General features: G+C 39.4%; 6 protein-coding genes and 1 non-coding gene across 8 annotated transcripts; 3 read left to right on the forward strand and 4 right to left on the reverse strand.

The window, feature by feature from the left end:
• Window positions 1-14784: 14784 nt before the first annotated feature.
• Window positions 14785-17180, forward strand: LOC117818190. Its single transcript, XM_034690995.1, has 2 exons — window positions 14785-14810; window positions 15789-17180. The coding sequence occupies exons 1-2, from the start codon at window positions 14785-14787 to the stop codon at window positions 17125-17127; spliced, it is 1365 nt and encodes a 454-aa protein (XP_034546886.1). The 3' UTR covers window positions 17128-17180.
• A 17393-nt stretch (window positions 17181-34573) lies between these two features.
• Window positions 34574-85031, forward strand: LOC117816895 (caM kinase-like vesicle-associated protein). The gene is made up of 11 exons (XM_034689280.1): window positions 34574-35326; window positions 76547-76654; window positions 76769-76900; window positions 78764-78838; window positions 79574-79712; window positions 80815-80935; window positions 81055-81130; window positions 81253-81389; window positions 81550-81628; window positions 81975-82062; window positions 82241-85031. Exons 2-11 carry the CDS (start codon window positions 76560-76562, stop codon window positions 82592-82594), a joined length of 1296 nt encoding a protein of 431 aa, XP_034545171.1. The 5' UTR covers window positions 34574-35326; window positions 76547-76559; the 3' UTR covers window positions 82595-85031.
• A 5766-nt stretch (window positions 85032-90797) lies between these two features.
• On the reverse strand, window positions 90798-152692 carry sema3fb (sema domain, immunoglobulin domain (Ig), short basic domain, secreted, (semaphorin) 3Fb). Of its 2 annotated transcripts, XM_034695449.1 has the most exons (19): window positions 152268-152692; window positions 150208-150372; window positions 112486-112646; window positions 112070-112132; window positions 111461-111580; window positions 110085-110174; window positions 108279-108372; window positions 105597-105716; window positions 105206-105345; window positions 103940-104054; window positions 98236-98305; window positions 97970-98114; window positions 97552-97774; window positions 96271-96359; window positions 96001-96042; window positions 95176-95333; window positions 94719-94801; window positions 94301-94434; window positions 90798-93511 (listed from the first exon to the last, which is right to left on the reverse strand). In XM_034695449.1, the coding sequence occupies exons 2-19, from the start codon at window positions 150323-150325 to the stop codon at window positions 93062-93064; spliced, it is 2415 nt and encodes an 804-aa protein (XP_034551340.1). In that variant the 5' UTR covers window positions 150326-150372; window positions 152268-152692; the 3' UTR covers window positions 90798-93061. The 2 variants fall into 2 exon arrangements, with proteins under 2 accessions (XP_034551340.1, XP_034551348.1); XM_034695457.1 differs by lacking the exon at window positions 110085-110174.
• A 79989-nt stretch (window positions 152693-232681) lies between these two features.
• arl8bb (ADP-ribosylation factor-like 8Bb) lies at window positions 232682-239327 on the reverse strand. Its single transcript, XM_034689830.1, has 7 exons — window positions 239090-239327; window positions 236888-236968; window positions 236702-236775; window positions 236348-236441; window positions 235919-235986; window positions 234670-234740; window positions 232682-234555 (listed from the first exon to the last, which is right to left on the reverse strand). The coding sequence occupies exons 1-7, from the start codon at window positions 239210-239212 to the stop codon at window positions 234506-234508; spliced, it is 561 nt and encodes a 186-aa protein (XP_034545721.1). The 5' UTR covers window positions 239213-239327; the 3' UTR covers window positions 232682-234505.
• Window positions 239328-239851: 524 nt separating this feature from the next.
• On the forward strand, window positions 239852-239923 carry trnae-cuc. The gene has a single exon. It is a non-coding gene; the product is annotated as a tRNA-Glu (tRNA).
• Window positions 239924-241399: 1476 nt separating this feature from the next.
• Window positions 241400-246337, reverse strand: LOC117823279 (N-acylethanolamine-hydrolyzing acid amidase-like). Its single transcript, XM_034698422.1, has 11 exons — window positions 246069-246337; window positions 245285-245449; window positions 245022-245145; window positions 244775-244865; window positions 244602-244687; window positions 244344-244516; window positions 244185-244247; window positions 244038-244104; window positions 243885-243913; window positions 243435-243504; window positions 241400-242203 (listed from the first exon to the last, which is right to left on the reverse strand). Exons 1-11 carry the CDS (start codon window positions 246242-246244, stop codon window positions 242186-242188), a joined length of 1062 nt encoding a protein of 353 aa, XP_034554313.1. The 5' UTR covers window positions 246245-246337; the 3' UTR covers window positions 241400-242185.
• A 4142-nt stretch (window positions 246338-250479) lies between these two features.
• bhlhe40 (basic helix-loop-helix family, member e40) lies at window positions 250480-254057 on the reverse strand. Its single transcript, XM_034694963.1, has 5 exons — window positions 253598-254057; window positions 253432-253495; window positions 253232-253339; window positions 252748-252871; window positions 250480-252622 (listed from the first exon to the last, which is right to left on the reverse strand). Exons 1-5 carry the CDS (start codon window positions 253672-253674, stop codon window positions 251766-251768), a joined length of 1230 nt encoding a protein of 409 aa, XP_034550854.1. The 5' UTR covers window positions 253675-254057; the 3' UTR covers window positions 250480-251765.
• Between the last annotated feature and the right edge of the window lie 2035 nt (window positions 254058-256092).

Genomic DNA, 256092 nt, shown 5'->3' on the forward strand with positions numbered 1-256092 from the left:
ATTGTTCAATGCTATATTAACGGAAGGGTGAGGAAGAAGCAGAAAGTTACACATAACATTTACATATGTGTTATATTAAGCTCAGGAATTACCACTCAACATTTCAAGGCTTCGGAACATATTTTAGGACCAGCACCAGTATTTACAGCACCAGTTACAGCTTTCAGCTTAATACGCTAGTGTTTTCAGGTGAGACAAACATCTTTGCAGTTAAAAAATACCATCTAGTGATGGAATATCAATACATCATCCACTACAAATGGACACAGCTGAAATGGGATTAGTGCTTGAAGGATATAAAAACAGATTGGCAAGTGTTTCAGAGGAATGCATTTATCAAACGTTATTACTGCAACGACGCATTAAAAGAATATGCTAGGCTGCTAATAAGTAAAAACTGTGTTGGAGGCACTGAATAAAATATGAAAAGACCACAGGACTATCAGACCAGGAAACAATTATTAGACAGAAAAGAAATAATTCAACTCCCTGTTCAGCCTCACTAGTCTTGGTTCTATGGACTTAATGCAGAATAATAAGGAATGAGATGAATATTTTATGTTTCTTTCAGATCATTCATTAACACAGTCCTTTTAGAGTTACAAATGCAAGCACTAGTTGAAAAACAATAATGTTCTGCTTTAAATAACACACTTGCTCTGGGTTTAAAAAGACAAAATACATTCTGGAGACATCTACATTTTTCTACATAACCTCTGAGAATAGATATCCTTACACTATTCTTATCTACAGCATGTTAACAGCTGGACTTCACAGCAACAGGACAACTACATTTAGCATTCCACCCTGAGTGGTGGTTTACGTAACTGTGTGGACTGACCTGAGTAATCATGCAGCGGAGTCATTAAACGGACAGAAGTAGCGATGAAGAGCCCTCACAGCAGCCCTTCCCCCTTCTGAAACACCATTAGCACCACAATCACCACCTCCGCTCCACAGGTCTGCCTCCCATCAGATCCACTACCCACCCACCTGCCCACCCACCCCACACCTCCCTGCACTTTTGACCCTGCTGATGTCACCTGTTTCCATGGCAGCATCGATAAAAGTCACTACAACATAAATCTAGTGTTTTGGAGTCTATTGATTATAATCATCATTATGCTCATAGTCATTCTGTCACTTCAACCATTAATGTTCCTCTAGTCTTATTCCATATGTGGGCTTAAGAAGACACTTATCTCTTGTTGTTTCTGAGTGGGCACTTTATTACATGGGCTGATCTGAGAGCCACTTATCAACTGAGAAAGTCATCTGTGAAAACTGAGGCTTGGGAGATGCTCTAGAGCCCTTGATTACAGATACCTCTCCAGTAGTACAGCTGAGGTCACTGAGAAGAGCTATGGAGTCTCTCATTGGTGCATTGAACGAAACAGGACCTGGCCTAAAATAAATGATCAGAAATGATCATTCAAAATAAGATATGTAAATATTTTTGGCATAAAACCAATCACTGATTGACAATGGGATAAGCAGCTGCATAAGGTTAACATCAACAACAATAAACATAGCAGTTGTGATAAAAATAATTTTTGGGATGTATTTTTGTGGTCCAAATTTTGTCACAAGTAGTATGTAGCCATAGGATAAAGGAGAATCATAGATTTCCCAATGCCAGTGAAAAGATCCTAAATTATGTTTTACATTCTGGTAAAAGTGCTTATTCACACTCTTTCTCAGAATAAGATGAGAATATTGATAACACTGTATCTCAGTGGGTTATTTTTAAGGAGATAAGCCTCGCCCTGCATAAATATGCATGGTTTGAAAATATGCCTTCCAGCACTCTGAAGCACATTAGCAGGGTGTATCTCATTCTTTTAGTCTGTTCACAGTTTAAATAAGAAACAGATTTTATGGTTGTGGAGCTGCTTTTATTTCTTGGTGCAGTCCCTTCCAAAGGTCTTGCCATCAGTGGGCGGCTGTGGCTCAGTGGGTAGAGTCGGTCGTCTTACAATCGGAAGGTTGGCAGTTCGATCCCACCTCCGGCAGTCAAAGTGTCCTTGAGCAAGACACTGAATCCCAACTTGCTCCTGCTGTTGTTCAGCTGTGTGTGAATGTGTACAAATGAGATATCAGCTAATACTGATGGTTCCTTACATTAGCAGCCTCTACCATCAGTGAGTGAAAGGGTGAATGCGACGAGTAGTATGTAAAAGCGCTTTGAGTGGTCAGAAAGACTAGAAAAGCGCTAAGTCCATTAATGGTGAGGTAGCCAGGCAACCTTCAGACTGACTAAGCAGGGACTCTGCAAAACTGTGAGAGTTCTGCAAATGACCAAAGTAAGCAATACAGTAAGGAATGAATTATATAAAAATGTTTAAAAAAAATGTGTTTGTACGATGTGTTTGGTAAATTGTTGTTATATGCATTTGCTTTAAATGTATATGTTATTATAGAAGTTATAGATGAGAGATTTCAATACAAAAACAAGATTGTGCACATTCGCACTCGTGGGGGAGTCAGATGACTTTTTGGGAAAAGAAAAGAAAAGAAAAGAAAACAAACACAATAGCACAAAAACCCAATTTGCTGCTATATGTAAAGCTTTTCCATGAAGCAATATTCAACAAGACACACTGCCTAAATAGCAAATAAAAAAAGAGCTATTTATGTTGACCACCCTCGAGCTTTGCAAATCTTTGTTGCCTAATCAAACAACCTTGTATCTGTGTCAAGAGAATTTGGATGCTGATTACCCTTTTGTTGCTTCAGTTCACAAACAGAACAATTGATTTTCAATGAGGCATGGCTATCAGCTTTAAATATAAACCTGGGATAAAAAGAGGCTCTGCACATTGTTTGATGATGAATTGGATTAAGGACACACACAGTTGAAAATGTGGCCAAAATATTTCATTGAAGGGAGGATTTTTGAGTCCCTGTTCCTGAAAAAGCACCATCTATGCATCCAAAAATACACTACTCTATCAGACAGTTACTAAGTGGACAGCATCCAAAGTAAGACTCAGAGTGATTCTATGATGCCATGTTATTTTTTAATCCACTGTCTATTGTCTTTTTTCGGCAGGATGTTATTAACACACTGTGCTGTGCATGTGTGCAGGCAAGAGCTCCGCAGGAGATTCATTTTTTTGGTTCATTTATTAATAATGTCGTCATTCCGATGTGTTTTCCACTACCCCTTACAACTATGGCAACACATCTCAAATTCCTGAAGAGGGTCTGAGTCTACTGTAGGAAAGGAAAAAGAAAAACCTGATCATACAGCAGACTACCATTTGTGACTTTTGGCTGTATGCAGGCAGTCCATCTTCCCAGTCAATGGAGAGCCTCTCATCTCAGTGGAAAAAACTAACAGACTATCTGCCCACAAGGAGACGTCAACCACATCTCACCACCTACCAGCTGCTTGTAATGCAGACACTGTGTGGGGTGCAGCCTGCAGCAAGTGAGTTTGGTAGGCTTAATTCGTATATCTGAGCTTGGCCTTCACTCACTATTACTATTAACATATCCCATTTCCTTACCATATGGATTTGTCTTGCCTCTCAGTTGTTTCAGGACTTTTTTATGTCTCTTCCAGTGGTAGTCTGTATGTTCTACTATGACACCTCTGCTGGAAGATGATGTGAGCTTTAACTCAAAGCCCTTGGGTGTGAGTTGCTTATGCAAGTCTTCTTAAGTGTATCCGTAAAGCTGGAAACCAAGGTCAATCCTGATCAGGCCTACAGGGGTGAGACACACCCTACAGTCAAATCTGTGTTTAAAGGTACAGTGTGTAGTAATTAGCAACATTTAGCCGAACAGATAGGTGTGCAAGTACCTGAATATACAAATGTTTTTGTTTTTTTTAAACTTGTAATGAGCCTTTTATATACATAGGAACTTGTCCCCTTCCACAGAGGCCACTATCTTGCACTGCCATGTTTCTATCACAGCACAGAGCGGACAAAGTAGTACCATACGCACTTTTGTATTTAGTAAGTGGCTGTGTGAAATGTACGAGTTAGAAGAAGAAAAAAAGAAGTAGAAAGAAGTTGCTGCGCACAAAATAATTTGTATTTTTAGACTTTTGATTGTAAAATTTTGACAAATAGATGATCATAATTATCATGTATCACAGGAACTTCTTGTCCTTGAAGGCCACTATCACTTCACTGACAGGAAGGGTGAACAAGGGAGTGTTTCATTCTAGATTCTGACAGCTGGATATTGCTAAATAATCCCAGTTCTACACACTGTACTTTTACTAAAAAGACACGCAACACCATCATAAAGAAACCTATTACATCGTGCAACTGAAAAAAGGACACAAAATGACCACAATAATGACGTGTGAAAACTTTAAGACACAAAAAACTACTACAAAAAGATACAAATGACCAAAAAGAGGCACAAAAGAACTTAGGAAGACACAAAAAGGATAGAAATGGACTCAAAATAACACCTATCAGTAGAATATTTGTCTTGTACATGTTTAGTGTTCCTCTCAGTCTGGGTGTCTTGCTTCTATACATTGTCTTGTAAGCCCCCCATGTTCTGAGGGCTCTTGTAACATTTGTGTACTGATGCACACTAGAGCTCTCGCAGGTAGCAGGAGGTCCACTTGTGGAAAAGAGTAGCTCCTTGAGGGGTTAGCATCCTGGTTAGCATTTGTGCCATTCATACCACTCAGACGTCTTTAGAGGATCACAGGGAGGCTTGCTAAAGATCAAACTTCATACCTGAAGCCATCACCTTGTGTGTTGCCATTTATTAACTTTCAGTTCATTCGGGCAGGTCGCTGGCATTTCACCTGCAGGGTGGAGAGGGACAGAGGTAAACTCACCAGCTTTGCAAAAACACATTTGGAAGGTAACTTTTCAAAAGTTATTTGCAGGACATATAAGTATATGCTTTGCAGAAATGTAGGGTTGATTTTTTTTATACTCACCAACCACCTGCTTCATCAATCTTAATTTATGTTAAATGTTTTGCTATTTCTTACCCAGTAAATTGGATTTTAGAGCAGGGTTTGGCTGGAATAGTGCAACAAGTGCTCAGACCCTTATATTCTACTTAACAACTGGACAGTCTCAGGAAAACAATTTGCCCATTAGTTTGAGGTATTGCACTGACAGAATGCTATTTTCTTACTTAAGCTCTGAAGCTACTTGTGTTTACCTCATTATAAATGCTTGTGGTTTATAGTTTAACTGCCTATGGCTCATTATTTTAGAGAGTTGGATAAAAGATAAACGAGGAAAAAACAAAGAGATGCTCCTTTATAGTTTTTATAATCCCTATCCTATTTGTACTGCTGAAATGAATTTTGTTAATGCAAAAGAAAAACATGCTTTGCAGAGTGGGTTGACTGTTATTCAATTCACACATCAAAATGTGATGATCAGTATCAAAAACTCTTACACTGTATTTTTATCTTACTAGCCTCAGATAACAGAAAAGACTGCACTGGCACTTAGATATCATGATCAGCATATCTTCTATCACAGCCTTACATTGCATTACCTGCAAGATGAAAAACAAGCAAGTTACATTTTAGCTTCATTTTGCACTTATGTGTTTGCTGTGATGATCTGCATTTTATAACAGGTGCTTTGCAAATGGTGATTCAGCAACTAAATATACAGTATAGTATTGGTATTGTAACCAAAGACAAGTTTGGGGAAAGAAGTGCTGATTTTTCTTCACCCCATACACCAGTCACTAAGCAGCTGGAGAGCCTGAGGGATAAACAGTGTTTGTGGCTAGGGGGAAAGAAGTAGAAGAAAGACACAACAAGTCAACTGGGTAGTAATACTAGCAGATTCCAGAGTCTGTGAAAACTGTATTTGCTTCAAGGCTTGATTTAGACCCTGCCAGAAAGCAAGGAGTCAGAAAGCTAAGTGGATTTGTGTAATATGTGGCTGTTGCATGTATGGCTAGTGGAAGAAATAAATGAGAAAAAACACACACAAAGCAATAGAACGAGATAGGCTAGATATTAGATGATATTTTCTTGCAGCATGTGCAATATAATTGCTGGGTCTTAACAACCTGCATTATAGATGGATCTATGTAGTCTGGCCTGTTCATGTGAAAATCCCGAGATAATTTCAAACAGACCGAAAACAAGCAGAAGACGACTTTGATCCATGGCTCCTTTCCAGGCACTGAAACTGCAATGATTTTCAGCTGTAATACGATACAGAATTTATACTTCCAAATTCACAGGTAATAAAACGTTTTTTTTCAAATCCATGACCATGTTTTTCCATCTTGTGGAGATACGTTTGTGAAGGTCCAGCGGGTCTCTGCAGGGAGCTGGTGAGTGACACTGATCAACCTAGGAGAATTGACACTGTTCTTTGTTTCCACTTCCTCAGGCTTTCAGACTCTGTACTCAGGGATTTTTCATTTAACAAAAGTCCCTAAGCACATGAAGGCACACTACAACAATCAAAGGCAGTAAAACATAATTATTACATGTCAAGAAATAAATAAAGGCAAATGTTTGTTGTATATGATAATGTTTAGTGTGTGGGCAATGCAAAATAGAATACGGATAGGGTGAGATGAGACCCCAATGCAAAGCAAACCTTACAGAGGTGCTGTTGTTATTTTCTGCAAATGTTTAGAATGTCAACCAAAAAAACCCACAAATGTTTCTGCTTAAATCTGAATGAAAATGTCAAGTTTAATGTTCATTTGACTCGCAAGTGGGAACTTGCCATGGAAGTGCTACCAACTGTTGAGTCTAAGGAACAATTTCTTAAGCTGCCGCATTAATGAACATTTTCATGAATAAAATCAGATATAAATCAATACTTAGTGTGAATTTGTTTATATCCTTAGTTGGTAGCCTGGCATTAAACAAGATAATGTAGTTAGAAACCTGTCCTGTAAAATGACAGAGACCATGTTGAAGTCTGTGGTTTCTCTGTCTCGGTTTTCTTTAATTTAGCTGATGTTTCTTTCACTCAGATCCTTTTGTATTTTAACACCCTATGCTAGTTTCCTCCTTCCTTTTTCTCTGCTGTGGACCGATCAATCATTAACCATTATCCTAAAGTGTTTTTCACTCCAAATAAATTGAGAGTAATATCTTAAAATAACTTCCATGTTGTCTACCAAAGCTAATGGGAATTAAGGTTTTTGCCACATTGTCAATAAGGGGAGGTACAATCTTTCAACGGATTGATCTGATGTGACAATTGTGATCTGGTTTCCTTTGGCATCGCTACGCTATTCAGAATTTACATCTGTTGTTATGGGATTTTGACCAATCAGAATCAAGTGTATAACATAGACTGGTGATTGGTAAGACATCATGATATTACATATGTTATTCCGTTAATAAAAAACCTCTATGATATAATTTTTTCACGGTCTGTAAGCATCAGTATCGCAGTATCAAGGCTGACATAAGAGGTGCCATCATGGTAATCTTTAGAAACACCAAGGGCCGTATTTAACAGTCTAAAGCATGCAGTCTTCAGTGCATGGTGCAAAGTGAAGAAAGGCGTGTTCCTGTACCATCTGATAGTTTAGCAGTGCACAATCTGGGCACTAAGTGAGGTGTATGGCGCAAAGAGGTTAGATGAAGTCCCTAGATTATTCACAGGTGTGTTAGGGGTGTAACATGGACCAGACCAATCTGAGTTTCAGACTTCATGCCCTTTAAAAGCCAAGTGCGCCTGCCGGCAGATTTGTTGCTATTAATGTTTATTTGCATTTTCATTTTCATTTGCATTTGCGGTGCTCCACAGCATACTGGTGAAGTTCAGGTAGAGGTTGGAATGCTTTCATTTCAGTTGCTTGCAATTGTGATTGTATAAGCTGAGTAAGTGCGTAAAGTGAAATATTTTTCTCAGATCTGTACTTGGAGTGAGAGGAGTTTCTTTTAGAACTATGAATAATTCATCGAGCCAATTAAAAACATGATAAAAAAAAAAAAAAGGAAATAGAAAGCCATTTTTAAATCCTTAAAATAAATTGTGCGTTCAGGTTGTTTGACCTGACCTTTTCACCTAGTCTATGTCCAGTCTGTTTTGACTAGCAAGGCCTACTTTAACTTGTAAGTTTTTCTTACATGTGTTTTTTAACTTTGAAAGGTTACTCACAGTGGCAACATTTGAATCTGCCGAACTTAATTCTCTAAGGACTGAAAGAGAAGATGTTCGTCCAAAGTCACCATTTGAAGTAGCAACCAAATAAATTGTTCCTCATTGAAATGCTAAGCAGCCTGTTAAAACTCAACCCAAATAGTTGTTTAAATGCCTCCTCTCTCAAAGCAAATAGCCAATCATGTTTCGGAATACTGGGTGACCCAATCAGATTTAGCCTGCTTATGTCAATTGAGAAGTAGCAAGTAGACGGTTGCTATGTGTGCCGTGGGGTATGCTCTGATGTCATATTTTGCAGATGGCGGCTGTGACACTACTGGCTGAGCACAATAAACCAACCGTGAGAGTCACACTCGTATATGATGATGCGTGTATTCAGTGATGTCTATTCACTAATTCTTACTGTTCACACTGACTGCTTGCGGCAGGCTAAATAGACAATGAGCATTGTTAACGTATAAGACTTACACCTGTGTTCATATGGCAGAAGTTCCACTGCAGGCTAAGGAGGAATAGAAGCTGACTGAAAAATACCTGGCTGTAGCTAACATCAAACATGTATTTATTTTTAATGTATTTGCAAATGTGCCTGTTCTACAGTTTTTCTATGGTTCAGTAAATTCAGTTTACAGAATAAAAATGCATACATTATTTTATTTCAGTAAAAACAACCCTGCACTTTGTGTTTTATGGGGCATTTTGTCTTCTTCAGCTACATGGGTGACATCTTATTACTTCTCAAATCACACTATTACCTGATTATTACCATGGTTTCATCTAGCGCTGTTATTGTTACTGTTACTGTTACTGTCTTCCCCTTATAGCTTAGCTTGTGGGTTCACACTTTTTAGCTCTCAGTACTCTTGCCTGCTTTCACATGCTGTCCTGAAGCGTTTGTGTATTCTTGAGCTACAGTTTCTCCCAAAGACATTTGGTAGAGGGGAGTTTGAGATCTACTTTGCAGTTTGCTGACAGGTAAACATGCCTGACTGCATGGAGGACAACTGATGAGAACGGGTATAGGGGGTAAGACAGCTGTCTCCTTTCTCTCGTGGAAAACAACAGATATGCATTGAGAATAAGCATTTCTTGCCAGCATCACATCCACCAGACTAACAGTAAAGGAGATATGTACCTGCTGTGTGGGTGTGAACATTTTCTGTTCCAACTGTCTCATTTGATGCCAGTTTTGTTAAATAATCAAGCTGCTTTTTTATTATCTGTCAATCACATGAACTGTTTACCTTTAGTGGGTTGGGAAGATTGTTTTGAATAACTGTTTATAACAGATTTGGTTCCTATAGCCAACCCATTTCAAATTCAGCTCACTCTGTTCTCTACATATTGTTTGTTCTGAAATACAAGATACTTGGTTAAAAATGTTCATGTATGTGTGTGTGTGTGTGTGTGTGTGTGTTTGTTTGTGTTTGTGTGTGTGTATGTGTGTGTGTGTGTGTGTGTGTGTGTGTGTGTGTGTGTGTGTGTGTGTTTGTTTGTGTGTGTGTGTGTGTGTGTGTGTTAACCTGGGAGACCCACTGGATGTAATCTCCCTTATTCATACCTTCATCCAAGCTTGATGTGCTTGGGATTAACAAGCCTATAAGAGTTTATTGATGGCAGATCAGCACTTCACCTCAGCTTGCCTGCTTGCTGCTGGAAGATATGTATTTATAGATAAAAAATCTATCCCGAGCAGGCATTGTTGGACGTGTAGTGGCAAAATGAAAGATGCTCCTTCTCACAAAAAATTCAATTTCTCTGATATCTTTAGGAATGCAGTAAGGGATTGCTACCCCTTTATTTTCTTACTCTCAGTTTGTGTGTGTGTGTGTGTGTGTGTGTGTGTGTGTGTGTGTGTTTGTGTGTGTGTGTGTGTGTGTGCGTGCATGCGCATGTGTGTGTGACACAAGGATCGGCAGTCAAGCTTCCTAAATCTAGCCTTCAGGGTATATGTTTGTGAAATTGGATTTAACTTGTTATTTGATACATTATCTTCAACACAATTTGCCTGCACAATGGTTCCACTTAAGGCCATTTTGCACTTTGTTAACTGTGAAATATATGTTGTGTGACAAGGTCAGTGCTCCTGGAGAAGTCCAGTGCAGGCTGAAATCCATCCTAAAAAGTCTATATTCACATGCTTCTGTGTATTTCCATCTTTCTTAGAACTGTTGTAATGAGACTCATTGGCATAGTGGGATGCTCAAGTTGAGAGAGATAAGAGAGGTAATGTTAAAAAGCCAAGAATACATGTTGGAATAATTTTAGACTGCTTGTCGTTGTGAATAAAATCACTCATCACTCTCCATCCAATGTACTTTCATCACTCAGAAGGATGACAACTACAGATTGATGTGGCTGGGCGAAGCAGGTGGGTATATAGTAACATGGTTGAAAGCTACAGACCATGTGCCACACTTATTCTGTGAGTTGGTGCAGGTGAAACTTCCTGCTTTCCTGCTGAAGCATCATTAAATAAGAAAGTGACAAAGGGCTGAGGCTGCTTTTCAGCGATGCAATAATGGGGTTTGCAGAACAGGAAAACAAGAGCACAGTGCTCACAGGACAAATGAACATCTTTGCTCTCACTGGAATTGCTGGTAATTAAGAGCAGAGAAAGTGTCCTTTTCTGAGGTCAACTCCCCTGCTCTCTGTTTCCCTCTCACCAATGAACTCCTCTCATCGCATCATCAACACACACAGGGAGAATCACTTCTTAATAGCTGCTTACACACATATGCTGTGTATGGAATGTATTGATCCATAGCAAAATAATTAATCTATTCAGCTGAGAAAAAAAAGCATCATTACTGTTCAATCATTAAAGCAGATGAATTCTGGTCTTTAGCTTGTTAATAGACTCTTTGGAAGTACATAAATTCAGCTGCCCTCTCCAATGATTCAAGACTGCTTTGTTATGAAATCAATGGCAAGTTCTTTCTAAGGAACAAAGTGCTTACTAGATTGAAGTGGGTGAAATGGCGGTCATGTGTTAGAGCAAAGTCACTGCATTTAAAAGCGACTTTCATTCCCCCACTCCCTGCACACCCATCCCCCAACATCCACCCACCTACTGCCACCAGCTTTTACACACACAAGCACACACGCACATCTTTTTCTCTTCCTCTTCTTGTCGCTGTGCTCTGAGCTCTCTCTTCTCTACAGTGTGCAACATTGCTTAAACAGAGAGACCAGTTGAAAAAATGTGACACAGTTCAAACATTTTATTAAAGGAGCAGAAGATGGCTTTGACAGAGGCTAAACTCTGTCTGCTGCTCAAGTTGGCTGGGAGTAGTTTATTACGTTTTTTGGGTTGTGCCATTTTGTGTGCACACGCAAACACACAAATGCAAAAGAACAGGATGTTAATTTGTGTAAGTCGTATTCAAGATGTGTTTTTATGTTTTTGGAGCATGGACACAGCAGTTGATCTTTGACCTTTCTTCTGCTCTAATATCTTCTATCTGACATCCATCCTCCTTGCTTTAAAATGAAACCATTTTTATCAGTCTCCATTACACATGAACATTCACTGCAGGTACAAAGATAATGGAGGAACACATCAAAGTCAAGGTTGAGAGCATTATGCAACCAGGCTGCTTATTCACAGCAGTGACAGCCTATCAAGATAGGATCCTGTTCTCCAGGTTGCCATGGTTGCGTCAGTAAAGTTGTGTCACCCAATCTGTGAGTATTGTGTTTAATTGTTAAGACATAAGAATCATCTCTTGCTGGTGTTGTATCTTGACCGTCTGTGATGTGTAGATGTAGAAGGAACTTTGTGACACTGGCTTGCTTGTATAGTAACAAATTTATTACAAAAAAACCAACACCAGTATCGAACAAGCACCGCGGATACTGGGAGGACAACTTGCCAATCTGTGTCTCTCCTCGAAGGGTGCTGGACACAGTCTTTTTATAGGTTGAAGATGTTAACATTTCCGACTGCTACAATAATCACATTTTAATAGAGGAGCCCCCATCTAATCACTTCCTGGAACAATTCTAAACAACATAGACTTCACCTTATATTGTTTCATGTCAGATACTTCACTGGTATGTAAACATTAAGCGCGAAATGTGTTTTTGCACATGTGCAATGCCACAACAAAACTTTGTAAAACACGTGTTACGCTCTCAGGACACAAACGATGCCCAGACACTTCAGTGTCTTACAGACAGACGGTGCATACTGGGCTGCCTGGACAATCGTTTTGTTGTGTTTTGTCATAGATAGATAGATAGATCTTTATTTGTCCTTAATAAGGAGATTTGTTGCCACCGTCTGTACAGGAATACATGTATGAACACAATAACCACAACCATCCACCCAGCCTCACAGCAATGGTGCCCCGCATCCCACAAATATACACACCAGACACATATGCACACACTGGGCACATATAAAACACACCGAACACATATGAACACACTGGACACAAATATGCACACCGGACACATATAAACACACCGAACACATTACAGTGGCATTCTGTTTAGCAGTGCTATGGCCGATGGGACGAAGGAAGCTTCTGCCAAACCGGGCTCGCCTACAGTAAGGGGATCTGTACCTGCGACCGGAGGGGAGTAGTGTGAAGACTGAGTAGAGGGGGTGTTGGGGGTCCAGTGTTATAGTGCGTGCTCTGCGTATGATGGCTCTGTTGTTGAGGTCAGACAGGTTGGGTGTGGGGAGGCGGATGATTTTGGTGGCAGTGTTTGTGGTGCGTATGAGTTTGTTTTTGTTGGAGACAGTTAGCATGTTGTAGTAGCAGGGGGAACAGTAGAGGAGAATGGGTTGGATGATGCTTTGGTACAGTAACAGTAGAAGGTTGGGGGCGACAGAAAGTGCTTTGAGTTTGCGGATGGCAGAGAGTCTTTGTTGGCATGATTGAAACTCTTACACAACATGATAGTGGCTAGGACACATGTATATGAAGGTTGAACAAATGTTTAAAAAAACTTTCCACAGGCCTTTATTTTTATGAAAAGGTCAACAAAGTAAAACCTATGAAAATAATATTCTCATTCAATCTGACAAGCTGGACTAAATTCCCTGCGTCATCACACCTCTCTGTGCAGGTATCCTTTACTCTGTTTCCTCCTGATCAGCTTTGACACTTCCTGGCAGCACATCAGTGGCAGCACTTTAACAGGTCGGATGCTTTTGGAATTTGATTCACAGAGATAGTATTGCCCTTCACCTGTATAGCCTCCGCCATTGTGCAGAGCTGATGTCCAAATCGCACAAATCATTGACAGCGTTTCTCTTGCCACTCTATGACTTATTGAATAGCTGACTTTTTATTCCCCACTTTGGATCGTTTCGAGAGCGCTGCTCAAATAATGTTGTCATGGAAACCACCTGTCTGTGAACCACCTCTGTTGGCAGGTGACTGATTCAAAAGTAGTTCACAGTGTGGAAACTCAGATTATCTAAATGTACATTTATATTTGACCCTTTAGCATGACGAGCCAAACTGTAATATCATTAACTTCCTGTTATCTTGCCTAAGATTTTACAGCTGATGTGTTTTGTAGAATATTTTAAAGTGAAATCTCTCAGGGTCTTAAAATCACTGCTCACAACCAACCCTATGATTTACGGCTAGTAATAATTTGCACCTGTCTCGGAGTTGAATAACAGCTGTGTCACATCGATTTGAAGTGTAGACTTCTTTGTAATGCTGCCATTACACAGCCAGCTGAGCAGGATTTATGATAATAGTTTAAACAGTTTAATGCATAATTGTTCCTCTTTGTCTGAGACTTATATTTTGATTAATAATCAACATGTTAAATGGGCAACTCAGTGCTCACCACCAGAATTTATTATTGCCTGAGAAATATTTATCTTTGCCCATAAACTCAGTTCAACTTTATCTTAGTCAAGGATCTTATATGTATTTTCCTGTATAAATAATTCAATGTAATTATATTCAGCAATGGCACCGACAGTCAACATTCAGATTTCACAACTCCCACAAAAGGACACATTGCCTTTTCCAAAGCATGAGTGATGATAACTTCCCCCTCCTACACTCCCAGGTCTATGCTGATGTGAGGATGGGGCCAAAGCAATGTTATATAAACAAACCCAACAACTAAACAGCGCATTAGCAGGTGCACTGTCTGCCAAATGTTGATGACTCAATACATCACTATGAAGGCAGACTGGACATACATCCCAGTGGCAGAAAAAAAAGCACATCAATGTGCTGGTGGCTCAAGTTGACTGCCAGGCTTCAACAATTTCAGATAATTAAAAGACAATCTAAGGTAAGTAAGTAAGTATTTAAGTTACTTACTTACAATATAAGGGGTAATTTTCTTCTTGTTTCACTGATTTAAATGTTAAATACCTTTTAACAGCAGTCTATCATATAGTCAACTCCATTTTTTGTCTTGAGTGGGTGTGTTGCCACATCCACGCCGAATCTTCATACATATGGAGCGCCGCCTGCAAGCTAGTTCAGGCAGACAACTCGAGCTGCACTCATTCATACTGACACGTCACCACCTCTCCATCAGCTGATCTCAACATCCTCATTCGGCGGTCTATTTAAACTGCAAGTCTCCCTGTCTCTGCCTCTGCTTGCCAGTGCTCCTGCTGTTCTGCTCAGTGCTGTGTGAAGTTCGTCAGTTGTGTTTTCTTAGGATGCAATTTGCGCCTTACTTTGTTTTCGTGGACGTCGCCATGTCTTTCGCCGTCTCCGATTCGGAGTAGGGGTCTCTGTCCTCGGCTGAGGACGGAGGTTTTGTTCCTGAAACCCAGGCTCCAGCTGTTGAGGCCGCCTCTGGCCGGGGGGGGTGGGGAGTTTTCCGTTATCCTGAAGGATAGCGACACAAGGCTGTCTAAAACTCTGACTTTGGCGGTATTTAATGTGGCTTTTGGCGTTTTTAGGGACACTGTGCGAGGTTTACCCGCTTCGTAGGGAGGAATTGGATACCTATTTGGCTATCATCTCCGACTTGGCCCTCTCCTATGGGGGTTCTCTCTTCTATGAATATCATAAATCTTTCTCTGCTAAGGCTGCGCTGTCCATTCAGAAAATCAACCAGAGGGTAGATTGGTCTGTAGTGGATATGGGCTTGATAAGTCGCCACTTTACGGGCCATAAAACCCTGGCATGCACCATTTGTGGGTCTTTCTCTCACACAACCTCACTCTGTCCGAGGACTGCTCTGCAACGTCTGTCCTCTTCCCAACCTTGGTCCTGTCCCAACACTCCAGCCTCGAGTTCAGGTTTCCAACCGAAACGACAGGTACAATCTTCCAGGGGGTTTACGCCCCATCTTTGTATGAAATTCAATGAGAATGTTTGTACCTATCCTAACTGTAAGTTTTTGCATGCATGTAGTTGGTGCGGGGACAGCCATCCACGCTCGGTGTGCCCCAGGAGACCTCGACCTGCTCACTCAGGGAAATAAACATGAAGCATCCCTCTACTCCTGTGAACGTGCCTGCTCTCTCCAAAGCCTTGTCTAATCATCCTAATAGATGCTTTGTAAGCTACCTGATTACCGGTTTGGTCCAAGGTTTTCTAGCGGGTCCGTGCTGGCTCCCAAAAGTGACGCATGTGTTTAGGAATCTGCAATCGGCTCTCCGAGAGCCAGAGGTCGTAGACGAGCTCTTGGCTAGGGAGGTCGAGAAGGGCTACATGCTGGTCCTTTTTCGAACTCCCCCTTTTCTGTCTTCAGGATAAGTCCCATCGGCATAGCTACCAGGAAGTATTCTCGTAAGAAACGCCTTATCGTAGATTTGTCAGCCCCTCGCAATTCGTCTATCCCAAGCATAAACAGTTTGATTCCTCCGGAGCCCTTTTCCTTGTCCTACGCTACCGTTGATAATGCAGTGACGATGATTCGAACAGCAGGTGTGGGCGCATGGCTGGGCAAGGCAGACATTACGGATGCTTTCAAAGTCCTGCCACTTCACCCGTCCCAGTGGCACCTCTTTGGAGTCAAATGGCGGTCTCGATTCTATTTTTCGGTTAAGCTGACTTTCGGCTGCCGTAGTAGTCCTCATATTTTCGACACCCTGTCAGAGGCATTGTGCTGGGTTCTCTACAACGGCTGCAGATTGCCCTTTGTGTTGCATCTCTTGGATGATTTTCTTGTGGTGGATTTTCCTTCTTCTCCTCCGGCTCGTAGAATCTCCTTATTGAAAGACCTTTTCCGGGAGTTGGGTGTCCCTCTCTCTCAGGAAAAGACTGTAGGCCCTTCCACTCGCTTGGAGTTTCTCGGCATCACTCTTGATAGCGTGCTCATGCAGGCTTCCCTACCTCTTGACAAATTGTCTCGCATCAGAGAGGCTATCAGCTCCTATTCCTCTGCTGCTAGTGTTACGAAACGTGGTTTGTTGTCCCTGCTAGGTCACCTGAATTTTGCTATGCGTATTATACCTCATGGTAGGTCTTTTGTGTCCCGCTTGCTGACTCTGGCTAATTCTGTTGAGGATTTGTCCGATCTGGTTGTCTTGGATGAGGGCTGCCGTTTGGATCCTCGCTTTTGGTCCGTTTTGTGTAACGAGTGTAACGGCATTTCCTTTTTCTATAATGATTTTGTTGAGTCCTCCGATTCCCTCCGTTTTTTCACTGATGCAGCCCCTTCTGTTGGTTTTGGGGGGTTTTACAACAATGAGTGGTTCGCGGACAAATGGCCCTTAGAGATTCAGTCTCTCAATGAGTCCAAATCGACAGCTCTCTTTGAGCTCTACCCCGTCGTTGTTGCTTGCCAGCTGTGGGGCCGCAGTTGGACAAGGAAGCAAATTGTGGTGTTTTGCGACAATTCTGCAAAGGTAGAAATCATCAATAAAGGCCGCTCCAAAGTACCGATAATAAACAGCCTTATGCGTCGTCTCACCTGGCTGTGCGTTTTGAATAATTTCATTCTGCGGGCAGCCTTTTTTCCAGGTCACGAGAACCGTATAGCTGATGCCCTGTCTCGCTCTAAATTCCAGGAGTTCAGAGACCTGTGTCCCCAGGCCAAGCCACACAGCATTTCCTGCCCGCCGTTCAATCAGATGATCCTGGATTGAGCGCTTCTAAGACCCTGCAAGATCTTTTGCACTCAGCCTCAAGTTACATGAGAGTTGGCCTAGCAAAAAGTACCATTAAAGTCTATGATTCTTCCTGGTATTTCTTTACTTCTTTCTGTGCCAGCCTTTTCCTCAATCCTCTTCCAGTTGACATCTCCGTAGTTTGTGCCTTCATCGTATTCTCATTTGAATCTCGGCATCTTCAAATGCAGAGCATCAAAGCGATGTTGGCAGGAATTCAATTTCACATGCGTTGTGCTGATCCAGCTTCCCAAAGCCTTCTTGAAAATCCTGCTGTCAAGCTACTGCTCAACGGCTTAAAAAAGGCACGTCCATCAGGCAATGATAAAAGATTACCTCTCACTATCACAAAGGTGCATCAGTTGGTGTCTAAGTTAAGGCAAGGTCTCTTTTCACCGTACATTGATACCATGCTGGAAGCAGTTCTCCTAATGGCTTTTTACGGGTTTCTAAGGTGTGGTGAATATACTACAAAATCCCTGTTATTTAATCCTCAGCAGGATCTCACGACTGATGATTTAACCATGGAAGAGCACATGTATTCTTTGTTCCTTAAACACTCTAAGACTGACAGAACTAGACAAGGTACTCAGATCTTTATTGCTAAGATTAACTCTGTGTTTTGTCCCCTTTTCTTCTATGATGAAATTCCTGCATCGTCGGCCTCCAACTACTGGGCCAGCTCCATTGTTTGTCCTCGAGGGTTTCAAACCTATGTCAAGATCCTGATTTTCCACCAAGCTGCGCGATCTTTGCCGGAGCTGTGGTCTGCTTCAGGATCACTATTCTCCTCACTCCCTGAGAATCGGCACCGCCACAACTGCAGCTCTTCTCCTCCCTGCATCGACCCTGAAATCCCTTGGGCGATGGTCATCATCCGCTTACCAAAGATACGTCAGACTTCATAAGAGAGAGATTCTGGCAGCACAAAAGCTTATGAGCTCTAGCAACCCTTAAATCAAAATAAATCTACGAAATTGCCTTGCTGAGTTATTGTTGCATATCAGGTGGTTGCTGGGGGTTTAAAATACTTGTAAGTCACTTGCAGTAACCTTATTAGTTGTCTAGTAGGACCTCGGTGCTTCGTGAATGACCTGAAGGTGATGCATACCCAGGTCTACACATAATAGTCACTAGGTAGTTTGTTTCTCATAGAGCCATGGTGCTCTATGGAAATGGCCTGAAGGTGATGCATACCCAGGTCTACACATAATAGTCACTAGGTAGTTTGTTTCTCATAGAGCCATGGTGCTCTATGGAAATGGCCTGAAGGTGATGCATACCCAGGCCGCCTGCAAGCTAGTTCAGGCAGACAACTCGAGCTGCGCTCATTCATACTGACACGTCACCACCTCAAAACAGCAGGATATCAGATAGTGTTAAAAATAAGTTAATAGATATGCTACTCTTTTTACAAATCAAAAACCAGAAAGAGACAAAAGCTATTCTTGCTCTTTATGCTGAGACAAGAGGAAAGGTAGAAGATATGGTGAAAGGAATTTTCATTCACCTGTGATTAATGGAATTCAAAGGCCACAGAGTCAGACTTCACAATACTGCCCATTTTATTGATGAGTGGGAAATGTGTTGGTGCTACAAATTAGCGTGGTACATGACACTTGCACCACTGCTCATATGGTGGAAGTTTCACTAAAGGCTATGGAGGAATGGAAGCTGGAGTTTCTACTGTAGCTGGTATAGGTACAGTCATTCAGTTTATCATAAAAACAAATGTAAGTTTTGACATTTCAGTGTAAAATATCAACAGGTTAATAAACTCAAATTGGTTATGCCAGGCAAACACTGAAGTGTGTATTTGTTACTGAATCAGCCTTTTTTTAATCGATATCTTTTTAACAGACAGTTTTTGATTTGCCTGGGTGCTTGCGTGTCAGAAACACATGATTTAAAACATGGTGTCCCTCAAGGAAGCATTCTTGGACCCATTTTATTTTCACTATTCATGCCTCTGCTTGTAAACATTATTACACATGACCATGTCAACTATCATTTACATGCTGATGACACTCAACTGTATAGTTCTCTCACCCATAGACTGTATAAAATATGGACACAGTATCGGTGACGTCACCCATCTGTTTCTGAAGCGCTGTTTTGAGGCCAATCGTCGTCGGCAGCCATATTGCTGCTGTCGAGTGATTGTGACGTAAAGAGGCAGGCTTTGAGCCTCCTAGCCAACAGCTACAGTGTTCCCGCCTGTCAAGTCAGCTGTGCCTCTCATTGGAAGACTCGTAATCTCAATATCTTTAAAATTGCAGCGTCAGAAAAAAATTCACCCCCCGTACAGTGTGTGCTGATCAAGAAATGAGCCAGCCAGACTACACACGTCTTTTGTACCAGGCTGTAAACATGTTTATATCTACTGTAAATATTGGCTTTTTTGAATTGGTGTGTATGTGGTTTCCAGTACTTCCGGAGCCAGCCTCAAGCAGATCCTCATTGAAGTGCACATTTAAGCACTTCCGCATTGGACTCATATTTTTAGACCAGAGGTTGCCACTTGCTCTCACCACATGACATAAAAGCCTTCCAGTCTCTTATGTCCTGTCTCACAGATATCAGTGTACAGATGAGCAAGAACTATTTAAAAGTAAATAAGAAATTGAATTATTTTTGTTGTTACCAAAGCAGTTATTATATACAGTTATTATGTAGTTCTGTAAATGTAATTTACACACAAAAGCATGTAAATGTTTCATCTCAGTATAACCGAAGCAAACCAAAATTCAGTGAACTAATACATTAAGCATGCACTTTGCCTTTTTTAGGGACATGTTGTGTTCTTTTGTTAACCACATATAGGTATGGATCATTGACTTACGATATAGTTATTATACGGGTATGGCTGTGTCTTGATAATATTGTTAGCGTGTGCCAAGTATTGTATCATATTGTATTTTATTACATCATATTGTATTGTATTTCTTTGTATCATGAGTCATCCGGTGAATTCCACTGCTATGTCTAAATGTCTAACCAGTACCCACATCAACACAGCTCCACTAACACCAGGTAATCTTGGTCTGAATGCCAGTTCTGTGGCTTTATCCCCAAATACTGCCAAGTGTGCTTTTTGGAAAGCAGAACCAAGCTGGAGGTATTTGTTGCCAAGAATCAAACTTGGTTGGGATGTGTTTTGCTCTCATTTCACCTGGATGCCCCTGATCTCTTACCATTATGTGAAAAAGATTTGCTTTAGTAGCAGCTACACATGTGTTACTTGGCCGTGAGCAGAACTTTAACAGCATGGAAGCAAAAAAACAGCTATTACCACATGGCTGACCTGTTCTTCACCAGAGGCCCTGCAGATGGTCGCCTCCCAGCAACGAGCACCACTTCCTCCTCACAAGCTTGCCATTTCAGACGAAATTCCCATTTACAGTTCAAGACTATAGAGCGATATGGCTAATCTGCAAATCCATGTTTGAGGTGAGGGATATGGGAACTGGAGGAGTATATGAGTCTCTCTGCAGTTCACTTCAAAACATTAAACTTGTCACACAGGACTGACAATTTTGGAGGACTGGAGCCTGGTTACATGCTCATAACAGCAGATAATGAGTGTTGGGGGCTCATATATATATATATATATATATATATATATACATATATATACATATGGCAAGCCGTTCAGGAAATTAATATATATGGAATGAAGTCTGAATATATGGATTGAAAGTCTGAATATATTGAATGAAACTTGATATATATGGAATGAAACTCGATATATGGAATGAAGTCTGAATATATTGAATGAAACTTGATATATATGGAATGAAACTTGATATATATGGAATGAAGTCTGAATATATGGAATGAAACTTGATATATATGGAATGAAGTCTGAATATATGGAATGAAACTTGATATATATGGAATGAAACTTGATATATATGGAATGAAGTCTGAATATATTGAATGAAACTTGATATATATGGAATGAAACTTGATATATATGGAATGAAGTCTGAATATATGGAATGAAACTTGATATATATGGAATGAAGTCTGAATATATTGAATGAAACTTGATATATGGAATGAAGTCTGAATATATTGAATGAAACTCGATATATATGGAATGAAGTCTGAATATATTGAATGAAACTTGATATATATGGAATGAAACTCGATATATATGGAATGAAGTCTGAATATATTGAATGAAACTTGATATATATGGAATGAAACTCGATATATATGGAATGAAGTCTGAATATATTGAATGAAACTTGATATATATGGAATGAAACTCGATATATATGGAATGAAACTCGGAATATATGGAATGAAAAATGACGTCATGTATGGCCTGCGCCATCTTGTCTTTCTGGGGTGTGATCATAGGGGTGTGATTTTGTTTTCCGGTTAGACGTAGCTTTTAGTAATGCAACCATGAGGGAGGCACGAGATGTTTTCACTGCAAATGTAATTAATGAAGGGGTTATCAACCCCTTGGGTAATGCATGTGCTGTTAAGTCAATCTGTATAGGAAAAAGGAACCCACCCCTCCTCTCTATTAAGTTGGTTTCATCCAAAAGTGATGATCGGACCGTCTGCACAGAGAGACGAGAGGAACACGAAGCTGTGGGCTGCAGAAGCATTTAGGAGGGTAGTAAACAAGTGAAAATACGAAAATATTAAATATCACAGGTTATACACACTTCTACAAAGGCTAAAGATATTGCCCCTTCTTTATTCAGGTGGTTCAGTCCTCTAGTTCGCTAGCTAACTTTTGTTATGACTTTTGATAATGTAGCATCCTGTTCAATGTTAACAGGTGGAGCTCATACCTGTGTGCATCACCTGACAGTGAGTGAGTGTAATGAAAAAGTACGACCAAATTACCACAGGTTACAGAGGTAGAGGAAAATGTGTCCCCTCAGAAACACTAAAAAGAAGTGCAAAAGGTTATTTTCAGAGAGACATTAATAAAAGATGAGTCTCTTTGATGACAATAAAACAATACGATTAGAAGTGGTGTTCAGAGTACTTATTTAAGCTTTCATTCAATATATTCAGACTTCATTCCATATATATCAAGTTTCATTCCATATATTCAGACTTCATTCCATATATATCAAGTTTCATTCCATATATTCAGACTTTCATTCCATATATATCAAGTTTCATTCCATATATTCAGACTTTCATTCCATATATATCGAGTTTCATTCCATATATTCAGACTTTCATTCCATATATATCGAGTTTCATTCAATATATTCAGACTTTCATTCCATATATATCGAGTTTCATTCCATATATTCAGACTTTCATTCCATATATATCGAGTTTCATTCCATATATATCGAGTTTCATTCAATATATTCAGACTTCATTCCATATATATCGAGTTTCATTCCATATATTCAGACTTCATTCCATATATATCGAGTTTCATTCCATATATTCAGACTTTCATTCCATATATATCGAGTTTCATTCAATATATTCAGACTTCATTCCATATATATCGAGTTTCATTCCATATATATCGAGTTTCATTCAATATATTCAGACTTCATTCCATATATATCGAGTTTCATTCCATATATTCAGACTTCATTCCATATATATCGAGTTTCATTCAATATATTCAGACTTTCATTCAATATATTATTTCCTGAACGGCTTGCCATATATACATATATATATATATATATATATATATATATATATATATATGTATATATATATATATATATATATATATATATATATATTCCAGTGTGGGATTTAATGATGTTCTGTTCTGACGTTAGAATGTTTGAATGTTATAAAAGAAATGTAAAAAGGAATGTTGGAGCCTTTTTTTTTCTAAAACTGGTCATGTGCGCCCATGATCTTTCCAAGTCATGAGATGTTAAGCCATATCAATTTGCCTGGGCTGTATTAATCAAACATCAGAGAGATTGACTAATTGTTCATCACCCAGCAGTGGTTGATTAGCAAGGAGGGGGCAGGAAAGGTAAATAGCTACTACAGCCTAAAACAAACTGAATGATGACTATGTGGACAATGAAACTAAAATAAAAAAAATTTTAGCCAATAAGTGTCAACTCTTTATTCTAATCAAATTACTTGAAGAACAAGTTAGAATTTCACAAGCGTGTACATTGCTTCTAACACTTATTTCAAGACATGGTGAGAAGGATAATAATGAGCAATGCCTCTCAGTCCTGAACTCAAAAGATCCACAAATGCCAAGTATCTTGACTCAGTTACAGATTATGAAACATAAAATGAACTACACTGAGTTTATGTGCAGAAGATACCATTGTGAGATGAACTACTTCAGAAGAAAAAAGAGAATTATTCGGCACTTGGAACTAAAAAAGAAAGTATAATAGCGAAATGATTGCATGCCCAACCTTAAAGCATTACATTTAAAAAAGGCATGGCATATTCATGATTCTTAACTATGAAATATTAATACCCTCTTAAAGACTTTGGATTTATGATTCTCGTTTCACAATGATTCATTTTATGTTTAGTCAGATTAAAAAACTCATTAAAACATGGGGTAATTTGGTTTATATGCTTTTAAAGGGTCATTAAAATGAGCCGGAAGCCACCATTTTTGGATTTCTGTACCAAGGATATTAAATTTGCCTAACTGGGAGGTGTCTTGTGATTTTTATGTGATGTTTTCATAGCTAGATACAGGTGCTCAATTTATATGATTTCTAGAGCTGTACAAACTGGGTTTTGGAATTACTGTGTAACCTTCTACTTATACAAGGTAAAACAATGACCATATAGCCAGTCTAACTGTTGATATACCTTGATTGATAAGGACACTAATAAGCCAACATTCTAAAGTGTTAACTTTTGCTATTATAATTTTTCATTCAGTTTTCTCCTTAGTAATGCCTTATACAAAGACACAGCTCCTACATTTGCATCCTGTTATTTTGACACCTCTGTAGGGTACTATGAAGTGAGATTAATGGGTGCCTGGGTTTGTTAAATCCTATAACCACATTTGTCAACGATGACTTTGCAAAGTTGCAATTGTAACTTTTGCTGCATTCCTAACCTATATGGGGTATGTTTTGAGTTTGAGATTTAGTTTGGCTCTAAATGCCATCTTTTCAGAGACTCCATTCCTTATGATATCATGCATTCAGACATAAATTCATCAAGTTTGTGATGCAGGAAAACGTATCCCCCCTCTCGTCTCCCTCTTCTCATTTCCTCCTGCTTGCTTCAGGTAATATGAACACGCATAACTTCTCACAGCATAAACACTGAAGGAGTGAAGTTGGTAAAGGCGTTTCAGATTACTGTGGGTGATTGGTTTAAGGCTGAATGCTGATATACCCAGCAGGTTTTGAATCTTCAATGCAGGTTAGACAATTGATCAACCTAAACACATTTACTACTCTTTTTGGGCCTGATCTACTAAGACCCCAAATAACGAGCGCTAATTTGCATGTGCAAATAATACTTTTGCACGTGCTATTTCTGGGCGTGTTGCGGGTGATCTACTATGACTGCGTGCGCAAATGATAACAAGTGCAAAAGTGATGTGGACCACCCTTTAATGAGTATTTTGCGTGTGCTATCGGCTGTCACCATGGAGAGTTTGAGAGAGCAGAGTGGTCTTAAGCAATAAATGAAGTTTGAAGCCATGGAGTTGGAGGTCTTTGTGGAGGAGGGAAATAAAACACATCGGTGAACTCCAGCAAAGGTGAATGCTGTGAGAAAAACCAGAAGATCTGCCGATGAAATAAATGCATCTACTTGCAATCAGCGTTTTGATGGAGTTTAGAGAGCAATTTGATGAGGCCTGTCCCTGCTTTTATTTTTTTTCTCTTCCCATCAACATTGCACCTTCTGAGCACTCATTCTCCAAGTTAAAACTAACTAAAAAACCCTTGATGAGCACGATGGGACAGGAGAGACTGAGTGGACATGTCATGTTATCTATTGAGAATGACAGATCAAAGAAAATGGACATACAGCGGAGTGAGTCCGCGGAGCTTAGGGCTCCTTCAAACAATAATGAATAGGCAGAGTACATCATATTGATTTTTTGTTTGTATGTGAACATGTGGGCCGCTGTGCCAATTTGACTAAACTTTATAGCTGTTGATACAGTGACCTCATGTGCTCTCATTAGTTGAAAAAGTTAAAGTGGGTGTCAGAATGATGCAGTCGCTATCCGTGGTGCTGAACTGCTTTGAATTTGTGTTGTTTTATTTATTTATTTGTGTTGTTCTCTTGGTTTGTTTGACTTCATGTCCGTTTGATTGACTTCAAAATGACATAACTGTGTGTAAAAACTGTAGAAATGCTTGTAAGCCCCGCTGTTGCGGGCATGTTGTAAAGTTATGATGAGCTTTGCAGTGACCGCAGCCAAGTGTGCGTAATGCTGTGCCAGTTTGCACCTGCCTTTCAAACGTGCTAAATATAGACGCAAAAACAGCACTCGCTATCAACTTCAGGTTTGATAAATCACATTGCGTGTGCTAAATGATTACATTTGCATCTCCTCATCCCAGTATTTTGCGCGTTCTGATGATCTGCATTTATTCTGCATATTCATGAAGGAAAACATGCTAAATGGATAGCGAGTGCTATTTTGCTCATTTGACAGATGCAATCCTCGGTGCTCACGGTTAGTACATCTGCTTTGCGCGCGCTATCAAGCTTGCACATGTTTTTATACACGCAAACCTTTAGTAGATCGGGCCCTTTATCTCTAAATTGGGATTGATTGTCATTTATTCCTCATTAACAGACAAACTGAATGCTGCAACTATGTGTTATCATGATCAGGACTGGTCCTATTTTATCAGAGCAAATGAACAAACTATAAAAACATAGACATACTCACTATTGGTATAATGTATTTTTTTATTTGCTAAGAGCATAACCTTTTCTTTTACTCCCATGACACTACGCCAGACATAAAAATATCAGCGGAGACAAGATCAATCAGCGTGCTCGGACTTGAGGACATTTTTGAGGCGTTTATGTTAGGCCTTGACCGCAGTAGGGGACCAGGAGTCCTCTGGGATTTTATTTTGAGAAACAAGCTCTACTTTGATGCTGTTTTCTGCATTCTGAGTACCTTATTTTACACAATCTGACACACACTTTCAGATATACTATAGTTCATGGGGTGACATGCCTTCACTGCTCACCTCTCATTAATGTCTGATCTCTCTCTTCTCACTTTCTCAATGATAGGCAAGTTCTCTTTCTCTCTCTCCACCAAAGGCTGTTGTCTGTACCTCTTCATTGCATAAAAGTCTGCTGTAATCACACAATAATTGTTCAGTCAAGGGGACAAGTTTTAAGGAATGAAATGTAATTTATTACAACTTAATGAATTATGTAACTTGACAGATCTCCAGAAGTACTCCATGGGGAAATTTTGTGAGGGTAGGATGTCCCCCCATGGAGTCCAGACACTTATGGTGGTGGCTGGTGACTTTCTAGGCCTGGATGAAGACTGAAGACTTTTTTGAGACCAGGTGGAGATGGGGAGGTGGAAGGGCTTGCACGAATCAACAGTGACAAGGAACTAGGGGCAGAGAGAATCATATTGAAAAAGAGAGCAGAAAAGTGATAGGCTGACAATTAGGGTGTGGCACCACTGATTAACAAATGACAGCCCCAGAGCATGCAGCTGGAAGACGGTGTGCAAATGAGTAAGGGAGAAGAGTTGAACTACTGCTGTGAATTAAAGTATAGTCTTCCTGACTGAACTCTCGCTAGGGGTACATATTGTTCATAGAACAGCAATAAGAAAAAGAAAAGTTTGACAAGTTACCTCAGAGATGAACTTCATACCCTTACTTCTTTTTGGAACAAACAGAAGGAACTGAGTCAGCTTTTTCTTCCTCTTGACCTGAACCCCCTGACATTTCTCCTTGTTTCCTACTATTAGATGTTTCAGCAGAGCAAGGAAGTGAGTGTCGAACAGAGCAGAGAGAAAGGTTAGAAGGTAAAGTTGACAATCTGACAGTTAGTTTACATTCAGCATTGTATTTGAGGCTGCAGTTAAAAAGTTGGGTTTCAGGCCAGGGCTTCTGAGAGTGTGATGATCGACTGTCTGACTGGTTTATGCCTTGAGTCAGCCATGGCTGTTTTCTTGATAACTGTTGCCTGTAAATATTTATGTTGTTCCTAAACATGTGGTGGAAGAGTTGATTATGTCTGAAGCTTTTCAAAGAAGTGAAAAGCAAAGGATTAATGTGTAAGAGAAGCAAGTGTCATTTTGTGATAATGTGGACGTCTTTGCTTTTGGCACAAGAAGACTTTTTCATACTTCCTTGCACACAACAGGATTACAATAATGCTGGCAAATTTCCGGTCTCGTTGTATGATCTCAGTCTGGCAGATGGACCCAAACAGCCTGGCAAGAGACACTGCGGATGACTTTTAAAGTAGCACAGCAGAAGTACTGAAGAGAACAGTTTAAATGCTTTCTTTCCCCTGTGAAGGATGAGCTGAGCAGTTTGCAACACCAACACTTTTAGTCTGACACATACATTTTTTAACATACTTAAGCACAACCAAACACACATATATGATAAAAGGCACACGATCAAGTGTAGAAATTGACCTCTATTTTATTATCCTGTTGAAAAACATTGTATTGTAGATAGGAAACAAGATAAAGTGCACCATCCTTCCATACAGTTTGCAGGAGCCAACATGATACATTTCTTTGTAGGAACTTTTTCTCACTTTGCAGTAGCTATTTTTATAAAACACTTGTATTATGTTGACAACTCCTACCACATCACTGATGGAGTTTGAAAATCCTTCACAGGGAGCCTGAGACCTGTTTACAAGTGACTGCCAGACGAGACTGTTTCAGGGCTTTTGTCTCTTCATAAGCTGGAAGGGAGGATTGTATTTTTCTTTGACTTAATGCTGAAGTTGTGCTATTCCGGAGGTAGACTTAAAAGTCTGTGTAGATCTATAGAGATGCGGTTGGCTTGGGTGAGTGGGTTGGCATACACATCTTCATCTTTGAGGTGCAGGTAAGTTTATGCGTTATGGTGAGCTAAGCAATATTTCTTGGGTTGTGGCTTCATTTTAATAGTGCAGCAACACACTGACACACCCACTCAATCCCACACAATGCTTTGGTGACAATATTTTGAAGCTCTCAGATGGCAGGTGGGGTGAAACTTCTTTCTTGCTTAAGGGGATTAACACTCATAAAAATTAAAATTAAAATACAATAAGAAATTTAAAAAGGATAAATACTATTTGACATTTATTTTACACAAATCTCACACAATCTATCCTTCAGCATTACTAAAAGCTTGAAAAATAACATGTAAATCAATACACAACACATAAAGGACATGTCTACGAAGTTAGGAGTTAAGGAAGTAACACTTTTGTGTACTAAGTTTGATCTTATCCTTCATTCCTTAAGAAGCTGTATGGTTAGAAAATCTAGAAAATAGATTTGTTAAACAAAAACTTGAAAAGGCAAACTGAGAAATCTTACTTTCAAGATTCCAAAAATCTCATGATAAACAACACAAAATCCAACTGAGGAAAATAACCCAAAAGTCCTTAGCCAGATCTACACAAGAAACACTTGAGAACATAGAGGGAAAACATGGGAGAAAGCACAGGAAAGACTTAAGAAGGAATCAAGAACTGACAGAGTGAGGAAACATTAAATACACACAGGTAATCAGACACAGGTGTGACACAAGACACAGGTGAAACTTATCAGGTGCAATCAACTTGGAGGGATATACACAGGAACAGGAGGTAAAACCAATCCAGACACACAGGGAGCAAGAACTACAAACAAGAACTACAAAATAAAAAAGAAAACACTACAGACTTAAAAAACCTGGATGGAAATACACAGACAAGGAATACAAGAACACAAAACAAAAGTCTACAAATAACACAGGAAATAACAGACACAATACAAAACAAGGAAGAGAAAACATAACAAAAGCCCCTCATGACAGTTAAAACAATAGTTAAGACTTTGTGTATGTGCTGTCTTTGACAAAAAATGTACAATCAGTGCTTTGAATATGAAATGATTATTGATTATTGATGAATACTTTTTAATTCTCGCCAAGTTCATGCCCTCTCTGTGGCACAACATCAAAGGAAATCTGTGCAGCTTTGTCACTACAGTGACCATGAGTTTTCATTCATATAATCTAGTCTGAGACCTCAAAGCCTTTGACAAAAATGAGCTTACCGTGTTATTTCAGGAGAGACAGAAATAGCACACAGAATATTGGCAAGAACTGATACACAGTACCTGCCATGAACAGGCATGAAGACATTTGAAAAGCTCTTCAAATTGGCTGTACGCCTGCGTTCAAAAATCCCATGAGCTCTGGTACTTCCATGTTCAGTCCTAACCCATTCACCTGCTGGAAGGTAACCAGCCCTGATGAAAGAGGAATGGTTAATAATACACTTGCGGATCAGCTTTTTATTTTACATAACAAAAGTCTTTATTTTGTTTCAATCTGGTACTAAAATTCTACATATCAAATAAGTTATAAATGTATTGACACTCTGGTATTTGTTCTGTGTTCAGAGGCATTTTAAATGTTGGCCTGTCTAATGTATTTGAATGATGTAAAATTTTCCTATTAAGAGATGTATTGTACTTTTGACACCAGTTCCAGTGACAACTAACTTATCTTATAGTGTTTTTACTATAAATGACATAGTTGGTCTAAGATGTTTTACATAGCTAAATTCCTTTACCACTGCCATTACTTAAAGCATGAATTGTTTGAAAGCACTCTCTTGTATTTAATAAAACAGCAAAATATAGATCCTATTCAGCAGACCATCTGCAGCCTCTCGGGGCTTTTCATTTTGATTTCAATTCTACTATTTGATATGATGAGGGATGCTAAAAAATCCTGCTCAGGGGGGAGTGGATTTCTCCATTGGCTGAAAAGAGGCCTCTGAGTGCTGTTATGGGCTGTGGTGGGGAAAATGTTCTCATCCCTGTGGATTGATGTGAATTACAATAACAGTGTCAATGTCATGGAATCATAGACATGTATACAGTCTTTCCTCCAAGGAATAACAATGAAAGATTCTGTATGCTGACAGAAGGACAGAGGAAGAGAAAAAAAGCTTCCTGTGAGTATGAAAATGTTTAGAGATAGTCACAATGTTTGTGTGTTGTTTGTGTGTGTGTGTGTGTGTGTGTGTGTGTGTGTGTGTGTGTGTGAGTGGGGGGGGTTGTTATTGAAAAACGGTTGAAAAATACACAGTTTTTTCTCCCATCTGTGGCTACAAGGTAAACCATCTGCAACACATGCATGTGTACTACACACCAAAACATAATCCTTATATGCTGCGGATGCCTCCAGCCCTGACCTTTTAAATTTGGTAGTATAGTGTCAGCTCTCTGTAGGGGTGATATGAAATCATGCTGTGCTCTTCATGATTTCACTTCTCAAAAGGGTTCCTCTTGGAAAGCTTGTTACAGGAGATGCTGTCATGCAAGAGGAGCCAGCCATCCTCTTTTGGTCAATCACTAAAAGAGGATGGACATATTACAGCGATGCATCATCATTGTTAGCAATCTCGGCACTTTCTGAAAAGAGGAACAATGAGAGACTGGTGAGAGTGGTGCTGTTTATTGTTTAATTGTTTAGATCATTTGCTGAAGCAAAGGAAGCATTACTACATTATAAAACCACTGCTTTAAGTGATGCACTCAACTATTTTATGATCAAAATAAAACATGTATATAATATGGACTTCAAACATAACATACGTAACATATCAAAAGAAAGTACTGGCTATCGTAGTTACAAATCTCAGATTGAGATTTTATTTTCATAAACTCATAGTTGATCACTGGTGTTGTAATACATTGTAGTAACTTTCATCCGGTAAAGATGGGGATCAGCAGTATAAAGCAGCGTGAAGTGGAAATACATACGATCATACAATTGTAGCTACTTACACACAGTACTTGAGTAAATGCTCTTCTTCTGTTCTGAATACAAAATACTTTCTAGCTGGTAACTGATTATAAAATCATCTTTCCCCCATCAGCTCCTCAATTTGTTCACAAACACAGAAAAATAACCCCTCTGATCACTCGTTGCTATAGCAACTCCAGCTTGAGTGCTGTGATGCTACAAGGCCGTAGTTGTCGTTGTGATATCAGCGTTTCTCAGCATAGAAACAGCACTGTCTGTCTGTGACCAGAAGTACTGGGTGCACTTTAAGAAAAGCATTGGTTAGATGTTTGGGGACTGAAAGACAAATAGACACAACAAGCTTTGAGGAAAAAACAGATCGTTTATTAATCATGTAATGTATACGGATTGAGAGGAAATAATCACACATCAATGCTTAGCGGAGAACTTCTGATGCCTGTCGATTTGGTCTCCTCTACTCCACTTATAGCACACTCAAGTCAACTACCAACCACAGAGGTAGAAGCACAGAGTGAAATCGCAGGTTCTGTATGTCACATTTTGAACCAATTGCTGCATGCTGAGGAACTGTGGCTCTGCCCTCAAGAACACGACATCCTGCTGACATATCCCCAGCTGTCACTTCTGTCCCAGTGTTGAGAGATGACAGCTGAGTCTACATTGTGCAATAACTACTGCTGCTTCATTACATCACTGATACTGTCGTGACAGGAGACAAAGCGACTGGCTGTGCTGAACACATCAGACATCGTTCTGTGCACACTTTTAAACTGTTCGCAAGCACAAAGCTATCAGACATCTTGTCTTCTCTCATCACTAACTTACTCATTTTGTTTCCATAATGAGCATAGCCTGTTCTGGTTGGTGGAATCAAACCGAGAACATACAGACAGTTGAACTCAGTAGGAACATTTTACACCATGACTCAGTCATTGTGTTTTTAAGGAAATAGTTCAACAAAAATATAACATCCATGCTACAAGTCAGGCTGTCAGTTTGACACCCCTTACATGCGGGTACAATAAAAGCCACTTCAAACAGCTATTTAGTTTAGAATTACACTGGAAGGTCTGCACACAGAGACAGCCTGGTTCCATACACAGTGACAACTAGTTGTCAACCATTATCAGATTTTCAACGGCTGATGCAGTGCCTATAGTTAGAGAGCAGATCAGCCATTGGCCACTACTATGGGCAACAATTTATTAGTAATATAATCCATTATCCCATGCACATTCAACCTAATATACAGGGTTGAAAGGACATGTTACATTACCAGGTTTTAGATGGATTTTAGATAGCTTTATTTCATGGAGTAGAAAAATACATTCGGTCATGCTATAGATTAAAGAACAGGACTGATATATATATATGTCAGAAGCAATACTAAAATGCATAACTCTATACAGCTTAAAGTAATATTAAACATTAGACAGTAACTGTTTTAGATTGTATATGCTTTCATGTAGGATGGGAAAAACGTGCTATTGTTTAGAGGAATGTTAACATAGCTGGACAGGAGCCACACTCACGAGGCTGCCTACAGAGTCTGCAGAATTTTTTTTTTATCTGCCCTGAGAGCACAGGCATTGGCCAATACAGATTATTTGAAATTACTTTTAATTTGCGCAAATTGATTAGTCTCTAGTGACAACCAGTCACTAATAACTGTCAACAAAGCTTCTTTCTTTTTAACTTTTTAAATCTCCTTTGTTTAATATACATAAAATAATGTAACTCTCTTAGTGAAAAAGCTAACCTTTTCAGTTAACCTTCACTAAGAAATAAAATCAAGTAATTAAAACATTGCATTAAAGCCACTTAAATATGCTCCTATTTTCATACCTGTGAATTCTTTGAAAAAGTATGAGTTGGATGATCAGCTATCTGAGCTCTAACTAATTCACAAAGTGACCCGGCTGTGCTGCGATGCTCTTTTACTGCTCCATCATCGCAGTGACCAGGTCTGGCTAGCACAGGACAGCTGAAGAAGCAAGATCCCATTTGGCAGTAGCAGTAAATGGCCAGTATGGCAGCCTGGCTTCTCTCAGTGGTTTCAGATGGCACCCAGTGACACTAGGGTCAACATTCTGTCTGTGTCCCACCAAAAATACCAAGCCTGGGTGAAAGGCTCCATCTTCATCTGCTTCAGCAGATTTCAGCACATGTGGGTGAGGCGGCAGCAGTGTCCGGAGGAGGAATACAGTTCTGTTTGCAGGAGGTGATAGAACAGAGGCAGCTGTCAGTTTCATGCTTGGCAGGTACACAATTTGAAGATGAACAATTAGATACGTAGTTTGCATAGGGACACGTTTTGAAACAACATTACCACGTGATTCCAGTTCATGTAGAAGGTTCTGGAACCTTTTGACCTGTGTTTTCAGCGCTTTAAACATATGTAGGACATCTTATGGTATCTGTCACATCGAGGGAAAACCATCTGCCCACCGAGTATTAAGTGTTTTACTTCTTAGTTGTATGCAAGCATACATGCTTCCTCTCATGCTTCATTTGTAATGTGTACAGACATATGGACCCTTGGGGGTTTGGATAAGTCGACAATGTTGGAGCATGTTTTCATCTCCAACCACATTTAGAGGCCAGCTGCATATGTTTGATTTGACAACTTAAATGGTTAGTTACACAAATTACAGAGAAAATTCAGAACATACGTTTATATTGCATTGCTCTGAATGTGCACAGGACTTGAATTATCCACCTACATCACTTACCTGAGAATATAATATGTATTTAAACAACTCAAAAGTTTATAAAGCTGTAAATTAAACATCTCTGGAGAGAAGTGTTTCAATTCACTTAATTAAAAAATCTGATTTTTTAAAGTTGCAAGGCCTAATGAAACTGTTTTAGGCTTAGAAATACAATTTAGAGACCAAATAGAATTTCAAAACCTGGATAGATGAAAACAAACTGACTTGAGCTGAATTTGGTTATAAAACATTAATATGGTTCATGTCAACCAAGCATCTGACAGTTCAGACTTTTCTCAAATATCCGCATTAGAAACTCATAAAGAGATCAACATGATTAAGCAACCAGTGGCTGATTTAATGGTGGGTTGTTGTGTAGAGTGTACCACACTATATGTCCATGAATAGGCATGGGTTTCTTGTTTTAAGTGATGAACATGAGATCAGCAGGGCAAACATCATTTCTTTATAGTGATGGAGACCTTCATAAAAAAAAGGCCTTTGTATTATTTAGACTTGGGCTTCATAAATGTGTAAAATCTGAAATCTAAATTAAAAAGACTTTTAAAAAATGCCTTATACAATTCTACACATTGATCTTTGTGAGTGCAGCCTTTATTGAAGCAGCAGTCTGGTCCTGCTTACCTGTTAGCAACATCACATTTTTGTCCAAATAAAGACATCAAGTAATTCTCTTTTCCTTCACTTTCCCCCACTCATGCTTCTTTTCCTATTGCTTCATTCATTTCTGTTTGTGTGAACTGTTTCTTGTTCTTGTTCTTGTTCTTGTTCTTGTTCTTCTTCGTCTTCTTCTCTACTGCTGGCGTCAAACCATGTAGTATTTACTGTCTCAGTCTGCAGTGGAGTGAGGTCTCTTTGGCAGACTAATATTAAACTGGTGAAAATGGAGAACGATTATGTTGTTGAGCAAACTTAAATGTTATTAGCACAATTTGCTTGTTATAGCCTCTTTAACTTTTTCTTAACAGTGAAGAACTTTAGTGTGCATCATTCAAATTGTCCAAAAGACGACAATGAGGTGTGTTTACTGCATAGCTTCAAGTGGAGGGAAAAGGTAAAGTAAGCGCTGCCAGGTATAAGTGACTTGCATATCAGTGAGCCCACATTATGCACGCCTCGTGCTGATTCAGTTAGTCTTACTCTGACATAGGCTTTATGTTTAATAGGTTAAGGGTTTGAGTTTGCTCAGATTGCCTCTGACCCCGCTCCTCCCGAGTGCGCCCTCCTATCCGCTGTGCGCTCTGCACACTTATCCCTCCTCCTCCTCTCCTCCTCTCCTCTCCTCCTCAGCGCTTGGAGCTCGACGCGCACAGGCACAACAGATGGTACAGAACTACAGGCTGCAGGAGCGCAATAATTCTATGCACAAGTACTTTCATTCTTCTAAACTTCATAGAATAGTTTAGAGTACAGGGAGAAAGGGGTTCTCCGAGGACACGCGCGACTTTGTCAGGAACTGGATCCTACGGTTTAGAGGCGAAATTTGGTGTCAAGGTAAGTTGTGATGCTTTTCTGAATAACGTGAGCCGTTCACATTTCGGATTCAATGAACTCAGAGCAGTCTGCGCAGAGAAAAAGCCATAAATGAATGATATTAAACATTGTCTCTCCTTTATCGATATAGTAGTCATTTTTATTGCATTAATTCTAATTTAAATGTGTTACATAATACTTATCACAACGAAGAACAATAGACTTGTGAGATAGCGCGCTGGCGTCAATTAACCCGTCATTAGATCTCACGCTTTTCACTAAAACATTCAGAATTTCATTCTCTTCAGACTGTAAAAAATATTCTAAAGCAGATCATAAGTTATCCACAAGAGAATATTGAGAGTATATACAAATGATAAAATGTTTATTTCAAACTGCAAAATAAACTTTACGGTTGCAGCATTAGTGTGGGTGTGTATTATGAATGAAAAGAAACGTCAGTCCTTCCAATGATCCTGAATCCCGACGGTAATAGAATCTTTTAGCTGTTTATTTCTAGACCTGGAGCAGCACTGAGTCTTCACTGGCTCAGTGACTTCTGTTGATCCCTCTGCAGGCAAACTTTAATGTGTAAAACCATACAGACACTTCCATGTCAGAGGTCAGTAATGCTCTCTGACATTGTCTGCAGCAGTTTTTCATCTCTTGTGAGAAGTGGCCTGGGTTAAAGATGGCTTAAAACAGGGCAACCAAATGCATTCTTATCATGGCTCTGCAGTGGATGAATTAAAAAACAAAGTCTTTAAACAATTACCAGATATCTAGTCATGGGTGTGATAGTCTACACATATCACTATGCCACATACTTTGTGACATTTTGTAGGTATTCATCAACTAATGCAAATCACTTGTTCTATAAAACACATGCACCGATGAGCTTTGTGAAACTGAAAATTAATTAGCTTGTGTGAATACCACAAAGTGTTTTCCATTTAGCAAATGTTCAACAACATCAGTGCTAACTCCTGCTAACATCATGCAGTGATGATGCTTTTTACTGTCACAGCGTGAGACAAAGTGACACTAATCTCTCTGAACTCTTGCATGCTCCCTGCCTCAGAGGAACATGAAAGAGCAGGCACTCTGACATTTAGTTCAAGTATTTAATAAGACTCAGAATAATCAAGTCTCAGTCTGCCTTTTGACATTCATTATTATTGAGCTGTTACTTAAATATAGATTTAGGTATATGCCTTTGGCAGCACAGCAATCAAGATGAGTTGCGTACTCAGATCCCAAGAAATAAAACCCCCTATTTGGGCATTTTTTTTACTGCAGGTTTAAAGCTGCACATCTACCTGTCGTATCGTAAAGGTTCTTTAAGATGTGGGATGTGCACAGGGTCACAGTGAGCTCTATGTAATGATTTTCTTTGTACCAGAGGAGGTCTAGACCTGTGGTGGACTCCTGGTGGGCTAGTGGAAGCAGCATCTACAGGAGAGCACTGCAGATTACTACACAGGCTCATAATTTGCTCACAATTAGATCTCATGGGAGAGCTGCTACAACTTTGTGTTGCATCCACTCCTGATTCTGTGAGCTGCTGGCACAAGAGAAATGTGGAAATGTAAGGATTTCTTTGAAAAATGCAACTTCAGATGTAGAAACTGGTGAAGTAATTAGGGCAATAGTGCTGTGTATTAATGGAAATCAATACTCTGAAGACAGTGGTGTAGGTTGTCTTGTATAAATAGCTGTGGGATCAATTTCTGGAAGTCTGCTCATTTAGATCTATGCCTTCTTGAAACACCCAATAATTCTAATATAGAGTAATATAGAGTTTTTATTACCGTCTGCTTTTATGAGTCCTGTGGTTCTCTTTGTACAGTACAGTACATATTGTAATGTGTAAGTATCCTCTGTCTCCTCCATGCACGTGGTTTTTTCAGCTCATTAGAAATTTTATGAGACCTTTGAAAGTCCTGTGCCTCTAATACCCCTGTGTGAGAGCTTTATGACAAAACTCTTTCACTATGTGTGTTCTTAGTCAAGGTGTGAACCGTACTGATTCTACTAATGCAAAACACACTCGTAGCAGTATTACTGGAGCATTAATTAGTCTGTACTGCAGGAAGGATATGTGGTGGGTCACAGAGATCATCTATTATCATCTACCTTTCATTGTTGAAAATTCACACATGGACATGTGAATGCAGAAATATTTCATTAAAAAAACAAGTTTTTGTTTATCCATGTGTGCATTTGTTTGTCCTTCTTCTATTTGTGAACCTCTTGAGAGCGTGGACATTTCTCCTAAGTACACAATTTGACAATAAAGCACAAGGAGTGTCAGAAGGAGGGGACACTGCTGCTGTCATTATTGGATTGCATTATTGCTGGAGGTGTTCCATGAATAGTGTTTTGTTATATTGTCCCCAGTGTGAGAAAATAAGAATAGAAGGCCTATAGTTGAGGGATCTCAGTTTAATAGCTTAAGTCAGGGAGTGGAATGGTTGGATCTGAAGTAATAAGACTGAACTGGCTCTTTTTATGAGAGCTACAGTGTGTGGACTGTGAGTGTAGCCTCCTGCTTTGAAGAGTAGAATCAAAAGCGTGTGGATACTCAGCCACTGCAGAGGCTGACTGTTGTATTGACTTTACATAACCCACATATGAGCTCAACCTTATTCTTATTTTTCTACCGTAAAGACAGTTTTTATTTGAACTGTTTCAGATCCAATAAATAACCAAAACATAGCAGAAATTAAATGACATGATACATTCGTGCTCATTAGAAAACACATCGAAAAACCCCCACAGATGTATTCTGATGTAAAAATGTGATGTCATGCACATTTTTAAATGTTTTGAATAACATCTTTTAGCAGTGTAACACACATATTTTAAACTGGCATGAGGTTTTATATAGACATTTTGTTCAGTGTTAAATACTGCCATCATTTTTTCTAATTCAGGAATATTCTGGTCAATGGGCTTCACTGGTGCCTCTACAGTTTTACTGGTGCTGGCCACCCATCAGGCCAACACTGTCCTCACATGACTCAAGTAGCCATGAAAGATTAGGAGACGCCATGAAGTCAGAGAATAACTGCAGCAACACAAGGGTTATTTTTTTACCTGTGCGTGGATCAATACCCTGCCGTGAGAAGTGAGTAAAAACCAGGAGCATACAACGGTGCATAAATCCTGCAGTGATACCTGTAGCAGCCAGTAAGCAGTTGTGCCACGCAGCAGCTGACATTAAGCTGCTAATCTGAATATTAAAGATAAGTTGCTCGTGTTTGTGACAGAGCTGATGGATGCATTAAAAATGAATACAGTGGATTTAAACATTACTGGCTAAATATCAACATCCTTTGTTATAGAAGCTCATCCAGGCACGTTGAGCCTCACTCTTTGTTGGTTACCTAGAAATCTGTGGGTGTCAGTAAATCTTTGCTTCGACATCAAACCCTCGTTCAGTTCAGCTTTCACCTGCAAACACACCTAACTGCAGCTATTTTTCTTGAATCGTTAAGATTGATAATAGGAATGTTTAAGTTAATGTAATAACGGCTTAAGGCAAATTCCATTCGACTCCCCTTTTCCTTTTTTTGATGCACAATTAACCCATGCACCTTCACTGAGATAATGACCCTCAGCTTGTCCTGTAGTTTAGGAAATCAGGTAGTGATGCACCAGTAACGTTGTGCACCTGAAGTCAAGCACTGATGCAGAGAGCCCTCTTCTTCCTTGCCAAAGTTATCCATCCCTGTTGCAAACTATCCAGCGTTGCATTTATTTCCCCCCATGTGAGATTAGACACATTTACGTGTGAGAGATTATAAGTAAGTGTAAAGGATCCAGGGAAAGATCTTTAAGTGATGGGAAAATTAACTAAACAATGCATTCATTGTACAATGTTTCCACTGTTGTGATGAAGGAGGTCCAGCATTTTGTGTTGAGCTGCTTAAAAAAAGTGTAAAGTTGGACACTGCATTGTGTTTGTATTACTAAATAATCTTACATTCAGGCCAATAATCCCATCTGTTGTTACTTGTTGGATTTAAGTTTGCCATATTATGCTTTCATCATATTTTGTGAGCATGCACCGTTAAGGTTACTCTGGAGAACCTTCTGGATAGTATTTGCCTTTGTCTTGGACTGCTGCAAAAATAATAGAAAAAAAATTGCATAAAAGAAGCATATTGTCCCATGTTGATCCCATTGTCTTGATTAATTGCTGCCAAGATAAAGTAATAATTTCATAACCCTTTGCAATAATATTTGTTTTTACTACTTAATGTCTTGTCATTCATAAAAAAAGACTTTCAATTGAATGAGATTTTTTCCCCCGTTGGTGGAGAGTCAAAAAGAGGCCTGTTCAAAGCGTCTTGGTCTGCCAATTGAGGAAATGTACATGATGTCATAAAACTATTAATGTCACCATGGCAGCTCAGGGCTCCCGAGAGTGGCAAATGTGTAACAGTCAGTAGCAACCTTTTTGCGTCAATATAGACTAGAAACACGGAAAATGCTTTTAGAAAGTTGTTATGCCGTCAACTACTACAATTCATTTAGAGACTGTTCAAGTCTTTACAAAATGTTCAACGAGAGTAATTTCAACTGACAAAACACAATCTTTCATAAAATCAAAGAACAAATGAGTCTAGAGGAGCTACAGTGTCTTTTGAAGTCCTTTTGATTTGATCAGGATGTTTAAAAGATGAGCAGCTCCAAGTGATTCAGCCCAAGCAGAAAATCATTTTTATGAATACATTCTTCTCCATGTTAAAGTCAGTTTTCTTCAGTGCCCACAATGAAGCCACTCATCACAAACAGTTGGGTCTCTAACTGAATGCATTGTGCTAGCAGTGTTTTAGGCAGCCGAAGGCCGCGGTCTTGAAGCAAAGATGAGGAATGGGCCGGTAAGGAGGAGTCTGATTTTAGCTGACTTGACCCAAAATATTCTCGCCCCTACACAAACACTTTCTTTAGTCACCTAAGGCAAGATGTCATGTCATGATTTTCATGAATATATATTTTTTACCTTTTGAAGTGAGGCATAACAACAAATGTTTAATGTCAAGTACTTCATGGCCAGTTATTGTTTTTGATTTTTTTAAGATGAGCTATCATTCCTATTATGATAGCATCTGGTTCATTCGTTGCAGACTTACATTTGTTTTGCCTTTCATTGTTGGTGAGAAAGGTGTGTGTGAAAAGGTGACATCAGAGAATAAATTCAACTGAAGAGCAAGCTGTGATTTATCGGTCTCCTACCCAGAATATTTTGTCTAGGCTGGTTTCTGTTTGTGGCAGGAATCCAGGGACAAGTTGCTGACACTGCCTCTGTCATTAGTTATTATGGGTTGCATCAGAGGGGCATGTGACAGTAGTTCAGCTTTAATGACACGTCGTACTGCTAGTCGGGTGCTTGAACTTATGAAGAAGAAAAAACGGAGGGCAGTTTTTGTCATTGTTGTCAATAACCACTCATTAAGACAGGGAAGGCCACCTGAAAAACTGCCATCAAACCGCATCTTTAGTAAAAGTGTTATTGTGGCACCATGCAAAGAACCAAAGAGCCTTCCTGCCTTACAATTACAAATAGAAACTTTGAAGGGGAATTTAAATGGATGATTAATATTTCACCTCAACATTGATTCATGCTGCCACTGCAGACATTTTACCTTTCTACCTGCAGGTTGCTTCTGCAAAGGCATACATTGGCATTACCGCAGTCTCTTGATCTGGCACATTCTCTCCTCTCCACTGTGCTTAAGCGCTAGTGGGCCTCCTATGTGGAGCAGTGCTGTCATCACCACTTAGGATGTCACCCTTGTTCTGTGCTCTGTCATTTTCTCATTCACAACAGGAAAGGAGGTAATAAGGGGTTGAAGCACAAAAGGTGGGGATGGATGATGAAAGGTGTTTTTATTGTCTTCTGGTGTTTGCTGACTGTGTCCTGAAGACATAGATGACATTTTCCATGATATTTCTGTGGGCAAGGTAATTTCTCAGGTGACATTTTATGCATCAGCTGAAATCTGCAGCGAGGTTCAGCTCTATGCAGAATAGAACTGATGAAATGTTGTGGAATTTCTATTGAAACCAACCAAAATCCATGCAGTAAACACCCGTTCTACTGTTTTATAGAGGATGAGATCATTTTCTGAGGAAAATATTATAGTCAAAGCTTCCAGTCTCTGTCTGCCATATTTCATATTTCAGACTTGTTATTCAATTCTCTATCCAGTAAATATTGTTCCACTCCATGCTGTACTAGTCTCTAAAGCACATTACACAGGTGAAGGACATTGGAAATCTATTTTAATTAAATAAGCATGAGAAAGCCTGAAGACAACTGGCAGTTGCTTGACTACAATCGATGCTGCTCTCTCATGCTCTGGTGGTTTGTCACTGTGTTGACGCCTGTCCAGATGTGCTTTGAGTTGACCCTGGAATCAGGACTTAATGATGCTCTGCTGTTGGCCTGTAGTTATTTACCAAAGCTATTTTTTAGACATGTTGAAGCACATTAAAGGGTATTCAGACTTCATAATCTCTAAGTGTAATGTTTTTGAGCTGGATTTAAGCTTAATGGCAAACTCAGTTCTGTCAGTTTGCAGTTCCGAAAGGTGCAACAGTGCAGCTTTGGCTTCTGGCAAAACAGGAAGAGGGGGCGGACAGGGGGAAGGGGCTTGTTAATCAGGCAGGCAACTCTGCAACAGACTGTATGCAGTTAAAGCAGAATGTTAAAGGCTCTGAGTCACAAAAAAGAGCAAAAGGATGTGCTTTTGCCCCAGAGCAGCTCAAATTAATCATCCTTGTCTAGCTGGCTTTATTACTCAATGTATATAGAATAACACAGATGGGTTATTTGCAATCCAAAACTAATCATTGAATAGAGTCATTATTGTTCTGAATGGAAAACAAAAAGCATTTATCTTGATCTGTCAGTAGTCAAGAGCATTAAACCTACATCAACAGACTATTTTGGCCTTTTGAGTGGAGTGCAAACAGCTAAATGAAAATGGTTCCCTCTTTTAGTTGATTAGGTAAACTTGAATGCATACAGTAATCATTCTTCAAGCTTTTATCGTAAGTCGTTTGTTTGGCCACCTATGAATGGATGTCCAACACTGATTCTCTTTTAGCTCTGTTTTTAGTCTCTGCCAATTCCTGAGGGGAATGTACGACCATTTAGCTGCCAAATGCTCAACAGCTAGTAGCTAAGCAGGGACGTCGTGCAATCCAAATGTATGATTCTGTTAGCTATTTACATAATGGGAGATGTTATGGTTATGCCATATAATGATGTCAATACCATTATAGTTGTAGTATTATTTTAATAAAGTTTGAAATGCTTGTAATATTAATCTAAATCTCTTAACTTCATTCCTTTACGTTATAAAGTATTTTATCTCATTACTCAAATCACGTCTATTACCTGCAGCCAAATTTTATCGCATTACAAGTAACATACCTCTTGCGTTATCAGCCTCTGGTGCTTTCTACTGTTTTTCCTCTGCATCTCAACCTGAAATTACTGTAGTTCAGTGTATGGCTCACTTAACCTATGATACTGTGAGACTATCAACTGTCAGCATATTCACTGCCATATGATTCACCCAGCTCTAAACTATCCTTATAAACATTTAACAAGATACTGGGTTATAACATGTCACAACTTACGTTAGCTAGCGAGAACAGGACTAAACCACTAGAATGAAGGATGGATAAAATCCCAAGCTTGATCCAAAAAGGCAACTGGACTTGGTAAAAAAATCTTGAAGATGTTTCACCTCACCTCCAAAAGGCTTCTTCAGCTCTAAAGAGACAAGTTGAAGGAGTTAGAAAATGTAAGCCTCTAAAGCCCAAGATCCACAGGATGCGTCACGTTACGTTACGGCTGCGCCGCGCACGTCGCAGCAAATAGGTTCCCATTCAAGTCAATGCTCTAGAGTCCACAGGGCGCGCTGCGGCGCGTCTCAGCTCCGTCTCTGGAGCGTTCCGCCGCGCCGCTCTGCCAGAGATACGCGGGGAGTCTATTTTCGCCGCTCCCCGCGCCCAGCACGCGTCAATCGACACAGAAATGATCGAACTATCCCGGAAGTCAGGCACGAGGATCGTATGCAACATCCGCTCACTTTCAAAATAAACACCATGTGCAAACACAAGATCGTAAATTTCACCACTTCTTCAACATTACGTCATAACCTGTGGCATCGGGCCAGACGTCAGTCTCAAAAGATATCCGACACCATGGACGAGGAAAAGTTTATACTGTGTTGTTCTCGCGCGTTTTGGAGTTCTCGAGGGATCTTGAGTTTCCTGCTCCGGAGTGCGCGCCGCTCCAAACACGCATCCTATGGACCAGGGCGAAAGCCCCGGGACGGAGCAGAGCCGTGTCGCAGCCGTAACGCGGCGCACACGCATCCTGTGGATTCCCCGAGTAAGAGTCGCCGGTTTGCTAATGGGAGTCAACCAGACACAGACATGGTGGACAAAATCTTTAACCAGTGCAGAAGTATCTTAACCTAAAATAAAAAAGGCTGATTCTTTAATAAACTCTTCATCAACAAGTGACACACAGCTACCTGTCTCTTGAGTATCAGTGTGTCTGTGTCTCAATCTCATGAGGCGTCTTTCAGATGCAACCAACTACAAGGAGAGGGGTGGATGCTTTTTTGAGATTTGGATGTCACGCACAAGTAGAGGACTTACTTTGAATTGAAATGATACTAGAAATTAGGATCCTCATAAAAATGGTGGTACTAAAATAAATCTAAGGTATAAAACTAATGTCAAATAAAAAAAATCTGGTGGGGCACATGCCCCATCTGCTTGAATGCGCCTGTTGCTAAGAATGTCAGTCTTCTGTGGCTTGCTAAACAGATAGTGTAAAGTGGGGCTTTTAGTGCTTTTCTCTGAAACAGTTTCCTGCTGAGGCTGAAAAACAGTGTTTTGAGAACATAAAGTGTGAACCACTTGAGAAATGTTGTGGGCCGGATGGATAAACAAAACACTGAAACTTGCTAAAAAACTCCATAAAGCCGAGAGGAGCTGCAGATTTAGGTGATAGTATTCTGTGGAATCATCTCTGTGAGCCATCTTTTTGGCATGGCTTCACGTTGCTCTTTTTATAAAATGTTGTTAGAGGGATTTAGAGTGAAGACCACTGAGACTTCAAGGTAAGTGGAGACTATCATTATGGCCTTGAGATATCACTGAAACTGTGTAGACTTTTGCATCCCCAGTCAAAGGAAGCTGAAGAGATACATGAGACCCCTGCACATCCTCTCTGTGTAAATAAAGATGATGATGATGATGAATATCTATTTTTCATTTTAAATGCATTCAAATTCAGGTTTGCTTACATGAGATGCATCAACATCTCATTGAATGAGATGAGATACTGTGCTGAAGGAAAAAATTATAAACATTAATGAGCAGATCCATAAAAAAACAACCTGATGGTACTCTCCGTGTGTGAAAGACACAATAGTAGTAATGATTCATGTGGTAAGGAAATAAGGTTTATCCCATATGGCTATTTGAAGAAATAAACAAATCCTTCAAAACATAACATGAAAACAAATCCTCTAAATTTAGCAGTCTGCAGCACACAGCCTAAACCCTCCTCCAAAGCAAATGATGCATTTCTCTGCATTGAGCTGAAGCGGTACTGTACTATGATGCCACACTGAAGGACTTTGTAACCAAGGCAACGGACAACAGGCGCAGAGAATGGTCAGATTAGCCGCTGAAGTGTGAAGAGGAAGCATTTCAGATTTTACATAAAGCAACATCACTAGGCTCCCTTACATCAATACAGTGTGTCAAAAGCTGAAATAAACCATTTACCTTGTTAAAGGTTCCCTCTAGCTGTGTTTCTTGTGTTCCATACACTTCATCAGTTAATCAAGTCACACAAAGAGTTTGCCTCATCACAATACCTGTACATTTGTTTTTAAATTCAGACACTATTCAGCTTGCATGTACACAGAGGAGGATTTGAACACAGGCTCAAAGGCAAACACATGTAGCTGACAACATGGTCGGAGATGAGCTAATCACATACCTCAGGAGAAGAGCTTGGTGGAGGTGGATGCCTCCATTAGCAACTGAGATTCACACCTCAGTCATTCATCTCACTACCTCCCACTGAGCTGACCCCTGTCACATGTTCTGAGTCACCTGGCTCCACGCCACTCCCCCTGGCTCGTTCTCTCATCATGGTACGTCAACCTCTCTTTCTATCTCCCCACTGAGCACACCAGCACACCAAGTGGCACATGAAGTGTTCCACTGCCTAGACGAGGCAAGAATAAACAGAAGAAAGAATATTTGGTACTGACTGCTACCATTGACTGGCAGAGGGCTTTAGAGATGTGCTTTTTTTATTCACGTGGGAAGAAAAGAAGCATGAGTCGTGCTTTGTGGTGGAAAATAGGCTTTTTTTGAGCAGTGAGTCTGGTCTTTCACCCACAATCACTTCTACAAGGCCAAGCATGGATCAGAGAACCATCCACTTGGGCTCTCGCTGTTACAGTTCTATTAGTTATCCCAGCACACTTATATGGTCTGTGGACACTTGTTTGCTTCCATGCAGTGTTAGGTTTAATGCATCATCAGTTAATGATGGCCTTGTGCCTCTACAGTCACAGTTTATGCCTGGATAATCTGTAAATGGACATGTCGCACCTTATATAGCACCTTTCTAGTTTTTCTGATAGCTCAAAGTGCATTTACAGTAGGTCTACTCATCATATTCACTCATTCAACCACCAAGTATAAACAAAATCTATTCTTTCCCGTACACGCAGTGTTGCCCATGTCATCAGGAGCAGATTAGGGTTCAGTATCTGGCCGTAGGATGCTGCAGAAGCTGAAATCGAACCACCAACCTTCCAACTTGGAACCAACTGTTTTTACCACTCAGCCTCCGTGATGGTCAGACAATATCGTCATAAGGATGACACTGGCTTCGGGTTAACCCTTAAAGAACTAGACAGCCGCTGGTGGCTACTTGTTCTTAAATATTTGATAACTTTTGAACTGCTTATCCTATCACCAAGCTTTAGAAACTCAGTTACAGTGGACATTCTCAGCTTTCCATTGATATGGTCGAGGTCTTTAAGGGTTAAAAGGCTCCAATATGGACACATCATTATAGCAATCACTCTGGTTAAAACAGATTCAGATGAAAATGAGTTATACAGTATATGGTTTGCATATGGAACATCAAGTATCTGTGTAGATTCATCATGTTTAATTATTGAGCTTGAAAACAGCATTTGAGATATCAAAGTAATGCCGACCTCTTAAAAATCCATTCCTCCAGGGTGCCTCCTGTGTGTTGAGTCATCAATTATGTTGTTATATCAAGGAAACTCATTTCATTTGAAGTACCTTTAAACTTTAGAAGGAATACTTTGAGCATTGATGTCTTATTGAGAGGACAGGACAGTGGACAGAGTAAAGAACTGGGAGAGAGAGTGGGGAATCACATGTCATGCAAAGGACAGGTTGGAATTAAACCTGGCCTGCCTGCTCTGAGGACAATTGCCCCTGTGCATGGGGCGCATGATTTAACCACTAGTCCAAACCAGTGCCCCATTATGTGTCTCTGTCAATAGAGTGCAGACTGCAGTGTATTTCAAACACTCCATTGAAGGACCGGACAGTTACACAGAGCAACACTGGGTTTCATGATTAAATGTCTCCTTCTTATTTTGCATCCACACTTTTGTCCATGTATCAATGCTCGATTTTCCCAACTCGGTCGATGCAGATGGCTGTCTAACATGAGTCCGGTTCAGCTTGAGGTTTCTTCCTGTTAAAAGGAAGTTTTTCCTTGCTACTGCAACTTGCTAAATGCTGTGATGTGCTCTGCTCATGGTGGATTAAGATTAGATAAGATTGAGTCCTGTCAGTAAGAGAAGACTGGATCTTATCCTGTCTTGATGTTGAATCTTTGTGGATAATTTAACATTGTCTAGACAATGTTTTTAAGTGAGTTAGTTTGCTATGTTTGTAAAAGCGCCTTGAGATAATGTTTGTTGTGATTTGGCGCTATAAAAATAAGGATTGATTTATTGATTGATTTTCAATTATTGTTCATTTAATATATCACCCCCTCATGCCTTGTTACAGGGTGTTAGACTGTTAATAAAAGGCTCCAATCTGCCGGCATATTATTGAAAAATACACATTGAGAATTTACGTAACAAGACTTCAAAATAAAAGTGTTCAAAATTGAAGAAATCCTTTTTTTTGTTTTGCCAATGTTGTCCTTTATTTGTCAGGTCAAGCTGTGTCGCTTTAATTTCGCTTTGATTTTATAGTGAACTTTTAAGCGTGTGTCATATATTAAAGTTTGCTCTAAGGTAGTAAGATGCGTCACTCTGATTTAGTGTTAACAAGCTTATCATAGTATCAACAAACCCTAGGTGGGTCTAATAAGTTTAAAACCAGCATTGTTAACTGCTTTAAGTGATCTCTATATTAGGATAAGTAAATGTGAAAGCTCCCTCTGGATACTTTCTACTTACTCTATAGTACCTGCCTCAGTTTTCAATCATCAAGGTAGTGCAGAACTTGTCCGACCCTTGTGAAAGAAAAAAATACTTTAAAAAAGAAGTCAGAGAGTTTTTAAACTCATTTCAGGTCTAAAGGTAATTCCTCAGGATGGGTACCTAACTAAAACACCCAGGCAATTCTGCTTACATGCATGAGGCAAAGGAGGTCCAGATAAGTCTCATACTGATGACTAAGAAGCAACAGACACTTGGTCTGCAGCCCAAAAGTAAGGGAGCAAATCAACAACAGAGTGAATTAAGCTGTAATAAATAATCTGTTGTTCAAGCCACTCAATTTCATAACCCTTTAAGTGTATGGAGGCCATTTGACATTTTGACTGCCATGTTTGATGGAGTGAAAATCATTTAGCATTTGAGTTCAGATCATGACCTGATCATGGTAATGGTGGGTGTTATTTACGCTTCTTACTCAAGCTTCAGCTGAAGGGTTATAAAATAATTTGAATCAGACTTCACTAGACTTGGTCCTTTTTCTATCTCAGTCATTGAGTATGATTTAATTCCTCATAAGTGCTTAAAAGCCTGCTGGTTCTGTTATTATGATTGTGTTGTATTTGCATGTGATCAACAGGAAATGTAGCCAGCATGAGGAACCGGTATGTTTGGCTCTTGTGCAGAGCAGGTGGGGCAGACCGGTGGGCCTGCAGTGTTGTAATTCTATGGGGGACTTTAAAGGCTATATATGCAGGACAGCTCACCACCCCTCACTGGGTCTGTGCTTAAATTGGGCCGCAACACATACGCACTCCAGTCTGAGGGTTGAGAGCGTGTACTCGCAGCAGGTTAAATCTTGTCTACACCGAGAATATCACCTATTATAGAGACAGTCCTCTTTTTGTTCCCCTTGTATGACAACTTTGTAACCATAGAAACAGGGCTGTTACCCTCCATTTACACTTTTTTGAAACGCTTAAGCTGCTGCAGGGCTATTCAGTCTGCTACATTGACTTGGATTTGCACAAGCCACTCATCAGTGTCCCCAGCATCTGTTTACCTGCACACAGTGAGAACTACAGCTGCTCCACTCCACTGTAATTTGTAAAGCAGCTACAAATGCAGTGCAAGCTGGTTTCTCTTGCTTAGAACCCAAAAGCACACAGCAGTGACACTATCCCAATTTTCATGAACATTCTGTCAGGATAAATTACACATCCCTTATCCCTCATCCCACTGTTTTCCCCCCCGAGAGAGAGAGAGAAGCGTAAATATGGAGAGGCGTTGGAAGGTATAACAGAAAAGAGTCACATTACATAGAGGGGTACTGTACTTTGTGTGTATGGAGCAAGGCAGAAAACTGAGGATCAGTTACTTCCTTTTGTCATCTTAAAAGAAGAATGTTAAAATAATTGCGATATCCCATCTTTTAGGACTGCACTGTTGTTGGTATGAATCCAGCGGGAGCTTTCCTTTTTCAGCCAAAGCTTTCTAAGTTATGCTAAAATATAAAGGGCGTTATTAGTCTCAAATATGACTAAATCAGTGAATTAACCTGCCCTCACCGCACATGTCTAAAATCATCATAGCCTGACAATATAAGACCTCTGCAAACATTTTGCATATTTACGCCTGCAGCTTTCCTTTGCAGGGCGCCTGTCAACTTGTTTCAGATCTAATTAATGACTTTGTAGCAATTTACCGATGGCTCATTAGTGCACAGCTATCCCTGCCAACGGGTCATTACGTAAGTTAACAGCTACAGTAACTTTCCCTTTTGCGTTGTATTTATTCAGTGTAATTATTCCAGGTATTTTGTTGAAGTAGCAGAGATGATTATTCTGTAAAGCTTCTTTCTGGAAACATACTGTATATTCTACATCACCCTCCCCCACACACCACAACCACGTACCTGAAAACATCCACGTGCTCTTCTTTACTCAGCTCACAGTAGTGCTGAAAGAGTGTGTGGCTGTCGGATCAAGGTACTGTACTTTAGACAGTTCTTCCAAATCTTGTCTGCCACACATGCATACTGATCAGCCATCTGCCTTGAAGTTTTCTCTTTCCTTTTTATCTGATTCTTTTCTGAAATTAACTTTTTATCAAGTGTTTAAAGCAAACTGTAGCATAGCTATGTTTCCTATCGATTCAAAATTATAGTTAATAATTTATAAAAGTTCAAATAAACGTAACCCGGAAATTGTATTTCCTCATGTCATTTGTGCTGTACAAAGCCCCCTGGGTTGCAACTCCATACCCAAGGATTTGTATGCCTTTCGAAGGGACTTGCAATCTGTACCCATGGATTTGCATACCGTGCACACAGTCTATACCAAGCGTCAACCTCTGATCTCAAACGATGAAGCCCATGCGGAAGTGTTATAAACTGCAATACATCGAGAATCCGCTTGAGGCTGGCTGCAGAAACACTGGAAACCACATAGACATGAATGGGAAAAAAACGATCTTTGCAGCATTAATAAACATGTTTGTAGCCTGGTTCAAAAAACGTCTTGGCTACAGTAGCTAATTTTTCTATCAGCACACACTGTACGGAGGGTGAATTTTTTTCTAGCGTGACGATTTCGAATATATCAAGATTCCGAGTTTTTGCCCAAATAAGGAAATGACTGACTTTAATCCCATTAGGGAACACATATCTGTTGGCTAGGAGGCTCAAACCTCGCCCCTGTACGTCACACTCTGGCTGGTTGAGTTCCGCATTTCCAATATGGCTGCCGCCGTCGATTGGCTTCCAAACAGCTCTCAGGAACAGATGGGTGACGTCTATGGTCTATACCCACTTTTACACTTCTTAAAGTTTACACTTCTGCCTTGTACAAAGAGAGTACAGTTTACCTAAGTCAAATTCCTTGTGTGTTCAAGCATACCTGGCCAATAAAGCTGATTCTGATTCTGATTAAAGCCACTAAAGCAACAATTAACAGTCTCTGCATGAAGATGATTGACAATAACTATCTTATGGCCACACATTATTCATGTCACTCACTGGAGGGGCTCCGTAGGAGACTGACATCAGGTTTACAAATCTATGGTTTACTACATTGAGGGTACAGATTAGAGTCCATGCACACAGATTTGCAAACCGTGACATGATGAAATACAATTTCCATATAATTATGTTCACTCGTCCATTTTTTAATTTCTTAATTTGAATCTTTAAATTGAGTATAAACAAAGCTCAGCTCCAGTACAGTTTTAAACTATGATGGCTTTTAGTGTACCCGTGTGACTACCACTACAATTAGTAATGAGGAATTTAAGGATAGATCTAGGGGGGAGATAACTGAAGATAATTTTAATTTCTGGTTATGAAAATTACAATTTTGTGCATAACTTTTGGATTTTAATTAAAGTCCTTCTGAATATCCTTCCATAAAACCTTTCAATGGACAGAGCGTATTAATTGTTAGAGTTTGTCACAGAACAAGCAGAGCACAGGCCATTGTTGCCAAAGCATACCTACTGTTACGGCTCGAGCAATGAGGACCAGGACCCAAATGCAGAGTGCAGGAAAAAAATTTGATTAAACAAAAAACAAAGTTCAACAAAAGGCGCCTTGCGGGAAAAAACAACTGTACCAAACTAGGAGTAAACACAAAACACCCAAAAGGGGAAAAAGGTTCTATCCAAAACTTACAAACAAAAAACCAGGAACAAATCCTCTGGGAAAACTCGAGAAAACTATACAGGAAGCGTGGCTGGATTCTCCTCAGGAGCAAGACTACAAACAGGAGCGTGAAGCATGCGGCTGAAGGAATAATTTGGCACTGGAGGAGTGTTTGGTGGTGGCTTAAGAAGCCAGTGCTGATGAGCAGATCAGGGACAGGTGTGCCTGATGAGCCTCACTGCTGAGGAGACCGGCCCCGCCCCGCCCCTACCCATGCAACCTGCAGGTAGAGAGAGAGAGGGTTAGGGCAAATGACACAAAAACAGGATCATAACACCGACTGGTTTTCTCTCACCAAAAGATCCTACCTTAAATGTCTTTGTGTCAAGTGATGAGTGATCTGCACTTGAAATGCAACTGTGCATTAATACTCTTTCATAAATCATATTCATGTGTGTGGCTTTGAAGCACTCTACAGAAGCATACTGGATATTTGAAACATGTGACCTTTCAGAAGCTATAAAATAGCTTATATCTATCATCAATGCCTGCAACCCCCTGTTAAACATACATCAGCAATGAATGCAGGAAGGCATTGGAACACAGCTGATAACTTCTCTAAAGCAGACCTATCATGATTTTTTCCAGCTTTTAATTCTAATTTGGGTATTCCACTTGAGTAGCTTTGCATGATTCAAAGGTCATTAAAATTCTCTATGCACTTTCTTAGTTAAGCCTCTCTCTGAAACTAGCTGTTTTATTTCCTTTCTCTTTAATGCACCCCCTTCCCCTGAAAGTGCACTTTCTTCTGATTGGCTGACTATCCTCATGAATGTCGAGGGCAAGTGGAAGTTAAACACTATCTTTACTTATTGAGGTTAATTTCTGAAAGACTATCAAAAAAATAAGTGACCTCATCACAATTTCAGAGTCTATGGGGCTGAGCAGGAATTCGCAGCAGTACTGGGCAGTACTTAGCGTTGTCGGTGCATGTGCCAGACAAACTGTTCTCTGACTGAATAGACACCTTCTTTAACAATGGTATTCAGGTCCTAAGAGTTTGTCAATGACCGTACAAGGGGCTAAAAGGAGCCAACCACAAGTGCCAAAAGCTGTGTTTCCCAGAAGCTCAATGTGAGGCTGGCTCCTTGTTTGATTTCATCATCTGACATTGTGACGAGTGTATTCCAGTAGGATTAAAAGGCCTAATGTACTGCTGCTTGGAGTTAACTCACCCACTTGGAGGGAGAAAGAAAAAAAGATTTCACACACAACCATACTGCTATGACTGATTACTTACCAAGTTTATTCCAATGAAATACAAACTGTCTTCCTCAGATGTAATGTGCTCTGATGTGAGTGCATGTCCTGATAGAATGAGTGACATTTTAGCTGATTCTCATGTATAAATGTTGGTAACACAAAACAGGGCCTTGGAATGTTTGCTCAACTTTCTGCACAACGTTTGTGACATAGGAAAACAAACTAATGGGTAAATTAGTAAACTGGTAACTAAACTGACCCAGGCCTGCACACTTTGGAGACATTGGAATTTCACAATACAGATGGTGAGCTGGTAAATTGAAGCTAGGTTGTGTATTGATGCCTCTCACACATTTAATTGCTCTTGGCCAAAACAACTAATTACTGCCAGACATTTCAAGTTGTAATCATCCAAACCAGCAGTGCTATTATTATGCTTGACAGTAGAGGGTTATTGCAATATGGCGCCTACCTTTCAGTGTAAAAAGACAAAAGTTATTTTAAGTTGTATTCACATATGTGCGTAGCTCACAAAAAACATCCTGCATTTTTTGGATTGAGCTACATGTGTGAATACAAACAGCCAATATTTTCATACGGACTTCTTCCTGTCAGACCCCTGGTAAAATTTCTGCCAGAAATCAGCCTGAGCTGATGTCAGAACCCCAAACACAATATTGAGCCAGGATTACCTCCAGTCCATAGTATCCAAGACCATCTTATTCCCAGGAAGAATAAAAATGATCATCCAAGACATGACATTTATGTTGTATGTTGACATACAGACATCAGTGAGCAAATCACAGAGAACATGCGAAAAACAATGTAAGGAAGTGATTGTAAATAAATAAATAAGTTAAAATAAAAAAAGAATCACAATAAATCAATGATTTAATCAATAAATAAATATATACATAAATAAATGCATGAAGAAAGACTAGAAAATAAAATCATACACTGATTACTTTCTCAAAATTGTCCCTGTGTTAGAGATGAGTGACTCCTTTTTAGTCTGATGTATTATCTTAATCCATTCTCTTATTTATCCTATATATTATTCTTTGTCCCCTGAAAAAAATATCTTAATAGTCAGTAAGTTATCTTAAACATAGCATGTTAGGCTAGCCTGTATTCTTATTTGATCAGTCTGTCTTTTACTTTGCCAAGTATGCTTTGTTTTGTATGTAGTGTTATTTTTTTGGTTTCATTATCAATGTTTAACTGCTGTGGACCTTCTAGGTAATTCCCCTGTGGGAGATGATCTGAAGAGGGCTAGGAAGTTCACATGGAGGTTTTTTATTGTCTTGTACTTTGCCAGAAAAAAACAGCAGAAAGAGTTAAACTCCCTCTGTTGTGGCATTATTAATTAGAATCAACTAACATTGCAAAGATGCCCACCGGTTACACATGCATTAGCATGGTTAGAGTTAATGTACGCTCAGGTCACAGATTATTATTTAGAGATAATAGATTTGCAGAAACCTTAAAGTAGGATTACTAGAGAGCGTGAACTGACCGTGCTGAAGGTACTCAACACATGCATCTCATCCCACCAACAGAGCTTAATCCTTAACTGTTGAAACAAGTATTTCATTAACTAACACCAATGGGTATATTATTGTTCCATTCTCTAGGCGTCCTTCCAAAGCAGCAAGCAATAGAGAGAAACTTCTCTTTGATTGCATACTAAGCCCTCGGACAACAACAGGTCTGCAGCAGTCTAACCCCTCAGTTTCCATCCCCTCACAGAGCCTTATAACACACTTCTAGTAAGCCGCAGCATGGTGCTGTCACCATGGAGTCTTTCCATGCAGTTGAGTTTTGTTTTCTTATTTGCACTCTAGATTATAAGAGAAGAACATGGAGATGGCTGTCAAGATTTAACCTAGATGGTTGATGTTCAAAAACACCTGGTTAATCTGTTTACGATCCTGATGGATTTCATACATCTGTAGTGTTAAATTGAAACAAAAACTGTGGTTAGCCAGTTCAGTTTCATATGCATCACTTTACCCTGACTCTGTTTTATAAAACAAGACCTGCCACTGCAGTATACCTGTTTTCGCTGACTCGCTTGTTTAACTGAATAACAAAATACACTCCAAAGGAGCTTGAATTTTTGGCAGTTAGTCACAAGATTGAGATAGCAGATCTGTTCTACCCAGTTTTATTAAAACTCTTCCCTCCAGCCCAACATTGCTGACCTGACTTGAATGTAGATATCCCACCGTAATAGATTGTTAGCTTTCTTTTTCTTTTCTTATGCATAATTAAAAGGAATTCCAGCATCATTTTCTCTTTGACAGGGCATATTTTAAAGAATTTTGCTGAAAAGTGCAGCCTGTGCACTGCTCTACTCCCTGCAGATTGACTTTTTCATTAGCAAAGAGACATCACATAAAATGAATCTATTCCATGAAGAATCCCACATCATCAGGCATGCATTGCCTTTGAGCAATGTATTCATCATACTTCATTCACTTTCAGTTGTGGTGCACTTCAGACAAAGCCCTCCAGATTTGCCTAGGTTTTTAAGAATCGGGTTCTGCTGGGTGCAGTAGCAACAACAACGTCAAAGGCATTTTCATGCTCTGAACTTCCTATTTTTAGTTCAGTGAAATGATAATACAAGATGCATTCTCTACTCAATGAAGAACAGAGCTGTTAAACTGAATAAGAAGAGAGAATAAAAGATGGAGCTCACACTCAATTCTACTCAGAGATACAGCAGAAACTAATGAGAGCATTAGGCACAATCTGTTTACTCAGAGGAGAAAACACAACAGTATAAGATCACAAGGAAACGGTGCTGGAAATAATTTATCATTTTAGAGTGGAGAGCGAGTATTGGTGTTTTTTGTTGTTTTTATGTTGTGCCTGCAGTGAAGAATATTTGTCTTTGACAGAAACGCTGTCTAGATAGCTGTCTTTTCCTGCATGTGTTTCATCCCACTTTGGTCAAACAAGAATGATATCTTGAAATGTACTCACATTCAAGGTTCATGGAGGTTCAATTCTACTGAATTTATTGATTTTCTGATTTTACTCCTTGTGAGCTTGATATTTTTGGGATAACACTTTATAGTGAGGTACGCATTTTTAGTATTTACCACGAAACAAATGAGGAACCAACTGCTAGTTAACTATTCTCAAAAAGGCTGCATAACTCCTGGAGTGGCTAATGATTACTCAATAGAGAAACAACATACATATTAGATTGAAGAACAAATTGTTCATTTTGGTATCAGTGAACCTTTAAGATGGTCCTCTTAATGCAGAGTTTTTGATTGTTTTTGAATAAATGTGCAAAATAGCACTGAACAAGTAATTACTTTTTTCTTTCTTGCCTTTTGGATTCTTTCTGTTTTTCCTTAAAGGCACAGTGAGTTTTTAACTAATTTTGAAATAGTATAACTCTTAGACTGATGCCACTTCATAAAGATCATCAAGATTGTTATTTCTTTATGCTGAATTTGAGTGCCTGTGATCTGATCTGTTTTTTCCCCCAAAAAGCTGAGTGATATATGATCACCTTTTGTTCCATTTAAATCTAAAAATTCAATTTTAAAAGACAGTCAATGTTTTAGTTTAATCGTATTGCCAGTTAAAATATAGTTTTCTCTATAAAGACAAGATTTGTCATCAAAAATTGTATATATCTAAAAATTAGTCTTGAAAAGTATTGTCGTCTATTAAACAGGTGTCTCTATGTTCAGGCCAATATTGAATTGTAATAGACTGAAAACTCTAAAACTAGGGCTTTGTTAAAAAATGTATAATGGCTAAGAACAAGACATAAAGGGTATGCTGGTATATGAATGCTTCACTGCTCTTGAGGACAAGAGTTACAAGAAGTACAGATTCTCAATTTTCAAAGATTCATTGGGACACCAGAGCACACACCATGACAATGGAGTTGTGATGGGTGACATTGAACAGCTACATCTTGTTACCATTTTGAAGCTAACTAACAGTAATACATCAATTTACTAAAATTGTTGACATTGCCAAATAGTTTTATGTATCTACGAATTGTTTAATCACCTCAACACTCTGCATCCTGTAATATATTGTCTTGAACAGCTTTTTTTTGCTTTTACAACAAATGCATGCTTTGGCAAGAGCTACATAACAGTGGGTCATGGTGCTCATGGGAAACGCAGTCTTCATCCTAGAAAAACACTACTGGTTTAATCCACAGGAGCCACCATAACCAACACAGAACATGAGAGCGCCTCACAGTGCCTTTTGCATAAAATGGTGCATCATGCTGGGTGGTTACTGAGTATTGAATAATTACTTTATAACTGCCTTTGTACTTGCTGCTAATTTTAGGCCACTTTAAGTCAGGCCAGTTCAAGAAAAGTTGCGTATGGCATGGGAAGGCACTCAAAGTTTGAATCATTACTTTACATGCATAACATACCTAAATAAATTCCATGTTTGTCTTCCTCTTAGAGGTGTTCATTTTTCTGCTGAAAAGACATTTAAAAGCTGACTGCACCCACTGTTGAAAGATGTTTAAATTTGAGTTTTTTCCACAGACTTGTTGATGACGATTTGATGCAAACATTTAGTCCACAGTTCAGAGATTTTCAATACCGTCTTTTACCTGGAAAAAATATATGTTTTAGCTTCATATACCTGTACACATTATGAGGTTTGATAATAAATTGTTGCAAATCACAGTGAAATATGGTCTCCTCATGGTCATAGAATCAGTGTAATCAAAAAGTAAATTATATAACTTAACTTTTGAACCAGTTTTCAACAGTGGCAAAAGTATTTTGGGTAAAAGCTATGCTCCTCTTGTGAACAGAAAATGATGAACTCATGATTTAGTAGGTAGTGACCATCCAGTGTAGCTCACTTTAATTTAGGGAACACAGAAAATGTGTTAATGAACAGGTACTCACTAAGTTATGTGTCAATTCTTAATGTCCCCGTACTGTGACACACAACTTCACTCCCAGTGACACAACATTGGCTGTAAATTATCCGGCAGTTATAAGGCAATTATTCATGACACAGTATCCACCCATTTGCATGTAACCCCTAACAAGTAACCATTAGAAAATATACATTAAAATAATATCTAAAATTACTTTTTTTATTAGGAAGAGTAGTTGCGACCTTGTTAGTAACTAAAGGGGATACAAAAATAAAAAATAAAAATGTAATTTTGAGCTTTTCAATCAAATTTGATGAATAGTTCAGCACAATCAGCCTGTTAACATATCCTTAGCTAGCAGTTGGCTCCTTATTTCTTCCCTTTAGTTTTCTGTACAAACAGAAAACTGTGTGTACTTCATTATAAAGTGTTACCACTTTTAGTTTAGGGAAATATTGGTTTGTTTGCAGTACAATTGGTGCAGCCAATCACAGCACCCAGGGGGAGAAATCTCAAGACTGCAGAGATTTTATGACTTTTTCTTTGGACAGGTTTTCCACTCATCCAATGGCATATTAATCAGGGCAGTTATTGATTACTCTTTATTTTACCCTTTTAGGGAAGAATGCAAAATCTGCAATCTCTTTGGTGATTAGACCCCATCTTAAAGTCTTTATGTATTCAAAAGGAGTAGAACAAGCCAATATCCAGATACGATACCCCTTGATGGAGTCTAGACACTGATGCTGCTGGTGAAGGAATGATGCCAGATGTGCTGGGGGGTAAATATTTGAATAACTTAACCTGGACCTTGATGAGATGGACTGGAGGTCACCATAGTGGAGGAACTGAAAATACAATCCACAATAAAACCAACCGTGTCTGGTTGGTTTAATACTTTAAAGAGTGAATGCAAATGATCAGCTGATCAAAGAAGCTGAAAGAGAAAGAAAGTGAAATAAATGAATACATTATTGAATGGATTATTAGAAGGTATGAGATCATCTCTCTGCTTTTAATTTATTCATATATCAAGCTGTTTTTGGTGGACAGAAAAAACGTTTGATTCCATAGGGATGACTCTTGACTTTGGATAGGTCCAATTATTTATTTTTCATTGGGTTGCTAAAGCTACTTACTGAACTCATGACATTTCCATTTGCACAAGCTGAATAAAGTGCTAATAAGCATTTAGACAGCATTGCTGTCCTCAGTTCAGTGTCACAGGCAAACAAACAGCTCTAAATAGAGGTGCATGTCTGGAATCAGCCAATTGTCATGTCAGCTTGTGCAGCTGTGATCAGTGACCAGCCAGTCCTGTTAGATATTTCCGATCCTGCGCCAGTCTCAGCTTTTCACATGCAGCGTGTGTCATACTATGTGTACAGTGACACAAACACCAACGCAATAGTCACTCCAACACAAACTCACATGGTGGCAGTGTGCACATGAGGTATCTATCAGCAGAGGCACTGACCTGCTGCGCTTGTTCCTCTTGTCATGAAAATATGATATGTAGACCTACCAAAACACACTCAACCTTCTTAAGACCTGTACATATTACACAGCTGCTGTCAACCTGTGTGTGACTATGGACAGAGACACACGCTGTAGTGTACTTCCTGCACCCTAATTGACAACACAGAGAGCCACATGATTCCAGATTAAATGACCAGTTTTTAGTTCCATACCTGTGCTGTCTGTATATTTGAATGTGCATGCTCCCTATCTTTATCTTCCTCACAAGGACTTATTATACTTTACAGTTGCACCACTTAACCTTTTCCTGTAGATTCAATCTGTTTGATATCTCTAAATCAAGACATTTTGATAATAAAAAGTTAGGGCCTTAGTTTAAGTAAAACCTCTCGAGAAAGACGAGAGCTGACAGCAGCAGCTCACACAACCAAGACACAGTAAACACACAGCCCGTGACATGACAGCAGGAGCCAGAGTCATCATGCAGCCATCATGTAGACAGTAGGCTGTCCTGATGAAATAGTCGCCAATTATAGGCTTTTGTGAGGTTAACTTCAGCAGTGACGAGGACTGCAGCTGTGAATAAGGCAACAAGCTCCTCTCTTTCTCTTGTTTGATTGATAAACAAGTTGTAGCAAACCACCTGGGACAAAGATGGGGTTAAAAATTGTTTAAAATGCTTCTTAAATGTCAAAATTGCAGAACATGCTTTTTTAAAATGAGATAATTTAGCTAATTTTGTGGTTATACTTTGGGTTAGGGTTAGATAAAGACATCTTCAATGCAGGAAGTAAAGTGTTTGACACTTAAAATTGTTTTGTTGAGTCTTATCAATGTTTTGTCATGGATGAAAAAAAGAAATCAAGTACAAGTTACAGAAAATGTTTCTTTTTGCTGTCATAAAAAAAAAAAAATCTGAATGGCCAAAATTGTAGTTGGCAGGGCAGACCTCAAAAAAATGTGGGATTGGAATCAACCAAAGGAATAACAACTGGCACATTTCTATCTTAAAGAGTCTTAAATATGGTTGAGGTGAATGTAACAACTGTAGCAATTGTAGGTTGTTACAGTTGCTATAGAGGTTGCACTTCCAAACCAAATGTGTCCATATGTCAATGCAATCATCATCTCTAGTTACCTCTTATTGTTCCTCTGCAATATTTCTTCTTTGGCCATTCTCTGATTATTAAATAGAACTCATACAGTCATGGGATGAGACAAAAATGTTTGCTTAAATTCAAAATTTGAAGAGTTACTTCTGCTGAACCTTTATAAGTGCTGACATCCCAGGTTTTTCTTTTTACTCTCTCCAGGACTGTGACAGCTAAGATTTATGAAAGCAGATTCAGGAAGTGGATTAGATTGGAGTCAGGTAATTATTTGCTGTCAGGGGAGACTTGTGTAGAGGCAAAGCACTAGAAAGAGTTTTCTCACAGGTGCTAATAGGATTTTACATCTTTCCCAAAGGAAGGAATAATAATCAAGATGAGAAGTGCTGAAACCATAGCAGACACAATCCTGGTGTTACAAAATATCCAGGGCCTGTGTCATAAAGTTGAACTTAACAAAGTTGTACATTAAGTATAATGTGTCTTTATGACAAGTATACCTTCAACCTGACATAGAGCTGTTGTGAATGTAATGTGGTAACATGTTGGACTATATGGGGTATGATTGGTTTAAAGCGAAATGCCCTTCTGCAATAGTTGGTTACAGTGAAGCTCAATGACCCCCAAGTTAAGGACAGGAAAGAGTTGATTCCACAGGGTCACCATGGTGTTGTAGTGTTTGCTCTCAAATTTGATCAATGTCCTCCCAATAGTTTTATAAATGGGCTTCCTTGAAAATTACTGCTCATAATTGTGTCTCTTTTGCGTTGGCAATTTCACTGTCAGCACTTTGAAGGGACTTTCAATTAGTGTGAGCTCAACATTAAAAGTGAGCCCGCTTCATTTATCCCTTTCTTCAGATGATATTTCACGTAATGTCGATTTTATGTGGGGCAATTAAAGTTGCTGTCCACTGATGCAGCACGGAGGAACTGAAAGCTAATGAGATTGGCAGTGCAAAGTCTTCTGTGTCAGAGAGAGGCAGCTGAACCATTGGATCGTTTCATGTAAACAAGAAACCTGTTAGTTCAGGAGACATTGTGTGAAAGAACAGAAGCTTTAAATAACCAAAAGAGATGCATTACAGCCACTGTGGAAGTAAACAATGAATTAAGTTTTTACATAGTAGACTATTATATTTGATATAGATCTGACAGTTTAGCAGTATTGAAGCTGATTTTACCTGGTCTGAGGGCTTTGAGCTCTAGTGGTCTATGGCTACTGTGTAAATTAATATCATCATAAAATATAACTCAAATAAAGCTACACTTAATGCTCAAACTTCAGACATTTTTTCATGGGTTTGGATCACAGACTGAACAAAAAAAATGGACAATTAGACAGCTCCCTAGGAGTGAAACAAAACACTTGGAGCTCCCTCTACCAACTCGCTAATGTATAGGTTGTTTTTTTATTGCCATTAATTGCAGGATTTCCATAGTTAATCATGATTAATCACATTTTTAAGTGCATGTTTAAAATTATATTTTATTTTATTTCAATACAGGTTTAAAGTCAATATTGTAATGTAAAGTAATTCTTACCAGTGTCTTCATTAGGAATCAAATGATCTTAGTTACAATGGCGGCTTTAGAGTGCAATTCATTAGTACAATTGTTGGATGTGATTCAATTGATTTGAAGCAGACCCACGTCCTCCATAGTGTTTATCAGCCTGCAAGCCGTAACACCCATTTAGCTTTTGCTGTTGAAGGTTTGTTGTTTGTAGAGTTGTCCAGGTAACTCTGTAGCAAACTATCCAGCGTGGCCTACCCTTGGTGAGGGGGGAGGAGGGCTCTCTACATCAGCTGTGTGCTTGGTCAGCAAGTAGAGACTCGATTCATGGTTCAGTTAGCAGCTGGGGCCTTTCTGTGCATGTTTACCTGGTGCATATACGTATGTGAGTGTGTTTGGTTGTTTCTCGTAATGTCCAGGGTGTTCCCCACTTCTCATCCAATGACAGCTTGGATTGACCATCCATGATCCTGATTGCAGAAAGTAGTAGAGATAGTAGATATGGATAGTAGATTATTTTTGCTGTGATCAAGAGAATAATTCAACTTCCAGTAGACGTAAGAATAACATATTTGTACAATTTGTCTGTTATTATTATTTTGGCAACACTGTTTTTATGATAATCAGGGGTTAATTCAGTCATGGGCCCAGTGTGGCTCAACCCCCGCACATGCAGGCTGTGCCAGTATGCACAACAGAGTTTGATTTTCTTTTTTTCTGCTTTGTTGATGCTACAGTAAGTAGAAATTGGAATATTTAACAATATTTAGTGGCCAGATTTTAGATTGGAAGCTCCCTTGCACCCCCCTCATTGGTGAAGCTCCACAGTCAAGGTGGCTGCCTGTGATGCCTGATAAGTGTGATCCTCCATTTGTCAAGTATCGACTATCAGAAAGTCCTATCTGTACAAAATCCTATGCACATGACAACTCACTATATACAAAAAAGCTTGTGGCCGTTACTAGTTTCTCCATTCTGGGCTAATGTAGAAACATAGAGGTGCAATATGGTGACCACCACTGAAGGGGACTGTTGTCATTTGGAAAACAGGTAGTGTGAGTGGAAACAATTTACAACCAGTATTTTGATGTCAGTTGAATTCTGTTTTTATTCAAGCCAGCCACATAAAGAAAAACACAACCTGCCCCTGTAATTATGACTTATTTTTATTGAAATTACAACTTTACTCCCATAAATGTATTTGTGTGGTCTTGAAAATGTACAATTTTATTCTCAAATCTAATTTTTTTCATCCTTAATGTGTCCTCCGTTGTTACTGTAGGCTGCAGTGACAGTAATGCAAAAAAAATCAGAATGGACCTCTACTAAGCCTGCCATACAGAAGCAGTGCGCCAAAAGGGACCACATCCTCCTGAATTGTTAGCTATAGGGTTTGTTGGGGTTACATTTAGGGTTCTTGAAGGCTTCACCTGTAGTTTACAACATAAATGGTGAATTAGAAGTTTAGGGAGTTAGTTAGATCGACCTAATGATTAGGTTATTAGTTTAGGATCAACACATGTATAAAATTGATTATGAAAGGTGTTTTTTTTTAGTTATTATAACATAAAGTTTTCATTAATCATAACCATTAATTTAACCCCCTAGCAAGTTGGTAACGCGGTGCGTATCTACTCAGTTACTGACCTTACTTGTGATCAAGTTTATACATCTCCACATGATGAACTTCAGGATCGTTCACCCATCCTGAAATGAAGTAGCTTTAGTACTTCAGTTTTAATAAGGGTGATTACCCAGCAATGTCATTTAGCAGACGCTTTTATCCAAAGCGACGTACATACGAGAACAAGAACAACACAAGCAAAGATCTAGACAAGAGGAAACAAGATCAGTAAGAGTAACAAAGTGCTTCAAGTCAATTTGGGTGCAGGTACTGCCAAGCAGTGTAAAGGCAATGCACAAAAATAAGTAAGGAATTTTTTTTTTTTTTTTCCCGAAATAAGGAACATCTACAATGAAGCAACCAACCAATTTAAGACCTTCCATTATCATCATCAACAATTAACATCACCACAATAATGACCAAAGTACCAAGTGCTGGGTCCCTCAAGAGCTGAACACAGATCCCCAGAGTAGAGCAGGACAGTGTGAGTCAATTGTAGCTGGAAGACATGATCTGCCACTGGGGACAACAGTGGAGAACAGTCTAGCTAAGTGCATAGTGCTTCCTAAAGAGCTGGGTCTTTAGCTGTCTTTTGAAAGTAGAGAGGGACTCTGCAGATCGAATGGAGTTGGCCAATTCATTCCACCATTTAGGGGCAACAGAAGAGAAGAGTCGAGCTAGTGATTTTGAGGCCTTATGTGCTGGAAGCACTAGGCGCTTTTCAGAGGCTGAGCGTAGCGGGCGAGAAGGGCAGTAGACCTGGATGAGGGGTTCCAGGTAAAATGGAGCAGTTTTGGTTACTGCTTTGTAAGTCATGATTAGAGTTTTGTATCTGTGTTGCTTCTGTCAGCAGAAAGATGGGCAATTTTTGTCTGACTAGTGATTTTTCATTGGAGGCGGTTGATGGCACCACAATCCTAAAAATGGCTGCTACAGCAGAGAGCCATAAAACTGAAACCCATGAATACTTTCTAGCAGACTGGCTTCTCGGCAGAGATATGCTGTCTGAGGTTGAAGTTAGTTAATCTTACTTTAATCCACTCATTCAAGAACCCTGCCTTTCTCATATGCCCTACAAACTGCATGTGGAATTGGGGAATTAGAGCATAGTCATATGCCTTCATGCTATGATTCACCACACTCACACATACACTCCTGCATCAGACTAAAAATGACATAAAGGTACAAGAGGTTTGACAGCAGAGACATGTTTTGGCTATAATTAGAAACAGTGGCTATAATGATTGTAAATAGGGATAGACACATATTCCTAGTTATGTGGGTTTTGGATTCACAGTGCAGCACATGCTTGTATGCACTCAGACATGCACTTATGTCTTTGCTCACGCACACACACTCCCTGAGGGGGAATCGTCTGTAATGGTTTCATCAAAATAAGCTTTTGTTCTCACACACTCTCTATAGGGAGAGCACTTATGAGCAATCTTACCTGAAGAGTACAATGAAGTAAAAAAAATAGGCTACCCAGGTCATACTGAAGCATCCTCAGGCATCCAAAGTGGAGGTCAAAAATAGCTGTGCAGCCACATAGAAAAATACAATGTGTTGCAGCAGGATTCAGTGGTAGTAGTTTAATTCCAGGTATTTTTGTTGAATGCACTGGAACTGTAGTGTTATTGTTTTATTGTCAACGTACTTACCAGCTTGGAGTTGTTGCAGTGTGTTACGGCATGATTGTATCATGAATGGATTGTCGAATAAGACAGTAAATTACACGTCAGTAGGTGCAACAGATCACACTTCTCTTCTTAGAAATTTTGGGACAAAAATAATTTACACTTTGAGATTTTAACTTCAAATTTCCGGGTGTAAATGATCATGAGTTTATACTAATTATGTCTTGCAGCAGTGAGTCAGTTCTAATCCAGGAATGCAAGATGCAAGGTTAGGGCAGGAGCTTGAAATGGGTCATGGCAACAAGCCTCTTTGAAAAAGGAAGAAATGTTATCATAATGTGACAGTAATTCAGAGGTTGTCATATGCAGAAGTTCCATATTCTAAGCAGGCTAAGTAATAAAAACAATAATTTTGTGACTTCTTCAATTTGTTTTTTCATGATTACAGTTTTCAAGTACTCATTACTGGTAACAGGCAAATATTGTACATTCGTATGAGTGACTTTTTCGATAAGATAAGATATTACTTTATTTATTGTGCTGTGTGCATTTTGTTTGCAGGATGTTTAATGGTTGCTGATCTCTTCCTCCTCCTCTGCTCCACACTCTTCTTCAATTACAACCACTTGTGGTTAAAAAAGAAAAGTGCCAGAGACTTGATGGTAATCTCGTATAGTACAGTCTACAGTACAGTCTACAGTACAGTTTATGCAAAAAAAAAGGAGGAGAAATGGAGATAAATGTCTTTCCCCAAGATTTTCTTAAGCTAACTCTCGGCAACTACAGAAGCCTCTGTAGTGTTTTCCTCATTCAGTGATGAATGAGAAATATGAGTCAAGACCTTTCTTTGAATGAATATTAGCACATAGAGTGTTATTGTTTTTATTCTCTAAAGGAATGATTGGGGTCCCTAGCCTTGAAAAAAAAGACATATTTCAGGTAGATAGAAATAAATCCAATCCTCCCAATACTTTAGAGATTTGTCCTGTGTAAGACTGAAGCAGACGTCAGCAAGCAATGGTGTGCACTGAAGTGGGGTTAGTGAAAACCATAGGAGACAAGGCTTGTAATTATTACAGCAGTGCCAAAGCTGACATGCTTCTGCCCATAGCACACTGTTAAGGAAGTACCCTGGGACCCAGCGGTTCCTTGATACTAGAAAGACATGAACCGCAGTCCCAGTGAGACACTGTGTGGAAAAGGAGCCTGTCAGTCATGAAAAAATAATTCAGTTTTGTATGCACTCACTTTTAAAAGCCCTTGCTGCCACCGTTATTCTGATCCCACTCCACACATGCTGCTGCAACTTTCCATACCTTCCTTTATGTTTCTAGCTGCTGTTGTTTCCCTGCTCTGCTCCCCTTGTTGTAGAACTTTCAGCTCCTCTTGCCTTGCAAAGGTTAAAACAGCAAGCCTTACACACTGCACTGCAAGTTTAATTAGTGTGGTGAAGCTCCACTGAGACAGTGCATGCAAACCTTTATGTCAACATTTTCAAGGAGCCATTTTCTTTTACAGTCATTATAAAAAGACATAATTCTTGTGAGGTGCAGTGATGAGGCAAGGTGATGATGTTGCAGAATGTTATTTCTTCCTCCCCATGAAGCTCTTCCAATAATACATGGATTGAATGCTGAATGAATGCAGTTGAAATGGATAATGTATAGTGAGTGGGTGGTTATGCGAATCAGAATCCCCACAGGGTGAGACAAGACTAAATCACAAAATCCCCCATTCACTGTTCATTGTCCTGCTCATTACCTGGATACCAACTAAAGACGTGAATAGATTGACCCTAACTGTTGATTTAAAGAGGAATTTATTGTTTAAAAAAAGATTTATTTATACAGCTAAACCCTGTCACTTTAGATTCCATGGTCGGTAACAGATTCCTGCCATGCTGCGTACGGAACAAACTGACATTAAACTGAACATTAATTCATGGTCAAGTTCAATATTAGCCTGCTTATTTGTTATAATTCACAATAATTTGAAAATTTCCAATGAAGGTAATGTCAGACAAGGTGAACAAGACTTCTACAGGGATGTTTTTGTTGACATTTCCATCCTCATTCAGCTCTCCTTCTCTGAGCTCTGACCTTTAAACATAAAAGAGGCAAAAAAATCAAGCTTTTACTATTATTTCTAACACCACTACCACTTATGGTTTAAGTTAGTTTGCAGCCATTGCCAACTTGCACCAACCAGCTCTGCTGCTGTTGCCTAGATCGTAGGATCTTGCTCCACTACTCCCTGTCAGAGATGGATGGGTACCAGTAGCTCCTCGGGCTGCACTCACATCTGTGTCCGCTAACTTTATCTCCTGACTCTGAAGACCAGCCTGAGATGAAACCTAACATTTTGTTATAATGTATACAGATGTGGAATGCAATGAGAAATCAGTTACCTCGCAATCAGACAGCTTTGATAATGGAACAACATAGCAGGAAATAACAATCAGTTGAAGTTATTATTTGCCTATTGGTGTTTGCAGAATTACATTTTGTATCTGGAATCATCTGTATTAGCATCACGCTGATGTGCCTTCATAGAAACAAAGGGGCTTATTTGGATCAGTACACCCATCTGTACTGTAAGTGAAGTTAGACTTGTCACCACTTTAAACTGAAATTGTTTGTATTGCACTCAGGGTGTTGTTTCATCTTCATAAATATGACCTGAAGAATTCACTGTTCACACTTGCAGCTAGAATATAATTTTTTGGCACATCTAATATGTGGCAGAATCACAGAGAGGTGGATGGTATTGTAGGTGGCTGAAATAATCCCTCAGGGGCAATCAGAATCAGAACCAGAATCAGAATCAGCTTTATTGGCCAGGTATGCTTGAACACACAAGGAGTTTGACTTTGGTAAACTGTGCTCTCTTTGTACAAGGCATAAGAATAAGGCCTACAAATAAAAATAAAATAAAAATAATAACAATAACATCAGCTATAAATACAAAAGAACAACAAATTGGCATGACACAGAATAAACTGTGCGCCAGAAACTAGCAAGTTAATTAGAGTTATTTTACATGAATTGGGGAAAACATTATAAATGAAAATATGTGCACATATATTCATATGTAAATACATATTTTTTAGTTGTTTAAAAACATATTTCGATTTTATTCACTCACTAAAACTATGTTTTTTGTTTGCTGCCTCAGGGCAACATTATGCTGCTTTAGTTATAGGGCAGTCATGCTAAAGCAGTGGTTCTCAACTCTGTAAAACAAACAAACAAACAAAAAACAACAAATCACATGCATCAGGCCATTTACATACATATCCAATACAGATACAAACGTTCTCTTTCAAATCGCGTTCGGTATCTCACTATGGGTGACACCTGAGACACCTTGAGCCAAGGGGGTTGACAACACAAACCCTCCCTATGGGCTAGCATGCAAATATGATGAGCCAACCCTAAGGACAGTGTGTGCCATAGGAGCTGTCATCACACAGGGGATGTCCAACTGCCAGCAGCACATATAACACAGGATGAAATGCCTCCATGAGGTGGCCATCCCCCTCAAGTGGAACGAACCAGCAGACCTGCTGGGGGCTGCAGACCCTGGCTTTCATATGCTATAATTATTTCCTCCTCTCTTCAGTGTGATAAACTTAGCTAGACAGGGCCTTCCCACTAGGAGAAAAGGTACAAGATACAAAAAGCTGACTGCTCCCTCTAAACTTCCAAGAACCTATGAAGGAACTAACGGTTTACGGACAGATTGTAGCCTAGGTGAACCTCCCATAAACCTCCCAACCAGGGAATGCTGAACAATCTGAATATTACCAAAACCTGCATGGCAGTCTGAAATTGCAGCCAAATAGACCTTAATACTGGAAAGATTACCTGTTTGTCCTGGTCAGGCCGGCATGAGAGGTTTAGCCACAGTTTCTCCCCCACTACACCCTTGCCCATGATGTGACTATAGCCTTGAATGGCAACACAGGTAGCTTGGCAAGGCTTGGCAAGGCTTCCCTTCCTTTGCTGCCACCTGCATATCCTTGAGACAGCAGTATTTGCCATAAAGGAGAGAAGAGAGAGCTAGCTAGCCAAGCACAGACACAAGCACATCTTGACGTATTAGCTTGTTTATCTTAAAATGTGTGCAGGTCTGCCATGATATGGTCAATGTTTCTTAATAAGGTAAAATAAGGTAATTCCATCAAAAGGATGACCACATGCCACTTTTGCCTTGACAACTGCAGCCAGAAGGCCAGGTCGGTTCAATAAAGCGGGGGACTAGCTGGCCCATGCAGCGTAGCTGATTGATCTGTCCTCTGATGGACGTGGTAGTGGAGCTTCCATGATTGGTCGCTCCAGAAGGTACTTCTCAGAGTGAGATACTGAGCAAGGTTTGAAGGAGAACAGAAATGTATTCTGCCAATACTAAGCCTTTGGTTTGACTGAATCTAAAAGGGATTATTTGGAAAGAGATATAAGATTGTAACATTTTTACAGGTGCAACTAAAAAAATGGAATATCATGAAACATTATTTGTCAGTAATCAAATAATCAAAACATTTAATCTTGAGTAAATCACTATTCAGAAAGATTAAATAGCAAGTATCTCTTAGTCTTGTTCAGAACATGCAACCACATTCATGGGGATGACTGCTGACAACAGTTAGCAGGAAAACAATCAACACCACCCTCCACAAGGAGACTAAGCCACAGAAGGTCACTGCTGAAAAGGTTTGCTTTTCGCAGAGTGTTGTATCAAAGCATATTAATGGAAAGTTGACTGGAAGGTAAAAGTGTGGAAGGAAAAGGTGCACAAGCAACAGGGAAGAGCGCAGCCTTAAGAGGGTCAATTCAAGAACTTGGGAGAGCTTCAAAAGGAGTGGACTGAGGCTGGTGTTAGTGCACCAAGACCCTAAAGACATCTTTAGTTAAGGGACAACTGTTCCTTATATCAAGCCACTCCTGAACCAGAGACAAAATCAGAAGTGTCTTACCTTAACTAAGAAGAAAAGTACTAGAAGGTCCAAAATCCTCTTTTTAGATAAAAAGGAAATTAAGTATTTCATTCAGGAATCAGGGGCTGAGAATCTGGAGGAAGTGGAGAGGCACAGAATCCAGAGTGAAGTCTCTGCAGTCTGTGATGATTTGGGGTCCCATGTCATCCGCTGGTGTTGGGTCAGTTTTGTCAAGTCCAAAGTCAACACAGGTATCTTTCAGGAGATTTTAGAGCACTTCATGCTTCCATCTGCTGACAAGCTCTAATGACAATGCCAATTTCCTTTTTCCAGTAGAACTTAGCACCTGCCCACTGTGCCAAAAATCCTACCAAATGGTTTGCTGACCATGATATCACTGTGCTCGATTGGCCAGCCAACTGGCCAGACCTAAACCCAACAGAGGATCTGTGGGGTGTTTGTCTAGAGGAAGATGGGAAACACCCAAATCAAATTACAGACAAGCTGAAATCTGCTATCAAAGCAACCTGGGCTTTCATTAAGACCTCAGCAGTGCCACAGGCTGGTCGCCTCCATGGTATACACTATTGATGCATTCATTTGTGGTAAAGGAGTCCCAACCAAGTATTGAGTGTATGAATGAACATACTTTTCAGATGATGGGCCTTTTTTAACAAATTCACAAAGAAGAAAATAGCTTTTTCACAATATTCATAACATTCATATTCAATGTCAGCATGTCGGCATGGCACATATTCAAGACAGACATAATGTTATTCTATAGACATATTTGGAAAAGCAAATTATTACATTTAAGGTCTGAATTTATGAAATACTAAAGGTAGATATCGTGTTGTATACAGATCATCTATCAAAAATCAAATGTTACTAATGCAGCACATTTTATTTTAATCATATTTTCTTATCTGGCTCAAGAGACTGTGGTCCGCATAAAATATAGTTTGTACATAACTGTTGGGCGTCAGCACTACTTAGTTTCACTTCAGTAAATCTGTAATGGCCTACAGTCAGCACAAGTGTGATGCATGGGGTCTGATCTTTACTGTGCATCCTTATTAAGATGCTGCTGAGCCAGAGGGAGAGTGTGGAAGGAGGGGTGAAAGAAGGACAGAGTTGAAAACTAAACAGCAAATGAAAGATATCTGAAAAAAAGGGGGGAGGGAGGGACTCTTTCTTCTTTGAAAAATACATGTGGAATAGTGCAAACACCAGCTCATAGCCCGGTGTGAGCTGGTGAACAAGGTACAGTCATCCCCTACACTGCTGTGTTAAAAAGTATTGAAACACTACACGTACTGCAAGAGCTGAATTCAGCCTAATACTAGAATTTGCCAAGACATAAGAGCTGTGAGAGATTGTCATTGATTTCAATAGAGAACAAGGAATGAGGAATTGATGCAACCATTCCCCCAGTGAGAGGAGGTGCTGTGCTCCTCTAATAAGCCCACAATCTTTATCACTATCTATCCTCTTGTACATCTTTATTGCAGAAGATCCAACCTGGGAGACCCCAGTCACACACTGGGCCATAAAGCATCACAAGCCATTGATTGGTTCTCCTGCAGGGCAGATAATACTCAGAATTTCTGTTGATAATGCCTGGTTGTTGCTGATGGTGGACAGTACATATAGGCACATTGTGCGGCCTCTGTTATATAATAAAAACCTCTATCTTGCTCTTTTTACTTAATTTGCCTCACAAATATTCATCCACGATGTAGACCTAAACTTTTTTATTTAAACAGTGGAGCTGGTTGAGATTCTTTCGGGAACCACATTTGGGTTTGCTTAACTAATCTTTAATTTGTAATAATGTGCCATGATAAGCTTGTAATAGGCTCCACTTGCTGGGCTCAGGAGGTGTTTGCAAAACAACAAAGGCTTTACTTAGCTGCTTACCAGCTTGCATCATCATCAGACATGCTTTTGCTCTTTCCTTTTCTCCAGTTTTTCCCCCTTCCTACAACAATCCTTAAAGACAGTTGTAGTGACTTGTAGATTCAAAAATGTTTTGTTGCATAATGTAGATTTTCTTCTAACATGCTTGATCATGCCTTTTTTCTGTCGGATTCACTCAGAATAACCTCTACTCAAGCAATCGGCCCTGCAGAACTCTCCTTTTTTCTTTGCAGCACAACTTCAAGTCAAAGCATTTACCACAGAGAGATGTGTGGAATATATTGAGAGTGAGAGATAGGGAGCCAGAAAAGGTCAGCCCCTCTTGCTGACTACACACCATAGCTTATAGACTCCAGGCTCAGATGAGAAAAGGAAGTTCAGAGAGAGCACAGTTTTCTCTCGGCAATTTAAGACATCTCTCAAATTAGATTACGAGTCAGTTCGCAGAGCAACAGCAGACAGATTGCCCTTCTTACACATAGTGCTATACGCCTCATGCTTGCTGCGCTCATTTACATGTGGATATCCATCACCCAGGCCATCAGCACAGATGGATCTCATGTGGCTGTGAATATAAATATTTTCTACCTTTTAGTCATCTGGAGGAATTTTTGCTGTGCAGTCATTTTACAGCACATCTCTGCTTTAAAGTCAAGCAGCTTATCACAGTATTCACACCAGCTCAGTCAGTCAGAATGTCAGGTTGTTCTGTTGGTACCAGAAAGATAACTGGAGTCGTAAAGGTACCTTGTCTAGTGATACATTAATGTTAGTTGTTATAAGAGAAGCAATAACAATTGCCCTGCTGATTTCCAAATCTGTCCTGGGATTTCAGAATCAGAATCAGAATCAGCTTTATTGGCCAGGTATGCTTTAACACATAAGGAATTTGACTTTGGTAAACTGTGCTCTCTTTGTACAAGGGCATAGGAATATGGCATACAAGTAAAAATAAAAACATAATAAAAATACAAATATAATAATAATAAAAATAACATCAGCTATAAATACAAAGAACAACAATAGGCATGACTAACATATACAGACTAAAATAATATGATAATAGGTTAAGAGTCTGGGTGTCATCCTTGACAGCACACTATCCTTTCAATCACACATCAATAACATCACCCGGACTGCCTACTTCCATCTTCGTAACATCAATCGTCTTCGTCCCTCCCTCACCCCCCACACTGCCGCCATCCTTGTCCACAGCCTTGTCACTTCCCGTCTGGACTACTGCAACTCTCTCCTCTTCGGCCTCCCTCACAAATCCCTCCATAAACTCCAACTGGTCCAGAATTCAGCTGCCCGTATCATTACCCGAACCCCCTCCATCCATCCACCACATCACTCCTGTCCTCCAACAGCTCCACTGGCTCCCTGTTCAGTTCCGCATTCAGTTCAAAGTCCTTCTGTTGACTTTCAAGACCATCCACAACCTCGCCCCCCCATATCTGTCCGACCTCCTCCATGTTCCCACTCCCTCCCGCTCCCTCAGATCCTCTTCCTCCATACACCTGTCTGTCCCCTCCGCCCGTCTCACCACTATGTGGAGCCGAGCATTCAGCCGCTCTGCTCCCCGTCTCTGGAACTCATTGCCACCTCAACTCAGAAACACAGATTCTTTCCCCCATCTCAAATCACAACTCAAAACATATCTGTTCAAAACCGCTTACTCTGTCTGACTTCAATTGCACTGTCATTTTGTTATTGTTTCTATTTTTTTCTTTCCCCTTGTTAGTTTATATTGTTTTCATTTTTGACTCTGATTTTGTTTCCTTTAATGGGAATTCATGTATGTATATATTTCTATCTGTGCGGTGTCCTTGAGTGCCGAGAAAGGCGCCTTTAAATACATTTTTATTATTATTATTATTATTATTATTATTATTATTATTATTATTATTATTATTATTATTATTATTATTATTATTATTATTATTATTATTAATAGTGCAGTAGTGAGTAGCAGAGGTAGTTTTTACATTAAAAAAAAGTTTATGTAGGTGACAGTTAAATAATAAAATTAATAAAATATGTGAATTCTGCTTGAGAATTGTTGCATTGTGTATCTACATGTATATTTACAGAGAGTATTTATCTGACAGGTATGACACTGTTATGGTTTAGTGTTCATCAGTGACAGCCTGGGGGAAGAAGCTGTTCTTATGGCGGGTTGTTTTGGCGCACAGTGATCTGTAGCGCCTGCCAGAGGGGAGGAGTTTGAAGAATTTGTGTCCAGGTATGTGAGGGGTCAGCGGTGATACTACCTTGTTTAAAAAAAAACCTGTAAATTGTCAGTATCCAATTTGCAAAACAATGAAAGCTCATATTTAATGAAAGTAGCTCGAAGACAACATATTTAATGTTCGAGTAGAAAATGTAATATTCTCAAGAATGTGAAGGTCTGTTCTGAATTTGAAGCCAGCAGATGGTCCCTCTCCCCTTTAGCCAGGGAACACTCATCTTCAGTTTGCACCTTGTTTGTAGTGGACATCACTGCATGGACACAGGAACACATCCAATATCATTTTCTGTGAACACAGCAACACTTGCATACTCAACTGCAAGCTGAATCTCTACCATGCAATCCTGATCCAGATAAGTCCGCCTCTCTGGGCCTGAGGTAATTTAAGATGAGCTGATTTGGCATGTGTACATATACTGTACATGTGCCAAAGAATTATTTGCCAAAGAAAAGTCTGAGGCAATGTTATGACCCAACTCACAAGAGCTGAGAAAAGGGAAATACATGGTCAACTAAATGATGAAGTTTACTTACAAACGAAAATGCCAATAACTCAGGATTTACAAAGATAATGAGGCGTGTGTGTCAGTAAATCAGTGTGTCATTTTGAGGTTGTTTGGTGAGTGGAAGGATGTGTGGAGATGTGGTATGGTGTTAAATAAGCTAACTAAACAAAAGTATGTATATGCACGGATTGTCCTAGTGAGGATGAGAGAGAGTGAACTGACTGCCGGCGCTCATATACACCTGGGAGAAACCCCACCCACCAGTGACCTGCAAGGAAACAACGAGCAAAGGGGTGAATGGAAACAAAACAGCAGGCTCTTCACAAGTTGGGGGGGGGCGTCACAGAACTTGTAACTTTTTTAGTTTAGTTTCTATTAATTATTTAGAAGAATGGTTTGGACCTGGTTTAGTGTTAGTATGCTTTTATCTGTAAAGTCTACCTCTCTCTCTGAACGTGACAAGATTGGCACCCCAAAGCTCTGAAATTAAAATGGTATACTTCTTCTGCAATCCATACAAAAAATGAATTGTAAAATGATAGTTTGATGTTTCATAGGTTCTAAACTACTTTTCCTTGGGAGCTACCTTAAGTCACCGCTTGTTGCCTGGCAACTGTTCAGGTTGGCTGTCAGTGCCAATCATTGTCTGCTTCATTCTGTCAACCACACTGTTTGATTGATTCTATCCTGAATCAGAAGATGGTGAGGTTTGAGTGCAGAATAACAGTAAAAAGATTTTTTGGGTTCAGAAATCTTCAGGAGAAGAATGCAAAGATGAAGCCCTCACTTTCACTACCATGGGAAAAAAAAGCTATTTTGATATATATATCATTTTGAAAATATGTCTACATGTACCACCTCTTTTTGTTGACAGCGCCACATATTGTGTCATGTAGTTGCTGCTGGTACATGCCGTGTATGTCAGCTGCAGCATAGCCTATGAAGCTTTCAAGCCTGCAGCGATTTTAGATGTTGTAACCCCTTAACATGATAAAACAATAAAGCTTATTTTTTTAATCATTTGTCAGAGACCTACATATTCAACATTTCTACTGTGAAGTGATCATTTCATAAATTAACAGTCACAATAACATAGGGATCCATTTAAGTGGATTTTTCTCTCAGGTTGGAATTACACACACACGCACAAACGTTGTTTGTCTTGACTGCTGAAGGAGAGAATAAAAAAGCCCCAGTTACCTTTTAATTTCGATATATAAGCTCAAACAAAGCAGACTATAACACCTTTATTTCTCGTTAAAAAAATAAAATATCCTTTTGTTTTAGGCTGCAAAGCAATTAACTTTTTCGAAGTGTAAATACAGAGCTCAACACTTGAATTCCTCTCTGGGTCCTGGGGTGCTGCAGCTCTAACTTCTGGCTCACTTTTTTTGATTGGAAATCTTCCACTTGTTGCCTCACTAAGTTCTCAGACCATACAAGCAGCTGCTGCTCCTTCTGCTTCCTGACCCCTTGAGTTTGTAACTTTCACACAGCAGAGAAGTACCGGTACTTCTCTACATTAAGTCAGAGCACTGCTACATTTATTCCAGATCCCTGCCTCACCGCAAAAAATAGTCCTTGCATTTTTTTTACTTATATAAGTTTGCATAAAGCTGAGCCTCTGCAGCAGATCCCTCTAAGGCACTGCCAGTTATTAAAGCAGGCTCATGTGAAGCTCTGTTACAGCATTAGTAAAACAATGCACTGCAATGTAGATTCCCTGGCGGCTCTTTAGCCCTTCTACTTTTGAAAGGCTTCCTCAGCATTATTGGAGTAATTGTTTATGACTGAGGGAGGGGCACGTTGCAGCCTAGTCATCATCCTGTGTAATAATATGGCACAGTGTGACGCGGAATTGAAGAGAGGAAATCAGCAACTCAGGGTGATTCATGAACACCCTGATAGATCTAATGAAAAAGTGTTCATGTTTAATCTCTTATTCTCTCTGTCCTCTGTCTTTTTCTGTTTCAGGTCAGAAGCAGCCATGCCATTTGGCTGTTTAACAATTGGAGAAAAGAAGGATTATCACAATCCTTCAGATGTGACAGATAAATATGACCTGGGTCAGATTGTTAAATCGTGAGTATATCCATGGCTTCTTCAACATTGTCATCAAGGAATTTTAAAAAATGATTTATCTCTTTTCTCGTATGATTTATACTGATATGAAATGCTTTGAATATATCTTTTCAGGGAGGAATTCTGTGAGATATTCAGAGCCAAGGACAAAACTACAATGAAAATGTACACATGTAAAAAGTTCCTGAAGAAGGATGGGAGGAAAGTTCGCAAGGCTGCAAAAAATGAGATTGTCATCCTGAAGATGTAAGTAATGTTTTATAGTTGAAATTCCCCGGGGGAGTCATGGTCTTTTTTTTTTTTTTTCTACACTATTTCATCTTCTTAATTACTTAGTTCAGGGGCAAAATTTCCTTTTTATAGGAAGCAGACATTCTCGGTGCCCGTTTTGTAAAAATAAGTGAAGCAAATCAAATTTTTCTCAGTGATCACACATAACCTGTGTTTCTAAAAGCCCTCTTCATCTGAGACAGACTTCAAACCTACCTGCAGATTTAAAGATTTAGTGGATGATTTTTATTTATCATAGATAAGTGCCAGCGCTAGTTAGCATAGCCACATAGCTACATGTTCGTAGCTGTGTACCAAGACACACGTCGACATACTGACAAATAAAACAACAAGAAACACTAAATCTGTGACCAATCCTTCAGAAAGGTCCTGCTACAGGCGCCTCTCCGTCAGGATCAGATTCTGGATCAGATTCAGAGGGTTGAAGTAACGTGATCTGTGAGCAGCCGTGTATATTTAGCCAACATGTAAACATTAGATCAAAGTGCTGGACAGCCGAGGCACATCCACTTCCGGAGGGGGCGTGGTCAGAGAGAAAACAGAGTGTTCTGAGGAGGACTGAAGAAGAGGGCTTTTCAGGCATGCCAAAATCTGATTTCAAAGTGTTTTTTTGAGCATAAACTTTAAAGACATGTTTTGGGGGACCTCTTAGACCAATATATATAGATGAAAAAAGCGTGATATGTCACCTTTAAGTCGTACCTGGGATTGAACTTTTCATCGAAGGAGCATATCAGATGAATTCCCTTTTCTAGTCGCTGATTCTTATATTTGTTGATATGTGTCTTTAGGGTGTCTTTTTGTCTATGTGAAAGACATTTTTGTTGTTGGTTTGGTACTGAGATTATCAGACCAATTCTTTAGAAGCACATATCAAAGAGTGTTTTGTGCACTAACCCATGAATTAGGAAACAATGGTGTAACAGCAGATGGTCCGTAGAGAATCCCCCTGATTTAAAAAGAGAGATACACTGTAGTGTTACGGTCCTGATGTTGCTGCTGTAAGCTTTACTCCATGTCCAATTTATCTCCCACTTGGAATTCATTTCATGTCTGCTTATTTATTTCAATGCTGAAATTTTAAATCCAGATTGATGTATGTGGTCATCAAACAGCCCCCAGAATGAACCAGAAATTGTCCAACAGATTTGCGGTACTTTTTGCCAAAAATCCCATAATGAAGTGCTTGTCCTCGGCTTCTGTCATAGCAGAAATGTAAATTACAGTTATGTAACACTACACCTGTCAGTGATGACGCATATGATAATGAGAAATATACCACATTTTGGGTCTGGGATGAATGAGTAAGCAATTTCAGACACAGCTCTATTGACCCTGTTCTGCATTTAGTATAATTGAAGGCAATGAGATCACAGCCAACTTTACTGGCAAGAACAACATTTTGCAGTCTCAAATACTGTTGCCTTATGGGCCCAGTTCATCATGAAGTTTCCCATCTGGTGCTGTGGTTGTAAAAGGCATGGTAAGATGCACAGCACTGCACTGCTGCATGGTCGTTTTTTTCCCCAGATGGATGCATCAGATAACATAAATGCGTTTATCTGTGGATGGAAATTTGAATAATAAACTCTCAGTGTTAAGAAGTTAAATTAACAGATGTGTGGTTACAATTACTTTTCTTATTCCACAGTTGCTTCCCTTCACCCATGTGTTATTAATAACACTGTAGTATATATTTATATTATTCCTCCATCTGAATGAATGAATGATGCAGTTCTCCTGTGTGAATCCTGAAATCATTCTTTCTCTCTCTTTGTGTTTCTATCTCTATCTATTTTTCATGACATGTCTCGTCAGGGTGAAGCATCCCAATATTCTCCAGCTGGTGGACGTCTTTGAGACCAAGAAGGAGTACTTCCTCTTCCTTGAACTGTGAGTTCAGATGTCTTGGGCACCAGGGGAAAATGCTTTCTGCTTGTCTTTGCAGCAGCTTGGGCCTGCTGGGCTGTGTGTGTTGATTACACACTCGTGGGGAATAAGCTGTTGTAGCCTGAGGCCTGGTAGATATGAGAACAGCTCTGAACTCACTTATTTGGTATTCAGATATGATTGCTTGCTAGCTGCACCATTCTCATCAGCATGTTTTCTAGGGGAATTAGATACAGTTCTATGGATATGCTAAATGTTCAATGGTAGTTTCATCCTTTGAGGACACGTGATTAGCGGGTTTGGGGTTCTGGTTAAAAAGATCATCAAACACACACACACACACACACACACACACACAAACACACAAACACACAAACACACAAACACACAAACATCTATCGGGGAATAATTAGACTCATTTCCCTTAGTGGGTGGGTTGCATCCTGCAATCCTGTCAGAAAATACAATTATTGTAACAGTGTAATTAACATTTCACTCCAGTTATTCAATGCAAAAGTACCTTTGCAAGTCTCTATACAAGCAAATAATTTTTTCTTTCCTGGAGAGTTTGTAATTGGAAAGTGTTACCAGAGCCCTAAAGCAGAACCAAACACAGGAAGAGAGAGGTTTGTGAGAAAGGGGCTTTAAGTCATGTCTAAACAAATAAGATAGCAGCTGAGAATCTCCTACTCTAAATTTTGTATTCATGTAATGCCTTCTTTTTTTTTTCTTCTTAAGTGCAACAGGCCGAGAAGTATTTGACTGGATCCTTGACCAGGGCTACTACTCAGAACGAGATACCAGCAATGTGGTGCGCCAGGTTTTGGAGGCTGTGGCCTACCTCCACTCCCTGCATATTGTTCACAGAAACCTCAAGGTAACAGCCTCAGCTTTCATTTTCTTTACGGTGAAGGATGCCCAAAATATTAGTTTATGATAGGGAAGGGCCTATACTGAAAGGGTATGACAGTAGGTAGCATGTCTATATGCTATATGCTATATGCTATATTGTAAGCAACAGATACTTCTGACCAAGTAATCGGATTGGACAGGATCAGTGGGACTTTCCACAGTGTGCATCCCTGCAACTCACCTGTTGTTACTGTTACTTAACTTTACAGCAGACAGTGTTTGTCTTGAGTGAACAAACTAGTCCCTCAGAGTCACACAACAGACTCTTATTTCATTGGCTGCACTATAAGTGAGTTTTATTATATGCTATGAAACGGTTGTGTAAAAGCAAGATCACACTCAAAGCTGTGATGTTCTACTGAACTTCAGCACACTGTGAGTATTATTTGCAGCCTCCTGTTTTGTGCTGAATTATGCCAATGTTGAAATTCCCTCCATCTCATATATAGCCAAAATAATGTATTCTTTTTTGATCCTATCCCGTATGTAAGTGCACACAGGTGCAACAGCAAGCTTGGCTACGTGAAACCAAAAGGAAGTTGGACACACACCTGGGTAGGGGGAATGTGATTCCCTGTATGACATCATTCACACAAATAAAACTCTCATACTTCATCGTATGCAGATTGAGGAGGGCGAACCAGGGATAGAGGAAAAGGTCATTGCTATGTTAATACTAGCTATAGTACAAGCTTGATTAGCTTTCCCAGCTTGACACATGTCTCATGACCTTGAATTAGATCTTAGGCTACAATAAAACCAATTCTTATTATTCCATTTCTTATTCCGAAATATGTCAAACGTGGTCAAAGCTCTTAGCTTGTGTCCAATCATAGTAAAACAACTAAATTACTCAGATTGTCTCTCGTTTGATTTTCTTTCTGCTTTAATTCACACTACACAATTAATATGTGCTTTTAGATGTTCTGAGGGGATCCTTTTAATTTTCTTTCTGTCAGAAAATGATCTCACGACTGAAATTCAACCTTCTCATTACATGATTAACTATGAAAACGATAGACCCTCAGCATGAATAATTTATTGGAAGCTGTCATTGTTTTTTTCAGTTGGAGAACTTGGTTTATTACAACCGCCTGAAGCACTCTAAGATAGTCATCAGCGACTTCCATCTTGCCAAGCTGGAGAATGGACTTATAAAGGATCCCTGTGGAACACCAGAGTACTTGGGTGAGAATATAAATAAACCAACAATTTAACACAAGCAGATCATCAGAGGATGTGATGTGGCTGCCTTATGTTGCTTTAAACTAGCAGAGGTTGTAATAAGGTGTCTGTCTTGGGTGCAGCTCCTGAAGTGGTTGGCAGACAGCGTTATGGGAGGCCAGTGGATTGCTGGGCAACAGGCGTCATCATGTATATTCTGTAAGTTGTGAAGCAAAGGGAAACCTTTACCACCCATTTCAATGCAGAACGGTCATTTTCAAAAGAAAGTAGTGACATTTATTTGACTTATTAATTTGCTGCTTTTTTTTCCCCCACATCAGGTTGTCAGGCAACCCTCCTTTTTATGATGAAACTGATGACGATGATTATGAAAACCATGACAAGAACCTGTTCCGAAAGATACTGGCAGGAGATTATGAGTTTGACTCTCCGTATTGGGATGACATTTCTGATTCAGGTACTTCAAGATGAACACTTTGAGTTCACACAATGAATTCTCACTGAGTTAATATTTCAAAATCAAGAGTTTCTCCTGTCTTACCTCCAAACACATCATAGTTATGTCCCTGTCCATCAGGATAACAAACCCTGCTTTTTTTTTTGTTCTTTTCTCACAGCTAAGACTCTAGTTGCCCGTCTGATGGAGGTGGATCAAGACCAGAGACTGACAGCCCAGGAGGCTATAAATCATGAATGGTAAGTATGAGAGCTACGCTGTATTGTGCAAACCACTTCAACTTGAGCGATCTATGAACAGACTTTGTTTCCAATGTTTTTAAAAGGTAACAGTTCAGGTAAAAATGATCTGAATTGATTAAGTTTTTTGTTACTGCTGCAACAACAAACTGGTGCTGCTTACTACATTTTTAGTGGGGCCCAGTCAAAAAACTGTCAATAAAATTCTTAAAGGTTAGACAGTCTGGCAAAAGTTTGCACAGAGTTAAAATAAACATCAAGTTGCAACATACTGAGTGCAGCAGCCATGTGACATCCAAAGATAGGGCTGATGTGAGTTGGATTGTGTTCCCATTTTGTACAACAGGATCTCTGGCGGTGCAGCTTCAGATAAGAACATCAAGGAAAATGTGTGTGCACAAATAGAGAAGAACTTCGCCAGAGCTAAATGGAAGGTAAGCCGTTCTGTTCTTCCTCACAAAGCTCAACAGGACATGTACAGTTCTTGTACATGAAGGTGTAGTATTGCAGTGTTTTATAACAGTGATGGCAGTCCGTTGAGAGTTGATGTTCTTTGAGCGAGTCTCCAGGATACAGCACCTTTTTGAGTTCACTTTGTTCTTCCTTCTACAGAAAGCAGTGCGGGTCACCACCATCATGAAGAGACTGAGAGTACCCGAGGCAAAGACAACCAGCCCGGAGGCGGCTGCTCCAGCAGACTCCACAGCTCCCCAGACAGCCACAGACCCCTCTGCGCCTTCTTCTACAGCAGCACCTGAAGGAGCGCCTGCTGAAGTCACAGAGCCCCCTGCAACAGCAGAGATAAGCCAACCAGCACCGGAAGCAGGAGCCGGTGAGGCTGCCTCAGTTGCTGAGCCCCAGCAACCAAGCCCCCCACCACAGGAGGCCGAGCCTACATCACGCTGCAACGGAGAAGCTGTAGCTGCTCCCGATGCAACCTCTGAGGCTGGGAATGAGCAGGGTTAAACCCTCCTCCAAACCTTCTCTGTGTGACCTCTGAAGTCCCCACCAACCCCTGCACACTGTACATTAGCTGCTAGCATGGTGACACTGACTCTGCTTCTTTCTCACTTGCAGCATTAGAATCATCTCATGGAGGCTGTGTGCTACCTTTCCTGAGTGCTGCGTTGTATTGGTTATGTTTCTACATGTGTTGTGTTTTTTTCACTGACCCGCCAGCGTTTTATGTCAGTTTATATGAACCACTTCTATCTTTGAATACTTGAGTTTGAAGGGCAAAAACAGATATGCGGTCAAACTGTGGCTTTCAGCTAAACTTTTCTTTTTGCTTTGATTCCTGTTAATGAGCACACTTTAGAAACATCTCCCTCCTGGCATTGCAAATACAGAATTTGTTCTTTGAATCAGTAGAAAAGTTTCGCCTGTGTAATTTTGACCTTAAACTCTAACACTTCCTAAGTGCTTGTCCTTGCACATTGAGAAGATTACTTAACCCTGTCATAGGAGAAACATAGCTACCTGTCTTTCTATAATTGTCTACACTGATTTTGTGTTACAATGACGAGACTGGTGACTGGGAGCCATCATGCCCAGTATGGTATATTTGAACGAGGCAGCTTTAAACATAAAAACACACACATACATTTTGTTTCTTTGCTGACTTCCTGCTCAGGAAAGCACCTCATAGCTGTATGTATAAAGATTCTGTATATAGAGACCTTTGTAGAAGTAGCCAAAACAGCATGTACTCTCACTTTTTGCTGTTCATTTTACATTTACAAACACTTGATGGATAAAGATACTCATCTGACTACTTTGTCTTAACATAAGTCACAGCTCCCTCATCCTCACCTCTTCTCACAAAATATTTAGAATTGTTTTTTAAAGCGCACTGCACATTATGCTGTCTATTGCTACTACTCATTCAGGCCCTCTGCTGTCTCTAAAGTTTGATGAAAAAAGAAGTCTTCATTTCATTGCACTTCTATGCATTAAATTAATTTGTAGCTTTCCATTTTTAGAGATGTTATTTCATCACATCTTTATCCATCATGTGACTAAAACAGTTTTTTTGGGGGGGGGAGGAACTAGATCTCAGTTTACTCGCATCTACTGTGGTTTAACCTTGACCCCTGTGTTAGGACTCTGACTTAAATGCCACATATGTCTTAATATTAAGTTGTAACTTAAAAACAAAATGTGCATTAACTGACCACATGCAGCTTTCAAGAGAAGACATGCATAATTTTGACTTTGTGGTAACTAGAGCTCTTTTCATGAACACAGCCTTTCTGACATGTATTCTGCTGACACCCAATGTTTGAAGTAAATATTTCTTTTTTTTTTAACTTTTCTATTAATTCTCTATTTATTTATATTTACACATCAAATTTTATTTTTTGTTGTTGTTTTAAATTTTGTCTTTTTTTTTTTCCATAGATTTCTTATAAACAGTAATAACAAACTATCCTTTGCTGTCACTGGTCCCCTTGAGCATTAATAAAGAGCTACAGAACAAGTTCTCTGTAATCACTCTAGAGGATATTGAGCAATATTCGACTGGCTGCAGAAACTGTGATTCCTGGTGTCCTTTCGATACAGTCCATGTACCTGTAAGTGGAAGTCTTTAGTCCTCGCCAGCTGTCAGGCCCATCATGGCCACTTAACAAACACGTGGCTGCTGTCAGATAAGTGTGTGGGGGCTGATAGATAAGACCATTTTGCTCCTCTGGCCCCTGAGTGCCCACATGGTTCCTTGTGTGAACACACATTTAGCCATGGGCTTTTATTCTCTGGTCACATGGAGACAGCCGCCATGTTGTCAACACAATTGTTAGAATAGATAGATATGAAATATAGTAAGCACACTGTTATGGCGATTTTGTCCCACCCAATCTGTTGTCAAGAGTATTTACAGTGAGCACATGTGCATTTGTATAAAAGTGTGCATTTAAAATTAAAAGGGGCTTTGTTTGGCTTTGTGGTAACATTTACACATGTATCTACTTTTAATTTGTAATGAAGTAGATTGGTGGACGACCAATCGTTCAGATTTTACAGCTGTATTATTTCTTACATTGTTATTTCTTTCTTACAAGAGTAATATTTAGATATTTATGAGAGGCTTTAACAGAAGATTAAAAGAGACTTTTGTGTGAATAGATTAATTCATGTAGTCTGTTTTCTTTGTTTAGATGGCAAATAAATACTGTTTCAATACTGTTACACAGTTTAAAGCAATGCTTTTTCCAATACATTCCTCACTGTATTTAATATTCCACGTTTGTTCATTTTGCCATGCACTTACAGGTGTATTTGTAGATGTGATGTTTGCCAGGACCAGTGGTCACCTGTAGGTCCTGTCTTGCATTTGTGAGCTCTGTACTGTTCTCCTTGACTGAGTTGATGACTTTGATGGTATTAAAATTTACTTCATCTATTTATTCATGTGCAGTTTTCATCATTTATCTTCTGAGTCCACAGTCATGGGGGCATGGATATGAAGTAGAAAATGTGTGAAACAGCCTGTGACACCCTACTCTACTTTCCCCTTACGCAGAGGAGAGCATCTGTGTTACACGCTCTCCATTAGCACAAGCTTAGCACCCACCCTGGTGCTGTGCGAATTTCAGCTTGAAAAATCCCAGCAGTGCCATTTGGCCACACTTTCCAGGGTACTTGAATTGCACAGCATTTGGATAATAATGCAGAGAACTCGCTTTCTAGGCCCTCTGGGGATTCAATAGGTTTCTCCTGGGAGATTTTCTCCTTTTCATGCACATTGTGCTATGTTATGCAGCCATCCGTACACTCTTGGGGCTCAGAGGGATACTATATCTGTGTCTGCGCTGTTGGATGACTTCATTACGAACCTTAGGGTGAGGAAGTGTCAGACTCTTGTTTGTCTCAGCCAAGAATGTAGAGATGAAAGGCTGTCAGTCAGAGTCTGTCCTTTCCGAGTTGATAAATATTACATCTAACACCATGATTTCAAAAGAAGTAACACCAAAATATGAATAAAGTAAAAATTACATTGAATACCAAAATATTTTAAATGATGGGCAAAACTAGTCTTGCACACTAACTATACTGAAAAAGCATGTAAGACAGTTAAGACACAGAATATAAGTTTTCTTACAACAACTAATTTTTCCATCATTGAGGTTTCTCTGTCAGACCCCAGACTCTCACTGATGACAATAGGTGAAGAAGCATGATAGTGATAAATGGTTTTGGTGTGTAGCATTGACTTTTTTTGGCATGTCGATGTTAAGAAGTAATCAATCACAACAACTCCCTGAATTGCTTTGCTGCCTCAGCTTACTGCATGCCACTGAGGTCAAACACTTTCCAACAATGTTGCAGTGCCTTCAATAATAAACTTCAATCAATGTCAGCAGCGGTGTAAAACAGAACTCTTTCAGTGTGAAAATTAAAGAAAGATAGAAACACAACAAAACAAACTAACAAAAAACAGAGACAAACCATTTTTTTAATATAATGGGACTTGCTTGTAATTGGGGTATAATTTGGATATGCTATTATTCAATTCAATTTCATTTTAAAAAGTGTATTTGTCCCTGGGAGGCAATTTAAACGCCATAGAACAGTAGTACAAAAAAAGAACAAAAACAGTACAATAAAAAGTAACAACCAATAACTACACAATGACATAGACAGCAGACTAAAAATGTAAAACATAAATTATGAAATATATATGGAGTAGGCAGTGGATGCAAGTGGATAGTGAACAAACTAACAAAGGCATTTTTGAACAGCTTGTCCATCATGATCAGGCTTTGTGAAAACAGATGATCTTTTCTCTACAGGTGTCAACTGATTGTTGTCCTCTGTTATTAAAGGGACAAATACTGTACATCTAAATGCTGTTCCAAACTGGTTTTAAAAAATGACTGTGTAACTTATCCATGAATGTTCAATGTAATCAAGAAAACTGTTGTTGGATCAAAAGCAGAGTCTGCTCTAGTTTCTCAGTAGAGCAGTTTAATTTAAGTGAAATATCATAGTAAGATTTTGGAATTCTGAGTATCTGAGGACTGATTGTTTCCATTTATTATTCAGTAAACATGTGACACAATATGACATCATGGTATACAAACCCACAAAAATATATATTCATATTAAGCTTTTACTTTTTAGACTTTTTTTAAAAAATATAAATATACAAGGTTGTTTATCCTGGAGAGCCCATCAGACACTGCTGCAGCCTGCCATCTGCTGTCTGACAGCATGTAATGCAGCTATAAGCAAGACTCGTGTTTGAATCATGTAGAAGCAGCAGAGAGCACTGTTGCTCCCTATTTTCTCTGCTTTACTTTGGAAGGCTCTGTGGGTCCTCAATGACCACTCCACATACGTTCCCCAGAGTCTCATCTGCAGCTGGTTTCTGCATGAGAAAATCTGACAACATGAGGACTGAGGGCTCATCAGTCAAATGGAAATTCAGTTGTTAAAGCTGCTCGTACACACAATGTAACAGTAAGAATATAGGAGACCAGGCCAAGACCAGGTTATATGATGTGCTACACCGAATGAAACATCCAGCAACATAAGGGCTAAACCCTGTAACCAAGTTTGTGGAAAGTCTCTGGGGTGGAGTTCAATGAACATCAGCTCATCAAGTTTTCAGTAGACTGAAATTGGTTTTTAGTTTTTTCACTGGGCCAAGTTTGTTGGTCTAAAGAAAGATGGTAGTGAACAAAGAACCAGCTTCATGACATGCCAAATTCTGCCCTCCTTCCAACTTCTGCTTCAAACAATGCAGTAAGTGTCTGGCTGCTCTCACTGTGAGAGAGACGGAGCAGATAGCCACAGAATGCCACCGCTGCCTCCGAGCCACCCTGCACCGATCAGACTCAACGATAAGACAGCGTTGGATTCCATATCTGAAAAGTCAGTTGAATGACGTTAGTGATGCCAGTGACATGGCTATATGTCATGTGATATGCCACTAAGGAGGTAATAACCCACAGAAATAAATCTCTTCTGTGTTATAAAGAATGCTCCATAGAACTGCCTGATCAGATTATGAGAGGTTAACATTTGTTGTGGGTAGTTTTGAATTTCATGTGGATCAGGCTCTTGGTTCAGAGCCAGTTTCTGACTCAGAGGCAGAGATGGATGGATTTGAAGTGATGCTGTGATGATACAGACATAATTTGAACAGCCACAGCGTGGGAGGATGACCTTGAATATTGTTGTCCTCTATTCATAACTGTAAAACTCCCACCCTGACTCTGCTGCTCCTTGATAAGAGTTAGATAACGAAAGGGAACAGAGCTCTGTCTATGCTGCAGGAATGAAAAGGGGACAAAATGCCATCTCAGCCTCGAATGCCCTGTGATGTTATTCAACCCATCTGACCTATTGTCTACCATGTCCTGAAATAAACTGATGCTAGAGTTAAACGGTGTCCCCAGACATGTTGTCATCCCTAGATATTCAAATATGTCATTGGGGCTAAATTAAGCTGAAGAAGTTCTCTCAATCAAATGGTCTTCCTGACTTACACCTAACAAATAGACCAAACACAGTAACAAAGAAAGAAGGGATCAAAATAGGGAACAGACCGTGTCATCCTTCAGACAGCTTTTATATGCAACTAAAATTACAGCAATACAAAGGTTTCTGTGTGATTGCATGCTGTTAGGTTTGGTCTGAATGTTCAGCAAACATAATCATTTTTACTTATTTAAATTCTCATTTTACACAGGCAAAGTATTCTTTTTACTTGAGGGTGCTAGCTGTGGTATTAGAACATCAACACATGTCATTACAGTAGATTTGATGGTAGCCTATATTAATCAACAGATAATATAGGAAAATACATAGGCTGTTATTCTAATGCTGCCTTTTAACAGCAAATCTAGAGGCATGTTTAGTGGGTTGCATTTGATTTAAAAAATGTGATAAATTTAGTGGCCTGATGGCACTATTTGAGTTTATCTTTCAAAAAGATGGACAACTGGAGAGGCTCTCTCTTTCATTCTACAAATAAACACTTCAGTTCTGCCATTGTGTGTGTGTGTGTGTGTGTGTGTGTGTGTGTGTGTGTGTGTGTGTGTGTGTGTGTGTGTGTGTGTGTGTGTGTGTTTGTGTGTGTGCATGAACAAAGAACTTCTGTTCTGTCACCTGACACTTTTATCCAGAAGAAATCAAATTTGTATTTAAACTCAATGATTAACAGACCAAATCTGGTACTTTTTAATATATCAATACGTTATGAGGTGTTACCCCCTCTGCACAATGAGGTGTTGATGAGAGCATGCCTTTGTGGTTTGATTTGACTGAGATGTGACTTTGGAAAGTCAATTAATCATTTAATTAGTTTTCAGTCATACAGCACTAAAATCACCACACGAGTTATCTCACAACTTAAGTTTTCCTTACATATTTAGAGTCCTATTGACAAAACCCCAATTTTAATTGTGAATATTAAAAAGTACAGTGTGTCTGCCTCCATGACCAAAACTGAAAAACGGTATCACAGAAGAGGGGCCTGTGTAAATGAAGGCGAGAATGGAGTTTCAAATATCCATCCCAGAAATAAAAAAAAGTACATATACTAATTTTTCTTCATTGGCAGACAGGATATCACTGATTAAGTGAAAAAAGTTAACCCCTAAGGCTGCCTATTTAATTATTTTTGACAAAGATAAGATAAGATATTACTTTATTGTGTGTTGAAGAACATTCTGATCAAATACAACTCCCATATTTCTTAAGGGTTTGGTGGGTGCCTGATGACATCTGAGGTAAATGGTAAATGGATTTGTACTTATATAGTGCTTTTCTATTCTTTCTGACCACTCAAAGTGCTTTTACACTACTCGTCACATTCACCCATTCATACCCATTCACTCACTGATGGTAGAGGCTGCTATGTAGTGAGGGACCATCAGTGTTAGCTACTCTCATTCATTCACATTCTCACACCCCTGAACAACAGAGGTAGCAATTCAGAGTTCAGTGTCTTGCTCAAGGACACTTCGGCATGTGACTGCCGGAGCTGGTATCGAACGGCCAACCTTCCAATTGATAGACGACTGACTCTACCCACTGAGCCACAACCACTACAGACAAACTGCAAGGTGTTTGAGGCAGAGCAAAAAACCTTCAGTTTGGTCAGCTCGATAGCAGAGTATTGCTGATCATCTGGATATTTAATGTCTTCATGCTTTATGAATAATTTAGTCAATGGTTTAGTCTTGCCTTATTGATATAAGTATAGTTGAGTATCATTTTCTTTATAATGAAAACATCTAGAGAGTTTACAGATTATGTTACCTTAGAGAGGTACATGCAATGACAACTAAGTGATCTATTCTCTGTGTCGGTCTGTCTTGTCAAATATAGAGGCATAGAGTTCTTCTATCAGGAGGTCGTTTTTAACACTCACCAGTGCCGTCTTACTGCTATGGGGCACTCTAAATCCTGACTGAATGTCTTGAAACAACTGTTGTTGTACAGTATCCCCCCCACTTCTCTGTCCTTTGCTGTTTTATGGGTGACCTGAATCGATGTGGGAGAATGTGAGTCACTCTTGTATGATCAGGGGTCAGCTCAGCCATCAGGACTTTAATGAGGTGTAGAAACCCTGATGGGGTTGACTGAAGCACACTACTCTGACCTGACAACAGCTTGTTCCCTGTGGTGCTGTGAGCTGGACTTACATCCATGAACTTCCATCACACATTCCCTTTTTTTCAATATCCCATCACATCATGTCCCTCTGTAGCACAAAAGCATAAAATCAAATAAGTGTACCTTTATATTAAGTGTATTTAACTATATGTAATGAAAAATGAAAAGTGCACAGTGCTGTTGCTTTAAGAATGTAGTGATTTATGGAGGAAGAAATTCTGCCTGTGGTCAACTTGTTAAGAAATATCAATATATTTAAAACATTTGAAATCTCCCACAGGTGTATTCTGATCATGTAGCACTTAACACTTAAAATCGGAGTTCATGAACCTTTAATCACTTATAAAGCATTTTATGAATATGCTAACCAATGGGGATTGAGGATTAGCACAATCCATTCCTATCATCCCTAGAGGTTAAGAAACCTTGATACAAACAGAGAGAAAATCCCCTCGTGTCCTTTCACTTGAGGTGATTTATCTTCCATAGTTTCAATTCACACCACAAATGCAATAAGTACATTTCACAGAAATGTGCATACATGTCGTTTTAACAGGTACAACTTTATTCCAAGGATCCAGAGGGCTCTAACATGGAAAACATCAGGTATTAAGCCAATCACAATGACGGGGGGAGCATTCCATTCTTATAAAATATAGAGCTTTAATTTATTAGTCAGCGACAACAATGGAAAGAGAAGATAGAGTAATTTACACAAGTCATTACAATAACATCACCTCTGCGAATTATGTATTTTTTGTTTTTTTCCTTATAGTCTGATAATGCAAAAATACAAAACAAACAAAAACACTCTGAACTACAGACACATACTGAAAAATACTAACAAATTGTACAACTTTTCTTTGAATTGATTTGCCAGTACAGGCTGTAGACAGACAGATATCCTAAAAATTGAGGAGCAGGTACAGATACCGCTGTATTAATTCTGGATACATCATCCAAAATGAGTTCATAAAGGCTTATTTACAGCATGAATACATGCCAAGCAAGGTGTTTAGAAAGCCTTGAAATATCAAATGTAAACGATACTGCAATTTCTTCAAGATTTGTCGTCTTTTATGAGTATTCCGTTAATTTTGGTTCCCAATAAATGTGGTAATGCAGACAATAGCTTTGTGTACTAGCAGGTGAGTACAAAGATCAAATCAATAAAAACCTCACTCACCTTTAATAACAGCCCTATCACTGAAAGTAATTAGCCTCTGTCTACATAGTCAACATGGTCTTCTCATATTTTAAATGATGCTTTCACATACTATGTGCTTTAAAAACACATCAGAGAAATCATTTCACCTAATACCTTACATGTATCTAAATGAAAAGGTGTATCATGCTGTATACAGGGGGAATTTGTTATGAAGACAACTTTAAAGCACTTGTCTTGCACATTTTTCTCTGCACTAACATTGTTCCGCAGAGTCTCACTGTACACCATTTGAGATGAAAATAAAAAAAATAAACAAACAAACAAAACAAATAAAAAAACACAGTATCTTATCAGAATTACAGTACAAATACAGGTTCATGCACACAATGAAAGCCAGCTTCCCAATATTTTGGTTAGTGTCACAACATTTTTACAATGCTCTGATGTGTAAAGGGGCAATGTATATTCTTTTCAGTACATGAACAAAAAAAAAAAGGATGCCTTGTGTGCGTGGAGCTCATAGCTGCTGCCTGATCTGGCACCTCTATTGTATGTAATAGATTTTTTTTTCCATTTTTACAGAAATCAACTTGAACTTGCAGAGTGTGCATGTTGGATTTGGCCCCAGCCAATGTCCCTTGAAAGTAAAAAAATAATGCCCTTTATACATAACCATGACCCTTTATTGCACCTCAACCTCAGTTCAAACAATGTCTTATCTTAAAAGAACCAAACCATCATGTCTAAGAGGTTTCATAAAAAAAAGAGCAAAAGCCTCCCCCTCCTCCTTCTTCAATGTAAATTATTCCACTTGAGTTCTCTTGCCTCTTTTAAACTTGAGTTAAACAGCAAGGAGGATCTTCAGGTTACTCTATGGAAAATACAACTGAGATTTGCCTAATTTTAGTTTCAATCCCTCCATCAAGAAGGAGAAAAGTACAGAAAGCCCAATTATTAAAAGGCCCAGTTACACCAGTCAAAATACATTTAACAGTTCCCTCAATGTCTGGGTTCCCATAGAGAAAAAACAATTTCCCCTCCATAAACGGGACCATGTATCTATGGTCCCCTCACAATATCAAGTCTCTGTCATGCAGCCCTGTGGAGTTTACATTGCAGTCATTCCTGGAGTGTCCAGAAATAAAAGAATCCTGGCATGGAGTCAAAGTAAAGAAGAAACAACAGTGAACCCATAACCTCTCATTAACTACTCCTTGTCCTGTAATAGAGAGCTTCTCAGAGCTCCCCTAACAGCTTACATGCCTGATAACACATTCCAAACTGTCATGGTTATGACAATGAGTTTTTTTTAATGACAGTAACAGCAACAATAAAATTAACATCAATAATAACAATAATATTTGCCCCACAGGTACCTATACACAAAGAGCATGTTTTTTTCTATAAGTACAAAGAAATCCACAGAATGAGACTATATACAACCTACAATAAATACTGTGTCATATATCTTACTGTTTAAGAGGGAGTGTGTGGGGTTTAGTTTGTAAGCCTCTTTTTTCTCAGTTTTCTTTTTTTGGGATTGTGGATTTTTTCATGTTGCTACTCTGAATGAGTCTCTCCCTGTTTTCACAGGGTGGGGGAGGGTGGCTGAGGGTGTTTGATACACAAAGGTGGGCTCCTCATGTCGCTACCTCCTCTCGCTCCTCTTCCTCTTCCCCCTCCCCATGATGCCGGCGGTTTCGGGGCTTCTTCTGCTCCTTTAGCTCTTTCAGGTCTTTGGCCTTGAGGGCACCCAGCAGTGGGTCTCCAAATTGCCAATAGTCCTGGCAGTACTGATTGATCAGGCTCATTTCTGGCTGGCTCAGGATGGTCAGCAGGTCCTTGTACTGGTCTGAGCTGGGGGTCCACTGGGTGCTGGAGGAGTGGAGAGAAGACGGCAGCCCTCCTGCGCCCTCCACTAGCACATTGTTGACAGCCCGGCTTGACAGCACTACCAACTGCAGCTTGACCAGCGTGTGTTTGAAGTTCTTCTCTGTGGCTGTGCACTGGTACATACCAGAGTCAGAGGGCTGCAGAGAGCGCAGAAGAAGACCCTGCTCCGTCTTCAAAATCCGACCATCAGAACGCATCTGTGTCAACAGAACAAAAAACAGCTCATGTGATTTATCTTCATCCAAATGTAAATAAAACACTCATCTTTGTTAAAACCACACCCATTTGGCCTGTACAGTGGATTAATGTCCTTTAAAAAGACAATACTAGGTAATACTAGGTGTAACACCTATTACTTTTTATATAAGGAGTCTGATCAGGGGAAGCTAGTTGAGGTAGCAGTAGAATCTGCTCTGCCAGTGGGGATAGAGAGCATCCAACAGAATAGTCTATAAAAGCAAAGCAGCAACACTACATAGCTTCACAATGAAAATTTAACTAGAACCTCAGGGCCATATATCATAGCAGAAGGCTTGTTCACAGCTCTGCTTTATGTGTCCTTCCCTTGGGCCTAAGGACAGTCGGAGGTCTGTGTGAGAAATCAGGCATCATTCAATCAGGGCCTGAATCACTTACTCATGTTAACATATAATATAACAAGAATTACACTGAGGTCATTTTTCACTTGAGTCATACTGCTTATAAATCTCCCACTCTCCATGACAACACAATATGAAAATGAAATGAAATACTCCATTGCTGGAGTGGCCCCCAGTCCCATCTGGGGTTTGAAGAAAAAAGAGTGTTCATCTGTGAAAATGCTCATCTTCCACCGATTCCATGCCAGTAAAGGTAAAGTAATTTTAACACTTCTGTAAATTTAAAGTGTGTTTTATATTGGATGGATTTTATAAGTTTATTCTGAGTAATCTTATAAATCTACATACAACCAGGATGTTTGAGAAATACACTATGTGGTGGCTCACCTCTTTCCTGCGGTCGCTGTTATCTCTCTGCAGATGCCATTTGATGACAGCATGCGGGGAGCGGGCCTGACACTCCAGGAAGGTACTGCTCCCCTCCACCCCATACTGCACCATCTCCAGAGTGTTCTTATTGGCTGTAAGGCAAGGAGAGAGGGGGATTTCCATGGCAACCAAAACACTCATTACCATGAACTCCTTCAGACCAAAATCTCAGTTGTGGCAATTCAAAGTCCTCTTGGTGATAAGACTTCGCTTGATTACCATAAAAGTGCCAGCGTGCGCTAATAACTGCTCCTATCAGTGACAGCTGATTCGAGCATCAGTAATGGTATGTGTCACTACGTCTAACCTTAAGAATTCATTAATAAACTAATATCAGCGATTGAAGCAGTGAAAGATTGAAGAAAAGACAACTTACCATTTGAGTTGAAGCCTCTGCATTGCCGAATGGGGTTTCCATACTTGACGTCCTGCCGCCGGCTCCGTCTAAACGGGTCAGACCAGTATTGCCGAATAAGGAGAGAAAACAGGTATAAAGCAACTGCAAGCCATTCAAAGCCATCCAACAAAACACAAAGCAATAAAAACATCACATCTAAATGCCTCTGATGACCAACCTCCACCCAACTATGCTATCACAATGCATCACAGGGATAGGACTTTCATAATTTACTGATTAATCTTATAATATTGCAGGTAAATGTTTAATTAGTTGACCCTTAAAAGCAGATAACCCAAAGATTTACAATTCAAAAGATATAATGCCATTAAAACAGCCATTCAGCCATCCAGGCAGTCTACTTTGAGCTTCAGTCGAGAAACCATTTGAGACACTCGTTAGTTTTGAAGTTAGTGTAGCTCATGCTAGATCTCACCTCTTCTGCGAGGAAGAGTAACGGGAGCACGACTTGCCGTCCCAGGCACAGTAAGGGTCTCTGGCCAAACAGCAGTCAGCACAGGCCTCCCCGTACACATCACAGCGGTGAAGAGCCAGCTGGGTGAGCCCCATTGTAGAAGACACATATAGCTGTTGCTGTTGACAGAGAGGAAGATATGAAATGGTGTTACTTTCAGCCAGACAGAAACACTTTGATATCAAAACTGAAATAAGAAAAGAAAAATCATCTTTAAGTTTTTTTGAGCAGCTCCACAAAGCAGCAGGAAAATAACTGACAATTTAAAAAGTCAATTCCTAGTTGTTCACTTTCAAAAGTACTTGTAGTACATATTTATGTACAGGATATGTCAAAACCTGGTGTCTGGATAACTTCACAACCTCAGATCAGATGTGTGTCATGAGATAAGTGTCAAATGTAGCATTCTACTCTGCTGAAACATCAGCAGGCTCTGGATCATCTGGCGTGATATTTAGCTCATCTCTTTATGGTCCGCATCATAATTTAATGATCAGCTGTTAGAAATTCATCACTCTGGCAGGCTGCTTGTAATACAACCTCTGTGTCTGTGGAATGATGTCATTGAATCAAGAGGAGGGTAAGGATTAGAGTCGCAATAAAAGACAACCCTGAACCTTTAGTGTCTTTTAGATATTCCTCTCTCATTGTCTCCCTCAAACTGGTTCTACAAGTTATAAAGGGCAAAGTTTACTAAAAATGCATTTCAGTTCATTCCCTTTTCTACGTAGATTGTTTCTTTCCTTTTTTCTCCCTGTAAAATATAAGATGCAGATAAACACTTACTCTTTTGGATGATATCTTCATTGTTGTAATTGGAGTAGGAACCTTGACAGAGGAAATATTTAAATGTGAGTACTGTGTCTAATCTTTATTGCAGAAGGAAATGTTTACTCAGAGGAATGAGCAAATTAAAAAAAGAAAAAGGGAAAGAGGAAGAGAACTATGACAAATGGTGGGCAAACAAAGAATGATAATGGAACTGCAAAGAAGGTTAGATTAACTGTACTTCATAAAGGGAGCATAATAAAGAAAAAGAGTCAAAGAAAGGCTCACCCTGAAAACCTCTACTTCCTCCAGGACAAGCTCCTCAGTCTGCAGGTCATCTCTGGGCAGAACAATGACTTTCTGAACAGTTCCCTTGTCTGTGGACCCCAACACACACACACACACACACACACACACACACACACACACACACACACACACACACACACACACACACACACACACACACACACACACACACACACACACACACACACACACACAAACACAACCGTCAGCTACATACCTGCAACCTCACACCCCACCGCCTGTCAACAGCCCCTTGAATCTCAATTTTATTCTTTCAGCAACCTCCCAGAAGGGATAATCCTCAAACCAACAGGCTCCACTGTACTCTTTCCCTCTGTTACGTGTTCTCTCCTTTGTTTGACCTTAGCACAGCAAAAAGAATCTCTGTTTCACCATGACAAACCTCTCCTGTCATCCTCATCTCCTTCTTGCCTTCTCTATTAGTCTGGATGCTACAAACACAAACTGGCATGTTTGATTTCAGCAAAGTGTAAGGCATTCTTGTGAACAGGGCACCTGAGATTTATTATGACTTTTGCATTGAGCCTGGAACGCAGGGCTGAATGGCTCCCTCTGACAGCAGCTGAAAGCACACACATTCCTTCACAGTGGTCTCCATCACACACAAACCCATTAGTCTGCACAGATCAATGAAGAAGCCAGTGTATTGGCGTCATATGCAACATGTGAGGGCTGCACACTGTGTGGTGACTGCTGCTGTCATACTGAGGCCTGATTAAAGGTTGGAGGCATGAAAACAAACAGATAATCTCTCTTGCACCAGTGGGCAGGATTAAGGTGATGGACACCCTAACTGTACCCCCCGCCTTTCTTCTTCTTCTCACCCCCCGTGTCTTTCCCCCCTCCTGCTGTTGATCCACCCCTGCCCTCCAGGTACAGATCTCCTGTTGTTTACCTCATGTGAATAGACCAAGGTACAAAACCCTTTGATTGGCTAAACTTCCACTCGAGCACAAAAGACAAGAATCCTTTTCTCCTGATGATAAATGATTACAGGGGAGACAAGCCCTCCACTTACATGGGATTTATTTCCATGGGGGGATTTTTTTCTCCATCACTCAACTTCCCGCTGACATTGTCGCCTAGCATTCTGAATCTAGTGAAAAGGGTTTATGAGTTCAAACTGACTTGTGGTACACATGTTAGACTCTTTAAATAACCCTAAGAAACCTGTAATACCTTTAAAAGCTGACAAATACTATTTTTCTCTATCATATTCAAAGTTTACCAAACACTCACCGGTTCCTAGAAAGAGTACTTCATAGTTTCCATCTGCAGCCGCCACCTGGTCCACAGTGATGGTGGTGAACTCATAGTCCACATTCGTCCGAACCACCAGGGGGCGTTTGTGTACTGGGTACACAGCATTGTACATAGCAGGGTGATTCCTCATAAAGTTGATCACTTCATCGGGATAGTCCTTGGTGGACTTCATGTTGGGGGTGAAGGTACCTCCAGGGCACTGAGGGAGAAACAGAAGCATTAACATTATGAGCCTGGGTCAAATCAAGCAGAATGATAACATAAAGAATGTTTAAAAGCCTCTCTGCACTTGTTATTTCTTGGTTTCTATTTGGAGTCTGAGTCAGACAGAGGTTGCTGCAATGCTCACTTACTACGGATTTGTGTGTGGGGGGAGTGTGGACAACAAACTCACTGTGCCTGGACGAGGGTATGGGATCTTCCCAGTGTAAGCAACCCACTGATAATTTGGACCCTCCTTGTGTGCAAAGGGTCCATTGAAGACCATGCGAATGTCAGCCATGGAGTAGACACACACTGCTGAGCCTTTGAATACAGAGCTGTAAGAGAAAGTACATAAGAGAAGAAAACAAGGTCAGGAAAACGTATGGAACAAAATATAGAGGAAAAAAATATGTCACTTGCTCATAAGCCAAAGTCTGCACACTATGGTACACTGACCCAGAGACGGAGAAGACTCCATAAATCACAGGATTTTTTGTGTCCTGTGTTGGCTGTATGTAAACGTCTCCTGCAAAAGAAAAGAGGGAAATCATGTCAGTGGAAACTGAATGGATGAAGGAACTATCACGCTCCATGGCAAAACCACTCTCCTTTACTAATATTTACACAGCTTTTAGTCAAACCCTTAGCCAGAGGGACCTTTAGGCTACACCTTGCTGGAAGAAGTGATGCCCTAACAAAGGGCTTAACCTTTAGCTTTGTTGGAAGCACTTGAGACCCACCACTCTTCTGAATGTAGCAAATGAAAAAGGTGACACTTTTTATGTCTTATTATTTCATGTGACTCAAACATGTACTATGCACTGTAAGAAAATATTTTACCCGGACTTCCCTCCTGTCATTTGCATAGCTCCAAAACAGGTGATAATAAACCACAGCAAACCACTCTGCTCAAAAGGAGTTCATATCATTTGATTTTGATCTTTTGCAAACCTGTAAGGCTTTATCACTGTATCTTTAACAAAACAATTAAACGTAGGTAACAGGGTAATGATAACTGAGCAGGAAACTCAAAACTGTCTGAGTTTATACAGACCAGACCGAAACAATGTGATTGCTGAACCACCTGAGAAGACTCCTGAGGAGACAGAAGAATTCAAACACCATGTGGAAGGATTCTCCTGGTTCATGTATTTGGGAACGGAAATATCTCTTTTCTCCCAAAGGAGAATTACATCATACAGTATTAAGCCAATTCTAGAGGTCTCTAAATCACAGACAGTCACAGACTCTGTCCTACAGGGCTCTGACTTCGGACTCTGCCTGATTTAGACAACTCTTTTGTTGATAGTGGCGAAAGGTCCACAGCAACAACTAAAGGGAAGTTAAACATGTGACGGGTGATAAGTCTCTCTCCTGTTTTGTACCTGACCTAAATACTAGTCCCAGGAGGCACGTTCACTACCAACAATAGGACAACAGCCTTCAGCATAAAAGAGAATTTGCTCCCAACCTAGTTGAGGGGAGAAATGGCAGCGGAGTAAAGACGGGATAAAAGTGAGGGAGTCAACCGGCAAGAGACAAAATGGTAGTGTTAAACCTGCGACTCTTAAGGTTCAGAAAATATGTGAACTAAGGAGGAGCACCATGAGAAATTAGCTGTCATGGCCGTATTATAGAAAGATACATGGAGGAGTTGAAAATTGTCTGTGAATCTTAGCCGCTTTGTTCTGGTCCTGTCCACGTTAGCGAGTCTGTAGAGTCCATCTATCCTCTAGAGACTGTCCACATAACTTCAGCATATTCTTCAAACAGATAGCATGCTATTGGTAATTAATCCTCGGTAGATAACTCACACCCAAATCCACCCATTTACACACATAACACCAAGCCATCCTCCACAGCTGCCACTGCCAGAGCAGTGGAACAGTCATGGGTTCGCATGGACGCAGCACGACGGGCTTTCATGGGTGTCGCACAACAGATGATCCTTGTCATGACATACATCTGCTGCACTGCACAAATGGCTGATTTACACGCAAGAAGTGTGTGTTTATGCAGACAAGCTACAGCTGAGGCAAAGACAAAGCTACCTCTTTACTACAAGCAGATCAGGCCTTCACGAAAAAGAGCCATATGATTAGCAAAAAAAGCTTTCCCACAAGGCAGTGATGGTTGCCCCAAGGGGATTCTGTGTGCTAATATCAGATTACATAGCATTCTTCCTTTATTTGGCAGACAGTTAAATTCAAATGACCATACAGTCCATTACGTCAAATAAATGCAATAATCTACTAGTATTGTTTTAACATGCCTTCCTTTTTCCAAAGTTTCTTCATTTTTTTTTCTCCATTTGCATTGTATTACAGTCACTTCAGAGCGGATGCTTGTGTTTCATTTTAGCATGCATGTCAACAGATTACCCTGTTCAGGCCACCAGTGTGAGCACGTTCATCTCATGATCGCCTCCACACCAAAAATCTAGAGAATACAAGATTTGCCTAATTTGTCCCCAAGCAGACAGATCTCAAAAACAGATTGCCAAAATAAACAAACAAAAAAAAAAAGATAAGTTGAAAGCATTAATGGCATTAAATCAGCTATATTTGATTGTGGGAGCTTTTCGGCAATGCTTCTTAGAGCAAAAACCTGATCTGTCCTTTAAAAAAAAAAAAAGCTGTGGTGAGACTCCCTTTGTTTTCACACAATGCTTTTATCAGGAAGTTGTGCCCCGGACAGTTATCCGGTGAATTAAGTCCCTTGCATCGCTCTTCACTTAAGTCTCTACTGAACTTTGGATAAAAAATGTTTTTTTCATAAATCGCATCGGCCAAAGGTGAGCAATGTTTGTCCTTAAAAAAATATATAAAATTATGGAAAACACTTCCTCTTGTGCAATATCCTTTTCCTCTCTACTCCATCCATCTCTCTGCTCAGCTGCTGTCTTTTGATGTAATTTTTAATGTAAACTAGATTGTTTTGTGGTATGACCAACCCCTGACATCTGTATAAACCTGAAAGCATCTGCTGATATGGCAAACAGTTGTATATCAAACAGGATCATAATTAATCTATGCATAATTTACAGAAATAACATCAGGTTAGGACAGAAATACACCAGAACAATATCTACTACACCATGCTCTCTCTCTGTCACTTTGAATGTGTGTGTCTGTGCACACAGCTACCAGTGTTTGTGTCTAATGTAAATAGGATTGTTTTCTTAAAGCTTAACCCCTGAAATAACATCTGTCTGTTTGTCGGAAAAGGAAAAGTAGAAAATTGTAAGTCTAAAGCTAAACTAGCTTCTTCAAACTACAAAGAAAGTATACGAACAAAAAGTGGTTCTCTGGAGGGAGACAGGCCAGGTTACTTCACAGCTGGACATGGTGACTTTGTAGAGTTTGCACTAGCTTCCTGGCAACTTGTCATTATCATTATATATATATATATGTATATATATATATATATATATATATATATATATATATATATATATATATATATATATATATATATATATATATATATATATATATATATATATGTGTATATTTATTTTTTCCTTTTTAACTGATTCAATAAATCAAACAGTGTGTTGAAAACATATATTTAATGTACAGTATGTATGAGGGAATATTGAGCAGTTTCTAGTGGTCAGATTCTTCACTGAAACTGTCCCTTATTCACTCTTCATGACGGTCAATCGAAAGTGGCCTTTGTCGACAAGATGCTCCTGTGATACATGATAAGCATTATCATACATTCTTCGAATTTGTATAATCAGAGCACCTATCAACACAAATTCTTCTTCGCACAACAACCACTCTCCTCTTCCACTTTGTCTTTAAAGTGATGCTTTTCACACTGACATTCATTAAATAAAAAAATGTGTATGTTATTAGTTTGTTCAGTCTGTGCTTCAGTGGAAACATGGTGGTGCAAGGTGGTAGCCTTTTCAAATGATGGTGCCGCTAATAAATATAATACTACACAGTACACACTACACCTTTAATTGGGGCTGTTATGTTGCTCTAGTTAACTGTGAATATGACCAGGCTTTTTTTTCTCAATGTTTTGAGTCTTTATGTCAAAATAACCAAAGCTAATTCTTCATGGGACTGCTGGATGTAGGTTCAAATTGAATGGGAAATCATGATAATGGTATTAATCTCATTTTTTGACTCTAATTAAGAAAGCAAATCAGCTAAATTTCCCAAACAATCAAGAGCAGCATATGTCAAAACAAATGGACCAACTTGTTTTTTTAAAGTTCTTAAATCTTACTCAAACCGCACTCTCCAGTAAAATGTCTTAATAAACATTCAAGACAGTAAATGTGAGGCCAATAGCATGAAACTCAATCATATCCAGTTTACTATCCCCTCTGGGAGTCCTTGGCAGGTTGGCTGCTCTGGGAACTGATATGTGCAGTTTATCCTTCTATGGGAATGTGTATCCTCTCATGCCTGTCCTTGGTCATTGACCAGCTTTTTTTCAAATGCACTTAATACTGTACTGAAGCAATATCCTAAATAGAAAAAAGTAATTATAGTATTATAGTATTATATATATATTATAGTATTATATTATTGGTGCACAAAAGTAGCGAATCCCACTCTTTTCACAGAGGCAACTCGCTCACAGAAACACTTGGCACAGCATCACTGTGTAAACATAGAGCAGAGCAGTAAAGATTTCACCCTAAATTTCAAAGGCGAAGTAAGTCCATGCATACTATGGACTACCTTAAAATAATTACAGGGAAGTTGCTGCACACATCTAAGGTTGCAGGTTTATGAAACTATTTCCGCTGACAAGAAAAGTGAACGTCTGCTTAAACTATACTCTGCGACTACAGGCAGGTTTCACTAAAACCAGGAAATGCGTCAGAAAGATAAAGTGACAAGAAATATCACCAGATTTAACAAACCTTGCACTTTGATTGATGAGATTAGTTCAAGTGCGACGGTGTGCTCATGCATCAGTCCATCAAGCAGTGAGGCCAAAACACACTGTGAGAGGCCCTCAGCACCACAGTCACACGCATTCTTGCTTGAACTGATGTGCCCATCATCAGACCTCCTCTTGCACAAAAAGCAGACACTTTTGTTTAAGACATTTAAAAAGAAAATGACAACTACAGTGGTGGGATTATGTGTCATTTCCATTATGTTATACTGTATGGCCCATATGGTGTGAGTGGGCTGCCATATGGGCCAAGGATTGAGCAATGGTGTGTGTTTACACAAGTACACTAATGGCAGGTGCTGTAGAAGAAACAGATACTGCTGCGGGCTGTTCTTGTCTTAATATTTCAGATGAGAACATAAATGACAGGAACTAGGAAAAGAATACATCAAAAAAAAATCAAGTCATGTCAGCTCTGTCCCTTTTTTTCACAGTTTGATACTCACTGTCAAAATGATTAACCTAAACGAGGCGGAGGTCTGATTTCATCCCAAAAAACCCAGGGTGGAATTAAGTTATTGGCCAATAAATAAGGTTTCAGAGAATGTTAGACAAAGGTGCTATCAGTATGTTTAAACAAATGTCACCATTCCCTGGTCAGATTGACCCGATAACGTTGTAATAATCATAAGCTTGTACATTTTCCTATTCTACACAGCTGGTCTTTCTCTCAATCCTGCACTTTATGTGCACATAAAAATGTGTTTGGATCTGAGATGCATTGTGTATCTGTTGATCATTAGTAAATTAATCTGCAAATATTTGAACTGATAACATTGTAAGACATTTTGCTTGCCAAAATAGATTTTGATGACTTTCTTTGCTAAATGTGTTATTGAACTATATTTATTTTTTGAAAATAAACCTAAAGATGTAATTTGGGCAATGTGAACTTTTTCCAAAGGTTTTAGATCAAATGATTTATCAGTCTTAAAAACATAATCTCCAAATGAATAAATAACAAAAATAATCACTAATTATAGTTCTACATGTATAGAATGATTGAATGAAATCTGGCAAAGAGCTGTGGCACACAACCCACTGAAAAAAAGCATAAGAAAAGACATTTCAGGGCTCACAACATGTTTGATTGACAGATATGTCTTCACAGCCCCCCAACCCACACCAAGTGACCTACTGCTTACCACGCGTACTGCAAGTAAGCAAAAAAAAAAAAAAACACAGAAAGAAAAAAAAAATCAAGGCATAATCACAAGGTCTTTGTACTCACGGAGCTCATCAAAGTGTGTCTCCATGCCGTCAGCGCCTGGCACCGAGCAGATGAGCCTGGCCTTCAGGAAGGTGCTCCACTTGTTCACCAGACAGCAGTGGCCTCCATCATCATTCTACATTTGAGGGTGGGGAGAAACAGAGCAGTTTCTCCATCAATCACTTAAACTCACATCTCTTTCCATTTTCCTCCTGTAAAGGAACCCAGGTGGAGCCACCCACACACAATATACATCACATGTTGGTTGGCAAAGCAAAGGAGGGGGGACAAGATTATGAACACTGACTCCTCTTATTTAGACTCTTCTAACTGTAGTGGAGCAAAACCAGAATCTATCTCAGTAAAAAGCTGAGACCCTGTTTTGCTGCTAAGTCTATATCCATAATTAGCATCTTTGATGCAAAAGCATTTTAATATTTAATTCTGAATGAGCATAACTGGCTTCATGTTCCTCATGCACCTTTGATGGTTCCCTTTCCAGAAGCGGTATGTTTTTATAATTCTCAGCGTAGTTAAAGAAAATGTCTGACAGTATTTTTGGTGTTTTGCAGTGATTGCAAGTTCAAATGTGTTGAGTAGTGTAAGAATCACAAGGTTGAGTCTCCAGAGGCTACAGCAGAGCCCACTGAGAGAGGGATGAGTGTTTGTGTGCCGGGTCAGCGCCTGACCTCCTCAAATAAATACAATGGTGAACAGCTGAGGCGGCAAGCACACGTACAGCACATTTTCTCACTCAAACCTGTGCTCTTGCACCAGCTATAAGGCTCACACATGCACGCAAACCCATAAGGGAGTCCCTGCTTCACTCACACTAGCAATGTATAAACATTATAAGATCCCCAAAAGCTTCCTACAGATGTCTATTGTTATAGGTTTATGGTTTCAGCTGACTTGGTACTTCTAGTGCACACAGACTTCTAAAAAGAAATGTTGTTAAACTGAGAGGGAGTTTTTTTTTTTTATAGCAGAGAGTTATTCACTGCTATAGACACAAAAAGTGTTTTAAGACTACCAGGCAGAAGAGGTTGGAAGATCACAGGGTCAAAAGTCAAAGGGCAATCTTACACACAGAGGCATGCATTGTAGACAGGAAGGTTAAAGACACATGTGGATTCCAGCACATCAGCGTTGGACAAATACTGGTCCTGTGCCTGTAAACACTTAGACACCCAAATTGGGAGTCCTCAGCCTGTTTTTAATATCCATGCAGGCTTTCCTTTCATTATGTTTACAGGCAAAAACAAACCCTGCTCACTGTTTACACACCAGGCAGATGCGTCCTATACGGGACTGGGTCACAGGAGTCTGGCCCATTTCAGCAGACTTCTCTCGGAAGAAGAAATACAGCTTGTCATCATTTCTCTCCGCGCTGTCTGGGATCAGGTGAACGTGGATGAACGTGGGGTCTATGGGGAGAGAAGGTGAAGAGACACTTAGACCTAAATAGAATTAGGAAACCAATGGGTAAAATCTCATAAACCGTCAGCCTTTCCTGTTTATCAGTTGTTGAAAGATTCTTAACATATGCAAACATTAGAACCTTACATTTTAGCTTGACATTTGGAGCTGTTTGCACTGTATATTGAAAAATAATGCAGAAAAGCTAAACACCGGATAGAAGCCTTATGTATCACTTCTAGCTGTAAAGGACGCTTACCATTTAACCATCTGGAGTTGTACTGATCTGTTCGCATGGCTGTCTTTGTTCCCAAAGTACGGAAAATGGCAGAGTCTGTTCCCATAAAGTCAACATAGACCCCAGCATACAGCTCACCATCTGAAAAAAGAAAGAAAAAAATCTAGGTTCAGTGAATTTCCATGACTATGACATGATTCCAGTTCCTCCCTTGGCACTAAACACCACCTTTTACGTCAAAATGTATTTTACTTAGACAATTTTAAGAATCTTCTTTATGTATACATGAACTACACAAGATAAAATTGTTATCCATAATTATTTCATTTAGAAACAAAGGGAAAGGTGTTTCGTTTGTCTGTGCTTATTTGAAATGATAGCCAACTTCTTTGGAATTTCTGTCAATAAAAAATCCTGAAGAAATCAACTCTGCAAACCCCTTTCAATAGGTTTACAGTTTTTCTATATTTCCTAGAAAGGAGTATCAACTCATATTGTTCCTATAAAACTGGTGCTTAAACGTCTTGAAAAAGCCTTCACATGCACTGTGTAAAGACATAAAATATGAGCACGTCCATGTGTGGAGACACACAAATCTATATTGCAGCCTTGTTAAGCCACAGGAAGACGAGGTGTTGGTTTTCCAGCTGCTGTAAGGGCCCCTCAGGATAGCATGTGTGACTGTCTGCTCTCAGAGATGGAGTGAGAAGACAGCAGGAGATGGAGGACAGGAAACAAAAAGACACTGTCCTGTTTCTATTAAATTTAGTGTCACAGTGCTCAGTAGCAGAATAGAGATTGATGATGTATCATTAAAATGTCCATGGGTGATTGGATGTCTAATGTGGTAGAGAGCTGAGCACTCAGTGGTCGATGGTAAAGTCTTTTTTTGAAGCATAGAATTCTAAGTCATTATGAACACCTGCTACAGGGTCTATTGTATGATGCTAACTGGTGGAAGTGGGAGGTAAATCCATCTTGGATGACAGTACTGGTTTCAAACTGGTCAGTTGGCACTGTGCTAATGTGGGAAAGCATTGCCAGTGATTTACACCCGCTGCCTCACCCCACACAGAGAAGATCGCCTTTCACTGGTGGCAACTGTGTGGTCTGGACCTAACTATGTAACCTTGGGCAAAGGCACAGAGGACAGTGTCTTCATGAACATTACAACAGATGACAAGCTGCAGCTCCCACTACCTGTGACCTGCCAATATACTATAACAAGATAGAGTGATAGTATGAGGTGAGAAGAAACTGAGTCCTCACTAAAGAAAGAAAATTATCTTTTTTATAGTATGTTAAGTTGTAATGTACTTTATCCTATTGATTTTACATATTATTTACACTGCATCCTGTCTTGTTGATTTTATCAATCTATTTTTTATATTGTTGTTCTTTTTAAACACTAAGGTTACCTACCTAGAGTGCTTTGAAAAGTGCCTTTAAATAAAATGTATTATTATTATTACTATTTTTATTATTACTATTTCTATTTTTATTATTATTATTATTATTATTAGTAGTAGTAGTAGTAGTAGTAGTAGTAGTAGTAGAAGTAGTATTTTCATTATTACTTTTATTATTGTTATTATTATTATTATTATTGTTATTATTATTATTATTATTATCATTATAATTATTATTATTATTGTGGTTCGTGCTCTTTGAACATTATGACATAGTATACACACCAACAGGAGGTGTAATAAAATTTAAAAAATGAATAACAGAATTGCCAAAATGAGGTGTTGGGCTGCCATTTATATGTATTTATAGATTCTACATCTACACAAAAGTTTTTTGTTTTTTTTGAGGACTAGGTTTGTATATTCACTTTTTACAAAACTGCGTCATTATGTTATTATTTTGATGAATCTGGGACCTTTTCATTGTTGGCAAACCACTAGAATAAAGAAGTAAGCCAGAGAGAAGCATCTGAGTTACGGTACTGCTTACTCTTGAAGTGATATCTTCTTAAAATAGAGTAACAGACGTTACACTGGGGATGTAATACTCCAAGAGATGATGGCATTCATGTCCACAACGCAAATGCCGGTTTGAAAAGGAAATCTTGGCTGGCAGTCCTTTAACACTAACCCCTGATCATATCGGAATTACTGAGAAGTTGGCATCCGTTTCCGGAAGCACATATTGCATCGGGACATCAGACGATGATAGACAATGATTGCCAAGGGGGTATGAGATTGGGCTACCATAAGCCCCCAAAACAGCTGTTACTCTGCAGTTGGACTAATAGAGCGATGAAAATCATTCTTCCAAAAAAATATACATTATACATTTACATATCAAATATTTATGTTTAATCATGTAGCTGGTGTGCAGTCTAACATGAGCTGGTTGATAAGTCTCCTGTAGGTATTACAATGGAATTACAAACTGCAGGACTGAGCTATTCAGCGACCAGTCCTCCCCCTCTGGATGAGTCTGCATTTGTGATGTTTCTCCACTTGATTCTTCAGGTTTTCCACTAACGGGCCTTACCTTCTTACTTCCTCTTCAACGACAGTGCATAAATATTTGATGTTGTAAAGTTACGTAGAATTATGAACTCTACATTTCTTTAAACAGAACATAAAAAAAGGACCAATGTGGGATAACTCTGCTCTTAATATGAAGACCTCTGGGCCTAACCGTACCTGAGCTTATGACCGTATGTGATCATGCTCATATAATACTCACTGATCAAAGCTGACACGCTGTTGAGCTTCGGATCGTAGGAGCACTTTCCCTTCCCAGATTCTACTTTGCCAGGCTCCAAATGGAATATATCTTCCTGAAATGGAAAAATCATATGGAGAGGGTAATAAATTCAGCACTCTTCATCTTGTCACTGTAATTCCCTTGCGCAGGGTAAAATGAGGCAGCTATGTGCTCCCTCTGACTCCTCTGGGACCTACAAGGTATGACGGGGGATGAAGTATTAGTATAATGAGTATGTGTTCATACAGAAAAATACATGCAGAGAAAGTAAGGATTTTTTAATCCAAATCTATGCCACTCTACTCCTGAAAACAATGTGTCTTGGATTTCTTGGGTATTTTTACTGCATAATGAACTGCATGCTAAAAGTCTTTTGCCTATGGCTGTTGAGGCCTGCTGCTGACACCTGTAATCCAGTGCAGTGAAAACAAACCCATGATGCAGGCTGGATGACTGATGCTCACTGCTTGTGGCATCCCTGTACGCTAGCACTGAATGATGATTGGCAGGAATTTGCGTATGAGAGTGGGGGAACATGAATCAGTGGCATGCAATGACATGTCCTGTAGCCCCTCCTCACACACCAGTGCATGTCCAATCCCCATTTATTGGTCCCAATGGGTAAAGAGAAAGAGACAACTCTGTCCTCGTCCATCAGCACTAAAGCAGTAGAGAGTAAATGGCACTGTGCCACGCTTACTTCATTGGTTCATAAGCACATCCTTTCGCAATTCTCTATTCATCCTTGATTACAATCACCACTTGTTCAAATAACATGGTGCCCGCAGCTTAATCCCAGCCATGCCAGATGTTGATGTGTAAGAAAGGTCACAAAAATTGATGTGTACCAGAGGAGAACATGTTTTTAGAACAGTGTTACGAATCTGACCCTCCAAAAAAGTTGTCACACATTCAACAGAAATCTTACTGAAAATATATATATTCGTTTTTGTAAGGTGAAGCGACCCGCTTCACCCTTTGAGTTTGTATGTCCTTCAAGAGTAACTTTCTGTGTTTCGAAGTGCTTGGAGAGCTTAAACAGTGGAGACATGTTCAAGTATGTGGCTTCTTTATTTCCTTTGCTGCAGTGCTAGTTGGCTACAGATGGCTGGTGTTTGCTCTGGGCTAACAGAGCCTGCTGTGGGAGTGGGTCAGATGCTGACTAGTCCTGCCGCCTCTGTGGGAGACACTGCACCACATTCCTACAGAGGGAGGATGGTTTGTTGGTGCGAGGCAATGATGGTTGGGACATCCTGCATTGTCTCATATAAGTGCAATGAATGATTTGGGTATTGAGTGTTTAATAGCTGCCAAATACATGGTATTTAAGAATGGATATGCCATGCATTAAACAGCAGGGGAAGCCCGTTTAATTAAATCTGACTAGCAAAAGTCAAGAGATTTTTTTAGCAGCCTGTGAAGCAATTTTTTGATAACCCAGCTCACATGCAAAACATGGCATTTAGCACGAATGGAGAGCACAAAGAGGACAATGACAGATAGGAAAGGGTGCTCAAACAATGAGGCTTACACAAAGGAAATGATTCAAGGACTGTTAAAAACAAAATGACATGAAATTAAATGCAATTCCAGATCACAAAAGACTGAAGGATTGTGCAAGGTCTAGAGAAAATTCATGCCAAATGTTAAGGAGATAAAAATGATGAGGAGTTAAAGATGGTTTGGACAAAATGTGCTCAGACAAATAGAGAGGGAGCGTGCTGCAGGTGACCACGAGCCCAGGCAATATTCAGGGCTGCGGTGCAGACGTGGCCCACATCGCACCTTTAATCCAAGTGTCTCGTGCACCGCGCTGGGTTCAGCTGCGCGGCTAGCCCTTCCTCTGGCCTGGGCCATCTGCAGATACATGGAAGTCTAAAACAGGAGACAGCAACACAGTCTGCATGTTACGCCACTGATGAGGAGGGATCATGGAACCTTCTTCCTTCTGCATAACTTGACTTTTTCCTGACCTCGAGATTTGATGAGGATCTCTCCAAACCAACACCAATGAAATCAGTATGTGTATAAAGAAGACATACATGTGTGTGCATTGTTTTTCTGAAGTGTGTCTAGGTTTATTCGACCAGATGGTTGGAAAGACCATAACAGCTCTCTATCCCATGGTTGAGTCAATACAGCTATCACAGTATGTAACATACATTTCCTTTAAAGCTGCTGCCAAAGCAAAACATTTGGATACTACGCTTTCCAAAAGCTACTGCTGAAGAATACATCACATTGTGAAATCAAATGACAACAATCCACCTGCATGTTGAGTTAAAAATTATAAATCAAGACACCTTATTTGTGTCAGGAAAGGTACAGTATGTGAAGCTGGGGTGAAAGTATCACCTCTTCTTTTAGCACTTAGAGTTAACTGCCCAGTACAGCTGAGAAAGGTGCTCACAAGGGACAATTGAACCTATCTGTTCAATGTGTCAAAGTAAAAAAAAATCAATCCTCTTGTTAATAGGCAAGTACTGGAACATTCTTCTGACACCCCATAATGGGAGCTCCCATCACCAATTACCCAACATCTCACATGTTGAAGGCTGGCGGATGGCCTGAGTGGATGCATGCAGGGGTGGATGGATAGCCGAGCAAATGGATGGAAGCCCTTTGTAAGCCAATGGTCATGAAGTAACCAAATGCAACAAGGGACTCATGCAAGCCGTGCCTGCAGTTGCAAGTTCTCTAAACTGTGATGTACGTCTCAAAGGGGAGTCAACAGGGAAATTTACTTTTCATTCATCCCATTTTTAAAAAGTCCCTTGGTCATCATTAAGGAACAAGTGTGATATTTAGAGAATAGTGAGGTGTTAAAGGGGAGTATGGCAAGGTAGGGATGCTTGGCTTGCTTTAAGAAATTCAAGAGGTCCCATTAAAGGCTGAGACTAAACAGAGTGGCTTTAACAGCTCACTAGGGAAGACAGCTGTGTGCACGTAAAGCTTTGTTGGCTGCTTTGCCAGACCCAGAAACATGGTACCTCCAGCAGGCCTAATGATGGAAGGAAATCATTGTAAAGGGAACCTTGTGTAAGGTGGATTGAGAGCAAGAACTTGTCTAAGAGAAAACAAAAAGGAGAGGCTGGGCTATGCCATTCATGAGTAGAAGATATGTGAGAAGACCTTCTTGGGTAAAGCCTTTCAATCCTAACCTGAGGTTTGCGTCCACGGTTGACAAAGGTACAGACTGGATTGTAAGCTCCTGTCCCACAGATGTAAAGCTGAGTCCGGTTCCATGGCTCAACCAGACGGATGAAATTTGCACATTCCTCCTGGAGACATAAAAACCTGAGTCAATTAAAAGTCCATAAACATCTCAGTGAAATGCCATGCATAGCCATAATTTACAGGTAAACCTCCTGCAGATTTACTGAGTGCTCAAGTTTAAGAGACTAAAAATGTTACCAGTTGGACTGTGCCGCCACATGTACATGAACAATACTTCAAAGTCTTAGCCAGTGGTGTCGTGCTCCCCACTCTGCCCTTGCAGATGAATTCATTTCTCCTTTTCTTTGGCTAAATGAATGGAACCACAATTTTACTGGGCCAAGTTTTAACCCTGGAGGTGAGTGCCATTTTCACAGGTTCCTCTCATTAAAATTTACATAGAGAGCTGTATGCTTTTAAGACTATGCGTATTAAAAAATAAATAATTTCTATATTTGGGCAATTGAGTGGATGGAAATCACCTCAGTTAAACAAACTTCATGTGGTTATGAAAACTTGATGTGGTTATGAGTGCTGTCAGGAGGCATACTTACATTGGCGTCCTTCCCACTCACAAGGCACTCCATCCTTCTTCGTTCGGACACTGGCCAGTGGATCTGTCAGGAGGGAACAGATGAAAATTTATAGTTACAATCCAACCTGTTATACATCACTGCCATTTATGAGATGTCTGGGCTGAAACTGCAAAGAGACATCCACCCAGGCAAATATCGGTCCTACTGGGATCGTCATAACCCAATTACAGTGTTTTAATGACCCAACAACAGACAAAGTGCACTCCAACAAAAACTCAATGTGAGCTAACTAAAAACCGCTGCTGTATGGAGCAGTACAGAATATTTTGCCCTGTGGAGAAGCTGCTGTAGCACTGAGGTAAAGACACTTCCTTTAACCCAATGATACAGCCCATTTGGGGGAAGGAAGTTATGGGTGAGGGGAATGGTCTTACAATATGGGGGTCCTTGTTGATGTCATGGAGATCCAGGGACAAGATGTGATCCTTGCTTCCGACGTACATACGATCATGATCCTCATCCATGCGCAGGATCCGGTAATCAGAAGTATTGAGAAGGTAGGCAAAGTGATGAGCAGTGCCGGTGGATCTCAGCTCTGTATGGAGACAGAAATACATCCATTTATGACAGCTGTGGTGCACATGCACATTTTTACAAAAACATGCAGGCACAACTGACACATTCCTAATGCCACTCCTCCAAACAGTGTGGACTTATCTGATGGTTTTCCACCAACATTGTTGTAACTTGACACCACACATTAGAGGCAACTGCGACTGAGTGTCTGTCACACTGTGTTGATGGCTTAATACTCCAAGAGTAGACCAGAAGACCGAGAAAGTCTGACATTATCTGCTATCCACTACATAAACTCACATGGTTGAACATACAGAGAGTTGTGTGACAGATGTAGTGTTTTGTACAAATTCATACTATGCAGGGTAAGTATGATTGATATACTCATAGGTTCATACCACTACATCCTTAGTTGGACCACACTCTCCAAAGGTCAGAGGAGTTATGCTCTAACAGTGACACAATGCAGTCAACAAGTTCTCTCATGTCAAGCGAAACCCAATATCCCTTCAACTTGGTGCTGGAGTGTTTGTTTGATATTTTCTTCTTGGTTCAGCAACCATGTACAGGCAGGGCAGAGAGTGCACTGCAAAGAGAGCAAAGGCCCCATGCCACACCATAGACAAACACTCCTCCACAATCTATAGGGGAGAGGCATTACAGGGTGGCATTCACATATTGCTGGACAAACACAGGGGTTTAACTCAAACAGCAGGGAAGTCCCGTTTCAGTGTTAAGCTTTATTCTACAAGCAGCAGACCACAGAAAGCTGAAACAGGGATCTGCACTTTGAGGTTAGACAGAGTTCTTTTCTGTTGATTTAGCAGCACAAACATGGTGAAGGAAAACCAGAGGATAAACATTTTAGTACAAGTTAGCTTTGTTTGACTTTTAATGAATGATAGATAAAAGAAAAGGAGAGTGAGATATAATCAGCATTGGGTACCAAACTTTAAAACAACATTTCAGATTTTAAAAAGAAAACATCTTCCAAGATTGTGTTCACTATGCATGAAGTTACTGAGAAACATTCCTGTGTGGTTGTTGGGTGGTTGTGCAGAAGAGGTCTTTACACCAAAGCATGCAAAGCCATCAACATGCCCACCAGTGGGCCTTAAAATAAACACCATCTAGAGACCCTTTTAAACAGACTATGGAATCTGATATTACCCCTCCTTTAGTCTGATCTAAATTTAACATAGGGTTACGTCAATAAGCAAAGATTAATAGCATTAGATTTGCTATATTTGTACAGTTTGATTCAATAACTGTGCCCACTAAAGGAAAGTTTACAGATCAGCAGAATGATTGACAGCTGTCAGGAGCAGCAGTGGAGCGGCAGCATGTGCTCGGATGCTGATTATTTGTGTTAGGGGTTTCAGTTGAATGATGAGTCCCCATCGAATGAGCTGTGTTTATGTGTGTTTGCAGTGAGTGTGTAACACACTGGATAAGAATGCATTATACACACACACACACACACACACCTACACACAGACACACACATTGCAAGAGTCGAGGCCCATTCCTGAGGAGGCCCGTCAGCAGCACCTCAGTGTGTTTGCTGTCAGAGGGGCTGGATGGGACACCATCTTTCAGTCAAATAGGGAATGTGAATGACACACTGCACACATTGCATTAACACACCCTAAAGAGAGCCTGCAAATGTAGATATAAAAACATGTAATATAATCCCATAATTGACTGATAATGAATGGTTAACTCAGTTAGAATGTACCTTAAAGCAAATCCAACTTTTAGGTCACAATGAAAACATGGCACACTGTAATGAACAGTGATGAAAAATCTGTCCTCACATCTAATCCTCCGTATCTAATTGTAATGTAGACTAAATCACACAGAGCTACGCTTATTCAATTATGCTGTTGTTGTAGAAATGAAACCCTAAGGGGTCTTTCTTTCCTAAAGAATGTTCCAGCAGCCTATTTTTTTTTCTCGTTTTACTTTTTAACTTTTCTACGACTACGTAGGAGTAATGCTACACAGGATTTACATATGGTGTTAATACTGCAGCCAGAATACTATTGGGCCCTCTAAGAAACATTCGAAACCTCTCACCATGTGTTTTAAAAAAGAGAAAGACACGTCGTACGTAAGTGTGAAGTCATTGTAGCTTTTAGGCATCATTCCCCACTCTGTCAGCTTTTCTCACTTCAGTCCCAAAGTCGAACCTTGCCAGGGGCAGGGGCACTTTATGCTATAAAATGTTGATCAAGAAGTCTTGATGGCAGCAGACTGGACTCGGCTGTCACACTGCTGCAGAGGTCAGGCTGCCTGTGGAAACAAGCCAAAAAAAGGCCTTGTTCTAAGGCTAGTGCCAGGAAAACACCCAGTCAGTATCAGCTGGGGGAGACTGTTGTTTTATTTGAATGCATGCCAAGGAGTGGCTGCTGTGGTGCTTACTTTGAAACCATAAAGAGGAATTCATAAGGCTGTGTTTGGCAATTTCTAGAAGGTACTAAAATCAGGTTTCGTTACACTATGAGGAAATGTAAAGAGATGGCTGGTTTGAAAGGAGCAGAAGGTAATTGAATTTGCAGGAGGAACATTGATCTATTAAATCAACAAAATCTCATATACATTTGAATTAATGCTCAGTCCATTGTCTCCACTGCAATACTCAACATACTCAAAGTAGGAGATTACAATTGTGTACAGGAAAAGGCCCAGAGAGGCAGAAGTACTGTTCTCTTTGTGAGCCACATTAGGGCATGACAGCCTTTTCCACACACACAGACTTATCCAGGAGATTTAGAGACTGGGAGCGGTGTACAAGTATGTCCATTAGAGCCAGATAAACTCTTAAAGTAGCCCATTACTGCATGTATGGTTTAGGCTCACTCTGGGGGGTCCGCACACACAGCAGGCGCATTGTTTCAGGAGCACACCACTCGCCCCTGTGGAATGGCAATGGCTCTATTAGAGGTGAAAGTAAGCTGGTGTGGAACCTGATCCTCGTACTCAATGTCTTGTCCTTTACTCATTCACTTACTTTTGTACACTTGTACGAGTGCACTTGCACGCAACTAAGAACAAAAGTAATGCCTGTGCATTACCAGAACACAGACAGAAACTGATCTAAAAGCAGTCAGCTCAGACATCTTAGTCCTCTAGTGAGAGGCAATCAGGTTCAGTCTCTTTAGTCTGCTGAACACAGACAATCCTCTCCCCTCTCTCAACATTTCAAGGTGCTGTTGGCTGATACAGCCTATGCCCACTCCCACAACTCAACACGCTGCTTTTGGCTGCAAGAAAGGTTGGAGAGGGGAGAGTGGAGTAAGATGAGACCTGAACATATTCTGAATCCCACTGACAAACCATGGACTGATTCACAGACTTTAAATGTTATGAGAGACACCTCCAAATGCTACCACCAAACTTTAGACAAAGTCAGCCAAACTCCTCTTAGGCACTAGATAATCACTGGTGGTAAGCGGCCTAGTACACTTTTACTTCAGTGATTTACCAAGTGAATGTGTAATACAATTATATTTCTTATGTAACTCGTTTATCACATGACCTCTCACATTAAGCTTTTGACCCAAACTAAATCTGTAGGTCAATTTAAAACTTCTGTGTGATTGTTTGAAGTTTGTTCATTTGTGGGATTTCTATATTATGGTATTGTATCATGTGTTTATTTGAGACCTGGAGGAAGCAGCACAACCTTCCCTGAAGAAATATCATAAAAACAAACAAACAAACACAACAAACTTCTGCTGTTTTATGTGCCAGCTCATCTGTCAATAATACATTCACAAACAAGCCATAAAGTGGAACATAGCCACAAGCAACATCATAGGCATTTAGCTCCATTTCACCAAAAGCGATAGATGTTGAGTTGTAATAATATGCTGCATCTACCTTGTCTTTTGTTGGGATAAGACATGGAAGCTGGAGCAAAGACTTACCCTATGTCAAAGTCAAAGAAACTCCATGAATGTAATGTGTTTAGTAACATACATTTTCTGCAGTAGTAATTATTTATTCTAATAGGCTGAGGGTCTTTTCACTGTCATTGATTTACACTACCAGTCAAAAGGTTGGAAACACCTTCTCATTCAAGGGTTTGTATTTATTTTGATTATTTGAAACATTTTGGATTAATACCAAAGACATCAAAACTATGAAAGAAGATATATGGAATTATTTAATCTTATAAAAGTGTTAAACAATCCAGAATATGTTTTATATTTTTAGATTCTGTAAAGTAGCCCCCTTTTTCCTTCTTGACAGTTTTGCACACTCTTGGTATTCTCTCAGTCTGCTTCATGAAGTGGTCTCCTGGAATGGTTTCTAATTAACATGAGCCTTGTCAAGAGTTAATTTGTAGAATGACTTGCCTTCTTAATGTGTTTGAGACCATCAGTTGTGTTGTTCAGAGGGGTTAGTACACAATAGATAGCCCCATCTGACTACTGTTGTAATCCATATCATTGCAAAACCATATTATTTTATCCTGCCCTACAAAGGCAAAGTGCAGTAACTTAGCAAACAGTGAACTGAGAAAAATGGCCAAACAGTTTTTGGACTGGCCAGACAAATATGTTGTAGGTAGATAAGTTTGAATGCATTCATGTGATGTCTTTTCCTGAAGAAATTTTCATGTACAAAATCCTAAACCATAATGTGACCTATGACCCCAACAATGCAGATACTGCACTCAGAGCAGCTCTATAGCTATTCCAAAGGTAAAGTGCAGTAACTACAATACAACTGTTTATTTGTTTACCTTGCTTTTTTTTCTTTTAGAATTAAGCTGTTCTCACCCAATATTGAAAGTGTTTAATGGTTTAAAAAGGCAACTTAGCAACTTTGAAATACAACAATAATAACAATGAAGAAGCAACTATAATGATAATCGTTATCATTGTTACCATGGTCATTATCCTATTTATCATAATTACCATTATTATTATTATGATCACCATAAATATCATCATGTTCATCATTTTACAAAATAATAAAATACTGAAAGGTTTGCTTATATTAGAATTGTGATTTTAAATTGTGTAATACAACATTTCATAATATCATACAGATATTTAAAAAAAATATTAAAGATACTTCTAATTATTACTTTTAAAACCTGGGCACTTCTAAGACTGCTCATATTAAGCTTGCTCTCTTTCTTACTGATCTAAGGATATTTGCGTTTCAACACGAGTTCAACCATCCTCTTGCCTCTGAATTTTGTAGTTACTACAAATTTGACATCTACTTTTTTCTGAAACACATCACAGTTGAACCAGGAAACTTTGTCAGATGATAAAACAGATGTCACAAAGAACAATTCTAGTCTTAACTCAATTTTGACCAAATCTGTAGTTACTGCACTTTGTAGGGCAGCATAGCTTTGTTGTCTTCAGTATTAATCTACAATGTTGAAAATAATTAAAATAAATGAAAAACTATTGAATGAGAAGGTGTGTCCAAACTTTTGACTGGTAGTGTATAGTATATGTTCTTGCATGCATAAATCCCAAGGAACACGTGATACATGAGACCATTAAAAAGCTACTTGTAGTGGCAACTTAAAACAAAATTTTCGTCGCCCCTTCTGCAGGATGTGTGGACTTGTGTGTAATCCATAAAATTACAGTGAGACAATTATAAAATGAAACAAACAGAGGATTTATACAAAATATAGACAGCTATCAAATAAAAAGCACTTCTTCAGTAGCTATTGAATTGTTTACTAAAGAAAAAGACTTCTCTAAGAGTATAAAAGCTACAGTCAAAAGTCTGTTGTTTCTGCTCAAACAAAGCCTTCCTTCCACATGACAATTTACTCTAATTAGCTGCGCTCTAACAACAGCAGTACCGATTGAAGACAGCAGGACAATTAAAGGAAGATATTCCGATCTGCTGGACAAACAAAGAAATATATTAATCTGAGAAAATACAATTTCTTAAGCAAATTCAAAAAACCAAAAGTAATGACTAAGTCTCTTATCACTTCAAAACAAGTCAAATGAGGCACGTAGTCTTTAATTTCTCCATGGCCCTAACACTACTTACACACATACACCACCACTGACCACTCAGCCTCTCCAAGTCTGAGGTTCTGAGGTATTTTGACCAGTCTGCTTTCATCTTCTCATGAAAAAGAAATGCTGATTTGTTCAGGAGGGAAACCCAGCACAGAGCCTGAGCCATACAAGGAGCCAAATAGTTCATATATATTTGATTAAATTCACTGAATTTGTTTTCTGACCTTGAACACAGGCTTTTGTGATGTGCACATGTAAATTCTGGTTCAGTAAATGCAACACTGGTTTCCCATTTTTGTAAAAACATTATTTATTCATGTTTGCAGACCTCTGTAACTGTGTTTCTGGCTACACCCTCAGCTGGACAGTGGCCTGTAGGACAATGCAGTGGTTGTACTTTTCAGTACTGCAGTTGTCCCACCGTCTGCAGCCCCTTCCTCAGAACATGATAAATAAAAAATGTATTTTTTGTCAGCCTGCCTGGTTAAATGAGGTGTGGAAACACACTGTATAGGAGAGACATGCCTCACTGTCAGACAGAGCCAGCCCTCCTCCTCCTGAGAGAATACTTGGCTGCTGACGATGATCTCCGGGGCTGCAGGCCTGCATGTTATAGCATATCTCTCTATCTAAAATTAATAGCCAACGGGCCCAGTTTACTTTGGAAATATGTTTGGACAGGAAAAGTTCACTGGCATGCAATATACTCTTTAGATCACATCCCCAGAAGTAAGAAAAAAACACTGGCTATTGCTGTCTTGTATAAAAAGATTTCTCCCCATGCTGTCAGGGATCGAAAAGACCGGATTTTAAGTATCGTATCCAGCCCTTAACGCAACTTACTTTGTCAGTAATATTAGAATTTCCTCTAATTCAGGAATGATACTGCATGCAGTGTGAATTAACAGTGAACAGCCCCTAACACTCATGAATTCCCAAGCAAAAAACCAAGAAGCATCAGGGAAATGATTTGACCGTGGAAAACTCTGGACAGAGAGTTAAAAACAAAACAATGAATACAGAAAACATCCTTCCACTTGACAATGCTGCACACAGTCACTTTGTGACACTGATATGGGTGTTTCAGACCTCTGCATTCTCTAGCTTCAACTGGAGTAAATTAAAAGTACAGGATGCTGCCAATGACAGTGAAGAGCATGTTGGTGCCTGAAGCCTGCTACTCACAGGGAGCTACAGAAAATAAAGAGGATGGAGGATGGTTATGTGAAGAAAAGTTTGCGGTCTGCTGCTTTGACACTAAACAGGAAGGGAGCGACGAGCAATGTGGAAGGACGTGTGTTGCAATCACCTGCTCAATTCACGGGTCTGTGGTTTTCCCTTGTGTAACGTATGGCTGATAATTAGAAACTGCAGCTACCGCAGAAGCCCACCCTCATGTCCACACAACTTCACAGTGGGGCACTACAATTGAATATAAAAGCTAGAATGATTTGCACCAAAACAACAACTAAATTAAAAAGTCTTGTGACAAAAAGTGTGTTTGATTCAGTCTGCTCAGGTTGTAAAAATAAAGTGACAGACATAACCTGTTAGCCTCCAGCACATCATAAACAAGCTGCACTACCTAAGCAGGGTCCTAAGGCGATTTTCAAGCCGTCAGAGAGGGGTGTGTTAGTTCACACACAGCAGAGTGGCAGCAGTGATAATTAGGGTGTTTAACAGGGGGCGGGAGAGGTGGCTTGCTCTCACACATCAAAGGCAACACTTGTCAGAAAACCTGGCCAAATATTCTGAATGCTGTCAGTGCGAGGGGAAACTTCAGTAAAGATTGCCTTATTACTCTTTCAAAGTTACATTCCATTTCAACAGGAACAGTAGAGTTCTGCACAAATTACCCCCAGAGATCTTTTTACAAGCCTGACTAGTCAGCAGTTGGGTCAACTTTAAACAATGAGCAGTGATAAATTGAGACACCGCTGGCAACAGTGTCACAGGTTTTAGACTTACTCGCTATGAAAAACATTGCTTGAAAATTGTATTATTGGTCCAGGAGGATGGCCACACACTAGATGCTTTTAGGCCACATTTATGGCCTAATTCAACACCCCCAATGATCAGGGGTTGGGGTGGGGGGCGCTGTTTTGAGGCTTGTCGTAACTGATTATTTGTCCAAAAATCCTCAAGTGTGTGGTGTCAATACGATTATTTACTGTCAGAGCCTCCCTGACCTAGGATGTAAACATCAAAGGCGTTTGATATTTAGGACTCCAGGTCAGACTTCTGCCAATGAAATGAGAAGACTTGGAAGCGTCAGCAAGGGTAGGTTGCGTACTTTAGCAGCTCATAAACATGACAGCTAACGTAAACAAAACCGTTCCCCTCGCCAACTAGAAAAATGTAATTCTGTTACACAATTTGACTATTGAATCTGCTTAGGCAGGATTTCACACATATTCTTTTTCAGAACACACACCAGGAAAGTCTGACGATGTTGATCGCCCACCATGTTTGTCTTCTAAAGTCACGTTTGATCACTTGAGTGTCTTACGTCTGTGGAATCGACACTATTAACTCATTACCACAAACATTAAGTGTATATTCCAGCTGTCTTACGGAGTCGTCTAGTGTGTGTGTTCAGAGGATTGTAATGTTAGAAATCAGTTGGAACTGTCCTTATGTGTGCGTTGTCTCTCATGGTTTTAAAATCTATAATCTTGAAGTCGTCTTGTGCCAACCAGCTGGAGTCACTGCTACGTTAAGCTTGTGTCTGCATCCCCTGTACCTGTGTGATAAGCATTTTATGTCTGGAGCACAATTTTTGTATTTGCAAGAAGAAGTGTAAATGGACCTGAGAACTAATGTAGAATGAGACTGATTTGCAAACAGATGCTATCAGCTGTGTGATCAGCAGAGACTCTTTCTCTCAGTTTTCATCCTACTGTGACATGGCCTTCTTACTTAACAATTTCAATTGAGCTCAGACTAAGAAATTATTGGCTTCTCTGCCATACTTTCTCTAACTTGGGGAGTTATAACCTAATTAAATCATATGTTTTTTTAAGCTTATTGAATTTAAGGCATTTAAGTTTTGGGAAAGGACCTTTTCCTACAAAGTGGCATGTTTAAGAAAAGCAGAAGAAAGTAGGCCAGCTGATGTCAGTGTGTAAAGTTTACAAAATGTGACAACAGATGAGCTGTTTAAATACAGTTTGCTTATTTAGAAATATTCTGAGATTTACTGAATTTACACAGCGGGAGTGGAATTGGCTTATATCCAGACGCTTGTATGCAAGAGCTGCTGTGGTTCTCTCTCCCTTATCTTAATTTTGTTTAACTTTCTATTTGAGATTTCCTATACAGAGATAAAAAGAGTCTGATATGGGGAAAATCACTGAGCTAAAAAACACTTGCAATAGTGGTGTTAGAGCCTCTTCTAATTGTCTCTATCTCTGCCTTCAGCGCCTTCTTTTACTCTCCTTCAACATCTCCTTTCAACAACACTAGTCCTCATGTCAAACATTTACAGGAGTTATTTGGTTTTGTGTGAGCTGCACGCTTCAAAGCCAGTGGAGAAGTGACACAGTAGTTAAAGAATGCCAGTGTGATTACACGAGAGTGAGTATGAGGTTAGCTGTGCTGCTAAATGAAAAGGAACGATAACACCATGTGAACCCAGCAGCTGCTCGCCTCGGCTTAGTAACTCTGTGGGACGGAGGATAATAAGAGCGGTCAGAGGCTCGGCCAGAGTGTCACATCAGATAGAGCGCATCATTCAGCAGATAACAAATATGCAAGGGCAGAGGAGAGATCTGATCTGACCTGCTGATAAATGCTGAAGAGTTCAGACCCATAAAGGAATGGTAATCTTTTGTGAAGTGCTCTCAGAAGCGTGGTCTGTTTGTGGTGTGTGTGTGTGTGTGTGTGTGTGTGTGTGTGTGTGTGTGTGTGTGTGTGTGTGTGTGTGCGTGCGTGCGTGCGTGCGTGCGTGCGTGCGTGCGTGCGTGCGTGCGTGCGTGCGTGCGTGCGTGCGTGTGTGTGTGTGTGTCTTCTTGGTGAAGAGACAGGACCTGCAGCTTGCTGCTAGGAGAGAAAACACAGACATAACAGCATGTCTGTACAAACACCTGCCTCATACATAAAAGAATCAACACAGGCATTTTTGCTCGCCATCATCTTGCTTCAAACTTGACATCAAGGTGAATTACAACAGGAAGAGTATTCCTCCACAGCTCTGCACGGTTATTGTAAGATTGAAACAATGTTAATTCAGCAATGATAATAATAATTTAAGGTACTTCATTACAATAATTACTTTGATTATAGTAATCTGTTTCTTAACGATGAGGAATTGCTGCTGCTCTCTTCATTGATAATATTTTGAATGATATGAGTCTTTAAGTTTGTACTTCAAACCCAACAAAAGAAACATTTTGAAGAGAACATTCTGGACTCTAGAGAGAGAGATTCCACAGTTTGTGACGGTTGGTAAATGTAAGCTAAATGTTGAAATGATTTGATATTTCAAGTGCAGTCTTTGCCAATTGAGGCTGCATCAAAGAAGAAACAAGAAACAAACTGGTGTGCTTAATGAAACCCATCTATTTGACATGTCATCCAATTACATCTCAAAGATCAACAGTTATTAAACATGGCCACATTCAAAGGTTTAGTGGAAAGATGCTTTTACAATTCAAGTTATCTGACTGAAAGACTTCATCTGGGTTCATTTAATAACTTATCCTCTCTCCCATGACTTCCAAATAGTTTACTTTGTTTTTAAATGTCACCAAATTAAGTAACAACTCATGTTTGGCCTCTTCTCTTTTATCCAGCCTTTAGCAGAATTGCAACATTTTCCTCAAAAGTACTAATAGTGTTTCAATCAATTCTAAGTGAAAGGGAAAAGAGAAAAATGCGTTCAAATCCTGCTTTATTTACCTTCTGGTACACTCTAAAAGGATGTTGACACCTTAAATGCTCATGGTGGATTAAGATGAGATAAGTAAGAGGGGACTGAATCTTATCCTGTCTTGATGTTGGGTCCCTGCTAATAATAGAGTAAGGCTTAGACCTGCTCTTTTTGTAAAGCATGTTGAGATAACATTCGTTGTTAATTGGTTACGCCATCACTACGCCTCTGCACTTACACAATGCGCCCGAACAACATAATATTTGTCCCAGTGTGCGATTTCACATCGTATTACAGCTTGCAGAAGTGCAACAGGCACAGCTTGTAACCCACAGCAGGAGCACCACGTACACACAAACTCAAAAAGGCACATACACACAACACTGTTCTGCCCTGCTGGCTTCGACGCTACGCATCACCACCTTTTACCCCCTATTTCGCCTCTGTTACTACATCCAAGGGAGGATCAGAGCTGAAACTGAATCTTTGCTCCATCATTATGCTTCCGTGCGTTACACATTGCTGACGAGTTGTAACAGAGGCTTAAATATCCTGCCTTGAAATGGCAGTCTGTAACACCTTAGACTTACAAACTGAGGGAAAAACATATTGTTCGGCTTAGACTCTTCCAAGTTTCTTGCTTCAACTCATCTGTTGTGTTTTGTGCTCTGAAATCTGTTTTTTTATGGTGACAAAAAGTGCTTTTTGTGAACAAGAGCTGTTCTTTTTCAGTAATACTGATGACACCTGATGAAATACCCTAACAGCAAAAACGTTAACAATGCAAAATAAAGCCAGAAAATACATTTATGATACATTTAACCAAAATGTCTACTTCAGTATGACTTTGCATCAAATTCAGTTTATAACCGAGAATGGAAGTACTTGGGCTTAACCTGTTTTAGAACCTCTTTGACAGTCTTTGACTTTTTTTGAGCATGCTCTGTTTTCTGCTCCCACTCTAGGAAAAGATTGAGACTCATTCCTGTCTCAACACATGTTCAATTATTATCCATGATAATGAATACAAACCAAAAGGACTGCTATAACAAACATCCTAAACCACCTCTGCTAACCTACAAGTATCCATGAGGTTCCTCGGATGTTCTGTGAAACATGACACCTTTCTGTTTCAAACCAACTCCATCCCGTTACAATCAGACCTCACTGTGCCCCAACACTCTCTTGTCAACCTGGGGGGCTCAACCATTCTATTATTAGGAGCCAATGTGGTGCCCTGCCCCTCTTCTGTCCAACAGCCCCCCACGCTAATGGCACCAATTTGTATTCACTGTCAGCTCTGATGAGCTCTCATGCGGAGAGATTGCCTTATCACAAGGCCTCTGGCTCCCATCACCTAAGCCCCTCTACTGCTGACTGCCAAGCCCAGCATTGTGACTGACAGGCTGAGAGGGTGAGGGGGTTGGTGTGGAGAAGAACACTTGTCTTCGTTTTCATGTCAACTCTTGTAACAGAAGACAGATGTGCTCTTCTACAGGATCAGTTAACCAAAACAACCTGAGTCAATCAAGAATCTATGCTCAAAACTGAAATCAGACAAAATACTTCTGTCCTTTCAATATTTCCCATGCTTTGTTCTCATACTGGAAAGCTAAATGTATTTAAGGCCAGCATTATACACCTGGGTCCCCTCTCCAAACAAATGAACACCTTCCTTCCTTGATTTAGCAGAAACATATAAAGTTGGAGATCCAGCTGAGGAGGATGTGAAATGGAGAGAACTAGCAAGGAAGGGGATCCTCCCATGAGAGTCTTGATCTAATCGCTCACATCTGCACAAACATAGCTCTGTTTTTACTGACATATGTTTTATTAACAGTCTCCAGCTCAACAGTGACACATTTTGTCCCTTTCCCATCCCACATGTCAGCTCCAGCAATCCTTCAGTGACCTTTACATAGAGACTGTTTATATGAATCACCTGTATTTTCAGTCTCAGGAAACTGTCCAAGTTCCTGGTTCCTGCCTTCATCTAAAGCCATTTGAGCTTTAAATAGTACACATGCCCTAACAACCTCTGGACAATGCTTGGTGAAACCCACCTGTGGTAGTGAGCAAGGCTATTCCAGCCCGGGCCAGGAGACATGCTGAGGTCAGAGGTTGCTTTGCAGTAGTGGCAGTGCTTTATGTTCTGGTTTAATCTGGGATTAGCTCAGGGTCAGGGTTATCTCTTCTCAGCCTGAGTGGAATCAGGAAACAGGGATTGCCTGGGGTAAAGTGGCATTACTGGACGGCTTGTCTAGAATCGCAATGAGCCTGTGATCAACAGGAGTAAAGACAAGAAAGAGAGAGTGAGTATATGTAGAGCATGACTCACTGAGCTCTGGGTTGTAACCTCTCTGCTGTCACCCTAACACTTGCCAGCCCTGAGATCCAGCTCAATGGAGATCCACATGCACTAACACTATGAATTACTACACCCAGTGAACCAATGAATCACTGGTATATTATATCTGTCTAGCCACAGTTATGTGCATACCTTATGGTTTCCTGAATACATTGAGCATGGTAAATTCATTTTAATGCTTGTTTAGCAGAGGAACCAGCAGGCAGGCGTGCACTCCAGCATCTGTAACAGTGAAACAAATGAAAAGCACTGAAGAAGAAGAAGAAGTTAAAAAGACTAAAGTCTGAAAAGCTTTGTTACCTTTTGCCTGTTATCTTAACCTGGCTTTTGTCAGCTTCATGTCACATAATCCCCACATACCAGACACACTCGGAGGAAGTGACACTCGACCATCGTGGGTTCTGCTGTCTGGTTTCAAGGATGTGTGTATCTGTGAGGCACAGTCAGCATTATTGAAATAAAGATGGATATCGCTCTATCTCCCTCTATCTGAAGGCTCAGCTAGTAAATTAAGATATATTAAACTCTAAAATGTTAATGCACTATCTGAACAGCTTAACTGTATGAGATAAAGGGACCCAAGTGAGCAAGTGTTTGAGACCAGAAGCCAATTAAAGCTGAATGAATCCAGTGTCTCACATCACTTATTGCCCCAAATCAACCCTCTTAATTCATTTGAATATAAATTACCAAAGCTTTTGTCGAAACAAACTTGACTCAAAAGTGATTGCATCATTTTAGAAAATTAAAAAGAAATGCTGGTTTAATATTTCTGGCACAACAACTGCAAGAGATATACATCTAATCAAACGGAGTCGGAAAAGACTGTTGTAGTTGCAACAGACCAACAACCAGCTAATGGTTTAACACTTATTTTTTGGTTATGTTGACTGTTCACTCCACTGTGCACCGCTATGGTTAGTCTGCATCCTCAATAATCCAAGTATTTTCCATCCAAGGAAAATAGCAGCAGGTAGTTTAATACTGTACAATGTCCAGTATGTGCTCTGAAACTGTGAATATGAAAAAGACTATCTTGGCAGCTTGAAACTGGCCCTAAAAGAGCTTCGTAAGGCAGGGCTGAAAAATGTCTCAATGCAACAATACCATTCTTTGTCTCTCAGGTGCACACTGACAGCCCAGTGGCAGATTTACAATTGTTCAGACACAGGATATAGCATGCTAATGTATGTGACACCAGAGACCCACTGTAGTGTCCATAGGTTATGAATGCCTTATTTGTTGAAGCAGTGTGGGGTCACTGTGTGGGAGGCCAGTTGTTCCAGCCCCTTCCTGAGAAATGACAGGACGACAGGACAGACTGTGACAGCAGCCATTGTGGCTCTGCTCCAGGTCTCTTCCTCCCACCAGGCTCCTGCTGATCCCTTACCCTCAGTATGTACACAGCATGCCACCTCAGCGCTTATCTTCCTGTTCCCTGGGGGGGCTGGGAGAAGGAGAAGTTGTGGTTGGGGCAGAAAAGTCTTAACATTTTAACTCTGGCCTATCACTCGTACTCAAAATGAAGCAGATGATCCAGACTGAAGCAGGAGACTAGTGGACATCCCTCTGAATCAGCCCTTCTTTGAACAGAGACTGGCCATCGGTTTGGTTCCGATGCATCCCTAATTCCCAGGCTTAGGGGACAGGAAGTGGGATTAGATGACAAATTCTAGTTTTCATGTGTATGTCAGCAGCAGCATCACATTTTGCCTCGTCAGTTACTTTCTCTATTCAAAGAGCACTCATCTGAAATAAAGGGGAGTAGCCCTCTACAAACAGCTTTGTGTTTTCTACTTCCCAAAGCCTCGTTGGGTAAATCAGTCAGGGGAAGTTCTGGAAATTTCTCCATCACTACCAAATGAGCCCATGGGGAATAGTAATGGGACTAAAGCTGCTGTAATGTAAGCCAGTTACTTATTCAGTACTTGTTAGATGGTTGAATAGCCTCCTTTTGCATCCTGCCCAAAAACATTCATTGATAAGATTATCAAATACTGAGTTTTGTTCATTTAAAAAACAACGCAACATTTCAAATGTTTCATTTTCAACATCTTTCTCACCCATCACAGCCCTGTAATCACTAGCAGAGACCCATTCAAAGGTAAACTGACAACAAGGACCAAAGGCCACTGGTTCTACTGTGCATTCTGACATTATAAGCCTGCTGTACGTAAACCACGGCTGTTTTAAGGGCCTTCCAGGGCTCCGCTTTCTTATCCTCTTTCAGAGTCAGAACAAGATAATAAGTTCCCTTAAGAAGAGAGGAATTAATCTGGGGAGGGAGGTCGTCTCCAACTGACAAATTAATTTTTTTTGGTCTTCACAATTAAATAAATGATAATCCCAGTTTGTGAATACTAGCACATGTAAATTGGTCATAAACCTAGAATTGGCATTTGTAATCAACTAAGTCTATAACATTTCCTTTGTTCAACAAGTCTGCCCCTTATAAGTATATTACGCAGGCATGATTTTCATGATTTTTATTTATGCTTCAAAAGGATGTTTTTTTGTGTTATGATCTAACTGTTAGTGTGGCAGATGATCTATGCCCATGTAAGGGGATGTTAAGGAGATAGTAGCAGAGGCGGGCTGAGGTTTGAAGGGTCAGTGAGTTTACCAAGCCGATTTAGCCATCCCAGTTTGTCACTGGTAATCTCCCTGCAGCTAACAAGGTGATAAAATCAGCCTACTGACTGCAGGACATGGATAAAGAGAGCAGCAGACAGATAGGGGGTGAGAGGGAGATGTGTTTGTGTGCATGCCTTCTTGAACCTCATCCCTCCATCTCTCACACACACTTACAGATAATAGGCATAGCATGTGCATCTCAACACGCAAGTTAAGTAGCTTTGCACACAATAAGTGTGACTCCTGATGGTTTAGGCATGCAGCAGCTGGAGTAAATTAGTCATAATGTTAAAAATGAGATGCAACAGTAGTGAAATATCTACAAATTCTAAGAGCCCATGACAGCATTTCCTCTACACACGTAAAACAATCAAGCAAGCTGAGTAGAAATGAGGCAAGTCCAAATGGAAGGTGCAGAACAGGCGAAAGAAAGAATCGTGTGAAAGGTTCAAATGGTTCCTCTGAGATGGAATATGGAGGTGTTCTCTTTAGCCATGTTGTCCAAAACCTTAACCCTCTGAGACAAAAGCAGACACACAGAGCTAATGCATCCTCATTCCTCTTCTTTCAAACCCCCTCAGTGGCCTCCTTTATCCCTTCACTTCTTCCCTGACACCGAAAATGTGCTTTCTAAATCAGGGGGATTCTCTTTTTTTTTCTGGCACTCCCAGCCAAACAGAATAAGTCTGGGACCTTTATGAGCAAAATTCTCTCTTGCTCCCTGCCTGCACAGGGAGCAGTGCAGACATGTAATATGGTCATACTTGCTGGTTTTTACCTTTAGCTGACAGCCCAGCAGGACCTCATTTAGCCATTGGCTGTTATTTGAACACATTTGAAGGAAATGTGCTGGTCAGAATGCATTAAGTGACTTCAAATGCACCCAGGTGACATAGTAATATAAAGTCACCTTTTGGGACGAAATAGTACTCCACAGATTGTCTTGGCTGAGCTGTAAAAACAGAGCTATTCATCTAATTTAACATTATGTGTTTCTATTACAGAATAATCAAATGGCACAAGCATATGATGTTTGTACTCTGGATGAATGAATAGCACTTTGGTTGTGTTTGAATTCAATTAGCCGCAGCTATAACATTGAACTGAAGAACTGAAGCTGCTCCGATGTGGTGCTTCAGTTGTCTACAGCACTATGTCAAGCTGGGGGCTGATATACTTGTGGCACACAGATAGGTTTTTCTCCTTTCAGCTGTGCTTGTGTCCTGCTCTTGATGCTTGAGCAATACTGTGATTGAAAATTGTTCTCTTGGCCTGACTTCCCCCTGGTACAGAAAAATCCAAAGAGACAAAACAAACCCTCTTTCTCACTCATCACTTGATTGCCCGGCAGCTCTTCTGTACTCTGAAATTGGCAAAGTGACCTTGATGAGGGAAATACCAACTGTCAATCATTGATTACCAGGACTCTTTACACATTCACTTAAGGGCTCCCCTTTCAAGTTTGATCAATATCAGCCAAAACCCAGTTGGAGAGGAACACAGGCGAGTGGCTATTAAGGGAGCGAGGAGCCTCAGGGAGGACAGGGCATTTTAAGTGGGTAGTCTATTTATGAAAGGGGTGAGGGAGGGATCATAGAGCACAATCCAACCAACTGAAGCAACAGTTTCACCAATAAAGATACTGAAATTATCAACCATTACATTTGGCTGTTCACATGGCTTTTTTTAAAATCAGATTTCTGTGTCATCTGGTCACAGTCCTGAACAGATCTGCATGCAGAAAAGACAACAGAAGTGATAGAAGTAAACACAATGGCACATTAAGTATAAATGGTAAATGGTAAATGGACTTGCATTATAGCACTTTTCTAGTCTTTCTGGCCACTCAAAGTGCTTTTACACCTCACACCACATTCACTCACTGATGGTAGAGGCTGATAGTAAGGGACCATCCGTATTAGCTCATCTCATTCATACACATTCACACACTGCAGAACAACAGCAGGAGCTGTGGGGTTCAGTGGCTTGCCACTTCGGTATGTGAATACAGGAGCTGGGATTGAACCACCAACCTTAAGATTGAGAGACAACAGACTCTACCCACTGAGCCACAGCCGCCCAAATAAGTGAATCACTGTTTCATTTCAAGACACAATGTGCAGTGGAAATCGGCAAATGATGATGAGGAGAAGGAACTACCCACCACATCCTGTTACTCAAGAGTGACGTCAAAATCACATGCATTCTGACTTGACTTCTGGCGGATACTAAGGTATCCCAATCCTAAAAACATATTACATGTGACCTGTGCTGTTCCCGCTGTCATAAAAGTAAAATTTGAGTCACTTATGTGCAAAATAAAACAGATTTTGTCACTTTTGAATTTCTTTATTTTTGGGTACATATGCATGTTACAACTGATGTCTACTTTCAAATTAGAGACTTTAAAAAAGCACATCCTAAATTGTTAACCATTATGATGACCTTACAAGATATTAGAACCATTATTAGAGTAAGAAAACAAGTCTAAGCTCAGACTAAGTGTTCATTTCTTTATTACAAAATATATAGTTAGTTGTTGATGTCATTTTCGTGGTATAACACAAACTACGTGACACACAAGCAGAGAGACTTTCAGCCATTGTTGCAATCATAGGCCTGATCAGCCAAACCTATTTGGAAGAGACTATAAAAACAAAAAGTTCAGTTATTACTCAAGCTGTCTATTTGTCATAGTTTGCAGAGAAACTTTCTGTTCAACATTTACTGGGAAGTATGAGATTATCATCAATATTCTTGGTGTGCAATTACATGATTAATAGTAAGAGTTATGCTCAATTCGATTCATTGAATGACCTCTGATGAGTGAAAACAGCTGTTGAGTGTCCATATTTTATCAGTCAGTCTTCTTTTAAACAAAAACTAAGTCCTCTTTTCACATAACCGAACACTTGAGACCATGGAAGCAAGAAGAAGGCCAAGCTTTGTGTAACCACTTCATTCCACAAGTAAGCAGAGTCCATAAATGGGAATTAAAGTAAACCACGTCACTTTAAAAAAAAAAATACTGGCTGCTTAGGCAGTCTGAAAAGTGTCAGGTGAAAAGGATGATGCCTGTCTCATTATTCCTGGATAGCATATTTGACATGGAATCAACTGTTAATCCAGAGAAAATCCTGCCAGGTTTTTCTTCCAGGATGGCCCCACTGCAGGTCGGTGAGAAGCGGCTGATGGATTGCTGCGTAGCCGCTAAGCCACAACTGTAAGCATCCCGCTCTGGCAGTGTTTGGGGCAAGAGCTCTGCACTCCACATAATGACTCATTGATCTGAGCTTCTCAATCCCTCGCTGCCTTATCTCAGTTAATGGGGCGGCATCATGGACTGTCACAGGCTGCAATCTCTCCCAGAGACTGAGTGCACTTAGAGGTCAGCTCTGTAGCTATCCAATAGTGTTAAACTATAACCAGGTGTAAAAAAGTGTAATTTATCCTTCTGAAAACAAGCTCCTCTTACTTGGCTGATTTTTAATCTCTTACAACTATTATGCTGTCCTCTGAGTGTTGTAATATACTATCCCTCTTCCTTTTATCATTTCAAAAACAAACTTCATACATCCATGTTTCTCTTGGGTACATGATAGCCTTTCTTTGACCTCAAACATTTGAAGCAAACAAAGAAACTCCCCTTCAAAAACCCACGAAAGGCTCACAAATTCCTAGTCATTTATTACATTTGAGGCTGGCATGACAGCAGAGGGCAGCCAATGTGAAGGGATCAGGGGGGCTGATGGGAGAAGAAGAGTGTATGAAAGCAAGTTCACAGTACTGCAATACAGCAGTCCCACAGCAGGCTCACTTTGCCTGCTTTCCCTACTGGTCAGTGCCACTGAGATTACAGGTAAAAAGCATTTCTGTCAAAGAACCAAGACTTCAAACACCAGAGAGCATCTGATCTTTATTTTCAATGCCATATTCCCTCCAGGGTCTCTGAGCTGAGATGAAGTGGTGCAGTGATGGCAGAACTTCCTTTAAAAATAAAACAAATAAAAGAAACACTCAAAACTCTTTGTGCAGATTCTTCTTATTGTATCAAATTCTTTTGCATTACTGTGCTAGTCACAACATTAATCCTACATGACCATCATCGCTGGGCTGGCACAAAAAGCAAACACTTTTAGGTCACCACCACTCCTTATCCTTATCCTGTTCTTTACTGACCCAGAGGAAAGTTTTCCATCTCCAGAGGTGACATCCACATGTGGCAGCAGACATACAGTCAAACTGACAGGAAATATAGTGAGCTTGGGCAAAAATCAAAACTCGCCTCTCTGCAAGATTTTAATGACTTGTCGGTCTTTCCCTGCATGGGTTCAAATCTGCAATAGCGAGACACAACTGACAGCCCTGACATCTGACTGACAGGCAGGATATCCTTCTCCGTGACCCTGCAGCCCTCCTCTTGAGCAGTTCTGGCTGCAGGTAATGAGTTGCAGGAGAGGTCGGAAGTATAGATTGCAAAGTGGCTAAAATAAAGCTTTTGTTCTGGGTGAATTCCTGGATGGTGCAGACAAGAAACTAGCAGGGGAGAGGAATCCAAGACAATGAAGTTTATTTTCAGTGAGTGACAAGTGTAACTGAGATAATTGGAGTTATCTCTATCTCAGTTTAGGGCAATATTCTACTCTGATGGACCTTGAGGGCTCCTCTGTTAAGCTAAGACCTTAGTTGGTGTTCAGACCAGACAGAGCATGGTGTTAGATAAACTCAATGGTCTGCGTTGTTTGGGGCATGTTGCTACATGTAAGTGACAGATCCCAGAGTTTGAAGGCCTATCAGCTGTCAAGCCACTGTAAAGGGTTTATGCTAATCTTAAGAAGAATCTTGGAACTCTTTTAGAAAACACTGGATTAGTGGAAGATGCAATAAATGTATTTTTGTAAAACAGTCAAAAACGCAGTTTTGATTGCAGAGGGTGCCGTGTCAAAAGTTGAGCCTTAATAATTAAAGTGTTTCTATCAATGTCCCTAAGTAGTGTTCATGTTCTTTCATCCCATGTATATCTATAAAAGGGCTCAGGGTCTTCATGCAATTACTCAGTGATGGACAATTTGTGTTTCATTCATTGAAATAAAAGTAAGTTCACAAGAAAGATGGCTTTGAAACCTGAGAGTAGAGATAACTGAACTTAACACACTGTCTTTAGTAACTGTAAAAGGTCCTTCATACTCAGTACAGAACTACCATGTTCTCACACTCTTCCATGGTCTTGCAGCTCTACAGCATCGAACTATCATTTTGGTATGAAACCCATCATGGGTCAAGTCCTTCTTGTTCCCAAAGACAGCATTCTTTTGTTACACTTTTCCAAACAGAACAAAACTCAGCTCCAATGTGTAAGCAGTTAATATGGCATGTTATCATTGGCCCAGTGCATGCTCAGAAAACATGCAAAAAAGAAATGGTGATGACCTTCAAATAATTTCACATTCTTTCAATAAGTAGACTTATAATTAAGGATGGGAATCAAGGAGCAGTTCCAGATGAAAACTGGTCCCAGCTAGTTTTTGCCATCGACATCATTTGCCTTTATGCTTGGAAGTTTCTTATCAATGCCTTCCACTTTGTTCTGCGTGCCTTTCAAAACAACAACATCAAACATCGTAAGGAGCAGTCATCACAAACGACAACCAAGAAGTCAAGGAAGTAATCTAGACAGACAGGAGACAGAAGCAGTCCAAATGTGGTTAAACTTTATCCAAAATTATGCTAAAAAATGTCAGCACAGCATCAAATATCAGTGGTGCCATGTGTTTGACGCATATGCTGCCGGTGTTTCAGTTTAAAGAGTGACCCTGTTATCTGGCGACTTTCAGTCGAATGCATCAGTGGTTGTCTGTCACAACTGCTGTTGGTTAAAATACAAAAAGAGAAATCGCAATGGAATCCTAAATTATTATTTATTCAATATTAACTCTTTAATGAAAACCTAGGCGTTCACAAGAGTGTTTTCAATAGCTGTTGTAACCTCGTCGACTAAAGACGTGTTCAGGTAAAAGTTGCAGTTAACAGGGTAACTCTATAAACTGAATCACTGATCAGTGAGTGTTCACCTGTCTCAGCAGAGCAGTGCAGGTTTGTATGTCCTATCCTGTGTTAACATTTGTACAAAGCATGCAGGCTGTGGGATATCCACAGGAACTGATGAAGGAATCAACAAGCAAAATCGATTATGGCACTGATATCAATAAAATTATATAATTCCTATCCCTTTTATAAACGAATAGTCAGATGGGCGGCCCCACGCTTGCCTTGTATTAAGTGAATTCATCAATTTGTTTCATTATTGGCTAAATATGGCTCCAGCTCTGATGATTTCTTTAAGAGTCCAACTCACTTGAGAGTAATTCTACAATCTCTAAATCAAGGAGTTCAAATATCTCAAACATCTGACACTTTATATTGACATCATGATAAAAGTAGCTATCTGTTACTGCTCTCTGGAACGTACAGAAAAAAAAAAGCTTAATTTGATTTGGACAGACCTCTTAGGCTTTTATTTGGCTGCTCACAAGTTAAACTCTCAGCAACTCAACCCCACAGTCTCTTCCTGGCTCTGCATCAGCACTGCAGGCGATGCACAGCTGTGAACAAGAAGGAGCCTCTCACAATCCTCCAGGCCCTCACCCCGCCTGCGTGATGTTCCCGAAAAATATTTTAATTGACACCGCAATTAAGCAAGACAAGTCAAAACAGAGCTCCTCTGGAACTCTGTGAGAAGGGTGAGTAATCTGCCTCCCAGTTTATGTGGGAAATGTAGAATGAAGAGTATTCATCACAGATGTATGGCCTGTATCTCTGGCAGAGAGGGTTGACTGCTAAGAAAATATTCTGGAAATAATGTGTAATTAACTGCAACACATCAGCAATTGGGAACACTGGTAGATCGACTGTGGTGCATCCACACCAATGGGTCACACAAGTGCTCTTTTATATTTAAATCTGTTCAGTACGTATTGTGCATGTGTGTTAAATAACTCCTAGCTTTGTTGTCAACTTCTACTTGCACTTCTACTCTACTTGTTGAAATGCATAGGCTTTCAAAATAACTGAAAATGTCTGGTTAAACTCAACACTCCCTTTTTTAGTAGTTTTTTTTTTTTATCATCAAACATCTCGAACAAATAAATGCAAACAAACTTAGAGATGTCAATATCATACTACTTTTGTAGTAGAAGAAGGGTTGAAAAAGGTTCAAAAGTTTTAACTGGTTTTATTTGCAACAACAGCTGACAAGGTTTCAAACAGGTTTCAAGTTTCAACGGCACTCAAAGTTGTGGATGTCTGAACAGTACAGCACAAACTGTGTTTTAGATAATGGTCAACAGTATTGACAGTTGTAGTTACAAATGAATGGAGTAAGAAGATGGGGAATAAGGATCCTTTGCAGTGTTGACATAAACTACATAAGGTTTAGCAGCATTATAGGGAGCTGCTACCACTGTGAATAAAGACGTGCCTACAGTCCTTTTATTAATATCTTGACAAAAAGATGAAAAACGGAAAATGCACTTTATTCTACATTCTCAGCACGGGACAATTCTTAGTTCTTACACCTGCAGTGTTTTCATGTATTTATCAAGGCATGAAGGATCATTCATAAATATTGGCTCACTTCACAGCCAAGTGATGTTAACATTGATGCATAGCAGGCAAGGACTCATATTTCGGGATATTTATCACCATTAAACTCAAGGCCTATTTTGTTTACAAGGAGCAGGTGATGAATGACGCCTTGACCAAGGCTGCAGCTTCCACTGACACAGAGCATTTAACAGCAGCACTTTCCTTCAGAATGTTCATCTCTTCACAGTCCTAATGTTATGATCAGATAATTGAGTGCAGAGGAATAAATATGTGATAGTTTGCTGGCACAGTCCTGTTTCCTACAGCAGAATGTAATTAATTGGGGCTACTTTGACAGAGGTGATTTGTTTTTCTTTCCCGAAAGGACAGTTATACCCACAGAGGTATCAACACATGTTTAATATCACATGAAAGCAATCCCACAAATGATAAAGGAGAATTAAAAAGGAGAGGAAACTCTTTGACAGGTAAACTATCAGGTGTGTCGGTGGTTGTCTTGGGTCATGACAGCACTTTTCAGAGCTGGCTCACACATCCCCTCTGGTTAACACATGAAAGTGGATTTTCTTGACATCTCAAGAGGCAACCCTCTCCAAACAGCAGAAACATGTTGCTAGAAAAGACAACTGGGGAGGTGTTCGACAAAGAAGGATGAAGAGGTCGGCCCCTGCTGTGAAAAGAGTCATCAGTCTTCACTCAATCAACCAGCACTTATGGTGACTGCAGCGTATTTTAAAACATGACAAATCAATGTTTCTCACGCTATTGATACATGTGATCAATGATTAACTAATCTCTAATCAATCATAATTCATTATTCATTGATTCATTGATTACATTTTTGTAATAGTTTGATGGCAGGGTTATGAAGTTAAAAGTACTTTAAGTATAGAAAGTGTTCCTATGAGTTCAACTGTTAAATTAATTTTAAAGCTACGTTAATATGTGTGTCAAACTTCATAACTTTTGATGTATAATGTTGTGCATGTATCCAGGAGTTCAGAAAAACCATAAATGCAAATAGCATTTAATGTTTTTGAATTTGGAATTAAATAGAGTACTAATTTTCATTTATTTAATCACATTATAGATTTAAGATTGTGTTTTCATGCATAGAAAATGTAGTTTAAAACAAAAAAGCAAAGTTTGTTTTATTTTCCCCCTGTCCACCTCTGTAGTTGAAGGGATTCCTGGTACTGCTGTTTAACCTTCAGCCAGAAAACATTACATTTGTTAAAATTAAGAGTTTTTTTTATCTATCCCAGTCAACCATACACTTCCACATGCAACAAGTGACAGACAATCAAAACCTCCTTTTCACTCTGACAGTTGATTCTCTTTCCCTTACATTATTTTTTTTCCAAATAAGAAATACTTCAGACACCAATCAAAGACTCATATAAAGTCATTCTAGAAAATATACTTGATTGACCAATAATTTCCACACGCTCCAGTGCAGCCAATGAGTCTTGAGTGCCTTGGAGATTAACCCACAAACACAAACACATGATGGAGCTTTACTGCAGGTGTGTGGCCATTACTCTCTGAAGAGTTGATCCCACAGTGCATTCCATCCCCACAGCGCGTCATTAAAAACGCTGCATCTCACCTAAGCATCATTTATCTCTCATCCCCTAATTAGTTCCGATCAATTACCTTTACTTAAAGCTGCCTCCACGTTTAAGAAAACAGGAAGAGCTGCTTATTCGTTGCTGCTCTTTTTGCCACTCTTATAAACATTCCTTCAGGTTGTGACCACTAGTTTTGGCTTTTTTCCTACAAGGAGGCCTCATTAAAAAGCCATCATTCAGCCGGTCCAATGCAAGAAAGAGGTGGACTCTGGGACCCCCTTGAACCCCTATCTGGTCATGCACTATGAAGGAGGGAGGGAGAGCTAACTGACTTAATTACAGGCTTTAAAAAAGCAAACTCTTGTCACAGTTGAGCTACATCGCTGAGCACTGTTTGACAGAGCTATGGGCCAAAGAGGAGAAAAACTGCAAATGTGGGCGATGCTATAAGTCATTTCTCACCTGAGGTGGAGTCAGGTACTTGATCAAGCAGTGAAGGCAGCAGAAGTAAAACCACAATGTATTGGTGTATGCCTGACCACGTACCAGCAGAGATGCACTCTGTTCAAGTGACAGGATATGACCATGTTTAACAACGTACAGTTACAAGCAGGAATTTTGGTGTGTGTATCTTGTTACCCTGGGAAACTAATCAAAATGAACTTTGAAAACATTTTATTTAACCTCATTTCTCTTTAAGTAACCTTGCTGTCTGTCTTTTTTTCCACCCTGGGAACATAAGTATGTCCAAACTGGAGTGTGTGTGTGTGTGTGGGGGGGGGGGGGGGGGGGGGGGGGTGTAAGTGGGGGTAAAACTTGATCCACACTGTAGCCCACAAGAGAGACATTGGACTGATTCAGAACTTGGAGGGAAAGAAGTTGGAGTGAAATCCAAGCCATTGCCTGACTTGTCTCTCTTACTCTCTCTGTCCCCTTCTCTCTGTCTCCCTCCCTCTGTCTGAGCGGTTCATCTTGGACTCTCGGCCCGTTTGTCTTCTCACAGAAAGGAAATGCAAAGTAGGCTGCTCCAAAACTCTGGGAAACGCCACAGGACATCCCTGGAGGGAAAATAAATACGGCCACTCTGATCCACACAGTAAAGTGGCAATAAAGTATTCATTGACCCTCTATTGAATGGCTAAGCAGGAAAACAAGCAAGTGAATTAAGAAGTCAAACAGGGACTTAGCACACAGTAACACCAACCCTCTCATCTTAAGATTTATAAAACAATTAGAAGACTCAGAGTTTAAATGCATGAATGTCTAACTCAGACAAGCAGGGAGATCAGGGAATCAAAGAAAGGGGCTGAGTGATCGAATGAGCAACATTAGGGGATTACTAAATAATTCTACAAACAACCCTCCTGATACTCATAATCTCTATGTGCTTTGATGTTGCTACAAATCACACTACTGGTTTGGCATGATGCCAGGCTGAAGGGTGATATAAAATAGTGCCCTCTGTTCCTCTATTCTTTGCTTTTTTCCTCCATCTGAGTTATCTCATTTTTCACCTCCATCCTAGACGGCTGTCCTCCATGCCCCTTAGCAGTGGAGAACCTAAAACCTGGACTGGGGAATCTATAGGAAGCACATAGAAATCCCAGCGGGATGCTGTGCGCCACATTCTTTAACAAAAAAAGGCCTGATGTGGGTTTGACGCCCACCCCCAGGTCTCCCAGAATGTGAATGAACTTTTATGAATAAGAGGCAAACCTACACAAACTCCCCTGCAGCTATAGGACCTTCACAGGGGGAAGAGTGTGTAGGCGGGCGACGTCTAACAACAACAACAACAACAAGGAGAACTGCATGCCAGGGTTCCCTTTGTTCCGCCCCCTAACCAATCAAGAGGAGGCTCTGCTGCAGGAGGGGGCCTTAAAGGATGGCTCGTCCACAAAAACGGCCTGTCGGGGGGTCAACGATGGCCCTAGCCTGTCTTGAATGGATCTGAATGAGTCCATCCCCACACATTGCAATTAACACCTACTCGACTAACAGGCAGGGGGCAGCAATAGGGAAATCTTCAAATCAGCATTTCAAAACCAAGCAACTACAAAGGCATCAAAGAGCTTGCATTGTTAACTGCATGAGTGCTCTTATAGGAATAAATGTTGTCTCCCAAACAACCCAATTTCCTCTTGCTAAAGGCTTATATACTCACCACTGACCAGATGAGGGAGGCTGGGGAAGCAGGGACACAGTTCTGAGAAACTGTTTGTGAGGAATGGGTGATATGTTGACTGCATTTTACCCAGGGAATTGTACCTCAAACTCTAGTTTAGTATGTGAAAATGACTTCACTTCCTAATTTCTAAACAAATCCTCGTGAGTATGATTGGATATTGAGTGTATGCTGACCAAACAGCTAAACTGTAACTTTTGAATTTCTTATTATAATGGAAACAAAATCAAACAATGTGACATGTTTTATTTTTCATTTCAGCTTAAACTATCTTTACACCCATGGCCAAATTACTCACGGTCTGGCTCTAATGTTGTTCACCAATGAGTCTGGTTCAGCTTGAGGTTGCTGCCTGTTAGAAGAGTGTCTATCATTGACAATGTAGCCAAGCACTGCCCTGAGCTCTCTCTGAAAGATTTCACAAAGAGAACTGTCTACATCTGCTGATTATGTACCAGCCTTGCAATAACATTTGTTATCATTTGGTTGATTAAAACTGAAGTGCAGCACATCATTCATGGAAAAAGAGTCACATATGGAGAGTTTGTTTTTGTCTTGTATACTTGCGTACTAATGAAAAAAGTGTTTCTTTAAAAACATATTGATCCCAAAAATTACTTCACCCCTGAAGTGAAATGTTATTTATTTTTTAACACCAAGTAAAAATGGTAAACAACTATTTGAAGTCATTAAAGCTGCTCATATGCACTCCAGAATATTTCATGCATTCATGCACCTCATATCATTTCAGGAGCTCTGTCCCCTTACAGTATGAATTTTACCTTTGGGGTAGACAAGGTGAAAAGTTTCAAATGAATTCAATATTAAAACTGCTGATCCTGTTGTTTCACACTTCCATATGTTTTATTTTACGTTTACTTTTCTTTCTTTCGTGAATTCAGTCAAGTCAGTATTTGCTTTGACATAAGTTTTTGCCTTCATATCAATGCTACGAGGATTTGAACATATCCACAGTATCAACAAATGAGTGAAAAAAAATACTGGACAGCAGAAGAGAGCTTAAGGCCATCCCAGTGCTGATGTTTTTTATCCTAGTTCGTGTTGCACTTTGCTTCTTCACACAAGTGTTGAATCAAATAGTGCTTCCCATCAAAATGTGCCACCAAGCGGCTCTGTGCATGGGTTAATCCAGAATCCCGGGGGCTTGTCACCTCTAGAATCATTACTTAAACACGGGTCACATTATATAAATGTCATCACCCAAGGCATCCGCTTGCTTGTGTTGAAATTTCCTGACTATGCTGCGTTCTGACATCAGCTCACTCAAATTAAAACAGAATTTTCTCTGGCAGGAAAAAGGTCCAAGTAAACTCAACCTCCACAGCACAGTTTTACTGTGAGTGATCTGTAGAGTACAGTTATGTTCAGTCTAATAATAAGGTTACAGTGCACCACACATTAACGGTGTATTTATTGCACACCTCAAAGAAGACGGGTCACATTAATGGGCACTAGTCTGCAGCTCTGAGGAAGCGAGAAGCACCTGAAACTTAATCTACTACTGACAGAGAGTGAGAAATTATGTTGAGGTTGTAGATCAGAGGGGGGCAGTGGCCTTGGCCTCCTCAGTCAGGGTCGTGCTCTCCCACTTGACCTTTCTGAGGATCTCCCATATCCTTGTGACTTCAGGGATTAACACAGGCACGGAAGCAGGACTAAGTAAATTAAGAAGGTAATTCTAATTATGACATAAATCAGCCATTGCAGATACATATCCATTTAATTCTATTTTGCTTTTGTTCAGACGTACAAATGAGGTATAATCTAAGGCAGTGGACAAGGATCAATCTTCAACTTTAAGCACAAAACATCATTATAATACATGACAACTTCAAGATAACCTGTTTTGGCCAAGTGACGGCCAATATTCAATCTGACTGTGCGATACATCAAACATTGACAGAAAAAATGACATGATATATCCTGTATGCTGGTGATTGAAGACTGTCCATGAAAGAAAAAAAAAAGAAAGATAAAAAAAAAGAATAATTTGGCATTAAAGAACAAGGTAAGAAAGTCCTTCCAGATCAGAAGAGTTAAAAGGGAAAAATTATTCATAGACTTGAGGATGATATAAGGCCCATTGTGAGACGATAACTTCAAAGTCAGCAACCCCAGAAAGTACTGCTGGTCGACAGGCTGTAACTATTTGGGAGATATTGAAAGAACAACAGTGAAGAAGTGATAATTTGAAGTATTGTAACAAAGAGCAAGATTCTTGTACCTTGACGCAGAGCAGGGAGAGGCGGTGTGGTTTTCAGGGCTGCAGATACAGGGTTGCAGATCGCTTCAAAGGCTGGTATGCCAGCACTGGGCTCTGAATATGATACAAGCGGCTACAAACAGCCAGTGGGAGAGTGGGGTGATACAAGAGAGTTTGTGGAAGTCAAAAACAAGGCAGTGTGCAGTGTTCTGGATGAGTCGCACAGAAGCTTAACACCACCCTTTTTTTGACAAGGCATCTTAAGAGGAAATACTGATGTCAAAATGGGAGAAGACTAATATCTGAAAAGAATCTACGGTATAGTTTCACTCTCTAATAATCAAGTTCAGATGCCTGTTGACACATGATACACAACCAACCCTGTGTGACAGGATACAATAGCAGTTTAAGGTGGGGGCACAGTTCTAAGATTTCTACTTGAGTTGCCATTGTATTAATTTTCACCTTGTGTATTCCTACCCCTCCTATATTGGCTGTTCCTTTTCTCTGTTCATTCACACTGCTTTCTTAAATCACACGTTTAAATGTGATACAACAATATAACACATCTGTCTTCAATAGATCTTCAAGGAACATATCTAATCCTTCTGGACCATTATCCTACCTGACACCTTAATCTGCCACAGACACACTGGTGCTAATAATATATGTTCAGCCCCATCAGAGTAACAGAGACAAAGCCAGTCTGAGTCCTCAACCTGTTTATCCAGTCTATACTAATGCCCTGTTTTCTCAAGTAAGAAAGGACATGAAATCCCACAGGAAGTCTAATTATGCCACCTAGAAAAGGGACCAACCTTGAAGCTTGGCAGGTGTGCTAGATACCAAGCAGGAGGCATAAATGAACCTGACCATCTGCAAGGTGCGACCAACATGTCAAGCGTAAGAATGCCATATCATTGTCTGTTAAGAGGTGTCTGAAGGGTAGCAAGTTGAGTGACAGTTTTCTCCGTATCACTGAGAAGTTTCAAAAAGTTTAATCACACCCGACAGGATATCCAGGATGTGTCTGGTTTGGTCTTTAGTAAGCACAGCTAGACATTTTGTTCCGACACCTTTTGTGATTACAGGACATAAAAGTATTGTCTAATAATACTCGGTTTGCACATGTGGGATCTTTAACTGCTCCAACATGTTTTCCTATATTCCCCATTGACATAAAGATACAATACTAGTAGGTCTGCTCTTTTTTTAATGGCTGGTGTAAATCATTTGGCCATTTTATGAAGCTGGGGAAAAAAACAATATATAAACAAAAACAAATTGGAAGAGATGTTGCCATGGTTGGGAAAAGTGATTCATAATATCTGGACAATTTGGCTGGTATTTTCCAGTCTGGTGAGGAGGGGGTTACAGGAGGAGAAACAGATGCAACAACATCCCCCTGAAAGACAAGACAGACAGACAACACTGAGTCCTCAGTCTTTTCAAGAGACAATCTTGATTTCACTGGAGGCAAGGCACTGACAGAATGAAACTTGACCCAGTAGGCTGTTTCATAGGTGCTTCCCCGACTCAAGTGGGGGGACCAAACTCACAACATATCCCTCTTTCTGCAGAGGCTACGAACATGCAGGGCTTTCATGCAAGGAATCCCAAATAGCCCAGTCCCTGTGTTTTACTGCCATGCCCATGTCGAGGGCAATGAGAAAGAGGAGACAAACAGAGCTGCAGCACGAAACGGAGCATTCAAAACTGAGTCGGACTCTATTCAGACTGAATATAGTCACTCTGGCACTCTGTTAACTTGAAGTTCTCTTGTCCACAATGATATGGAGTTGCACTGGAGCCTTGCAACCCACGACTGCACACGCAACTATTCAATACATCAAACTCTTATTCAACAGATGTGAGAATTCCAGATGCAAGCGCTGATACTATGTCCTCTTTTATCAAACACTAGGACCACCCAAGCTGCCTGAGATACACTTCAAAACCTCACAGCCATATGGCATTAGAATCAAGTAGAGCAAGGTGCCAAGTAGCTATAGACTATAACACTAAAACACAATGACTTGATTCATTGGCCATCATGAAAAAGGCATGCATGTGTTTAACAACCATAAGAAGAAGAGAATAAAACAGACATTCCAGGAGCAGCAGCACCGGCTGGAGGTGCAGACAGCATCAATGGTTGGCAGACACTCCTATGAGATGACACTGTGGCAGAGATTTTATTTGCAGAGGGAAACTGGCACCATAAGAGAGACACACACCAGGTTGTTGCTGGATTCAGGGGCAATGTGATGAAAGGTGCCAACATACTCATCTTTTCTTGAGGAATATCACACCTCCATCCCACAGATATACCTGACAGGGGAAGGGTGAGAATATAAACTATACTGTTTTTTATTATACTAAAGTTATTTATATGGTTATTTGCAAAGCTTTGTTGAGATAGGTTAGTGCCACTTTTGAATAAAAACATACATTTCACACATAACAGTGCTTTAATTGTTGATGAGTGAGTAAAACAGGTTATAATGCATTCAAATCCCTCATGGTTATGTGGAAGCAACTGCCTAGGGCAATATCCAAGGTGTGGAGACTTGCTATGAAAAAAGTGTAAGTGTTGTCAGAAGAGTTTGAAACTCACACTGAAACCTCATAAAGTCCACTGATGGCTGTGCCCTGAATATGACCAAGACCTGTGTCTAGAGCACGACTACTTACATGTTCCATCTTTTGAGAGTATCATTATTGTTTATCAATGACAGATGTTACCAACTGGCCCATAAATTAAATGAAATCAAAGTCATATCTGTCATCTACCAAAAAGGGTGCATAATTTAGAAAACAGGCTCACAGGCAGACAGCTTATCGATCTCTGAGTCCTGACCTGTCAACCTGAGACAGACGTACTGTATGATAACAACAACCACTGACTGGATAATCATCCATGTCTCAAGTTTTGTCCAGCACGGCACATGGTCAGCAATCAAATTTAATTTTAGCACAATTGTTGTATGACTTTAATTGAAAATAGATGAAGTGTACCATAACAAATTGAGCTGTTCTTATATGCTCTCAATGTAGGGGTTGGGAAGCAGAGAGATGTAATTCAACAAGAGATGTATTTCATGCTGACATTTACTCCTTTAAAAAACACAAATCTGTTACTGTCTTCTAGCAAAGGGATAAAGCAACAAGATTTTAAAAATATATCAACAAGCAAAGGCATGGAATCCTGTCATGATGATTGCTCAACAATGATGTTCACAATTAAATGATACACAATTTGTAAAACCTGAAGTATTGATACACATTTTAAGAATCAGGCAAAAGCACCACACTGGAGGATATCTGTTTCTGAATCACATGGCTTTAATGTCTGCTTCAATATTCACCATCTTCTCTATATTCACTTAAGTTATATTTCAACATTTTATACGGTCAAGGATGGCTTCTGACCAACAAGAATCAACGCAAAAATTGACTCTTCTGACAGCAGAATCACAGCTGAGCATAACTTGTGCTGTAACAAGCTGCATTTGCACTTGCAGTGTACTCACCACCTTACCAACTGTGTTCAATGGTTAACCACAGACCTACAAATGAATGCTATGTGCTATGGGAGAGTAGAGCTTTACTCTAAATATATCTTGGTAAGCTACTGTGGAGAAAAACTGAGGTCTGGGACATGGCCAAAGTAATAGTGGTTTCCAATACTTTGTCAGTCTTAACTTTGCTGCGGTGGACTCGGATATATGGACTCGGCACTGACAAACAGAAATTAGAGATCACAGCCAAACACCAGCAGTAGTGCCAGACTACTGGGGCAGTGGTTTTGTGGCATACACATGTGGTTTGCTAACACAGCAATATTACAGTTAGGGCAAAGGTATGCCAATGTGCATATTAACAAGAAACAGAGGTAGCTAAACAGGAAGTTTATGTAAAAATCTACAGTATGTCACATTGCATTTATTCAATAGTGTGGGGAAAGAGGCCTAGGAGCAAGCACGCTGAAGTAACCACACGATATCTGTTCCCTCCAATGGGCACTAAAGTGGGTAAACACTCAACAACACTCAAAATATTCCAAAAAGCTTTATGTCACAGCCAATCAGCTCAGCAGTGATAAGGGCTGAAGATCCTTCTGACCGCTAATGTATGCTCCTCGAGCTCAAAGTAAGAAATCCCCACTTGTTTGTATTGTGCAATAACAGCAACAACAGTTTAAACATTTACCAACATATGTGACAGGGCCATAGTTTAGACCACGCCATGAGATTAACTGATAGCAAACTGCTGAGCTATCAAAACATCCACTACACTGTATGGATACAGTCCTAAGCTGCTTCTTAGCTCACACTTTCAGATGAACCCCATCTGTTCCTTTTGTCATTAAAAGTCAGAAAAACACAAAGTATATCTATCGCATTATGGCTAACTCATAAGAATTCCTGGTATTTCACCCCAAAAGGGGGTTTCTAACCCACTCAAACACACTCACCGAAACACACACACTCACCCCTGATATAGACTTAAGACTTTGCTGAGGAGTAAAAATAGGAGCCTGCTGTTAGCCCTTCACAGGAGGCATGCAGATGGGAAATATTTGGAATAATGACAAGCGAGAGCTGCTCCCTTTCACTTCCACCTGCCCTGGCAGTACTGAGTTTGTGTATTATTGTTGTGTGTTGTGGCAAAGTTGACCCACATTCTGGTAACGTCTGGATTTGACACTGTATATAAACAGTGGGAGGAGGGAGCAGCGTGCTGTAATCCCATATGTTATGGTACATAAAGACTTTTCCTTTGTGCCGGATAACCATAATTCTGTTGCTGATGTTGTAGAATGAAGCCATTCACATTTCATTAGCACCAATTCAAAAAAGGTGAAAAGTGCATTGGGCTAATCCTCACAAGTCACGTCTCCACTCTCAGCAGTAGATTACATCTACATAGCTTTTCAAAGGGAGAATTTACAGTTGAGAAGATTGTTGATCCAGAGCTTCAACTCATTATGAAGCAAAGTTTACTTTCTTACTGTTAATGTCAGCAGTGAAAGTTCCTTGGTTACAGATCCCTAATTCTTTAGAAGTTTAAGTCATCACTAAACAAATACATTTATAGCACAGATGGCTCCAGCAAAATGCTGCATAAAATGATACTTTGTGATTAACTGTAGTGAATGAAGTTGTGGAATCTCTGAGTGAATGTGTGTTATAAGGCTGAAATATCAGAGCCATAAGCACAGATTTACATTTAGATCTGCTTAATGCATGAACTCAAAAATGTTAGCGTGGGAATTTTGGCAGCGCAACAGCAGTAACATTACTCTATTTCAAAGCCAAACTTCCTGCAGAAGCACCTTGTCCATTCAGAAAGTATGATGTTTTTTGTACCTCATGTGTGACACAAAAGCAGAATGTGAAAAATAACTCTAACATTAAATCTGCTGACCTCTTAATGGATTTAAGCCACAAAGGCACTTGCATGTCTTTGGAGTCTCACGGAGAGGCGAAGCTCTCACACAATCCTTTCACATGTTAATTCACTCTTTCACTTCAGTGATGGAACACTTTAAATATCGGCCAACAAGTGGCACTACATTTGTGCAGAATCAAGAATGATTGCTTAACTAGAGTATAACTCTGCTCCTCCACACAAAGAACCATCACTGAGGCTCAACCCATTACTAAGAGAACAGAAGTGAACAAATAATCAACAATGAATTATTACAGAAATGAGTCATTAAAAAAGCAAATAACATGTCTTGAAATAAGACAAGCTGTACAGTTAATCAGAAGTTATTTTGAAAAAACATGAAGTCATTTTTAAACATTCTCTGGCTTCACCTTCTTAAATGTAAAGTTTTGATGCTCCATTTCTCATATCAGACAATAAACTTAATCACAGGAGGTTATGGTTGATGGTTAGATTGAATGCCATTTAAATACACTTTAACAATATAACAACATTGATATTTTCAAAGAGCATTATTAGTTATTTAAAAGGATTATCTGCAGAGTAATCAAAACTCAAAACTATGATCTGCTGTGATCTCACCTCAAATAAACTCAAAAGAAGAAATGTATGATTCTGCCCCCAAAGAGCAAACTGTGTCACAATAAAACGTCTCTCCTTAAGTGTTAACTTTAATATCAGCTGATAATATTCTTACATCTCATGAAAGGACTCGCTCTAGGTGTGTATTAACTCAAGCTATCAGATTCTTAGCATTTTCAGGTTGACTCTTTAATGTGACTCTTTTGAGTGACCAGCAACAGCAATCTTGTCTCAACTAACCTAAAAATGTTCACAGATGACCTACCGCAGATTTGCTACACTTCTTATCCTAGCTGATTACACCTGTTTGCTGTGTAAACTGAGGCAGCTTCTTTCTTTTTGCTAACCCTGCCCTTTTCTCTTTGGCTTACTAGAAGAGATGAGGTGATAAGCCTGATCAAAGTCTACTTCCAAGTATTATTTCACAGACTTTGTAGTTCAACTGGGAGAGAAACATTACTGCCTTACTTCTGCTATTTAAGTTTCCCTTCACAATGTGACACACTACCAAATTGACAATAATATAAACAGAGAGTGGATAATTTACACATTCCTTCCTTCATCATCAAAACTACGTAAAATCCACACTTTCGGTCATACTATATTCTATTTAAGTCTCTGCCAAGAAGAAAACTGCTCTCCAAAACAGCTCGAGCAAAAACTTAACACATCTTGATGTATCTGAGGAAGTGCAGCCAGCTTGCCAAGGTAAGGACTACATGGGCCTCTCAAAAAGCAATTAAGGGAGAGAGAGTCATAATATTGAATGGAGAGGGGGGTGCATTCCTCTGAGAGAGGCAGCAGCAGTAGACTGTGAAATTCATATTGACTGGAGAGGCAAACACACACAGGTAAGCAGCAGAGCCGAGCTTTTTCCACCCCGTGTCAGCCAAAGAATAGTGCCTGTAGTCTGCTGCTTTCTAATATATTGTGGGTAAGTTCAGTCATCCAAAGATGCTCCTGTGCAAAAGCACTCAATGAGTCTCTCTGTGAGGCTCACAGAGAAGCCTACAGAGCAGCAGAAAAACACAATTAAAAAAGTTCTTCAAAAACAACGCTGCATCGGTAAAAGAGCTAGCTAAAATGATATTTTGAAATTGAAAGAAAAAAAACTGCTGAGCTCTGGATGTGCGTTCACTGATGTGTTAAATCCTACTTGATTAAAGCAGGAAAACGCCTTTAACAATGAACCGTGCCAGTCCACTTAATTAAGTCAACTTGTACCGAGGAGCGCTGGGAAATGGAAAGCAAAGCAAACAGGGGTGCTACGGCTCGCTCCCTGAGCTTTTCTCTGGGTGCTAATCAAAGGCTTGATCTGGGAGCAGGACAGGCTTTAGGGACGTCGCTCTGCTTGGCTGATCCTGGCAATTTGCTCTAGATAATACCCTCTCTCACTCTGTACCCCTCTGAACCCGGCAACCCATCTCACCTAATCTATACAGCTGCTGAAATGTACAAACAGCCTTCTGAAGTCCAAGTCTGTCTCTCCAAGGAATAATCACATGACAGCAATAGAGATATTAGAAGATCCTGGTTATGCCTTTATCTCTATGGTTCCAATGTAGGTATTCCATAACAAAGCGTATTAAACATAAAGACACTGCATCTGATTAACTAAAGCAGAAGCGTATATTTTTTCAAAGAGCATCAACAAGAGGTACACTATTTTCAATATGTGCACGTGTTCTGTCATTGTTTGCACTTTTTAATGTTTGTACAGTATACAGTAAGCCAGTGGAAGCATCTGGTGATTATTACAGAGCCTGAAGGTTTGAGGGGGGGGGTAGCAAATGAGCTCTACATGGCTGCATGATTTGTGTATGGCCTGCTCTGCGGTGTAACATGAGAGTGTGGTGAAGCTGCAAGTTCTTCCTCAGCAAAAACCTTTAGCACTTATCAAAGCCACAACCACTCCAATTATACAACTGTCATGCCATCACTCATACAATGAGCAAACACGTGGCAGAGATAGAGAAGCAAACACAGAATTTGAAGGATCAGAAACTCCATAACACCAGTTGCAAACCAGAAATGTAGGGCAGGTGGGGAGGAAGACAAGGTTCAGGTTCCTACCTTTGAAGGAAATGAAGACACGGGGTGCGGCCATTGGGTCATTGCTCATCGGGTTCCCTAGAGCAAAGCTGGACAGTGCCAGGAGGGCGTGGACCGTCCACAGGCCGTCCAACTGCATGTTTGACCAACCTCCAGTAGCACACAAGGCGTGTTTTTAAAAAATCTCTGCAGGGAAAAACAAACATGAGAGGATATGATGCTTTGCTATCCAAACTGCAGCAATAAGTCAGTTTGCATTTATTAATTTATGTGACATGTCAAAACCAAGACTCCCAAGAGCCCTATTCCTGCAAGTCTCAGTGATGCTGCAATGAGGTGTGAAGATTACACCCAGATCTTTGGGAACTTTGCAAAACGGATGAGTCCCTATGGACAGGAGCCAAACTTTATGAGATGTCTGCTTCATCCATTTGGTATAAATTACAATTTTATTTTAGAGTGTGTTCCTGTGCAACAAAAAAAATAGAAAGGTAACTCTTAACCCCCTGAGAGAAGCTTCTTTTTGCTCCTCTCCAAGCACCCAAAACACATTCCTACGTCATGACACTAAACATGCGGGCTGCTCTGTAATTAGAGACTCACCTAATGCCGGGTTAAACCATGTCTTTACTCTTATTCAAGAAGGAGACAATGAGAAAAACATTGTTACTGGTGCCATCCAAATAAAATATTAACTTCTTGCTGAAAAGCCTGCTCAAAAGGTTACAAATGATGACAGGCACAAATGCTAAATGGGACAGTTTAACAGGTGTTCCAAACAATGAGTGGTCATCAATAAAGTCTGGAGTTAATGAGTGATAGACAGCTGGGAGCGACCACAATGATCCATGTATAAATCACAAATCATCTGAAAGATTAGTCTAACCTTTTGTCCTTGCCCATTCTGTATCAAATCAATTTGTTTACATGTACCATGTTACCACTTCAAGTGTGGATGAAACTATTTTCACTGAGCTCTATTTTCATCACACTCCATGACCCTGACCTCACTGTTGTGTTACAATAACAGTCTACAAAGCCCTTTCTCCAGGTTTCTGCTACAAACACTCATTTACAGACATCAGCTCTGCCGGAGAATCTCAGACTACTAAGCTAAAGTGGGTTTATGAGCATAACCAGCTGTTTAAACCTCTGCTATTTACTAACCATTTGTAAACCATCCAGCTGTTTATTCTAAGACAGAACTCCTTCACACAAGCAGATAAACTCAAACAAGGCACTGCTCCCAAATAACAAGGAGAGTTAGTGCACGCACAAGAAAATAGAGCCACAATCCAAAAGTAATTTTGCAGCATGAAAAGAATATATGAGTACAAGCTCACAAAAGTATGGGTAATGGAAACATATAGCCATTAAAAAAAATTAATCCACTTTAAGGCTGCAGGAAAAAAGAAGCACAACACTGCCAGTGATACTCCCAGCTTCTTTATTCATGTTTTTAAGTTGTTCATAGTCACATGTTGGGCAAATGAAAATGAATGCATCCAGTAAAACCCTCTTCCTGAACCGGTCTTGTTTTTTAGGGCACAATATTGGATCCACGTCATGAACATCAAAAACACAACAGACCCACCAGGGATGATTTTATCACATTTGTAAACAATGATTTAAAAAAAAAAACTCCAAGAAGCCTACGAATAAAAAACTTGATTGCATTCTATCACTATGTTGAATGAAAATAAAATTGTGTAGTATAAATGTCTAATGCTCCAGATAAATGAAAGCTGTGCGTAACAGACTGGCAGCTTTGGCTACACATGGAGGCAGAACTGTAAACAGTCTGGTGTGGTATTAGAGCGCGAGGTAAACTGAATAGCAATACAAAAGTATTATGGATTCAGTTAATATTTGAGGTTGTAATCGTTCAAATATTAAATTTGAGGTTAACATTTAGATGTAAATGTGTCAGGGAAAATAATAGCGTACCTAAGGCGTGCTGCAAATGATAAAATAAGAAATAAAAAGGCGCGCATCTGCAAACAGGTAAGCTCTGAAAAATAAGGCCAAAGCAGGTTATAAATAAATCCATAAATATAAAGCAACAGAAAAGTGAGGCTTACCTTTGTTACAGCTTGGTGAGTACAACTTCAAATCGAGTCTTGCAAGTCATTGAAGAAACCAAATCCAACAGATCGATCACTTTCGTTTCCAAGTTAAAATCAATAATAACAATAGAAAATCCCAGTGCAGCTCGTGAACAGTCCCCGCTCAGGAGGGCAGTGTGTACCTGTGCGCACTGCGCGGGTATTGGCTCCGGAGTTGTCAGTGAGCAATAAAAAAAATGAAAATGAAAATGTTTCTTTAGTAAAACCTTTGGAGAGAGCGCGACGCGAAGAGACACTATCCTCGCACGAGCACAATCAACATCTCGTGGGAAAAGCAGTGTGAATCAAAGTCCCCGTGGCGTACAGAGGTCCAGACACGCAGCGTGTGCTTCTCAGGAAAGTTGGGCGCTCCTGACTGTAGGAGGCAGGGCGCTAGCAGGTGGATGCAGAGGCCTATTTGCTTTAAACACACCCACAGGGCGGGCAGCGCCGTGCCGAGCCGCCCATCAGCCAGCCGGGGGGGAGCCGTGATTTACTAGCGTGTTAAAAGCTGTATGCTGTCTGAGGAACCAAGGGGGAGAGACACTGCCAAATTAAACCGCGATGTTTTTGGAAACCTATTTTTAAGTGGAATTATCATTATTATTGCATAGAATTTTTAAAAAGAGACAACCACTGTAGTAACACAGACAGGCTCTTTATGTAGCCTATCAATAAATAAAGATGAATGATTGTAAAATTAAATGATATATAAGATGTGTTTCTTAATCCACCAGATCTGCAATTACAAATAATTAATGAAGTATTTGAATCATAGGCTACAGTCATACATTTAAACAAAGTCACAAAGTTTAATAGGGTGAAGAGATTTTTTGTAGACAATTGTTTCAAAAGAAGTGCTCAGATGGTAAAATCAATCAAAGGGAGCCCAAAGTGTCTATTATGACTTATCTGATCTTGTCTTACTTATGTAGCCGAAACAGAAGAGCTTTTAGACCCCAAAGCTCTCCTTTTACAAAGACATTGTATGATGAATTGAGCAGCTGTGTTTGTAAAATCTGGCAACATGGTCATATGAGCTGAAAAAGGCTAAAACACTCTGTCCAGGAATAATTCCATGTGGGTCTATGAGCAAAATCTATCAGATTATCTACACCATGTCATCTGATATATTGTAAAAAAAAAAAAATAATAATGACAGTAGCTTTAATTACTGAGCTGTACATGCCACAGAACCACTGAATGCTTCACTGAACCCTATAAGAACAGGTAGGCAGTCAATATGTCACACACCATCACCTATCCTAAACTTTTTAGAGAAGCTTTAATATTTTTATTACTGTGGTAAACCAAGGAAATATAGCTGTGCCAAGACTTTGCCAGGAAAATATTATCTTTAAAGGCTGTGAATATGTAGCACAGACATTGTTTTCATGCCAATACAGCTGCTGTTAACATCTTATTCTGTGATGCAAGCTGATAAGAGAAAAATAAATCATCTCTTGAATGCACGTTCAATTCAGGTTTCCTATCCCAGCTATATCACAGCTGCTATAGTACGCAAGCGTGTCTCTCACAAAGGAGGTGTTTGCTTGCTTTGAATAAGTCGACTGTATTTCCATCTTCTATCGCTGTGACAACCAGTGAGCTACCATCTGCCACCCACACATGAGGTGTGGAGGGAGGGAAAATGTTCAACAGGATCTGGCTTCAGGGGTGCATACATGTGTCCTTTTTTCTCTCAGTCAAAGAGTGACTGACTGAAATAAATCTGTGTTAAGTATTTTTTTTCTTGCCCAAGTTCTCTTTTATATTATTTGAAACTTCTAAAGTGTGTAATACATAAATTAAGTGACTGATATGAACTTTAGATTTCACTAGGCAAAAGTTTGCTCATACAAGTGTATAACAGCCGCACACTGACTTCATTCCATTTAACATTTGACCTGCAAAGTCAATTTGAGTGACTCAGAGTACAGACAATGTGAGGATTGCTGGGTCCAACTTATCAGAAATGAAAAGTCTTATCTTAGTTATGTACGCATTGATTTGTAAAAAGGGTTAGAAATGTAGTTCATTTGATGGTACATAGAAAATGTCGATTAAAATGCCTAATTTGCTCCTCTATTCAAACACTGATTGGATGTGTCAAAGTCACCGAGTTACCGCCTGTGAGGATTTTCTATAGCACATTGAGAAAATTAAACATTTTCCCATTTTTAATCATTTTTCATTCAGTGTCCTTTCACACCTGAATTGTCTGCCCCTCATTCAGCCTGGAGCATTAAATTAAGTGGACCTGATTCACCATTGAGTCCATTCTGAAAGTTTGTCAGGTTTTGGCTCAATTGGGTCAAAAGAAGTTGTCCTGCTAAACTTTTCTTCTATGTGAAGCCATGATGTTGGGTATGTAGCCTTCACTCAGCATTCTGCTGCCCAACACAAAGGTTCCTTTTTGAAAGTAACTTGGCAGAGGTCAAATAGAAAAGGACCAGTTTGATGTGACTACACTCCTCCTTCTTCTTCTTCTTCTTCTTCTACTTCCTCCTTCTTCTCTTTGGGACAAGATATCTTTTCACGAAGGATACGGCAGATTTTGTGTGAAGCAGTGCCTTCAGCCTCTCAAAAGCCACATTGCTGCACATTCCTCGCCCACTTTACTGAAAGCGAAATAAAACCATCTGTCAGCCTTGATTCCAAAAGTCATTATTTTCTTCTCCATGGGAATCCAAGGTGAGCTGTGGATATTACCCGGAAGATCGTTTTGTTGCTAAGTGGGCCTGAACTGTAATGTTTGTGAGAAAAACGTGGACAGTGCATGTTTCAAAGCTGCCGTTGACATCTATCTAAGTGGTGTATGAAGTTGTTTGAATGTTCTACAGAAGAAGCTGCATTCCAGCTGTGATGTGAACACTGCCTTCTGTGGGGCTTTGGCTGCAGGGCATGAACTGATGCCAGGTGTTTAATCAGCATTTGTGTTTCCAACACAGTTCATCAGATCATCTGTAATATAAAACAGGTTCAATGTGGGTGCAGAGCTTTGACACTCTGTTACATGCTCTGTGGAGCTTGGTTTGTGCTTTTGTAATGTGTTGAACCATGAGAGGTTTCAGATTCTATCTTGAGCTGAAGTGAAAATGTGGTGATACGATTTTTTTAATCCTGTTTTTATTTATTTTATTTATTTCCTGTTCTTTTTTACCATCTACTTTTCTTAATATTTATACATTTTGTATGTTTTTTAATATAGTTAAGCCCAAGTTAAAGGGGAAATGCCCCATTGTTATTGTCCCTGAAATCACAATTTTAATACCACCATGATTTTTTTCTCATTGCGCACCAACATGTCTGTTCACAGTGCTGATATCCTTTGGTTAAATCCCTGGTAAGACCCCAAAGAAGTTCAGTCCCAAATTTTCAAAGTATTGGCTCATAACAGGAATAATTAGTCGTAACCCAAAGTGTTGTTTCAAGGAGGGAACTTGGCCCTTGCCAAGTGATTTTTGGGTCACAATGTGCTCTTTGTTTTACACTAGCTGCAGCTACCACATTGCCAGGCTGCTGAGCATAATTCTGATTCCTGAAAGTATTATTTCTGTGACAAAATCTCCCTCACACTCAAACACAAGCACAAGTTTGTGTGCATTTATGCATGTAAAATGCCCTTAAACAAAGCAGAAGCTGCCCTGTCCCACCAGCAAAATGAATTTGTTCATTTAAAAATTCAGCTGCAGGTGCTCACCTCGTGCTGCGAACAGATAGGAGAAAAGCTTGGCTCCCAGCACTTTCTGTAGACGATGTCCTCAAAGCTATTAGCATTTAAATGAGCAAAGAAAAGCATCATCTAGATTACAGGATTTTTTCAGTCTCAAAGTTGTTCAATTCAAAAATATTTCAGACAAACTTTTCCTATCTCTGAAGTTGAGTGAATAACTGTGAGTGCGTTGGTGACTCACTTAGGGAAGCACATGAACAAATTAGTAGAGGATGGACTTAGGGGATTTCAGACTCTGTGATAACACTGAACAAAAGTATGTGACTCTTTGGAGCAGAGATTACATTTCAGTGCTGAGACCACCTTCCTATTCCCTACCTGTGGTTGCTGCCTTTGAGCAGTTTCCTCTGTTGTTTTGGCAATCTGTAGCGCTCCATACACTTCCCAGACTCTACAGGCTTGACCATACTTTACTGCCAGTCCCACCCCTTCTGCCCGAGGGAACCACAACCCACAGCGAGCAGAATAAGGGAAATGGCTTTGATTTCCTTCCACTTTTCACACATCAAATGGGGAAGAGAACGAGGAGCGAGAGCTGGTCTTGACTGAGCTGTATAAACAAACTTGTGCCCCAGTGTTAGTGTGTGCACATGTATTTTGGTGACATTTAAATCATGTGTGTGTTGGACACAATAAAAGGTGTGTGTTGAGGAACAGGTGGGTTAATTTCTCCCCTTCGCTGCTCTACATCACTGTTGACATAATGTGAAGGTAAACATTCTGTAATTGAATAAAATCACAAACCGGGACATCAGTCCTGGGAGAAATAGCCAGCTCACTTTGAGATTCACAATACACCTCTGTTCTCCCAGGCAGTGGCCGTCACAACTCTGTTTTTTGGCTGTCACTGTGAAGTTGAGTGCTAAAATTTGAACAAATAGTTCATCTACCAAAGTCTGAAAGGTGATTTCATTCAGCAGAGGGCTGGGGCTGATTATAAAAAAGGAAACATTACCAAGTCCTTTAGGTGGGTCATTTATGATTCATACCAAGTATGTGTCATGCTTCCTGTTCACACCAGCTTTCTGGGAGGTACAGAACAGGGAGTGTATGTTGTGTGCTACAAGGACTTTTGGGAGAGGAGGGCTAAAAAACTGAATTACATCACTTAGTCACCGAAGGGGTTTAGATATTAGCATGTGCAGAAATCCATTTCACACATCCAATGATTATGTATCAGAATCTGATCCAGTTTTCCTGAAGGTCCTGATACCATCCCAGGACAATATATACCAACCTAAAATTCACTCTAAAAAGTGAATGGGGCCTGAAGGTGTTTTTTGTTTAAACAGTTTGACTAATTGGTTGTCTGAAGCTGCATGCCTCCATAGTTTGATACAGTGGAGTATCTTAAATAAGAACGTCTCTGCATGTCTGTCACTTTTTAACATGACACTGTAATGTCAAAAAATGTAGTTTAGGGACTATTTATTCTATTAGTCAATAAGGCTTTCAATCAACTAATGAAAGCCATATTATTTTTAATGGAATGCCATAAGATAAAAGGATAAAACCACTCCAATATCTGTTTAAGAAATAAGATCCAGCTTATGACTAGTTTAGCTTAGCATACAGCCTTGAACCCCAGAGAAACAGCTAGCCCCAGTACTGTTCAAAAGGAGTAAAATCCCTCCCTCAACACACCTGATCTCACCAATGAAAAATCCTGTCTAATACTCACTTGTTTATTCAGTCCCCGTTAAGTGTAGGAAAGTCAATTTGCTGTTTTACTGTTCCAGATTATTTCTTAAAGGAGGCACTAACTTCCAGAAGTTTTCATTGATTACTTGGAAACTGCTCCCTGCCCAGAAACAGATGCTGGTCATGGTCCTTTTGGACAGAGCCAGTGAAGTTGTTTACCTCCATTTCTAGTTTCTCCGACAATAATCTGCAGACAACAAATCAATCAAAGACTCTTAAAAGTTATCCATGTGTGTTGTTTGCTGTTAAATTGCATTTTTGATTTTTAGTTTTGATTGATGCGTTGTTAGATTTATGGCTTGGTCAGTTTCAAATGTTCAAAAATAAATTACTCCATTTCACATCATTTGTGCTGTCCAAAATTATAAATTAGACCCCATGATAACCACTTTTCTCCCACAACTGCTAAAACCACTTAAACACTTACCAGAAATGTATTACACAATCATCAAACTAATAACCACTACCAGTGTGTCTGCCCCTGCCAAGAGTCTTTTCTGCACGCTCTCCTCAGGATGATATTGAGGCCCACAGAAAAGCAGTGAGTCTGGTCTGTGGCACAAATACACTGGCTTGTGTTGTGCAAATGCGCACTCTAATAGAGGTGGAGACCACCGATATGTAGAACAATCTACGCACTCTTCCTTGAACTTATCTGTCTCTCTGTTGACTCGGCTCTGCCCTAAATGGATGCTTCCTGAGGATGTTGTGGGGTTTTTAGTGGGTAAGAGCACAATGCTTCCTCTGGAAACCTTATTCACTTCCTGCCTTTTTGATAGCACACTCCGGTCATGACCCATCAATCTTACCCATTATCAGGCTCTTCAGCTCTCACTGAGCTCCTGTCATGTTAGCATTAGGAGTAAATACTGTGAAAACTGTCCAACCTGCTTTGGCTGTTGCACCTTTGAGCATGTCTTGATTTGATTGTAGACATTATTAGAAAAGACTGATGAGTTTAACTCAATGTCATGGTTTAAATGTTGAAATGTCAGAGAGAAATTGGATCACATGAAGGGAAATTCTACTTTGAAATATTTGATTAAGAAGACGTAATTACAGCATGTTTTAATCCCCAAGTCATGAAACACTAGGTCTGTCTCAGCACCTGGAGTGTCTATCTGCATGATATACCAAGCAATATTATCACTTAAAGCAATGACTCAACTGACACAGGAGACAGAAATTACACCTTCAATGGCAGAAAAGGGTTTTTAACAGGCAACTAGGACATTCATGCAAAAGACAGGGGTTCAGTTTCTTGAGGTATAGTTCCAAACATGTGATTTTTTTTATGGTAATGTTAGTAATACTTTGTATTTTTTCTTTTGCCTAAACATACTAGAGATAAGGTGACCCTGAAGGGCAAAACAGAACAACATTACAGAAAACACAACATTGAACAAAACACAACGAAATTTCAAAAAACACTGTAACACGTTGCCTATCCTCAACAACACAGGCCTGCTTCGATGAGTTCTATTTTGTAAGCCTTTTCATTCCACGATTTGGATATTGTACCTCAAATGCACAGTCCAAAATACAGTGTGCTAAAATGTTTCTATTTCCATCTACCATGGACCGCCAGGATTCAAACCCAGGACCCTTTTGCACATTGTGAGGAAAGTGTTTCATTTCTATCTCACATTGGAAGCCATCAGTGGGATCTGAACCCAGAACAATCAGATTGAAAGGTAGCAGGCCTACCCTCAACTGTTTATGCTCAGTTAGCTACAAGAGAGATTTTGCTTAGTACAGTTTTTGTTTTTCTAGTAACCTCTTTGCAAACGTACCTGCTTCTGTGTGTGAGTCTGCTTCTGGGTCCTCCCACCTACCTTGTGTCAACATTGTAAAACAAAAATGGACTATGAAGTAGATACTACTTACAGGTCTTAATGGAGTAAAAGGTAAAAGGAGAACCTGAAATCATTTCAACTCTAAATGTTGAAGTTTTAATTCTAATTCCTCCTCTAAGGTGAGTGTATGTTCGGCAAGATTTTTCATCTTTCTTTCCCAACAAATTCTTAATGTGACATATTACATACTAAACTCCTTAACTATTCCAGAAATTCCAACTTATAATGGAGTAATTACAGTGCCTAACATGTTGTGTTTGATTGATATTCCATTGATATGCTTAAATGAAGTGGAGGAAAGTTAAACATTCATCCTAACTCATGGAACAACAATAACTGTAATGAGCTTAGCGAGCAATACTAACAATAGTGCCAACATTGTTTTCAGTGTCTTTATCTCCATGCCAACCATGTAAACCCGTCTGGTTGAGGTGTTGGGAGTTTCCCACTGCCAGAGCTGAAAGGTTATCTTAAAGTCTCTGTGGGAGCTAATCCTGATAAGTCTCAATACTGGCCTGTACAACTATTGTTTCTGATGAGACAGAATACTCCCTTCCTCTCCCACACCCTAACCTATCCCACCACGAAGTTGCCCCCAGGAGCTTTACTTTATTCATTTTTCATAATTGGAATCATTTTAATAGTAAGTAATTATTGAAATCACCATTTCAAGAAGAACCCCATGGTCACATGCTTGAACAACCGAAAACAATAAAAGCTACATGCAATTAAAATATCACAATCAAGATTATAATTGGATTATAATAATCCAATAATCCAAGGAAATGCAGTCTAAATTTAGTCTTAGATTTGAATATGCATCAACTGAAACTAATTCCCTTAGTTTGTTACATTTATCGTCCAAAGCTAACAAAGTTCCCATGGTTACAACTCCAACATTGAAGGGTGTGCCTCATGGGTGACTTGCATGTACACCACCCAACAATGATGCCCACTTCCTATTACAAAAGGGATAAACTGTGACGACATGGCATCCTGAAATATTGTTTTGGTTATTTTCAAACAGCCAACTGGTATCCCTCTGCTGCTCTGCCACTGACATTGAGACACAGTAGGTGTAAGCCTCAGGAGGAACACAAATCACACTGGTACTTCATTACCACCCATGAATGTCTTTGCAAATGATTCCAATAAAGCTTTCATCAGGAAGGGATTGCAAAGCCATCCTCAACATTATCTTGTGTAAGATAAGCTAATGAAAGTCTACAGAACAGGATATATACTGTACAATCCCTGAAGGTTGAACAGAGATATGTGACATTGTGTTTTAAGTACCTTGAAACCTCCTTGTCTCTATGCAGTGTATTGCTGTCTTCATAGCGCTGGAGGGGCTTTTTGGCCCTGCATGTCTGGGCTGCTCTGTTTCTAAGTTTGTAGACTACACAGCGCCAGCAGCACCAGAGGCCAAAGCCTGGATTGAATTAATTTCTTTGGGAACCGAGAACACTGTCAACATCACTAAGAGATACACATACTTTAACAGGTTCAAGTTCGGATCAATTCTTAATCCCTACAATAGACTTTTGCGGACTTTACACAAACATGATCAATCCTTTAGTACATTAAGCCTTGATTGTGTTTGGGTGTGAGCTTAACCCGGAGGGACTGATGATGTCATGGGAGTGGCTGTTGAGCTTAACATTGTGTGCCACTGGATTTCTTTAAAAACTCTTCCCCTCTTTTTTTTAAGGAATATGTGTGTGTCAAATCTGTGTTTCAATCATGGCAATACTATAACATATGTTGTGGTTATTACATCACCATTGTACACCTTGGTTCTGTGCCATCTTTGTTGTTCCTTGTGATCACACTTTGGAAGTACATCTATGCCCTGTCCCGTGTCCTGTCTTGTGAGCCGCCCTGCCCACAACTTCTATCAATCCGTTTACTCCCACTACTATTGTGCTAAAGTGCTTTCTCTAGTCTTATGACAACAAAAAAAAGCTCTATTTTATTACATGTCACATTTCCCCGTATACATACACTGATGGCTGAGGCTGCTTTGTAAAGAGCCCATTGGTATTAGCTAATTCCATTCACAAACTGGTGCCACAGCCAGCAGAAGCAGGTCAAGGTGAAGTGTCTAGCCTAAAGGCTGATTTATACTCCTGCTCTTTGGCATGTGGACCCTCTCAACACAACAAAATACTTTTTTATGAGTGATTGGTTAACAAAATGGATCCTGAGTCAGCTTAAGAAAATCATATGAGATGGAGGATACTGAAAAAATGTCCCTGAAGACCAGAAACATAGGTACTAATGAATGATTCTGCAGCTTTGTCACTATACTTGCAAAGTTTAGGATTAAGTCTGTGCTATCAACTTAAAGTTTCTATTGTGTAAATGCTGTGCCCTCAACTTTTATCTGCTGCGCCTAGTTGGCAAAAACTATCACAGCTTTATTCAAGGTGTATGAAAACATACATATCATACTGTGCCTGCCAAAAATTCTTTAGAAGTTCACTAATCTTCAAACTGGATCTGTAACTGCTAACGGTATGTTCTGTGGGGAAAAAAACAGTGCTTCAAGGGGAAAAAATAATGTCAGTATGCCTCTTTCTCACTTGTGTTTATCATGCAACCAGTGTCATTAAGTCATCACTATCATGTTCTTAATTTCCGCAGTTAATAAAAGATACCAGAAGACGATACTGACTTCCACTGCATGCATTTGTCGTGTCACACAAAAAAAGAACCATCCTCTGATCAAATGTTTGATCAAGCTTCATAAACTATATACAGTAGCTTTGGTGTGTGGTGCAAAGAAGTCATGAGGTCATCATGTAATGCCTGAGAATGGATGTGAGTGTCACATAGTGCACTTTCTATGGATAATGAAATTTGCTACAAATAATTGCCAAGAGAAAGACTAATATGGAGAAGACTGGAAAGGGTACTGGCAGCCGTTAGGAAGTCTCAGTATGCAAAGACAGTCCTGGTAGGTCAGGGGTGTCAGAGAATACTAGCCCATTAAAAGCACTGGTAAATCGTTCAAAACTAATTGTTAAGAATGAGTCCTGTATGCACGTCATCTCCATTATGTTGGTATACATAAATCTCAGAACTTGTACTATAAAACTCCTTGCGTGGGCAGATATCATTGCAGTTTGAAAAATCTATCAATTTTTTCCCACTACTTATTTGTTGCTATTTTGTAAACCAGCCATTTAAGTAGAATAATCACTGTTTTTTTCATCAAATGTAATTTTAAGCTTTCACAAATATCAAGAAAACAGAGTCCCTGAAGGTAAGTTTAGGTGTGAGTGAATGACACAGCAGACAGCTCAAGAAAGAGTCCTCATGATACTAAAGATGTATTTTCCAAGGCTGGCAAAGTCAAAGACAAGTATACCATTTTATAAACCTGTCATTATTGATAGTTTGATAGTGTGAGTGGATTGCCCTTTGTTGAGATGAGATACAATTCAAGCAACTTGCATGAAGGCCTGTGTCAAACAGGCCCCCATACTCTCCTAACCACCATCTGTCATGGCTTTTAATAGTTCCCAGTTTAGCATTAAGACACCAATCCTGTTGTTTGCATGCTCTTTGAAATGACACTGTCTTTCATTTCGTTCAAAACAGCAGCTAGAGACTCAACCAACAGAACTCTGCATGAACCCTTTAAGCAACAAGCTGTTCTAGTTTCTAGGCTTGGCTGGATTTCTGTCCTTCCCTAAAACCCATTGTGCTTTCCTTATATGACCTACTGGCAGTGTCACCTCTGCAGGGGTTTCCAGCAGGGTTCTGCTCCCTGGCATCAAACATTAGCCTGATTCATGAAATTTACTAAGACTTTGGCATGTAATCATGACTCACAAACAACCTTTCACCCACAGTTAGAAATACTTTTCTGAAAATCAGTCACTCTGGTTTTGCATGTTTTCAAGAAATGTGTGTAACTGCCCCAGTTGGACTTGTGCTAGATTGCCGAAACAGGCTACTGATTGAACCTCAAAAGCACCTCTTATTTTCCAAGGGTGGATCTGTTGGTGTTAGTTCTCTGCAGGCAAATTTAATGACAGGCAAATCACTCTTCATAAATGCTCCATAAGAAGTAAAACGAAAAGGAAAAAGTAAATCAGCTGTATGACTGCACTGATCCCTCTGAGTCATTGAGTGATTGATGAGCAGCTCACAACAGCTAGGACTGAAGCCAATCTTGAACATCTTGGCATGGTTCTCACTGAGGGAGGAAGGGATTCATGTTTTTAGGTTTTTGATCACAAGTTTTAAAGATCAGTACCACCTTGTTGGTGTGTACAATACTTCCCTTTTTGATAAAATTAGGGGACAAAGCTTTTGTTATGGCTACACTGTCATAGTTTGCTATCACAGTTTCACATATGTCTGACTGGTCTTTATTGGGTGTGCTGCAGTAGGAAATGGCCCACAGCAGGAAAGTGTTAGCAAATATCTGCAGGGCACACACACTATTTCCTTCTTGAATAATAAAGGATGAAAGAATCTTTTGTTAAAAGTCTGAGGTAAAAGTCTGTCCCCTGAAGGACTCCTGACGACTACATCAGGAGTGTGCTCATGAGAAATGCCTGCAGGGATGCATTCAAATGTATGGTGTCTATAGTGACCCTTAATAGTGAGCAATTGGTCGAGTGCCTTATCTGCACCAGGTAACAAAATGTAATAAAGAAACATATCTGTGAGAGAGAAGTGAAAAGGAAAACACCACCTGCACATAAAACTAGCATCTCTCTTCTCAGAGGGAGAGCAAGGGAATACAGCGTGGAACAGGTGATCAGATAATCCCCCTATCCCAGCAGGCAGCCCGGCAGTACACTCAGGTATTATCAAGCACCTCTGTGATGGAGGTCTGGATAGTGACACAGAGCCCAGCGATGAGAGGGGAGATAGAACGAGGAGATTAAACATAATGTCTCAAAACAAAAGAGGTGGAAAAGATAGATATCATGGTTCTATATTTTATTTAATTCTTTCCTACTGAAGAAATGACTACATCGTTGGTATCAGTGGGCAATAAAGTGGATTGTGCATCAGTGTATTTGTAATATTTTATTATTATTATTGTCATTATTACATGTGCTTTTTGATCATCACCATAAGAAGAAGAAGAAGCAAAAGAAGAAGAAGACAAACAAGAATAAGCAGGGTGTCAGAAATAAAATTGACAAATATTAACTTGAATCAAGGTATAAATATTTCCTCTCTGACCAGAATTTTAAAAATAGTCAGTAAATTAAATATGATATTTGAATTTGATACATCCAAAATAGTTGACTAGATTGCTGATGGAACTAAGAAATGAAACCAAGTAAACAGGACCGATTATGTGACACAAAAGTGTATTTGAGCTGCTTCCTAACAGCATGACAGGTTGTGGTGAGCTTGCTGCACAGTGCATTCTCACCTGGTCTGATGTGGCTTACATAATGTGTGCTTAAAGGAAGTCTTCCTCTCTTTGACCCACTTCCCTTCTCTAAATCTTTCTTTTGGGGGTTTTCCTTTTTCTTAAGCAGACAGGCATTGCATAAATGTTCAAACATGCAAGAACACACTTATTTGACTATTACCTGTAACTCACCTCCTGGCTCTCCTGCTGTGCATATTTACATAACAAGTAGCTTCAGGAAAGTGGTGGTCCATTGATGGCGAAATGTGCCTGTCATTAAGAAATAGAGCACAAATAGCAACTCACAGAGATCTGAATAGGTGTCTGTCCTGGGATAGCAGCTTAGCATGGCATTACATGTATTTTCTTACTTTTGCAGATGTTTCCATGTGGACTGCTTCCTCTCAGTGTTTGGCTTGTTTACTTTTCATCTCTTTTTGTATTTTGCATATAAGACTGATGAGACATGTTTATGAGACACTCCTCTTGCAGAGTTTTCAAAAGTACAAGCATTCATACCTTAAGTGTAAGTAAGCAGTATATATTGTGGTGGTGGGGCATGGTGTAAGCTTAGCTGCAGGGAGGAGATGTGTCTGAGAGGTTTGTATGAGCAGTGCCAGAGTTAATTAACACAGGTGTAAACTGTTGACTGATTGCTCCCCTCTGCTCTGCAGTAGCATGCTGGACCTGGCAGAGACACAGAGGAGCAAGCAGACTAGATTTATGTTGGAGTTTCTGAAACTATAATTATATTTGTGTTGAAATTAATTCATGTGAAAAAGTTAATAAGAACTGAATGTGAAAACAGTCTCATGTTATATATATGCTATAAATAAGACTGATAACTGATTCAGATTTACTGCAGTGTACTCAGGTTGTAAAAATGTTGCCCTATGTGGGAATTTTGTGCTGACTCATCAGTGTAAAGCTGATTCATTATTGTCACAACCATTTAGGTTGAACCATTGGGAAGGCCACAATGCAAAATAAAAGTAATCTCTAATAAGTAGTAATAACTAGTAATAACTCAAATAAAAGATAGATGTCTGTAAACTCTATTTAGGTACTGTATAACCCAGTATTTGAACTGTGTTACCTTCTATCATGTCAAGTTTCAGTAAAGTCTATGTGAGCACAGAAATGGGATATTCCGTTTTTTGTCCATCCATAAAACATTTCAACAACAACACACACAATTCAGGCCTGGACATATTGTGGTTAGTGTGAAACACTGTCAGTGTTTATTTTCTATCCTTTTCACAACTTTTGATTCTGGCTCTATACAACTGTTAGACTGACAGCTATGAATTCTAATACGAACATTCATGAATCCCGGAGGATGTAGCCAATAGACGCTTCTAATCCTTTGACTTTATGTTAACACAGTTTAAAAGTTATGATTATGATGGAATTAACTGCAAATACATTGGTTTTAATTTAGAGTGCTGATAAGCAAATGCTGGCACAAATACTAATAATCAAGTTGAACAATGTATCTGTTAACATACATGTTACATGTTGTAATTGTGAACATGGTAGCATGTTAACACTTAGTACTTACCTTAAGCATTTTTGTCTTCATACTGCCACATAGAGCTGCTGGCATTGCTGTGGACTTGCATGTTTTCCAATATGGAAAGGTGTGATTGTGAAAATACAGTGTTTATGTGAATTCTCATCTGAATTAATGAGCAGATAACAAGCTGGTTGAATAAAAAGCTTACACTATGGCAGGTTTTGGTTATGCTGAAGCTGAGGAGATGCCACAGTTTGATCTACACAGACCTGGAGGGTGTAAAGGGGGGAAATGAAAAAAAAAAAAAAAAAAAGGCTGAAATTCTCCAGCCTTGCAGCATTGCTCCCAGGAGAGCAACCATGCAAAAGGAATATCTGATAAAAACAGACAGGGGGAACAGGCAGAGAAACTTTGTGCTTTGAATTATTGAGGCATTTTGAGGCTGTTCTGCTTGCATATGATTGTGTATATGCATGGGGGGCGTTAGGAATGGATTCATATTGTTAACAGTAACACATTATCTCTGATTCTACAGGTCTGCTGTGGAGTTAACAGTTTTTCATTTTGGAGTCACGTTTGTCTTGATCCAGTGATGTCTCTCAATTTTTTCCCATGTTCCAAATAAAACTCATGTCTCATGCATGACAGGATGAAATGATGAATTGTTCGCTTTCATCTGTGATGCTTTGAGTTGAATTTCTTAGGTGGTGTGGCCTTCACACACTGCCATGTGGAGAGTAATAGAAACTGGTGTTGGGTATGTGGTATCCATGGTGACCATCCATAGTTAAAGGGAGGGGTTTTCTGCCAGCATTGTGTCTAGACCATACAAGTGTCTCCAGTTGGGTGAAGCAAGTGTGGTGCGTCTCGCTTTCATGTGTGAGATCAGAGCCATGCTAATGTGACTCTCAGCAATATTAGCACCACTCAGCAATGTTGCTTTTATTGCCATGTGCCCATTGCAACATTAATTATGACTTACACAGTTGGCTTTTTATTTGATTTATAAGAGAAATGTTAAAACCAGCAGGTCACTAAACCTGTAAACCTGTGATTCTCAGAATCAAATTTAGAAATTCTAGGTGTATACTTGAATTTTATTTGCCATATTAGTGTTAAATTCAAAATACATTACAATCATCTTGCAAGAACCCTATATTTTGCCAAACAACGTTTGTGTTCTGTTTAAAAAAATAATTAAGAGTTATTTATATTAAGATCAAAAAAGGAATACAGATTTTAGTAGTTATTTCATCCTCTCATAATCCATACCCTTTACAACAAGTACAAATTTAGTTTGATTATTACTGATGGTGGCTTCTGCTTCTGCTGCGCCTCTAAGAATGCACTGGATTCAACATGAATCCCTATAGACTGAAACCTGTTTTGAAGATAGTTAAAAGGCTTCAATGGACCAGAAATCAAATTTTAACTTGTGAAAAGAAACAGCTCCCACAAATAGCTGGTTCCTCTCTGTGAACATAAGAGGCTACCAGAGAGGGTTTATGAATTTATGTGTATCTATAAATGTCCTTTTGCACAAACCACTTTTAATACACACCAACTAACTCGCTTTGTAAATCACTCTTCAAAACTAAAGTTCTGTTCAAGTACTCAGCATATAATTCCAAGGGAAGGATAGTTTTGATTGCAGCTCTTCAGTTCAACACAGATCCAATGAGTCTTTTTGATCATCAGCACTTTATCACGCTCCTCTGTAAGATGATAATAATAATTTACATCATGAGTCTTACAGAGCTGATTAGTCTCCCTCATAAACTGCTATTATTCACCAAGCCTGTCATCTCAGCGAGCTGCCAAACATTTAGCCTGGCCATGAGCTGACATGTCCAGAGCAGCACTGATGTGCAAGATCAGCATTTTTAAAACAGTGTGCTGTCTAAGTAAGGGAGATATTTAAAGTGGGCTGGGATCAAATCAAGGTACTATCTAGGGGTGACCCCAAATAGTCGAATATTCGACGATTCGTTCTAACGAGCCTTAGTCGACTGCCAATCTCATCATAGTCGAATATTTGCATATGAAACGTGGATCACTCCATTCAAACCATGGGGGTGCTCAATGTCTAATTTTACATCATTTTACATTATTTTCCTGTTTCCCGTAAAAATAGTGTCTCATATATCCTATTTTTTATATAAATATAAATGTATTTAATGTAATTCTGAGAACAGCTCTTGAAGTGTTAAATCTCTTTAAATGGTAATTAAATCTCCCCTGGTAATTAAAGGTGGACCATTTAGTGGGAGCTGTGGAGCAGACGTACCTCAGCTGGCCTTTAAATCTTTCTATGTTCATGGTAGCTCAAAATGTCAGGAAACAAAACTTGAGTTGATCCTAAAAATAGTGATGAAGATGAGGAGCAGCTTCATGAAGAGGGCTGTGAGATCAAGGATTACCGGACCACACAAAAACTGCACAGGGCCAAAAGAACGAGGAGGGATACCCAAAGCTGTCCGAAGCCTCAAAAACAATCCACAGCATCCCATCCACCTCCAGGCCATCAGAGAGGATATTATCAAAGACAGGATTTACAGTCAACAAAGCAAGGAGCGCACTTCTGCCCGTACACACGATGGTTTTCCTCACGTACAATTTGAAAAGACTCACGCGGACAAAAATGCGATGAAAGACTGTTTTAAAAGGTTCTGTTAAGAGATTTAAAAACCCTTTAACTGGTTCAGGTTCGAGTTTGAACATTATACAATTGTTTAGCCTTAAGTTGGACAAACTACCCTCTGCAGTGCTGCTCTCCACTGTGTGAACACTGTTTAAATATCTCCTGATTCCTTATTCTATAACGGCGCGTTTTTCCATGTTTAACGGATGGTGGCCTTATTTGAGTTTTCTCTCCTTCACCTCGTTGTTTTTGCAATATAGATTTAAAAAACCTAAGTTTTATACTTCTAATATTCTGTTGTCCCTTTTACTTTAAGCTACAAGTCTCTTAATTGTAAAGGGTTATGCGTAATATTGTCATGCGGTCACCATCACACAGACTTTGGGTCAATAAGGAAAAACAACAAACATTCGACTATTCGTCGACTATGGGCAAAATCTGATGAATCAGATTCGACTAAGCAAATCCTTAGTCGGGCTCACCCCTAGTACTATCATATGATTAATAGTTAAGTTGCTTTGCTTGTGGACACTGGAAATATAACACACTAAATGGAATCGGTAAGAATTGTAAGATTAAGTCATTAGAACAAAAATAAAAGGTTATATATATATATGGATACATTAGGTGAAAAAACTCAACCCATGGAACACAAAACTTTTATTAAACATAAACAACAATATTTGACAACAAATAATGATTTCAAAACAAAAAATATTTTTGATTTTCTTATTAACTGTTATTTAACATTTACACACACAAAGAAAATTATCTTATGGCGTTTACTGATGTAAACATAAAGGATTATTAAGATTATGATCACTGAAACCCCTAACATAACTTCTTTAGTTGTTTTTTTTCTTTGGATTAATACTTCTTTAACTTCTTCCATTCTGTTCAACTTAAGTGTCACACTGTGAGGGTTACTCTTCAGGAAATGATTATGTTAGAAAAACAGGTGTTTAACACAGACACCAGCTGAGCAGTGAGAGGGCCACAGAGATGGATGCAAAGAGAGAGGGAGATTGCACAAGACCAAATGTTTCCTGTTAATTGGTGTTATTAAATAATTAACATAGCAAATGTATTATTTTACCAAATAATATATTGGTTACATACGTTTTATCAAATAACTTACCTGGACACAACTTCAAAATAAAAGCATTGTGTGAAAACAAGGAGACTCTCTCCCCAATAAATAGGAATCAGGCTTTTGAAAAGCAGTCCAGAAGTGCTTCAATGCTGTGTTTTACATTGGTTTACATTTGGCCTTCTGTCAAATGTCATTACTTTGATGTTTGTGGTAATAAATACCCTTGCACTTTTGTCTTTCATTCTCAACTTGTCTCTCCTGATTGAATGGCTTTCTTGTTTATCACCCAAATGTGCAGAATACTTGACTCTGATTGGTCAAAACTCCCTTGACAATGGTTATTAGTTCAGATAGCAAAGGAGATGCCAGGGAACACCTGATGACACATGTATGTGTTACGAAGGCAATTATGTACTGTTTATGATTTTATCTCTTTCTGTTGAAATTGGGAAAAATATGTTAGTTTCTGATAGCAGTGGTGGACAACATGGAGGATAATTTTAATACTTTAATAAAAAAATTTCTGAAGAGCACAAAAGTTTAGAATGGTTAGTGGCAGGGGATGTTTGAACACACTAGGGGCTGAGTGAAAGAGCCATCAATTAAATTAAAGACACGGAGCAACCACCATCCGTAACTAGGCTTTGGAAGTGTTACAGGACTGATTGAGCAAGAAGAAACAGGAAAGAGGACTTTATATAGGTGTGGCTGTTCATCTCTACATTTGTCAAGAATACCAACAGAAAAATGCTGCTGTTTTGACTTTACCTTGGATGAAAATGTTTAATTTAATGTGATTTATAACAGCAAGTGGAAATGTTTAGATGTTACTGTGAATTAAAATGTTATGTTTCATTTGATCAGTAAAGTGGAAATGTTTTCTTATATATATATACATATATATGTAAGACTATCTTCTGTAAGTAAACAGCTCATTTTTAACTCACCCTTGAGTATAGGATTTGATACCCAATGCAGAAACACACTTTAAAGAAAATGTACAAAGAAAAATATCTACAACGTCGACAAGAATACACAGAGAGGACAAAAAATAAAGAAATAAAAAATAATTAAATTAAAAGAAAAGAAAAGTAAATGCATAATTTAAATTTAAATTTTGTTTTGTCTTGTTTTGTTTTGTTCCCTTGTTGTTGCTGTTGTTGTTTTTGTGTGTGTGTGTGTGAAAACTACTAAATAAAAAGTTTTAAAAAAGTAAAGTGGAAATGTTTAAAAGTTACTGTGAATGAATATTTTAGGAAGGGAGGAATAAAACAGAGTAGTTACATATTATATGAGATTAGCATCTGCAGACTGGGGGACCTGGGAGGGTCTCCTTGAGGCTTTATAAGCATTTACCACCTGTTCCCCAGACCCACAGATCCTGGCATTTGATAGCAGCTCAATCAACATGGCATTGCTGGTATTTGGCAGCGTTACAGAGTGACAGATAATCACCTCATTGTGCTTCATCCATGACCTGCCGTTGCTCCATACAAGAGCTGGGCTGAAAATCAGCCAGCCAGCAGTCACCCTTAATGAAATACTTTATTCCAGCATCTCTCTACTAATCCAGACAGGTATCCCATTAGCTATGTGGTTGTGTGGTATTTTGGGCAGGTGGACAGCCCTGTGGTGGATGCTGACTGACATCACCTTTCATCTCAGGCCCAGACCTGTTCTGTCTTTTGGGGTCTAGGCCTGAAATTGAGAAAGCTGCAGGTAAAGAGATGGAGGCCACATTATATCTCTGCTGCATGGTGACACATGTCAACTGGCAGCCCAATAGTGAGATCATCATTGAAAAGTAAAGGCTAGCTTTCTACACATGCATTCTTTTTTTGCTTCAGCAAGTGAATTATGGACAATAGTAACATTTTGTCCCAAACTGAGAGACAATAGTAAATATTTACGCTTCAAAAAACAATTAATGAGGTTAAAAAAAAATAACAAACTGTATTGATGAAATAATAACTTATACATGTGTCAAAATACTCTGTCATAGCACTACTCATGGTATCTGGGGCAGAGCAGGGTTATGACCTATCACACACATTAACACCCCGACGGACATGCTTTCCCACACACTGACCTCATAGTTGGCACAACTGTCATGGCGTTTTATCTTAGAGTCCTAAAGCCAAGAGACAGCTGTGGACCAGCAGCAGCTCTGTCACACATCACAGCAAGGCTGCCTTTTTCACATGCGTAACACTCCAAAAATAAGTCATATCCGGTCTGGACAGGCTGCTGAAAAATGGTCAATGTTTTTGTCACTCCTAGGCTGGATTATTGCATTTCTCATGACCCAGTTGTCCCTACAGGTTTCTTACAACTCTCAAGCTGGTCCTAAGTGCTTCTGCAAGTGTTGTGACCACTCCAAGAAAAGATATCTTGTTTTTACCCTATTAGCTTCTCTGCACTAGCTCTCTTTGAAATCTTGAGCAAGAATTTTGAAGTCATTGCTGTCACTAACAAAGCTTGTAATGTAACATATCTTTATAATCTCATTGTGCTCTTCTACCCCTCTAGACAATTGTGCTTGAAAAATGCAGGCTTGCTTATGATTAGTTTTCAAAGGTAAGGGAGGCTGAGCGTCCAATTATCAGCCCCTCTTGTGTTGAATCAAAGGATGCAGGGAGCCTCTCTTCTTTTAAAGTCAGGTTTAAAACTTTCCTGTCTGATAAAGCCAACATTGTAGAGGAACTTTGCAGTCAAGTTTACATGACAACCATCAACAAGTGATGGAGTTTTGTAATATTCAGAAGTAGGATCTGAAACAAACACAAAGAGTTTCTTTTAGGCATTAGTAACTCAATGGTTCATGTTTTTAGAAAAAACCCTGCCACGTATTTTTCTCCAAACAGCCCTTTATGAGTCAATTAAATACACTGCCTTCTACTTGAAGTCACCTCATGATTGTGACACCTTTTTTTGAAGTACACATAAACATGTTCTCCAGTATGAAGAGTAGCAAGAGTAACCTCTGAAGCACAGTGAGGCTGTAGCAGGTAGTAATCTGAAGCTAAAGGACAGGCTTTTTTCTCTGACCCCCTCTGACCTCTGTCTTTAAACTGCTCTGTAATTACTTTGACCTGCAAAGACAAACCGACTCTACCCTTCACACTTCAAAAGAATGAAGCCCCCATATATTCAGTCTGAAAATGAATACAGGTGTTATGAAATCATCTGAGGTGAACAATTTCGAGGGGTCAAATTCCAAATTTCCCAGGACTGTGTTTTTTTTCCCTGGCTCTTCTTCTAGACAATACAATGTTTTTTTATCATCAGACATTTGAAGAGAAATAGATTTACTCACTACACCTCCAATTGATCAACAAACATTGAAATCTTAAAAATAACTGTATTCAAGCTCTAAAAATAGCTAATTATTAGCAGCCCAAATAACTCCCTATTTATCTTATGCTGGTGTACTAGGACAGCAGATGTTGGAATCAGGCTAATTCTATTGAAGTTCTCAAAACGAGCCATTCAAGGAAATCAGAAAACAAATTAAACACACAGGGTTTACACCAACATCCCTGGATCTCATTATATGAAACTTTGTTGAGGTTTGGTATGGACATACAACATTGTTACTTTACGTGTATGGATTACAACACAAAGCAGCATAATAGGTCTCCTTTAAGAGCTTTTAAATGTTTGACATAGTCAATGAACTGCATGCTATGCATTAAAGAAGTAAAAATACAACTTCTCTGCTTCAGCAGTCACATACTCTACATGACATTTCTCTGCTAAGTGTTGTATAAATGTTGTGTTTCCTTTATCTATTTCTGGGTATCATGTTCTGTGGTACTGTGCTGTTAGTAGTGGCAGGCACTCACTTTGCCTACATCCTGTTCCTTCAGTATTTTTATTTTCTGTATGCACAGCTGCAAGGGTTTGTACTAAAGCAACAAGGATTATGCTTTCTAAATACACTAGAATGCATTTTGCAAGTGTGTTTGACATTTTTTCCGTATTAGCAATTGCAAGTTTGTCCAATTGCACAATTATGGTAGCCAACAAGGGCAGACGATCTGCAATGAACTGACCAATCTTCATTTGCAGAAAAGTGCTGCAAATGCTCAAACAATGCAAACTCAAAACCTCATACAAAAGTCCAAAACAGATTAAATGACAAATATGCACTGCTAATGAAAAACAATGCTGCGAGCAAACATGCTGCAAACACATAATCAATGCAAAGTCTTTTATACACAAAAGCAGAAAATAACTGCAAAATATACACACTGCCAATCAAGACTTTTTAACAGAGGTGATGTGGCCTGTAGGAGTGTTAAGTGAAACAGTTTTAGAGGTGATGGGATGGAAAAGAGGACCAGACACTGAAATTATTGTTTAGGCTGTTTAAGGATACCTTGAGATAACATTAACTGCAAACCGCTGATCAAGCTTTGTTACCAGCATGCCCATGTTCTCTGAACCTAACACCAGGCAGACTCAGGTGATTATATCACTATAGTTACATTGCTAACCAGCTGGATCAAAGCAGAAAGAAGCTACACTCCACAGCCAAGTGGGCCAACCCTTGCCAGGTTTGGTCTCCGAGCTTCCTTGGCTGCTGCCACTGGAGTCCGCTCAGGTCTCTAAAGTTAAGGCAGATTTTGCCTGACATCCCTCTTGCAGTGCATTCTTCATCCCAACGGTTAGAGTCCAGAACAGACTGTAAATTTATTTCAGACATTTATGGAACTAATGTTGAGTTCCTCCTGTAACTTTAGCATTACTCTTTGTTGTTAAACTATGCCACTTTCCCGGCCAACGCCTCATGGCCCCGGGCTGATAAACTTAGGTTTCCAAGGGGTCTGAAGCGACTGTGTTTGGTCGAGAAGCAAACAGCAACACACCTCCATACCAAGCGGAAACCTCCAGTCTCAAACTATGAAGCCCAAGCAGAAATGTTATAATCTGCAATTCATCGAGAATCTGCTTGAGGCTGGCTGCAGAAACACCAGAAACCACATAGACACCAATTCAAAAAAGGCGATCTTTGCAGCATTAATAAACATGTTTACAGCCTGGTTCAAAAAACGGCTTGGCCCTTCGTAGCTAGTTTCTCTATCGACACACACTATAAGGGGGAGAATTTTTTTCTAATGCAACGGTTCAGAAGGTATTAAGATTATGAGTTTTTGCCCAAATAAGGACATGACTGACTTGACTCCCGGTCGGGAACACATAGCTATTAAGAGCCATTAAGAGGCTCACACTACGTCACACTCTGCCTGGTTGAGTTGAGTTTCCAATATGGCTGCAGCCATCGATTGGCTTCAAAACAGAGTTCAGGAATTCAGGTGACATCACAGATACTACGTCCATATTTTATACAGTCTATGCTCCATACTCAGAGCCTGACACCGGGTAGCCAATAGCACTGTAGGTACACAGCTAACTGAGATTATAAGCTGACCTGTGCTACACTTAGAAGCGGATACTTTATCAAATCTATCTGTCCATCAGAAAATATTTCACAGCCTTTATATGCATTTTTTAACAGTAGTGATTTGAAACACGAAGACATGATCATCAGATGCAGTCTGCTCCAGTTGCATCGTTCATTACATGGTGAAATTACAGATACATTCAGTCTGATCTCCTGCCATTAATAAAGCTAATTCACATGACGCCCCTACAGGCCTGGAGCACATCTGTTAAATAGTCTTGATTTTCATGATTTACATTTTGCAGATGTTTTCTACTTATATGTGTTGTTGACTCTGCATTGGTTGTTTGGCTTTTTGTCACACTTTTTTTCCATTTAGAGTCCATTTCCGTTGTCGCTTTTGTATTGGACTTGTGTATGTGTTATTTGAGCATTTGCAGCACGTTACTCTGAATGAAGTTTGGACAGGCCGTTGCAGATCCTTTGTCCTTGTCGGACACTGTACACAACTGAGCCAAGTGCAACTTGTTAGTTAGACCAGTCACCTCCTTGTATAAGCTTTGGAAACATTTTAGAACTTACCCTCAATCTGGATATAAACTCACCATTAAAAGTTCCCCTTTAGGTTTTTCTCAAAGCACTCAGATGGAAGAAATACAGTGGCCCTTAAGGGCAAAAAACTACGAAATTTCACAAAACACAACAACATTTCAAAAAACACAATAACATTTCACTAAATGGCTGCTGCCTTTCAATGCAAGGATCCTGGGTGCAAATTCCAGCGGGGAAACACTTTACTCACACTATAGTTTGAACTGTGCTTTTGAAGTACAGCCAAATGATGGAATGAAAAGACCTACAAAGCAGCCCCATGGTGTTATGGATAGGCCTGCTACCTTTCAATCTGATGGTTCTGGGATCAAATCCCACTAAAGGCTTCCAATGTGAAACACTTTACTCACAATGTCTAGGAGCTGTGCTTTAAACTATTAGAGCGCTGCCTGCAAGCTAGTTCAGGCAGACAACTCGAGCTGCTTTGATTCATACTGACACGTCATCCTCCCTATCAGCTGATGTCAACATCCTCTCATTTGGCGGTCTATTTAAGCTGCAAGTCGTCCTGTCTTTGCCTCTGCTTTGCCAGTGCTCCTGCTGTCCTGCTCAGTGCTGTGTGCAAACTTTGTACCCACCTCCTCCCCGGCATCCACCTGCAAGTTTCGGGGGTAAGTCCTATATCTTTACTCCTCAATGTCTGCATTTAAATAAACTACGAGGAGTAACGAGGTTCGGAGCCCATTCGCCAAACACAATACTGTATGCTGCAATAAACTTTATCTTAAGTAAACGTGATTTGTCTGACTGAGCTATAAAAAAATGTGAAATGAAAAGACTTGAAAAGGCAAGAGCTGCCAAGATGGCCTGTAATGTGGTGGACAGGGCTGCTGCCTTTCCATACAAGGGTCCTGGCTTTGAATTGTGGTAGGGACTGTCCATAGGCGTTGGAAATGAAACATTTCTGGCACACTGTATTTTGAACAGGGCTTTTGAAGTAAAATATCCAAAAGGTGGAATCAAAAGACATCCAGAAGAGAGCTCATCGAAGCAGACCCGTGATGTTGAAGATAGGCAACATGTTGTTGTGTTATGTTAAACATCGTTGTGTTTTCTGTAATACCGTTGTGATTTCTTAAATGTTATTGTGGTATGCCCTTCAGGGCCACCATAAAAAATATGCAGAAATGAAAAATGAAAAAAGCATACACACTTTGTCAAAGTCAAACAGTATTTTTTTTTTCTTTTTAACACAAACAGACTGAATATGTTATTGTAGTTTTCATTGTCATGAACTCCTGCACTGCACCCAGCAGGTGTTCACAAGCACAAGGGATTCATAGATGCAGGAGTTATCACGTTTTCTTCAATCAAATGAAAAGTACATCTTTGAAGTTATCATTAAATTGATTATCATCCAAAACTTCAAAAAATTACATCTTTGCTCAGCAAATTGATCTTCCTTGCTCTGTAGGGTTTCAAATACTGAAATGATTTGTCATTAAATCTTTTTTTGTGACATTTTATGTCCTCTTATCCCAGTGGGAACACTCAGAATTTAAGAAGCAACAGACCTCGATGGGAGTTCCTCCTGTGTCCTGCTTCCTGATCCTCCACTCTTCATCAGCTGGTTGATCATCAGAACAAGTCCAAACCTTGTCTACTTTTGCTTGTGACATCCCATTACCTCCAGGCTCAGCATGAGCCTTGTTCAAAGCAGAGGGGATTGGAGGATCATTAAAATGAACAAGCTAATGTGATTTAAACTCACTTGTTTGTCAGAGGGCTCTTAACTAACAATGTTCTATTGAGTCCCCTCATGCACCAATATTTCTGGAAGCAATAGGAAGCCACACTTATTCCACAAAATAAGTTGCACATGAAAATATGTGGCCTGTCAAAAGTATACTTTTGTTAAAAAGAGTTGTGGGAAAAAGTATAGGTGTTAAAATTAGTTTTCAATTTCACAGTAAAATCTCTATAAACCATACAGTATCTCATACAGTAGTGTCTCTCTCCTCTCCTGGATACAGGCTATAACTCACAGTCCTCTGTTAAAATACCAGTTGTTGTACTGTAATAAAATGTAGTGACCTTTTCTGTAATTTGTAGTGACCCTGCCTTGAACTCAGCTTGAAAGCATCATGAAATGCAGATGTGGACGTGGTGGTGGGGCAACAACTGTTGAGGAAAATTATGAGCAACTGTAAAAGCAATATAATGTGATGCTGCGGATAATTCATTCAGGAAAAGTTGTGACAGTTACAGGATTGTTCAGTTGATGCCAACGAATCCAACCACAAGGCCTTGTAAATAAATAAGGGATAGAAAAAAGGTCATGCTTGTTCACAGTTCAGTGTCAAGTTCAAAGTCTTGGACTGAAAGGTCTGAAGAGGAGCTGACTCAGATCCAAACACTGCAGTGAAGGGAGGGGCATGTTTTCAGTGTGTGGCAACATTTCACCATCACTTTGGCTGATGAACAACAGAGCCTTCAAAAGAAAGACTTTATTGTATTCCCAGTTTACCTGACGCTGATCGTTGAGAAAAACCCTGACCTCCATCATGTCTGCCAACTCAAGTTTGTGAGTCCATAAGTCATTTCAAAGGAGAAGTTAAAGGACTGGATAAGAGAAAATGGCATATATTACAATGTTTGGTGGCACTTTATTTTCATGGTTATATTGTGTTTTGATTAAATCTTTTACTGAACTTGGATCCCAGGGACCTTTCTGTCCCAGCAGGAGGGGGGTAGATCATTGGACTTTCAATAGGTTTTAGTGTTAATGACTTCTGTTATTTTGAACAGAATTAACAGATTGACCATTACCCAAGTCAACGTCTTCATCCACTGAATAACGGCTAACAGAGTCAATTTTTGGACTAACTGTGCCATCAACATTTAGTGAATACTAATGTTTCAACTAAGCGTGATCTAAACCTATCTACAGCTAAACTAGTGTCATGAGAAACGCAGTCATCAGCGTAAGCAGAAAGACAGTTTGACTTCAATTAGAGTGGAGGGTGAGGGTGATGACAGGTCAAACAACACGGGTCCTCCTTGTTCAGACTGAGGTTTCAGTCCTGTGTGAAATCAAAATGAAACATTGCATTGTTGTTGTAACCTACCTCATGAAGTTTTTCCTTAGCATTGTTTTAGCTTAGTCCAAACAGACATTATCTACCTGTCAGACAAGACTTAAACAGACTCTAACATAGGGGTCTGTATGCCAGGCAGTAGGTGTGACATGTATTTCTGTGTTACACACAAAACAGTTGTAACAAAGTATTGATACTTGACAACTTTGGATATGATTGTGTTGTATATGTCGGACTGGAAAATCACTGTTGCCCAATGTTACACACTTGAACACAAAAAGTGGTTTTCCAGGTGTGCATGGGTTGTTTTGATACTTTTACTCACTTCCAGGATTTATACAACAATACAAGTACAACAGCGCAGCATGGTTGCGTACAGCATAAACATTTCGGTCCGCTCTCTAAACTGCGCATGTGCACCTGCGCATCCCCAGAAGAGACCCCAAAGCTCCTCCAAAGCTGCCCCAAACTGCCTGCATGAGCCTTGCTCCTCCTCATTACACATAACATATAAGGATAACACAAATGCCTGTGTACCTGACTATTGCACAATAATGAATTAGACAGATTATGTATAAAATAACAAAAATAAACATTAGGGTGGGGGGATGTCAGTGCCCATATCAATGCGTGACATTATTATAGGTCCCACACCTTGATTACATGTTTCTCCATCACTAGCATAGGTAAGTTGTTTTGCTTCAGCACCACAAACACAGTCACTTAATGTTCATATGTGCTTTTCCTTAACACCTTCTAGAAATATTGTCATAAGAACAATTCCTATGCAACTATAATATATTAACCATGCCAAAGCAAAGAAATAACTGTCAACTTCTCATGAGAAAGCAAAACCTGACATTAGTTCTGAAGATATTGTTTATCATGTTCTAAAGACGCGTGGACCCAGAGGAGCATTTGCCAAGGGGTTTGATTTCTACATTCATATTTGGGAGTCTTAATATGAAAAGAGGCAATGGTTGTGTTTGGTAAAGTATGTATTAGAGGTGATGTTTCGTCAAAATTCTTCTTCTGCTGCCCTCAGCTGGCAAAAAATCTACTAATAAGTTTGAAGTGATACATAACCAGTGGGCCGAGTCCTCAAATCTCAGTGAAGCCATAGTCAGTATGGAGTCTAACAGGGTACAATTCTGATTCTATGGGATTAAAATGTGGAAAAAAGGAAGTAAGACCAAGTAACTTATGAACACCATTCATAAGTCAAAATTAAGAGAAAATTGGTTTTAACATGCCATTACTCTTTCTTGAAATACATGCTTTTACAGGAGTAATATGATACCCTAATCCTCGTATCTCAATTACCCTTACCCTCTAAATCTCTACTGATAGCAAGGCATTCATTTTCCTGCTTCGCCCTGAGGAATCAAAAACAGATGGAGAGCACAACCGCAGGCTAAACAACACAGCATGATTAGGAAAAGAAGGTAAATGACAACATAAGGGGCCCCAAAACCTATAAGTGGTCACTTTGCAGAGTAGGCAACTTTGTGTGATCTGGAGCAGGGCTACAATCGCTTCACGCTAATAGAGGCTCAGTGAAAAGATTTAAAGAAGTGAGCTCGGGGAGGACGCCAGGTCACGATGAGGGAACGGGTGGAAAATAGCCCTGATGGAGGAGGCCTGACCCAGCATTTAGATGAGTTGAGCTCTACATCCAACTTTCATCAGGGAATAAACATGAACTCTCTTTCGGGTGTTCTTTCAGTGTAGTTTTCTGTGTGTCACAGAAAAGTTGGAGGCGTTCTTTTGGGTTCATTGTGTTGAAGTGAAAAAGTTATTTGCTATTACCTTTGGATGTGTTCTGAACACACGTTGGAGTCTGGCTGATTTATGTGTAAGCTGTGGCAGATGAATTCACTGTGACAGGCCTTAGTTGCTGTTCCCCTTCCCCTCTGATTTGCAGACAGCCTCAAAAAGGGGCTTGTCAAGCTCAAGGATCTGGTTAATACGCACTCATTTAATCAGACGTATACACAAACTCAGAAAAAGACACATTCACACAGAGAGCTTTTCATATTTCTCGAAGGAAATTAAATCATTCACACTTTTTCTCGAGCTAAACAAACCACCTTTACCACCCTGGAAATATTGCAAAGGCTTACATATAGGTTGTTCTAAATAATTCATATTTCAATCAAGGAAAAGTAAAAGGCATTTGCAGGGCAAACAAAAATGAGCTGTGCAAATATGTCCAGATTGTTCTAGATTATGTCATGCCCCATAGGCTTTTGCTCATTTTTCGACTTCACCAATTGCTTACAGCAAACTTATGCATGTTTCTGGTTGTGTTAAATAAACATTTTATGAAGGACATAAATAGGACATAAATAGGACACATAGGACAGTGTGAGGGCACTGCTATAGCATGTGTACTCAGTGAATTGTTTATCTTTTATGTCGTTCACAGAAAATAAGCCAAGACAATGGAGTTTCAGGGTGAAAAATAATATCCCTATATAGTTTTTCATTAGTAAAGATTTAAAGTAAGTCCATTTCAGAGGGGGCTAAAGAGACAACTCAGGTGTGTCCGCCTGTCAGTCATGCCTCTAAATATGCATCATTTTATTGTCTTCTACACTACTGACTTATATAAAAAAAATCCCCCCACAGTGTGCACAGTTAGAGTAATTAGCTGTTCGGACCAAAATAGCTTTTTGAACCAGGCTGTAAACCTGATTATTGTTTTTTTTAGTGTAAAGGTCTGCTTTTTAGAATGGGTGTGTATGTGGTTTCCAGTACTTCTGGAGCCAGTCTCAAGCAGACACTCTAGGAACCGCATTTTTTTAAGCACTTCCGCATCGGCTTCATTTCTTGCAGCAGTAGGATGCCGCGTGGATGTTACCTAAGCAAAAGTGTTAAGTGAGTGAAATGTAGCATATTTAAAGGCTTGATATGATCTTGATACAAACATCTGATCATCTACTTGAATGTAATCAAAGTGAGATAATTGACTACAATGTCATGACTTTGTGACTCAAACTAGACAAAAAAGATCTTTTTTTGTTGACTAAAACTTAATTAAAACTATTAAGGGCATAAAACTAAGCATTTTCTCCTTAAGGGAAATCTAGCTGCCAAAATAACATTGGTGGTACAGGACTTGCTATCACAGCTGTCACCCCTCCATTCTCATCAGAAGCATGTTCTAAAGGTGAATCAGCCCCAGATTTAATGCAAAGCTGGCTAGTTTATATAATCATCTATGGTTCATCGTACGAAGCTCAATGCAAGTCAGATGTGCAGAGACTAATACAATCATGATTGTAAGTTTACAGTTTAATGTTTAATGCAGATCATTGTCGCTGATGATTTCTTTGTTATAAGCTGTTCAGAATTACGTCATCGAGTGTAGCCAATAGAGGACCACAAAGTCCCTGTACCTAGTTCACAATGAAATTGGGAAGGTTAGGATAATTTATTTTGTATCACCAAACATGACCGTATCTTATGTGCTTTACTGAAAATGTATTTTATGTAACAGCAGAAGAAATAATTGCTCCAAACTCTACATTTTTCATCAGCACATATATATGTTATTTACAATGAATAAAGTTGCCTTGTTTTTACAAGCTTCACTTTGGACATGTTGATGGAGGAAACCCAGTCTCCATACTGTGGGCTCTAAACTTTTTCAGCCCATGCTGAATGAATTTAGCTTCATTCTACTTTATTAAAAGCAGTTGGTGCTCTTGTGATGCAGGGAGTCCTGATAAGCCTCTGACCTGGAATACAGATTTCTGTTGGTAATGCTGTTTTTAAAAGACCTGGAGACCTCATGGGTTTCATTTCAGGGAAAACAACAGAATGAGGGTGTACAGTTTATTTTGAATTTACAATAAGTGAATCCTTACCACATACTTTCTCTATATAATTGTCAATGGCCAGAATTGGACAGATCCAACTGTGAGGTATCCTTGCATTAAATGAAGCTCCACTGGCAGATATAAACACTGCAGACTTCTGAACAACTTTGGACAACTGTACATGAAAATGTAAAATGCCAAATTATTTATTACTTATTTATCACTTGTTTATGATTGTGGCAAGGGAAAGATTGGGGCAATTAAAATACACATATTTAAAGTTTGTGTAAGGAATTCTGAGTTTGTGTCATTTTTGGCGACTTCTGTGGACAAAGTGGTGCATTTTTTTCTTTGCTGAGCTTCCCCTGTTCCAGCTCAAGTTGTACTTTCCAGAAAAAAATCTTCTTCTGCCTTGTCTGAGCAGCCAAACAAGACTTAAAAATAATAAACATGCTATTAATCACTTCATCTGACTCATGGCAACAACAAAAGGCATTGCAACTTACTCTACAAAAATATTAATCTATTACTGGATGATCTTATTTGAGTTCATAAAAATGCATCAGTATTATTACACTCTGTGAACTACTCAACTGAAACTCCTTAATATAGCCTTAAGAAATAGCACATTCAGAAAAGCATACTGGCAGACTTTTTCAACAGTAGCTTGCTGATAAAGAAGCCAAAGATGCATAACACAGATTGTGACTGACATTGTTCTTGTAAAAGTGTCTCAAATATGTTCATTATACCTTAATATAAATCAATTAATCCATAGAAGAATGTCCTCACCTGACAGATGAGTTTGCTTGCAGTCACCAAACCTGAATGTTTCTAAATCTGTTGAAAGAAAATATCTTTTCATTGTTTTAAGTCTACTCTATGTCAAAACAGGCTGTGTTAGGGGATGAATGAATGAATAACAGCTCCGTCTGAGTGTCCCCTGTGTGCTTGATTGGTGTTTACACCCATCATGCCCTGTTAATTACCAGCATGTCTCAGGAGGCTTCAGTTATATCCCAAGCGATAACTGCATTAAACAACCACATTTCATAAATGGATCTTATCTTGTAATCCCCTTAATTGCCTGTTTTGCTTTGAGGTTTACCTGCATTGTTCCTGTAAACCCTAATCTCTGGACTTGTAAACAAAAGACAGACATATGTAAAACAATGGCTGATATCAAAGAGAAAAGGCTCACTCTGCTGTGGGTCGAGGCATTTTGACGCAAGTTCTCTGCACGGAATACCAAGTGGCTGCTGGGAAAACCTTTGTTGTGCCATGGTGGAGAATAGGGGTATTTGACTTAGATCTCTATGATTGCTGGTGAGCTGTGGCTACCAACCATGGGCAGCAGCTTTCAATAGCTAAGCCTGGGAATACATAAAACAGCTATATTTTGAACACAAGCATTAATAATTCATCTTGATCATATCAACATTTATATTAAAACAAATGAAGAAGATTTGCAAAATGACATATTAGTGATATCCCTGAATGCTGAATTTGTCTTTGATTATTCTGATATTAAGAAAAGCACATTTTCTAAATGATTTTGTGTTTTCAGAATGTTAACTGCTAAAATACTAGATATTGATACTTCACTGTTCAGCTGTGACTGGATGGGCTTTTGGCTTTTGTTGAGTTGACCACAAGTCTGTTAGACACTGATACTGGCTCATGAGACCATGTCTTATCATTTGTGTGAGAATGTTGAGGTCCTCACAGATAGAGATGTCATCTCATATGCCCCTTTGTTTAGATGGCTTTACTCTTTATCACTGGCACATGGAGTCTGTCTGGCCAAACTACTCACGCACAGTCTGCAGGCCTCCCAAAACCTCACAGCCTCTCAGTTATCTGCCTCAGAAGCTCTGACTGTCAGTCACATGGGTCAAATGACCGCAAGGGGTTTGCCACGTAGTACATCATCTTTACGGCTTACTTTTCATTTTGTTTCTTTACATCTGCTTCTCATCTCACAGCAGTTTGCACTTGATTTTTAACAGACCTTTTCTGTATTGGGTCTCCACAGAAAATTAAAATATTACCTGGTGAAAATAAAACTCATATGGGGTTGTAATTGAAAATGGATGATTCACAAGAAGCTGCTGATGAGGTGTCACCCTGTAATTAAAAATCAACATAAAAATGGTTGCAGAAATAAATTCTACTGAAGGTTGGGAGGATGTTAGGTATATATTTTATTTGATGTTAATCCATCCATCCATCCATCTTCCACCACTTATCCAAGTCCTGGTCACGGGGGCAGCATCTCAGCAGAGAGGCCCAGATACTCCTCTCCCCAACCACATCCACCAGCCCCTCCGGGAGGACACTGAGGCATTCCAAGGTCAGCTGAGCGATAGAATGATATGATGAAGATATAATGAATTTGATATTAACACATACACATATTTATGTGCATATTGCTAGTCAAAAATCACATGAGGTTTGACACAGGAACGGCATCAACTCTTTTTGTAATCATATAATTACCTGCAGTCACCCATTCACATCACATTCATACACTGATGGCAGAAGCTGCTATTTATAGCACCCATCAGTATTCACTAATCCCATTCACATACCCTATGGCAAAGCCTCTTGGCGCAGTTTGGTTAAGTTTCCCGCCGCCTAAGGACACTTCAGCATGAGGACAACGAGACATGGAAACAAACACCTAACCAGAGACTACCAACTCTACCAGTGAGCCCCAGCTGTCCATAGTCAGCAGCATTAATTTGGTTGTGCTTGTGGCTTAATAAAATTTAAAAGTAGACATATTCACAATGGCACATATAAAGCATATACTGTGCATGTTAAGCAGTTGTGCTTACCTCTGCCATTGTCTGTCAGCACACTAACATTTTCAAAACAGCACCAAAAACACAGCACTGCTGTGTTGTTTGAATAAAAAAAAAAAAAAAATAAAAAAATAAAATATATATATATATATATATATATATATATATATATATATATATTATTATTATTATTAATAATAATAATAATAATAATAATAATAATAATAATAATGTTTGCAGGTATTTGGTCTTCATCAAATGTTCTACACCAATAAAAACTAATGTTGCTGTACATAAAGGTGTTACATTATTGGAGCCACAGCACTTTGTGGTTTTGTACTGGGGGCCTACTTTACTGCTTTTACCATGTTTGATAATAGGATGCAATGTACAATGTTATTGTTAACAGTAATTCCACAGTAAGATAGTTCCTATTATTAGTTCCTACTATTTTCTTTGTAAGTGTTTGTGTTTCTGAAACACTTTGCAATAAATCACCAATTATCTACTGATAGTTTTAAAATAATACCAGGTCACTCTAGTTTCAGTCTGGTCATCAGATTTCATTATGAAAGTCCATTTAGGGGTACCCCTTACAGACACATCATTGGTCTTGAGACTTGCAACATGCAGCAGTGATAGCAGAGTCTTGATAAATTCAGCGTTGATTGAAAACAGCGAACCCCACACCTCTGGTTGTTGTCTGGAAATGGAGAGCCAGGGAGCTTGTGTGGCTGACCTTTCCCATCATTAATCAAGCAGACCAGACCCGACTCTGTGCGCCTGACATGCCACCTCAAACAACACCATCTTACAGCCCCGCCTTCAAATACCACATAGATATTATCTAATCAATGCTAGCATGCTAATGAGACGACAGAGGAGAAAGGTTATTGCTGTCAAAGTTCTGGATGATGGCTGGTTAACATTCTATGTATTTTGACTCTACAATTCATGGTGCATTATTTACACATGCAAATCCTATATTTGACTAGTTGAGCTTTTTTAGTTTTTTGAATGAATCATATCATTCTATGTCAATGTATGCTATGTTAACAATTTTGATATGGAGTTTTCAGTTGAGATGTCACTTCTTTATGGGCGCCATTTGAAAAGATGTGCACATTAAAAATAACCGCTACAATTCTCCACAGTTAGCACGAAAACGTCACAAAAACGTAGCTTGAATTTTGAAAAGTCACTTTTTTTAGCACATTTAGAGCAATATTTGTGCTCTTCTTCACATTTCATTTTGTGGTGAAAAATAGATTAAGTTACAATCACTATTAAATCCAAATGCTATATATATATTTATATATAAATGCTAAACATGAATATAAATGTTAAATGTTAAATGAGCTGGTTGCATAATGCAGGCCTGATATTTCCACCATTTTTGAAAAGTAATTGCTGATCATGCTCTCCAGCCCACACAAATACACATCGCTCCCCTTACAATTTCCCGCAGAGCTTTACTTCTGCCCTTGGGCCATCATTGAGGAAGTAGTGAACATCCACTGTAACACTAGAGGTGGTGACTTGACCCTGGAAGAAATACTGGAGCGGTAGAAATATTGCAGTGGGCTATTAGAGGCTTCCCACATCACCTAGCAGGAGACTTCATGCAGGGTACGACAGACAAGAGAGTGATGAGACGCCATGAAGATCAGGGCGGCCCTTTCTGAAGAAGGAATGACCGGCTGCCAGCAAGGAGATTGTGTTTCCCTACAACTTGTTGCCTGGTGCTAAATAAACGCTGGCATGTTGTGTGGAGACACCCTACACCCTGGCTGAAAGGGTTGCTCACCCCAAGTTGTTCACAGCACCAAATTTCTGACCCTCACTATGCCCTCTTAACCCCCTAAGTCTCTTTTCTCTCTGTGACCTATCATGCCTCACTTGCCCATTGATGCTCCTGACATGTCTGATCTACCAACAATTACTTTCTAACAAGCTTGGTCCCCTGTCACCAACAAGGATCCTGTTAATGACAAGAAGGCCTGCGTGTGCTGGAGTGAACATCTCAGTCTTGGTTATGAGGCTGTAAATTGAATGCTTTTTGGAGAATTCGCTGTGAATTTTCTGCCTGACTTACACAAGAAAACTATTGACCCTGCTTCCTTTAGAGCTGCTTGCTGCAAGACTCAAGGCCGATTTCAGACACAAGGCGCCTCAGATTCCCCTGATTCAAAACTCTAAGGATATGCCCAATATTTTTTCCTTTGCTGAATCCATTTCACAGAGAAAAGGTCTGCTCGGTCCTACAGACCTCACTAACTGGCTTCCGCAGCACAAAGGGAATTTATCATTAAAGAAGCACAATCAATATCTCTCACCCCCTGCATGGCAAAGTAAAGCAAGGCCCTGATAGTGAAGCCCGGTGCTCCGCTCCAAGAGGGGAATGTGGGGTACCAGAGGAGCTAATTAGAGGGAGAATGTCTGCTATCTGGTTAGCCCACATCCAGCTGTGGGAATGGTGCTAATGAGGCATGCTGTACCAACATAGACAGGCTGTTACTGCAACATGGAAGATCACTGCACTTCTTAATCTTCTATGCTTGTATAATCATTCAAATAATGTATAATTAATGTTCTAATTCCCTTTTGGAGTTTCAAGCTGGGAAGCAAAGGAATTTTGTTCGCTGCATGGAGTCAACATGCGAGATCATGTCTGACACCAGGCACTTCAGAAATGCTCAGAACATTCCTGAGGCATATGGAAACCCTCTTTGCAGAAACAACACTCATGTAAGTCCATGTTTGTGTATACAAATTACAAGATGCATATCACATGTTTGTTTTCTACCATTAACTTTCTATTGATATTTGTGCTGCTTAAAATAATAACTCTCTTAGCTGTTCCAATGATTTGCAGCCAACAATCTGTTCAGACAGAGCAAAGTATTTAATGCGTAACTTCTACAGTTAGGAAAACCTGCCTTGGGTGACTTTTTGAAAGGTCCCTCTTTTGCTGATTAATCTGGTAATGACCAATTAGTTGTGGTAATGGCTTGCATCCAGGCAGACTGCGGTGCAGCATGCCTGTTTTATCATCATTAGGAGGAAGGAGGCTGTGAGCAGTAAGGCACATTTGACCCTTCTCTCCTGGGAAACATCACTTAGCAGTAGGTCAGGCTTCAGATCAGACTAAAGGTTTTCTTTTTTCCCCGTCTTTCTCTTGTTCTTAAACCATATGCATTTTAGGTGTGTTCTCTAGGGAGAGGTTAAATCAAGGTTTTGACTAAGCTGCCCAGAGTTGCTTTCATACATTCATTTAAAAGAAAGAGTTGTAAACCCACATAAGCAGTTCAAATTAGCCTTATCAGCAGAAAAGTTACTATGATTAAGTGTGTATCAGTTTACCTTAATCACTTAAGGCTCAGCGCGGTTCAACACAGTAAAGTGAAATCATTGCAGGAGGTCATTTGAAAGTGCTTATGTTGAGCTCGTTACTCACTGAACTTGAGTTCCCCAGTATACTGGCATCAGTTTGGATGATATCAATACCACTCTTACAGCCAAAGCAAATATGTTCCATTTACATTTTGGGTTTTGAGCTTGTTTGTGCAATTGAGGTGTGCTGTTGCGGCAGCCCCTTTTCAATACCACCCCAGAGATTGAAAACAAGAACATATTATGGGGCCAACATCTGCCATTCTGTTGGCGTCCCTGCTGACTTTGCAACTCCCTAAGTTTCATATGCGCCTCAGCAGGGTAAATATTTACAATTGTGCACTCAATAACATCTGCTGTGGTTTGAGCTCAGCAGCATGGTGGAGCAAAGGAGACGAAGCACATCATGAACTCATGGGAACATACATGCTCTCAGGTTCCATCTGCTTATTGGGAGGCTTCAAATGCCACAAACAACTGGTCCCTGATGAATCCCGTGATGCAACACAGATGAATTAAAAGCTTGGGGGATACCTTTGATTGTTCAGTGTATGGAGTAGATAAGTGGCAGCTGGCAGGAATACAAAAGAAAATCTGCAGAAGCGACTACAACACACATAGAAACAAAGATGATTTTCTGCACTTTGATTTTTTTTTTTTTACTTTGGTATTCCAACAAATTGAAGCATATTTGTGAGTCAATTTTTCTGATTAACGAAATTGTTTTTATGACAGCTTATATTTCAAACAATAAATATTATCAGTGTACTCGCAGCCAAATGTGTAAATTTTAAAATGAAACTGTAACTGCAGACATCTAAATTGAAAATATGAATAGCTGGAAAACTATTTTAGAGTCTTTTGATTTAGTAATTGTAATAACATTACATGTGTAATAATAGGATGTTATTACAGTAAAATATAACTTTGCAAACACTACAAAGCTTTAAATATATATATATGTATACTGGATATATATCTTCTATCTATAAAGCAAAACTAACTACCGTAGAAAATAGAAATAGAGTAAAATCAAGCTTTGTTGTAGGACAGTAAAACTGGTGATGCTTAAGCAGGTGCAAAATCATCTCAATCCTGAAACAAATGCCTCCCAACATTAGTCTTCCACCAGTCTTCAACCTGTACATTCAGAATATTCCATCAATGAACACATGCACACACTGATGGTACACACACAAATGCTGCAGTGTTCCCCCGACAGGTGCATTAACACACCCTGCTAAAGGCTTTTTCATGCTCGACCCTGGGAACCTCCCTGTGTCTGAGCACTTTCATGGGCAGAGGGAAGCCCAGTCAAATGTTAAGCTTTGATGGAGTGAACACATGGGACACATGAGGTTGGTTGGAAGACAAGATGTTCTCTGTCTATTTTTGCTATAATAAAAAAAAAGATATTTCTTATATCAATCACTTCCTACAAGGTATACATTACACATTCCCCACAAAATTAAATATGCAAAATAGTTACAGATACTCAACTTCCCTTGAGTTTTATTTATTTATTTTTACTATTAGGCATTTTTCAATATAATGAAAATCATTTTTTACACCATACACCTGTCCCTCCTCTACACTCCTATTTATTCAGATCATTTGATAACAATAATGTGTAGGACTTTTCTAATTACTCGAAGTTGCTTTACATGAACTGCAAAAAATAAAATATATAAAAAAACTAAAAAAAGAGGTGGGGAGAGAGTAGAGGTCATGTATTGTAGGCTTTATCAGATTAGTTATTTCAGTAGGACTTTAACTGATAACGCATAAAAATGTAATACCGCAAGTCAACTTTTCACATGAGAGGAAAACAATGCAAGAAGATGCTAAAGATGACTCAGCAAAATAAACATTTATCAAATTTGATGGGCAACACTGTGTTTTCAAAAAAAAAATGTATTACTGCCAAAATGTAAAGCACTGGTTTTTAGTTATTACTTTCATTACTGACTGCCTCTGGATCTTGCAACAGCAAGAATGCATAGTGCATACAGATACACAACTTTTGAAAAGAATGATTTGAACCTTGTTAATTCAGTGAGGTGTTTACTGTATTTTCGCATCACTGCTGACAATAAATGTACAATGTATGTAAGGCTCTCAAGTTATGAAACTCAAAACTACTTTTTGAGGATGGATGAGGGAAGAACACAGTTAAGTTAATCTCTTTTATTTCTATTTATTTTATTACAGATCCTTAAATTGATGAGAAATGTCCTTACTTCTTCTAGAAAGAACCATGTTATCTTAGAAAATGTAAAGATGAAGACAGATATTTTCACTAATATATTTCCACTTAATTTAATCTGTTTGTTTTTTTTTCTTACATTTTTTTTATGGTAATCAGTCTCAAAACCTTCTCCTTTTATCTGACAAACCACTTAAATGTTATAAGAAATAATTAATTGTGAATTGACCAAATATGCATTTGACAATGAACCTTATTGTATAAGTAGCTGCTAAAAACTGTTATGGAGTCAAAAGAAGAGTTTTTTGTGTTCTTCCAAACACAGAGATATGTTGTACTGGTTCACGCAGCATGCCAGAGTAAAGCTGCAACTCAATATTCAACTCTTCTGATACAACTTTGTTGCTTCATATATTTAGGTGTTTGATTTTTGTGACCTTCTTATAGTTACACAAATGAACATTATCATTCCTCTGGTGGTTCCACTCTGTGTAACTTCTATCAAAGTTGTCAAAAACAACCAGCACCTTCTGCACATGATACTGAACTACTTCACTGTTGTACCGAAGGAGTGGATACTGAGATAGCATAAGATTTTGGTCACTGCTGACTCATTCACAAACTAAGAATTGACTCAATGGTGAGTTTGAGCTGAGATGTAAATTAATCAAGCCCACCGATGTGTTGCTCATTCTAAAAACACACATACATCCTGGTTGAGTACATTCGATACCAGAGATAGATGAGCAACAAGAGCCAGGGTCCAACAAGGACATAAATTACTGTTTTTTTATGTCTTACTTAAAAGAGGAGTGAGAAGATTTCACTTTGTGGTTGTGAGCAGTACGTGAATGTAGCCGTTTTATGTTTATTTGGATGTTACAAGGTCATAGTCTGTGGGGCTCCTTCACTCTTGCTTTGGACAATGCATCATAAAGAACCTCTACATAACCTGATGGTTAACCTCTTTTCCCACGCCGAGGAGAGCAGGGGCCCCTGGCACCGAAGGCTTATAAAAACGGAGACCAAGTCGAACCCCTCCAGCAGCGTGACAGACAGGGCACCAAACTGCTCTTACAACCCCGTGCATACCCCCGGCATAAATAATGCCGGTGTAAGTGAGCTGCATAGCCCCACAGCTGCTGTGACCATGTTTTTTATGAGTAGTGGTATGACACTGTGCCCCCAGTGAGCCATAATGAGTCCTCCTACCATTGCTTACTTACTGGAACAGGTAAGGGTGGGCATACTTTATTAGGTAAGCTGTTTAGTGTTAAGTTACCCCACCATTAAAGTGATGGATTGCAATTAAGATGTAGATGGTGCAGGCTGTCTGCCACCATGCAGGCGCTGAACATTGTTAAATTCAGATAAGGGGAGGGAAATAATTCAGATGAATTAAGTGGGATAGATGACATGCAATTTTTAAAATGTAATTTTACAAGATAACATGTCTTTTCAGTAAAATGTGCAAGCATGAATAGGTAGTGGTATTGGTGTCAATGTTGACCTGAGGGTAAAACACATTATGAGACAATATCTGTCATACAAACAGATATTGAAATAAAAGGGATTCAATAACCATAGCCATAGGCAAAATTCAGCATATTTCTCATTTTGAATATTGATGCTTTAATGTCCTTGGACATGAGTTATAAAGGTCATCGTTTAAAATAGAGTTTTTAAACTTTTCAAGCAGAAAACCAGTGTGTGCCCCTGGGCAGGTGCTGGAGGATGATGGCCTGATTCTGCAATGCTGGGCTTGTTTCGCTGGTGTGAAAGCAAGTTGACCTTCCTAGAATTGTCACTCCTTGTTTCTCCAGTGATACTGACAAGATCCAAAGATCAGTCACCTATAGTTGACGGTCACCTTGTCAATATCAATTTAGGCAAACCCTTGATGATACCTAAGATTTGAATTGTGACTGGACATTCTGGGACAATTAGTCAAATTATAAAAATTCAAATCATATATTTCATGGTCTTCATTCTAGGGATTATAAATAGTTTAGACTTTTTGGAAATGTTTTTGAACAAATAACCTTCTTTAATTTCAATATAACTATTTTTAAATTAATAAGAATTGTAATTACACTTTAATTTATGGAACAAGAGTTAACATGGCTCTTGCACTTACCTGTAAGAACATAAAGCTTTAAGTAGTGTTGTTGTACTCAAGATTGGTCTTATTTAAGGTCTCTGTCTCATCTCGGAATCGAAAGCATTTTTACCCGGTCTTGTCTCGGTTGGACTGGGCGAACTCCGTATTTTAAATCAAGACTAGTCGAGACCACCACTGATGCACTCTATGTCCCTGTCATTACTATGATAAGAGAGAGTCTTGGTCTTGACTCGGTCTCAATCACTAAATGTCTTGTTCATGTCTTGGTCTTGGTGCACTCTGGTCTCGGACATGCTTATGGACATTTATTTTCTAGTTTATGAATCAGCTGCACTCAAAGTTTCAAGCTAAGACAGGAAGCTAAAAGGAATTAGTTGGCTAGCTCAAGCTGATCAAAATTGTTATTTATGAATGTTTGTATATCTTGTATTATCAATTAAATTCATGTTGTCATTATTATCATTATAAAATAACAGCTGTGTGAGAATATAAAGTTTAATAAGCAAAACAAAAGTAACTAAGGCTCAGCGCTTGGGATCTTGTTTTTTTCAAATTACAACATACAGTGTGTCCATCGTGTTGCTTAGAGTACATCCTTCCACAATATCATGTATACATTAACCACATCTTTTCATACAACATGGCAGGGTTTGAAGCATCAAACACAAGGTAACTGGATGTATGGAGCAGTTGCCTGACAACTTTGATCCATAAAAGTCATAGTTAGCAGGCACCAAGAGGAAATGTATGTCTTTTGTGGGGAAGGAAGGAAAATGTTTGAACAGACTTGTTAGCTAACACTGGAGAACTGAAGCCTGGTAGGTGGAGGTTTTTCTTTCCCTTGTTTCCATTAAAGTCACACAAGCAGAGTTAATGCCCTCCAACTTGTGGTGTAGCATTACATTGAACCCCATGAAATTATGCTGGCTGTGCTTTAACCAATGTCATATGTTTACAGAGCAGCAGGCCGTTCTGCGCTGAGGTGTCTTTAAACCCATTCATGACTCTCAGGCTGCGGGAGAGATTTTAAATGCTGATTCCAAGAGGCACTGATAGACAGGACAAGAGTTTGGGAAATTATTGTATGTATTTGTCAACTTGAGACAAGCCAACAGTTAAAGGTCCTCTAAAATGTGAAAGTCTGACTGTTCCAGGGTTTTGAGTGTTAACAAAAGTAAGCATCTCTGGACCCGCTTTTCATCACTTTTATGAGAGTCAAGTGGCCATTACTAAGCAAGCAGACATAGGAGGAAGTGGCTAATGACTCTATGTTTACTCAGCGACACATACAGCAAGTTCATTGGCTCCCTAGACTCCCTCACCTTCCTAACCTTATGACACTGAACAGGAACTATTTATAGCATTATCACTTTACTTGACTCATAATGCTACTACCACAGAATACTGGAAAAAGCGTCTGTTTAGACAAGATGCCGAAAGCTATAAAGATCTTTGTTCAACATTGTGACTCTAAACTGTGACTACCTGTTTGCTAAAACCTTCCTACAAAGCCAGAGAAGGTATGGATTTTCACACATGGGAGTGTTGAAAAGGTAGTTCTTCAAAATAAGTAACTTATTATCTCATACGTCCAGAGGTAATGTCAAGAATTGATAAGATAATGTGTGTCTGTTGAAGTGTAAGCTATAACATACCAGCTACAGTTGTAACCTAACCATATGACTTCAACGGTTGCATCAGTTGATATTTTCCTTTATCACTTTATATGTTATAAAATTATCCTTTGTAGCAGAAGGCTGGTACGCCTCTATATTAGAGCACAGATATGCTAGTGCCTCTTGCACCTTTAGGAAGTTTACTGACCTGCAGCCAAAGCTAAACAAGCTAAGTTAGCATTACGTGTGTCACACCCATGTGCTATGTCTCAACATCTCAGACTTTCTCATGAAAAGATAATATGTATAATACATGAAAAGACAAATCAATCAAATATCCAACCTCTGCTTCATTCTGTAGTTCATGTCCAAGCATCTGAATGAACACCATTTAATAATATTTTATCAATGGCTAGCTAGTGCTGCCCTGCAATATGCAACTGCTACTGCTAATGAGGAAGTCTTTATTCATATCAGCATTGAAAGTTATGTTTGAGGATTGCGAAAACAAAATAAATTACCTTTGTGTGTTGGCATGTGTGAGCTAGTGTGTGTTTCTGGCATCTATAGATTGAACCCCATACTGAGAGCAGTATCATGATGTTAAGAGAAAGAAAACAAAATTATCTCATCTTCAAACTCAGTTTCACTGTGTCAGCAAACTCACTGATATTTTCTTATGATTGCCACATATCTCTGTATGTGTGTAACAAATAAAAGAAAGATCACTGTCTCACTAATGCGCCCTCTAAATAGTAAGGAAATACTGTACCACTGACTTTAGACTCCAGACCAAGTTTTTGTTGATCTAAGGCAAAGCTGCTTTTGTTTTGTGTAACAGCACGCAACAAATCATTTCAAGACCAGCACACCCACAGGCGCTTTTGTGGGTGCAAGTTCACTTGTTATTTAAACAATATGGTTGCTGGCCATTAAAATGGAGCGTGTCTTTGGTGGAAAAATAACAATGACACTTGCGGTGCGTGCCAAGACGCTTTACCCTGGGTGTAGGATACAGGGTCCAAAGTCTTTCCCTATACCGGGCACAGATGGGAAGAAGTTGTCCTTGGGCTTCTCCAAGCTATCCTATTATTGGGACTCATACAACTTGTACTCAAGAGTTCTTCAGCTAAGCTCAATGCTGAGTGCAGCAGGGATTGCCATTGCTGAAGCTTGTTGACTTATTGTAATATTCAGAAAGATTTATCATTTTACAGCCACACCTTTGCTACATGTGATGAAAGCAGAAGTATACTACACCGCATATTCATTAAAGATGTGTCTGTATAAAGCAGTTCAACTCTAACAGCTTCAGTAGTTGTTGGTTTGAAAAGGCTGTAGGGTCTGTTTTTCATCACACAGGTGTTACTTTGTCATGTGTCAAACTGAGAAAGGAAATGTTCATTTTGATAGACAGCAGACTCGTTCCTCTCATCCAGCTCTTCTGAAAGCAGCACAGTGTGTGCTCTGCCCTTTTTTAAATGAGCGACTGTTAAGTATTTAAACCACGCAGAGGGGGCCCCTTAGACCGACATACAAGTTGTAGGTAGGTTTTCTGAGGTCATTCTGAGTGACAATGTAAAGGCAGAAATGTCAGCAGGGACTTGGTACCTTTGCCTCTTTCATTTCCTCCAGGGTGAACTGCCGGTCCCCTACTGCCTCATGGTCTCAGGCAGAGAGGCGCCTGATGAGACTGAGAGAGAGGTCAAGCCATAGCTAAAACGTAGAAATTCTGCACATACCAAGCTCTGTTCATCCAGGACCAATGCACTTTGTTATTTTCCTCCTCTGAAGCAAGAGAATAACAGACGGCACTAGGCAAGTGATACGGTACATGATGTGTGGCCAGGTGCTGTTTTTCTTTCCATGCTTAATCTGCAAGATGACAATGTGCATACTGGAGCGTAGAGATTATGCCAGGAAGTGTTGTGAAGCAGTAAGACTTAAGGATCTCTTACTATGTAGGTGTTCCCCGTCACACTGGAAATCTGAAAAAAAGATGTCTTTCAGCGACTCCTTCTGACTTTGATCCTGTAAGGCTGGAGGATTTCCATTCCTACTGTCCCCTGGACATGAACAGCTTCAGGTCAACCAACTACAATGTCTTTCCTGCAACACCCAAACCAGTCCACTGGACTGTCTCTTCCTGTAATGAGAGATTTGTTGTGATTTTCATCAATGTCGGCAAGGCTCATTTAACCCTCCACCACATAATGACCTTTTTTGGTTGCAAAGAAGAAGCAGAAGGAGAACAAAAAGGTGGCGAGTGAGGGGAGATGAATAAAGATATCTGTCTTGAGCGTGCTGGGTCATACAGTGCACGTCTTTGTGGATACCTGAGGGGCTGCATGGAGGTCAAAACACTGACAGACACACAGGTGTGGCTGCAGTTGATGAGCAGTGCTGCCAAGTCAGAGTATAGAGATAACACATGACTTCTGGAGGGGCGACAGCTTGGAGGCAGGGTCAGACCTGTGATGTAGGACAATGAAGACAAAGAGTGTGTATCTTTTTAGCGATTAATATGAAAGCTCTTCATTACAATCAATCAAACACTAGTTTCAACTAGCCCCCAGTTTAAAAGAGCATTACATTTGGTGTAAACATGTAATTTAGTACAATTAGCTATAGCTGCTTTAATCATTTTCATTATATTAGCAAAGTTGGTCAAATCAAAGAGTCTCCATTAGTGTGAAAGTTTTGAAAACAACTGTTCCAATCCATCAAAACATAATTTGTCCAATTAGTAGGGTATCACACAGCTAAAGTTGAATTATCATTCATGTGATCTTAAGTTTGTTAAATACTAAATACTAAAATGACTGTGAATAGAAGGAGCTCAGTTTTGAAATCCACATTAAACACCACTTAATTCTGCGTGTCCTGATGTGTTTCCACATCTGTCAGTTAATGTTTTCATTTCAGCTCCAACAACTTTCTGTTCCTTTTCACTTTTACAGCTCTCATCTGCTTCATTTCCAGACAATGAAGGCAGCTGTTTCCAGAAACATGGAGCTGAAGCTATAGAGACAGACATTTCCACCATGAGTTGTTTAACAGTAAAGAAGAGCATATACAATAAACAGTAAATATGAGACAAATATCTTACAGGTGAAAAGGAACAAAACTCTTAATGATTATGTTACTCTGTAAGAGCTGGATGGGATAAATTAAGTGACTTTCTTGAATGTTTGCCCATGAATTCATGCTTTACTTGAATTGTGTATGTCACTTTTCCTTACTGCTGACCAAGCTCCAGCTGGTAAAGCCATTCTGCTTCTTCCTTGTAAGCAGTGAAATGAGGGATTGTTCCAAAAGAGAAGACACATCACTTTCTTTTGCTCTGTCTGTTCATCCATCTATCCATCCAACTATCCATCTATCAACTATTCCTACCATAATGTGTAGGTAAAGATTTGATTTGTTTCTTTGAAAGAGAAGTTACTGCTCTTATTGCTCCCTCTCAGCCACAGCCAATTAAAACATCTACAACTGTGGGCAAACTCCTACAATCCCTTCATTGTGCCGGGCTTTCGACCTGTCAAGACCTACTTTGTTTTCAGTGTCCACACTACATCTTCTACTGCCACATTCCCACAGCTCCACACAAAAAGCAAGCCTTCTGTGGTCAGGGCAGCAGAAGGAAAAACAAAACCTTGCTGCCAGCTTCACATGAGAGCAGTGTGAGATCCTCATGTGATATTGATGAAAGACTCCGCCCAGACGGGTTATAGATTTTTCTCAGTCTCCTTTGAAGAATATCAGAACCTCTTGTTTTTGTTCAGAGATTTATCAGGAAAAGAGATGAAAACCTGTTCTCTTGGGGGTTCCGTCAAGATCAGAGGTATGTGTGCTCTTTTCTCTCAAATACTCATGCACCCACGTGGAGGGGATTTTTTCCAGAGGTAGCAAAAAACTGCATGAAATGATCAAACAGTGTGCAGACTGACTTTAGAGTGCTGTCCAGTTGTCCAAACTCTGAAGTCTGAATTAGAGGGAAGAGACATTGTTTTGAATGTTTTCTTTTCTGTGATGAATGACCGCCTGCAACATCCTTTATGTTGGCCTGAAAGGGAGACAACGTGAAGAACGTTTTAGAGGGTGTTCGGAAAAAAAACCATCACACTAATACCACCTCTCAAAACACTGAATTGTAATTTCTCTCCTAAGTTTTGTCTTGACGTCTCTTTCACTCTACTGTTTGCAATGTCTTTTTATAACTACTTGGTCTGGTGATATTTATCCATAAACATATCCTTTCACCTTCAGTCCAAAACCTTACATGGTGGTCTAGTGTTTCTTGCGGCAGACCACAGGAAGATATCCGAGGGAAAACCTCTACTTTTCCAATTAAGAGTTTTTGGCTGCAGAGTCATCGCCTTATCATGGATTGTTTCTCAGAGTTTAAACATGACAGTGTTCAGTCCCCCTGTGGCCAGTCACCTCCCAAAAAACTAAACATGAGAGCTTGGAGCATTGAGGTGCTTTTAGGATTTTTTTCCTACTTCCTACTAGGGATTTACATGTACTATATGATCATTTAAAAAAAAATCATGTAAGATTTATTATTTTTTCCATTGCTATGTCAATAAAAGTTGTGCAGTTCTTCACCAGAATCCATGCATCATGAATCAGGAATGCTCATTTTATAACATTAACTTTAACCCAATGCCCCTTGTTTTATGATTAGCCAACATTAGCCCTGATAACCACCTAAAAAAAAAAAAACCTGTTAAAGTCACCTTCCATAACAAAAGGATTGATTGTTGTCCTTACTGGATCATTATTTACTCATCTTCTGTGTCAAAAACCTTACATTTAAAAGTCACTGAAGAGCTGTATGCTCACAGACTGTCTCAGGCCTGGGATGTCATTATCCCACTGATTGGCTCATAGCAAGACAAGATAACATTTCATCCATATTTATGTATTTTATACGAGCATTATGAATGTGCACATATCAGCTCAAATCACTCTTTAACGCTTTAAAGCTGTTCCAGCCAGGGTTGAGTATCATCCATATGATGACATTTTATTAATTGACTGAAATGAGGTAGGCACTAAATTTATCTTTCTGATGTACACCAACAACCATTTTTCTTACAGTTCATATTTTTCTCCTTTAATGCTAACTGGAGAAAAATATGACTTATTCAACTCTGTCAATGCTTTAACCGCTGTATGTATGCTAAAAGTTTTTCTTCACAGAGTCATCCACGCGCCTGACTGCATTCATCCCAGGAGCCACATCTGGAGGCCACATGTGCTGAGGAGCTGGGTGGACCCCAGCCAAGCCTTAAACAGCTCAAGGGGACATTTTATGCAAGGCTGGGATTGTTAGATCAACCTGGTCGCTTGTCAGTCATTTTTAATTACAAGGACTGCTTATTGATGTGAGCTCCTTAACCATATTTTGTCTGAACAGAAAGGTAGAACATTTAGTTATTTGTACAGAGTACAAACAAGAATTTAACTCTGCCCTAGAGTTGATTGGGCTCTACTTTGACAAATTAGGACTCAACTGAGCTCTGCACCAAAACTCCCTAAACATTCCTGTAAGGTTTTTGTGAGACTCTCATTATGTTACTTTTCTTAAAACATATTAAGATACAAATAAAAAAATGCATTGAAAATTATTTTTTGAGATTTTTTACCAAAATACAAAAGTAGCACATTAGCATTTAAACTATTGTTTTTCATATATGAATGTATTTCTGGCAATTGCTGTATTTTTTCCTGATTTCATTGTACTAAAATCTGCTTGTAGATGTTGAAACGGGCTCAGGCAAACTACATCCCTGCTGTAAACATAGATAGTTTTATGTTAATATTAATTTACTTATGTTGTATAATACTAATACTCTTTTAAATGGTTACTTTTGTGTATGTTTCGTGCATTATGAAGCTGTAATGCCTCTTCCTCATTCTGTTGAATTCGGCTGCTGCGCTCCATGTCTGACTGTAGACTGTGTGGTTATTTTATGTTATGTTGAGAATCAAGCAGACTCATGGTGATGATGTATTACTACTCTGGCATTCACCACAGAGGGCACATTACAGGCCTACTGCTTTATGTCAGCATGGAAACAGTTTCATTTTGTACTCAAGGTTAAAAAAAGATCAGTAACCTGCTCCAAAAAGATAGTCTATTATATCAAGTTAAACAATAATAATACATGCATAAACCAGTACTTGCGTCGGTAGTCTGAAACTCCTGGTATTGTAATATCACACAAATATGACAAGCTAATGGAGCTTCTTGGAGCCCAATATTATTATTATAATCTGTTTTAAAGCCAAACAGATGAAGAACACTGAACATGAACATCTTCATCAAAAAATTACTAGCCCTCACCAGGGAAAATTTTAATCAGAGAGAGAGGAAATGGAAACCATTTCACCAAACAATCAAGTAAAACTGTTCCATACAAACAATTTAAAAAGGAACAGACCAATGTTATTCATCATCAGGGAGTTGATCAAACACATGCCAAAGAGTTGTTGCTGAGTGGGTTGAGGCTGAAAGGCAGTCAGAGAATCCATGATGTGTTCATAACTACTATTACACATCTGTTCATATAATATCTGTTTTTTTCCTCATTGAACCCATGTTTTGCAACATAGAGTATACAAAGTAAAATTTTGTTGATGCCACCACTCTGATAAGTTGTGACGAGTAGTTGTCCTCACTTTTGTGTTCCCGTATTGACCAGTGGTTCCTTTAAGTGATGATAAAAGAGTTTTTGCAGCTAACTAACAAATTACTGAAGCCGGTTCCTATAAATACTGATGAAAAAATGTGAGTTTGATAGACAAGAGTAGCTTCTTCTCTTTTATCAGCGATGACTCTTCCCCTGATGCTTGTGAACACCACTTGTGTGGACTAAAAATCTTTCATCTCTTATAGAAGTTTCTGAAGTTAGAAGTTGAAAGTGAGGGTTTTTTACGTAACAGCCTGCTTGCTCTCCCGAGTGAGAACACAACTCTTACTTTTGCTCTTTGACCTTGAATGTTGCAAAGCCGTTGGGCAGCAGCATTTAAAAGAGTTTGTGTCATGTCAGAAGCTAATATTGACTGAAGTTAGAATTTAACAAAGAAAATCAAATCAAGGTAGCATTCCGTGCAGCATTTTTTCAGGACACCCATATAAATCATTATAACCTCAAACTCCACTGGTTCACTGGTCTATCTATGTGGATTCCTATTTGAGTTCACAAGTACTTGTCCAAAGTTTTTTTTAGTATGCTATTGAATTAGTCATTAGCAGGAGAAACATCCAAAAACTTCATGTACAGAGTGAGAACTTCTTCGAGGTCACAGGCATGTAAGCTATGATACAGTCCTGTGTACGTCCACTCAGTTAGAAATAACTGGACGTACACAGGGAACAGAAAAGCTTTTTGCAGCTAACTGCTGGGTCTTGTAGTGGCTGGAGACTTTCAGTGTAGATTAGTGTCAGCAGGTAACAAAGTGTGGAGCCCTTAAACCTCCTGCGCCTGGAATCTGCAGGCAGGACACACAGGAGAGGAGACAAAGGGACATGTTGGAGGGAAAAATACAAAGACAGATACCTGAAGTGCTAAACAGGAAAGCTTAAGAATTAGACAGACTGGTAAAAGGGTACTAAGACGCCTGGTGTGCCAGACAGAACGTAGCTGTCAATGCGGACAGCGAAGTAGTATTTTGTTATTGAATTGGTCTTCGGTGTGTGTTTGTTTGTGTCATTTTGTTTTAAGTGTGCACAAAAGACTAACAAGGACACAACGCAAATCTGCACAACTTAAAAGAAACATGGTCGGCAGTCTTCTCAAACCCGACAGTTTACATCAATAGGACCAAAATAGAATTTTGACGGCATCTTTGTTTGTATTCCCTATGAGAATGGAAAAGTCTTAAAAGTATTGATTTCTAAGAATGAACATAGAAAGCCATGGTTTCACCTGAGCCAAGATATAACAAGAGGGACATTATCTGTGACATCCTGTTATAGCATATTAACATGCAATAACACTATTTGGTTGGCTTAATGGTCAGGAATACAAAGTTGCAAAGTGTCTTTAAACAAACGTAATAATCATAGAATACATGAATAAGGGTATTTCTTCAAGAGTATTAAAACCTGATACCCACAACCTGACAAACTAATGAACATCAACACAATAACACACGATTCCAGTTGACACAGAGAAGTGTACACTGCTGCTACTTTTCCCTGCAGGTTTTGTTACAGTTCCATCTATTCATAAACGTTAAGTCTTAATAAAACATGTTTGATACATCTATAGATCAAAGGTAGTGATCAATCAATCAATCAATCAATCAATCAATCAATCAATCAATCAATCATGATTTGTATAGTGTAAGATCAAAACAAACGTTATCTCAGGACGCTTTTACAAACTGAGCAGGTCTAGACCGTACGCTGTTATATTATCAACAAAGACCCAACCCCAAGACAGGATAAGATCCAGGCACATCTTACAGACAGGACTCAGTCTGATTTAATGTTAATCCACCATGAGCAGAGCACTTTGCAGCATTTAGCCAGTTACAGCGGCAAGGAAAAACCTTTCTTTAATAGGCAGAAACCTCAAGCAGAACCAGAATCATGTTAGACAGCCATCTACCTGCACCGAATGTCGTCCTTGTTTAGGTTGTGCAGCTCTTTCAGCTGCTCTCATTTGGTTCTGACTAACTATGAGCTCGCTACATAGAAGTGTGGCAACTGAGCCAAGGCTACTTCTGAAACTGGTACCCCAATAGTTGAGATATGATTGGTTAGACCCAGAAGCTGCACAGTGGTGTAGTGGTTAGGTTTTATCATCAAGGCTCCTAATTCAAATCCTCTGCCAGACAGGGATGTCTATGTCTCTATGTGGAATTTTCATCTTTTCCTGTGCAACCTGGGTTCTCTTTGGCCACTCTGACTTCCTCCCACAAAACAAAGACATGCTCATTAGGTTAGCTAGTGACTCTAAATTGCCCATGGGTATTAACGGTTGTTTGTTTTTGTATGTCTGCCCTGTGATAGACTGGTGACCTGTCCAGTACAGCACCTCTTGCACAATGACAGCTGGAATTTGCTTCAGCCCTCTACGACTCCAAACAGAATAAGAAATGTATGTAATGGATGGATGAATGCACCAGGAACATGACATCTGAAGCTGACTTATCTGTCACAAGAATTGAAGGAATTGGCTGAAAACCACCAAGCTAAGTGCTCAGACTAGCTTTCCAACCATTCAGGCTTATTTCCTTTGAAAGTTAAGATTCATTCTTCTGCTTTTATTACAGTGGCGTCATTTTTTTCTTTGGTATTTTCTGTGGGAAGAATGAATTATGTTGCCTCTTATTTGATTTTTACGTCTGGCTGCTGTTTATGATCATAACATCAACACCATATCAAATCTGTAATTTGGCATTTCTTAAAATCTTTTGTGAGCTTGATATCACAAAAATATCATCATAGATTGGTAAAATGATAAAGGGACTGTGTTTATATAACACTTTGTTTAGTCACTTGCCCACTCAAAGCTCTTTTACATTACCTGTCACATGAACCCATTCACACCTAATTTAAACAATGATGACATAGCCATCAAGGACAATACAAAGTTTATTAGAACAAAGTCATTTAAAGTGTAATTATTATGAGGCAAATCATGGTTAAACGTGTAATCCTAACAATAGAAAAAGGTGTCATGTTTTCAGGGAACACATTTTGTATAGTTTTATTTAAAGGTAAGAGATCTGGATAATGGATAGGGGGCTTCAGGCCCTCAAAGGCTGAAAAACGCTGCCTTGTCGCCCTCATTTAAAATTGCAATGGGCAGAAAACTCTGCATCCTAACAAGGAAAAGTCTGAAGGGCAAAAGGCGTGTCCCTGTCCTGTCAATCATATCCAGCCTGTTAGCAAGCCTGTTAGGCTGGGAGGAATGCAAAGCATATCATTTCATGTGTCAGTTTGAATTTCTAGAAAATTTTAATTTTGTTGCTCCAAAAAGGTTATTAATCTTACAATGGAAAAAAAATCTATTAAAAGATAAAATCGGAGGATTTAGTGCTTTTGGAAATGTATCCGCTCATAAAGGCAGGATACTTTTAGTTCTCTTTATTGGTATTTTTGACATTCACATTAGAGTATAATAGATTTGTTATAAAATGAAAGGAGAATGCTGGCTTCCTGTCAAGTACTAGGTGTGGCTGAAACAGCTTGTCAGTTTGGAAAGGTCACAGTGACTTTTGTTATGTAAATATGAAAGCTTTATTTCAACCTACATTGATGGCAGTTTGTAGACAACACTAAATAGGTTTCCAAAGAAGATAAGAAGGTGTGTGTGTGTGGGGGGGGGGGGGTATTGCAGGGTATTGCTGCTCCTTGCATGTTTTCACGGCACATATATTCACATGTGCAAGTTTGTGTATGTGTGCATGCTGTGTGCTTACAGAGAAAGCTCTTTGAATGACCCAGAGTTAGTCATGCCTGGCACTGGTCCCCCAGTATGAAGGAAATACAATCCCTCTCCTCCACTAACTTTAAAGCTTAATAAAGAAAAATGCAGTGCCTCACAAGGAATAGTCTTTATGAAAACAGGTCCTTTTCAATGCCTCACTGTGGAATATGTAATCACAGGTTACAAGGGACAGACAAAATGACATTTCACACACCTTTAAGTCCAACTGGGTTTCTATGATTTGTAAGCTTTAGGAACTTTAGGAGATGTTTTATCCTTGTTGTGTGGCAGTTCTCACTCGGACTCAAGTCCAGATTTGTGGAGAAAATATGTCTGCTTTAAAAGCAAGTTTACAACTGTAATAACAAAATGACTAAAAGTGGAATATGATGAAATAGACTCTATAAAACTAACTAATGTAAATTAAACATTTATTTCGAACTCCCCGAATCGGGCAGCTGTAAGACTAGTGCAGATTTATTCTATGTTTATATATAATTTTTATCCCTCTTTCCAACCCCAACACTCTCAAGGTAGATGGCTGTCTAACATGAGTCTGGTTCTGCTCAAGGTTTCTGCCTGTTAAAAGAAGTTTTTTCCTTGTCACTGTAACCAGCTAAATGCTGCAGAGTGCTCAGTGCTATATAGATAAAGATTGATTGATTGATTGATTGATTGATTGATTGATTGATTGATTGATTGATTGATTGATTGATTGATTGATTGATTGATTGATTGATAATTTGTGACATTTCTTGCGACAGCAAAAACTGCAAAACTAATGGGATTTCCATCAGCCTAAGCAGTGTAAGCTTAGGAATGCATTTAGTGTTAATTACAAGCGGCAACCTCCGGTCTAAAAATATGAGTCCAATGCGGAAGTGCTAAAAACTGCAGTTCATCGAGGATCCACTTGAGGCTGGCTCCGGAAGTACTGGAAGTCACATACACATGAATGGGAAAAGACGATCTTTACAGCAGAAATAAACATGTTTACAGCCTGGTACAAAAGACGAGTGTAGTCTGGATAGCTCATTTCTCAATCGGCTCACACTGTGAGGGGGGTGAATTTTTTTTCTAACGTGGCACTTTTGAGGATATTGAGATTACAAGTCTTCCAATGAGAGGCACAGCTGCCTGCGGGAACACTGCAGCTGTTGGCTAGGAGGCTAAAACTCCCCCTCTTTACGTCACACTCGCTCGACAGAAGCAATATGGCTGCCGCCGACGATTGGCCTCAAAAAGCTCATCAGAAACAGATGGGTGACGTCCATATTTTATACTGTCTATGGTTAATTAGCAAATGTTAGCATGTGCTGCGGCAACACTGTCCAGAGTATGGGGGTATGGTGGGCGGGCCTTCCTGACCAATTGACCAATGAGATGGTAACACTGTGGTCTTGATTAGCGCATTAACTGTATCTGTGTGCTTGCTTGATCAAACTGACGGGTAAATAAGGCTGAATATTTAGACATCATCCTTTTAACACTGCATTTTCCCTTTTTGTTGTGCCTTTCATCTGTATGTACTCCAAAGTGGTGACACATTTAATCAGATGTTTTGAGGGTCTCAGATCCAGAAGACAAGATGTTGTCATGTTAAACACTCAAATGAAGGGATAGTAGCATACAGACAAAGATGAAGATTCAGATCCACTAAAAAACACAAATACACTCAGACAGGACAAAACCCTCACGCGACCACTGAGACAGTGCTGACTTAACAGACATCAGTGCATGCGACATATCATTCAACAAGATAAAAGACTGGCTTCTCCCTCTTTACAATCAAGATGCATGCAAAGATTAAAATCACGTAACCCTTCTGTCTCTAATGCAACATGAAACAAAGTGAAGAGGTTGAATAACTTTGGTCTGTGATGAGATCATGAGACAAAGATGTTAATCTTTTGTTTTGTTGTACCATGAAAAAAACAAACATTCTGAGTGAAAGCATCAGACATATGCTCATACGCTCATGCTGGGTAGACGGCTTTGTGACATGATGTTACCACTTATGCAAAATAGCACTTTTGGAATGAACATTTTTTTGAAGTTATTATACTTGTGTTTATATCATGAACAAGATGCCACCATGATAATATGACAGTATGTCGTCATGGTTGGCCTCCATGTGGTTAATGACATAATGTACATACCATGTCACAATATGGAGAGACATAGAAGTCTTAGTTACCTGATTACAGAAGTACAGACATGACGCTTTAATGTCCCAGACCTCTTGTGATGAGTGTGTGGTCTTTTGAATCAGTCATATGAGCATTATGTAAAACTGCATACTGTCATTGAAGTTACTTAAGGCCAAAGTGGCTCAACAAGTGTCGGTCAAAAGAAAAGCAAACCAGCAGTACTGTTTGTGTGATTGTCTAGAAGATCTAGCAACAAAAAGGGCTCATACAAAGCTCGTCTTAAAGTACAAGGCTCCACTAGCATGTAATGCACTCTTACGTACGCAATAACATGGCAGGTGATGGATGATCATCAAGTCGCCACATGCCAGTAAAAGTGTGAAATCAGAGCCAAGAATTTCAACTTCTGTCTCTCAACATCTGCTTAAATTGCTGGAAACTCCAATGATTATTGGCTCATATTTTGTGATCACTTTTTTAAAGGTTTTTTTTTTTAGTTCCATGACCTAAAGATATCAATCTTTCTGTTCAAAAAGTATACACTATTCAGTCGGTTATGATGCAGGTCATTCTTTAAAAGTGCGTTTATGCACCTTTTTTTCTCAGTCGTGTTTCATTTTGTGGAAGGGAATGCCTTTGGGAAAAAACGCCACAAGTCCCTGAAATCTTCTTTGTATATACGAAGGGAACTACTTTGTTTAATGAGTTTAAGTAGAATAGAAGGTTAGACAACCAAGTTAATTATGATATTCCAGAAGTAGCCTAACATACATGAACAAGTGCTGTAAATGATATAGTTGATTGATAGTCAGCGAGTTAAACATTTAACTAAAATCCTGGTTTATTATAAGTTCTTGAGTATTTGATAGCGACAGCCTTGTGTCCCAAGCCTTTTTCTCTAAGCGCAGCATTAACTGACAGAAGTATAACAGCTAAATATGAGAATCAAAAACTGTTCCTTTATTTCCCTCTCCATCTCTGCATAAACATGCCAGGCCAGTAAGTGGTGAGAACATGAATTCAGTCTGTCACGTTAAACACCATAGAAGTACATTTTGCGCATGTTTGTTGAGCTTCTTCTTGAGTGAGCAGTAAATGTAAAAAGCGCTCTTAGATCTTTGTATGGAATGGTAAATTATAAACTGTCGAGTTGATTATGTCTATTCACCCTTGCGCCATGGTAAATTATAAAAAACAGCGAGGATATCAAACCTAACATGAGCAGACGTAAATAAAACGGTAGCCCGCTATCGTGGCCAATGAGTAATACATACAAACATTGGTAAAACTTTACAATAATGATACACATTTTAAGCAAATAAATGTTTACTTCATGTTTAATGACTATGTGTTTAAGATTGTGACAAAGATTAAACACGCAGTCATTATTTGAAGTCATAGTGACTTGATTATTAGTTCAGGATTAGTAACAGGAACTAATGGTGTCTCCTACATTCATTCAAACACAAGTTTATCATGAGTCATGCATTACTTCAAAATTAAAGGTGACATATCATGCAAAATGGACTTTCTAATGGTTCTCTACCTGAAATATGTGTCCCTGGCATGTCTACAAACCCCTCGAAAATGAAAAAAATCCATTCTGCCCCTTTTCTGATTTCTCCACCTTTCTGTAAATGTGTCTAAAACGAGCCGTTTCAGACTTCCGTGTTTTTGTTACGTCACAACAATATCCGGTCTGTAACGGAGTCAGAGCTCTGAGCTTGTTAAGCCCATAGACTGTATAAAATACAACTCAACTCTCCTCCGTTTTTCATTCCCTGCACACGTGTGCTAACAAGGAGCTTAGGAGGGAGGCATGCTAGTTGTAGGCTGTCTTAATAAACACAAAGGTCGGTTTTACTCCCCACGTCTGCAGATTTGAAGATCTAGTGGATGATTTTTATTTTTCATGGTAAAGTGCTAGCGCTAGTTAGCATAGCCACATAGCTACATGTTCGTAGCTGTGTACCAAGACACACGTCGACAAACTGTTAAATAAAACAACAAGAAACACAAAATCTGTAACCAATCGTTCAGAAAGGTCCTGCTGCAGGCGCCTTTCCGTCAGGATCAGATTCTGGATCAGATTTAGAGGGTTGAAGTAACGCAGGTCTGTGAGCAGCCGTGTATATTCAGCCAACATGTAAACATTAGATCAACATGCTGGAGAGCCGAGGGCACATCCACTTCCTGAGGGGGCGTGGTTAGAGAGAAAACCGACCGTTCTGAACAGGGCTGAAGAAGAGGGTTCTTCAGGCATGCCAAAATCTGATTTCAAAGTGTTTTTTTGAGCATAAACTTTAAAGACATGTTTTGGGGACCTCTTAGACCAATATATATTGATGAAAAAAGCGTGATATGTCACCTTTAAGTAAGCATTAATTCTCTAAAAAAATGTACCATTACAAGTGTTACGGAAACAACAATTGCCATGCACAGGTACATCAGATTTTCACCAAACTTTTGCTTTTGCTGTCCATACAAAAACCACAAAAAAAGTGTTTCAAAAATCAGCACTCTTGAAGGTGGTTTTGAAAACCTCAATTTTCAGTGACTCAGAACTCTGTTTGTGTGGAGACCAAAACAGAGAGAGAAAAAATGAGTTTTCTAAAATATCCACACACATGTGGATGAGGCATAAATTACAGTAAACCAAAGACTTTGCACTGAACTGGGCTTAAAAAGTTTATTAGTCAGTAAAAAGAAAATGTGATTAGGACGCTTTAGATAAAATCTGTGTTAAATAAAGTTTGCTTCTATGTTTTAAAAATAATATTAACTTCTCTTCAGTGTATGTGTTGTTTCTGCACCCCTGATAAAGTATCATCTACTGCATTTGACAAAATAAATTAACAGAGGCACAAGAGCCCCCGACATCCCCAGGATGTGTAAAAAACCTCTGTGCCATTAGAAAATATCTCTCATGTCTAAGTGCAAAATTAATCTTACTGTTTGAGTTCCATACACAAGCTGTTAGCTCATTCAGCCACAACACCTTCTGACCCCTTTCCCTCCACCTCTACACCATCTATAACTCACCTCTCCACCAGCAACACATTCACTCTCACGGGCCAACAAACCTTGGGGCCCCAGATCACAACCTCTTTCCTATTATGTTGACTGTGCTGCATGCCACGTGCCTGTTTATGCTGTTGATGTGGTTTCTGCTGACAGGGCATTAGAGGTTCGACACTTAACCCAAAGTTTTACTGAACTCTGGGGCCCTGCCTAAAACCTGCCAAGCAAGTTCTCTTTGCAAAGAAAACGACATAAAGATAACAGTTGGAAGAGAAAGGTTAAATGAAAAAAAGTTTTGAATGTCTTTCAGAAAATGGGGGGGGGGGGTTCTTTAATTTGGAGAGGCTTTAGGAGAGGGGACATTAATTAGTATGGGAGGCGAGGATCTGGAGCATTCTAAACGGTTTAAATGGTTTATCCCAGAGAGAAGTGTGGAGAACAGGTTTGGAGAAAAGCAGTGACGCACTGTCACACAGCACTGTTACTAATGGATGCCACTTCAACTTCTTCATGAGGCAGGTGCAACATAGTAATGCATCACACTTTTCCAATTATGATTCTTGGGACCTTTACTCTCTCTCTCTCTGTTTCCATCTCATTATGTTTTTTCAGAAGTCATGATTACCCTTAAGATTTTTCTTACAAAAAGTCCTCTGTTTTGACATAATTACCTCTATAAACAGTGTGGCCTTCTTAGACAGTCTCTATACTTTCTCCTTTAAGCAAACTGCTTCTAAATGTGCTGTGAGGAAGATATTGGCATCGTGTGCAACATAAAGGAAAAGAAAATTGGAGTGTGGAAGGAAAACTGGAAAGACATCAATTTCTTAATGAGTGAGTTAAAAGTGGAGGACAGAGGGTTTTTATTGAGTGATGTACAAGTAGAATGGAAATAAAGTCTAATATACACTATTTGTGCAGTAAAGTGATTTGGTTCACAGCAGACTAGGTGAAACACAGAGTGTCAATTACAGAATGATATCTGCTATACATAGCAGTTTGTAATCTCTCTAACTCTTGTATGTGACACATTTAGCTGTTACTACCACAAGGATCCATCACTACTTTCAATATAGCAGTGGGTCAAGTGCCCCCGTCTGTCTTCACACACAGGCATGAAGATTGATATTTTCATAACCTGGTTATGATGAGGTAATAGGCTATAAAGGAAGGCCATCTCCAACAGCTGCAGTGAAGATGACATTGGCCACAGACCCAGAAATCTAAAATGGAATAGACTCCTCTGCTGACATCGTGGCCCTGAAATCCATTTCATTTACCCACAAACTACAAAACAAGCACACAATTCAAGTGTGCCAAGCAGAATGTCAGTGCTGACTTTGAAAAGTTTTCAAGGAATAACTTATCACAGGAAAATATCTTTCACTTTTTAATTGTATTTAATATGCATCCAAAGTTGAATGTCATTAGAGCAGTACATGCTCATGTTTACACTCTATGAGGGTGTCATTTCAAAAGCTGACATTTAAAAAGAATGAAAGATGATCTCTCTCTCTCTCTCTCTCTCTCTCTCTCTCTCTCTCTCTCTCTCTCTCTCTCTCTCTCTCTCTCTCTACCTCGCTCTGTCCCTCTCTTGAAAACCCTGATATACATTTGACAAACAGCTCAATAACTTAATTGAGCGACTGAGACAATAAACATCAAGAACACTGAGTAAATCCTGTTTTGGCCTCAAGTCATACATGTAAATATACATTACTCTATGTGGCTGTTATGATCAGCCATCATGGCTTAAATAAACACAGTTCACAATCTTTATTTTAAAAAGGTAATGGAAACAATTAACTTGTTAATTCAGTGGCAAGAGGTTCTGCCAACATCTGTATGTTGTTGCAGCTGTCCCCGTGAAACATAGCGATGCGTGTGTGTTTATTTGAGTGTGCGGAAGAGGGGGATGGTCCTATTCAGGTCTTTTAGTCACAGATAACTCACTCACAACTAACTTTTTTTCAATATGCATGATGCAACACTGTTAACAGTCGATGCCAGTTTAGTGAGGATGGTTGTTCAAAAGTAAGTATGACAGCATTTTGTCAAATTGCCATAATATTGTGTCAAATATTTATTATGATCATTAGCGATCATATTAAACTCCTGAGTTCCATTTCAAAATAGAAATCTTGAAAGACAGCAACAGTCTCTCTGGGAGCTTGTCACTTCTCATTGTACACATAAAATAATCAATGTACAATGTGTTCACTGAGAGGTGACAAGCCCCATGTGTTATTGTTGCTATTCTATTTGGACATAAAACTCAGAAGTTTACTATGACTACTCATGATCATGATGGAGAACAGAGAAAAATGGTAACAATGAAACAAACGAACATTTTAGCTGCATGTTCTTACTTTTTTTTCTCAATGCCCAGGTGGCGCTGGGTGTTTTAACTGTACTTTGTATACTGTCACTTTAAATCTTTCCAGTTAAAATACAAAATGAGGAAAAGATTATAGGATGTCAACTAACCAAAGTGTTTTGCAAACAATGCTAGTCCGGTTATAATAGCTTGCATGGCTTGATCATAAATTTAGGATGATCAAAACAGAAAGAAAGAAAATTGAGCCCCTTATGTGTGGTCAAAGCAAAAGCTTAATGTTTTCTGTCAGCATAACTGAAAACACCTACTTCAAGTGACAATCAACAAATGAAGATCTTCAGTGGACCACAGGGATGTGTGTGTTTTGTGCTGCCATTCCTCTCTGTGTGTAGCTGCGGTGGTTGTAGTGAGAGTGGGGGTCCATGGGGACAGTGGCGGCAGTCATCCCGGACTAGAAGGGAACAGGTGGCTATTCCTGTAACCAGGCCTTTCCCTATGATCAGCCCTCACAGTAAGCATGGTGTTAACACTTTTACAGCTCCCCAGAGCAACTTAAGCCCCATGGCAGACCTGTGTAAAAGCCTGTGGTGACAGGTCACCTTGGCAAAGGGTGGCACTGTCTACCTCGGCACTGCACCAGGTCATACAGGTCGAAACTTTGGACAGACACGTAGCCTCAGCATCAAGATGCTGCTCTGGAGAAGCACACAAACATTGCTCAGACTTACAATTTGGGACTACAAAGTTTATAAAGAAATCTTGGAGTCAAACTAACCATGCTATTTATCTAAAGGTACTATAACAGGATGGACAGGATGTTTCGCATAAAATGCTACATTTTTAAATCATGGATAAAGCTGTATGTCTGGAATCCAGTTCAAGTGCTAAGGCGGAGAAGAATGTGCTTGCAGTGAAGGTGAAGTACATAATTTCCAAATGATAAAAAATTAGACATATATTCAAAGAAGTGAAACAGAGTCTTACATGCTCCCCTTAAAGTAACTACAATGTCACACAAGCTTCAGCAGAAGTTCGGTCAGTAAGACTTTATACTGCATGCTGATTCATTTCACATTCTATGTTGCATTCATTCCTCCACACATGCTCACAAATATTTCTGTGCTCATCAGCTGTTGTCATCAACTGATCAAATCTATCCATTAGCACTGCAACACACCCTCATTTTTAGCCGGCTGTCACGGCTGTCGTTTTTAAATATGGTTTTCTTCTCCTCAAGTTAATTTATTCCCTTCTTATGTGCGACCTTCTCCCCATCTCCACCCAGTCTCTGCAGCATCATCGGCCTCATCATCTTATCATCCTTAGTCAACACTGTCAGCAATCCCCCCCATCCACTGCCCAGTCTGTGCAGTTTTATCAGATTCACCATCCTATTAGCTTAAGACAACATCTTAGCCATCTCTCCATCCATTGCTAAAGGCTTCACTGTTTGAACAGCTTCATCACTTCATCAGCCTCAGACAAGATTAACAGCCCATTTCTCCACAGGGGGGTAGGTCACACTATCTCACTATCAAGTTCAAGCACCAAAGAGACTCCAACTGTAAAATAAGTGTTTATCTTAAATTCAATGTGTTGTCTCTCCAGATTGAAATAGTCTGATTGATTCATAACTGAGGCTGCACGATGGTGCAGTGGGTAACGCTGTTGCCTCGCAGCTAGAAGGATCCTGGTCTGAATCCCTGGCTGGGCAGGTGCCTTTCTGTGTGGAGTTTGCATGTTCTCTCCGTGCATGCGTAGGTTCTCTCTGGGTACTCAGGCTTGCTCCCACAGTCCAAAAACATGCTCACCAGGTTGATTGATCATTCTAAATTGCCCGTAGGTGTGAATGTGGGTGTGAATGGTTGTCTGTCTCTCTGTGTTAGCCCTGTGATAGGTTTGTGACCTGTCCAAGGTGTACCCGGCCTTCCGCCTGAAGCCAGCTGGGATAGGCTCCAGTCCCCTGTGGCTCCTGACGGGATAAGCGGTCAAGATAGTGGATGGATGGATTCATAACTGGCAACCATTAAATACCACAACATCTCAAGTCTATCAATTAGTCTATAATATAGCACCAAATCACAATACAGTTTATCTTTGAGCATGCAAGTCATATATTGTTTTTTTCAAGCGATGGTGGATTAATGAGCAAGCACTCAGTAACATTGAAGACCAACAAGTCAAACCCATAGACTGTAAATAAAAATGGACAGCGTTGCTCCGCCTCTTCCCGTTGTACAGTTCTGAAGCCAAAAAATCCTGCTCCTGGGCGCCGCCATTGTGCAGCCAGAGCCTGTGAAGCCTTTGTAATAAGCTCTGCCCTACAGCGTAACGTCACAAGACGCTGTGTGTCCTTTGAAGTTTCGTTCTACGGCGGCTGTGAATCAAAGGAAACCCGAAAGTAAAACCCTGTTTTTTAAACTCTAATAACTAACGAAAAAGAAACTTTTCAGCAAAAAGAGGCCTTGGACACAAAACAGTCAAATAACTACATATAACCACAGCATACAGATGTGAGAAACATTCGTACGACGTGTATTTATTTTTTAAAGTTTGACTGCTCCCCCATTCAAATGAATGGGGGAGACGGATTTTTTGACCTATACTGCAGCCAGCCACCAGGGGGCAGTCACACTGCTGAAAGCCTCACCACCAGGGCCATATCCGGCACGCTTGGTCAAACCTTGTTCATTTTCTATTATACATGGTCCAAGGACTGTCAGCCCATGGATTTTCCTTTCTTTCTCACACAAAGTGTTCCTGGAGGCAATCAATGTTTAAGATTTTGTCTTGTCTCATTGACTCTCGTTCAGATTGAGATCAATATCATGCATCTGTGAGCTGAATGAAGCCAAAGGGCAAACAGCCATAACAAATAAAGGAGCACCGGGCAAAGATATGAACACTCAGATCAGTTTAGAGCCAGACAAAAAAAAATGCTCCAATAAAGAGCAAATAAATGCATTACGGCCAAATGTCAAGCTTGCATGTACAACACATGTGAGAAAATTACAATAACCTCTTGCACTTATCAGTAATAGGTGGATTAACTTGTAGATTTAGGGCTTTTAAGGTTGGCGAAAGGGGAAATTATTCTGTAAATGACATATCAGGTACTAGTGACAGCTTGTATGGAGCACACAGACTCCTCTCTGATACCACTTTATAATAACGTGTTTCGAACTTTGGAACACCACAAGGTGCCACAAGGTGGCGCCACCTTTCTGAATCAGCCGATTACATACAGAGAAGTTACTCCTCCTGAGCCCGCAAAGTTTTTGTATGTCAGTCAGACAGAGACACGCTCTCTGTCTGCTCCCTCCCGTAACGAGTTGGTGTAGGTTATGCTACTGTTCATACTTTCCTGTAGGATTGTGCAACATAGCGCCATTGAGACCTGGCATTATATGGTCGATGTTTAAAAGTGCAAATAAAGAAAACGTGGGAAATCTCCATTCTTATCTGTCATGTCTCTGAGCTAACTGGCTATCCGGAGCAGCAAGCTCTCTCCACCTACTACAACTTAGCGTTACAACTTGACATAACTTTTAGAAATGACTGGCCTTTTTGGTGTCATTGAATGACACCTGCAACTATTTATAAACTTTAAATTTTGCAATAGAGAATACAGAAGCCCTAAGCAGACTTACATGCATGCATTGTTTTCTCTGTTTCTGCTGATAGAGATTTCAGTTCAGCTATCTCAAGATCTAGACTTAAACTAAGATTATCTCTTATTCCCAGAGTTACAAAAGCACTAAACAAACAGAGAAATTGGCTTAACCTTGTGCTTTATGAGGGAAATGGCAGCATGGCATGCTGTGGTCTACCACAGGGACAAACCTCGTGTTTCTATTATCTACATCCCCAAAGAAGTATCTGTTATCTTGAGAAAACAAGCTTTGATCCATCATAAGACTTTCATTAGGTGTGACATTAAGGAATAACAGACGTATTGAAACTGTTGATTTTAAGTAACCTTTAAACTTGAAACAGTGCTTTGTTACCTTCAGAAGATAAAGAGATTTTGGATGTATGTATGTAGCTATGATAAAGAAAGGCTTGAATTTCACAGAGAGACTCTACTCATGACAAGTTGATAAGTAGGCCGTCCTAGCTAATGTCACAAGTGAAGAAATGTGCCTACAGTGATTTATAAATGCTGTCATCTCACATTACTCACAGGCTGGCTTGGATTACTTTGTTAAGCACTTCATTTGTTCTACAGAGAAAAATTAACCTTACTTTATCAAAGAAACAATTTTATTGTGGAGGAATATGAAACTTGCACCTCTTGATTTTAAGCCATTTTTAGTAGATGTCTCTAAGAACAGCAACAGTCATCCAGCCCAACTCTGATCTTGACTTGAGTGTCAGTAGGATGTGTTGTGGATGAATGAAATTTGGTTCAAATTTCTGTTCTCCACTATATGTCTTGTCCTCTATTTGTCTAGCACCACCAGCAGGCCAAATTCTAAAGTGACCAATAGCCTACTTTGAGTAATGATCAAAACCTGCAAAGTGAATGGTTTTCCAATAGGTGTGCAGCTTCAAGATGTATTGAGTGCAACATAAATGTGAGTATGTTAAGAAATCCATGTGGATGGTGAATTGATGATAGCACTGAGGATTCCAATATTGTTGACATTAGTAATTAGTTCAAAATACCACTGTGCCTTAATGCAATTGTAAAATTTAAACAAAGAGTAAGATACTGAGTTGTATTGAGTTCATTAGTTTAACTATGACTGAAATATAAACATTGTGATTGGAAGGATATTTGAATTTAAAGGTTTTTTCCTCTTCACTCTGTTTACATTTGGTCAAGATTTCCCAGAGCTAATAGGTTTCATGCACCATCAGGCATCATTGATACAGGCGCTTATTGAGAAAATAGCTGTTCCAATAAAACTATGAGCAATATTGACTCTCGAAAGAGAGATATCATACATCAACTTGGTGTATTGCTCTTTTAAAAGGATAATAATTGTGTGTTGTCTTCAAACCAACTCCATCATCTCACGCAATACACAATTTCACAGAACCACCACGACAGCACAGCACAGCACAGCACAGCACAGCACAGCACAGCACAGCACAGCACAGCACAGCACAGCACAGCACAGCAATAAGTGAGAATGCCATATAGGGTTAAAACTCACAGCAGAGCTATTACTTTTTGTTTTTGTTCATTTACCCTGAAATTATCATTTTAGTCTGTTTGTCTTGTTCAGAACAAAAAAATAATGACATTTTATTACTTTAGAAACCTTTAATAACTTCAGTATTTTATGTTAAAAGGCAAGGAATTTAAATGCCTCACTCACAAATTTACAAATAATTAATCTTCTCTTCCCACAGGGGCCTTTGGTCACACTTCCCAAATATCCTTAGCCCCAACATAACTAGGGGGAGGAAATAAATCTCACCCTTTAAGAGATTACACACTATTTAAGGTATATGATCCAGGTTAGATGGAAAGCAGAGCTATGGAGGGGTAGCAGAAAAGACTCCGGATTTCCTGGAATGACTGGCTGTCACTTTGTGTCACAAGTTCCTCTGCTGCTTCATCACTCTGTCTGGTGTCTCCTTTGTCCACGCTGTCACTTCTGTGTAATGTTTATGCAGCCTAGAGAAAAAAGTAGCATATCTGATTGCTGATGGTCAATGCGCAATCTTGTATTTCATAGAGAAAGGTCCTATATTTACGGTAACATTTCAGATAACAAAACGATGGTGTCTCCTTTGTCCACGCTGTCACTTCTGTGTAATGTTTATGCAGCCTAGAGAAAAAAGTAGCATATCTGATTGCTGATGGTCAATGCGCAATCTTGTATTTCATAGAGAAAGGTCCTATATTTACGGTAACATTTCAGATAACAAAACGACATTATAGAAAATACAGCAACATTTATGAAAACATGAAAAAAATACAGAAAGCACAACAACATTTCAGAATACACAATGATAGTACAGAAAATACAACAACATTTCACAAAACACAACAACATTTCACAAAACGGAAAGGGGAGGGACAACACGTCTTGTTTCTTATTGGACAGAACCTGACAGCTTGACATCATTTCCTGTCTATTACTACTACTCAGCTAAGTCCCTGCACAAATTTTAAACTGAGTTGGAAGGAATGGAAGAGGAGATGGAAATAATAAAGGAATATTTCAACAATTATTTATTTGTAAAGTAGCCTCATACTTTATGGTGTAGCCTACATATGAGGACATCCTCAGGTCTTGGAGTCCAGTGTCAGACCTCAGATGAAAAAGCATCTGGTCTTTTTCACTTCTGAAGCAACATTTTTCCCTTTTTTCACGTTGTGATTACATGTAATTTGACAACTCTTTGGAAAGTAATCTGATTACATGTAATCAGAATGCTTTTACTCTGATAACATGTACTCTGATAACTTTAGGAACAGTAACAGGATGATATTCGTCCTGATTAGTTTGGGGATCATTACAGGCATGCCAATTGTGCGGTGGTTAGCACGGACAATCTTCTACAAAATAATTCTTGGTTCACATCCTGGACTGAGGCTTTCCATTTGAGGAACAACTTTTTCACACTGTCTATTCTGACATGTGCTTTTAAAGTACATATAATGAAAACAACAAAATCTCAGTTAGATAAACACTGCCAGGCAGGCCTGTGGTGGGCTGGTTAGTACAGTGTGCTTTCATTGATTTAGTTAAGGGTTCAAATCCTGGACAGAGACCTATTTTGTGGTAAACAGGAAAATGTTCATCACAAAGGAGACGAGCTGAGCTTTTGAAGTACCATTAAGAAATAAATGAAAAAACCTAGAGCGACAAGCAGAGGCAAAGTGGACAGGCCTGCTGCCTTCCGACTCAAGGGTCCTGGGTTCAAATTCCAGCGGGGAAAAACTGTACTCACTATATAGTTTAAATTGTACTTTAGAGGTACAATATCCAAATCGTGGAATGAAAAGACCTTAAAATCCCACTAAGGGCTTCCATTGGGCTGTGGACATTAAATACTTTCCTCACAATGTGCATGAGCTGTGTTTTTGAACTAGTGCACAGAAATGGTGACATGAAAAGACCTAAAGAGATTCAAGATTCAAAGGTTTTTATTGTCAATTTTCACTGTACATACGAGACTTACAGGAAAAACGAGATGCTGTTTCTCTCTTCCAGCTTTTAAAGAGGCAAGCACTGCAAAGTTGCCCTGTGGTGTGGTGGACAGGCCTGCTGCCTGGGTCCTGGGTTTTCAATTTTTTGGTTCGGGGTTCAAATCCCAATAAGGGCTTCAAATGTGAGATGTAAATGTAAAACTTTCCTCACAATGAAAATATATATAAAAAAAGCATGCACTGCTAAGCAGCTCTGTGGTGTGGTGGACAGGGCTGCTGCCTTACAGGCTGATGGTCCAGTGTTCAAAACCCTATAAGGGCTTCCAAGGTGAGATGAAAATGAAAGAGTTCCCTCACAATGGGCCTCATTTACTGAACATTTACTATTAAATGCGTAGAAATGTTCTTTCTCTGCTCATAAAATAAGTGCTTACGCAACATTGACACATGACAGATTAACACAGCTGACTATGATTATGAGAAAAGAATATTGTAATTAACCTCATCCAAATCTAAATTTTAAATTGGTATTTGGGGATTGATCTAGGTTGATTTATCACAATCTGTTGCAGAAATATGGCTTTGTCTTTGTATTTACACTTCACCATGCACAACTGCTCTCAAACAGCCTGTATTATCACTCTCATCATGACTGCCTCTCAGGGAAATCGTTCTAAATGCTCTCTAGAAAGCTGACATCTGGATGAAAAATGCTGAGTGGCCTTAACGAGTCCCTGTTGTCTCAGTTATGATGGTCACAATCAGCATTTATGCTGCATACTCATGATCCCTGAGCTGCTGTCACATGACAGAGCTGTAAGTTTTAACTGATATTACATCGCTAAAATATAAACAAGATCAAAGCTTTATCCAAAATCACCCTCTCATTCACTTTGTCACAGCCTCTCATTTAATAGACACCATGACACCCATGAGTGGGTATTTGGTATAAAGAGGAAAAATGACCATGAACACTTGAACACTCTATCTATCTATCTATCTATCTATCTATCTATCTATCTATCTATCTATCTATCTATCTATCTATCTATCTATCTATCTATCTATCTATCACAGTGACTGGGAATCATATACTGTACAATACATGAATGGCCTCAGTGATGTATCCCACTGGTTTGTGAGGCAGAGTTTTGAAGCCTTTTGTTGGTGTATGTTGGTAAAAGCTGAATCAACCAAACTTTTGAAAGACCTAACAACAGGCACCAGGTAAAGTGGATGCAGGTCTGTAGCATCCTTGATAACAGCTACAGTGTGTCCAAGGCACTCAAGTCAGCTGTGCCTCTTATTATGCAAAACTGCAAACCTTAATATTTTCCAAACTAATGAATTTTAAGAAAAATTCAACCCCTGTGCAGTGTTTGCAGTTGGATAAATGAGCCGTTCAGACCAAACTCTTATTTGTACCAGGCTGTAAACATGTTTATTTTTTCATTTAAAAATGGCCTTTTTGAAAGGGTGAGTAAGCAGTTTCTGATGCTTCCTCAAGCAGACTTTCGAGAACCTACAGTTTTTAGCACTTCCTCATCGGCTTCACATTGTGTTAACTCACAAATTCGGGCAATATTACAGTAAGCTGGCTTGTCAAGTTCAGTACAATTAAAGAAACAACAACGTAATTGCATGTCCTCCTTATGGCATTATTTGAGGATATCTTTATCAAAGGCCTTGAACCAAATACAGACTGAGAGGTACATACTGAAAGTCACATTATATCAGGGTTAAAGACACCCATGGAAACAATGAAACACACGTCTACCAGTGTCTAGAAAACCTCTCTGAAAATGCACTAAAGAGTAACAAACACCATGTGCGTTAGTGGTTACTGAACACACTGACACACTCGAAATCCTTTTCTTTCTGACAGTTGAACAAAAGCTGCTCTGTTTGGAAAAAAAGAACATCAGAATGTGCAAGAGGCACCAGACTTTAGTTGGCTTCCTCCCAAGCTCTCCAATGGCTCATCAAAGTGAGAATAAGTATGGAACTCTGTTGTGGTTTCATAGCAAGCTCAAACATGGCCCAAGCATTTTAAAGAAGATGTTTGATTAATTGCCATATTTTCCTTTTTTCCATTCAGGGTTTTTTGTGTGAAGACTAGAAAAAGGAACAGATCAGAAGTACCATTAAAAGCAATTCAAAATCCTTTGAACAAGAACAAACCTTTAAGATTGCACAAAGCTTAAGTAATCCATATACTACCTAAAACATCTGTGCCTCACCTGGTGTTACAGTAATACCACTTGGAAAGAGAGGGGATCTTGCAACATGCAGCCAAGGGTGGAGCTGATGAGTCAAGAAAAGTTTGTTAATGTGTCTGTCTCTGAGTGGGTGGGGGGCAGGCATCAGGCTAGTCAGGCAGACAGGCCAAGGTCCCTGGATGGCAGCATGACAGAAAGGATGGGGGAAGTAGGCTGCAGGAGGAGCCTGGGAACCTTGCTCTAAGAGGATGACAGCTCTGTAGGTCAGGCACTGATAAAGCAGTCAGGAGTGACAATCTCTGGGCCCCAGCCAACGTAGCATCCGCCCTGCTCAGATAAAGTCAGACGGGCCATCCATCAGTCCAGAGACAGGGAGCTGGACCCTCACTCTCCAGCCTCAATAGGAAGGACTCAATGACCAGCCGCTGCTGGAATGCATGGTGCCTCTTGCTCTCAAGAGGCAGTTGTGGGTGGAACAAAGATGGCCGTGAACCCTCCCTTGAGAAATCATGCATATAGTTTAGTGGGAGTGTGTGACGTGTAGCCTGCATGGAGGAAAAGGTGCCACATCTCTGAGAGAAAGGGTGAAGATGTTGGTTGACAATCGTGGGGACACAACACATATCCAGTTGACAAGCAAGACCACCATGGCTGCAGAAAGAAGAACAACACCCGCGAAGCTGCATACCTTCATGAGAAAGCAATAAGCCATGGAAAACTGCAAATGTCACGCAATACATTCCAAATGTCAAGACTGTGTAAAGGCAAACAAAGCCAGTGTCAGTCAACAATAGAAAAAAAAACACAGAGCTCCTTTAAAATAGATGTGTGGATAGAGCATATCAATTTTTTTTAGAAACAACTGAGATGGGATTTCAGATAAATGCTGCAGAGCTGGAAGCACAAAGAAATCATACCTGGACATTTTTAATGGCTAAGAATCTTATGCAGACACACAGGACTGCAAATGTGATTATTCAGTGTAAACACTTTCCCCTGCAGAAGCCTCTTCACCTCCTTCTCTGTGGACAACCTCTCTCACTTTCTGCTCTGCTCTGTACACCCATGCATCTTTATATCATGGTCTCAAGCCAGGAACTTGTCTGTGTATGGCTCCAACTAAAATACAACCAATTTCACAAGAACAAACAATCATTTCCCTCTCCTGTTTGCTCAGAATTAGCCTCCTGGAGATGAGTGTGACAGGAAGGCACAGGCCTGCGTTGGTTTAGGACTGTGCTTAATGTGGTTTGATTATATTATTTGCCAAGTATTTGAGTGATTTTCATGCATTAAACATATTAAGTTCACCAGAGCGTTGCAACATGTTTGTTTGCTTGGGGTTTTCCGGTCAGAAAGGAACTATTCAAATAAATGAGCTCAATGTTTGCCACAGTGTTCATCTGCTTAATGTGTTTGATAAGTGAAAGAATTGGAATGTGTGGCTTTTTCATTGACCCTGTCACCGGGATCTGGTGTATGTCAATTTGGCTGTGACTAAAAAATGATGTCACAATGTTTTTGTTGCAATTTCAACAGATTAAAGGAGTAGTTCAACATTTTGGGAGACATTTTACTCACATTGTTTGAAAAATCAGATCAGATGGCTGAAACTGCTCTGATATTCCTTCATTCATGCTAGCTGGTCATATAAACTGGAGGGAACTAACAATGTGCTTACTAAGGTCCCTGCTCAGCACCAAAATCAGTACACCTTCCCATTGTTTCTAAAAGTCTTGTGAACTTTACAAGAACTGAACAACATTCTCTAGAGCCTTTTTTCTTATTGATTTGATGATGGTGGGGAAGAGCAATGTATTACACATCCATCCAAAATATCTTAATAGGTGTTGATTTAGCTTCATTGTCATCATCATACTTAATATACATAATAAAATGAGACTCCTGTTCCATTAATATTGATACCAGAGGGACTATGTGATAACTTTTGTGATTATCTTATGTCAGAATTAGCATGAAGCCTTTCAACTCAGTACCTGCTTTGCCTTATCCTTGGACTCCAGGTTATTGTATACCATCACCTAATTGTTGCCCTCACCTGGGAGATTTTGCTCAGTTTAGCTTGGCACAATAACCTGGTGTCTTGATATACCAGGAATAGCAAGTTGTCCTCATTCTAGTGTCAAATGCCAGCAGCAAAGAAAAAAGCATTCCTGTAAAACAATGGCATTCCAGTCCTGCTTTGTCATTTCCTTTACAAAGGACTGCTCAAAGACATGTGTATGCTGTGCTCCAAATTTGTTCTCTGAGCAACCCTTAATCATGCTCAGCTATTTTTTTTAACTTGGCAGCAGAGTCAGTGTGAAGGACACGCTAACTACAATAAATAATATATTTCTTTCATCAGCTGACATTGCCATGCCTCATCTCCTTTCCTCTGTATTCATTGACTTCTGTTCGTCAGATCTTGTTGAAACATTTTTTAATTACACCATAACACAGAGGTTGGGGTTGGCAATTCCTCACACATTACATGGAAAGGGACTGAATGACTGGAAAGTTTGCTTTGGAAATGCCTCAACAACAACATACTGTAGCAAACATGCCACTTTGAAACAATGGAAAGCAAATCAGTGAAATTTAAGTGGTCAATTTATTAAACTCACACTCACATATTCTGTGTGGAAACATGAATTTGTTTATTTGAAGGGAAAAGGATGTCAGTGAAGTCAGTATCTACTTTGCATCAGTAATACTTTGCTGTCACACAGTGCACCACTGTGTTGCTCTCTGTAGGCTGCTTGTACCTGAGTTTATTAAGGCAGGTGGTTAGAAGTTTTGAAATTGTTATTTCCCCTTTCCTGTGACAGAGAAAGCTTCAGTGACAGCTGTTTCTCTTCAACAAAACTTGCAGTTTATAATGCACAAACCCACAGGGAGAACAATTGCATCCACTGTGTGAGCAATAGTAAATCATGTACCTCAAGAGTGGCCCAAAACTTTCCATCATGTAATAGAGAAATCAGATGAGAAAAAAATATTAAACAAATGTTGTCAAAGAGGATTAAGTCAGAGGAAGGGCGGCAGATCCCAGTCTGTCTCTCAAGATAACATCACATACTGGAAACCTCTTCCCAAATCCCTTCCCATCTGGAGCTCTGTTACCTCAATCATTGCTGCAAATACAGTGGGATGTGTAGCAACGATGAAAGTATATGATCACCTTGTGTCTGCTTCGACTCTGGGAAAGTCGCAGGAGGTGTCCTGGCAGGGGATCAGACCAAGGTAAAGCTTTTCTTCCACCTGACTGGCCTTATGTTGTCTGCCAAGGCCAGCTACCTGCAGAGGAAAGTTCTGCTAATATCAAAGGCAAGTTACCTGGTTTGATCCAGCTGTCACCAGGTTTCCAGTCCATCTGGCCCAAGGGACCATCTGTCAATCCCATTGAACTGAATCCAAAGTCTCATTGAGGCCTTATTAAGAGGAGAAAGACTGAAAGATGCTTAACACTTTCGAGTCCGGCTCTTTACTCAGAGTGAGATGAACATGCGAAACAAAACCTATACCAATTAGTTTGGGCATGAATTACCAGAATCTTACCAAAACACTGTTAAACCTCAGTCTTTATGTTGTTACACTGTGGGCACCACATTTATTTTTATTTTTTTTACCTTATTGTTAATAATTTTTACAGCATTCCAGCCTGCAAAGCACCATTTGTTCTCAGCCTCTCTATTCACGGCCCACAGGGTTTTCAGCCATTGTCAACCTGAAGCCACGATGACTGGAGGATAAAGGACTCACACAGCTTCTGCAAAGTCCCCTGAACACACTCATACCTGTTACTGCATACAAAGAAAGGATGGCAGATTCCTCAGGCCTCCAGCCAAGAAAGCTACAAGAACACAGTGAGGACATCCTTTGAAGAGATTTTGACAGCCTTTATCAGAAAAGACACATTCCAGTGAGGTGTTAGTTTTTCTGTTCTCCTTTCAATTGTTATTCGTAGTTAAAAGACCTCCCGTTGTCCAGTGTTAATAACTAATCCAGTCTAATAATACTGTGTTGGATACTTAGTTTTAAAAATGATTGGGGTTACACTAGTAAACAAGCCACTTAAGCAACACAAACACATAAAAAAAAGTGTTACAAAAATGAATCTCTATATTGAAATGCAGGTAAGACCAACATTATTGGCCTTTCATCTTAGAACTTTTGCCGCACTTGCAGCGGCACGCTTAGAGCAGTGATTATGGACTCTTCCTCATAGGAGCAGGAGTCAAGACGTAATATAACCTGGGTTCAATTATAAATATTAGATATAAATATCCATACAAACACAATCTGTGTAAATCACAGGTCGCTGTGATTAATGTTGTGTGGTGATTTTCTGTAGGTTTGGCTCTTCCCTTTGCTTTTACACATCAAAAAGGAATGGTTAACAGCCAGGTGATCTGAAGACTATTAATAATTATATAATAGCAGGTAAGGTTGTCCTGAGAGATCAGGCTAACACACAAGGTGATGAGGCTGATGAAGCTGTAATGACTGGGCCTTAATGGGGAGGTGGAGGTTTGTTTACAATGATGGCATGAATGAACTGGAGGTGGAGAAAAGCCATACAGCTAAACTTACAATGTAGCTCTAGCGAAAGTTCAGACAGGAAGACTATAAAGAAATCACAGCTGTTGTTTAACTATTTATCCCCATAGAGTCCTTATGCCAAAGATTTCTGTCAAGTTTCATTATTCATTAAGTTGTTATAAATAACATTTAATCTTTAAATTGTGTCTCTCCTGATTGAAATAATAGCAACAAAACAATGTGGAGCTGATGGATAGAAGTGGACCAGTGATGAGATCAGCTGAGGAACTACAAGAAATAAGATAGAAAGCATGCTTTGAAGGAGAAAAAAAATTGTGAGAAATCATCACACTAGCAAATTAATTGATGCTGACCAAGCTCAAGAGCTCCATTGCTAGTGACGTTGCATGTACATTTCTGTTAGAAGAGCTGAATTAATTTAGCAACTTAGTTACTTATTTCACCAAAAATAAAAGTCTGTTTTGCTAGTCACTTTTATTATTATATGCTACTTCTAGAACTGTTCTATAAAAGCAACATCAATCGCATAGTTGTGCTTTTGTGCTGAGTATCGGCATGGCTGTGATTTTCTTTAGCTTCGTCACGTGCAAATTAATGAGTCACTGTCAGTCAGAAGCATAGAATGGACAGCATCACTTCATTAATCCCATTGTGAGTTTTGAAGCCAAAAGATCACTTCCATGGGCGCTGACATTCCCGTTGTTTGAGCCAAGGCATGCTCACATGGGACCTGGCTGGTTGAGTTGAGGACCTAACGTAACATCCAAAACACGCATTAAACTGCCATCAGATGGCAACAGTCTACAGCAGAACACATTCATGGGTTGAATAGAAGCAAACACTTACAGCTTCGGAAAGTTCAACAACTCTTTCAGTGGAGTTTGCTACAATTTGTCTTGCCATTCCTCCTCTATCTGCTAATCCGATAAATAGCGCTGCAGGATCAGCATTTGTCAACAGAGCAGTGAATCATGATGTCACAACATCTCTTTTTAGAATTAAACACCCAATTAAAACTAAAGCTCTTATGGGAATAAACCAGCATGATAAGAACTAACTATCATGACCGAAACTTGTTTGAGAAAAATGTATTTGATGTACATTTTAATTTCATGGATTGACTGATGTTCCCTCTGGAATAATGACGGAGGCAAGTTTTATGACCAATACTGCAGCCAGACACCAGGGAGTGCTACAAATGTTTTGGCTTCACCTCAATCCAAACTGGCAATGTCTATTTTAATATACAGTCTATGGTCAAAACAAGTTAAGTCAGTTAAAATAGACTTGATTGTGACTGATCTTGATTTCCTTATATCAGGCAGGTCAGATTCACAAGAGTCCTGATTTGGACAGCAACAAAAAAGACTGAAGGGAGGGGAAGAGAGTATGTTTGGCTCTGTTCAAAGTGGCTGAGTACTGCTGTGTGAAACTCTTGTTTCCTTAAGTACCTTATTTTGGGGTCACAGTTTGAAACATTTGTTTCATGAAAAGACTTCTGGGTCACACGGTGTACCAAAGCTGATGCTTATCAAACCAAAAGTTCTACATCAAACCATCAGGGAGGAATATGTTTTTGGCACCTTAGTCTGGAGGTTAATTTCACTAACACACAGTATAAAAAGTGATTTTTGCTTATTTCTAAACATGCCAAATTTTTTCATAAACATTTTTTTAAAATAACTATTTCTCTAGATTGTAGCTATGAGGTTGGCATCCCCATGAAGGAGAGATGACAGGTGACCTCTGGGAATATGAATCAGAGTAAACCTGCTCCAGATTGCATGACTTGTGTGGTGCAGCTAATGAGCTAACTCATTTCCATCTGCTCTTGAGAATAAAAAAAAACAAAAATCTGGAGATTAATATTTCTTCGTCACACCCTGATGATGTCGTTGAAGTAATTTTCATTTGTTTCTATCATGACACAAAGTGCTATGGACTTCATAAAAACCTTCCTACAAAAACGGACCAACCTGCACCAAAGACATTTGAAGGCTTACAAGTTTTGTTGTTCACCGTCTCTGCATTGCTATTCAGCCCACATACCTAGTATACTCCCTTGTTCAAAGAATTACACCCCCTACATCAACTTTTCATTAAAAAAACATAAATCCAACATGGTTTAATAAAGTGGACTACAGTGAATCATCCTTAAAATGCAGACTGATAAATACTCAATCTATATGTAAATATGAGGTACATTGGAAAAAAATCAAAACGCAGGAAAAATGCATTAGCAGCCCTATTTGATCAGAGCCCCAGGAGCTGAAGTTTTGCTTTTTAATGGAATCAGAGGAGGGAAGAGTGTCGGAGCCGAGGCACAGAGGTGAGAGTATGAAAGCGTTCACAGGAGAGCTGGCTATCTGAGAGGACATGGGATAACAGAATGGACCTGACAGATTACTCGTACTGAGTGAAAATGGAGTTATTGCATTTAGAGGTCTCAGCAGCTTATTTTGCACTCCCACAATCACCAAAAAAAAGAAGAAAGTCATGGTTTATGTTAAAAAAAAACAACTTTTTTTTTTCTCCATTTGGTGCTTAAATAGTGTTTTTCTCTATTAGTTTGCAGCCCCTCAAACTAAAATATTGACAACCAAACACCTCAGTTTTCTAACTAAAAAAACAACAATAAACTTAAATAATACGTTTGAGTAGATTTCAACCTTTTGGGGGCATTTTTCTTGATCATGTGATCCAAAACCAGCCACTGGTTTTAAAGTCTATCCCATGTCATGTCATGTTGATTGTCAGATATTTTATCTTACTGAACTCTGAATGTGAAAAGAAACTGAGCCATGAGGTGCCCTCACGTGTAAAAATGGAACAAAATTGTGTCCATGGTGTAAACATAAACAGTCCCACAATGCAATGCTCCACACTGTGTAGATGAAAACACTTCCACTGTTTGACTCAATAGCTGTGAGTGAATTATATTGTGTTTACGTCAGAGTGATGAGTAAATTAGAGGATGGATGGACACAGTCTCGGTCAGGACAAATATGGGACTGGCTCAAAGGCACTCAACACTCTTTAAAATCCTATGCTAGAAACACACCAACTTAAACACTCAACATGTCTGAGATAAACCAGCTACATAGAGGAATGTGTTAGTCTATAAAGCCTTGTGATTTGGGTTATAACCAGGTGTGTGTGCATGTAACAATTAGTATTTTACATAGTGTAGAACAGTTAAATGTGGTCATATGTGCCATGCAGCTTGAACGAATCACGTGACATTCCACACATGGTGATTACTGCCAAATTATGGTCCACACAGGGGCCTAAATGAGGTGTTTGTAAACGCTTGTCGATGCTGAAGTTTACAATCTCTAATCCCTTCACTGTAGTTTTACAACTCTAGAACAACTCATCGACGTCTCATAAAAAACAGATGCTATAGGATCTTGGGACTGATTACTCAAAAGTAGACGCAACTAAAGACAGGGCTGTTCTGATGTCATCACCGTCACATGGAAAAAAGGGCATTTTGGTCAAACACTTTTATATAAACTGGGCGCATGACCCGAGAGAAACTACTCCACCCATGCTTCACTTGGGATTCCACCAAGTCCGTTGCATCCGTTTTGTAACTGTCTGCTGAAAATAAGATTTACCATGCTGCTGTTAGAAGTCAAACCAACACAGAGGCTGTAAATCTGACATGAAATGACCTTCAGTTTAAGAGCCACATGTTCACTGCGTGGGGATGTAATGAGAGGCTCCTTGGGTGCACTGTAAATGTTGTGTATCATAAACATTATGACCTTAAAGTCTAAATGCTGGAAGTGGACTAAATATTATTACAGGTCAGTCTGGAAGAAAGAAATACTGTTTATAATTGAGACCGGAGAGAGGAGGAAGGAAAAAGAGAAGCTTTAGCCTTCATAGGAGTGGATAGTTGTCTGAATGCAAGATTAACCAGATGTACAAACGTGTACAGTATACACCATACAATGAGAGGAAAAAAAATCTAAACCTGTAGACTAATATCTTGATTAAACAATATTCTTACATAGATATTAGATTAATTTGATACATATTTCTGCACAGGATATGAAGAAATGATTAAGAGGCTGCATAAACAAAATGTGTGGTGTTCTCTTGCTTTAGCCCTGTCAGACAAATAAATAAAGGTAAAGCACTGGCCCACAATGAGCAAAGATTCAGATAGACAGGCTGATCACTGGAAAGACAATGATCAGGGTCAGACAGTGTTCGCAACAGCAGCTTTGATGTGGAACTAGTCCAATGCATTAGGAAGATATGCATCTTATAGACAGGAAGCTGAATGGTTGTCAAATAGTTGTTTTATGTTTCTAGTGTTATTTATTGACAGCAAGAGCAGCCTTAAGCATTATGTGGACCATGACAAGTCATAAAACAGCAGGTTTTTACATTTTTCTTTGAAGCAGACCTGTTGAAAGTTGAGTTTCTAAAGCCCCATTATTTAAGTCGTTCATCAGAGAGGACTTATTGTCACAGTGCATGTCGTGAGAGAATGAATCATGTCTGGAGGAGTACTCTGTAATTGAAGTCCGTGCCCCCTTTAATCCTGCTAATGAATAATCATGTATAGGACTGACCAGCAAGATTAGACACTAAAGACAGGCATTCAGCACACATGTGACAGGAGGCAGGTAAAAACATGTTGATGTATAATGGGACTGTTGGTAATGGAGTGTAACTACATTGATAGTATGTCACGCCTCCAGGTCTTTTCTGTGACCTCTTCACATAAATCCCTGCAGCAGATTTGTAACCACGACTTAATCCCTTTCAGTCATAGCCATAGTAAACCACATACACACACACACACACACACACACACACACACACTTATGTAGGTTCCCACTTATATGGGACACACACGCCTTGGTTTCAGCTGACCCATGGAATTTGTCGTATAACACCTAGATCTCTCCACACGTCCTTACGACCGCCCTGGCATTCTATAAATTTGAACAGCTGTTCATTAAGAGCCGGCTTTCAGAAATGACACTGATTAAGGTTTTCCTCCTTTAACAGCACAGTCCTGCTCTCTGACGGCTCTGTGCAGCTCCAGCTGTGAGAACACGGCACGCTTTATAGCCCCCTGGTTTGCAACACACTCCCTCAGCTTTTCCCCACATTCTGCTTAGCAGCATTACATTTCCATTTACAATAGTGTTTATTTTTTTGTCAGGGAACACTGAGAGGTGGTAATCAACAATAACAGGACCTGTTAGTAACAAGAGCAGGTTATTAGAAAGTACATCTGCAACCTGCACAGTTAACTCGGCATATTGAGGCAGAATAGACAGAACTTTTGATTAAGGTGAGAAACCACCTCTGTGGATGAAGTTGCTAGAAGTTGAGGGCAAGAGCCGAAAACTGAAATAAAGTCAGTTAGCCAACAGATATAATATCAGAAGTATTTTCCAGAACTGCATAAAAATTCAGCTCTATCATCAGTGCTACATAAAACATAAATTCATGAATGATGCTTTCATTTTATAACTCAAAGTCCTCTGCTGCCATCTGGCGGTCACAAACAGAACAGAAACTTTTCAAGGAGTTTGGTTGTCACACTTATGATCCTTAAAAATAAAAACAAATTTATTAGCAATCACTGGGGAAGAATACATGACATCTACAGGAGCATTTGTCGGAATAAAAATGCTAACTTCTTATTTACAAAGCCTGCAATTGAATGTGAATAAATTCAGCACATGCACATACAAATTGCAAATAGGCTATATTATTACACAGGTAACAAAGCTTTCCCCAAATTTCCAACACTGTCACCCAAAATCTACAGCCCCTCACTGCTGCTGCTGCTGTGGTCCCGAAATCAAACATTTAGGATTACAACGATCACCAACAGACACAGAACAACGTGTGAGCTAACAGAGGGTGTTGTGGATGATCGAGACATTGCAGTAAAATGTAGAAGCCATGAAGGCCTTCATACAGTATAGTAGCCATGATTCAGTGATGCTCACACATGGAAAAATAAGTCAAATTGATCAAGAAGCACTGGCCAAGTATGTTGTCCATGATATACAGAGAGAGGTCAAACCTGTGAGAATTCACTGTCTTGGCGTTGACAGGAAAAGATCAATACTTACACTTTTAGAGGAGACAGCATTGTCCCTGGACTGCTAAGGCTTCTACGACAAAACATATCAGGATTCAGACGTGGGTGTGGCTGGCATGGATGCCATTAAATACCCAGCGCTTTGAAGTCACGTTCACTGGAAGCACAGTCATCATGACTAGTTCTGGCGTTCTGTCCTCCAACCCAAACAACTTAGAGATTAAAAAACAAGTACGAGGGCACACCCGAAATGTGGTCAGACATTGTTTTCTAAAAAATCCTCCAACAACCTGAGAACTGCAAGCGAGTTAGCCCACATTTCAAGCTACATCAAATAGTCAGAGGCTACGAGTGAAACAGCATTTAAATTACCCTTCAACCAAACAAATGTAACATAATCTCATTTACCTCACATCCCCAACATCCATTACGTCAATCCTTGTTGTTCTACATTAATACACAGTAGTCATTACTCAGACATCATAATGCTTATCTGATTACAAAACACAAAAGGAGATTGTCAAGGGGGTGATGTTAAATGTAATAAAGTGAATTATGCAGCGCCTATAACAAGTGTTTATAATAGTGGGTTTGAAGTATTGGCCAATCACTGATTGGAGTACTCACTTTTAGCCAAAGGCACTTAAAACTCAGACACATTCAGACACAATGACCACTCGCAGTCTCACCTTCTGACTGTCTTAATGCTATGTGTAAACTTTAGTTTAAGTCACTTAATAATATAGATACTTCCATATGCCAGCAAGTAAAAAGCAGGCTACATTTGTATGAGTGTTTTTGGGGAATTGAAGGCATTGGCATTAGCAACCATCATTATTTGGCAAGTCACAGTTAAGAACTACAATCACATCCTTGTCACATAAACACCAAGTACTGACAGGCAACTGAATAGATGTTTAAACATGGGAGCTTCATCCTAGTGTAGCTGGGGAACAGTGCACTGAAGCAGTTTAAAATTCTTGTGTTGAAAGGAAAAAAATGCAATTAAATAAAAATCTTGATGTACACAGGGAGATAGTATGTCTGCAATGATGGGCAGTAAGGCTTGATGGGTATGGACGATCCACCTTCGAGCACAGTACTCTAACATTTTCACAGCTCCAGATACTTGGGGTGGTGGTAGTGCTGTACAGGGGCTACACAACTACGATAGTGTACTGGGTGGTGCAGGTGGTGATGGTAGTGAGCAGAAAGAGCTGGATTACTTCACAGAGGCAGTGAAAGGGATGGCTGTTGAGGACCATGACCATTAGGGGGCTGAGGCCGGAGCTGCAACTGGGGAGGGGTCTTCACTTTCAGCTTCTTCGTGACTTTGAATGCTGGATGAGCCACTGCAGTGTGATATCTGAAGGGGGAACGTTTAGACATTTTATATGAGCCCTGAAGATCTGATACAATAAAAAACATGGATCTATTAAGGATGTGAGTGGAATTACTTTAATTTGAATCTGCTCCTTACCTATATTGTCTTTCTCTTTGCAGGAGACAGAGTAGCAGCAGATCTCTCGGTCTTGAATGGCAGATAGATTCCTGAAAAGGGAAGACTGAAATTATAAGTACTTCAAAACAACTAAAAGAAAGTACATCCACATCGAGTAATTTTTTTTGACCTTTTTCTAATAATTATTACTTTTTTAATAATTTTCCTGTTAGGTTGGAAAACCAGCTAACCGGCACCTCGGTAAAAGAGCTATGTTACAGGTAATATTTTGGCTAGTCATCAAAGTACTCACTGTGTCAAAATGTATGAGATACAGCTGATTTGAAATAATAAATGTTTTGTTTAAACAGGAAAAAAGTAGTAGTCAGCACTTGTTGAATAAGACAAGCTGCTACATGAATGTTTTGTACACAGCCCTCTGGTAATCTCACGTGTTAGTTTTGAAACCTTGTTAGTCTTATAAGCATAAAATCCCTTGCACCGATAAGATAAGAAAGAATTCTTTGAACTTGTTTTGGGGATATCTCTACCTACCAATAATCAATGAAGCCAAAACAGTTTCTTTTCAGATCCAACAAAATGTCTGCTCTCCCCTAAATACCATTAATAATCCCAGTTTATTTTTTTCTGGACAGAAGTCTGTGGACACTAGGACTTATATTTAGAACGTACATTAAGGCAGAATATCACTATGTGCATTATTTGGTGCTCCCAATAGCGTCCACTTTTCTAAGCAAGGTTTTATCACTGATTATAAATTCTGTTAAGTTTTTTTTTTAACCAAAGCTATGTTGATACTTTACTTTTGGACAATGGTATAAACATACCTTTTTTTTAACATATCAATCTAGCACATCGTATATTATTATAATTTATTGTATATTTAATTTGTTGTTAATGTCTTCTGTTGTGCTTTCATTATTTAGGATGAGCAAAATGGCGAGGAAAGGACTTGCATAATGCTCCAGACACTGATCACTGAGATAGTTCACCTGTTATGACTGTATGATAGTGAGTCAGAAGTATTTTATTATTTTTTTTTTAATTATCATTATCATTATCATTATTATTATTAATAATATTAATATATTTATTATTATTAGTAGTAGTAGTAGTAGTAGTAGTAGTAGTAGTAGTAGTAGTATCATTATTATCATCATTATCATTATTAATAATTCATATTATCATTATTATTCTTAATATTATAAGTACATTTTGATATTAATGAAGGGATAACAATGAACCACTTGATTCCCCAGTGCCTCACATTTTTTCAATGAGCTGCTTCTCATCAAGTGCGTTGGGTAGGTCTCGTTTGTTGCCCAGTACTAGAACCTGAAATATAAATGGAAAAGGAAAGGATATGAGAATGAGCTTTGCTTATCACATCAACCTTTCTTCCGAGCAAAATAAACAGTTAATGTATAAAGTCAAGTCACAGCATTCACCAATTCAGCATGAAAAACACTTCCAGGTGAATAACCCTGCCAGCCAAGACATGAAAAAAACTCATTAAAACTATCTGTTACAGATTTATGACCACCTAATGTCATCAAGTGTGAGCCATATAGTGATAGTGTTATTAGTTCAATCACTGCTGGTGGCACGAGTCACAAGAGTCTCAGAGAAAAATGTGATGAACCAATTTAAGCAGCACAACAAGCTGTCTGCCCAAATATCACAACCGGTCTCTTACAGGGATTCCTTGTAGCTGTGGCTTGTCTAAAAGGTTGTGAAGTTCATTTCTGGAAGCTTCTATCTTCTCTCTGTCTGCAGCGTCCACCATGTATCTGCAAAGAAAAAATATACTTCATAGCACAAAAATACCATTTCCACTTAACCTAAATCCAACACATGACAAATATTCTTTCTATGTCAAAAACAAAACAAATTCAACAAGTTGTGATTATATGAAGAGATGCTAAGGCTAACATGAACACATTTAAATGGATTAAATTTGCTTTATACATATGATTTCTTTTCATCATCAAACAACCTCAGAAAGACTTAAAGTTGATTTTGCAACAAGGTCATGTGCTGTAGAACTTACACGATGGCATTAACTCCTCTACAGTAGCGCTCCCACATGCTTCTGAAGCGGGGCTGTCCACCTATGTCCCATATCTGATGATAAAAAAGCACAGTACAGTAAACAGCATTACAAAACATGATGCACAATTACCAAATATACAGCTTCAGACAGGCACTGGTCCTGTTTATGGTTTATTTCATTTACCTTTATCGTCACGTTGCCTTTAGTGACCTTCCGCATGTTGAAGCCCACTGTGGGAATCATGTCTTCACTGAACTGGCCTGACTGAAAGAGACACATGTAAACAGAAGGTCTCATTCTGTTGAAAGTGGCAAGTTACAATGTAATTACAACAAACTAGGAGCATTATAAAAGTTCCATTATAATTTATAAAGTTTGTGTCATGACATTATGTAGGCTTTCCATCCCTGCATTAGAATAACCAGGTACAAATATGTCTTTATGGATTCAACTAATTTGGGAGTCAGATAGAAGGCAGAGTAGATGTGAGCAATTTTTCTACATGAGGTCAGTACTAATAAAATAAAAAATGATTTGATTACCGGGAACTTCTGTTGTTTGTGGCCTCTTGCTGATTGCTTGCCCTAACCCCATGAATCATGATTAGATGATGCCATCTATGCATGAATGTACATATCTGTGTAACTACCTTTCAACAACAAGACAACGTAGCGCTGGATGACCCCATATGAGACCATTGCCTTACACCTCATAAGAACCTAATAAGCATGACAACACTTTTAAAATATGATGGGTAACTTTAAAGCCTTTATCCCAGGTCCAGGTTTAATCTGACTGTGTGCAGGAAAAGGCTGATTCAGATCGTCTTACATGACCACAGCAAAACGACAACAAATACTCTTGCAATGAACCAAGGACATAGAGTGAGAGTAGTATATAATAATAAATAATAATAATTCTATTTGTAGAGCACTTTTCAAAATTAAGTTACAAAGTGCTTCACATGGGCAGCATAATAAAACCTGCAGATCATAAAAACACACAAGTCAAGATAAAGAAATAAAACCTATTTTAAAAGATAGAAAATTCCCCTAAAATAACTCTAAAGGAATAAGATTATTTTAAAATACGTTTCTTCAGACAGTTAAAATAAAATAAAGTTAAATGAAATTCAGATAAATTCTGGGAAGGCTCTGCCATAAAAGTATGTTTTAAGAAGGGATTTAAAAGAACTCACTGACTCAGCAGACCTGATCTCCTCGGGCAGATGGCTCCAGATATAGTGGCATACAACTTATGTGTATGGACTTCATTATCATTATTTTTAATTATTTTTTATTACTTTTATTATTATCTTAACTGTGGCTTTAACATATATTTATCTTATTTAATTATGTATTTATATATTTATTTCTTGTATTCACCTGATCTTGTTAACGCTACCTAATTTTTAACTTTCCTTTCCCATATTACTTATTTTATAAAATTTACTGTATTGATTTTATTTTACTTTTAAGTATTTTATTTATAATCCTGCCTTTTATAATTTTACAATTGCTGTTGTTTTCTGTCTCTCTGTTATTCTGTGAAGCACTTATATTGGGGCTGCATGTTTTTATGTATGAAAGCTGCTATATTAATTAAAGTTGACTTGAGTTGAGTGTAAGGCCACTGAGTGGTCTGTCAACATGGACCAGACACCAGATCAGAATACCAACCCAACCCCGAATCCAGACTAGCCTGTTACTAAAGGAGATAAACATACTGAAGGAGGTTCAACAGACAGGGTGATCAATATTAAACCTTACAATTGTTGACAACAGTGCAGTGTAGGACAATGTTATTTATATGAATCCAAATCAACCAACGTGGGGGTATTTCTTCCAGGGGTAGTATGCATTGAGCCAATGTAAATACATATATGAATGATAGTCCAGATAATCTACAAATCTATACATCAGTATGCAATCCTTCACAGATTATACAGAAACCCTGCAGCCTGGTCCCAGTGACTCCAGGCCTCCTCTGATTAAACTCGCCTTTATTAGATGACATAGACAAACTGTTGACAAAGTGAACAAATTGCTCATTTTGTCAACTGAGCCTTGATGTTGACACTCCGGTATCTATAACAAAGCAATGACAAGTCCGTTCACATGACTGCTTTCATAATAAGTAGGCGCACAGTCATACCAAGAACTTCGTCATTCTAGCTAAACAACAACTGAGTGAAACCAGTGCTGGCACCGCAGCGTTGTCTGCTCTTTAAAGAGATCAGGTCCTTTAAATCTAGCAGTGAACAATTACCTATTATTGTTACAGTGAATGCATTTGAGTTATAACATATCTAAGTTGACAGGTCTCTCAAACATTTGCCAGGTAGTAGTCTGGGCCCAAAATTGACAGTGCTTGTTAGCTACTTACTGCAATCACGTTAACGAATGTGGTTTTTCCAGAGTACTGCAGTCCCACCAGTGTCAGCTCCATCTCCTCTTTCCAGAACAGGGACCTGAACCAGTCCAAAAGCCTGTTTATGAGAGCCAGCATCTTGGATGACAGAGTAGTCGCACTGTCGGCGTCCGTCTGTGTGTGATTTGGCTAACAGTCTACACAGGAAGTGGCTAGCTGCTTGGTCATATCATGTGATCAGCTGACAAGTGTTGCTGTGCCTGCGTAGTGCGTACCATAGAGCAACCTTACTGAACTGACAGTGATTATATGTGCAAGGAGAGATTTGTGACTGAATTTCACTGTAAGTCTTTCGGTAAGTAATATGTGGGTTAGAGCAACGCGTCAAGGCTGTATTTCCGTCAACACTTACTTTTGCTGTTCAAGCTTTAGAAAAGTTTGTCTTCAAACCAGAAGTTACTTGGTAAAAAACAATTGTCATAATATTGGCTCTTGAATGCTACACGTTTGCAAAAATCTGGTATTTTTTTGTTTACTATATCAAGCAAATGCATTAGGTTAATGTGTTTTGCAATGGAAAGAAAGTCACAGTTACGAGTAATAAAGATAGAAAAAACAATTCAGAGATTTAAACGGAAGAAATACACCAGAAGAGAACAAACATACAGCTAGTTATCATTTCATTATTCTTCCCTGTGGTTCTAAGAATGTCATACTAGCCCATGCACATCAATGGATAGTATACAGTCTATTACACTCTCGGTGACTTCGCATGGATCCCTGGTGGTCTAGTGGTTAGGATTCGGCGCTCTCACCGCCGCGGCCCGGGTTCGATTCCCGGTCAGGGAACTAGCTTTTTACACATTGCCATGTATGACCTGACCAGTGGTGGACAAAGTACACAACTTCATAACTTAAGTCAAAGTATAGATCCATCTAGTCAAATAGTACTCCAATACAAGTCAAAGTTGTTCTGTCAGATAATTACTTGAGTTAAAGTCCTGGAGTACTTGCTTTTAATAATATTTAAGTATTCAAAATACTTCTTAAAACATCTCAAAATGTTGTATTTTTAAAATAAAAGTGCAGTCAGGAGTACATAGGAGTACATTTGGTTACATCATGTTTATCTAGAAACCATTACTTAAAATCTCTAAAATCTATACCATGGAATAAAAACAGAAACTAAGTTCATCTGGAATTTAACAAACGTTACGTAGCTCAACACGCTTTCTCAGGTTAGACTGTGAATTTGTATATGTTTGGGCAGAGTGGGAAACGGAGAATATTTCAAACGATAAGCATCATTCTTCATTTCAAAAACCTATATATATATAACCTATATATATATATATATATATATATATATAGGTTATATATATATATATCTAACACGGGCTGAAGACATGGCCGTGGGTGCTCAGGTGGAGAATTGTAGCCATCATTACCACCTCTAAATAAACTGCCTGATCTGAGTGAAATGTGCCCCGTCTTTGCTCCACGTTCAACTGTGGGATCAGATTTCAGAAAAGAGACGGAAATTCATGAGCTGACTTCAAAGCAAAGGTAGTGAGTAACTAGATCATTGATAGAACTGTAGTGGAGTGAAAAGTACAATAATTGTCTTCTAAATGTAGTGGAGTAAAAATAATAAGTTCTCCCTAAAAGTAATACTCAAATAAAGTACAGATACTCAAAAAATGTACTTAAGTACAGTACTCAAGTAAATTTACTTTGTTACTGTCTACCACTGTGTACGACGTAGTGATATTGCATATGATGGGACTTCACCAGCCCCATATTGACAAGCTGATGGCCCAATGTTGAAGAAAAATGATGAACATATTTTTACTCTGCAAAGAAAAGACTATTAAATCTGAGGTATCTTCTGCTTTCAGCAAGGTCAACAATTGCAATACGTAACACAAAAATATAAAATCTCTCCATATATTTTTTGCTTTACATGGTTAAATCATTCTAAAATGTTGTTAGGCCAAAACAGTATTGTGACCCCATGCACAATGGGTTTAAAAGCTGCTTCTTTTAGTTAAGGTAGAGTTTGTAACACCACCTCCACTGTGTTATGCTATACTTTATATAGATTCTATATAAGAATTCTTTGGTACAGGCCCCAAGCCCAAAATAAGACCAGCCCAAAATTGTACAGCAGGCAGCAGGTACTATACTATACTATACATTTAGTAACAATTAACTGTTTAAAGCTCATTAACCCTATTGGTTAAGATGTACTTACAGTAGTCAGATAAATGGTGCTCTGCTCCAGCAATACAATGTAATAACAGAAAGCACAGTGACAAACTCTTCTCCTGATGTATTGTTTATTTTATTAATAAGGCATTTCAAAGGGGGGACTTTTTGATAGAAATATTTGATGCCTGTTTATTATCAGCTTTTATTATAGACAACCTGAAGGCAACAAAGGTACATCAGTAAATGAAACATTGTGTTGTTGTGGCACTATAATCAGTCCAATTGAAGAACACCATTCAGTCTAAACGGAAAAATGATTGGATGGCCTACTTGATCCTCTTTGTCCACTGCAAACAAAAACTATTTGGGACAGGCGTCCCTCCCCCATTACAGTTCCACGTTTCCTATTATATACCTGGCCTGCCTCTGTCAAACTCTAGGAGGTATAACTTGGGAACCTTTATTATAAAACAGTGGGATATATGGAATGCTTTACAATATTAAAAAGTTACAATCTCATTTAGCTGAAGCTTTTATCCAAAGCGACGTACATCTGAGCGTAACATGCTGACAAAAGATGAAACCATCATTGAAAGAAAATCCATCTTTTTGTCAAACTTAGTTTGTCTACATGATGTTGAATTATTTCTGTCAGTCTCATTGTGCTATATAGAATTGAAAGCTTAAGATATGAACTGCAGGTACATAATGATCACAAAGTATTTTTACCTTATAAGAAGCAGAAAAGCACACCTTCACCATAAAAATGTTTAAAAAACTCTCATATTCATCAGTTATAGGCTCTCCACAGGGTCATGAAACCTGCATATTAGTGAAGACTTTAAGTTCAGATTCCCGAGGATACCACAGTCCTCTGTGTTGTTGACTGCTCTATGGCTGTCAGTTTGGTTTGCAGCCCTTAGAAGAGAATAAAAACAATGAGTGAGAGTCTCCTATTTTCTTCGACATATCACTAGTAATAGTAGTAGTAGTAGTAGTAGACGTAGTAGTGGTAGCAGTAGTAGTACTGACAAGAGTGGTAAAAAGTGTACTAAAAGTGGTAGTAGCAGTAGTAGTAGAAGTAGTAGTGTTAGTAGAAGTAGCAGTAAAAGCAGTAGTAGCAGTAGTAGTAATAGTAGCAGTCAAAGTAGTAGTAGAAACAGTAGTAGTAGTCGCAGCAGTAGATATAGTAGGATAGTAGTAGTAGTAGTAGTAGTAGAAATAGTATAGTAGTAGTAGTAGTAGTAGACAAAGTAGTTATAGAAGTAGTAGCAGTAGAAATAGTAGTAGTAGATATAGTAAAGTAGTAGTAGTATTAGATATAGAAGTAGTAGCTGTAGAAATAGTGAATTAGTAGTAGTAGTAGACAGTAGAAGTAGTAGCTGTAGGAATAGTATAGTAGTAGTAGACATAGTAGTAACAGTAGTAGAAGTAGTAGCTGTAGAAATAGTAAAGTAGTAGTAGTATTAGATATAGAAGCAGAAGTAGTAGCTGTATTAATAGTAAAGTAGTAGTAGTCATAGTAGTAGTAGCTGTAGAAATAGTATAGTAGTAGTAGTAGTAGACAGTAGTTATAGTAGTAGAAGTAGTAGCTGTAGAAATAGTAAAGTAGTAGTAGTATTAGATATAGAAGTAGAAGTAGCTGTAGAAATAGTAAAGTATTAGTAGTATTAGATATAGAAGTAGTAGTAGCTGTAGAAATAGTATAGTAGTAGTAGTAGTAGTAGTTATAGTAGTAGAAGTAGTAGCTGTAGAAATAGTAAAGTAGTAGTAGTATTAGATATAGAAGTAGTAGTAGCTGTAGAAATAGTAAAGTAGTAGTAGTAGACAGTAGTTATAGTAGTAGAAGTAGTAGCTGTAGAAATAGTATTATAGTAGTAGTTATAGTAGTAGTAGAGATAGTTGTTGTAGTAGTAGAAATAATAGCTGTAAAATAGTATTATAGTAGTAGTTATAGTAGTAGTAGTAAACACAGTAGTTATAGTAGTAGAACTAGTACTAGTGGTAGCATAGCAACAGTAAAAATACTATTAGCATTATTAGTTTCAGTATTTCATGACATACTGTAGTTACTGAGAGAGAAAACAAGACAAAAACACATGTTAATGTTTAAGATTAATATAATAGTAATAATATATAGTATAATTACCTTTGGTCTGATAAGTGTATGGTACTTCTCAGGAGAGGCTGCACTCATTACTGTTGTGTAAATTGTTATTCTGTGGGAGAATCAACATAGCAGACATCGCTATTAATGCAATCACATGTCATCCATACATCCACATTATTAAAGCAAGGTGTTTAACAGGTCATTTGAAGCTTATATGGTTCATATCAATAATTAGTCTGTTACATTGTACATACACATGCACACACTGTGATAAACATCCATACATATTTGACCGAAACTCTGCTTACGCTTCTCTATATGCTAAATGCTTTGTGCTGAGTAATGGTGTCAAACAAAGGCCTACTGACATTATTGCTGAGGCTAAAGGAACAGCAGTTTGTATGCACACAAGTGCCCTATCTTAGCATCACGAAGAGTCATGTGATTACATAAAATGAGAGTATAATGAATAAACAATGTGCTCCTTACCCGTTACACACTGGAAACAGCGACAGAACCTGAAGAGCAAGAATCTGTTACAAATCTTTACATTTGTATATAAAACATGTGCAGTAAAAACTGTCCCCTTTTACTGAGTGTACGCTGGTCCCCTGAAACATTGATTTACCAATCAACACTTGCCTGATAAAGTGTCTTCATGTTGATGTGCTCCTGGCCAGTTGCATTTAGTGCTTTGCTGGCTGCTTCCCTGTGAAATAAAAACATAACAGTCTGATAATTGTGACAGCTGTAAAAATGCTGAAGTATCAACAGTGTGAGATGACTTGCCTTCGATGATCTCTTGCAGGGGGAGGACGCCAGTGGTCAAAGTTTGTCTCCACTCTGTACCATCTTAAACAGGAAGGGACAATTTTTATGCTTGATTTAAGTTGTGCAACACACCTTGATATACCAGATTTTTTTCAAATGCTGTATTTTGCCTCTTACTCTCCATTCACAGGATCCAGTGGCCAGATATCAGCAGGGCCTGTCCGGTCTCTGGTAATGACAGCCCCTTCCCCTGCTTGCGTACCACCCACAATGTAATACACCCCAGTGATGATTGGGATTTTGGAAAGACGGATCACTGCATCCTGAAAGTTGTCTGCCTTCTCTAGTGTCTGCATAGGTTACACTGAATTACTCAAAGTTTAATTTCCTCCAGTAAACATCCTTATTTCACTAACCCCTGTGACAGAAACTCACCTCCCTCACAAGCCAGCTGACAGGGGATCTCCGAAAGATGAAAGCAGACACAACATTTTTCCACCAGTTCCACCAGTGTTCACTGCCTGATGATCACACACACATAAACCGAAAAAATCCTTTACATCTGACTATTGAACAAATCATCGTTCTGAGAAAGAGTTTGATCTTACCTCGCTGGTCACCAGAAACAGTAAACTTGTTAGGACTCTGTCCCGTCCACAGGCCAACATAGCCAGCAAAAGAAGTTCCACGATAGGCCACCTAAATGGGAGGCAATTATAATTTGTAACTTTTGCTAGATCATCAAAACGCAGACTTTTACTTTGGTGATTCTGGATACATCCTGCCTCACTTTTTGGGGGGTTCAAACACACAACAATTGTTTTGTTTTTTTAATGCTTGACATAAAAACCATACCTCTCCATTCTTGAGGAAAACTACGTTGATAGTTAGATTCCTCAAAATTGGATGTGGATAATCAAGGTTCCTGCCATGGTACAGGTGTCCCTTTTTGTCCTGAGCTATGATGCTGGTGCAAAATCTAGAAATGCATTAAGTTTGTTTGCATTAGTGACATCTGTTTCACTTGAATCCTCCATACATGTTTCACTCAGTGCGCCTCTGCATAATATACAAGTTAGGAGAAATATTAAATTAGATCAAAATTAATTCATACATACGCTGAAACTTCATAAGCAAAGTTGAGAATGATAACATCTGAAAGACTTCCTCCAAAGTGTGCTGCAAGGCCACGGATCTCCCCTGCGTAAGGCTGGGGAATGTGCTTTTCCAGTGCCATCACAACAGGTTTGACTGCCTGGTGCACCCATTTTGGAACAGTTGAGCTAAATAAAGAATCATTTGAGAATAAACAAGGAACAATGTTTAATGTAAGCACTAAATGTCATCAATAATAAATAAATGATCATAAACTCAACTCAACTTTATTTATAATATAGCACCTTTCATACATAAAACAAGCAGCCCAAAGTACTTCACAGAATAACAGAGAGACAGAGAACAACAACAATAGTAAAATTATAAAAGGCATGATTATAAATAAAGTACTTTTAATAAGTAAACTTAAGACTTAAGACTAACCAAAAAGTTTGTCTTATCTGCTGATTAACAGAAGATTCATTTGTTAACATTATGTCGACTGGCTAACCACAATAGCTGTTTGTGGCTGTCACTTATATAACTCAGTGTGGCGTTCCTCATCACTAACTATGCTAATAAAAGTGTGTTATGACATCTGTACACGGTTCATTTACCTTTATGTAGACATTCAATACATCTCTGAAAATCTTTGCGCACAACTAACCTTAAGTTTTGCGACATTCAACATTATTGCAGCATCACATCATGAAAAGTAATTAAAAAATGAACCATAACATATTGATACTTTGAAAGTAAATTAATCGTCATTATGATATGTGAAAAAAACAGCATTCAGAAACTTACTCAATGACCTCTGCAGCGGCTTTTTTCAGGAAATCGATGTCAAAGACTTTGATCAGAGGGTTCCAGCGCACCTCTGGATCATCGTCCAGGCTTACATTCACTGTGGGTGGGGCGAACTCTGCCTGACACGAGCCCACTCCAAGCCCGAGCAGCAGCAGCGCAGTACACAACTGCATGGTCGATCCAATGCGAGACAAGTCTCCAAGACTGGAGACGGCGGCGGGACCTGGCTCTGCGTTATTGTGCCGGACACGGCCGGAAATAACAAGATTTACACTTCCGCTTCGAACTTTTCAGAATAAAAGCTTGATAGATTTACACTATTCACACTTGAACAATATCGTAATAATAAAAACGTCACTTTTGCAAAACTATCACTCTTAAAACCAAAATTAAAATAACAATAACAATAATAATAATAATAATAATAATAATAATAATAAGAAGAAGAAGAAGAAGAAGAAGAAGAAGAAGAAGAAGAAGAAGAAGAATTATAATAAGCTCATGCAAGCTGCATCATTTTTAATTTTCTTTTATTAATGTTTTTCTTTGACTCAAAACTTGTTTTTATTTTTTGTACTGATTTTAAATTTTATTGTTTTAATTGTTTTTAGTAGTTTCTCTTATACTGTTTTATTCAGCTGTTCCTCTCAAATTATCTTGCTAGCTCTATACTGTATGTCTCCCCCTCATGCTTTGTTTATTATTGTGGGTTTTCATGATAAAAAGCACTTTGTAACGTCTGTTTTGTGCTATAAAATAAACTTTATTATTGTTGTTATTATTATTATTACACTCAAAGAACTGTAGAGCTACTCATACGCAATGTTAAAATAATAATAATATTAATGTTAATATAATAATAATAATAATAATAATAATAATAATAATAATAATAATAATAATAATAAATAAATAAATAAAAAATAATAATAATAATAAAAGAATGCTCTAAGAACTGTGGGCCTATTTAACCCTTGGTGTAAATGTATGGTTAATTTCCTTACATAATATTGAAGTTGTCAGCCTCATTGACAGGCTACAAGGAAGTAGTCAGAGAAATGAGGAAGTTTGAGGTAGAAAGAGTCCCTTTTTGGTTTGAATAAAGTATTTTGCATATCATGCTGTTAAAGTTGAAGCCCCTATGCATAATCTAAGTAAATAGAATTAGTTAGGTATACTTTTGTTTTACTAGACATACCAAGTTCTAACATAACATAACTCTTAAGCCATTGGCAAAATGACCAATACTTTAAACTTTGTGGACTAAACTGAGTAATCTCAAAGTGTCCAAGCATGGTTTATTTAGATCATTTAAAATTATTTTAAGTCTGATTCAACATTTCTAATCTTCTTTTGGTGTTCTATTGATCATTCAGCCTTTCATGATGCTTTATAAAACAGCACGAGGTGATACTAAGAAAGGTTTTCGATAAAACTTGTGTAACACACTGTCTCTACTCTGTGGAATTTTAAATACCTCTTGAGCAGCGTAATAGGTATTAGTTTACCATGTAGCAGGATGAATGAAGGTTTCCATACTTCTCGTTTTTGACGGTCAGTCTTGTCTGTGATGAGCTATTATAGTAAAGTAATACTTATATAGTATATGCCTCCAGTCTTCACAGTACACACACTGTTCTTATCAATAATGTAGGTCATGTCCTCAACAAAAGAAAAAGTTTGACTGTTATCCTGGCCTCCATGCTCACCCCAGCACAGAAAGCATCTCCAAAACAACACTGTTGTTTTGATGGTATCACATTTGAGTCATTCTTAAAGCAAGTTTTTATCTCATAAAATCTCTATTACTTCCACTTTTACACTGGTGTCAGGGTTTTCTGCAGTAGCCCTCAGGGTTGCTTCAGGCTGTCAGGCTACTGACAGGCCTTGCCTCAATTATGAATTTGCTTCCATTCGGTAGAGGAAACAATCAAAGAATTTAATAAAGATGACAGAAAGAAATATATATATATATATATATATATATATATATATATATACAGTGTATAGAGAGAGATTCATTTGAAAAATGATTCATTTTAAATATTGTTATGTGTTGCTTATGGCTAGGTTGTAGAATTAAGACTGCCATGGAGTAACTTGAGTAACCTGCTTATGGCTAGGTTGTAGAATTAAGACTCCCATGGAGTAACTTGAGATGATTCTTCACAATGCAGCTGCTAAATTGTAGGTTATACTAAGACCCATTGCAGTTTCCTTGACTGTATTCATGTCCTTTGCCTCTTGAAAAGCTAACCAGGTACTTCTGTGAATATACCGTTAAAGGCTCATCCATGATGTCAGTTACTTTTTTGCATCTGTGGGATTTATCCTACACCTACCTCAGTTATGCCACTTGGGGGAGGCAAAAACATTGTGGAAATCTAATTACAATGTTTTTAAAATGTACCATGTAAATGTATTACAGTATTTCTCAATTACGAAAATACATTTCTCGACATCCACCAGGCTTTTCTCAACACTATAAGCACAAAACCCAATTGTCAAACTACATTCACCAACCTCTGACTCTTCATGCAAAACCAAACAATGTTGTCAGGTCATACTCCAGGTCAATCAAAATTAAAAACAATACTGAGCAGTCATTACACACTACATCAAAAAACTGAAAACACAATGCTCAGGACATGAAGCTGAATAAATAATGTTTATTGTTGACAGTAGGCTAAATTAATTTTGAATGTAGCTGCTGTATACAGTAAGAATAAAGTAAACACAAATGTAAATGAGAAGAACATGGTCTATCACAGTAGCTCGGATTTCATCAGAAGTTACTGTTATTTGTCTTTCTCAAATTCGCTCCCCTCCTCTTCCTCCTTGACCACCTCTCACACTCTTCCTCTGCCTCTCAGATTATTTCTGTCCATTGTACAACCCTCAACAACCAGTGCTCTCTGAACTGGTTTATACTGGTTTCCTCACATCATTAGTCACAAGTGTGATCAGTTTTGAGTGGTTGTGTTTAAGCTGTGACACCTGTGCTTCAAATGTGTTTAACTTTTGCTACCTGTGCTTACCATTATGCAACACAAGTGCATCACAGTGCAACATGTGTTTTAGTGAGTGAGAATGTGTTTGCAAGTTGTGTCTAACAGGTGATAAGTGCTTATTGTTTTGCCAAAAGAGTGACTGATTCAATACATGGGTTCAGGCCGCTAAGAATTTGGTTCAGACAATAGGGTTTAGTGTTTTAGCAACTGAGAAATACTGGAACATGAACGGATGAAACTTTTTGGTCTCAGTTGAGACTTAGTTACTGTATTTTCTAGGTAATCATTTTTAGTAATTCAACTCATTTTAGATTCAGAAAAACATTGATTAGTGTAGCTTAAAATACATTTCTCCATACCTCTAAATCGTTGCTGACATACCTTTTTTGGTTTTATCTAAAATGCCACTAGTCTCCTGCTTCTTCAAATAGTGTAATCAACATGTGTAATCCTATGTTAACATCCCAGGTGAACATTGATGTATTTTTACATTCTTTATAAACGAAGAAGATGCTCACTATAAGTCCTGAAAATCCTTGACCAAAATTTAACCCTTGCATGTAGTCTAATGAAGATTCATACAGGAGTCCTCTGACTGAAAATTGCAGCCACTACCTACTTATAACACAGGGTGGCGCTTGTACTGCATGTTTGAGCTCATCAGAACTGTCTGGAGATCTGTTGAGAGTAATCTGAAAAGAAGGTGTTGGAAAATTGTGCTTGTCGGCAAACCAAATGACAGAGCACTGTTATAATTATAGAAAAAAATTGCCATTTCAGAAGTTCTCTCGGAGACATGGTGGGCAGGAAGCATATAGCACCTTACACCCACTGCCTCATATTATATCCGGACCACTGTGGTATCAACTCAAGAAGCCAAACACATGCTGGTCCAATGCAAAGTTTTAATATTGTTAAAAATGCTGCCTTACAGTGTGTGATTCATATAAATTGTAAAGGAAATGGTAAATCAAACTGTTCAGGTGATTCAAAGAAGTTCTACTTTCTTTCTAAGTGTTGATTAAACAAATATTTTTTCTGTTCAAATCGTTAATTTTAGATTGAGTTTTTATAAGTATGTAGGATTCATGCTAACACTTAGGAAAAAAAACCTTGTTCATGATTATCACGACTGTTTGGAGCTAAAAGTTTAATTAATTTTTAAGAGAGATTTGTAAATATAATCTTTTGCCAAATTGACTCACATCTGACAGTTAAAACCCTAGAAATGCTTTCAACGTGTAAATGTTTACAGCCTGTAATCTAAGACAAGCTATTGATTTAAGCAGGCTCTGCTGCTTTATGGGTTATGTAAGTGTTATGTAAGTATGTGTTGTGCGGAGTTGTCAGGTTGGCTGCCGACAAGACTGTTAAAGCATCAGGCTGTGAAACACAAATTCAATGTGGGAAAAAAAGCTTTATTAATTTTTTATATATATCAATAATACTTTATTTACAAAATATGTACAACAAACATCCTTTTGTTACATCTCAAGATAAAAATCCCCTGTACCTTTTTCTATACAAAACTATTATTTTAGTTTTAACCTTACATTCACTCTGCCACAGACACAACATTTAAAGCAAAATACATTTAAAAACCTGCAATTGTTGTGTCTGCATTAATGGAGTAAAGGCAACAGCATGAGCTATGGTCGGGCCTTAACATGACTGGGAATTGTGGGGAAAATGCAAATCTGGTTGAGCACAACGCTATGTCCTGTACACGTTCTCTGGGATACAGCAAAAGACTACCCCAACCCTTGTCTGGTAGCGATGCAAATACACTCAGTGGGTCACTTATCAAAAATAGAGATGTACAAGTTATATAAACAAAGATAATTACAGGACATGACTCGACAAGAACGCCATCTAAATACACAAACAGTCATGAGTCACAAATTAAATTATAAAAGCGAGTGTGGCCACATTACTTTTCAAAAGACAAGTGTGACACACCTCAGACAGTGACAACACCCTGAAGTCTTTGAACACAGGGGACATTTGTGTTCAATTAAGCCTCTGGTATCTGATGGGTCAAATGAGCAATGTACGTGTGATACCTTTAGTCATCATGAACCAACCTTTTTTTTGGGAACATTCCAATCAATAGTTAGTTGCAGTTACGAGAGTGATGAACAGTGAGGGTTGATCCTCCACAAATAAACAGCAGGAAATATTCCAAGCAGCATCTACAAGGGGGTTTGTTTCTATCTTTACATTCAATACAGACTGTGCGTGCAAAAAAGTAGGTCCAAATCATTTTAGGGGGGCTTATCTATGCCTTACATTCTTAGTTGACCTCTGACATTCAACGCTGAGTGCGGAGTAGACAAACCTTTGAATAAAATACTCTCTTTAGAATGTCTTAAACTGACCAAAACTGATCTTCACAGTGTTTTAGAGCGATGCGACCAGTGACGAATTATGAGCCTTCACATGGGTGGTTCATGTTGCCCATACACAAACACATTGTTTCAGTGTGAGGACCTGATTATAAATGTGGGGGCCATTTGAGGTTCTTGGATCAGGTCCAAATTCTGACAGGCCAAACAACAGCTGTGGTTTGAAGGGATACCAGTGCGTTTCTGTCCATTAACTATCTTTTCAGTGTTCCAACCATTCAACCACATAAACATTCAGAGGGTAGGGTTTCCAACAGAAACATATTATGAACATATGTTCAGTCTTTGGTTTCCAAGTTCATTGGGGGAACCTGCTTTAAAGCTTTATGTGAAGATGGGAGGTCCATGGGGTTCTGGTGGGGCATGGGAGACCCTGCCCTCTGGGACATGACCAGGGGTGAGGGAAGTGTCTCTGGGTGCAAACCTCCTGCTGAGCCGCTCATGCCAGAATACATGACTGGCATGCCCCCGGGGTACCAGCATTTGTCCAGCATGGGTAGGTATGCTGCGGCTGTTGCAGCTGCAGGGGGGATGAGGTAGAAGGGGAGACAAAATGGGTGCTGGTTAGGGGAGAAGCCCATGTAGCTGCTGGGGCTTCCCACCATGTGACCAGGGAACATCTCGTCCTCCGAGGAGTCAGACCTCGACTTCTTGGCCTGAGGCTCATCGCCCTCCTGCTTTATGGACCCAGTCTTCCTCTCAGACCCGGCCTGCTTGAGCTCCATTTCCTTTTGATGACTTTCTGACCACTGAGCTTTTGGGTCACGCTTTTCATGTTCTCCCCCATAGCCGCTGTCAGTGTCTGTGTCACTGCCACTCTGCTCCCCCATCCCATTGGGAAAAGTCCTTTGAATGACAGGCACGCAGTTCTTCGCTGGGACCTCCGATGCTCTTTGGGGCTGTGCAGTGGTTTTTTTTATTTTCTCTGAAGCTTGAGAGATGGACTCGTCTGGGTTCGGGCTGCTTTGATGTTGCAGGACCTCAGCTGCTACCTTTTGGATGTGGCTGATAACGTGTGAAGGAGACAGGTCCTGGCTACTTTCCTGACCGGCCAGATAGTGGAGGACCTCTTTTGCACATAAGTGAAAGCCAGAGCGGAACATCTCCTCGCTGTTCTCTTCACCTCCATGATCAGCTGATTGATGAGAAAAACAATTTTTTAATTTTTTACTCCACATTTTTTTTTCAATGTAGTTTCATCTTATGCATCTGTGATGCAATGTATTTCTTATCTGCGCAACATCCAGGCATCAAACTTACTTATTTGTAGGTCCTTTTGTAGCGAAACAATTTTCTGCTGCTGCTGCTCCAGGACGTTACTTAGAGCTTTCACATGCTTGAGAGTGAGTTCCAGCACCACAGCTTTCTCCAAATGACCCAGCGTCTAAAACAGGAAGACCTTCGATAAGCATGTTGATCTTTCTTATGTAACACATTCTGCAGCTGAACAGAGGACAAGCCTCAAACACCCGGGAAGTCATGCAATCCACGTACACACGCACAATTCTTCACAGCAAATTACACTCTAGAACCAAGTTTGAATGCAAACATTAAATTCTTAAAATTAGAAATTTAAATATTGTCCTGTCTCTGCTTTCCCACTAAAGATTCCCAAACTTTTTTCTTTTTTGTTTGTTATCCAAAAGCTGAGTCTAAAGGCTGAGGCAAACAAACTGCAAACATGAGGCATCCCAGATTCTAAGGCTGTGTAGCAGACATGCAATATGCATACAACAATACTCACTGTAAGCTTAAGATGTTCTGGCAACAAATCCTTCAGTTGTGCAATGCATTCGTTGATTCTGTCACGTCTTTTCTTTTCGATCAGTCGGTGTGGCAACTTGTAAGTCTCCTGCAGGGAGTTCAAATGATTTCAGTGAAATCCAGGTACTTTAATAAATGTTGGAAAATTTTGAATTTGGATTTAATTCAACTGAAATGTACCTTGCTGTCATCTCCACGCTTCAAGCCCCTTCTGGATTTGTACACATAAATTGGAAAATCCATCCTTTGAAAACAAGTTAACATAGTGTGGTTATAAATCTGTAGCAGGTTATAAGGCTGTAAAGAGTTTGTTTTAATCAAAGATAACACAATAAAATCCTCTTACCCTTGCATTTCAGCGATGTCCATTGATGGGTGTTTTGGCATACAAGGAGGCGGTTGCGCACTTGTAATCCTCTCCATGTCGCTTAAATGTAAAACCCGAATAATAACTTCAAAAAGCTTTCAAAACGTTTGAAATGTGTCTCTGTAGTCTCACTTCAAAACGAGAAAAAATCATCAAAACAAAGATGAAAAAGAGTCAAAAGTATCCTGTTATCCAGTGTGTGCGTGTTTTCCCGCTGTGAGCTGCAGTTGGGCAAGGCGCAGTGTTGTCACCCTGAGGTCCGGACTCAGTAGTATGTCTAGGGAGGCTCCACGCGCGGCTCAATGTGTGAGAGCTGGGTGGGTTTTGACTACGTGTTAAACCCTGTGACTGCGGGCACGTCTCTCGGCTACAGACACAGACTCGACACAGTCACATGAGCCTCACGTGTTGGACGGCGCTTTCAACTCCTCACCCTCCCCGAACGCACGCACGTACGCGCGCGCGCACACACACACACACACACACACACACACACACACACACACACACCTCCTCCCCTTGTGCTGACACTGAGTACAACCCCTTTCTGTAGTAGTCCTCCGCTGAGGCTGAGTCTCGTGTTCCACCATGCTCCGGCTCTCCAGGCACACCGTGTTTCTAGTGCCGACTGTGTTTACAAGGTAGAAAGTGGAGCAACAGTTTTCCCACCAGAAACGGTGGAACATCGTTATTTGAAAGTCTGACAGCCTTTATGATGAACTGCTACGATAAAGACTGAAAACACATTATTCCGAGGCGCGTGACAATAAAAACAAAAAATCAGTAAAGGAGCTGAAGATCTGAAACAATGAAGTTGTGACATACGAGAATAAGTGTTTTCAAACCAAAGTGGATCCATGTGTCACAGACTTTGTCTCTATAATAAAAAGAAATGTATTATAATAACACGACTAAACTCTTTTATTATCCAATTATTAAAATATATTTTAATGTTGAATAAAATAATATAAAACTAGTGTGAATGATATGCGTTGGGCAGCTCTACTTTGGAAGGAGTTTATTTCATTTTTTATATAAATTATATTTTTTATGTTTTTGTGTTTTGTATAGGCATATATATATATATATATATATATATATATATATATATATATATATATATATATAATTATGGACTCTAGCCTGTGCACTTAGACGTGACAACTCATTAAGCTACTCGATAATAAAAGCTGACAATGAGTCAGATAATAAAAATGTACGATAACTTCATAACATCAAGTGTGTTGTTTTATTGCTGCCAGGAGGGCAATTATTGTGCCTGGCATGTGTCATTCGCTGTACACGGACACTGTGTAATTTCATACTGTGCCCGACTGCCGTGCGGCACGTGCACCTGCAGCGGGATGACTGTGTCGCTTTGGCGGAGTGTTTTGTTTTCCTTTTCACACCGGCTGCTGTACTGATAGTATTAAACCTGCTTGTACCCAGCGGACTGTCACGTTGAGCTCCTCATGGCCAAGGGAAAACCGTGGAGCGGATCCCTGTCGCTGACGTCATGCGCACAACCAACCGAGAGCGCCCGACTGGTCTGTCGGTTCCACCCGCCGACGTCCCGAAGCAGCCAGAGGCTATAGATAGAAACAGTCCAAAACAAGGGAGCCCTTGGCCGGAAACGACCAGGCGGGAAAAGGGTGACTGCCAACACTTCTCCTCAAAGTCAACAAGCTCATGAAGAAAATAAAATTACGTTTCAGAGTCTCCTTTCTCTACGTGTGTTTGAGGGAATACATTTCCAAATATGTCTGTGAGATCTGGATACTTGTTCTGACAAATGGCTTGGCCTATTCATATGAATAAACTATTTTATAATAGCTTTTCACATTAATGCAACTTTTTAACATGCCTTTCTGACGTTGTACTTTTGTGCTGCTTCAGGACTTTCCTAAACTTTCACATATTGTTTTCACAAGGACAGCTTTGCTATAGAAAATATTGTTTAGTTTTATCTCTGTGGTTAAGTGAAATAACTATTCATTTAACTCGCCTTCTCAAAGCAGAAAACCCACTTGCATCACAAGTTTAATATTTAAATACATAAATATATATATTTTTAATTTTTAAAATTTAAACTATTCGTTTTTTCCCCAATCCAATCCAAATCCAATAATTAGGCAAAAAAAAGTTCATCCATATCCAATTCTGTACAGGTCCTTATATGGAGCTTCATTGTCTTATACCCATAGTACTTCTATTGTTAGATCAACCCTTTTTTCAAAGATTATAATAGCTGGCAATTATTTACACTATGGTAGGTGCATTCCTGCAGTAAACAGTGATAGAAGTTACACACTGCATTCCTGTTTTTAGAAACCAGTTGTTTACTGATTACAAGTGACACGCTGGACAGTAAGCAATATCTGGAGTGAGTATGAAGGCTATGGACACTAAAAAGGGAAACTTGTGCAATATATTTATATTTTTGGGGGAAATTTGAAATTTATTAGAGGATTATT

Source organism: Notolabrus celidotus, chromosome 1 (assembly GCF_009762535.1).
Source record: "Notolabrus celidotus isolate fNotCel1 chromosome 1, fNotCel1.pri, whole genome shotgun sequence".
NCBI classification, from domain to species: Eukaryota; Metazoa; Chordata; class Actinopteri; order Labriformes; family Labridae; genus Notolabrus; species Notolabrus celidotus.

Excerpts from the sequence above, each read along its gene's own strand:
- LOC117816895 (XM_034689280.1), top strand. The coding sequence starts at position 76,560 with ATGCCATTTGGCTGTTTAACAATTGGAGAAAAGAAGGATTATCACAAT. Across the intron at positions 79,713-80,814 it reads TTGTTCACAGAAACCTCAAG|TTGGAGAACTTGGTTTATTA; the intron begins GTAACAGCCTCA and ends TGTTTTTTTCAG. Across the intron at positions 82,063-82,240 it reads TCGCCAGAGCTAAATGGAAG|AAAGCAGTGCGGGTCACCAC; the intron begins GTAAGCCGTTCT and ends TTCCTTCTACAG.
- arl8bb (XM_034689830.1), bottom strand. The coding sequence starts at position 239,212 with ATGCTGGCTCTCATAAACAGGCTTTTGGACTGGTTCAGGTCCCTGTTC. Across the intron at positions 236,776-236,887 it reads AAGGCAACGTGACGATAAAG|ATATGGGACATAGGTGGACA; the intron begins GTAAATGAAATA and ends TTTTATCATCAG. Across the intron at positions 236,442-236,701 it reads AGAGGAGTTAATGCCATCGT|ATACATGGTGGACGCTGCAG; the intron begins GTAAGTTCTACA and ends TTTTCTTTGCAG.
- LOC117818190 (XM_034690995.1), top strand. The coding sequence starts at position 14,785 with ATGTCTTTCGCCGTCTCCGATTCGGA. Across the intron at positions 14,811-15,788 it reads TTCGCCGTCTCCGATTCGGA|GATAAGTCCCATCGGCATAG; the intron begins GTAGGGGTCTCT and ends TTCTGTCTTCAG.
- LOC117823279 (XM_034698422.1), bottom strand. The coding sequence starts at position 246,244 with ATGCAGTTGTGTACTGCGCTGCTGCTGCTCGGGCTTGGAGTGGGCTCG. Across the intron at positions 244,688-244,774 it reads TGTTTCTGGTGACCAGCGAG|GCAGTGAACACTGGTGGAAC; the intron begins GTAAGATCAAAC and ends TGTGATCATCAG. Across the intron at positions 243,914-244,037 it reads ACATGAAGACACTTTATCAG|GTTCTGTCGCTGTTTCCAGT; the intron begins GCAAGTGTTGAT and ends CTTGCTCTTCAG.
- sema3fb (XM_034695449.1), bottom strand. The coding sequence starts at position 150,325 with ATGCAGTTGGACGGCCTGTGGACGGTCCACGCCCTCCTGGCACTGTCC. Across the intron at positions 108,373-110,084 it reads ACGAGACACTTGGATTAAAG|GAAGATATATTCCATTTGGA; the intron begins GTGCGATGTGGG and ends TTTCCATTTCAG. Across the intron at positions 104,055-105,205 it reads GTATAGGACGCATCTGCCTG|AATGATGATGGAGGCCACTG; the intron begins GTGTGTAAACAG and ends CCTCAAATGTAG.
- bhlhe40 (XM_034694963.1), bottom strand. The coding sequence starts at position 253,674 with ATGGAGAGGATTACAAGTGCGCAACCGCCTCCTTGTATGCCAAAACAC. Across the intron at positions 253,496-253,597 it reads GACATCGCTGAAATGCAAGG|GATGGATTTTCCAATTTATG; the intron begins GTAAGAGGATTT and ends TTGTTTTCAAAG. Across the intron at positions 252,872-253,231 it reads CAGAACATCTTAAGCTTACA|ACGCTGGGTCATTTGGAGAA; the intron begins GTGAGTATTGTT and ends TTCCTGTTTTAG.